We start from the raw sequence: 288,358 nt of genomic DNA on the forward strand, positions 1-288,358 counted from the left end.
GACTTTAAAAAGACCAGAACTATCGCCAAAACTGAACACTTTAACAACAGAATAATCAGAGAAGCCATCGAGATAGAAAAACGTCCACACAGCATGAATAAACGAGATGATACCTCCCGCCTACCAGCCATTTGGAAACCCGCCCTCATTGACAAACAAATCCCTGACACAAAGAATGAGACCAGACCCACACTCACGAAAACCACACAGGATGTCACCACCACACTTCCACGCAAAAAGCAAACCCACACCGATGAAGCACGGCCACAAACCAGAAGCCAGACCACAGCTGCATCATTAGCCACTTTAAATCCCTCCAATCCATACATGAAGCAAACTGACACCCACCATGAAGATGTGGCACGACCACAAACACAAAGCCAAACAGCAGCAATGCAGCTCACCAGCTCAAATCCCCCTATAACTCAGACTAACACGAGCACAACCAAGCCCCCACCTAAACAGAACACACTCCCATCCAATCAGAGCACAGCCAACCCCCCCATCCAATCAGAGCACAGCCAAACCCCCAACCAATCAGAACACACCTCCACCCAATCAGAACACAGCCAAGCTCCCACCCAATCAGTTCACACCCCCACTAGCAGTTAAAAGGAAGAAACAGCTGCGATCTCACATTGCTCCTAGAAGCACGAAGCCGAAAACACCAGCCTGAAGATGATAAATGAGACTTCGTCGAAACGTCACCAAGACACTTCCAATTTTAACCCAAATAACCAAAGATCTACATATATATATAATTCTGAAAATCCAGTTGTTTTTGAACCTTAATTTACTGTTACATAGTATTCTTTCAGCTATTTCTAGTTCAGATATCCAACTTTATTCTCATTGTTGGAATTCTACCAGTCCCAAAGCTTTTTGCAGCCATAAAGGAGTGCCTCATGCCATCTTATAGCAGTTGCAAATGAAGGAACAATTCCTCATTGTCTTTAGCAGAAAAGTTTATTATAACACTTGTTAGCTAAGTTTTCTTCTCACTTTACCAACCCTTGACTTTAGATTATAGTGAACAACTTAAAAGAAACGTTTCCTGTCTTCTTTAAATTTAAGCAGGCCTAGCTACCTATATCATAAATCAAAACGGGAATACAAATTTGTAAGTTGTTATAATGAATGTGCAATATGCTACCTGAAATGGAGATAAAACACTGTGATGGGTATGACATGGATACACAATTTTGGTTATAATTCATCACTAGTAATTTACATAATCCAGTTATTTCTGGATTTCAACAGTAACACTCTTTGATGGTTGAGAAGGTGCATTTTAGGTCCCTTCAGGGATGCTTCAGAACATGTATGAGTATGTACAAACCATGTCTTTTCATATTATTAAAGACGTCCTGTTTTTTCCAGACTTTGCACATACAAATTGGAGCAGATTCTGGAGCAGTTGCATAAACCTGCAAAAATACACATCTGCTTTAACAATTTGAAGGGTGTCATATATGTACTTCCATAAATATAATCCATTTATTACTCCAATAATTCAAATCAGACTTTTTTTCCCTTACAAACCTAAGCTATTGTATGAATGCATAAAAAACCCAAAATAATGTTTTTCTTTTATTGCTGATGTGACCATTTGACAGGATGAATTAGAGAAAACACAGCTGGAGAGAAATATTTGGTATCAAGGAGACCAAGGCTTTATTTCAAAAGTAATAACAGAATAATAAAAGAATAACAAAGTTGGAATAGTCATCTAGTCCAACCTCCCACCCAAGCAGGAGATCCTACACCATTTCTGACATATGGCAGTCCAGTCTCTTCTTGAAAGCTTCCAGTGATGAAACTCCAACAACTTCTGAAGGTAAGCTGTTCCACTGGTTGATTGTACTGTCAGAAAATATCTCCTTATTTTTAGGTCAAATGTCTCCTTGTTCAGTTTCCATCCATTATTCCTTGTCTGGCTTTCATATGCTTTGGAAAATAGGTTGGCCCCTCCTCTCTGTGACAGCCCTTCAAATATTGGAACACTGCTATCATGTCTCCCCTGGTCCTCCTCACTAGACTAGCCATGCCCAGTTCCTGTAACCATTCATGTTTTAATCTCCAGTCCCCTAATCATCTTTGTTGCTCTTCTCTGCACTCTTTCTAGAGTCTCAACATCTTTTTTGGTGATCAAAACTGGATGCAGTATTCTAGGTGTGGTTTTACTAAGCTTTCTAGAATGGTATTAGTACCTCACATGACCTTGATTGAATCCCTCTGCTAATGCAATTTAGGATTGCATTGGCTTTTTTGGCTACCACTACACACTGTTGGCTCATATTTAATTGGTTGTCCACCAAGATCCCACACATAGTTACTGCTATTAAGCCTGGTTTCTCCCAATCTACACCTGTACTTTTGGTTTTTCTTGCCTAAGTGTAAGAGTTTACTTTTCTCTACACTGAATTTCATTTTGTTAGTTAGGGCAGTGTTCAAATCTGTCAAAATCCATCTGGATCTTGAGCCTATCATCTAGGGTGTTGGCTATTCCTGCCAGCTTAGTATCATCTGCAAATTTGATAAGTTCCCCTTCTATTCCCTCATCTAAGTCGTTTATGAAGATATTGAAGAGTACTGGGCCTAAGATGGAACCTTGTGGTACCCCACTGCTTACTTCCCTCCATGTAGACGTAGTACCATTAAGGACTACTTGTTGAGTACAGTTTGTCAGCCAGTTACAAATCTATCTGATGCTATCTATCTCACTTTTTTCTAGCTTACCAAATGCCTTGCTGAAGTCTAAATATACTATATTTAGTATAATTAGATGTAGTATGTCTATGAAGTAGCTCTGAAATCAAAATTAGACAATGTGAATATTCAATCTCTCCCAAAAATATACATGTGAAACGCACTTGGAAACCTGGTATTAGATTTTGCATATTAGTTTTCCCCCAGATGGAACTAAACACAAATTAAAATAAAAATTCAATACTAAGTACACTCTTGTCCATACATAATTAATAACGGGGGTATGAATTGGTAATGCTTTGTATTTGTTGGTTTTAATTCAAAGAAATGGGATAGAATTAAACAAAACAGACATACCTTCCAAAAGTCTTCTTTAGGTTTTCATAAGGACTGACCTATAGGTAGCCCTTGACTTATGACCATAACAGAGCCCCAAATTTCTGCTGCTAAGCAAGTCAGTTGTTAAATGAGGTTTGCCCCATTTTATGACTATTCTTGCCACAGTTGTTAAGTGAATCACTGCAATTGTTAAGTTGGTAACATAGTTGAAAAGTGAATCTGATTTCCCTATTGACTTTGCTTGTCAGAAGGTTGCAAAAGATTATCACGCCAGTTACTAATTGTCTGAATTTTGATCACAACCATGAGGATGCTGCAACGGTTGTGTGAAAAACAATCATCTTTTTTTTCCAGTGCTGTTATAACTTCAAACAGTCACTAAATAAATGGCTGTGAGTTGAAGACTACTCGTGTTGAAGAGTGTGGGATCCTGACCATTTTTCCAGGTCTTGTTCTTAACAATTTCTGGGGAAAATATTTCTATGCTCTACACTTCTTTGCAATGTTTTTCTTACTTAAATGACTTAAGTTTAACTGCTAGATAATTCAGATTTTAGATCTCAACAGCAGCAATTAACTATGTTTATCTTAAAGCTCTGATTTGACCCAGATGTTCAGATGCTTAAAAATTGATAAATACAAAATACAAAAGGAGTTCAATTTAACTATGTAATAAAGTTGAAACTAATAAGCATTTTTAAAGTGAGTAATAGTAACTGGATTATAAAAAGGCTCTTAAATTTGTACTAATTACAATGATCACTATTTCAGTTATTTCAAGAAATATGAAATTAAGCAAAAAAACAAAACAAAACACCCTCAGAAGAACTAAGATTTCAGCATGAACACAGCTCTAAAATCATGCTTATATCACATAAAACAAAGTACATTTTTGTTTGCTGTAAAGAAAATTATTTTTAAAAAACTAGTAATGAAGCATGTTTGAAAATTAATCTCAAGAGTCCAGAATTATGTTTACTAGAAGTGAGGGGTTGAAAAATTAGGGCATAATGGCGTCATATTAAGGAGGTATATCAGCACTGCTAAGAGACAAATGTAGATACATTCTTCTTTTTTAATATATCAAATAACTGCAGAAACTGATTTCTTCTTGTTTTTTTCATTTCTACCTGATCTGGCAAAGTGGAATCCAAAACAACTCTTCCTAGAAATGCCTCTTCAGCTGTTTGCAAGAGCTTTTGCTGCAAATTTTGGAAAGAACAGGCTGCTGTCAATAATCCCCTATTCAAGTCTTTAAGTTGATACTCATCTCCAAAACAATTTTCTATATCAAGTTAAATCTCATATAGAAATTAAGGGAACAGTGTTTACATGCCAATTCCCTTTACTTTTGCGCAGGCAACCCATCGTCAGCTATCCATACTCAGAATCAGGCTTTGTAAAACATAAAGCCAATTACTTTTATATCTTTTATAATAACATTATTCATTATATATTACTTTAGGATAAAATAACTGTCATTGCATTTTTTTATTTCCCAGCTGAGCTTCATTATTTTTGGACTAATAGACTTACTGTAGTTTACCAAGTTCCTTATCAGTATTTTACTACGCATGTCTGCATTCTTTCACTTGCTTCACACTCCTTCCTTTGTTCTCATGCCACGGGGGTATCGACTGCCGGTTGCTGAAAGGCAGCTGGCCCGATTTACTTTCAAAATGTAGCAATTACTTTTCTTAGTTAGTGAGGTGTTTTATTTTCTTTATAACAAATAAATGAGTTTTATTAGAGAACTTTTCTTCGCGTTTCTTTTCAGAATATTGCAACATGGAATAAGCCACGATCCATCCTCTAAACCAGGGTGATTTTTCCCAGAGCCAAAGATGGGATTAATCTATGCCCTGACAATAACATCCTTCAGCAAGTGGTACTAGGCTTTTTATGAACCAGGATTACAGAGATATTTATCACCCGCCTGCTATGACACTGCACAGTAGCATGAACTAAGGGAATTATCAAGTTATCATTAATTATTAGAACTAATCTGTCATAAAATCAGCAATAACTGAGGAATTAATGTTAATATTAATTTATAACACTCACAAGCATAATATTTTGTCGGAATTTATTTGTTTCCCACAATTAGTTCAGTGTCTTGGAGATAGCCTCCCAGAGGATGGCTGAGGCAGCCTGAATTTTGACAACAAGACATCAAAATCCACAAAAGTGAATGGTTGATATTCATGGTGCTGCAGGTTCTTGTAGGTAGAAATGTCATATGTTTCTTGAGCCGTTTCAGGTGATGGCTTGGCCACTAAAAGAAGAAAAGAAATACTGTAAATCCAGAGAACAGAAACAAAGTTCCTAGCGAAATCAGGTTTTGATACAAATGCAGATGTATTACTAACACTGAAAGTTATTACTATCAACTATGATCCCTGTGCGGAGCTTGATAAGTTGTAAAAAAAAAAAATACTTTCAAGACTTAAACATATCATTCAGTTGTGAATGATGCTAAGTTTGGGTAAGCAGGGTAAATACATGATGACTGGAACTATCAATCACAGCAAAGTATTGCAAGGTACCTTCTCCCAATTTGGTGTGAAGGAGAGTCAGAACCCTTGCCTAGGAAAGCTTCTGTGTGTCATACAGATAGGGTTATGACTATATTAGTGCTGGGGAAGGTAAATATTGATAGACTACAGATATGCTGAAATATAAATCAACATTTTTATAGTCCATTTTCAGCTATTTAATAAAATAATTCTTTTTTAAATATAAAGAAGTAACTGTACACTCTTAACTGTTTGTCATATTCTTCTTAGCTATATTAACTCAGAAAGCTAAAGAAAAAAATATAAACAACAAAGGGGGTTGGTGATTGCTACAAGAGAAGTAGATCCTTAAAAAAAAAAACCTCCCAGAAATTAATTGGATTTTACTTTAATTTTGAAGAAAAAGATAGTAAAAAAAGGACACCCACAACAGAGATGGAACATGACATAAGATGGCAATGCTGGGAATTGAGCTGCTAGAATAAAAGTTAGTGATAAGGAAGGACAGCTTAAAAGAAAGACAGAGTAATACCAAATAGTTTTAGCAATAGAATGTATGTAACTGGAAAACACAGTGACATAGAACAGGTTCTGGACATAAAAGTTACCAAATAGGCTTATGATTATGAAATGTTGATCAATGAACAGTTTTTATAATTCAATAAGATTTCCCTCAGGGAAGTTTGAATGTAGGAAAGATGTAGCTTCTCTTCACAAAACAAGCTATATTTCAGTAAAAAGTACATGATTTACATGTGTGATAAACATATCCACATTTCACACATAGTCAAGAATATAATAACGTTAAAGAGAATTTGAATATCCAGTATTAAATTGTAACTGATTATCAATATGTTTGTTTTAAAACAAAAATCAGGAATAAACCAAAATACATGTCCCGGTGCCTGGAGGCCGTACGGATCTGGATGGGGAGAAACCGGCTCAGACTCAACCCATCCAAGACCGAGTGGCTGTGGTTTCCGACGTCCCGATATAGTCAGCTGGTGCCATCGCTGACTATTGGGGGCGAAGCATTGGCCCCCACGGAGAGGGCTCGCAACTTGGGTGTCCTCCTGGATTCACGGCTGTCTTTAGAAGAGCACTTGACGGCCGTGACCGGGAGGATTTTTCATCAGGTTCGCCTGATTCGCCAGTTGCGCCCCTTTCTGGATCGGGACTCGTTACGCACGGTCACTCATGCCCTCGTCACCTCCCGTCTGGACTATTGTAACGCTCTCTACATGGGGCTCCCCTTGAGGAGCACTCGGAGGCTCCAACTGGCGCAGAGTGCGGCCGCGCGGGTGGTGATGGGAGCGACGTGGCGCTCCCATGTAACGCCCCTCCTGCGCGAGCTGCACTGGCTCCCGGTGGTCTTCCGAGTGCGCTTCAAGGTTTTGGTTATCACCTTTAGAGCGCTCCATGGCCTAGGACCTGGTTATCTACGGGACCGCCTGCTACCACCAATAGCCTCCCACCGACCAGTACGCTCCCATAGAGAGGGGCTCCTCCGGGTGCCGTCGGCCAAACAATGTCGACTGGCGGCCCCCAGGGGGAGAGCCTTCTCTGTGGGGGCACCTACTATCTGGAACGAGCTCCCCCCCGAGATACGGAGGATTCCGGATCTGCGCACCTTCCGTCGCACGCTTAAGACGTTTCTATTCCAGCAAGCCGGCCTGACTTAAACTTCTCCGTTTTTAAATGGGAATTTTAAATTCGGTTTTAAATTATTGGGGTTTTAAATATGGTTCAGCCAAATTTATTTAATTTGTTTTATCTCTATTTTAAATTTTGTATTTATATGTTTTATTTTTATGGCTGTTCACCGCCCTGAGTCCTTCGGGAGTAGGGCGGTATACAAATTCAATAAAAACAAAAACAAAACAAAAAAAACATGGGATGAGCATTTCCTAACATGTAACTGAAACTTCAATGTTTATTTTACATTAGCTTCCACCACCAAATAGGCAAGCCAATGGTTTGTTTTTCTAGCAGTAGAATATAAACCAAAACATGCATATTCTCTTATAAATCCAGAACCATATCTTTCCAAAGGAGTTTTTACATCATACAGATAAATAGGGTTAAACACGCTAATTGTTCTTTTACTTCACAAAAGCTACAAATATGTTCTTCACCCTTCAAAGAAATTTTATTTTAATAAAACCCCTGGGTTTGACATGAAGCCATAATTTGTTTAGCTACTGTTTGCTGAATGAGCAATAAAAGCCTGGTTTATGTATCATTCTAAATGGAAATTATTATCTACATTATTAATTGTGTTTTATTTTGTTTTGTTGGCCACTTTGAATACTTGGTGGAATATAAAGGTAGGGCAAAACTTAAGCATAAGCCACTGCTTGAAAATTATAGTGATATATTCACATACTGTACAAAGCTAAAGCCAAACAAACCATGCATTTACTTTGCATGATATGAATCCAGTCACTGATTGGAATCTGGTTGTAACATGAAACTAATCATCTCCCGTTCTCAATAGTAGAACACCTTTGTCATTAATTTATATAGCTCAATTTTGCACTCAACATATTAGCCCTCTACCCTGCCTCATCATAAATTATCAAAGGAGTGATGCTTTAAATTAATAATTTTAAAGGATAACATATAATATACCATCATAAAGGCCTGGATAATAATCCAAAATTTGAGCTTCAAATGTTCTGGATAGACACAATTATTCTTAGTGATACTTTCCTTATAGATTAAGTACTCAGTCTGATTTTTAATATTGATTGGACAGAGGATTTTAATGTCTTGAAAGAATGTTATATTCTTTTATTAACTGTATACTTTTACAATACAATTGAATTATTTTCCAATAATTCTGTCCTTAACAGTGTTTAAAACATTTTATATAAATGTAAATATACAGGGAATATTGGATATGTACCCCCCTGTGTTCAATATACTGTATTTCTATAGCAATATTTAGTAATTGTTTAAGCCTCTTCCACTGAAATAATTGTAAATTACAGTACTACCCTGTTTCCCCCAAAATAAGACATTCCCTGATTAGCCCAATCGGGCTTTTGAGCGCATGGCAATAAGGCCAAGTGCTTATTTCAGGGTTCAAAAAAATATAAGACAGGGTCTTATTTTCGGGGAAACACGGTGTTTCCAGCTGGATGTCTATTAATATTTATTTATGGTTTTTAGTTATATTATCAATGCTACCTATATACAATTGCATTTTAATAGACTATTATTTATAGCCAGCTTTAGAAGTTTCAAATTTTACCTTCTCTGATCTCTTGTTCCAATTTTCTAGACTAGCCAAGCTAAACTGAAAGAGAGCCAGGACATGTCTTTTCTGCCATTATTTTTCCAGGAACTGCTGCCCCCTTCTGGAACTCAAAATAATTGAGGATTTTGGGGTGGGGAGTGTTAGGTATTAAACTGCAAAATCTTTGATAATATTTATCACTTTGACATGCATGTTGAATTTTAAGTTTCTTATCTGTTAATTCATACTACAACTGGTATCTATTATTTTCTCTTTGTTTATCAATGGATATAGATTATTGAAAATAACAGATCTTAAAAATCATATTGATATATACTACAGAATTTAAAATTTAGAAAAATGAACAGAGAAAGCTTCATGGGAAGGTTTTTAGAATATGAAGAAAATTATATTCACTTTAGGGTATTTTGTGATTAAAAGAATATTTTAAGAATATTAAAGGAGTGAAAGAGAATGAAAATTCAGATAGCAAGAGAGCCAAAAGAAAACTATCTGATGCAAACATGCATCATAATGATTCAATCACTAATCTTTGCTAACCTACAGGCACTAATTTTCTTCACATCCCAAGAAGGTCAAAGTAAATTTGCTTCCTTACAGAACTGATTTATGTATCTATCAAAAGGTTCAAGGGGTGAAAAAGAGTGAAAAGTACCACATAAACAGCAACTTTCAAACAAAAAGCAACATTAAGCTATGAGCAAATGCAGATAGAAGAAAAGTCTGAAAACAGGTCACTCAAAAGTTTGTGCTTTAGCAAGTAGGGTCAAAATTTTCCTTTCCTTTATGAAGACATTTTCACGTGGTCATCACAGTTTTGAATGTTCTAAATTCCCTTAACACTTCAAACAAGAAACAGTAGCAAAAATAGAATGTTGTTTCCTCCCCATCCCCAAATTTTCCATTAGCACCTTTAAAGCTTAATGGGAGAACCAGAGAACATAACTGTAAAAGAGTATAACAGTTCATCAGCAATGTGAAAAGGCCTTCTTTGGAAAGTACATTAGGAAAGCGGGAAGAAACATTTCAAGACATTACTTCAAATAATGGGAAAGTCAGAATATAGGACAGAATATATATAAATCCTTTCAACCAACAGAACTAATGCAGAAGAAGATAAAGTGATACCCTGTGGAGTGCTTTGTTCTTCAATTTGAACTTCTACTTCTGGGATGATCTCCTCCTTCAGGGTGGTTTTTATCACTGGTATTCTTTCCCTTGAAACTTCAGGCCCTGGTTTTTCAAAAATTCTCTCTTGCATCTCAGTTTTTTGCATTTTCTTTGTAATGTTTTCATCCTGTTCCAGATTTTGTGATATATTTTGTGGAGTTCTCCATGGATCAGTTTCAGAGAGAGATACTTCCTGGCTTCCAGACAAAGCTTCTATTGGCTTTTGACTCTCTGCATTCACTATTCCTAAATTCTTGCTCTTTAAATGTATTTTTTTAGACCTTTGTTGTGAAGCAGTTTTTATCATATCGGATTCTAACTGCTTGTTGTCAGTTGTCCGGCAGGGTTCTTTTTGTCTGTGCGGCTTCTCTTTGAAGTCATCATCTTCAGAATCAGAGCTAGAGTCTGATTCAGAACTGGATGAAGAAAATGGCTCTTCATCTGCTAACCTCTTCCCTAAGCCTTCTGTGGAAGAGAAAACTGGTGTTCTCTCAAAAGGAAACTGTGCCTTCTGAGGAAATGTTACCAAAGTTTTCATTGCCAAGAATTTTCTCAGATCTTCATCTGTTAATTTTACAGCTGCATCTGGTTTACAGTTAGTTATGACCTTCCCCTTATCTGTAAATTGTGGGAAAGAATTAGGAGACAGCTTTTAAAAGAAAACCAACCTCCACTTTGGGCAGGTTAATAGTTGGATTTGCTCTTTCAGTACTAATTCCAGCTGGCTAATTTCAATTTCTGAGTTGGCACAGAAGAGATTATAATTTCTAGATAAATATTTTCAAGGCTATCACTATGATATGTAATTCTGGTATAACTGATTTGTGGAATTAACTGATACAAATTTCAATTGCTTCAGAAAAATATCTATTAGATTTCATATCAATATAAAACATTTTAAAATATATCCTTCAGTTTAAAATATTTTAATTAAATTTATATGCTGCCCATCTCACTATCCAAAGCAACTCTGGGCAGCTTACAATACGATAAAAACATAAATATAAAACATTAACATTAACAAATGTTTCTTCTAGGAACCTTCGCATATTACTAGCTTGATACACTTAGGACTTGGCTGTTAATAAACTTTGTCAGACATACTCTGATCCAATCTCCAGAATTGAACACCTCCCTATTATCACGACTGCATATTGTATTTCATGTTGCAATATTCAACTATTTCATAGTTGAAGCAACAACATCATATGTTTCAAGTCTATATATATATATATAGACTTGAAACATTCATTTTATATATATAATGAAATATATATATATATATATATATATATGTATGTATGTCTTTGGTTATTCGGGTTTTCTTCCGCGTAAAATTGGAAGCATCTTGGCGATGTTTCGATGAAGTCTCATTCGTCATCTTCAGGCTGGTGTTTTCGGCTTCGTGCTTCTAGGAGCAATGTGTGATCGCAGCTGTTTCTTCCTTTTAACTGCCAGTGGGGGTGTGAACTGATTAGGTGGGAGCTTGGCTGTGTTCTGATTGGGTGGAGGTGTGTTCTGATTGGGTGGAGGCTTGGCTGTGCTCTGATTGGATGGGGGGTTGGCTGTGCTCTGATTGGATGGGAGTGTGTTCTATTTGGGTGGGGGCTTGGTTGTGCTCGGGTTAGTCTGAGTTGTAGGGGGATTTGAGCTGGTGAGCTGCATTGCTGTTGTTTGGCTTCGCGTTTGTGGTCATGCCACATCTTCATGGTGGGTGTCAGTCTGCTTCATGTATGGATTGGAGGGGTTTAAAGGGGCTAATGATGCAGCTGTGGTCTGGCTTCTGGTCCGCGGTCGTGCCTCATCCTCAGTGTGGGTTTGAGTCTGCTTTCTGCGTGGATGTGTGGTGGTTACATCCTGTGTGGCTCTCGTGAGTGTGGGTCTGGTGTCATTCTTTGTGTTAGGGACTTGTTTGTCAATAAGGGCGGGTTTCCAAATGGCTGGTAGGCGGGAGGTATCATCTCGTTTATTCATGCTGTGTGGACGTTTTTCTATCTCGATGGCTTCTCTGATTATTCTGTTGTTAAAGTGTTCAGTTTTGGCGATAGTACTGGTCTTTTTAAAGTCAATATCATGTCCTGTGGCTTTGAGGTGTTGGACCAGGGAAGAAGTTGGTTCCTCTTTTCTGACTGAGTTCTTGTGTTCTTCAATGCGTGCACTTATTCTTCTGTTGGTTTGTCCGATGTATGTGGTGGGGCAGGCGGTGCATGGGATTTCATATACTCCTTGATTTTCTAACTCAATTTTGTCTTTGGGGTTTCTTAGGATGGTGGATATTTTTCGGTTTGTGCAGAATGCTGTCTTGATGTTGTGTTTGTGGAGGATCTTGCTGATTCTATATGTGGTGCCTTTTATGTATGGGATAGCCCTCCTCCCATACATAAAAGGCACCACAGATAGAACCCCCACTGGCGGTTAAAAGGAAGAAACAGCTGCGATCACACACATTGCTCCTAGAAGCACGAAGCCGAAGACACCAGCCTGAAGATGACAAATGAGACTTCGTCGAAACGTTGCCAAGAAACCTCCAATTTTACGCGGGAGAAAACCCGAATAACCAAAGACCTACATATATATATATATATTGCTCAAAAAAATAAAGGGAACACAAGCAGAAGACATCCGAGATCTGAATGAATGAAATAGCCTTATTAAATACTTTGTTCTTTACATACAGTAGTTTATACACTGCTCAAACAACTAAAGGGAACACAAAACTACTGTATGTAACGAACAAAGTATTTAATAAGGCTATTTCATTCATTCAGATCTCGGATGTCTTCTGCTTGTGTTCCCTTTATTTTTTTGAGCAGTGTATGTATGTATGTATGTATATATGTGTATGTATGTGTGTGTGTGTGTGTGTGTGTGTATATATATATATATATATATATATATATATATATATATATATATATACATATACATATACATATATATAATGAATTCAGAATATATACTGTGTTTTCCCGAAAATAAGACCCTGTTTTATATTTTTTTTGAACCCTGAAATAAGTGCTTGACCTTATTGCCATGCGCTCAAAAGCCCAATTGGGTTTATTATCAGTTGGGGGAAACAGGGTAATAGACTTGAAACATACAGTATGATATATATAAATATATAACTTAATAAAATAAAAGCCTCTCTATGAGGAAGATGTGTGATTAATAAGTTTGATATTATGTATTATATGATATTGATATATGTTATATGTGTGTATGTATATAGATATAATACACTCACACATTTATCAAACTTATTGATAATCAAACTTATTTAATTATAAAACTATTATTTTGTTTTTCAACATATCAATGCATTTATGTATATAAATCAACAAAATCATAAGATTATGTCTGATTTACTTTGATCATTTCACATGTGCAAATTCATTGGAGAAGTCAAAATCTAGGAATGGTTAATGGATCAAGAACATGCACGCAAAGAACCTGCTGGCTTAATATCATCAAAACTGATATAAAAATGAACATCTAACAACTGAAAGAAGCTGTGCTTGACAGTGTACCATGGAGAGCACTTGCCTATAAAATCACCACGAGTCGGACACGACTGAACTGTTAAAACAATTAGTTATTAAGAAACAATGGTTACTTCTCAGTAGAGGGCACCACAATTTTATCTACTCAAATCTTTCCATAACACTCAAGTGCAATTAAAGTGGTTCTGATTAAACAATGTTTATCATCATGGATGGCAGGTATGCAGAGAAATTGTTTTCAAGGATATTTAACCATGCAAAGCATAACAATGAAATAAAGATATGAAGCTTTGTTTTTTTACGTAAACAGTAATTGATGACAAACTAATAAATCCTTTTTTAATGTATTGGGAAAGAGGTATCTATGCATATTAGTGATGCTTACAAGTTTTATTAGCACAAAACAATTTTGCCTCTTTATTTCTACATTATAGCACTGGAAAACCATGAGAAGATTAAGTTCTAATGCTTTTTAAGTCATTCACTGTCTTCATTTTTTTCAGGCTACTCAAATCAAACTGACAAACTTTTTGATAGAGACAATATGAGCTTTTAATAATTATTTTAAAACTATTAGATAAAATAGAGTTACAGAACTTAACATCAGGGACCTAATGCTGCATTAATCATCCAACTATAATAAACAGAGAATAAACATTTTAAAGCATGATACGCAAAAACCAATTACGCTGCATTTTTTGTAACCTGAATATTAAATCATGTTTAATATTTAATTTAATTTATATTTAAATTAATAATAATAATATATTTAATTCAAAGATCATAGCTATTTAAGTTTTCAAGTTCTGATTTATTGAAACCTAATGATATATTTTCTTCTTGAAATATACATATTAAAAGTTGTAAGAAACTGCTATATATAATGTTATAGTTCATGATGCAGAAAATAAGCAGCATTTTGGGCTGTTAAGGAAAAATGCTAGCATACATGCAGGCAATATTTTAAAAGTCATTGTGATTATAAATTTTTCAGAGACTGTTTCCCAGACAGCATACATTCATTGTATCATACAGTACAGTAAATTTCTTTCAGACTTTCTATGATTTAATATAGAATCAAATTAAATATTATATATTTCCTAATTAATTTAAGATGTGTATGGCCACATATTTTAAAACAATTTTCACAACAATAAAATTATAAAAATCATAGAAACATAAAAAACTAGAAACTCGCACTTCCATCAACCTTCCTGGGCATTCAAACAACTCTCTGCAGGCTCCACCTCTTTATTGTAATGCCTGCAATTTTATTTGCTTTCTGGAAGGCTAACTGGGTGGGGTCTGTCACATTGCCAGGAAAGTGTGTTCCATAAGTTAGGGACAGCTATGGAAAAGGCATACTTCCTAGGTCCCACTAGATGAAAGTATTTCAGAGAAGGGACCTAAAGCATTCCCATTCTATCCAATTGCTTGGGATGGCTGATACCTTCAAGGAGAGGCAGCTTCGCAAATGGCCTAGTTTCGTACCATGTAGAACTTTAAAGTTAATGACTATCAATTTGAATTGCACTTGGGAGGAAGTGGCACATTATGTGTGCCACTGTATTCTAGTCCAGTTGTAACTTCCAGGTGGTCTTCACTGGCATGCCTGAGAATAGCATGTATGGACATGCACTTAGCTCTTCCTATGAGATCCCTAAAGAAAGCATCACATGGGTAGTCACATGGATCCAAAAAAAGATGCAGCTTCTATAAGGTATTTCCAATAGATGCTAAGTGGGCATTCGTGTATATTCTGAGTCACATTACCCTTTAAACTGGATCTATATAGAGTTATATAATACCATTATATTATCAAGTTTATGTTCAGCAAGCCCATTTTTTAAAATTTTATCCAGTATTAGGCAGAAAATCAGAGAATGTATGAAATGAAGATATAAAGGCCTTTTTAAATAAAGTTAACTTGCTAAAGTTAGATGACACACAAAAATAAATTTTATTTGCTCCTCTCTTTGTAGGTACAGGTAGGTAGGATATAAAAGAAATAATTTTCAAAATGGAAAGTGGTAAAACACTAGGAATGGATGGATCCCTACTGAGTGATATAAGACATTTAAAGATTTTTTGCTGCCAAAATCCTGTGAATTGTCTGATGAGATATTTCATAAAGGAAAGCAGCAGCATTTAATCAGGCCTATATTACAGTTCTACCAAAAGCAGGAAAAGACTACACTCAAGTGTGCTAGTTAATATCCAATTTCATTGCTTAATATTGTACAAAGATATTAAATTTGTGTGTAGTTATATTTTAAAAAATTAAATACTTCCCCATATATTTTGGGTCTATAACTCCTAGCATTCAAAATTAGCATGGAATTACAATACCATCATATCTCAAGGTCATCAAATTGGAAAAGGATAATTTAAAGGCTTGTGAAAGTCTTCACATTTGGTTAGATGTCAGTCCTCTTGTGTATGATATCAGAGATTTATAGCTTGTGTTTTTATTATGTGATTTGAATGATATGGTAGTTACTGAACAGTCTTTTTATTTTGCTATGAGAACCCATATTATTAGTTTAATAACAAAATATTTACATATATCTGTCAAATAGGATTTTTAAAGCTTTCACTGATACCACCAAGACGTTTGCTTAAATATTAATTCCTGTAGAGTCAGATCTAAGAACAGGAGGTGGCAGGCAGAAAGGGAAAAAAGGATACTGTAGAATTGCATGGATGAGGAAATGAGACTTTGTGTGTGCGAGAGGGAGGGAGGGAGGGAGGGAGAGAGAGAGAGATGGAGAGAAGAATAAACGTGGGTGACTTTTCTCCTTTCCATTTAATGGATTTTCCCAAGGGAATTATGGTTTATGGAATGGCAGAGCAATAATATTTTATTTTAGTTTTAAATATAATTTTTTTGAGGAAGAACATTCATCCTATAACAAAACCCACAAAACTTTGAATCTTCACATCCTACAAAACATGAAAAATAGCAATTGCTTAATTAATGTTGCTTCAATAATAAATATTTTTTTTGGCAATAAATATTTTAAATTGTCTTACCTTTTGGGAAGCCTTTTTTAGAATCACCAGGTTTGGTGCAGAGATAAAGAGAAGGCATACTTCGTAAACCCCATGCTTGCTGTGATACAGCCTATAAGAATTAGGAAAGATACTTGATGAACAACTTTTTAATTAGTATGTATTTTTCAAAAATATGTACAGCATACAATAACATAGTCATAGATTTTTATTTATTTATTTATTTATTTATTTATTTATTTTCAATTTATATACCGCCCTTCTCCCTGAGGACTCAGGGCGGTGCACAGCCAGAATTAAAAACATGAAATACAAATATTAAAAACAATTAAAATCTATATAAATTTGGCCCAAAATTTAAAAAACCACAAACCAATTAAACATTTAAAAAATGAGTAACAAGCTCATGAAATAGTGCTAATAAAATAGCTTGCATAAGAATTCCTTGTGAAAAATTCTAAAATCTTATTTTCAGTTAAAAGAAAGGCTTGTTGCTATACAAAAGGTAGTCCTTGATTTACAACCACAATTGAGCCCAAATTTTATGTTGTTAAGTGAGACAGTTTTTAAGTGAGTTTTGCCCCATTTTTACAACATTTCTTGCCACAATTGTTAAGTGAACCACTGCAGTTGACAAGTTAGTAACCTGTTTGTTAAGTGAATCTGGCTTCCTCATTGACATTGCTTGTCAGAAGGTTGCAAAAAGTGATCACATGATCCCAGGATGCTGCAATGGTCATAAGTATAAACCAGTTGCCAAGCATCTGAATTTTGATCACATGATCATGGGGATGCTGCAAAGGTATAACTATGAAAAACGGTCATATCACTTTTTTCAGTGCCGTTGTAACTTTGAATGGTCACTAAATGAACTGTTGTAAGTCAAGGACTACCTGTAATATATTTGCAGTGCATTATTAATAAAGCAGATTATGCAAATATATTTAAAAATATTAAACCACATATTGTCTCTCCAATATTGTATCTAATTACGTCTGGTTTTTTGTTTTTTTTAAAGATTTCCGGGCAATCACATCTAAAGTTTAGCCTAGGCAACTAATGACCTATACCATTTCTAGCTGTTTTTACACAGAAATCATATGATTAACTACTGCAGTGATTCATTTAACAACTGTGACAAAAAAGGTAGTAAAATGGGACACAACTCACTTAGCAACTGTCTTGCTTAGCAATGGAAATTTTGGGCTCCATTGTGATTGGAAGTTGAGGACTACCTGTATAGTATTGCAATTATTGCAAGAATTTAAGAAGGGCTAGCACTTGGTTATAGAAAAGATTCTAAAAGTCATACTTTTCATACAGACTTCAAAATAAAGTCTATTTTTATTAACAGGTATTTCTAAGATGCCTGGAAATAACTGGAAAACTGCAACACAGGAGGTAAAAGAATATGTGGACAAGGAAAAAAACTTTGATATATGCCATCCATGCTATATACAGGTAGTCCTCGACTCATGGTTCAGTTTATAAAGTAAGAGCATATACAGTATTCATAGGCCTACAGTTAAACCTGGCAAACTACAGACTAGATTACCCAAGATATACAGGTAGTCCTCGACGTACAACAGTTCATTTAGTGACTGTTCAAAGTTACAATGGCAATGAAAAATGTGACTTATGACAGATTTTCAGAGTTACAACCTTTGCAGCATCCTCATAATCATGTGATCAAAATTCAGATACTTGACAACTTGTTCATATTTATGATCATTGCTGTGTCCTGGAGTCATGTGATCACCTTTTGCAACCTTCTGACCAGCAAAGTCAATGGGAAAGCCAGATTCACTTAACAACTGTGGCAAGAAAGGTTGTAAAAAGGGGGAAAATTCACTTAACAAATGTCTCGCTTAACAATATAAATTTTGGGCTCAATCGTGAACGTAATTCGAGGACTACCTGTATAGTTTTACATAAGAACAGGTTCTTTTTGTAGACTTCAGCTTGGCCTTCAATACTATCATTCCAGAAATTCTTCACTCAAAACTGATTCAGCTTGCTGTGCCTCTCCTTTCTTGTAGGTGGATTATTAGCTTTTTGACAGATAGGAAGCAACAGGTGAAATTACATTTAGTTCCCAGGTAATTAGCACAGACACCTCTCAAAGCTGTGTGTTCTGAGATTCGACCGGAAGCGTTGCGGCGAGACAGTCAGGGATTAGCAGGCTCTGATGAGACCTGTGAAATCCCGGGCTGACGAACCATTGCAGAGGGGTCTCTGGACCGGATCTGTCCTGTAGGGACAGGGAAGAAGGAGAGGCACCTTGGAAGACCAAGAGGAACAGGCAAGTTTCTCGGAGGTCAGAGGAAATTCTCTCAGACTCTGCAGCGGGGGGCGTTGACCATTACGATCACCATTAAACTGGGGCAACCGGACCAAGCATTGTGCAGGAGCGGAGAATTGAGTGGAATATTGATGCCGGATGAGTGACATCTAACTCATAGGCAGAAAGAAAAAAAAAAGAGGATTTTCAAAATAATTGTAAATGTCCTGGCGCTATAAAAGCAGCTAATAGGTATGGGAAAGGACGGAAGAAGAACATTAAGGCGGAAGTTATAAAGTGACAAAACCCGATCAGAAAATTGTTTTTTTGGATTTAAGTATTTGGAGAACTTTTTAAAAAAATTAGAATTAAGATCCTTCTTTAATTTAGGAACCTTAAAGGGAGGAAGATTAAAGAATGAAGAAACACTTGTAATAGAAAGCACCAGTTAATGACTCTAACTTGAAACTAAATTGGAATGTAACGTGGAATTTGGACTAGACAAATCTGGACTGAATTTTAAACTGATTTGGTGTATATAAAGGTGAAAAAGAAGAAGAAAAATTAAATAAGTAAAAACTGTTAAAGTGGACTTCAAACAAAATGGATGCTTTTCAAGCTTGTTGATTGTAATTGTGGATTGTAGAGAGCCATCTTCAGGAATAAAAAAATTATTACAACACTGAATCTCTGTTTTGGAAAAAAAAAACTTGGACTTTGAAATGGATAACAGCATGTGAGAATTTTTAAGGAGGCTTTGTTTGTTCACAAGTGTTTTGGCTTTGAGGGGAAAAAAAAGAGGATTACAACGTAACTTCAATTGGAATAATATCAACCTAGAAAGAACAAAATGGTACAGGAACTTAAGGGAATGATGAAAACAATATACTTATCATTGAAAGTGGAAATAAGGGAAATGACCACAATGTTGCATGGAAAATTGAAACCTGATGACCAAAAAATTGACTTAGGATACATTCAAGTTGACAAAGAAATAACTAATGAGAAGCAAGAAAAAGAGACTGACAATAAAGAAGAAGACAAAGACAAGGAGATTGATTATGGAAAATTAAATGATTATGTGGGTAGTAATAATAAAAAGGAGAACTTTAAAAATTACAAGAAATAGAAAAAGGGGAAAGAAACAAAGAAAGAAAAAAGGGTGGAATAGAAAGAATATAAAAAATTTAAATGGTTACACTGGGATTATCAGTGAGAAAATAAGAAAAAGGAATGGAAAACAATCAGAAAGACACAGCAAAACAGAAGAGTTTATGACCTTAAAAAACAAAATGATTATACTGGGATTAACAGTGAAAAGATAAGAAAAAGGGAAAAGAGAGTTCAGGATTTTAAAGTACAAAAGAAAAGAAGGGAAATAAAAATAAAAATAAAAAAATATAAAGATAGAAAGGGAGAAAGAAATGGAAGAGGCATATGGGGTACATAAAATGAATACTAGAGAAAAGATGAAATTGTATCTTTAATGAAGTGATTTTAAACTATATGGATGTATGATGAATGTAATAATTGGAATATTTTTAATTAATGAAGGGGACTGTAATAACTGGAATATTCTTAATTACATATTTGGAATTTAACTAAATAAGAAAAGAAAGCTGAAATGATATTGGATTATGAATTAATTAGATATATTTAACTGGCTTTTATAAAAATGTTGAAGTGTATTATTTGGAACAGTTGATAAAGAAAAAATTATTTGAGATTGGAACAAGAGAATTTAAGAAAATAATTCGGAATTGTATTATGTTGTATGAATTTAAATTTAGGGGTACTGGAGTAAGATTGATAATTAATTGATTTTTTATTGAATATGTTTAACTAGTGAAATTATGATAACTGGATTATTTTTAAAATAAGAGATAAGAATATAAATAATTGATGAAGTAATAGAATGGTAATAATGAATTATTTAAGTCAATATGAAGAAATGAGAAAATGTAGGGATGCTTAAGAATTGAAAATAAGACCCAGAAATAAGAAGTTTAATATATGAAATTGTAGTAGTCCGAACATTTGGGTTAAGGTATATATTTAATTGGTTTTTACTAATATGTTGAATTGTATTATTTGGAACAGTTGATAAAAGAATTATTGGTGATTAGAATAAGAGAATTTAAGGAAATAATTGAGGATTGTACTATGTTATGTGAATTTAAATTTAGGGGTTGAAATTTTAAGGAGGGAAAAGAAAAATTGAACTATATTAGGATGAGAAGTTAAGATGAAGGGTAATATTGTTTCTTAAAATTAGAGAGAATAAATGCTATGAGAAAAATTGAATATATAAAATTGTGTTAAAGATGAACAAAAATCTGTATAAATTTAAGACCGGGCCAATATTCTGTTCAGAAAAGATGTATTGTATGTTTGTTTGTGTATTTAAAAAATAAAAAACTTTACAAAAAAAAAGGCGGTGTGTTCTCTCCATTGCTCTTCTGTCTATACCAATGACTGCATCTTTAGGGTTCCCTGTTAAAGTATTGAAGTTTGCAAATGATACAACAGTCATTGGTCTCATTCAAGATGATGAGTCTGCATATGGATGAACAGGTTGAACAGTGGTGCAGATGGAACAACCTGGAACTACACATGCTTAAAACTGACAGTGGATTTTAGGAGGAGCCCTTCTATTCTACCACCTCTTACTATATTTGGCAGCACAGTATCGGCAGTCCTTTCTGGACCAGGACTCCCTACTCACGGTCACTCAAGCACTTGTCACCTCTCGTCTGAACTATTGTAATGCTCTCTACATGGGGCTCCCCTTGGGGTACACCCGGAGGCTCCAACTGGTGCAGAATGCGGCCGCGCGGGGGATTATGGGAGCGACGGGGCGCTCCCATGTGACTCCTCTCTTGCGCGAGCTGCATTGGCTTCCAGTGGACTTCCGGGTGCGCTTCAAGGTGTTGGTGATCACCTTTAAAGCGCTCCATGGCTTGGGGCCGGGGTACTTACGGGACCGCCTTCTGCCACCAATAGCCTCCCACCGGCCGGTTCGCTCCCACAGAGAGGGCCTCCTCAGGGTGCCGTCGGCCAGACAATGCCGGCTGGCGACCCCCAGGAGGAGGTGGTGGCACCTACCCTTTGGAACAATCTACCCCCAGAGATATGAGTGATCTCCGACCTCAGGACTTTTCATCGGGCCCTAAAAACTTACTTTTTTCAGTTAGCCGGTCTGTCTTGATTTTAGAGTTGGTTTTAAAATTTTGATACTGATTTTAAATTGACAAATTTTAAATTATGGGCCAAATTTATTAATTATTTTAAATCTGTTTTTAATTGTAATGTTATGTATAAATGTTTTTATTTTGGCTGTTCACCGCCCTGAGTCCGAAAGGAGAAGGGCAGTATAGAAGTTTGAATAATAAATAAATAAATAAATAAATAAGTAAAGTCCTTCAAATTTTGGGGTTCCATAATCTCCCATTAAAAAGGCACAACAAAGAATGTTCTTCCTGTGTCAAGTTAGGAAGTTCAACAGCTATTGAACTTCCTATTGAACTATTGATATTTATTCAACAGCTAAGTACTTATTAGCAGCTAATAATTGAGTCTGTCATTTGTACTTCTATAACTGTCTGGCTTGCTACAGCAACCAAACAGGATAGGTACAGACTCCAACAGATATTTAGGACTGCAGAAAGAACAACTGCAACCAACCAACCTGCCTGCCTGCCATAGAAGATGTGCATATTGCCAGGTCAGAAGCAGGGCTGAGAAAATATCTACAGACTCCTCACATTCTGGACATAAACTGTTCAACTCCTCCACTCAGGAATCCATTATAGTGCATTGCATGCCAAAACAACTAGACACATATAGTTTTTTTCCTTGTGCCATTACTCTGCTGAACACCTCTCACAGTACTATCAAATGTCTATGTATTTACCCATATTGTATGGCATGACCATTATCCTTATCTTCTTTAGTACCCTCTGTTATTGGTATCATTACTATGATTATTACTCTGTATGTTGAGAGCTTCTGCACTGGAATCAAATACTTTGTGTGTCTAATCACACTTGGCCAAATAAATATTCTATTCCTATTCTATTAAGAAACGAATTGATAAGTAAAATTCAAGTCAATTCAGCCAGAACTCTGCAAGAAGCAACATCAGACCCTAACATCATACCCGTCAGAAACTACAACTGGTCTACCTTGAATAAGTAAAATATTGTCAGAGAGAAAATTTGGATACCACAAATATTCCTGTCCTAATTATACTAAAACAATGAAAAGATTTCTTTTGTCAGTTTTATTTACTCTCCCAAGCAAAGAAATACTGTATATATTACCGGTACTGCTTGAAACCTCTCATTTCAGGCAACTTTCAAAATAAAATTCACTCTAGCCACAATTGATTTCAAGAGCTCAAGGTGCTTCATATGAAATCTTAATATTTTCTTTCTTTATAGCACTGCTTCTATCTTTCCTGCCACCACTGCCCTTTTTCACTTCCCTGCCCCAAGGGTATGTTCATTTCAGTTTTTCTCAAAGCTATTTAGGCATGTATTTGTAACCCTTCTTGATTATGTTTTTACTCGCTAACAGTTTATTCTTCACCTTGCTGACTGGAAAATAATCCTCATGTACAGTCTACGTCAAAATAGTAGTAGATATCCCGAGTAAAATTAGATGTCCTGAATCAAATTATACCAGCTGGAAACTTCAGGTCAAATCCAAACAGACAATAAATCTAATTATTGGCAGAGAAATAGGACGGATCAATTGCTCATACCGGCGGACGCCTAACAGGAAAACGGAATCTACAAACAACTCCTTTTAATGAATCTTATCCTCCATTACCTTAAACGCCGCAACACGACCGTAGCGAGTCACCAGGGAGGCCGCCATCTTGGCGTCTCCCAAAACCTGTTCGGCGTCCTCCTTTGGCCGAAAAGAAAAGGTTCCCACCCCATCTTCCTTCCGCAACCGCTATCCGGAGGCAAGTACTGTACGCCGCTCACGTGGGTAGGAAGTGTTTGTGTTGCTTAGTAGCGGCGGGAGATGGAACGGAGAGTTCCCTTTAGTTTGAGAGATTACGGAGGAGTGGAGGGGCTCTTCTAAACCCAGACGGACGGACATGAACAGAGCTTCAGCGAAAAATGTTGGAAGGACGTCCTTGGACCGTTGTCTTGAGTGCAATATGGGGGGTGGGGTCCTTGGTGCTTTCTGAGCTTCTTTTCTTGCAGACGTTTTATTAACCAAACTAGTTAACCTCATTAACCTCATCAGCACCAAGGACCCCTCATTTCAACCCTGCAAACATTCCCCTTTATGAGTGCATTTCCTTTCCTTTTATTTTCTTCCGTTTTCACTAAAAGGGATAAATAAAATAATATTAATCAATAAATCAATATTAATCAATAAAGAATAAAGAATTATGTTCTTTCCTCTCTATGATGGCGCCTCCCCCAGGGCATTCATTGTCACGAGACGAGATTATGGAAACCTATGGCAGCCTTCTGTTGGAATTACCGATTAGACTTTTCACCTTCTAATAGTTCTGTTCCCACAGAGGAACGAGGAGTAATGCTAACCACATTAGCGGTTCAGGTTCCAAACAACTATACGCTCATCTCTATGGCAAGCCGGGCTTTTCTGAGGTCATCATTAGTAGGCCGGGGGATGACATCATTAGCTGGTGACGAGTCTCGGGCGACCCAACGTGGGTCTGGCCGTGACGATGGAGGCGGTTGATATTGCTGGAATCGTGAGTGCTGCTCCGCAGCTCCTAATTTGCGAGGATCTGATGGTGGTTAGCGGCGGCACGAAGTTCTTCGCCGCTAATTATAAAGAGACCAAGTGAGTGAAAGGCTGTGTGTGTCTGAAAGGTGGGAGTTTAAATAAACTTTCACTTGCCTTTTGGTCCCTAGATCAATACTTCCGTTACTGTTAACAGATGGATACCGATTGGCATAATGGGAATGATAGTCCAATATATTTTGAAGAAATGTGGGGCTAGTTTACATATTGTACATGTACAGACCTGACAGTGGAAGTTTAGCAAAGTGGCAAAGGTAAAGTAATACGGAGAAAAAGAGAGTGGAGCTTCTATCAACCGTGCACACTTAAATTATGAGACTACTAACATGAAGAAAGAGCCGGTTTGGTGGAGTGGTTACTGCTGGCTTTGGTGCACAGACCTTGACCTTGGAACAGGCACTCTCCCTCAGCCTTAGGAAGGAGGCAGTGGCAAATAATGACCAAAAAACCTTGTGAGGAAAACTGCAGGGACTTGTCCAGGCAGTTGCCAGGAATCATCAGTAACTAAAAGACACCAAAACAGACTCAAAATCCACATTTGGAGGTTTCTAAAAAGAAGTATTGTTTCCAATAGTAGCAATAATTATCTTTTACAGTGATTCAATAACTCTCCAAAAGCCTTTTTTAAAAAAGTATGAATTGAGTGTCATGAAAGAATTCATTCCAAGTATCTATATGGGGATAAACTTTACCAAGCATGATATACCTAAGAAATTTCTGACCACCTCTTAAAGTCTTCTCTTTAACACTCATTCACAGGATAGAGGAAGGCGTAAAATATCTAACCAATATCTAATTAATGGAGAACACTTAAGAGACAAAATGGAAGTATTGAGAACTTGTGGACATTTTAATTTATTCTTAGATTTCTACATAGATTTTTTGGTGAAGATGCTTTCTTTATTATAAGATGTATTTTTCTTAATAGACAGTAGGGATCCTGTGGATATAATATATCTTAATTTCAGCATAGAATCTGACAAACGGTGTGATAGTAATTTGATTTGTAAGTCAACATAGGCTATTGGGTATTTGTTAATTAGCTGACAAATGTTAAGCGTTTGGCAGATTGAGAGATGGAGGAAATACTTTGCAAATTTTAGATGAAAGAAAACGATATGAGATAACATACTGTAGAAGACAGAAACAAAAAAAGTGGGATGAAAGAGTACTTAAAGCAGCATACAAGCTGAAAAATAAAGGTAAAATAACAATAAAGTAGAAACAGGAAAAAAGAAATCAAATGAACAGAAACAAGATAGAGGTATATTTGGCTTGACATTCATATTCTGAAGAAGTATTTTGACTTATAGCTGACCACGTTGAATATAAGGTTGCTGAAAAGGCAAATTCAGTTTTACTCTGTATCAGTAGGTATATTGCTCCACTGTATTTGCATTGATCATGTTCTACCTCAAGTATTATTTTCTGTTTTAGGTTTCATATTTTAACAAAGATTCAGAGAAATTGGAATAGGTGCTGAGAATACCAACAAAAGAGATTAGGTTTAGGTCTGGAAAAAAAATAGAGCTGTAGGTTGCTAACCTATTGGTATAGGGAACATTGCTCTGTTTTTGAAGAGTTCAACACGACATTGCTTCCATAGGAAATATTTATCTGAAGTATATTCATTTACTTGACAGCAATGATGATCTTTTCATTTATGACTGTAGTACTGCAAGCAAAAAACTTCAAGAAAAACAAGAAAGGTGAGAGTATTTAATTTCCCAGGTATATAAAACATTACTTCTACTGCAATCTCATATCAAAGAACAAACAACCATGCTAACGGGGGATAATTGAATCTATAATTAAGCATCTCTAGAGATACTTTGGGAATATATGGCATTTACCTCTCTTAGATAAGCATTGCCTATAAGAGGAGTGTCTTTTCTACCAAGATACCAGTTAAAACGCAAAGTAAAATTAAATAATTAAAATTAATACTAAGAAATAGCTTCCCTTGTTTCTTAATTTTTTTATCCGAAAGGTGCTTTTTCAAGAGGCAACTAGACTTTCTGTTTTTTTTTGTGGTTGTTGTTGTTTTTTTGAAGATGTTTCGCCTCAAAACGTCTTCAAAGAAAAACCAGAAAGCCCAGTTGCCTTTTGAAAAAGCATCTTTGGGATAACCATGACCTGGATAACTGAGAATCTCCATAGATATTTAATTTTTTTACATGATCAAAGAACAGATATTCTGTAAAATAATTGAAAATTTTATCTCAGAAAATATAATTTGAAGTGCTTGAAAAGGTTTATTTTTGAATCAAATGTTTCATGTTTTTTCTCTTTAGTGAGGATGGAAAGCCACTAGGCAAAACAAATAATATCCTTGCCTGTGCATTTTCTTCATCAGGGAAGTATTTTGTTCTGACTGATGACAACAAACAATTAATTCTTTTCTGCACAAAGCCTTCCTGGGAATGTCTGAGCATAAGGTATGGGAAGGAAAATGTTTTAAAATATTTTTATAAATCTAAGCATTAGTAACAGAAATTATGCATGTTTTCCATAGGGAGCCAGTTTGGTGTAGCAGTTAAGGTACTAGGCTAGAAGCCAGAGACCGTACATTTCTTAGCATGATCTTTCCTGAGTGACCTTGGGTCACTTACTCTCTCTCAGCCTTGAAAGCAGGCAAGGGCAAACCACTTCCAAGAAAACTGCAGGGACTAGTCCAGGTAATTGCCAAAAATCAAGACTGTCTCAATAGATATATACACACACATTCCTTACCTTGTTATATTAAATTTACTGTTCTGCTTGGATTTGTTTCTTAGCTTTATTGTTGTGTTTTATGTTTCCTTTGTCACTCCAGCTGAAGAACAGCCTATAAATATTCTTCTGTTGCTCTGCAAACTTTTGGATAAGCCAATGGCTTCATAATCACTTTCCATGACATTGCAAATCTCCCAAACCATATAGATTATAGATTTGTTATGCTTTCGTTGGTCACATGTAGACCATGTTAGGTTCTGAAGTTCCAAAATGTTGAATTATGTCTATTTTTTTTCAGACCTGTCATGAGAAGATGTACCTCCCTGATAATAACATCTACAGAAGACAAAATTTTGGTTGCTGACAAATCTGGCGATGTGTATTCTTATTCAATAATAGAACCAAAAAATGCAGGAACAATTGAGCTTGGACACTTGTCTCTTTTGTTGGATTTGGTACACATGAGTTTTTAATGGATATTTCCAATAATATTTAATAAAATATATTTTATTAAAGACTAATCAAATTTAAGTCTGTCTTCATCAGGCAGGAAAGGCATGTTACAAATCCTGTCAGATAAAGAATTCCAACTGGCAGGGTCCAAGAAGAGGGCCTTCTATGCCATTGTCCCTGCCCTGTGGAACATCTTCCTCCTGACCTTCCTGAAAGGCGTAAAAACTTTTTCTGAGATCTTGTTTGGGACTCACATAGCCTCATACAGGCATGAGGCTGGCTGGTGTCCTGAAAGCCCTCTCCCTGCCTTTCAATTAAGTTTGACACTGATTTTTAATTCATCCATGCTTTTTTTTAAAAAAAAAATTATATACTGTTTTTTATGGTTTGATATTTTATCTCTACACAGCCCAGAGTCACTCTGAGGGAGATGGGCAGTTTTAAAAACTGATAAATAATTTGATAAATTCCCCCTCTCAGAATCACCCCTATGAGGTAATTTGGGCTGAGAGATAGTGTGTACTGCATAGTTACTTAATGAGTTCAACTCTGTCAAATGAGACTAAAAAATTAGATGATTTTCTGTATATTAGCAATTATTAAGGCAAATGCATATATATGTAAACAGGTTTGTAAAATGTTGTAGACCGGTAACTTTTCAATATTCCTTCCGGTCTTTCTCAGATTATCAGTTTGAAGCCAAACAAATGATACAGTTGGTGCGTGGATGATTATGCCTGAACATGCCATTGATTATATTTCTATTGCTCTGTTATCATTAGACATTGAGTCCTGATGACCAGTATATTGTAACAGCTGATCGAGATGAGAAGATCCGAGTTAGTTTGACTAAAGCACCGCATGTTATAGTGTCCTTTTGCCTGGGTCATAGAGAGTGAGTAACCAAAAAACTTTTCATTGAGATTGAAAGGAAACTCCTCCTCTTTACTAACATAAGGAAACAAGAAGAAGGAAGAAGATATATTTAAGCCCAAGCTTAATAATAGCTAGTATTCTAATCAATCTCTTGGGATCAGAAATGCTTTAGACTACTTTAAAATAATAATAAATGTTCACTTCCTTGGATTATTTTTAAAGAATCCATTCTAGCTCTGATTTGGGAAGAAATAAATGAGTTGGATGCTGAGGGAATTCAGATTTTCAGAAAAATTTATGTTGTTATTGTCAAAATGTAGCTAATATGTCATCCATTAGAACATTCCCTATCCTAAAAAACATTTGTTAATAAAAAAATCTAAGAGTATTTAAAAGAATTATTCTTTTCTTTTACGTGTATGTACGTGTACTGTTTATGTGCATTCACATCCTTCTTTCTGCATACATGCTGATAGTCTTAGTCCCCAATGAAGGATAAGAATTGAGACTTCTCAATTCTGCTAACCTTGCAGTTTGAAAGCATGCAAATGCAAGTAGATAAATAGGTACCATTTCAGTGGAAAGGTAACAGCATTTTGTGCACCCTCAGCATATATGCTATAAGTGTATTGTAAGCCGCCCTGAGTCTTCGGAGAAGAGAGGCACATAAATTGAACTAATAAATAAATAATAAATAAATATAGTCATGCTTTGTTTCTAGTGGCAATAAATTAGTCTTAAACACTTCACTAGGAGATTGCTACTCATAGCTATCATTTTTTTTTTTTTAATTTGATTTATATGCCGCCCTTCTCCGAAGACTCAGGGCGGCTTACAATGTGCTCAGCAATATATACAAATCTACATTAGTATGATACTTGAAGTCCCAATACTTCAGCTTGATCATGAAATAAAATGGAGGTCTGCAATTCAGTTAAGAGTTATACATTATCTTCTTCTAGGTTTTTTTTCTGTTATTTGTCACTGTTATGTAAAAATTGGAGAAGAATGTATTTCAAGAATCTGAATAGATTGCTGGACTATTTTTAAAACTAATTTATTAAAAAGAAAAAATATTAGGGTAAACTTTTTATATGCAGATTTTTCTAGAAATACAAGGAAAGATATCAGTCTAGGTACAAAATTTCTTGCACAGCTGTATATACATATAATTTTACTGTTTATTGCTTTTGTTTCAATTTATTTTTTTCTTTCTAGATTTGTCAGCAGAATATTGGTACCACCAAACTTTTCTGATCTTCTTTTATCTGCTTCCGGGGTATGTAAATTATCTGGGATTCTTTACATTTAGAATGTTAATAAATGCTTATAAAAATGCTTTTTTTCTTTCCTCTAATGTAAAAGATTCAATTTCTCTTGCTGCCTCTCATGTTTTTGGCTGAAACATGAAGAATGATTAACATTATAGGGAATCATCATTCTCCCATGTGTTTTACATCACATTATTCATTATTAATATCTACTTAAACTCAATATGAAATATAGTAATATGTTATTAGAAATAATTAGAAATTATGAATATTTATTGCTCAATATACATGAGATATATATGCATGTATCTTAGAGGGCTTTTAAACCATTGGTTGAATTTATAGTTATGCTAAGTCACAATGTGGTTTCTTTGTTTTTTTGCTCATCAAATTGTATTATGCACATTGTGGTGATTTACACATCATGACCTATGCTTAAAGTTAGGTGTGGACCCAGCCATTATAGCTTGTTTAACCAACCATAGAAAAAGAAATTACAGCTTAGTATGATATCAACCTTGTTAATGTGTATATAGTATATGAGAGACCTCTCAGTGCAATTAATAAAGCCTTTCCTTTGGCAAAAATAATAATTAGCTCATCTCGTGAACTTCCTAGGATGGTACATTGAGGCTCTGGAAGTATAAAAGTGGGAAAGAACTACATTGCTTTCAATTGAATAATTTGAATATGAATGAAGCTGGTAAGAATAAGAAGGTAATTGTCTTTTGTGTGGATGTTCTCTATAATATGCATGTTTCCATTTTTCTTTGCTTTTTTACACTTGTGTTTTCTTTTTTGAATGAATTTATTGAACTGTCATTAAGTGGAGAGCAGGTTTATGCTACTGAAAATCAACTTTTGATTCTATAAAATATAGGTTTTTTGGTAAAGAATATTTTGAGAAGTAGAATTGTAGAATGCAATTACTTCACAACATGAGTACACTAATATTTAAAACTTTTTAGAAATGTTTCTTCGTGTTATTAGAGGCTTACTTTAATTTTTCACTAATTTTAAATAAATGCTATTGGGTTGATCTCAGAGAGGATAGTATGAGAGTATTCTGTCTGGGGAATGCTAAATTATTCCAGATAAACATGGATAAGCAGATACTCTTTCTCTCAATTGTACTAACCTCCATCGTGTGGACAGATGTACTGATAGTCTAAAAATTGTAACTAAACAATTGTGCAGTGGTTATACCAATCATGGAGGTTCAAGAACATTTTCTTTTGGCATACTAACTATTCATCCAACTTCTGCCCCCTTAGATGTTTTGTATTTTTCAACTTGCTGTCTTTGCTCAGAACAGAAAACAGGGTAGACTGAATAAGAGACAGCTTGTCTTTGTTATTAAAAAAAACTCTGATATATATGTTTTTGATCCAAGGTTTCTTTTACTACTGTTCTATTTCTTCCCACACATAAAAAAAATTAGCTCTTGCCAATTACGTTTACATTTCTTTTCCTCCTCAGAAATATGCAGTCTCAAGAATAGCTTATTGTTGTGAAGGAAATTACATTGCCGTTTTATATGATTGGTAAGAGGAAAAAATATAATTACTGTAGAGGCAACAGACAATTACATTATTTCATTACAAGCTTTGTCTGATTTCTGTAAAGTTTATACTAAACAGGTAATCGTCGACTTACTACCATTTGTTTAGTGAACATTCAAAGTTACAATGTTACTGAAAAAGTGACTTATGACCGGTTTTGATACTTATGATCATTGCAGCATCCCCACAGTCATGTGACAGTTGCTGTGTCCCTGGGTCATGTGATCACTTTTTGTGTCCTTCTGACAAGCAAAGTCTATGAGGAAATCAGAGTCACTTGACAACCATGTTACTAACTTAACTGCAATGATTCACTTAACAACTGTTTAATGGTCATAAAATAAGACAAAGCTCACTTAATAATTGTCTTGTTTAGCAATGGAAATTTTGGACTCAATTCTGGTCATAAGTCAAGGACTACCTGCATTATGGAATCAATTGATTAAATGACGTAAGATATAGTGATGATATTGTACAGGAACAATATGAAACTTTATTATTTATTTATTTGTTTATTTATTTATTTATTTATTTATTTATTTATTTATTTATTTATTTATTTATTTATTTATTTATTTATTTATTTATTTATTGGTTTGATTTATATGCCGCCCTTCTCCGGAGACTCAGGGCGGCTTACAATGCGTTAAGCAATAGCCTTCATACTTTTGTATATACCTGCTTAGTAGGGCTTTCGGGGGCCCCCAAGCGGTGTTCTTTTTATACAAAGTCAGCTTATTGCCCCCACAATCTGGGTCTTCATTTTACTTACCTTAGAAGGGTGGAAGGCTGAGTCAACCTTCAGCCTGGTGAGATTTGAACTCGCAGTAATTGCAGGCAGCTGGCAGCTAAGTGCTACTTAACAGCATTTTAGTCTGCTGTGCCACCAAGGCTCCTAAATTTATTTGAATTAAGGGATTATAATAAGAATTTATAGATATTTATAATGAATGTTGACATTGTGAAATTACTTCTGCTACTTCATTGCAGATATTGGAGATTGTTCCTTGAAATATTACCGTAGGAGTTCCTTAAGGTGGCCATATTGCATGTACCAGCCGACACTAGAGATTACTTATCTAATTTTGCAGAGCGTCTAAAGTTTCAGTTCTATATTTATTTACCTAAGAATAAGCTCTAATAAGTTCAACAAGAGTTACTTCTGATTAGATGAGAATTAATCTGTACCAGGAGTCTTCAAACCTGTCAACTTTTAAGAGTTGTGAACTTCAGTTCCCCATGCTGGCTGGGGAATTCTTAGAATTGGAGTCTACAACTCTTAAAGTTGACGAGTTTGGAGATCCCTTTACTACATTTGACATCATTTTCTTAACCATTTGATGTAATTGATGTAGGAAACCTGATGTATAAAAGTAACATAATGTTGGTTGCTTCTAAAAGTATTCCTGCAGTATCCATCTTCCAGCTTGATGCCGGTACTCAGAGCTTAATTTCTAAACAGCACATAACCTTAAACCACAAAGGTTGGGACGTTGCATTTGAGGAAACAGGTGGGGTCTGGGTACTGCAGGAGAATCAGCAAATACCTCTTCTATTCTACCAACCTGAGGATGGACAGTGGCAGGTGAGAGAATTTTTATGATCATAGACTGCTACATATATTTTTAATTCTGTGGTGTATGGCAAAAGATTCTGGCCAATTGCTGAATTACAATGGTTGGATTACCATGCATTTCTTTTTTTAAAGGTTTATTGGGTTTTTATTTTTAAACATATATCAACATCAATACACATCCTCTTGTTTTATTTGGTAATTTGTCTGTTCTATCTTTTCCTCCATTCTTTCCGCCGCTTCCTTTTTTTCCTGGACTCTTTGATCTTCATTCATTGCCAGTTGGATCATATTTTCTACTTTGTCACTTATACCTTGGATTAAGTCTTTTATCTCTCTTTGGTTCTTTATCATAGTATCCCTGATGCTTTGAAACATCCATGCCATTTCTCTTGAAATCTCACTCATTTCCCCCTGAAAAGGCATCTTGTTTTAGTTTAATAAGTCCACTTTTAGTCAGGGCCACAAACAATATATTCAGTTCCAGTTTTGCTCATCATCAAAAAGTCCGGACAGTTTCCACACAACAAAAGTAATTTTACCTTACTTAAAAGTCTTCCTTATCACAGTAGTAAAGTAATTAATTATAGGACAGTAAGTATCACCACAGTCCTTCAAAAAGATGTTGCTTATTTCTTCTGTCAAAATTTTCCTAGATTTGTATGGATGTAGTATATTCCATTCACCAGTAGATGGCAGCATCAACAGAGGTTTCAGCATTGTTTCAAACGTGATAAATTAAGATCCAAATTTAATTCAGTTTATAAAGACAAAATTAGATACTCGAATCAATGTTTAGGCTGCCTCTTCTCGTCGTGGCTGAGAGGGAAAGAAAAACCCCGGGTCAGGCAGGAGAGTTGTGACTCTCCGCGACCATGCAGGGCACCCCTCTTTGCTTCGCCTCCTCTACAGGGAAGTTTCGGCTTCTCTCAGAGCCCACCAACAGGGAGGATTCGGCACGGGAACGCGGAGACCTCTTCTCGTGTCTGATCTCACCGCCATGTCAACCCGAAGTCCTGATAACCATGCATTTCTGTAGTGTAATACTTCAGCTCTTCAATGATTTTTCTATGGCTGGTATTTGTTTTGCTAGTTCTAAACAAGAAAATATAGTTCAACATAGATCCCTCAGATTAAAATTTAGAGTATTGTTAGGCAATAGGTACCCTGTTTCCCCCCAAATAAAATATCCCTTGATAATAAGCCCAATCGAGCTTTTGAGCGCATGGCAATAAGGCCAAACACTTATTTCAGGGTTCAAAAAAATATAAGACAGGGTCTTATTTTCAGGGAAACACAGTAATTGAACATGCTGAGTGGGATATAGCGACTCAGTTCAAATCATAACTAAATTTTATATATGCAGTATATAAAAGAAAAGACCAAAAGTATGTAAATATTACTTTTTTTCACATCTGTCCTGCCATTTTGTTGGCAGCAGGGCTTTTGATTTGTTAGAATATTGTACCTTGGTTTGAAGATTTCTCAGTTAAACTTGGGAAAAAGAAAATGGGGTATAGCAGCTCAAACTGGGAACCCTATGTGTATGTGTGCATAGCTATAAACCTAGTGTAATTGTGGGTCAATATACAGCAGTCTAAATTAAAAAACTAGATCTGCTGTTAAGGAAAAAGAAGCACTGACCTAATTTACTTATTTTTCATCTGAAAGTAGAATATCTTTGTTGTTGTATACCTTCATGAAAACATGGAAATGGGTCAGGCAAAGCAAAAAATTACAGGAGCTGTTCTCAGTACAAGCCAGCCTGTATAAAAAGCCCCCTGCTTCCTATGAAATTTTCAATAACTACTGTTGTTCTGTTTGTTTTGTTTTGTTTTGTTTTGTTTTGTTTTGTTTTGTTTTGTTTTGTTTTGTTTTGTTTTGTTTTGTTTTGTTTTGTTTTGTTTTGTTTTGTTTTGTTTTGTTTTGTTTTCAGCCTATTATTGACAAGAAAGAATTAGTGAAAATGTCCAAGTACATATGTGACCATTGGAGAATATTTGAAGGTAGGAAATATGAGTTTAACAAACCAACAAATACTTTACATGGAGGGTCTGATTACAATTTGGAGAATCCATAGCTGAAACTTAAAGCTGACTTTAGTTTTAGCTTTGGTTTCTGCATGAGCATTGGTTCTTGGAGGTGGGAGAAGTTATCTGGAAGCCTCATTGCTCAGCTAACCTTGCTGACTTTGAAGATGGGTGGGTTTTAGCTGGCTGAGGAATTCTGGGAGTTGAAGTCCGCCCATCTTCAAGTTGCCAAGATTAAGAAACATTGCTTTAAACCAAGGGATCAAGTGTTAAAATGCCCAATTTACTGTTAACACAGAAGAATAGCTGAATACCATAAAAACACAACAGTCATTCCCTCAGATTTACCCCCTCCTGGTAAGAAGTAGAATGCTGTGCACAGATCTTAACTGTATCAGCAGATGAATAAAGGGGACTATTAAAATGACAGTGATTATTGTAGATAATTAACAGAGAACTCATTAATAAGTCCTGCTCTTAATACCTAATTAGTGTCGCTACCCCTACGAAAATGGTGGTTCCTATATATTTTTGTTGCCAGCATTTTACTACCTCTTTTCCGTCTTCCACTTCTAAAGGGGAACAAAGTATTTTTTCTGCTGTAACATTTTGAAAATTGGTAAGGTGGGTGGGAATGAATTTTTCAACCATTTTTTAGAACAGTTGCTGAAATAAAAAATCCACCACAGAGTTAATTTTGTGCAGTCAGATAGAAAGACTAATAGTTATGTAGAGCTGGTGATTATTTTCTTCGCTGAGGCAGATAAGTATTGCAATCCTAATGGTAGCTGTTTTTAGTTCTGCTCAGTAGTTCAGTAAGGTATCAGTTAAATCATCCTTAAATTCATCTTGTCAGTTAAATTTGAACTACATGATGCTTACCATAAACTTCTAATGGGTACTGATCTTTGCCAGAATAAGAAGTGCACTCCTATGACATTGTTTGGTGAGGAACCAAGCAAATTCTCAATTTGACAAAAAACATGGGAGAAAGGAGAAATTGTCATAGAATTACCATATATATTGATCAGTTTTTAATCCTTCATAGTTAAGCAATTAATCTCTCAAATAATGGTAAACAAGCTCTTTGAGGCCTATTGGCACCCTTAATTTAGGAGAGATTGAGGCAGCCATGTGATAGATCCACAACATTTATGAGTGAAACTTGGTTTGGAAGTAGTTTGGGAGATATCTTTGATTTTTAAACTGCTTACTTTTGGAGTTTATAGTTTTAGCATTACAGTTTTCTTTCAGTTTTTAGATTTTTGACAGTTTTAAGTAAAGTGGGAATATTTAGGCTGCATATGACCCAGAGGCTGCATTAGCCCTGCTCTAAAGGAATCAGAAATTTATTTTTTTAAAAAAAGTATACTGATAACAGCTGTGTTTACCATTTTTCTCATGGACATTTGGAGAGTAAATAACCCTATAAATGTCATTATGCAAATGACATACATTATATTATTTGTCACATATAAATTACATAATTTGCCCTTTGCACAACAATATCACAGTGCATGTGATGTCACAGTGACCTCTATTGGACACCTTTCCTCATTGTATATTAGAGTTTGTCTCTCTTCTTCCTAATATGTGCTTTAGTTACCTAATTGAATCTGTCCTCCTTTTTTTTTGATAAGTGACTGGGAGGATCAGCTATCTTAATTGTGCACTGCAGCAACTAAAAGGGCAAGAAATTTGGAGAGTTTCTAGTCCAAATGTGGTTATCTGTTCTTTTGCTAATAGTTTGGATATGCATATCATTAACCAGTATGAGCCAAAGTTTTACTTGTCATAAACCAATGGGACGGAAACAATTTAGCTAATCAGATAGAACGATTGCTGTTAGGTATCAAATGTGGGAAAAGCAAAACCTACAACTTTGCGTAGCTGAAATTGGAATAGTTTTTTTTTCCTCTACATGGTAGGAGGTAGGTTTATAAGGACTTAAATATCTGTTCTCATTTCAGGCATAAACAAAATCTCTGCTTATAAATATTTACTAATTTGCCAGACACTGTAAAGTAATTGTTACTTAAAATTCTGACTTACTCTACCTTCTGCAGATGCTATGGACAAAGAGAGCTGCTTCCAAAATCTCTACAAGGCTTCTTTTGATAATATGTCCATTTATCTAAAAAAGAAAGAAGAGAGACTTCAGCAGCAGAAAAATAAGAGGAAAGATCCACAGTGTGAATCAAGTGAACAGACCAAAAAAGTCAGAACTGAAGACTTGTCCTGATAATACTCAATGCTTATCACATTTCTGAGTTTGAAAGAAGCTGAACAGAAAACAAACTTTTCCTTAGGCATAACTGAAATGAAATCTTGTCTGATGGTTAGTGTCAGCATACCTCACCCCTGACAAATGGTGAAAGAACTAACCTGATTAACAAGTCACATCCCAGTGCCTTTAAGTAACTTGCTTCTAAATGTATGGCTTTAAAATGTTGCTTGAATGACAGTGTTGCAAATAATACCTAGAAAAGAATTGTAACAAAGAACTTTCTCCTCCAAATCCAGTTGCTCAGATTTTCATCCTGAGCCAAGAATATGCTTTCTCACAATGTCAGATAGACCCAAATCATTGCATAGTGGCAAACTTCTACCCACCCATCTTTTCCAGGAGTTGAGGCAATATATACCGTATACAGGTAGTCCTTGACTTATCACTACAATTGAGCCCAGAATTTATGTTGCTAAGTGAGAAATTTGTTAAGTAAATTTTGTCCCGTTTTACAACTTTTCTGGTCACATTTGTTAAATGAATCATTGCAGTTAAATTAGTAACTCAGTTGTGACTGCCTTCCCCATTGACTTTGTCAGAATGTCACAAAAGATGATCACATGATCCCAGGACACTGCAACCATCGTAAATATGAACCAGCTATCAAGCATCCAAATGTCAATCACATGGCCATGGGGATGCTACAACAGTCATAATGGTGCATTGGTGGTTGTCACTTTTTTCAGTGCTGTTGTAACTCCATGGTCAAGGATTACCTGTAGTTATATAAGAAAAGCTGTCTTACTGCCATAGTTCATGGTCAAGCCCAATTATCCTTGGAATTTTGTATGTGAAGATTTCATTGAGTTCACTAGTAGATATGATCTACTGAATCATAGAATCTTATCAGAAGGAAGCCCTTAAAAATGACTTAACTCCAGTTGTCTTTAGTGCATTTAAATAGGTAGAAACAAATGAAGTGTTAAGATAGTTTATGGTAGCTATACTATTACAACAAATGGTGCCGGCAACAAGCTTCAGTGATGCAAACATGCACTGTATTTATCACTTCATGTCACAAAATTGCCATTAAGTACTGATATAATAACATCTAACACAAGAACATAAGTGGCAGTATTTGTGTCATGATTGGCACTGTAGTTAAGTTGACCTCTGTAACAATAAAAAGGTAAAGTCCCTGTGGATTTTACTCTGCTAGTTGTTGCTACCTACAGGGAGCGGTGCTTATCTCCATTTCAAGGCCATTGAGCCAGTGCTGTCAAAGATGTTTCTGCAGTCATGTTGCCACAGAATTATTCATTTTAACAGTAAAGGAGTAATAAACATTTATGGAACATCTATTTTAGACTGTTCAACCAAAGTGAAGTTTTCAATTTTTGTAGTCCAAAGCTTGCAATTTGATGTTAATAACTGCAGTGTTTGAATAGTGTTTGATCATCATTAAAATACCAGATTTTGCTATATATGTGAGAGCAATTTGAATGCACTTGATCAGCATCTTGTTTTGTGTATTTAAATCCCAATTAGTTACATGCAAAATTAAGTGTAAAATTTGGATGATTGTGGATACTGCCCCCATTTCCTTTCCAGTTATTTTGCATAAAGAAAATAGCAATTTGAAATATTTGTATAGATTTTGACCATGCAGAAGACAAAGTCACATGTTTTGATGCTTGTCCAATAGACATAATTTCTATCCATATGAGACAGGTTCAAGGAAATCCATATATTTTTAAAAATGTGATGCTTAGGTAGGTAGTTTAGTATAGCTAGTTTTGTCTGGATTAGTTTTATAGATGCTATTTCAGGAATTTGTTTTTGGAATGCATGGGTGGTTAGTAGAAAGCGAGAAGAGCATTGTGGAAAGCATTACATGTAAATGGATTGATGCAGGAGTAGATGGAATTGGGAAGTTGTTCTGTTTCAGGTTGTGGTCACAAACAGACACAGTACTCAGAAGCTGATAACAGCAGACAATGTAATTCAAATGCCTACCAGAGAGTGCTTGCTTGTAAAATGCTAATTACAGTCAAAGAAGCAATAGTGTAATTCAAATATGTTCTAAGACTCACAAAAAGCCAAATCAGGTTGTCAGCTGGTCTAAGAGTCAAAGGGTGACACAAACAGCTATAAACTAGGATTTTAAATAGTTGTTTCCAACAAAGGCTGCAAGCAAAGCAGCTACCCGGTCACAATTCAAGGTGTTGGTTATTACCTTTAAAGCACTACATGGCTCAGGGCCAGGTTATCTTCGAGACCGCCTTCTACCACATAGCTCCCAGTGACTGGTAAGATCCCACAGAGTTGGTCTCCTCTGGGTCCCGTCAGCTAAACAATACCGGCTGGCGGGCCCGCAGGGGAGGGCCTTCTCTGTGGCTGCCCCAGCTCTCTGGAACCAGTTACCTCCTGAGGTCCAGACCATCCCCACCCTATTGGCCTTCCGAAAAGCGGTGAAGACCTGGCTTTTCCGGCAGGCCTGGGACTGTTGATCTCGCTTTGCGATCTGACAAGATCCGGCCATGAATGGTGTGAATGGGTTTTACTGTCTTTAAGGTTTTTAATTTTTAAATGTTTTTATAGTGATTTTTTGAGTGTATTGTGAGCCGCCCTGGGTCCTCGGAGAGGGGTGGCATATAAATTGAATAAATAAAATAAGTACCTAAATATGTCTGCAGACATCCGGATGCAATTACTCAGCCCCTGCCCCATAAGGGCCTTCAGTGAGGAGTACTGCTCTGCTTGCCTTGGTATTTGTCTAGACCTGAAAGTTGTTCCTTATCATCTGATTGGGTCCAGCTGAACAGTCTCATTTGAATTCTGATTCCCCAAGGCTGACAATCCTGAAGCACAGGCCCAGCTGGATCAAAATTGTTAGATTCAAGATCAAGAATCAGATTCTGAATCATGGCTCAGTACCTGAGGTGGTAAGATAGAGGAAGAGAGAGATTCATAGCAGAGTGGAGAGACTGCTTATGAGATGCAGACCTAGAATTGGAAAGTGAATAATAAAGCTTTGGATTGAGACAGAAGCATTAGTAGCAGCTGATGTATTACCTTTTACACTAACTTGTAAGAATATAGCTGTTAATAACAGTATGAGATGAATAAGCCACAATAGGGTGTATCCCATCTGTAAACATTTGGTTGCTTAATCTTCTCATACATTATGTGGTATCTCTAGACCTTTGGTGTACAAAGTTTTTTCTTTGCATTTGCTCATAGCATAACAGTTCATTGTATAGAAGTAATGAATATTTTTTTACTCTTCCTTTTGTATTAACCCTGTAATTAAACCAGGTGTGGCCATGTTATAGTGAAATGAACACCTGTGCATTTAATCAAGTAATATATGGGCAGAAGAAGTAAAAATGTACTTTTCCTTACTTTGTTGCACTTCTTGGCTTGAAAGCATTTTTCTCCAGCCTGATAAACATCCAGGAGGAAACAGCTTAAAGCAGTTTAAGTATAACAAATACTGTATACCATTCCTGTTCTTGGTGATACTGGGAGTGTGATTTGGCTTTAAAAAGCTTTCCAAGATCTCATACTGATATTGCCAGTTATTCATATGATGGAGCACCTCTGAGTTATGCTGAATCAAAAAGATAGCTGAACTACATTTAATAGTGATTACATTATAATAGCTTTTCCAAAAGCCTAAGAAGCATAGAATTAACTGATGTATTTATGCATAAAGCATGTATTAGTCTTATCTTCAAAACACTTGAGTCCTGTCCCATTTTGGCAGCTGCAATTTAATGTATACTTATAAGCAAAAATGCCTGCAATTAATTGCAGGTGCAGAATAGTGCTTGAGATAACTGAAGAATGCAGAGTTTTGATCATAATAGCTCCTTTTTAAAAGACCTAGTTTATTTTAGCTACTTTTGTTGGTTGCATCTCTTCAATCTGCTTTCTAGTCTAGGACACACTTTCCAGATGTAGAAAATGCATTAGTAATTCAAATTGAAAAGATATGGGGCTAATGTGCTCTTCAGTTTATTTTGTATTACTCCAGTCACAGACACAGTCCAATCCTATACTTACTAAATCAAATCCCTGTTTGGTTCCTATAATTAACAAAATAATCACATTGAAATAGTGAGAAGGAGTAGGATGGTAAAAGATTATAATGACATTATTTTAAACTGAATAGTTCTCTCAGTGTAAAAAAGAAAAAAATTCCAATGACTCATTATGCCCCATAGCATTGCTTAAAAGTTACTTTTCTGTTTCTGGAGTAGTTTATGAGAGGGGGGTGGGGAAGCAATTTATTCTCCAGGCACCAAACCATAGTTGAATATAGCAATAGCACTTAGACTTATATACCACTTCACAGTGCTTTACAGCCCTCTCTAAGAGGTTTACAGAGTCAGCATATTGCCCCCAAACAATTTGGGTCCTCATTTTACCCACCTTGGAAAGATGGAAGGCTGAGTCAACCTTGAGCAGGTGAGATTTGAACTACCAAATTGCAGACAGCCAGCAGGCAGCAGAAATAGCCTGCAATACTGCAGTCTAACCACTGTGCCACCGTGGCTCATATGTCCTGGCAACTACTTTGCTGCCACGCCATAACATTGCCTTCATCTCATATTCAAAACATACCTCTGATAGCTCCTGGTATGTTTGTAAGTTGTTCCAGTTTTGAAGTAGCATTTTCTTATGCAGGCCATAATAGACTAAGCAAAATGGTGTCTTTTTTTTTTCACCAAAACCTTCCTCCTTGCTATGTCTGGATCTAGGAATGTAAGGAACTAGGGCACTTTGGCCTGATTGAAAAAATAGTATGAACAGGGACTGAGGGAGATCAAAAATTCCTGAATGGCTCTTGAGAGTAATTTTAATATTGCCTCCTAAATCATACAGGATGGTATACATGAAAGATAACCTTTTTTGGTTCTAAATATTGCAAAGAGAGCAAGCCGTTACAAATGCTTAGCAATAAACTTTCAACAGTGAAGCTAATAAAAATCTAAGAAGCTGACAGGCTGTTTACTTGGTCCAAATGGTTGCGTGATTTAATTTAAATAACTTGTCTCAATCATTTGGATGTAAAGTATGCTCATACTGCTACATTTACTCCATCCTTAAGTCAAAAACCCCTCAACCTCATGTGGGCTGTAAAAGTTGAAATGTGTAAAAGAAGGAAATATTAATAATCTCTTTGAGATGCTCTGAAGGAATGGAATGCTTTCGTTTTTAACATGCTATGTAATACTCAATGCTCTGACCTAAGACTATTCAGTGGGGGAAACCCAATTCAACCATTTATTCAGCCTTCAGTTATCACTTCTCTTAGTAGATTTATATGTTACTTCCTTAAAATATCAAAACATTAAAACAATATTAAAAACTGGAACTACTAGTAACAAAATAGAATGTTATCCTATTGTTTTTCCATCCCCTTTAACTAAAAGCAAAACCTGAAGATGTTTGTCCTAGCAAACTGATAAAAGCTATAACTAGGTGGGCCTAGTTAGGAGACTGTCTGAGGAATACAAGATGGGGAGGAGGAAGAGAAGCTCTTTTGCTTAGTGCTGTGAAATCAGTAATAGCAGATTATTCTATGTTTTTTGTTGTTTTTACTGCTAAAAAGAACTATTAACACATACCAGCTTAAAACCAATTTACAATATCTGCAGTTTAAAAGGTAGGTTAGAAGTTATAAAATTGTTATCACGTACATAAATTAAGCCCAGCTAGGTGGCAGCACCTTGCTGTTCTTGGCTATATTAAACAACTAGGTAGAAGATGCATCTGAGAAGCATGTAGATGGGAGGTTACCAGAGTGTCCTAACGTTCTAGGCAATTTGGGAAAGAAAAAACAAACAAAAGAAACCCCCATCAAAAACTTCAATCTGAAGGAAGTACCTGTATTATTGAGAAGAAATTATCTGCATGTGTTTGTGAAATGATTGGAGCTAAGCTTGAAAGATTATCTACTATCTAATCTTTCAAACGTACATACACAGACACACAGACATACATACATGTCAAACCAAGCATGTCATCCATGCAGGATCCAATCTGAGTTGGTCACTGGGACCAGAGATTTAGTCTTACAAGCTTTTGGACTCGTGCTGGAGACCACCCTCAGGGAACTTCTGTGTGTATAGCATATATAGAGAAGTTCTCCAAGAATGGGCTCCAGCACGATGTTTTTATATTGTAATATAGTTTTAATTATTCTGCCCCTGTAAGCTGCCCAAGTAACTTTTGTGAGATGGGTAGGTACAGTAAACAAACAAACAAACAGATCAGCTTGGTAAAGTGTACCTGGAAAAATTTATAATTTTGATTGAAAGGGCACAAGAGGCAACAATGAGCTAAATTTGAGATATTTAATGTGACTTTATGCCAAAAAAGAAATATACAGATCACATTTCTGATCTTTAGCAAATAACTGAGAAATAAAATTTATTGCACATTTTGTGATTTTGAAAAAGAATATGATAAAGTGAATAGGCTTGATTTACAGAACACTTTGCACACCTATAAGTTGATTATTAAACATGGTAATAATACAATATAAAGCATGCATGAGAATAAATGGTTTGACATTGAGCAGGAATTAGACTAGGCTGTATGAGACCACCTTGGGTATTTGATATCTTTGTGTAAAAATGTATAAGAAATGCTTATGATGAACTTAGAGAAGTGTTGGGGACATGAATGTACATATAATTTTTATGTAGACAATACCATGTAGTTTAGTGTGAATTTGAAATATTTGTATCTTGTTAGCATGTATGATGCAACATTTAAAATTATACTGATTTGGTCTTCTGATGCTCCTAACCCTAGACAAAATTGATCTGGATTGTCAATTGTGGGATACTTTCTAAATGACCAGGATCAGGAAGCATCCAAAATCGTGGCCAAATTTAGGTCATAACAGTGAAAGTCGGTAATCTAGGTAATTTAGTCATAGGCACAAATACCCAGATCTATATTCTGTATTTTCCAACTTTTTTGTCTCTGGCCATTTTATTAAAACATATGGCCATATGTTTTTATTAAAATTATGACAGGAAAAAAACAGGTTTTTAAATACTCTGTTGTTAACCTATGAGAGCTGTTGGAGGTCATAAACAGCAATGAATTTTGCTCTCAAAGACTGGTAGACTTAGCCGCTAAGAGTGTAATAACAAGTTAATATGCTGATATATAATGGCAATGAATAGAAGATGCAGGTGCAAGCTCTTTACAGTTTTCCTCTAAAGGCCTATTAATTGCCTCAAACCAATTTTTTCTCATATAATCAGCTTTAATTTGGAGAGGGAAGCAGCCCAGAGACTTGTGATAAATATCAGAAATACAATAACAGAACATAATAGCAGTATATTTTGGTTTCATTTTAAGAAGAAGTTACAGCTGTTTAGAAGAATGCATTTAATTCATTTGATGCATAAGTGCCTCCAAACAACAACTCATAAATAAGAACATTTGCAACCTTCTTCCTCAGAAGTGGGCTAATTACTGATTGAAGGACTACATAATTGTGCAAAGTCTACATTGCGGGTGGATTAAACAATACTCTTGATCACCAGAGATGGATTAAAAAACAGCAAATCATTCGTCCAAGCACATGGAGAAGTACATTAAAATCCAAAGATGAATACAAGTTATGGTCCTCCAAAGCATCTTACCATAATGAACATGGGGAGATTATTATTCAGTTAAGTGAACCAGCTTTGTCTTCTGGCAAAGGAAGCCTGCATTTATTTCCTGTTTTGTGTGGAAGAAAAGTCTGAGCTCCCACCTACATATTTCCTTTTTTTGTGAAAAGAATTGGGATTTAGCAAGCAGCATTTCAACTAGCAGGCATATGGCTTGGATGTGTTCTTCAAGAAGAAACATTTACGTCCTTGGAATGCAGCACCTTCCTTATGTGTGGCTCTGCATTTATAAGTAGAACAACTTATGAAAGTTCAGAGTAGAAATTCCATGCATTCTCAATTTAGCACCACCTTGATGGTAGGTGAAGAAGGTAGGTAGTAGGTATTTATTTCTTTTGGATCATTGTGTTCAACTTCAATGTATTTTCTAAGCATTTGTTTTGAAGAACTGAAACAAACATCACAGAGGTATTTTTCTGTTTTGTCCGTATTTCTGGTGCTCTTCTGTATTTATTTAAGAACTTGTATCAGCTGCCCCAATCTGGCTGACTGTGGGCAGTATATGTGAGTAAATCAATATACAGTACTTCAATAATTAAAACAAAGGCAAAGCCTCTGGTCCTGGATTGGATCCTGCACAATTAAAACAGTCCATTGTCACTCTCAAATAAGGGCAGTCTATTATACAATTAAGCAAAACTTTTGGCTAAACTTAGCACATTTACAAGGAGTATGCCCAAAATTTCATTTGTCTATATGTTGCCCATCACATTTCTTCCCAAGATTTTTCATTTATTGGTTAATCTTGACTCGGCTGTCAAAACTCAGTGCACCATACAGAAGCCCTTCAAGGATCTTTTTGTATCTCATTTTATCCCAGTCAAATAACATATCTTTTCTCAACATTTTTTCACACATTATGTTAAGCCAAATTTCCTGGGCATAACAAAAGCCATTAGCTGTGGATAATAAATGATAATAAAGACCACATGGCACACCAAGTCAAAATTAAATCATATTGTACCTTAACATGATATTTGAACCAGACTTACATCTTTTTTTAAACCTCTTATTTTGCCTATTCTAGCTTTTGTATGTGATATGTGTGCACAAGGCCCTGTGTTAATATCCTTTGGCCCAATGCAGCACACATGGTTTGAAGAGATGCATTAACTGAGCAGAGGTTCTACTCCAAACTGGACCATAATCATTCTCACCTTTATAAAATAGTTTCCAATCTCTTGGCCAATGTAGGCAGACATCTGAAGACATTAACTTTCCTTTCTACCAAGGTTATCAGCCTCGGACACCTTATTTTGAATGAGATTTGTTGGTTTGTTTTTGAAGGTCCACTCTATCCCATCTTGTGATTTTCCCAACTGTGAAGGTTTTAACAAGTAAGCTGCAATATTCCTTATCACAGGATATCTACTACATGAGGTAATCTTCAAATAAAAAGATATTGCAGACATACCAAGTTTGGTTAAACCAAATCTTGCCAATGGTTTACTAGGTGAACATAAGCTTACTGAAGTGTTATGTCAGATTATTTCAGACAACTATATAAGACCAAATGAGTCTGTATACCAAAATAATTTAGAGTAGTGATAAAAACTAAAGCAAGGTAGAAGAAAAATACCTACTCCAAGTTCAGCTTTAGCTACTGATTACACTAACGCACCATTCGTCCTTGAAAGAACAGTGTAGTTGTGGTTCCCATCAATCTCTCTTCCTGTCCAGGCAGCTTATTGAGCTTTTGAATAACAGAGGTAGATAATTTTTAGACTCCTTCCATATCCAAGATTTGTGTCTGATCTGGGACTGATCCTCATGATACAGTGTTTTGGAGAACTTCACTAGCTAAGCCAGTTAGGTTTTGCCCAACTGCTGCTGTAGAGGAAATGCTGAGAAAACAGTTGAATTGTGTTTTGAAGGATTCTACACTTCATCTGACAATCCTTCTTTTACTGGTAATTTGTAATAGTTTACTTTAAAGTGGAGAAAACCAGAACTATTGCATGACAAGGTGATTCATCTGCTGGTTAGGCTTCTGGGTCTCTGCCCCAAAATCCTGGCTTCATGGGGTTGCTGAATCCGTCAATAATGCCACAGATATCAACAGCATCCTAATTGTTTCAGTATTTAAGGACAGGTCTTACAATGGTTTGCCAAGAATCACATTCCAAAAAGTGGTCAAGACTACAATAAAAACTAGATTAGATTTAAAATCCTGTTTAGGGTGACCCGCTCCCTGCTCCACCAGAAAGCGAGGGAGGACCCCTTGGAGGGAAGAGCCGAGGATTTTGTTCAGTATCTGTATGACAAAATCACTCAGATTCGGGAAGATCTGGACTCCGACTGGGTAGATCCAGCGGGGATGACGGAGGCAGGTCCTGAGAATCTGGGATGAGTTTGATTCTGTGACCCCTGAGGACGTGGACAGGATTCTGGGTAGACTGAATGTGACCACATGTTTGTTGGACCCATGCCCCTCCTGGTTAGTGCTGGCTTCCCGGGAGGTGACGCGAGGCTGGCTCCAGGGGATTATAAATGCTTCATTGGGCGAGGGTGTCTTTCCCGCTGCCTTGAAAGAGGCAGTGGTGAGACCTCTCCTCAAGAAGCCTTCCCTGGACCTGGCAATATTGGCTAACTATCGTCCAGTCTCCAACCTTCGCTTTGTGGCGAAGGTTGTTGAGAGTGTGGTTGCACGACATTTTCCCCAGTACCTGGATGAAACGACATATCTAGATCCGTTCCAGTCGGGTTTCAGGCCTGGGTACAGCACGGAAACGGCATTGGTCGCGTTGGTGGATGATCTCTGGAGGGCTCAGGACAGAGGTTGTTCCTCTGTCCTGGTCCTATTAGATCTCTCAGCGGCTTTTGATGCCATCGACCATGGTATCATGCTGCACCGGTTGGAAGAGTTGGGGGTGGGAGGCACCGTATTACGGTGGTTCTCCTCCTTTCTCTCCAACCGGACGCAGTCTGTGTTGACAGGGGGGCAGAGGTTGACCCCGAGGCCCCTTATATGTGGGATGCCACAAGGATCGGTCCTCTCGCCCTTTTTGTTCAACATTTATGTGAAGCTGCTGGGCGAGATCATCCGTGGTTTCGGGGTGGAGTACCATCAGTACGCTGACGACACCCAGCTGTACATCTCCACCCCAGACCACCCCAACGATGCCCTTGAAGTGATGTCCCAGTGCCTGGAGGCCGTACGGATCTGGATGGGGAGAAACAGGCTCAGGCTCAACCCATCCAAGACCGAGTGGCTGTGGTTTCCGACGTCCCGATATAGTCAGCTGGTGCCATCGCTGACTATTGGGGGCGAAGCATTGGCCCCCACGGAAGGGGCTCGCAACTTGGGTGTCCTCCTGGATTCACGGCTGTCTTTAGAAGAGCACTTGACGGCCGTGCCCGGGAGGATTTTTCATCAGGTTCGCCTGATCCGCCAGTTGCGTCCCTTTCTGGATCGGGACTCGTTACGCACGGTCACTCATGCCCTCGTCACCTCCCGTCTGGACTATTGTAACGCTCTCTACATGGGGCTCCCCTTGAGGAGCACTCGGAGGCTCCAACTGGCGCAGAGTGCGGCCGCGCGGGTGGTGATGGGAGCAATGTGGCGCTCCCATGTAACGCCTCTCCTGCGTGAGCTGCACTGGCTCCCGGTGGCCTTCCGGGTGCGCTTCAAGGTTTTGGTTATCACCTTCAGAGCGCTCCATGGCTTAGGACCTGGCTATTTGCGGGACCGCCTGCTACCACCAATAGCCTCCCACTGATCAGTACACTCCCATAGAGAGGGGCTCCTCTGGGTGCCGTCGGCCAAACAATGTCGACTGGCGGCCCCCAGGGGGAGAGCCTTCTCTGTGGGGGCACCTACGATCTGGAACGAGCTCCCCCCCGAGATACGGAGGATTCCGGATCTGCGTACCTTCCGTCGCGCGCTTAAGACGTTCCTATTCCATCAAGCTGGCCTGACCTAAACTTTTCCTCTTTTTAAATGGGAATTTTAAATTTGGTTTTAAATTATTGGGGTTTTAAAATGGTTCAGCCAAATTTATTTAATTTGTTTTATCTCCATTTTAAATTTTGTATTTATATGTTTTATTTTATGGCTGTTCACCGCCCTGAGTCCTTGGGGAGTAGGGCGGTATACAAATTTAATAAAATGAAAAAAAAATGAAATGAAAAAATGAAAATGTACTTGAAATTAACATGTCATGCAATTTAAAATAAATTATTAATAGAATTACAGCCACAGAATTAATAATTTTATATTTTGGGAGTCACATTAAAAATGATCATTTGGCAACAAGTTTTGGAATCTTTCTGGAGGCCACATGCCTTTCTGGGAAAATAGCAGACTGCACACTTAATTTCCTCGGACGTAATTTCTGTTTTTAGAGGGAACAGTTCAGTTATAAAAATGAATGTAATGAAGCAGCATTTGTGAAAATGGAATGAGGAACAAGCAATGAGGGGTAGCCTCAGGCTTCAATTTTCTCAAGCTGTTTGACTGCAAACAGCTGCTGACCAGTAAAGCAGAAAACTGTTTTTTTTAGCTAACCTGAAATTGATGTTTGGTCAAACATGTGAGAAAAGTGACAGAAGGCAAAAAGGGGGGCAGAATCTGGTTCCTATTCATATACTGTAACTATTTCTGAAATGGCTCTTCATATAAATTCATCACACACACACCCCAACATTCCCAGAAAATCCCCCAAAGCATTAAAAATAACCACATATAAAATATACAAAAGGGAATAATTACAACAACCATTTTTGTTTGTTTTGTTTTGGTATAAGAATATATTATTTAAAAGACCATTTTAAAAATTAAAAAAAAATATTATGCAACAATGGTGGCTCTTTAACATTTGTACCCATTAGGAAAAATACTAGTCTTTAGAAAAGGAATGTGAAAAGTGCTTGAGTAGTGTTAATTATTCAGCTTCATCCTTGGTCCATGCTGGATAATCCCACAATGCTTCGATGAACTTGCCAAGCCTCTAAGGGATCTTTTTTTAATCAACTGTAATGCTAAAATTAAAAATATAAACATCATTAGGCTCAAAGAATAAGGCCTAGTCGCTCTGCTGTTTTTAAAGGACATGTCCTCACAGTGCTGGCTTCTCATTCCCAGCCCATTTGACAATTTTAAGCTACTGTAGGTGCACTTCTCCCGCTCCCCTGGCCTTTGAGAATTATTTACTGGGGCAGTCTGCTGGCCCAGGACAAAGAAGGCTGGCAAGAGAAGTGATGGTGTTGGCATGCTGACTCTTTCCCAACAAAGCCTCTTGTACAGAACTACTCTGTGGGATCAGAAACCTGGCAAATAAAAAGCCCTCCCCCATTCTGATGTTTAGTGGAAGGGCAGACTAAACCTATGGGAATCCACCAATCTTTTTAATTTTTTTTGTTCCACATTGCAATTGCAAGGACAATGCCGCTTTGATTGAGGCAAAATAGGGCCTTACAACAAGGTCAGTGCAAAGTATATTATGCTCCTACCTCAGTCACTGAAGAAAAACACGGGTAGTTTTCAATTTATAATCATTTGTTTAGCAACTATTCAAAATTACAACAGCACTGAAAAAAGTGACTTATGACCACTTTTCACACTTGCGACAGTTGCAGCATCCCCATGGTCACGTGATCAACATTCAGATGCTTGGCAACTGGCATGTATTTATGATAGTTCTAGTGGCCTGGGGTCATGTGATCACCTTTTATGACCTTCTGATAAGCAAAGTCAATGGGGAAGCCAGATTCACTTAACAACTATGCTACTAACTTAAAACTGCAGGGATTCACTTAACAACTCTGGCAAGAAAGGTGGTAAATTGGGGCAAAACTCATTTAATAACTGTCTTGCTTAGCAACAGAGATTTTGGGCTCAATTTTGGTCATAAATGAAGGACTACCTGTAACATGGCTATGAGGACAAACTCTATAACATAACTAACCAAGGAAATAGTAGGATTAAAGTAGACCAAGCAACACACTCAATAAAACCTTGTCAAAATAGAGTAGTATTGGACTACAACACTCTTCTTCACTGCCAGCATGACTACCTTTCTAGAAGATAAAGACTGGCATATCTAGAGACAATCATATCTAGACTGTTTTAAGACCCTTTGATGTTAATATAGCTAAAGCAAACAATTAAAGGTATTTGGGTTCCACTAACATCGGTGGGACTTGAATGTATTTGTTTCATTGGATTGTGACTTTTAGGTTTCTTCCATTCTTAACTGCACTGTTACAATAATATTTGCTGCAACAGTTTCCTTTTAATAAGCCAACTATAGAAACTACTTGGCTTACTATTTTTGTTACTGATTCTCTATTATATTAATATTTGACCCAAACAAAAGTTATTCTGAAATTTTTTCAAGGCATTTCTGATTAGGAAAATTGAATATATTGCAACAAAAGGCAATGCATATGGACAAGATAGAAACACTGATTTGCAAGGATAGAAAGATATAAAGAGGTGTTTTAGCTGGTGTTGACTTATATTAGATTTAGCTAAATTTCTCTTTTTTTCTTATCATATGTCTTTAGTATATATTTTATTTTTTAACATTTATTTTAAAATGTATATTTAAAATATATTTATTAAAATGCTCTTTATGTTTATGCCTTTTCTGCACTTTGCATAAAACTATTTACCTCAAAAGGGAATATTGTAGCATGATAGGAAGATATGTATGTATGCATCAATGAAATTGTTTTAGCACAACTATTTCTTATTTTAAATATTTCAAAGATTTTACTATTAAATATTTGCTTTCAGAACCTTTCAAAGAATAAGTAGAAATTATTTTGATATGTAACCTTTCTTTGTGCTTTGCTTTTCACTTCTCTCTGGTTTCACACGTCAAACTTTCATTCTTCTTCTTCTGAAACTGAAATAAAGTAACTGGTTTATTGAAAGGCATGTCATTTCACAAATCAAGCATTCAAACACATTGTTATTAAATATCACACATAAAATTATTACTGTGTGGGGACCAAAACTTTGTATTTATTTCCAACTGTTTGGTGTTCCAGCTAAGAAAAGCAAATAAAGTATGTTTTGCATAGACATGTATTGTTTTTTGCTGAGAGTTTTATAATCAAGAGAGCTCAAAATCCAGGGTGAGGCCAGACATTCTTAGTGTATAGGTTGCATCCATTCGAATTAAGATTGCAATGCTCCTGCATGTTATCCTGGTCTGAAATTTTTTTGAATGAGTTTAAAGTAGACCGATAGATGCAACAATGAGAATAATGTTTGCATCAGAGATGCCCATAAAAACTGCAAGAGCCCCACTGGATCAGATCAATTATACAACTGCCCCAGCATTCTTTTTCTTTTATGCAGTGGGACCAAATTTTTATAAGATCTCACAGACAGAATGCAATTGGCATTCAGTGGTGTTATCATGGCAGCAATCCAATATTCTGCCATTTTGGAACTTACCTGCTCCCTTTTAAAATATACTAGGTAATGGCCATCACTACATCTAGTGGAAGTGAGTTGAATGGATTAATTGCACACTGCTTAAAAAAGTGGAAATCACTGGATTCACAATTTTGACATTGTTTCAAATAATCTGCAAAGATTATTTTGAGAAGGGAGGATAAAGGGAGCTTTCAACTCCATTTTTCAGCATTCTTATAACCTTTGCTTCCCAAAGTTTCCTACTTCTGTATAGAATCCTTTCCTAAACCCAAATTTCAAGGTGACTTCACAAAGTCTGCTCAAATGCAATTCAGAAAGTAGGGCAACACAAATCTGGAATGTTTACACATTTGTCTACCTGGCAAGTTATCGACAGGTAATGGTTTATTAATTGGAAGTTAAAGTGCCCCCCAAACACAAAGTACATTTTCATGTGGTGGATGTTTTTTTTTTTAATGAACTGCTTTGAGAATAGCACTGAGCTAAATCTACAGTAACTACTTAGGTAAATAAGAGGAAACCAGGCAAGAAGCCATGTAACTAAATAATTAGAACTACAAACCTTATTAAACTTTTGTCCTAAGTTTTGTGAACCTTGCCAGGAGGAATTTCCTTATGAAACAAAATGGAGAATTTTCTCCAAGAAAGATCCAGCCTTAAACATAACAAGTGAGGATTAAGAAAAAATTAGGAAAGTTGAAAGTCAAGAAAATGCAACAAAAATGAGAAAGAACAACAGCCTGATTTTTATTAGCAAGAGTTCCAAAGTCTTAGAACAACAAATTGGAAAGACCATGTATGTTGCCCTGTACAATGTTGTGGGAAAATGTTTAGCCTTTATTTTACTTGCCTGCTAAGAATTTTTAGCCACCTAAGAAAAATACTGCCTTTTAAGTATGCTGGTAGAAGTGGAATATAATTTCTGCAAGCCTACTTGATTATTAGGCTGGCTTCACTGGTCATCACAGAAATCTACTTCATGTTAATGTTCCCATTGTTTCATTACTCAGTTTGAAGGAACAGCCAGTTAAAATGAACTTTATCCTAATGGAAGGAAAACTATAGTCTGCTCCGCTTTCTGTTGCATAATATAAAATTCAGTTCACAGGGACTATAGCTGTCATTTAAAACAACCTCCAGAGTGGACATAGACCTTCTAGATATTAGCCACTGTCTCCCACACAGATCAGCACATAGAAACAAAAATAAATCATACGCGTTACATAGTTGATATCATTCATGTCCACCTTAGCAACTAGAGGGTAGAAAATAAGGCTTTTAAAAATAGAATTTTGCTTCAAAGCCAAGAAGAAATGTGAATTGTAGGGATGGAATAAATTTAAATATAAAGGCCAAGACTGCAAAGTGGACTGGGAAGTTAAAAAAAAAAAAAAAGGGAGGGCAATGCCAAGAGTACAGAATGGACATCCCCATTCAATCAGCTAAATATGTGCTTGACTTAAGGGAGATAATACTTGGTTATTACACATATTGCCTACTGAACTCTGGATTTATGTAATTATCATTAGGGAACCGAGCTACCAAATACATTGAAATTGTTAATTGGCAGACAGATAATAAGCAGCTTCATGTGATCTTGCATGAAGAACCAGATATCTAATAAAATAATGACCAAAGCTCATCAGAAACTGATGAAATAGGCACAGCAAGACCTAATAAGATTTCATAATTTTAACATTATTTGAATTGGGTGAGAAGAATGTCTGGGAGTATACTTTACAGCAGAGGTGTCAATTTCACTGAGGGCCGCATCAGGGTTGTGTTTGACCTCAGGGGGCTCGGGTGTGCATGGCTTGCTTGACATCACTTGTGCCAGGGCCACGTGCAGTGGCCCCAGAGCCCTATCAGCGAAAACAGGCTCCCAAGCTCCATTTTCAGCTGCAACAGCTTCCTGCAATCTTCTGCCAGCGAAAATGGAGCTTGGAAGGGCCACGTGCCCTCCCAAGCTCTGCTTTTGCTGCCAGAAGCACCACAGGCTGGTCCTTTGCTGTTTCCAGGGCAGCCCTGCGGGCCAGATCTAAACACCCTGCTGGCTGGATCCAAGCAAAGTAGTGGCTATCACACATATCCATTCACACACAAACATTGGTTGAATGATGTTTGGAAAAGTAAACTGACCTACTTTTTAAAAGAATAAGTCAGAGAAAGAAACACTTCAGATATTTTCCCAAGAAAATGTTTTAAGTGCAGGCAGACGAAAGAGAGTTGGTTAGAAGAGAAGTGGTTATAAATAAGATAAAGCAATACCTGAGAAGGTGCTGTCCTGACCTCTTTTATAGCATCATCTATTTGTTTCAGCTCCTCATAGCGATCTCTGGATTCCCAAAGTGGCTGGAGCATTACTTCTTCAACTTCTGGAAAAAGCTAACATAATGGAGAAACAAAAGTTAACAGTGTTGATTATCATTGATTTTAAAAATATGCTAACATTATACTGTATACGATAGAGAAGGACTAGGACCCTCGGAAATGGACACCTGTATTTTATAAAAGCCTAAGAAAAAAAATTAATAAAAAAGATAAGTTGTTCTATTAAACGAGGGCACCATTTTAGTTGGTCAAATGGGTTTTGATTATATATTCCAAGTCCCTTACCCTTGTTACAGTTTCAAACATTGGAATAAGAACAAATTTGAGGAAGCCAATCTGTGCTGTTGGTTTGGTCACTTTGTCTCGGTCCATAAAAGGTGCCACTGGAAGGCCTTCAGACTTTTCCCGGTCACTCTACAACAAGTATAACAATGTGTCATAGGAATGTTAATACACAAACCATATCATTTATACATTTTAGTTATATATTTAATACAATTTATATAACCTGCCTTTTAGCCCAAGCAGGATTTCCTAATTGCTGCTCAACCAGAGAAGAATTATAGTGTCAGAACAAGAGTCCCAACTGATAACTGTGTCATAAATATCTCCAAAATATCTATCCCTCATATCTGGACTGGAACAGTGTAATGTAGAGAAGAGTGACCTAACCAGTGATGGGTTTCCCCTGGTTCAGACTGGTTCGCAAGAACCAGTAATAAAACCAGAGGGAGGCTCTGCCCACTGACCCGTCATCAAAGTTGATCTGCGTGGGCATGAGGTGAACCGGTAGTAAAGGTAAGTAGAACCCACCCGTGGACCTAACCTTACTTATGGATGCATCATTTCCCCACTGGAATAATCTCTGACTGTTACTCATGTGTGTCTTGATTTTTTTTAAACAGGAGACTGATGTGTACCTACTTCCAAATGAGAGACAGATACTAAATTAGGTCCTGCTTCAGTTTTTTTTCTTCAAAATAAAAGGGGAAAATTAAGTCCACATCAAAAGTACTGTGAATAAATATACAGGTGAGGCAGATTAATTGAAAGAAGATCTAATCTCTCACGAGCTGCTATTCTTTTCTGGTTTTATACATTTATATTACAGTATGTATAAAAGTTTGTGTATTTGTAGACAGACAGGCAGACGTACAGATAAACACTGACATGAAATTGTTGGTTAAAGTTAGTTATTTTCCAATAAGGGAAAGATATTAAATAAAAAAAAAAACTCCAACTCTTCTTCCTCTTTTCTGTTCTCAGTCACTAACAAACTTTACTTGATATACATCACTGTGGCAGCCTAATATTTGGCAAACAAACCATTCCTTTATATTTACCTATTGCTACCTACAATTGCTTCCAAAAGAGAGGGACCCACTTAGGCTTCCTTAGCTATGCTTTCTATTGCCTCAAATCTGACCTGCTTGAGTTTGAAAAAAAATTGTATGCTGAGCTGACTGGCAGAAACAACTCTCAAGAGAGAAGCAACAGCTTTCCATTAATATTTACACTATTTGGCTATTATCATCTTTCTAGGTTGCAAACTGCAGCAATCTACAGTTAAGACACAAATCTTACTGAAAGTATTTTTTCAACATAGTGGATCCACAGGGTCAGTCCAACATATTTTCCTAGTAGAAACAAAAGACAAAATAGTGTCCCAAACCTCCCAGTCCATCATCCATGTGCAGAAGGCAATCAGCCTGGCTGCTGAATCTTAGTGTAACAATAACCAGAACACAACATCCACTGTCCACCCTAGAGGGAAACTAGCTAGGTTTTGGTATGATGGGAAAGACAAGTTGAGCTTGCACATCCTTATGTGAAAGGGGGCCTGTGTGGGGATTGCCTATGTGGCTATTCCACTTTTCTGATACCCACTACCACTTTCTCATTATGATTTATAACAGAACCAGTCCTGTGATTCTAGCATAGCAGCATTGTTATTGAATATACTTCAGGTGGAATTTAAAAATATAAATCATTATGGTGATAACCATGTATCTTTTTACCTGCATAAAATATTCTTCCAATAAGCAGTCCACCCATGGTTCTGCTATTTCCATTGGGCGAACTTCATTGGAGATATCGCAGCACTTGATCAATATCATCTTCAACTGAAAACAGCAAAGCAGTTTACAATGTGAGATCTTTATTTTATCTGCCAGTGTTTCTTCCAGAGGTGGTATTCAGCAGGTTCTGACCAGTTCTGGAGAATCAGTAATGAAAATTTTGAGTAGTTCGGAGAACCAGTAAATACCACCTCTGACTGGCCCTGCCCCATCTATTCTCTGCCTCATGAGTCCCAGCTGATCAGGAGGGAATGGAGATTTTACAGTATCCTTCCCCTGCCACGCCCACCAAGCCACGCCCACCAAGCCACGCCCACAGACCTGGTAGTAAAAAAATTTGAATCCCACCACTGGTTTCTTCCACTTTGTTGTGGAAAGTCAGCAGTGAAATTATTACCAGATTAGATTTGTTTGAAACAGCGGATTCTCTGTAATGATCCCTGTACTGTATAACAGGAGGGGGGGGGGCTTTTGTTCTGCTTGCCTGCCCCTCCTTTTAACTGAAAAGAGTAAAAACATATGTTTACATATCCACCAAGCCAAGGCAGCCAGTCCTCAATTTATCTGCTTTCTTGTTCACTGTAGATGTTAAAACAATAAAAACTGATATTCCACCAAATGGTGATTTGAAGTTCAGCATTTTGAACATGGACAATAAATGGAAACTCTATGGTCTACTGGAGGTTCTACTACTATAACTCCTAGCAGTTGAAACAAGCACAGCCAATGAGGGCTGTGGAAAGCTGTGATTGAGAATCATCGGCAGGGTCACAGATTCCCCATACATAGGTAAGATTGACCTCATTGAGAAGGAGATACGGTCAGCTTCATGGGAACTGTGGTTGGCAAACTATTCCATGGATGCTATAAATAATTAATGGAAAAGCTCAGTTTTAAGGCTTACTAAGCATTTCTCATGCATTTTTCCTTCTCTAAATGATAAGAAACCACAAGGCTGAAGTTTTTGGATGCATGGAAGTTCCAGGAATGCAAAAAGGCTGTCAGGTTGCCCAATCCTGAAAGCAAGGTTGTCTCTTTTTATTGATCTTTAAGGTGGGCTGGAGAACCCTTTCCATCTGAATAAAAGCTAAATGCTAATAAAGAAAGAAAAGCATCTTACCTGAGTTACATGTTCCTCATTTGAATAGGCAAACTCATCTAAGATTTCTTTGAAAGAATCCAGTATTTCAGCATGCCGTGCCATGTCTGTTGCTAGGATTAATGTAATTATCCCCTACATTGTTTAAGAAAAAAGAAGAAACAGTTTATGCTTCTTGAAGTGGACCTATTCTAGCTTTCTATGTATTCTTACCCTTTATTCAATTTTCCCCTTTTTGGATATGACATATTCTGAAGAAGGAAGCAATTTTGAGGAAAAACATAGGACAGAACTTTGCTGAAACTCTATGCTAGGAGTTTTTTTTAACGAGCTATGAGCTCATTATCTTTATCTAAATGATCTATTTATCTTTTTTTAATGAGCTATGGAAGGCAAATCTGGATCAGGTCTATAATCACGATGTTAAGTACCAGTATCTTGGAATTTCTATTAGGCACACACGGGGAAATATGTACATGTAATTTTTCCCCTTTTCTGCATGGCAGGAGGGTTGATCTGGCTTTAGTGCTTCTGCATGAACTGAGAACTGCTTTAACAAAACATCAAGAATCTGTGTAGCATAACATGTTTTTTTTACATTGTTCTGTGATTTAAAGCATAATGTGATTTTTTTTTGTACTAATGTGTGTTATGTTATGTTACACTATGCTATGTTATACCTCTTCTCTTTAGCATTTCCTTAGGACTTTTACCAAAAAACAAAACTTACAATAAAACCAGTTAAATATATTAACACATTATAATATAAAAAACTATAATATTTTTCCAAAGATATCTGCAATATCCTTCACCAAACTGGCACCATTTCTTAGTTGTGTTAAACTACAACTAAGAATTATTCCTACTGTGATAACTAAGGATGATGAGTATTGTATCTAATCTAATTGAAAGGCACCAGCTTGTCTATGAGGTACTTATTTCATTAGGTTTGACTGTTGATGATGCTTCTATTGAATTTCTCAAATGAGAGATGCTGACTATCAAGGATTCCTAGGAAAATATTATTTCATTTCATTTTATTTTATCCCACCTGCTCCTAATCACGGGCTGTGCACCATCCCTTATTATTTTTACCAGTAACTCAGGATGGTGAACATATTCATCACACTATCTTCCTTTGCAAGAGTGGCGAATATCTGTAGCTCGGGTGTAGGATGAGGGTGAAGGTTCGTTCTGTGAACCAGCCCACAAGCTTGGAGAATGAACCTTCACTATCCTCCTCCTATTTTTCCCATAACAGCAATCCTGGGGGGACTGGATGGTGGTGGTTTGAGCTGAGACTGGCCCAAAATCACCTAGCTGGCTTTCATGCTAAGACAGGCCTAGAACTCATGGTCTCCCACTTTCTAGATACCTTAACCATTAGACCAAACTGGCTTTCTTGCTATGTTTTACCTTCTAGCTCTAGACTTTGAAAACTTTTTAATTAATGTTACTCTTGGCATGCTCAAAGATCTAGTCCTCTTTCTGTTTCATATGTTTCAGAGAGCACTTGAGACATTTCAATAAAATAGGCTCAGATGTTAAACTCTCAAATTTTCAACCCATGGTGCTAACATTTTGGGAATCTCTGCAGGGGTGGGTTCTACTTACTTTTACTACCGGTTTGCAGTGGGGCCGTGTGTGCTCGCTCGCTTCGCTCGCATGCGCAGAAGCTTCTGCGGATGCACAGAAGCTTTTTGATGATGTCGGGGTTGGTGGGCGGATCCTCCCGCTGGTTTTACTACCGGTTATATAGAACCAGTGCGAACTGGGGGCAACCCACCACTGAATCTCTGGTCATCTATATACTGTATGTCTAGCATCATGCCTGGCTGTCCCAAAGGTGCTTTTTCAAGAGGTACCTGGACTTTTTTGTTTATCTTTCAAGATGTTTGGCTTCTCATCCAAGAAGCTTCAGAACTGAAGAAAATTCTTGGATGAGAAGCAAAACGTCTTCAAAGAAAAACAAGAAACTTCAGTTGCCTCTTGAAAAAGCACCTTTGGGACAACTGACCTGGATGATTGACAATCTTCATAGACATCAAGCCTGGCCAATAAGAGTTTAGAGCATTGTAGTTAAACATAGTTTTGAGAGGCACAGTCTTCTTAATCCTGAGACAGACCAGCTGATCTCAGTTGCAATTCTCTGTGAACCCATACCTGTCTGATCCGTTTGAACTGTTCCTTATCAAGATTGGATAAAATGTTGCATTCTGGCTGTGCAAGGATCTGGAAAGCCACTGCACAGTGATGATTCTCTAGTGGGGAAATATCATTATATCGCACAGCTAGCTCTGTTCGTGCATTGATCTGATACCTGAAATAAACCAAAGGCATAAACAGAAATGTGCTAAATTAGTTTATTTCTACAATGAAAATAGCTAATTTGGAAGCTACAATGTGATGTGTTCTGTTTCATTTTTGCAACGTTCCTTCATTATTTTTACAATCCAATCAACCATTTCAATGCTATTTATTTACAAAATTGCAATTATGTTAACATTTTTGTTATTAATCTTTATAATTCTGTAAAGATACGTGCCCAAAGATACAGTCATCATGCGTTGTCTGTTCTGATGCTTTACTAACACAAACCAATTATAAGATGTTACTTCCTTCCTCAAGGTAGTTTCTTAAAATACATTTCTTACCTGTACATATAGAGTGACACATACTTCTATAAATACATTACTACACAGCATTAAAAAAACATGTTTGAAGCAAAGAGCCAAAGTAGATCACATTTATTTTTCCCAGATCTAATAAAGATATACACATATTATGAAAAAAAAAATCCTGATTTGGCCATGTGGTCCCATTTGGGGTTTGATTAACTTCTTCTTTTAAAAGCTACTCAAATTTGCTTAATTCTTACACTCCAGCAGATTATTATATCCTACTAATGTAAATAGTCTGAAATTAATATTCTGTGTATATTTACTAGGCAGCTGAGTTTCTTAGATAACATGTACTACAGGAAGACAATGAAAGAGCACAATTTAGTGTATTATCACTATATTTTTTGCAAGGTGAAAGGTTTTTTAATTTTTATTTTTTTTCTTTCTTCTGGTGCCAAAATAATACCTACAGTCTTTAGTATTATACATTTCAATTTAGGCAGTGCACTTTCTGTTCCACTAATGTCTTGGGCCAGCATCCTCAGGAATTGGGGGTAAGATCTTATGGTGGAATTCCTGCAAAAAGGTGTTGCATAAGATTACACAGCCAACTCACTGCGGGGCAACTTGCTACGGCCAACTTACCATGGGACAACTTGCTTCAGGACAATTTAACAATTCAATTCAATTATTTAAAATAAATAATTATTTAAAATTTTGTCATTTCATTCTGTCCCTCCTTTTTCATCCTTTGTTTAATGATTCCATTCCACCATTTCTTTGATATTAGTGTAACTCTTGTCCTGCAGTGTATTGTCCTGCGGTGAGTTGGCCATGGTGAGTCATCCTATGGTTAGTTGGTCACGTCAGGTTGGCCTTGGCAAGTTGGCTATGGTGAGTCAGATGCGAAGAATTGTCATAGACCCATGTTTAACATGCTGAACTTTCAATTGTATTCCATTTCTCTAAGCAGATGCTATTCACCTTTAACTCTCTTCCAAAATAATACATACGTGTTGTTATAACCTGGGTGATCCAGATCATGACACACTGATGCTGTCATTAGCATTAAGATATCCATTTTGGAAATCTTTGTCTAAAAGAGAAAAGAGAGAAAATACAGTCTTATAATTTTATACAGCTTTTACAACATCAGAAGCACACTTAAATATCAGGAAATAACAAGATTAAGTCAACACTTAATTTACTGTAGCAAGTTTAAAGATCCTTTTTCTGCCACGACTGTCTAGCAAATCATCCAAGTCTGGCAGTGATGTATAATTAACAACAGGATGGAGAGGAAATGTTGGATCTGCTTAACCGTGGATAAATTTTATTTAAAGGCAAAGGTTGCTCAGCTTGCAATATGCTGTGCCAGGATTGATATTAGTTAAGAAAGATACCTACTTTAGTACTTCATATTTTATTTCAGTACCGAAGAGAAGTAGCAACGGGGGAATTTTTTAAAAATGTTCTGCTACTTGCTTGAGAAAATAATTTAGGATTACACAAGAAATTCTTCTTGTTTGCAAATAGACAATATTATTAAATTATCTTGCCTTGCATTATACTTGTCCTACCAGTCAAAAGCCTTGTTCAGCTTTTCTTCCTTTTCCTTTTAAAGGTTTTTTTTTTGGGGGGGGGGGGGTGGCGAGAAAAAAAGTAAAAGGAAAATATGGAAGTGTTGCAACTGGAAAAAAAGAACATATGAACCAATTATTAAATTCCATAAATAAAACACGGCAACTGTGTGACAAAAGTCTTATCTGATAACACTATTGTTCTTGTATTGGCCACTCAAGTTGCAAATCTATGCTAAACAAACAGGGATGGGATTCAGCCGGTTTGGACAGGTTCAGTTTGCCGAACTGGTTGTTCCAAGGACTGGCTGACCCCGCCCACCCCTCCCCTCCCCTCCCAGGAGTCTCCATGCAGCCTGTTTTGGATGCCAGGTAAGTACATGGTGCGTGCAGAAGCCTACCAGAAAAATGGGCCTACCAGAAGTCTGGAAACAGGCTTGTTTCTGGCCTCCGGAGGGCCTCCAGTGCCTGGGGAAGGTTGTTTTTGCCCTCCTGGAAGCTTGAGGAAAGACTCCGGAGCCTGGGGAGGGTGAAAAATGGGCCTACCGGAAGTACCAGAAGTTCAGAAATGGGTCCATTTCCAGCCTTGAGAGGGCTTCCGGAGCCCAGGGGAGGCCATTTTTGCCCTCGAGGCTCGAAGAAAGCCTCCGGAGCCTGGGGAGATGAAAAACGGGCCTACAGGAAGTACTGGAAGTCCAGAAATGGGCCTCTGGAACCCAGGGGAGGCCATTTCTGCCCTCCTGGAGGCTCGAGGAAAGCCTCTGGAGCCTGGGGAGGGTGAAAAACGGGACTACCGGAAGTACTGGAAGTCCAGAAATGGGCCCTTTTGGCCTCCGGAGAACCTCTGGTGCCTGGGGAGGCCGTTTTCATCCTCCTGGAGGCTCCAGGAAAGCCTCCAGAGCCTGGGGGGTGAAAATGCACCCCCCCATGGTGCAGGAGGCTGAGTAGGCCATGCCCCCATGGCCACACCCACCCAGCGACCGGGCAGTGAATCGGTTGTTGAAATTTTTCAATCCCACCCCTGCCTACAAATATAATGGACATGATTAACTTCTGTATGAAAATGTGAGTTCTACATATTTGGGGTAACATTCTTAATACAGATAATCCTCAACTTACAACAGTTCATTTAGTGACTGTTTGAAGTGACAAGAGCACTGAAAAACGTGGTAGGACCATTTTTCACATGATGTTGCAGCATCCCCATGGTCATGTGATCAAAATTTAGATGCTTGGCAAATAGCTGATATTTATGACTGTTGAAGTGTCCTGGGGTCATAAGATCACCTTTTCAACCTTCTGTCAAGCAAAGTCAATGAGGAAGCCAGATTTAATTAACAATCATGTTACTAATTTAATAACTGCAGTGATAGCAATAGCACTTAGACTTATATACTGCTTCCCAGTGCTTTACAGCCCTGTCTAAGCAGTTTACAGAGTTAGCGTATTGCCCTCAACAATCTGGCTCCTCATTTTACCGACCTCGGAAGGATGGAAGGCTGAGTCAACCTTGAGCCTGGTGAGATTCTAGCTACCAAATTGCAGTCAGCCGGCAGTCAGCAGAAGTAGCCTGCAGTACTATATTCTAACTACTGTGCCATTATAGTTTTTCACTTAAAGGTGGCAAAAAAGGTCATAAAATGTAACAAATTTCACTTAACAAATGTTTCCTTTATCAACAGAAATGTTGGACTCAATTGTAGTCATACATTGAGGACTACATGTACCATTTAGATTAGAAAGGGGCAACTCCTTAAGATAGTGTAGTGTGAGAGGAACTAGAAAATCCATCCCCAGTTAGAATGGCCAGGACTGAATCAGGCTGTATAAGGCAATGTAACACCCTTCTCTTCCCACCTGCTTCTTAAGGCAAAAGTAATTCTCTTTTGGCTCTGAGACTGACAGTTTTGAGACACAATCAGAGTATGTTGAGTAATTTGGTGTTAGTAAATTAGGAATTCTGGATGTTGTAGCCTAACACATCTGGAGAGCACTGTGTTGGAAATGGTGCAAGAGAATGGCACAAGTAGTTCAAGCAGTTTGGGCCACCCTGAATTTAGATGAAAGAGGAAGCCAAGACACTTTGGTTTTCTGTTCTTTCAGTCAAAGAAACATTAAAGCTATAGCATTTTAATTTTTAAGTGGGGGGGGAGGGGGGAGGTCATTAGGAAACTTGTATGGAGAGGCTTAACTTCTCTTAAGTTTGAATTTCAGGCTTGTTTTTTAAATGTAAAAAAAAAGGACAAAGGTTTCATCTAAGTTGGTTTATATTTCATAGGGGGCATCAGCAATGTGTGAGCCTGTGGTTCTTCTTGAACCATTACCGATTTATGCATTAAGAGTGGCTGTGGCTCAATAGTAAAGAACATGCTTTGCAGGCTGGAGATCTGAATTCCTGGCACCTCCAGTCTCCAGATAGGCCTCCTGTTTGAACGCCTGCTGCCAATCAGTGTTGACAATATTGGGCTAGAAGGACCAATGATCTGATGCGATGTAAGGCAGTTTTCTATGTCTCTTGGAGACTAAGAAACTGCCAGGGTTATTAACCATCTCCTTTTCACTAGAACTTTCAATTCTTCACTTAAATGTAAAAAAAGTTACACACTGAAGTGACCTTGGGATCAGTTATTCTCGGCAAAATCCTAGGGATGTGTAAAGAGATACTCTGCATTAGGCCTTTCAATATTAGGTTAACAAAATACTGTTGTAGGGAAGAAAGTATTTTAAAAAGCCATGGATTTAATGATGTTTTATGCAGTTTTTCTTCTGATAGGAGAACTGAAGAGAGAATAAAAGTGGCCAGAGAGAGACACACCTGGAGGTTGCAGAGTGAGATCATGCTGTACATCATCTGGGTAACACAGAAGCAATGTCGGAAATTATGGAATGGATTGTTTCTGTAATTGTCATGAATACACAGCTATAAAAATAAAAAGGAAAAACTGATAAAGAAAACAAGGATGTGGCACTAAATCTCAATTACCAACCTTTTGGTCCCATTATTCTCTCCTTTTAGATTCTAGAATATTACAATTTCATAACTATTCTATCTTTGTACTTTAAAAAAAAAGATAAAAGACAAAATAATATGTTTTGTTTGCATTATTATTAAATACAGGCTTGTTTCCACTCATTATTTGGGTCATGTCCCATTTCTACTGAATAACAGTTGGCTGATCTCTGGTATAAGTCAGAGAATTGCTTAACAAGGTCATAGAATTGGCCAGATAGAAATACTGGAAATACTGGAGAAAACTATAAATGTATATTTATAGTTTGTAAAGTAAATGCAGTGATGTAGAAAGGGAAAAATATAAACCTCCTGTTTCTGGGAGGAGCTGACATGCAGAATTATCCTGAAAAAGGTCAATCACCAAGTACTGATGATGTCATTATAAAAAACATTTTGAGTCACCAAAATTGTCCTGGATACACAGTGTGTATATAATCCCATTCTACTACCGTAGTCATTTTGGGTTAAGCAATATTATATAGTATAGAAAAGGAGTAAGAAATAGAATACTAGAATACCATTAAGAGCTGAAAATAAAACAAGACAAAAATTTACACCAATATCATTTACTATACCATACTTTCCTATATTACTTTTGTATTTAATCTATATTCATCCATTTTAGTCCTATCTCTTTTTTTACTACACATATTTCTTAACCCATGCCACCTGCATGTTAACTTCTATATTTCTCCTGCTATATCTAACTCTCACTGCTATAAAACAAAGCCAAAAGCACACTTTTATAGATAACCATTTTTGCTTTTTTCAACCAAACATTCATTCTGTACAGCACCACCATATACTATCCACATATACCTCCTTTCTTTCTACCTGAAGTAGTTGTACCTTGGGCAGTGGTGGGATTCAAGTAATTTAACAACCGGTTCTCTGCCCTAATGATTTCTTCCAACAACCAGTTTGCCAAATTGCTCAGAAAGTTAACAACCAGTTCTCCCAAAGTGGTGCGAACTGGCTGAATCCCACCACTGATCTTGGGGGAATAGATAGAGACATCTTAAACTGTGCAAATGCTGGAAACAAAATGCTGAAGAATTTAAGTTTTAAGTATGGCCTATTTCACACCTTCCAAACTATTGTATTATGCAAATTGGAACAGACTCTACGTGGGAATTTATCTATGCAGTTTTGAAATATAGTTCGTATCTCAAAACATGTATAAAAATGTGTTTAATTAGTATAGTATTATAATTAATAATGTAATGTAATGAATAATATCATATCACATATCATATCATATCATATCATATCATATCATATCATATCATATCATATCATATCTTGATCCAGCTCATTTAAATGGTATTATGAGTGTATGCCATGATTAAATAATGGAACTATTTAAAAATATAATTAATACAAAATTGATTCAGGACATGGAACAGGCAAGGCAAAGAACTAACAGGCTGCTACATATTGTGATCAGAGATAGGCTAGCTGGTGCCCTCCAGATATTATGGATTATGTTTTCAAAATCCCTTTTCCATTAGCCATCATAGCTAGGGTTAATAATGGCTGAAATTCAAAACAGTTGAAGGGCAGCATGGTATCACCCAACACTCTATTAGGAATATAATTTAAATTTGTTCATTTTAAAAAAGAGTCCCCAAAATACTCTGAGTTCAGTACTGGATGAACCATGGCATTCTAAGGGCATTTTAGCATTGCACCCTTAAACTGTTGCTATGTTGTGCCAATACCCACTGACTTCTCTAAGCTCTAAAAGTGTTTCACTTGAGTTTTAACCAGTGACCTTATGCATATCAAGCAAATGTGATCATCATTATGCTCTTTGAATACCATTGCTAATAATACTGCAACAGAATCTGAGAATTGCAGGGCAGTGATCACTGAGCCAGGTGAGGGAGCATTTCTACCTCTGTGCATAGTGCAGGGAGCTACTTAGAAGAAAGCAAAGCTAACCAGACACTCAAGCCAGCAATAGCTAGAAAAGATTAACATGGAGTAGAACAATACAGACGGAAGTCATATGTGGTGGACTGGGGACAAATAGAGAGTGAAGTTGTTTATTCCTGGTTTCTAAAATAGCTTGTGGCATGTACTTGTAATGGACAGCCTGGCAATGTTGTCAGGTTGCCAAGAATGAAGTATGCACTCTACTTCATTTAATTTTTCAGTAGTTATTTTGTATTCAGCTAACTTTTGTCCTAATTTCAAGTACTAGAGTCTACGTTGAGAATATATTTTTGCAGACTTACAAATCTGTAAAGTTACAAATATTTTAAATTCTTGATTAAAATCCATTGGCAACTTACCAGCCACCGTTTCAGTGTGATAGGGTTGATGTTAAAGTCTTTCACCAGTCCTAAATCATGATACATATGTTCTAAGCAACTCAGCATCTGGAGGAAAAATTTAAAAAGTATATATGTTTATATTTTCTTTGTGTATTAAAAATAAATTGCATATAGCTTATTAAATGCAGCTAAGAAATAACAAATTTAATTTTTTAAATTCCAAAACTCATTAAATTTACAAGTCATGGGAGCCCAAATGATAACTGATGATATATTATTACAATATAATACATTGTTCTATGTAATGCTTTTTTATTTTTAACAAATAAGGAAAAAATCCCCAGAATTACAGTGGATGTTTACTTGTGTTCAAATCAGCAACATTTAGAATTTAGAATAGAATAGAACTGGAAGGGACCTTGGAGATCTTCTAATCCAACAGGAGAACCTACTGTATATACCATCTCAGACAAGTGACTGTCCAGTCTCTTCTTTAAAACCTCCAGTGATGGAGCACCCACAATTTCTGGAGGCAAGCTGTTCCACTGGTTAATTGTCCTCACTGTTACAACAATTTAATTCTCCTTAATTCCAGGTTGTTTCTTTCCTTGATTAGGTTCCAACCATTATTTCTTGATTCAATATCATGATTCAGTATCCTTCTTCTATGGCAGGGGATCAATTCTCAGGACTCTAAATTTATTCTCTGCCCATGCTAAATAAAACAATCTATAATCAATAAATTTCTATTTTTCAGTGGCGAATGCTGACCATTCAGCATTCTAAACCTGAACATTTCTTCCCTCTAAGTATTAGTAATACAATTACTTTGGCATTTACAATATTCCATTATGTGAGCTAGGATTCAAATTCTTTCATAATATCTCCTCCCATGTCAACTTGGCTGTGCATTACGAACATACATGAGAAACTTTTCTTTGGGCAGCTTTTGGAAAAGAGGTGCATGATAAAGGCATGAAGGATACTTTATGGTGATGCCTTGACTTCATATGTGTTTATGTGTCATGCTAAAGCATCATCTGCTTTAACCATAGTTTAGTAAAGAAGCCAGAAACAAGTAGAATAAGCCTTACAGGTGACATTTTAACCAGTTCTTGATTTGTTTCCCCACAATTTTCTGTTGACTCGCTTTGCGGTCTCAATAAATTGATTAAAGGGTAGGTTGGAGTATAAACCGGATATAAACTAAGAAACCATAAATACATTACCTATCCATATTGTCATATCTGTTTAACCCTGTATTGCAACAATTAACCCGACAAAAATGTAGTTTCAAAGTAAGCTTCCTGCTCTAAAATAACATTTGGATTAAACTAAAAATACACCTTATTATGCTTTAGCGTGACATGCAAACCCTACTTTTGAAATGCTTTTTCTAGGGAACTTCAAAAGGTGTTTTTTAAAAGAGTCATATTAGCATATTCCTTTTGAGGGTACATTTTGAATTTAACATTAGCTAAATCAAAGAACAAAATAGAAATCTGCTACATATTTCTTTAAAATTAAATTTATATAATCACCTAAGTCAGTAGCAATTGCAGCAGAAATATGACACAATGCATTTTTCTATTACCATCCCTCCTCTGCCAAAAATGCAAACAAAACAGTTCACATTTTGGAATTATGTAATCCTTCAGCATGAATTTTTTTGTAATTTTTGGTACAAAATAATTTTTGCATAAATGTATATTTTGGGGTAAATTGCATAAAATAAAGCAGAACCTCCAACAATTAAATAGAAAATATAATCAAACAAATGATATGTCAATGGCTGGTGCAAATCAAATTTAAACTGATCCCTACATCTCTACTGTAGTTTATTTGGATAGTGAAGTTTTAATCTAGTTAATAAGCTTTAATGCTTTTCAATTTGTAATGCAGTGATTTATTAATTATATTGTCGTATAAAACACTTTAAGGTACTTTTCAATATAAAAGATGGATAAAGGTGGTCTACATATTTTATAATTCTTTTAAAATGATACTGTGAGAAGATGTTAAAGGAAAAAGCTCATGCCTAAATGGTAGCAAGATTGAATGAGAAAGCAGTGCCTTCTTTAAGATCTGAAGAATTTTCTCACCAAAGGAGACAAAGTCTTGTTCTCTGCTGTCCTGAAAGGAATGCCTAGAATGGATGTATAGGAAGACAGATTGCAGCTGAACATGATGAGAGGTTTCTTAATAGTAAGAGCAGCTTGCAAATGCAGCTGTTACCAAGATAAATTCTGCATCATTGAAAATCTTAAAGGGCAGATCCATAGCCATCTGTGTGAATGATCTAGTTCTACATTTCCTGTAGCAAGGACAGAGCTAAACTATGATTAGCTCTGTCCTTGATCTATTGCTGCCTTCTACTCTTGTGAAATCCTGTAATTATAACTGCTTTGCTGAAATTTCTTTTGTTTTTCCACTCTACCTCTATATATAGAATCAGTCTTTTTAGACACTGAACTCTGTTTGTATATTTTCAGAGCAGTTCCTGGATGACACTAAGTTCAAGGTCCGAGTCCTCAAGCAATCACGAACAAAGCCACAAAACAACCTTACAGGATGAGAGGTCAGGGATTTGTTTCCAAAGTGCTGCATTACCTCATTGGGTTCCCACAGCCAGACATCAAAAGTTGGTTTCCTAAGAGCTCCTATTGTCTCCTGAGAAAGCATGTACTGGAGAGAAAAACAAACTTTTATTATGAATATATGTTGTTTATCTTTCAATCAGTAAATTGGATGACTCAGCTTCAGTTTTTCTCTAAGCTAAATGCTTATTTTCAAAATCAGGTATCTTCCCAAAACATCCATCCATCCATCCATCCACCCAAACACAAAGAGTATGGGCCTTTTCCCACTTGCAACTAACTATAGCAGAAACATGTCCTGGCAGCCTATTTTTTCTGCTGTGTTATTGAGATGTTATCTTTATCTGATCCCCAGTCCTTAAGTGAGAGAGCATTAAATTGTCTTTAGCTACACATATGTCAAAGTAGTGTTTCCATCCAATTTTGATACAACCAAATCCTGCTTCAAACTGCATAAAGCCTGTTACGTTCATTATTAATTACTCTGAAGGAGAGTTAGATGACTGCAGTTGCTTGAAACAGTGGCAGGAAAAGATCAGCAATGGGACATGATTTTTTTCATGCTGGTAAAGATTTCTGCTGCACCAAGAATGGGTGGGCTCAGTACTGGTGAAAGGCCCTCAGACATACAGTGGAGACAAAGCAAGTGTGGTAGTGTAAGCACTTATCACAGCATCCATTCCATTCCTAGAACTAACAGTTAGTGGGAATATTTAAAGGACTGCTAAAATAATTCACAAATCGCATCCTGGGACCTTCTACAGCAGGGATGTCAAACTCGTGTCATCGTGGCGGCGTAATGATCTTGAATCTTCCTTCCTGCATATAATAACCTCTGGGCATTATTTGATGGAAAGCAAAAGATGCCAAGAATAATTTTAGTTATTGTGATGATCAGTTCTGTCTAAAGATACTCTGAATGTATCTACATGACATTATACCTTAGGATAAGAGGGGACATCCCTTCGGGGTATAAGCTTGTTGTTTTCATCCAGGAAACTGTATTTATAAGGGCAGTTGGTCCTGTGCAGAAAACAAAATCCAACACTCAGTATCTAAAAAAACCTTGTGAATAAGTGATACAAAAATAATTTCATTTAAACTCATTGAGCACAATCAAAATGTTGATTCTAAAGGATAACTCCTGCAAAATTAATATCCCCCTTTTCACAGCAGACAAACCAAATTGCTTTCCTCTGAATAACATAGTACCCTAAGAGATTTGTAAAGAAATGTAACATTTGAAGGTCTGTTTGCCAAACATGAAAGTGCATTTTAAGTCTTTAGGGGGAAAAAAAACCAAAGCTAAAATATGCTACAGATGCAGAAACCTTTATTTATTTATTTATTTATTTGAAGAAAACTTTTAAACATGCAGGTGACATTCAACAATCCTTATTCTCTACTTAGAAATACTTAGGATTATTATGCTAAAACATTTATTTCCTTATGTGGGGCCCCTTTTACATTATCCAGCATGTGTAAACATTAAACTATGAGTTGAAATCCAATTCATACTTTTCAAAATATGGAAATCTTTTCTCACACAATGTCTGTATCAGCAATATAACACTGAAGGAATTTTACAAAGTAATGGCTGTTGATTAGAACTGTGTACCAGTTTTTTGCTTCATGAAAAAAGAACAACTGCAGTCTTACAGGACCTTTCCTGCTATAGGTAAACTATTCATAAAAGAGTGAATCTACCAAAATAGAAACAGAAAGTGGGAATGAGGTCCTTGAAGATAAAGTTGTGTACTATGCCTTTCCCAATTTCTCTTAACCTACCCTTCTCAAATGTGGATGAGAACTTTGTCCCATTGTAAAACAAAAGTAATATTTAAATTGTTTTTTTTTAAAATGCAGGTACCATCTTGCTTTTTTTCCCAGTGGCAAAATACCTCAGTTTGATGTAACATATATGTCATGAACCACATTCAGCCATGGTGTAAAATAAAACTAGTTTCATTCTCCTACTTATTATTTCTAATTATTATAGCACAGTGGCATAATGATTAAGTTGTTAAACTAGGACCAAGAGACCTGAATTCAATCCACCCTTAGCTACAGAAGCTCACTAAGTGACTTTGGACCAATCTCAGCTGCTAATGTCTCTCACAGGATTATTGTGTAAAAACTGATGAGGGAATATTGTTTATACTGCATTGAGCTCCAGGATGAAAGGCTAGATAGAAATCAGATGAATGACAGACAGACAGATAGTCTGATTTTATTCAAAAGGTGAATAAAATCATTATCTAAATGTCTGAAATATAAAGATGGTAAATGATACAATAAAAACACTTGCAAAGCTAGTAAGAAAAGGGCATATTCAGTTTCTTCCTTGTGCTCTGCCTCTCATATTGCTATGAGGAAAAAAATACACCACAAACAGCAGCAGAAATTAAACAAAGCTGTGTACATCTTTGGATGGTTGTTAAATTTGCTTGATAAATAGGAACTTCTTTTATCTCTCTATTTAAATGTAAAGTAGCTGATATGGAGGATTCTACCACAGGACAATCTATTTCATTTGCAAACTAACCTCCTTTAATCCTGAGGTCAATTTGCATTCCTTGGTAGCTGATCACACAGCCATTTGCATCTCAATTGTGTCCCAAACTGCAGTGGAGTTTGCATTCTGACTCACTGTTTTCAGGGATTCCAAAGAGAGAGAGGGAGGGAGGGAGGGAGGGAGAGAGAGAGAGAGGGAGGAAGGGAGGGAGATGAGTGGATATGGTAGTGAGGCATGGTTGAAAGGGCCAGTTCTGTCCTTGCTTTTGCCCTTTCCATACTAAATATTGAGAAAACTGCCAATAAGTGCCTGCTCTTATCTACTTCCCACTGGCTTCCCATTTGCCATGGAGTTTCCTCTGCACTGTCAAGTAACAAACATCTCCTTCTCTTTTGTCAAAAGAAAAATAAAGAGGAGGGAGCCCATTTATTCCCTGTTTTTGGTATGGCTCAATCCTGATTGATTTCACAGTGCATTATCTCAGTAAATCCTATTGGTTTAATTGGCTTTTCTGGGTCAAAGGGAATTGGGAGACAAGGACATGAATTTGTTTAATTCACAAAGACATACTGCCCATAAATCCAGGAAGGAAGCACACTGGAAGTGAAATCTCCCTGGGGGTGGAGGGGGGAACTTCATTCAAAAGGCTGGCACAGCAGAGGGAGGTGGATTTGGGGGATTTTATAGTGAGTCACTTATGGAATACAACCAATGAAGTGGGACTGGATGTCTCCAGCTGTAGAAGTAGCATATTTCCTATAGTTGGAAGACCTGTAGGTCTGTTGTACACTTACTGATTATTTTGCTTTTCATTAGATCAGTGAGAAATGTATGAACATGGGAAAAGAAGTTTATTGTATATTTATTAATTCTGAAAAATTATACAATAGTGAACAGGGCTATGTTGTAGAATGTTTTGCATAAGCATTGGAGGTGGTTGATTGAATGAGAATGAAATGTCAATGGCTGTAACTATTCGTGCTCCTGGTTTTAATCTTTTATTTGCTTAGTTGTTGTTAATATTAATTAATATTAATATTAATTTTCATGCTTTTAATATTTTTAGTAGTATATGTTTTTATACTACTATAAGCCACCCAGAATCACTTGAGGTAGTGAAAAGGGCAGCATATATAAATTCAATAAACAAACATGGAGTTGAAAAGTGTGCATAAGAATAAATAGAAAGATTAGCAAATGGTCCAATATTATGTATGATGTAATGAGGATGGAGTTGCAAAACAAATATATATGCATGAAGACTGAAAGGATCAAGTGATAGGGGAAGAAGAAATTTTGGTTTGATTGAGTTGATTAAAACTTTAAAAAGTTGTAAAAAGCTAAAAGCACAAAATGCAAAGTATAATTGTGATGTAGTGATGTGGGAGAAGCAAGGATGGTTTGCAAAGACCAAATGGTATGGAGACATATAGGGAATGGTAATGGCATATGCTATTTTTAGGTACTTTAGGCTTACTTTCCTTTTTCCTTTTTTGTGCCTTCAAATTTTTTTGCTTACTATTTTTTTGCTCCTCTTTTGTACATTCCATAATATCAGTTACCCCAAATGGTAAATACCACTGCAGCAAAATACCAAGTCATGTTACCGTGGAAGCATGAAACTTTGTCATTTTATTCAATAAGTATCTCTTTTCAGGACAACGCTCATATGAATGTGCATATGCACACACAAATGATATTTTTATGAAATGAATATGAATGATTCATAGCAATGATCTAAGTTTGTCCTGAAGAACTAGATTCAGATGCTAATGCAAAAGCTACCTGTTTAAACTGAGATGGTTGTGCATGCTATATAACAGGGGTCCCCAAGCCCTGGTCTGTGGACCAGCACCAGGCCATGACATGCCAGCAACTGGGCCACGCAAACAAGTGAAGCCCCATCCACAGAATGCAAGCAGCATGCAAACCACACCCCCTCTGGTCCGTGGAAAAACCTTTCTCCACGAAACAGGTCCCTGGTGCCCAAAAGGTTGGGGGCCACTGCTATATAATACAACTTTTGAAATTGCACCAAGAGTGCAATCTTTGCAGGAATGAACTTGTGTGTGCAAGAGAGAGGGAAAATATAGCTGATGTATTGCAGTGGAAGGAAGAAACGACAATGAACATAATAGTGTTCAGAAAAGTTTTTTGCAAGCTGGAAGTTATGAGTGCTGTCAAACGAGTTTCATGGGCAATGTAAATCCAAAAAGGCACTCTATCCCGTATCCCAGCATGGAAAAAGGAGGAGAGAACAAAGACAGAGTATTGCAAGAATTAACAAACAGGGGCTCTGTGGGTTTGAATACTTGTTATTTTTCATATCCTAAGAAATATATTCTTACATGTGCTGAAAAATTAAATGCAAGTAAAAGAAAGAGCACAGAAAGAAACCTTGAAAGACTATTGTGAAGTAACCAGTAGATTTTAGAACTGTGACCTAGATGAGTGGTTTAACTTTTGTTAAAGATATTAAGGTTCAACTTCATTCTTAGAGTATATGCATTTTCCAACAAGACAAATGGCAGTGAAGTGATACAAGTAGAAAGAAAAGTTTTGAGGGTTACAAAGAGGAAACCCTTAAAATATTTTGTTCAGAACTCTACAAATATTGTCTTTAGTGAATTGTAAAATTCTGTGCAAAGAAACACAAATATTAACTGAAACACAGTTAAATGTAGTACACATTTAACAGTTAAATGTAGTATACAAGTCTCACATCTTGACATAATTTTCCACAATTGATAATAGTATAATTTAATATTTTCCTCCCCTCCCCCTCCCCCACACATCCCAGGTCATGATAGATAAGTCAGTCTGCATTTGAGATGCAGGTACACAACATTTTCTTGACTAAGATTCAGAACGATTCCCTATTCCTCTCCTTCCATAACAGTTTTAAATGTCTGTTTAGCTGCTCATGCGCTTGTGGTATGAGGAATGGTGGCTACAGAACAGCCTGATGTTTTTAAATTCACAAAGTCTGCCATACCAAGCAATGGTTGCTTCTGCTGTTGTTTTAATTACAATTCCAAACCTGGTAATTTATCAGATTAGTTGACTGGCTTCTTCCGTAAAAAGGAAACAACTCATTTGGGGGGTTAAAATATAACATACACATTCTCTCATAGTGCAAGAGGAGTTGCTGTGTATATATTGTGATGTTTTCTCAGATTACATTTTGTATCGGAGCAGGTCTACTTCTTGTAAGTGAGTCTGTTACCAAACTAATGTTTTTTTTGGCAGAATAATTTTTGTTCTCTGCATGAAACCAAGGGCACAAGTCTTTATTACCGGATGGCTTAATGGAGGGAAACCAAGATGTTAATCTTTCCAAGAGTTATTTTTCCAGTTACTCTTTAACTATTAAGTGGCCATATGTTCTTAAACAAAACTAATGAATCTTGTCTTTTTTTTCCATACTGATTTAAAAAACACCAAGAAGCTTCATAATTTGTGAATAATGACCATTGAAAATGAGACATTATTTGGTTTATTAGATGGCAATCCTATGCACATTGACCTGGAAGCAAGTCCCACTCTTGATTTTAATCTTACATGCTGCCCGGAGTCACTACTAAAGGATGGGTAGCTATATAATTTACTTAAATATTTTTTTTTTAAATGTTGGATTTTACCCACTTTTATTGATTTATTAAATTTACCGGTATATCCCACCATTTCCCCAGAGCTCTAGGGAACATTAATTTAATACTGATTTATTTACTGTATTTATATTCCACCTTTTCTCTGAGAGCACAAGTTAGTCGTCTTCTCTAATTTTGATCCAGCAATAACCCTGTGAAATGGATTGGGCAATAATAAGGATAAGGATAAGGATAATTTTATTTCTATACCGCCCCTCTCCGGAGGGACTCGGGGTGGTGTACAGCCAGGTAAAACACAATACAAATATCACAATTTAAATTTAAACAATTCTTAAAAGTATTACATTTAAGGCCAAAATTAGCTAAAAAACCCCAAAAAATTTAAGAACTCTGAATTTAAAACTCAATTATGAAGCTAGCCCTGCCTGTCGGAAGAGCAGGGTCTTAAGAGCACAGCGGAAAACTCGGAGGTCAGAGATCTTGCATATGTCCGGGGGCAGTTCATTCCAAAGGGCAGGGGCTCCCACAGAGAAGGCTCTCCCCCTGGGTTTCGCCAGCCAACATAATTTGGTCGATGGCACCTTGAGGAGTCCCTCTCTGTGGGAGCGAACTGGTCGGTGGGAGGCTATCAGTGGCAGAAGGCAGTCTCGTAAGTACCCAGGTCCTGAGCCATGGAGCACTTTAAAGTTGCACCCATAATTACCCGCGCGGCTGCATTCTGGACTGGTTGGAGTCTCCGAGTGCTCTTCAAGGGGAGCCCCATGTAGAGAGCATTACAGTAGTCCAGCCGGGAGGTAACAAGGACATGAGTGACTGTGCACAAGGTGTCCCAGTCCAGAAAGGGGCACAACTGGCGAATCAGGCGAACCTGATAGAAAGTCCCCCTGGCCACGGCCATCATATGCTCTTCTAAAGACAGCCGTGCATCCAGGAGGATGCCCAGATTGCGAGCCCTCTCTGTGGGGGGTAGAGATTCACCCCCAATAGACAGTGATGGCGTCAGCTGACTATACCGGGACGCTGGTAGCCGCAGCCACTCGGTCTTGGAAGGGTTAAGTCTGAGCCTATTTCTCCCCATCCAGACCCGTACAGCCTCCAGGCAGTGGGACATCACGTCAAGGGCATCACTGGGGTGGTCTGGGGTGGAGATGTACAGCTGAGTGTCATCAGCGTACTGATGTACCCTCACCCCAAAACCACGGATGATCTCACCCAGCGGCTTCACATAAATGTTGAACAGAAGGGGCGAGAGGTGGCCAAGCCACCTTGGGGTTTTCAAGGTGAAATGGAGACTTGACCCTGGCTCTCCATGTCCAAGACTAAACTGACCATCACACTCTATCCTGGGTATCTCTGGATTAGCTGCTAAATAAATCTTCAGAACTTTCCCAATGCAGAAGTGGCTATTCAGAAGTGCTTTTCTTCACAAGCAACAAAACACAAAGCTTACCTGGTACTTCTTGCAGCCATTTCGTCCCTCATCTTTTTAATGTCACTCTTACACTTTTCAATTTCCACTATTTTCAGTCCTTCCACTGTCAACAAAGTAAAACAACAGGAGGGTTACCATGGAGAAGCTCGAAGGATCTCATTGCAGTAATTGAATATAATTTCAAAAGCCACCAAACAGCAGGCCGGTGATTCAGCAGCCCCTCAACCTGAAACCTGTTCCTCTATGGGCAGGTACTGCAAATAGAATCAATCATTCAAATAATACAACACTAAGAGTAACATTAGAAGTAGCAGAAAAGTAGCTACATCACTATTGTAAGCCACAGCAGCAACATCCAGCCATTCTTCAGCTTCCCCGGACTATTTCTTAGAATAGGAATAAATGAAAGCAGCAAGCTGTGGCACTACTATAATATACTATATTAATACAAAACACTATATAGTGACAATGCTTCATTGGGTTTCCATTTAGCATCTTATTAAATGAAAAAATGGTTTCATGATAGCTCTTTATATAGAAGCACCAGCTGTTACACTAAGCTCTGGGCCAACTTTTTCTCAGCCTGGTGTCCTAACTGGCATATTAGGAGGATAGATAGAAAGAAACTGGTTCTTTTAAGCAGTGGAGAGGAGGTAGCATGTGCTGCTCATAATACCACGTACAGTACGAAAGAATGTGAATCAATATATTCTTGGTATATTCTTGGTACAGAATCACGTTATGAGGCAGTTTTCCTGTAATGTTCCTCCCATACAAACTTGCTGGAACTACTTTTACACTGGCATTATAATGTTTATGAACTGCTCAGCAATAAATTCTCAGCCTGACTGGGACATTCATCACACCAGCATTGCATGTTTCCTGCTGGGCAGCACTGACAACAAACCTCTGCAAGCAACTGGAACAATCTTTATTTTTAGTAGTTTTCAAATACTTCAGTCTCTGTAAAGAGGCATGGCCTCTTCTCACTTATCAATGGCCATTCATGTGTGTCATAGACATTTATAAACTAGAAACTTCAGATTCTCACTTGGGGATAAACAGGATGTGAACGTATATTGAACTAAGTCTCCCCAGCAGTAATTTGAACACATTTGTGTTTCCGTGTCACTACATGAAAATACTAGTGGCTCCAAATTTCATTTGTACAAAAACGTATACTGAAAACTCATAAAGAAAAACAGTTAATTGAAATCTTTGAAGCTATTTAAGACAGAAAGTTTCAGTCCTTTGGGCTCATTATACATTTGTCTGTTTCAATAATAATTTTAATGAAATGTTCATACATTCCTGAATTCCATTTCATATTGTTGTATTTTTCTGTCATACTATTTGCATATGAATTTGAGTGTTTAAAGGAAAAATCCTCCCATCAGAACCTTGTTTTTCACCAAATTCTGATAATTTTATTTTTACAAGGCAGTAATTTGCAGACATAAACCTTTATTATATGTAGATTGTGAAAGTGATAAAAAATTCCATTACGCAAAATTATCATTTTAAAGTATTATAATAATTGATTTTCTGATGGCTCATAATCAATCAAAAAGTATTGATTACATAAGGTCTTAACAAAAAAGGCTGTTAGATACATGTGAATTTGTTGTATCACTTCTTTCTTAGCTTTAAAAAATATATGTCAAGCTCAGAAAATCAGGAGTCCAGGCAGTTCAAATGAATTTATAGGTTTATTGTACGCTAAAGCTCTCTATAAGAATCTGAACTACTGTCAAAGCAAATTGGCGGTACATAAGAGTAAATGGAATTCAATGTGGGCTGGACTTAGATCTCTTGTGGGCGTAAAGGGACTCAAGATTGATGACATATTTGACCCTTCCCTGGGGTTCAGCCTAGTCATCTACAATATACTTTCCACCTCCCACCCAAAGAACTGCATTTTAAATATTCCTAATTTTTAGGATCCAATAAAAAGGTTTCTTAGAATTTTAGAATATTGCTGATTTTGTTCTCAGCAAATCTGCCACTGAACTTAGGCAGTACTCAGAACATCTTTGAACATGGCCTTCATCTTGCTTTTCAGAGAAAGAATCACAACTGAAGGATCCTATCTAGAAGTGCAATCCAGCTCAGAATCTTCTCAGGTTATTTAGGAGAATATAGATTTACTGCACAGGATTAAAGATTTTATACTACATTTCTGTGCAAAAGATGCAAGATGAGAAAGAAGAATTTTGGACTTGAAAGGTTGCTTTCCCCTCTTCTCTTTCTCCAATACTATATTTTACCCTGCCAAAAAGAAGGCATTAGGTACTGTATATTCATAAAAAGATTAAAATCTCACACTAGTACAAATTTATTCTAGGCTTCAGCTTGTTAGAGAAAACCTCACACTTGGTTTTGATGAACATTTGCATAACAAGCACCCTCATGTTTGGGATGCCCACCTTTCAAATGCCATCTCACAATATTGATTCTCTATCCAATTCCCAGTCTAATCACATCTGAAGGCCAAGAAATGTTTCAGAGAAACTGTCAATGGATGTGGCTGCCCAAGATGATATTGTATCACATTCCTTGAGATGGTTGGCTCAACCCAAATCAGCCTCCCAGATAGAAAAAATATTTAACAACTTATACACCTCAAAAACAAAGAGCTTTTTCTAGAGATCGTTTTGAACAACCTGATTTCATGATAGATTTTATCTATCTTTCATGGGAGATTTTATGGAGTTCCGTCTGGACAGAAATGGTGTATTTCTGGTGCACCCGCAGTTAAAGACATTGCACATATCATCATTGATTGCAAACTGTATTCTGCAGAAAGGACTGGTTATTTAGAGTATTTAAAAACAACAAAAAATATTGGGGCACCCAGGAGCAACTACTGTATGTTACTTACTGCAGGGAATGAACCTACATATCACTAATAAGACCACAGCCTTTATATCAAAGGCCATTTTGAAGAGGACAGATTATTTAGATCCAATTGGGGTTAATTATAATGTGACAATTTGTCAGGAATGTGCCTTACTATTTTTTTACTTTATATTTACTGGTATACTTGTATTGGTTTTATATTTTTAATATGGTCAGATGATTAAACCAATAAAGTTTCTAATCTGTTCTATGAGTAGAAAAAAAGAACTCACGTTCCACTCTCTTCTCCAGCATTGCCAGTTGATTAAATACTTCAGTTTTCAATTCATCAATTTTAAATACCCTGGAGAGGAAATAACAACAGCCCCAAACTTAAGTAGGAAGATATGCATGAAAAACATAATATTTGTTGATGGGAAAATAAATGCTGAAAGTTAATATCTAAATGCACTGAAAGATACTTCAAAAATAAACAACTAAAGATGTTCAATTACTATTTCCCAGCTAAGGATCAGCTTTTGATATGAGGATCTTACATACAACCGGCTACTGAGGGAGGCTCTGCCCACCTACCCAGACGTAATGTGCGACTACTATGCATGCGCAGAAGGCCATGCATATGCGCAGATGTGGCATGTGCAACAGGGGTGAGTTCTAAATTTTTTTACTATTGGTTCTGTGGGCGTGGTTTGGTGGGGGGTAATGTGACTGGGTGGGCGTGACCAACTTTTTTTTTTACTTTTAAAAGCATTTTTTCTACAACCTTAAGAGGTTGCAGAAAAAAATGCTTTTAGAAGCCTCTGATGATCCCAGCTGAGCTGCACAATCATCAGAGCCTTTTTTTTTTTACTTTTAAACGCAGGTTGTAGAAAAAATGCTTTTAAAAGTAAAAAAACCCCCAACCTCTGATGAGGTGGGTGGGGTAAGCGAGCGGTGACCGGGCAGGGAACCGGTTCAGGGATGTGGCCAGCCAATGTTATTACCAGTTCTCCGAACTACTACAAATTTTTACTACCGGTTCTTGCGAACCGGTGCGAACTGGGAGCAACCCACCACTGGTGTGCGAGTGAAGCCAGCGCGCACGAGTTCACATTTGCAAATCGGTAGGGAAGGTAAGTGAATCCCACCTCTGGATCCCCTCCTATCCATAAAGGTTCCCCATTTAATTCAGATTAGAAGGAAAGATAAGGCTCCTTCCATGAGTGACATGTAAAACAATTCTTCTCTGAAATACTGGAGAATGAAGGAATCAATATACATGTTAGGACTGCTTTATTTCTTAGATATAAATATAAATTTATAGAGATATACAGTTTTACACATCTAGAATAAGCAACTGCTCATCCATGTTTATTCAAATATAATAAAATGGCCATGATTTTGGCTAATTATAATTTTATGAAATTGATTCAAGTTAAATGTACACTTTTTTAAAAAAAACTTCGGCTATAATGAAGACAATTTTCAATATGAAGAAAGTGTAAACAGATAGTCCTCAATTTATGACCACAATTGAGGCCAAAATTTATGCTGTTAAGTGAGAAATTTGTTAAGTGAGTTTTGCCCCATTTTATGACTTCTTGCCACATTTGTTAAGTGAATCAGTGCAATTCTTAAATTAGTAACATGATTGTTAAGCGCATCCGGTTTCCCCATTGACTTTGCTTGCCAGAAGGTCGCAGAAAGGGGTCATATGACTCTGGGATACTGCAATGTCATAAATGTGAGTTGATTGTCAAGCATCCAAATGTAAATCATGCGACCATGGGATGCTGCAATGGTCATAAGTGTGAAAAATGGTTATGTCATTTTTTTCAGTGTTGTAACTTTGAACAGTCACTAAACTGTTGTGAGTCAAGGACTACCTGTACAATGCAACAGGTGAATGTTTCCTTAGCAGCAAATCCCTGTGCATATTTTTGTAGGGTGGCAAACAGGTGGCACGCATAGCCATATCAGTGGGCACACGAGCTCAGCTCCGGTGCACATGTGCGTGCCGGCCAGCTGATTTTCAGGCATTCTGGCCCACCAGAAGTAGGGAAACAAGCTGTTTCCTGCCTCCGGAGGGCCTCGGGGGTGGAGGTGGGGAAGGCCCATTTTTCTCTCTCACCTGGCACCAGGGCCTCTCTAGGAGTTTATGTTTATGTTTGTTTTATTTGATTTGTATACCGCCCTACTCCCGAAGGACTCAGGGCGGTGAACAGCCAAGCAATAAGATACATAAATACAAAAATTTAAAAAACCAGTTAAAATCGAATTAAATCATTTTTTGGCCCAGACAAATTAAAACACCCCAATAATTTAAGAACAGATTTAAAATTTATGTATTAAAAGAGGGAGGAGATTAGGCCAAGCCTGCTTGATGGAATAAAAGAGTCTTCACAGCGCGGCGGAAGGTGCGCAGATCCGGGATCCTCCGTATCTCTGGGGGGAGCTCATTCCAGACGGTAGGTGCCCCCACAGAGAAGGCTCTCCCCCTAGGGGTCGCCAGCCGACATTGTTTGGCTGACGGCACCCGGAGGAGTCCCTCTCTATGAGAGCGTACTGGCCGGTGGGAGGCTATTGGTGGTAGTAGGCGGTCCCGTAAATAACCAGGTCCTAAGCCATGGAGCGCTTTAAAGGTGGTAACCAAGGAGTCTGGGGAGGGCGAAAATGGCCTTCCCCAACCCCCCCGGGAGGTCCTCTAGAGGCTGAAAATGGCCCATTTGACAATTTCCGGTCCCACCAGAAGTTGGCAAAAGGGTCATTTCTGGCATTTGGTGGACCTCCAGGAGGGTGGGTGTTCTAGTTTAGAACCAGCGGCAATGACGGAGGCGAGGTTAACAATTAACAGCTCTTTATTAACAACAATTAACCGCAACTCTCTCTCAGTATGCTAAGGAGGGAGTGAGCCGATTTCTCTGAACTGACAGCTCTTTTATACTCGAGCTGTCAGCAGCTTATCCAATCAGGGGGCTCCAAGTTCCTGCCTGCAGAATGCCAGCAGGTGGACCAATGAACTGTGCGCTTGCTTCATGTGATCGTGGGCCGGATGCAACACTTTTGCCATTTTCGCCCTCCCCAGACTCCTAGAGAGGCCCTGGAGGTTGCGGACACAAAAAATAGGCCTTCTGGTCCCATCAGAAGTTGGCAAAAGGGTCATTTCTGGCATTTGGAGGACCTCCGGGGGGGAGGCCATTTTTGCCCTCCCCAGACTCCTAGAGAAGCCCTGGAGGCGGGGGACAGCAAAAAATAGGCCTTCTGGTCCCATCAGAAGTTGGCAAAAGAGTCATTTCTGGCATTTGGAGGACCTCCGGGGGGGGAGGCCATTTTTGCCCTCCCCAGACTCCTAGAAAAGCCCTGGAGGCGGGGGACAGCAAAAAATAGGCCTTCTGGTCCCATCAGAAGTTGGCAAAAGAGTCATTTCTGGCATTTGGAGGACCTCCGGGGGGGGAGGCCATTTTTGCCCTCCCCAGACTCCTAGAAAAGCCCTGGAGGCGGGGGACAGCAAAAAATAGGCCTTCTGGTCCCATCAGAAGTTGGCAAAAGAGTCATTTCTGGCATTTGGAGGACCTCCGGGGGGGAAGGCCATTTTTGCCCTCCCCAGACTCCTAGAAAAGCCCTGGAGGCGGGGGACAGCAAAAAATAGGCCTTCTGGTCCCATCAGAAGTTGGCAAAAGAGTCATTTCTGGCATTTGGAGGACCTCCGGGGGGGAGGCCATTTTCGCCCTCCCCAGACTCCTAGAGAGGCCCTGGAGCCAGATGAGAGAGAAAAACAGGCCCTATCGGGCCATTGTGTGCCAGGAGCAGAGGGAGCTAGAAATATGTTAGAAATATGACAGAAAACTAAGATAATGGCAGGGTGTAAATTCTAGCTAGAGGCTAGGGATTTTTCCACTAGCTACAGCCATGGTAGGGTAGATTCTCTAATTGTACAGATTGTAAATGGGGTCTCCCTGAAAGCAGATGTGGGATTGTCAGTGAAATGGGGCAAGTATCCAGGAATACCCTTTATACAAGCAGAGAAAATAAAACTTTCAGTTTTTGCAGGAATTTAGAAACTGACTAGAAGATCAGGTTTGCTGATTTGGTTGCCTATGAAATTGACTAGAGAAGCACCAAGTTCAAGTGAGGACAGGCAAGGTGAGGTTCCTGCAATTCTGGAAATGGCCCTGCATCCTAGTTCCATGGAGCTCTAAGGATGCAAATTGCAAATCAGCCTCAGGGCCAGGGCAGGAGCAGAACCAGAACTAAAGAATTCTATGGGAGTTCCGTAATTTTAAAATTATTGTATAGTAAAAGGGTTACCTTGAAAATTGCTCAACCACCTGCTCCAGCAAATTCTGAAACAATTGTTCTTTCTCTATTAAAAATAAAATATAAAATGGCAAATAATAAGAAAGTTGATATCATGAAAAAAAAACAAACAGTTATATCCCCCAATATATTATCTGACAAATAATGCTTTGGAAAAGATTATAAGCTTTGTCATCCTCATCTAATTGTTTGTAAAATTAAAGGGATTAAAAATATATTACTCCATTCCTTTTGTCCTGAGAACTATAATATAACAATGGATTTTGTACTGTCCTGTTCAAACTCACTACGCCACAAGAAGCCATTGAATAGACTGGCAACTGCTTTCTGACATGGGAGACACAATTTTAGATTCAGATTCCCTCTCTCCTCCATAGTGACAAAGGAATTTTGCATGGCTGTAACATGGGAACTACTATTCCATGGAATCTGAAGTCTCTTGATGCTTAATGTCTATGGAGATTCTCAGTCATTCAGGTCATGGTTGTCCCAAAGGTGTTTTTTCAAGAGGCAACTGGCCTTTCTGTTTGAAGATGTTGCTGAGCTGAAGAAACTTCTTGGATGAGAAGCAAAACATCTTCAAAGAAAAACCAGAAAGGCCAGTTGCCTTTTGAAAAAACATCTTTGGGATGGTCTTGATGCTTAAGTAAGATTCATTTTGTCTCAACTTTTCCAGAACCCACTACAACAAAAATGCCAAAAGAAACAGAAGGAAATACAAAGTCAAGAGTTAGCATTTTCCTCACTGCTCTCCTGATAGTAAAAATATTATCCCCATGTATGTTTACTCACAGAGTAAGACCTTCAAAATAGCTAGTAGCATGGAAAGGCCTCTCGTAGTATTGGCTCTCTGTGTAGGATGCCTGCATAAGGAGGCTCATTTGTTGCTTAGTTTTTGATACTATTTTACTATCAAATGCCTTCATTATTTTTCATCTTTTATTTTATGTACACTGAGAGCATATGCACCAAGACAAATTCCTTGTGTGTCCAATCACACTTGGCCAATAAAAAATTCTATTCTATTCTATTCTATTCTATTCCCACATCTGAGACACAGTAGTTATATAATAGGGCCATATTGATTTATTGTAATTTTCAGATAGCTTTTATTTATCTTCTCCTTCGATGCTGCCAGAAGCAGACCATGTCACCCTTACAGTATTATTTATTTATTTATTAATGAGTTTTATATGCCGCCCTATCTCCAGCCGGACTCAGGGCGGCTCACAACAGTAAAAAACATCTAATGAAAAAGTTAAAAAGAAATTACATCCAAATCTCATAATTTAACAGTTAAAAGTGCAATTAAGACTAACAAGACTAACAAGTTAAAAATTAAAACCCCATCAGTCCAGGCCAGCCAAACGAAACAGCCACGTTTTCAGGTTGCGATGGAAAGAGCGGAGGTCAGGGGCCACCCGGAGCTCCAGGGGCAGTTGATTCCAAAAGGTATTGCACTACTAGTTCTGTTAATTCTCAATTTTCTCAACAGAGTCACATTCATATATATTCCATAGTATGGAAATATTTTGCTATTACCTTCTGGAATGCATCTCCAACTCCTAGTTTAGCTGCAATTCTGAGATTTTCCTAGTGGCTTTCTCATCATGCCTGACCATGCTTACTTTTTCAAGATCAGCCAAGATCCCTTACAGGTAGTTCTTACTTGAGCCCAATATTGAGCCCAATATTTCTGTTGTTAAGTAAGACATTTGCTAAGTGAGTTTTGTCCTGTTTTACGACCTTTCTTGTCATAGTTGAGACATAGAAATTCTTAAGTTAGTAATACAGTTAAGTGAATCTGGCTTCCCCATTGGCTTTGCTTGTCAGAAGGTTGCAAAAAATGATCATATGACCCCTGGGACACTGCAATGATCATAAATATGAGTCAGTTGCCAAGCATCTGAATTTTGACCATGTGACCATGAGGATCCTCCAAAAGTCATAAGTGTGAAAAATAGTTATAAAAAGCACTTTATTCAGTGCTGTTGTAACTTGAAAGGTCATTAAATTAACTGTTGTAAGTTGAGGACTGCCTATATATACTCCCACCTGCTATGTAATCCTAAATAACTTCAAGACTATTGTTACAATGTCAATTCTACATTTTTACTCAAAGTACTGTATTCCAAAACTCTTCTGTTGCTTATTTCTTCTCCCTGCCACAGAAGCTCTCTCAAGACTATATTTTCACATCTGATTATTTTCAAAGCCAACAACTTTTCATAATGCCTCTTTTCCACTTGTTTTCTCTGCTGTAAGCCTGCATTTGTTCCCTTTAGCAAAATCATTGTATTCCACTTGGATTTTGACATCTTTAATAAATAATATTATTCATAGAGTAGAGGCTGCTATTACATGGCTGCTATTTATTAGTGAAATGAGAGAACTGATTTTGACTAGTCATTTAGCTGTTTTTTCATAGGAGAACTAAAACTGAACTTGGAACAAGTTGTTACATCCTTATATACTGCCTGAATTCAGTGGAGCAAAACACCCTCAAGCAATCATAACTACCTTGTAAATTATAGCTAATAATAATTCTCCTATGTATTCCTTCAGAAATTGTGAGCGCTCCATCACTGGAGGCTTTTAAGAAGAGAGTGGACAGCCACTTGTCTGGAATGGTATAGGTCTCCTGCCTGAGTAGAAGACTTCCAAGGTCCCTTCCAACTCTGTTATTCTGTTATTAATTATTTTGGATGATTATACAATGACCCTCTAATAATTCTGGAGAAAAATCTGTTACAATATGCCAGGATGCTGACATTCTCACGCTGGCAATTTATTGTATACATTCCCTCTACTTGATTTTAAGTTTGGAAAATATAATTGTATTAGAGGTTAGCAGTCATTCTGTCCTTTCCACCACTCCAAATTTGAAACTGATAATTCCCCCTACCCCCAACAGCAGGATTTAACCCATTATTTGTTGGGGGATCAACTCTTCTTCTTGTTACAAAGACAGTACATCAGCAATAAAATTATTCTCCTAGGCAGGATTTACTGCATGGTAAGTGAGACTGTTTTTTTCCTGTAGAAAAAGTTATTTCTATCATCAGTAGAAAAAGTTATTTCTTCTAAAGAGTATTGACTCTTCCTCCTACATCTCATTTTGTAGAATCTACTTAGAATATTGCTCTAGAACTGATATGGAAGGATGTTTCCATATCTGTTGTTGTGTGGGCCCTCTCATTCCTTAAACAATCTTGAAAATAATATTTTATCTATTTATGTTTATGTGATAGAATTTGCAAGGAACACAATCAAGCCCAATGCAACCATCACTGTTAAAAGTTTCCAAAACAGCTACTTTTGGGTATGGTAATTACCTTAAAAAGCTACCAGTATATAGCTAAAAAAGTCTGATACAGCATTTTAACTTATATAAATCCTTTAAAAGATGTATATATAGTGAGATAGAATGAGGGTATCTGGAGATAGTTATGGGACCTCCAATTGAGGTGCTGCTTTTTTAAAAATAGTTTTAAGATTTATGATTTTATACTTAATTTTATTGTTGTGAACTGCCCTGAGTTGTGTTTAAGATGGGTGGCTATACAAATATTTTAAATACCTAAATAAATACACAAAATAAATTTATTGAAATCTGCCAAAAAGTCAACTGGCCCTATTTATCTACCTAGTATTAGTTGGAACTACATAAAATCCAGGTGGAGAAAAACAGTATACTAGGTTTCTGATATACTACGGTATTCAAAAGTTCAGATTATTTCTGAACCCCTGCAATAATACAAACTGATCTTTATTTAATTGTTGCATGTTGAAGTGATATTTCAGAATCTTTTGTACATTCTCTCATTCATCAGGGTTTGAGAAGTCAAGAAAAGTCACAGACCAAAGGTGTTAATAAACTGTCTCTCAACAGTGGCTTGCCAAATGATCTGGGAAACTAACAGAAATAGCTGAAGTCAGTTATTTAGTAATAAAAATAAATCTGTGGTTTCTGCATATTGTTCACAGATGAATAAACACTCCCTCAAGTAAAACTCACTTCCTGGTGATTTAATAGACACATCCATGATTTACCACTGCCATTTTAAATAATCTTCTCTCCAGTTTCCTAATCTAGCCTACAGCTCTGAAATTCCAATTGTTTTTTTCTTTTTCTTTTTAACAAAAATGTGGCATATTCTATAAAACAATTCAATCTGTAATGTTAACAGTCAGAGTGCACGAATTTAATGTAAAGACAAAATTATGTGTCTGCATGTGTCTGCATGTGAGCATTGCTTTTAAATGCTAGGATTTGAATACAAGGTCCTTATATAAAAACAAAATGAATAGCTATCCATTGTGTATTTCATAAATATATGTGTTTCAGAATTTCTGCAAGTTGAAAGTCCTTAAAACATAACACCTTCAGATTAATCAAATTATGGATCAGTACCAATATACACAAATTATCTTTAGTAACATATTTTTTATAAAAAGTTACTATTTTAAATAACTGTAATATTTAGACTTACTATCATGAAGCAAGAAATATTATTATGCAGAAATTGTTGAAATTAATAAATACCTAAATGCTTCCATGAGGAGTTAAACTTTAATTCAAGGTTATGTGCTTTAAAGCATCCGTTTCATTCAAACTCATTTTCTGATATATACTGTATATATAAAATATAGTATATTATTATCTTTCTATTTTTGAAATGATTTGTCTGTGATGATGGATGTGAATAATCACAGAAAGTTTTAAGCTAAAACAAAGCTTCAAAATAGATTCATCCTGTTTAAGAGATTTGTTATTTACTGTATTTCAATAAAGTAAACAAGCAGCACAATTAGCCCAAGCAAATAGCAGTTCCCTGTTTTTGTTAGAAATCCAAGAACAAAATCCAAGTATATATCAGAAAATGAGTTTGAAAGCACAAGAAGTGCTTTCAATTAGAAGTAGCATAAAAGATTTCTTTCTGCTTACCGTCCACCAGTTGATATAAAAGGCCAAACCAAGAATAAATTGTGTATCCCACATTCACTGCCTCTCAGTATTTGGCACTGGCTGATGCTTACATGAGCATGACAAAGTCCTATAAAAACAATCCAGTTTAAAAAAAAAAAAGGGAGGGGGAATCCCTGCCCTAGATATTGTACTTTCTGTCCCTCTCATTTTCTAAATTTACGTGCAAAGCTTAAAGTTATTTACCCACAAGCTACATGCATTGAATTAAATGAGACTTACTCCTAGGTAAATATATGTAGCCTTAGTCCTAGGACATTCTAATCCAGGGAACAGTCAACTGCAGACTGATGTTTATAGATGTAATAAAACAGTGAGGACGTATGTTTTTATAACCCAACAGCATAGTAAAGATATACAGCTAGCAGTTCCTCTTGCCTTAAAGAGACAAAGGTCTCTTTTCCTGAATCCATATTAACTATTTATGCAATTCCAGGGTCCAAATCAGTAACTGTGAAACGGGAACAATTTCAACTACTGAAATTTTCAAGGTGTTCTACAAACTTGGCCACAACTGCTTGAAGACTTCTAGGTATTGCCAAGTTTTTCTCTTCTTTTTCCAATGTGGAGTTCCCATGTAACCTTCAGGAAGGGTTCAGTAGGTGAAGATTTCCTCATCACTGCCTACTACAATTTGACCATTGTATCTCTCCTATTAAATTTACAAGACCTCAGCCATAAAAAGTTGGCAACTTCAATAAAGAAAGGTATCATTTTCTCTCAACTCAAAGCTGGAAAATTTGCTGCAATTTATCAAAAGACCTCTAATAGGAGGCATATGACTGGAATCCAGAATGTCAAAATTGAGGTCAACATGCTTGTATTTTTCCTGTTGCACTTCTCTACCTTCATGTTATTTTTCATGCTGTAAAAGATGTCATAAGTAGTTGAGGGGAGGAAGAGGGGCCTCTACTTTTTGACCATGCTTCCAGCCAATAGCCAGACAATTGTAGGCTATACAGTTTGTTTTGTGCTTTGATTTAGTCTGCTTTTCCATCTGCAAGAATGCCAGAATTTTAATTGCTATGGTGATTCCATCCATCTGATATATGTTTAGATGCTCCTCTCTATTGGGGGTAGGTTAAAATTAAAAAAAAGGTGGGGAATCCATCTTTTCTTGCTCACTACTTTTTTGAGAAGCAGAGACAAGTCATCTAGTGGCTGATCAGATTTTTGCAACTCAAATATAAGTAGCCTTGGCATTAATATGTCTGCATATAAGCACACCAGTCCACGTACATAAAAACAAACAAACCCTTGGACATTGTTTGACTTGATTTTCTGTATATCAATGTTGTGGCAGTGGAGGGAGAGAAGAAAAAAAACTTGCTTCTCTGTTTTATCAAGCTCCTGTATCACAAATATTGTACAGTTGCCCTATCTTTTTCTCTGTGATATGTTACTAAATTGTAAAGACAAAATACAGGTAGTCCTTGAATTACAACAGCTCATTTAGTGACCATTCAAAGTTACAATGGCACTGAAAAATGTGATTTATGACAATTTTTCACATCATGGGGATCTTTGCATAAGTTAGTAACCAGGTTACTAACTTATCAACTGCAATGATTCACTTAATAACTGTCGGCAAGAAAGGTTGTAAAATGGGGCCAAACTCACTTAACAAATGTCTCACTTAACAACAGAAATTTTGGGCTCAATTTTGGTTGAGTTTTATATAGGACTACCTTTATAGAACTACCTGTATAGAAGCAATGTTGGGAAATTTTGAGATGGTTACAAATGGGAGACCCTAATGTCTGGGACTCATTAATAAGGAAGAGCATTGCAGTTCTCTCTAGAAGAGTTTATGTGACTGAACATTTAAAAAAGCATATATTGCAAGGATAGTGGATAGAGGATATCACTGTGTTGTGTTTCTAGATAATGCTTTTATCCTAGAGTCAGCTTGATGTAACATAATTAATCCATTAACCAATATATTTCCAGATAACAGCATGATCAGATAGTAGGTGAACATGTACCATATCCTGTATGAATAAAATTGTGGATGGTGAAATGCATTACAGTACTTCAAAATTTCTAAGCAGAGGCATTTCCTCATGTTATTTGAAGAAAAGTCATTGTGATCCTTAGGAATTTTGGAGAAGGGTTGAAAGAAACACTTTCAGACTCTCTCAGTTGATGACTTCTAGATGTGTTGGGAATTTCCAACAAATATGTGAATTCTCTTCTCTGGAAAAATTTGACTTCCGGCGGTGATGACATTGTGAGCGGGGTGAGGAAACGGTTGCTGCCATTTCTGGAACCCAAATATTCTCTAATAGAAGCTCTTTATGAGCTTTCCTGAACCTGTAGAGATCGGGAAACAAGGGGGGAAGCCTTGAAGCCCCTGGACACGGCGCTAGCGTTGGAGGGGACACAAGACAAATGCCTCAAATCTGTTGGAGAAGAAGCCTGCCTTTAAGGCAGACAGGAGCGATGGTGGCCGTCTAGAGTGAAGCCAAGAGAGGAGAGCAGTTTCGAGTGGCAGAGTTGAGCGGAGAATCTCCAGGACTGGTGAGACAAGGAGGAACATGGACTAAGAGGGCGCGATCTGATGGATTAACTTGTGGCGGCGATTTACGATAGAAGCGCAAAGCCTGCATAGAACAGTAGCGAGAGGAAGCACAGCCCCGCGGAGTGACTAAGCATTATTGAAACGAACAACCCTAGGACTTTGAAAAGTGGTGGAGAAATAGGAACCGGAGAAGAAGACACAGCGTATAATCCAATAATTTATAGGACTCAGAGGGCTAAGGAGAACTGAAAGGAAAATAAAACTGCCTATAGGACAAAACTGGTGTTAAAAACAATTGTAGTGATAAGACCAAGACGGAGGGTGAGAAACGTGGACTTGAACGGAAAATAGGAAATAGCCATACCTAAGCCACTGTGGAGACTGGACTAAAAATGCTAAGTACTATTAAGAAAAAGGGGGGTAACTGTTTTCTAGTTTCTAACTGTTAAGAGGTTGGACATATTATATATATTGTATATATTGTATAGACAGTAAATAAAGAGTGATACTAAAGGTAAAGAGGAAATATATACTGCGATTTATAATCTTTAAATACAGATTGTGTTGTGAACTTATAGAACTGGGAAAAAGAGGATGGGGAAGGAATGAATTATAACTGTGATTGTTTGATTGGAAATACAGTAAAATAAGAGGTGAAAATTGAAAGAATATTAATTAAGTACAGTTGACGGTCTAGTAAACAAAGATAATGAGAACAAAGTGTGGAAAGCTTATATAAACAGAAGTAAAACTAGGTGAATTACTGGAAGAAATAGAAGACAGAAAATTAACCTTTAAGAACTATATGTTAGCCTGGGAAAGTTTATCTTGAGCATTAAAGATGTCAACAATATCTACTATAACAAAAACAGGGAAAAAACCAGCTGTAAACACTACAGTAGTGATGGCATCACCATTAAACAAAAAACACTAGATAGTATGGTAGGAAAAGAAAAGAAGAAAGAAAAATCGGAAATGACTTTAAATACCATGCAAAGTATGTTTTCAATGATTCAGGAAACATTTTTAAAAATGCAGGAAAAGATGGCAGAGAATCAGCAAGAAATGAGAACACTCCATGCAGAAATTAAAAATGAAATAGGAGAAGTCAGGGGGGACATTAAAAATATGAACGATAGAATTGGAGATATACAACAATCAATAACCGAAAATGAACAAAGAATCATAAATGCAGAAGTAAATAGACTTAGTAGAGACAAAAATAGAAGCAATGGAACAGAAAAATTCTCAAATAAATAAAGAACTGTCTGATTCCTTAGCAATGCTCGAGATGGAAAAAGCTTCATATTTTCTGCGCTTTCAAAATATACCAGAAGAGAAAGACGAAGACCTAGGTGGAAAAATGGCAGAGATAATAGCAGAAATAATAGAAAAAGATAAATTGGAAATAAAGGGACAACTGGAGGAAACCTACCGTGTCCATACAAACTACATAAGAAGGCATCATTTGGCAAGAGAAATACACGTTAAATTTTCAAAAAGATCAATTAGGGATGAGGTATATATGAAGTCTAGAGAAGGGATGTTGACATATAAGGGTAAAGAAATTACAGTCTTAAAACAAATACCCCGAAGAATTAGGAACCAGCGTCAGCAATACCAGTTTCTAACAAAGCAGTTGAACAGATACAAAATAGCCTTTAAATGGCTAATACCGGAGGGGATTTTGGCCACCTGGGAAGATAAAAAATATAAAATAGATACGTTAGAGAAAGCAACAGAATTTTACAACGCACACTTCAATCAGAAAGAAGATCAAGAAAGTCAAAAAGAAACAGAAAGTAGAAGTCAAGAAGAAGAGCAAATAGAGGCAATACAAGAGAAGGAAGCAAGGACAAGTCAAGAAAAAGAAAGAGAGGAGAGAGAAGGCGCGAGGACGAAAACGCAAATGGAAACAACATACTAAAAAACAACTACATTAGACAATGAAAGAGTCCTTGAAACTTTTTTCAGTAAATATTAATGGCCTGAATGCACTGAGAAAAAGATCGCAAATTTTTACTAAACTACGAAAAATAGGAGCTGATGTGACCTGTCTTCAGGAAGTACACATTAAAAAAAGCTATCAAAAAATATTTGAAAACTCTAAACTAGGGAAATTATATACATCTTTGACTTCAAAAAAGAAAAGAGGAGTGGTGGTTTATGTTAAAGACTGGATCCTTTCGAAATTAATATATGCAGATGAAGATAGCAGAATGGCTATGATTGAGTTAGCACTGGAAAATAGGAAAACACTGTTAGTAGTAATATATGCCCCCAACCAAAATCAACAGAAATTTTTCAAGGGCCTACATAATAAAATAGGGGAACTGGGATATGAAGATATTTGCTTAATGGGGACTACAACGCGATAGCAGGCGTGAAAAAAGACTATAAAGTGAGTAAAAAAAACAAGAGAAAAAAGGAGATACTCCCAAAAGAATTTTTTGATATGGCCAGGGAAATAAATTTGAGAGATGTTTGGAGAGAAACTCATGAAGATCAGAACCAGTTCACTTTTTATTCTCACCCCCATCAATCCTGGTCTAGGATTGACATGGCTTGGATGACTATGAACATTAGAAATGGGGTGGATAAAATAGAGATAGAGGTAAATCAATGGGCAGATCACAACCCAATTTTGGTAAATTGGAAAGGGGCAAAAAGGTTTAGAAGGTGGACAATGAATCAAAGAATTTGTAAACAAAAAGAATTTAAGGAAATGCTAGAAAAAGAATTAGAACTGTTTTTTAAAATAAATAAGAAAGAAGATACCTCTATACAGAACACCTGGGACACGGCAAAAGCGTATATAAGGGGCCTGACCATAGCATACATAGGGAAAAAGAATAAAGAAAGAAAACAACAGCTAGATAAACTTCATGAAGAATTAAAAAATATAGAACATAAACTTCAACAATATCCCCAGAATAAAAAGATAAAAGAAGAATGGAAAGCAACAAAGCATAATTTAAACTTGATAAACCAAAAAGAATTAGCACAAAAAATAAAAATGGCCAAGCAGAATTATTTCGAATTTGCGAATAAAACAGGCAGATGGCTGGCCTACAAACTGAAAAAAGATAAGGATAAAAGAATGATATATCAACTTAGAGACTCGAATGGGGAAATTCACTACAGCAGAAAGGAGAAAAAAGAAATAGTTCAGACATTCTACGCCAACCTATATAAACAAGAAGAAGTCGAAGTAGAAAAGATAAAGCAATATATAGAAGGAGTGGATATGCCTCAAATTATAGATGAACAAAGAGAAATGCTGAACAGACCAATAACTAAGCTGGAATTGGATACAGCACTGAAAAAACAAAAAAAAACAATAAAACCAAACAGTGCAAGAAACAATAGGAGAGATTATGTTGGAGTTATATAATGAGGCCTTAGCAAAGACAAAAATCCCATGAACTTGGACGGAAGCAATAATAACTATCATACCCAAAGAGGATACCAATCTCCAATTAATTCAAAACTACAGACCGATATCTTTACTAAACACAGATTACAAAGTCTTTGCCATAATTATAGCGGAAAGACTAAAAAAAGTACTGAACAACTATATCCATCCGGACCAAAATGGATTCCTGCCAGGCTGCCAAATTAAAAATAATATGAGAGTGATAACAAATGCACTTGAATACTACGAAGCCCATTCGGACAGACAAGCTGCGCTGGTTTTCCTTGATGCCCAAAAAGCATTCGATAACTTAAATTGGGAATTCCTAAAAGAGCAACTAAAAAGTATGCAATTTGGATCAAATTTGGAAAATATTATAGGAGAAATTTATACAAAACAGTCAGCAAAGGTAATTCTAAATGACAATATGACAAATCAATTTGATATAACAAAAGGGGTCAGACAAGGTTGCCCACTTTCCCCACTATTGTATATTCTATCTCTGGAGATCTTGCTAAAAAAAATTAGGGAAGACCAAGAAATCAAAGGGTTAAAAGTAAGGCGTGGAGAATATAAGACTCAGGCTTTTGCCGATGATCTTGTACTCATAGCAGAGGAACTGTTAGAAGTAGTACCTAAATTGCTTAAGAAAATAGAAGACTATGGAGAGGTGGCTGGACTAAAGATAAACCGAAATAAATCAAAATTATTAGTTAAAAACTTGACGAAAGTACAAGAGACAGAATTGGAAAATAGCATACAAATCCAAGCAACAAATAAAATAAAGTATTTAGGGATCTGGCTGTCACCAAGAACCTCCTCCATAAAAGAACATAACTATGATAAATTAATAATACAGATAAAAAAAGATTTGGACAATTGGAAAAACCTACATATTTCATTTATGGGAAGAATCTCCACCATTAAAATGAATACCTTACCAAAATTGTTGTACCTGTTCCAAGTTGCTCCAATAAAATTAGAGAAATTTTTTTTTGAAAGTCTAAATAAAATGATTTCTAAATTTATATGGCAGGGAAACGATCACGAATAAAATTAAAACTACTGCAGGACTCAAAAGATAGAGGAGGAACAGCACTCCCAGATTGGGAACTTTATCACCAAGCGTGGGTCTTGTATGGGTCAAAGACTGGATGGAATTGAATAATAGCAGAATATTATCCATTGAAGGTCATGACCTACAAACGGGCTGGCACTCTTTTTTATGGGACAAAAGGTATAAATCACATACTTATTTTAAAAGACACACAATTAGGAATGCTTTATTACTAATTTGGCTAAAAACTAAAAAACAACAGTATACAAAAATCCCGATTTGGCTTTCACCCTCAGAAGCGCTAAAACACCCTAACCTTACAGAACCCAAATATATAGTTAGATATAAAGATTTAATAGATCAACAAAGAAAATTGAAAACCAAACAACATTTGGAAACAGATTTGAATAGAGAAATTGATTGGTGGACTTTCTCACAGATTCAATCAAAACATAAGGAATATATAAAAACGTATGAAATATGTAAAGAGAAGCAGGAACTAGATATAATTATATTAGACTCCGAAGAGAAACTAATCAGTAAAATCTACAAATTCTTACTGCAATATAAGATAGAGGAGGAAATAGTTAAAAACATGATGATTAAATGGATGCAAAATTTTAAATATTCAATAGAATTGGAGAAATGGGAAGAACTCTGGCAATTGAACACAAAAACAACATTGGCAGTGGCATACAAGGAGAACCAGCTAAAAATGTTCTATAGGAAAAATTTGAATAGTGAAATCATTTTTGAAGGAAGGAAGGAAGGAAGGAAGGAAGGAAGGAAGGAAGGAAGGAAGGAAGGAAGGAAGGAAGGATCTGTCCTTACTGAAAATATATCAGCACGAAAAGTAATTTTCTCTAAATAAAAAGATTCTAGGTGTAAGCATAAAAAAATTCTCCTTTCATAAAGGTGTAGGTGAACTGTGTAGGAAAATTTAGCTTAAAAAACACTGAAAGTCAGTGCATCTGCTGCAAAGGATGGGTTGCCTGACCCATATAAAAATGCCTGCTATATTCTGAATTTTCATTAGACTTTTCCAAAGACAACTCATAGAGTGCCTGGCTACAAATCTTCCTTAGAGTGGTTAAGGTATTCTTATCTATGTAGATGTGAAAATATCTGTGGTAATCCTGTTGCACTTACAAACTTTTGTAATAACAATGCACTGACAGCAAACAGTAATTTTCCATGTATAATTCCTTGTTATCAATATCATCCCATCTGTGGCCCAGTAAGAGGGAAAGTGGATGTTTTTATGACCTTTTGGTTCAGTGAGAATTTATGATTAACTACGATAGTGTTCAAAGCATTATTAGGGAGAACAAGTAACGATCTTGTTAGGCAGTCCCTTGTACAAAATTAACATGCTGTGCCAAAATAACTGTTTAGGCCATTCTTTGGACTATCCCACTCACTATGTCCTGAAGGAGGTGACAAACAACACATGGTTTCCATGCAAACCTTTTCTCTATTTCTGCTCACTCAAACATGCACCCATGATTTCCCCATGGGTGGGGGGCCACAGTTGTAGGTTTATTTTCCCCATAAAATGTCAAGATTTAAGTAATTCAAAAGTAATGTATTTTTGTTTGTGATACTGGCAAATATCTATAGCTCAGGCAAGGGATGAGGGTGGAGGTTCGTTCTCTGAGCTTGTGGGTTGGTTTCCGAACGTTTTGTTACCAGGCTAGGTAACATATTCAGCAGAATTTAGAGGATGTCAATGTTGGTGTTCTTCTGCTTAAAAGGTCTGTAGGTCTTGTGATGGGGAGGTCACTTCAGGTGAGAGTCACGTCGGGTGAGGGTCTTGTGATGGGTCTTGTGATTGGGAGGTCATGTTAGGTGAGGATCATTAAGAAGTGAAGTGCTTGTTGTGTGGGTGCGTGGATTGGTTGAGGGGTTGTTTTTTGTGTTGGAGTTGTTTTCAAACCTGGGGATTAGCCATGAAAACCGGATTCTTCCCCTCACCCTTCAGAATCCTTGAAAAAAATGCAGAAATTACTAATAGGTAACAGCTGCAGGGTAAAACCCAGGTTTTCCCTCTGGCTGCCTTGGATTTAGTCATTCTTGATCTATGTGCTATGCACTCCGCAAGGTCCCTAGCCTGACGTCAATGGGAGCCCTTCCCAGGATGAGTACATGATATTCCACAGGGGCTCATGCTGTGGATGCAACACCTGCAGTGTGGGAACAAAGTAGTTTATTTGACCTCTTTTGCTTAAGTCACATTATCTCAACCCTCAGATTTGGCCAGAAAACCAGTGGATGTGAATGCAACAAACGAAAATCTGTTGTGCTGTTCATGAATGCAGGCTATTACAACCAGAGCAGGAGCTATATAAAAACATGAGAATTTATTCCTGCCTCTTATAGCATGTTTTAATTCCCTGCATTTAATTTGTTTTAAAAGATTAAGGGAAATTATTTTTTTTTGGGGGGACACCTTAAGGCATCTAACAAATACCTTGTTAGATGGCTTGCTGTGGTTTCCTCCCTGTGCACCTAAATTTGTCATGCCAAAATGCCAGGAAAGATCACAATAAAGGAAATGTTTAAACAGCACAATGCAGGTATTTATGCATTGTATTCTTGAACTGTCTTACATGAGTCAATAGGACAGGATTGTGTATAAATATCAGAAAGAAAAATATATGCCCCTATTTCATTTTCCATATTTATGCACTGTAGTAGTAGTTTCCTGTGCTTAGAGTGATCGGCTAGAGAGGAAGATTAGGCGAGGTTTGTAGTTTTTGTTTTTCTTTTATAGTGTTTGGAAAGGGAATCTGGCCAACTGTTATCTTTTGCATAAATAAGAAAACTCTTGCTGAAATGCCCTTTTTTGAACAATTTCTCAATCAGAAATTTGCAGTCTTAGGGCCATTTAATTTCATAAGGGCCTTGGACTAATTTCTAGATCTCTGTGTCAGAGCTCAAATCAAACAAAGCAACTGTTTGAAAAGAAGGTGAAAAGGTAAAGATAAACAGATAAATAGGCATTTTCACTGACCTGTTGAAGTCTAGCCCACAGCTATTGTTTCATCTTTAACAGTGTGTTTAGCAGCAGACATGTGGTCAGTATTGTGTAGCAGCAGGACTAGAAGTCAGCATGCTTTATCTTCTTCCACTTCTCCTTCTCCCTTCCCAAGGAAGTGAGATAATTCAGATGTTTCCACCCACATGTAAAATGCTTGTCATTTTGAAAGACAGAGCCAGATTCAGAACAGTGATACTGAATGTGGAGCCACAGAAGGCTTAGGGCATTTAGAAGGTATTTAGATAGACAGCTTCAGCTATTGTCAGCATGAATGTTTATAAATATGACATAATTAGTATCCCATGATGTCCCTTCAAAGGAAACTGGACCATGGAAGTGCTGGAACATTTGAATCTTTCCCTCCAGTTAGAGAACTGCACATTAACAATATTTGCTTGAATCTGTCCTGAAGTGCTGGCTGAACTAATCTCAACTAATCTTGGAACTGGCTCAAGTACTTATTTTTCTTGAATTCTAGGGGAAAAAATCCTCATCTATTCTCTCAAGAGCTCTTTCTTAGCTATGAGTGTTGACAGTCATACAAGTAGTGTTCCATGGGTATATTGTTATAATGAATTGTCCCAGGAAAGCATAATATCTCAGCGCTAGATATCTAAAAATCCAAAAGCCCTCTTTTGTCCCCAAAACATCTGGGAACAAAAGAGTGATTTAAATCTGGAAGCAAGCAATGGCCACAAGGTCCATCAGCAAAAATCATGTGGAAGAATGACATAATTAGATGACTTAGCCACCCAGCAAAAGCAAGGTGATTTTCCCAGACAGTTCTCAGCAATCAATGAAAGTTTAATTAAGAATAAAGGATTCCTATCAGTGTCAATTTTACAGCAACAATCAGGAAAGAAGCAATGAAACAATTCTTGATCCCCCACCCCCAGCAGCACAGCTGTGATTACATTCAGGCCTTTCTAGGTCAAAGCATTAGGAAAAAGGATTTGCTACCAGAATAACACTTTTTTAAAAAATCCAAGAACTATGTCACTATATGATTAAACAACATAGTCTTGGTGGCACATTACAAATTTGGCATAAAAGTGATAGGACCTATCCTTAATATTCAGCAAACTCCTTGGGATTCTTCTGAAGTCGTATTTACCAACTGGATAAATTGGCTTGTATCTTATATGAGCTTCATCCTAGGGCAGTTGTATAAATCTGTGCTGATCCAACATTCTTAGTCATATCCCTGGAGATCACTTGTCTTTTGTTTTGTTCCTGACAGTAACTTGATAACTAAGTACCTTGTATCATTGGTCTTTAAAAAACACATTTGCTTAAGGAGAAAGAATCATCTCATACTTTTGAGCTGATCAGATATAGAAAAAGTAAATAATGATAAAGTAAGTCGGTTATCTACAAGTGTATTTTGCCATTGAATGGACACTTTTATTCCAGTTAGAATTCTTAATTCTTTTTTTAGTCAGTTCACTTTCAGTTTTATATAAAAATATTTTTTCCAACAAACCTTTTGAAAGAGAAGCAAATGTTGTGAGAAATTCATATTCTTATGTATTCCTTGTAATAATTTCTTATTATGTAATAAATTGTATTAATCTCTTCAGCAACCTACATCTTTCTGGTTTCCCATCCTTTAGTTAAATTCCAAGGAAAGGGATACTGAAGGAACCCCTCATCCCAAGAAATTATAGTAGTAGTAGTAGCAGTAGCAACAGTAGCAGTAGTAGTAATTGTAATTGTAATAGTAGTAGTAGCAGTAGTTTACTTTTTGTGAGCAATTGTTTGAGAATTTCTTCTTTCTCTGAATTTTCAAACAAGTATTTTATGCTTGGTTTCAAAATATAGAGTGACAACTAATTTCTGTTTATATGATGTCTCTTTTTTTCTGCTATTCCCATGGGAAGACCCACTATATCATATCAAATTCCAGTAATAGGCTGCAATAAATTTTGGAGAGACACAGAAGGCTACAGAAAATAAAGAAAATTTATTCTACTGGTAGATATGTCATAAGTAGCTGAACCTTGTAGGCGGTTGTAAGATGAACAAGAATATAAACAATAAGTTATTTATTATTGATTCTCTTTGCAAGTAATTTGCACTTTTTCAGGTTGTATCAGAATGATGGGCTTGCTTTAATATATGATCATACCAGATGTAAGTACATTATAGAATTTAAGTGTTGGCAAACTGATGAGTCAACTACATGAAAATAATACAGAAACTGTAAAATGATATCTCCTATGGGACAGTTATTCTACTTTAAGAGTGGGACTATCTTATAAAAATTAATGGGCTTAAAGTGCCCAGGAAATTTCCCAAAAAGGTGCTTTTTCAAGAGGCAACTGGACTTTCTGGTTTTTCTTTGAAGACGTTTTGCTTCTCATCCAAGAAGCAAAATGTCTTAAAAGAAAAACCAGAAAGTCCAGTTCCCATTAAAAAGCACCTTTGGGACAACCATGACCTGGATGACTAAGAATCTCCATAGATGCCCAGTAAATTTATTTTCAATTCTGACTTAAGTATTGTATCAGTGAAATTCAAATATTTCAATACAGGTTTACAACCTTGAGAAAAGTTCTAAAATTACTTTAGTTTAAAATATAATTTACCTGTTTGCTGTCCAGTGGCCACAGGTATTACTTTGTAAGGAGTCCTACAAGAAGGGGAGGAAAACACCTTGTAGCATATTTTTTTTTTTATTTCAAATGATTAACACTATTGGGAGGAAAAAGGAGTGCTATGCACATCCCTTGGTCTTCTGAAGAAAAGGCAGGATATGCATTTAGTAGCTAACTTAAATGATATGTTGCAAAACAAAAGATTGCTAGAGGAGCTTATTATTTAAGTAAAGAACACTTATCTGCTCACCTTCAATAAAGTCAGGAGATCTTGACTATGAACAGACCATGCTAATTACATATATAATTCTGCAAACTTTAATGGAATATACCAGTGATAGTTTATGTCTGCCTGAGGCTGGGACAATTACAGTGTGAAGGATAAGACTGACTTTAAGTGTAAATAGCTGTGATGGGAAATTATAGCAGAAATAGAGAAATTCTGGGAAAAGAAGAGAAACTTTGGGAATAGGAGAGCCTCAGGCTTCCTGACCACTAATTAATACACATGTCTCAAACTCCCTGCATTCAGAATGATGTTTTGTTTGTTTCTTCTAGTAAAGGACCATCAATGCCTATAATCTCAATGTAAGCCTCAGAGAAACTCAGATATTTTGTTTTTATATAAGCTAATTCTTTGTGGCATGGTTCCCCCCCCCAGATAAAACTCCATATATTTTAATAATAAAGTAGTAGTTTTAATATTTAAAACTAAAATAAGTTTTAGTTTTAAATGGGTCTTTAGAGTGGTAATAGCAATTTTTGCTGTCTCCCATCAATCAGGAATACAAAAGGACAATTAGTGAGTGAAAAACTCCATTCTGTGAAGCTAGCTTCAACCATAACAAGATATACCTGCCTTTCGGAGTTGGCTGGCATCATGGGATCAATGGATACTATGCAGTCATCAGCTGTGAAGAGTGAAATGGTTGTATTCCTGGAAGACAAAGTTTAAAGCTAGGTTTATTTAACCAGGTTAGAACCCAGGCTTTGCACTGTAATCTCATGTTTTTAATGGGAAGTTTGACAGGTAGTTTAAAAAGTTGATGCCTTCTTAAAGAGACAAAGGATTACAATTATTTAAGAGAAGAAACAAAACAAAAACAGCAGAATATGATTGTTGAATTCCAGGTTAGGAAAGGCTGGCATATTTAAACAAATACCTTATGTTGCAGTGGAAAGTGTGATCATAATTTTAGGGTACCCCCACTATTGTTTGTGTATTCTCTGAACATTCAGCAGAAAGTGAATATACAGATGCATGCATATAGATTTCAGCTGCACAAATAGAGAAATGGCCTAGGATTTTTGCAGGAGCATCTGTGGGAGAATAAAAAGAAAGTATAGCTGCAATCTTATTTTTTTGGACACACACGCTATTGCCATGTGGGTATGTATCCATCTAAAATGGACAAGCTCTTTCCTAATAAATGTAGACTGAATTGCATTTTCTGCACCTGACATGACTTCAGAAATATTCCTGGTATTGCATCACATATTCATTGCATGCATTATCTCACTGTTAATTGGTACCCTGCTAATCATACAAATGAAAATGATGATTCAGTTAAAATATTATACAACAATGCACTCACTTTTTCATCTCTTAGCCATGAGTAATAGTCAGATAATTCACTTCTTTATATTCAGATAGTTCAATTATAACATTATGAAACAGATCTGTATTCTTACTGCTCTCTCAAGAAGGAAATGAGTGCAATTCTGCTGAAGCAACTGATATGGTTGATATACCTCTGCATGAATCTGTTTACTTTCCTTTGAAAGCAGTCCAGATGGTAAAATATGAAAGGTTTTTATATTACTCTAAGATCTAAAGAAATGCATGATTTTGCATTACATTTTATGATGATATTTTAAAATTTGAAATGTTGTAAGATGGATACATGCCTTTATTAGACACTTATTTACAGGAATAAAAGCCCTGCTTTTTTAGTTGACATGTAATACCAGCAAAAGAAGCATAAAAATTAAGCATCTTTCCCAGTTAGAAGAAAAGCCTTTTTTTCTATATTTTCAGTTAGTTTTAAGTACCTATATTATATTGAGATAATGGCTTTTGTGTGTTTTTATTATAATTTCCCTACATTGTTTTAAATGAATTGATTATATTGTTATTATTTTAGTGTTTCTAGTAACGCAATGCTCAGAGATTGAATGGATTAGAAAAAAAACCATAACAAGTACTGTTCCCTATACTACTTTCATTTACCTGGTCCACCTGGAATCAAAATTGCTTTTTTTGCAAGAGCTCTACAGAGGAGCATCTTAAAGCATTTTTGGTAATTTCTCTGCAAATGTATGTATGCCAGAAATACTATTTTTCAGGGCAGGTTTAAAGCTTTATTTCTAACCTGAAAATTAAGCAAGTTAATTGGGGTGGTGGTGTTGAGAAAGGTGCATTTACCAGCCATGTATTAATTGTTTAGATTGTTAAATTAAACCTATGTGGCAATAAAACAGAAGGCTTCAGTAGTCCAGACTGTTGACATTCTTTGATCTACATTAAGGGAAAGTGAGAGAGTCATAGAGAGCACCAAGAACAAAACACTTTGGCTTAAGGGTACTGCAGAGGTTTATGAGGTACATGCATTAATAGGATAGCAATTACATGTAGATGAAATGAGTCAGGTGCCTGTTGCAAATGTGAATAGTATGGGTCTTAAGAGCACCATTAGAAGAACAATCTTTAGCTAGCTGACTTTTTCAATATTATACACCACTTATGAAAATTATGAAAGATTAAAGTAAACATCTGAAGTGAATCTTTAATCTAAATTATAATTCAGTTTTAGCTAGGTGACCAAACCTCAAAATCAACCATCAGGAAAACTCTGCAGAGGTGAATGCCCTGGCTGACAGCTGCTGGAACAACAACCATCAGGGACTGAAGCTACATAGGCAGTGTGCAAAGTGCAAGATGGTTACACAAGCCAATTTGGTTTTATGTTAATTTTCAATACAGTGAATATTTATGAGTTGTTTATGCCTTTCATATGTGAATAAAGCCTAAGGCAGAATTCAAATATCAAAACAGAAGTTTTACACCCTTTCTTTCAATTTTTAACATAATGATGAGAGCTAAAGAAAGATATATAAGTGATAAACTACCTTCACTTACAGTAGTTGTAATATCACTATAGGAGAAATATTATAATATACTCAGTTTTCATTCTACAAAATGAAATGGCAGTTTAGCTTTCTACCAGCTTTTAAAAAGAACCCATTCTGTCAGTACACTATATAGTGCACAACATTCATGTTACAAATGCTGGTTATATTTAAAGCACTAAACAGCCTGGAGCTAAGATAACTGCTTCTCTTTGAATCTGCCTGCTAATTCTGAGAGGAGGTTTGGCCTGAGGTTCCATGTTTATTAGAGCTAATGCACCACAGAAGCTAAAAAGACTCCATAAATACCCAGGTCTCTTTGCTTTCAAACTTAGTCCCATATGTAAAAAAAGGAAGATGAAAAATGTTGATTTACTTTACAGAGTTGTAAGGATTTTAGTTCAATAGCATAGAAACCTAGAATTCTGGATTTTTTAAAGCAACATTGGTGATGAAATCTGGTGGCCCCTCATTTTCTTTAAGTAATTTTCACACTCTGTATGGGTTATTGCTTATAGGTCAAATTTTTAAGAAAGAATGAAAAAGCATTATTTGCATTGTTTAAAATACATAAATATGCTTACATGATATTTTCCATATTTTATAATGATAGACAATGTTCTTTATAATCATGGATAGAAGAAATTTAATTTTAGTAGTTCACGTAAAGAGTCCTCAGAAAATATTTTTACCTTGGTAATCCTGTAGCAATGCAAAAGAGCTCCATAAGATCTGTAGAATTGCAATACTTGCTGAAAGTCACCTGCCAAAGAAAAGAGAATTAGTGAAGACATAACCAGAAGAAAGAGCTTGTAATGGCAATTTTAGCTTATTGTCTGATTTTTGTTTCAAACCAAGCATGATCTGGTTTCTTTTCCATTTATTTTTCTGAAGCCTTTATTGTGTTTTCTATTTAGAAACATGCTTCTAGTTAAAGTGTTTATAAAATTCTCATTGTGATGAATGGTCATCAAATACAATGTATTCCAGTGTAGAAGTATACAATAGATATCATTTCCAGAACTTTACTTGATGTAAAAGGCAGGTTAAAAAATATTGCCAGTACCACTAAACTTTTAAGCAAAATATTTTAGTTATTTATTTATTAACTTATTTAATTTATTTTATTATTAATTTTATTATTAATTTAATAATTTATTATTATTATTATTATTATTAATATTAATATTTATTAATTTATTATTTGCCATCCGTCTCACCACAATATTTCTTCAAGAATCAGTTGCAAAAAAGCTCAGAAATGAACAATTGCTTTTAAATAAAATATTGGTTTGCAATTATTTTTCTGTTTTATTCTTTTTAATGTTATAATCTTCTGAGGAAATGTGTATTATTTGGTAGATTAAAAGTATAATAATAAATAATAAATAATGGGAAATTTTTTATCATGATTCAAAGATACATCCTTGAGAGGGAAAAGCCAAGGGAAGATATTGAGTTTGATCATTTAAAGCTGCTGGATTCACAAGTTATACTAATTCTTAACTGTGGTGTATACAATTAAAAGAAATAATTATTTAATGCAACTTCTGAATTTAGCCAAACAATAAAGCTAATTCATTATTTATATGAAAGTTCTGAGTAACATAATTTGTGTGTGTTTATTCTGTGTGTGTGTGTGTGTGTGTGTGTATGTGTATGTGTATGTGTATGTGTATGTGTATGTGTATGTGTATGTGTATGTGTATATATACATCCAAACACACACACACTCTAACTGGATGTAACAAATTAGCAAGGATAAATATAGCTGGTTGATTAATCATAAGACAATTCTGGAACTCTGGAATTGGCATCTTGACATTCTATATGCACATATTTATAAATTGGATATAACAAATGAGCAAGGACCACGGAAGCAGTCAAAATGATAGGCTCTAAGAAAGGTTTAAAAATGTAATGTGTATAGGAAAAGAGGTAGGGGGAAGTGATTTAGAATCGTAGGATACTAACAACTTCCAAATTCTATTTCCAGCAAATTCACTCTTTTCAAATAACATTCACTGGGAAAATTGAATAAGAATAGAAAGTTACAGATACATTTCAATATAGTGCCCCCTAGGGCTAAAATCATGTAGCAGTGCTACAGATATCTTTATTTCACATTCTTTTCTAAAACATTTCCATGTAGCAACAACATTTTGGACAACATGGCTTTATTTTTTATCCATTTATTGTCACCTTTTGGGATAACTAAAGTTCTGAGGCTATATTCTTTCTATCATCTTTTTTTCCCTGTACAAACTAATTGAGATAAAATAGTTGATATTCTCGTAATTACAGCTACAGGTTCTGTAGCTCCTGTGGAGCTGCAGTTGTAAAAAAACAAAACAAAAGTGTTATTGTTGTTTGAATAAATCAGATCCAGATCTTACTGAAGTCCTTGGCAGGAAAAAAAAGTAAATTGGCAAGAAGCACTGTCAGGAAAAAAAAAAAGATTTAGTCTGGCAAAATACCATCTGCTAATGTTTGAGAATGCAATCAATGCGGTCTAATGAACTTAGAATGAACTTAGAATGCAATAGGCCGGGCCAACTGAGCCTTGAAATCAATTATCATGGAACAGAATGAATGCAAAGTAAGTGAGATACGGCAATATAATTGGAACAAATGGAAGTCAGATAGTTAGCATGGTTAATTAAGGACCAAAGTGGGAGAGATAATAAAATAGGTTCCTGTTTTTTAAGCAATAGGCAATGGAGACTAAACAAAACCAAGAAACCTATTAAAACATATTACTTTATCGGCATACATATCTTGATGTGCAATTCAATTTCATAAAGGTTTGTTGGTCTTCACTAACAAAACCAGGGTGTGCAGATCAGGGGTGGGTTCTACTTACCTTTACTACTGTTTTGGAACGGAGTCATGCGTGCGTGTGCGCGTTGCTCGTGCGTGCGTGCGCTCTTCTGCACAAGCGCAGAAGCTTCTGGGCAGGCACAAAAGCATTTTCATGACATCAGGGTCAGTGGGCAGGGTCTCCCGCTGGTTTTACTACCGGTTCTATAGAACCGGTGCGAACTGGGGGCAACCCACCACTGGTGCAGATGCTGTAGATAATTGTTGTTGTTAGTTGCGAAATCGTGTCCCACCCATCGCAACCCCATGGACAACTTTCCTCCAGGCCTTCCAGTCCTCTACCATCCCCTGGAGACCATTTAAGCTCACATCGACTGCTTCAGAGAATCCATCCGGCCACCTCATTCTCTGCTGTCCCTTTCTTCTTTTGCCCTCAGTCGTTCCCAGCATTAGGCTCTTCTCCAGTGAGTCCTTCCTTCTCATTAAGTGGCCAAAGTATTTCAGTTTCATCTTCAGGATCTGGCCTTCTAAAGAGCAGTCAGGGTTGATCTCCTCTAGGACTGACCGGTTTGATCGCCTTGCAGTCCAAGGGACTTGCAGGAGTCTTCTCCATCACCATAGGTCAAAGGCCTCGATGCTTTGATGCTCAGCCTTCCTTATGGTCCAACTTTCACAACCATACATTGCAACTGGGAAAACCATAGCCTTGACTATACGCACTTTTGTTGGCAGAGTGATGTCTCTGCTTTTTAGTCAGATGTGTAGATTTGCCATAGCTTTCCTCCCCAGGAGCAAGCGTCTTTTAATTTCTTGCCTGTAGTCCCCATGTGCGGTCATCTTGGAGCCCAGGAAAATAAAATCTGTCACTACCTCCATTTCTTCCCCATCTTTTTGCCAGGAACTGAGAGGGCTGGGAGCTATGATCTTAGTTTTTTAATGTTAAGTTTCAAGCCAACTTTTGCATTCTCCTCTTTCACCCACATCAGAAGGGGTTTTTTTTAGTTCCTCTTCACTTTCTGCCATTAAGAGTGGTATCATCTGCATATCTGAGGTTGTTGATATTTCTCCCAGCAATCTTAATTCCAACTTTTGATTCATCTAGCCCTCCTTTCTCATGATGTGCTCTGCATATAAGTTAAATAGGCAGGGCGACAGTATACAGCCTTGCCAAACTCCTTTCTCAATTTTGAACCAATCAGTGGTTCCATGTCCAGTTCTCACTGGACATGGAACATATAGGTTTTTCAGGCGACAAATAAGATGGTCTGGTACTCCCATCTCTTTAAGAACTTGCCACAATTTGTTGTGGCCCACACAATCAAAGACTTTAGCATAGTCAATGAAGCAGAAATAGATGTTTTTCTGGAACTCCCTAGCTTTCTCCATGATCCAGCGTATGTTGGCAATTTGACTTCTAGTTCCTCTGCCTCTTCGAAATCCTGCCTGTACTTCTGGTAGTTCTCAGTCTCCATACTGCTAGAACCTAGCTTGTAGGATTTTGAGCATAACTTTGCTAGCATGTGAAATGAGTGCAATGGTGCAACAGTTTGAGCATTCTTTGGCATTGCCATTCTTTGGAATTGGAATGTAAATTGATCTTTTCCAATCCTGTGGCCACTGTTGAGTTTTCCAAATTTGCTGGCATATTGAGTGTAGCACTTTTACTGCATCGTCTTTTAAGATTTTGAATAGCTCAGCTGGAATACTGTCACCTCCACTAGCTTTGTTGTTGCTCAGACTTCCTAAGGCCCAGGATATCTGGCTTGAGGTCAGTGGCCACCCCATTGTGGTTATCTGTTCTGACCTAGGCTTCCCGAGTCAGTAAAACACACGAGTAGTTCCAAAAACCTCTTTTATTGCAACAGTTGTGAATTCTGTTCATTCACAGATGAGTCCCAAATAGTTGTAAAGAGTCCTTTGGGATAAGGCTGATAATCGCCCACCTTTATCTCCCTTGACATGCTGCCAAAGACCTAATTGGCAAAGCCACATGAAATCCAGAATCAAACAGAGCTTTAGACTTTAAACTGAACAGAATTAACAACGTTGCTTCCTGCAAAGGCCCACATGCCTTTGCTCCTCTTTTAAATCTTATGGGAGGGGCCAATCATCTCCAAGTCCTACTCCTGAGTTATCCTTTTTGTTTTAACTGTTCTTGCCTTCTGGCAGCTCTGCGCATGCCTGCACTAGGAACAGGCTCCCCCTGTTCCTTTGCCTCATTGAGGTCTGACTGGAGGCTCCGGAGGCAGCAAGTACCTCCCAGATGGCCCTTTCTCTGCTTCCGATGCAGAGCCCTTGTCCCAGCCTTCCCCAGACTCCAGGACTGGCCCATGTTCCTCCCCAACCTCCTCACTGTCCGACTCTGCTGCCAGCTCCACAGGCTGCCTAAATTTTGCCACAAGAAGCTCATGATCTGAGCCACAGTAAGCTTCTGGTCTTGTTTTTACTGACTGTATAGAGCTTCTCCATCTTTGGCTGCAGAGCACATAGTCAATCTGATTTCTGTGTTGACTGTCTGGTGATGTCCGTGTGTAGAGTTGTCTCTTGGGTTGTTGAAAAAGAGTGTTTGCTATGACCATCATAATCTCTTGACAAAATTCTACTAGCCTGTGCCCTGCCTCATTTTGCACCCCAAGACCAAACTTGCCTGTTATTCTGGTTATCTTTTTACTTCCTACTTTAGCATTCCAATCCCCCAGTGGCGAAATCTAAAATTTGTTATTTCTTTATTATTTATTTTATTATTCACATTTCTATGCCGCCCACTCTCCGAGGACTCTGGGCGGCTTACACCAAAGACAGTATACTAAATAGCATATTGCCCCAAACAATCTGGGTCCTCATTTTACCCACCTCGGAAGGATGGAAGGCTGAGTCAACCTTGAGCCGGTGAGATTTGATCCACTGATCTGCTGAACTAGCAGTCAGTTGAAGTAGCTGCAGTACTGCACTCTAACCACTGCGCCACCTCGGCTCTTCTATTACCGGTTCTGTGGGCGTGGCTTGGTGGTGGGGGTGTAATGTGAATGGGTGGCCAACTTTTTTTTTTTAACTTTTAAAACCATTTTTTCTACAACCTCTTCAGGGAAGAGGTTGTAAAAAAATGCTTTTAAAAGCCTCTCACGATCCCAGCTGAGTTGCCTGATCGGCAGAGGCTTTTTTTCTTTTAAAAGCCTCTGCCGATCAGGCAACTCAGTTGGGATCGTCAGAACCTTTTAAAAGCATTTTTTTTTACAACCTCTTCGGCTGAAGTGGTTGTAGAAAAAATGCTTTTAAAAGTAAAAAAAAAAGCCTCTGATGATCGGGCAGTTTAGCTGGGAATGGGTGGTGGGGGGGGGCAGGGATTTTTGCTACTGGTTCTCCAAACCATCCTCCTCCATTGCTACCGGATCAGGTGATCCAGTCTGAACTGGGAGCATTTCAGCCCTGAAATCCCCCATAATGATAAGGACATCATTTTTTGGTATTAATTCTAGATGGTGTTGTAGGTCTTCATAGAACAAGTCAACTTCAGCCTCTTCAGCACCAGTGGTTAGGGTATAGATTTGGACTACTGTGATGTTGAATGGTTTGCCTTGGATTCAAACTGAAATCATTCTGTCATTTTGGGGATTGTATCTCAGTACTGCTTTTCCTATTCTTTTATTGACTCCATTTCTTCTAATAAAATCCTCGCTGCATTCGGATAAGCATATCAGGAAATGAAGTAAAGGATATTCTTTTAAGCCAATCATAATAAGCTCTATTTTTTTTTCTTTTCTGGAGGGAGAAACACAGCTGCTGCTGAAGTAGAATATTTATCCTTTTCAGTACTACAGACTTAACATTTTTTCCCTCTCAAGCAACTTTTCATCCTATGGTTCTATAATGAGAGCTGAGGATCACTAACAAGGAATTTTAGAAGTATTTCATTAAAATATTTACAGGATTATTTGAAATCTACAAATGCTTGTTAAAATTGGATAGTGTCATAAGGATAGGTTTGCTGATTCTCAATGAATCAATTGATTTCTTGATAGACTGAGGTCTATCTGTTCAGTGTTTAAACCAATTGACATTCATTTGGGTTTTATCTTAAAAGAGGTATCTCCAGGGATTGGTCCAAACAGGCTGATGTTTCCATGCTGTCAAAATGCTTTTAGATGCATCTAGTGATCCATGAACTTTAGGAAGTGCCACCTTATGCTTTGAAGGAGGTCCTTTGCTAACGTTAAATATCTCAAATTAGCATGGCATGACTAGACCCTTGCCACTGGATCTGTTGCACTACCACCAAGTTGGGTGATACTGAAAGAGAAGCTAGCTTTTACCTTACAGACTACCTGCCAGATGTGGTTTATGCTTAGGAGCTACACATAATCAGATCCCCAATGACACAGCCATTCTGATCATGTGAAGTCCTTCTCATATAGTGGACTTCACTTCAGAAGTTCAGGGTTCTGAACACATGCTGTTTTATACAACTTTCTCTTTTTACATAATAACAATGTACACCTTTCAGAACTGGTTGGTTGTGATGCACACATAAAAAACATATGAAAACATGGAACTGTTGTTGAAGCACAGTAGCAGTATAGCAGTATACTCCAGTTGCAGTATACCAATTACAACTGGAATATTTCTGGGATCTAAAAGTAGTGACTCTGCTGCTTGGAATGCAGCTCGGATATACAAGTACTGTTCTTGACATATGTGAAAGGGATAGCCTTACAAGAGTGTCATATGTACTTACGGGACCGCCTTCTGCAGGATAGCCTCCCACTGGCCAGTACGCTCCCTCAGAGAGGGATTCCTCAGGGTGCTGTCAGCCAGACAATGTCGGCTGGCGACCCCCAGGGGGAGGGCCTTCTCTGTGGCAGCCCCTGCCCTCTGGAACGATCTGCCCCGGAGATACGTAGGATCCCAGATCTCCGTGCCTTTCGCCATGCCCTTAAAACTTTTTTATTTCATCAAGCCGGGCTGGCTTAACTCCCACCCTTTAGATATTTTTAATTGTTAATTGATTTTAGTTGGGGTGTTTTAAATTTATTGGGCCAAAATTTGTTTAATTCTTTAAAAAAAAATTTTTTTATTAAATTTTGTATGTGATGTTTTTATTCTTGGCTGTTCACTGCCCTGAGTCCAGTGGGAGAAGGGCGATATAAAAATCTAATAAAATAAATAAATAAATAAATATTACATTAAAAAGAAATGGCCACTCTGATAGAATTTTGTTCCAGGATAGAAAAATGTGGTACATGAACCACCTCTGTTGATCCAACAAAGATACTTTTGCCTCCATTTTACATAAAACTCTGACTGATAAAATCTGAAAGTGAGGTAAATGTTTGTATTATTTAGAATCATACAGTCATTGGGATGGAAGACCTTGGAGGTCTTCTAGTCCAACCTCCTGCTCAAGGCAGGAGATTCTCTATCATCCCAGTATAGAATTGAATAATAGTTTTTTTTTTAAAAAAACCTTCTCTATTGGTTGTGCCCTACTTCAAGTACTGTGTTTAGGATTCAGTTTAAAAAGAATTCAGAGACACTGAAAAAGGTTTAGAGAATAGCAATGAGGAAGATCAAAGAAATACACAGTTAAGGCAAGACTGAATGAACGTATGTTGTACCTTGTTAAAGGAAGAACAAGGAGAAAGCATAATGTTATTCTTTAAATATCTGAAAGGATGCCCCTTAAATATCTGTTCTTTGTCACTCAGAGCACAAAAAATTAAATGAAGGGTTTAAGTTACAGGAAGGCAATTTTCAAGTGAATGTTAGAGACAATTTCTTAACAATGGGAATAGATTGATAATAGAACCAGTGTGGCAGTGGATTCCTCCCTTTTGCCAGACGTGTTCAAGTGGAAGTTGGACAATTAACCAGCAGGGACGCTGTAATTTGGTTTTCTGCTCTGAGTCTTTTTCAAGTCTATCAAATACTTAGCAAACAAACCAAGGCTGATCATTAATTATTATGTGAAATAGAACATTCCATGTAATGTTAGTGATAGCAAGGATATATTTTCATTTATTTCTTTATTACAGATATTTCTACTCTGTCCAGCTCAAGCTGACTCATGGCAGAAATAGTTAGGAAAATTCATTTTTCATTTCTAGAAAATGGGAGTTTATTATGTTCACATGCCACAGCTAAGGGAGGAAAACTCATACTCCTAGAAAGTTTTGCAATTTTCATCTACAAAAAATTATTATTAGACTTAAATTTCCATGGAAGTTTGAAGTGAATAACAGACAGATCAGATTGAAATAATTTTTCATTCTGCAATATTCTATTTCTGATTTGGACTCAATATGGGTATCAAATTTATTGTCTTTATTTAATCTTTGAAAAATTGTAAAATTTTAAAATCAGAATTAATCCATGCTAAAGGCAAAAAGCTATCATGGAAGGAAGATAATTCAATTTATATAATAAATATTTCTTATTCAATACCAATCAAGATACTCAAATTATATAGCTACTGTAGATTGTTTATTCAAGGCATAGAAGGAGCCTGGAAATTTCTTTTTGGAATCAGAACAGATTAATGTTCATCTACTGTAATCCAAATATATCATGCAGTTTCTCTTCCTCTCCCTACATATTCCTCTCCCCTGGTGTCAGGCACATAACATGAGGTCCACACATGAAGGTTGAAATAAACTGATTCATTGCTAAAGCCAGGAATCTTCTCCAGTAGCTGTGGACACCTGATTAGACTTAGATAAGGTAAGGGCCAATTAAGTCCAACTCAAAGGGAATTGGACTTAGTTTGCTTGTGGCTACATAATGATTCTATGCTGATTCGCCTTTTCACTCCATCTCCAGGTTCTGCCATTCCTTCTCCTACACCTGGGTAAGGGAGGATGGAAAAGGATTCTGCTTTTCTATTGTAATACAGATTGCTAGGCAGTAGACCACATGTGTCTGGCAAACCATCAAAAACGGTTCACCAGAGAGAAATGTGGTTGGCCAATATAGTTCATTCCATTCTCTTCTGTTAACATTTATATTTTCAACTTTCAGTTCTTTTGATAACTCTTAAAGTTTTCCAAACATTTTATTTTTTCTCCATGAAAGCTACATCAATGAGCAATCATTTAATTAGATTCACAGATTCATGTTGAATTTATAAAATCGATAATCCTGTTGATAGTCCTCAATTTAGGATCACAATTGAGACCAGATGTTCTGGTCTAAGACTGTGATAATAAATTGATTGATTGATTGATTGATAGTAACTAGGATCAGAATATTCCCTTGTTAAGCAAGGTGGTGTCAAGTGTGTCACATTCAGTTTTACAACATTTTTTTCATTGTTGTTAATTGAATCTTGCCATGGTTGTCAAGTGGATCGCTGCATTTATTAAGTGAATCATGTATTTGATAAGTGAATCCAGCGCCCCCCATTGACATTGCTTGTCAGAAATCAGCTTGAAAGGTCACGAATAATCACACAAACCTGGGCATTGCAACTGTTATAAATACATGCTGATTGCCAAAATTTTGATTACATGACCATTGGGATGCTGCAATAGATGTGAGAATTGGTTTTACTTAACCTTTTAATTGCTGTTGTAACTTTGAATGGTCACTAAACAAATGGTCATGAGAGCTCCCTTTACAATATTAGGTAGGAATAATCCTTATATTTGTTCAGTAAATGACCAAAGTTTAAAGTTTGTGTTTTGAAGTAAAATCTTTTAATATGTATGAGATAATTGTAAAAAAAGGATTTTAATTTATTAACAGATGATAATCAACAGAGAAGTCAGTTAACCTGCTCTCTCCAAAACCACAGCATTTGAAAGATGGAAATTAACATTATACGAATCATGTCTTTATGAACAGAGCATTGTCCAATTCAATAAGATACTATCTCCTCACTTTCATTTCCTTGATTTTTTTTAACCCAAGTCCCAGTTGATAAAGCTTCATTACCAACAAATGAAACAGATAAAAATCTGTCTGGCAAGTTTCTGTATTAAAATTTATAGTGCTTTTTCAGACATACATCCTTCCCACATTTTTTTTTCAACAATAAAAATGTCCTTTAGCTAGTAATTGTTGAATAAAAGTAGCAATTCAAAATAATAGGGGGTTGGGGAATCAGTTTACCGTAGATTGTGTTATCTAAAGAAATTCCAAATGGTATAATTTCCATGGAGAAAGCATGGAATCAAGATTTGGAAACAAATCTCTCTATTGGTAGAAGACAATATACTGTATGTAGTTCAAGGTCGAATGTAGAATCCTTGGTGCTTTCTGAGCTTGGTTGTTTGTTTGCAGACAATCAAGCAGGAAAGAATACCCTAGTTAAGGAACTGCTAAGGAGACAAACAATCACAGAGAAACAACCAAGCAGAAAACAATCCCCTAATCAAGAAACTGCAAAAAGGAAGACACACTCCAACAACTCTGGAAGAGCAAGCTAATGTATATAAATAGCAAGTAATCACTAGCACTAATAATGTTATCTATCTGGGTAATGAAACATCTGCAAGCAAGCAACCAACCTCAAAGAACACCAATGGTCTCTCTCACCCTCTTTTCCTCCCTCCCTCCCTCCCTCCCTCCCTCCCCCCCCTCTTAGTTTGTCTTAATAAAATTCTACTAGGAATATTACCATTTCTACTAGGGGCATGGAGGTAAAAAACAGAGGTTTTTTTATGAAAAATAAAATAAAAATGAGATAGTGACATTCCCCCTTTTGAAAACAATATCATGTTAACAAAATTACTACAAAGACAAGCAAATGATGCTTACATTGCATAATGTTCTAATTTTGCACTTCTGAGGATAGATATTGAAGTTTTGGGGATTGCTGTATCGTCTCGGAAAATTTTCAGACTTTTTTCAAAACAAGGCAAAGACAACTTAATTCTGATTTTTAACATTAGAAATCTTTGCTTAAGGCAGATATATTTTATAAATGTTCAGCATACAAGTGGTAGGGTATCCAAGAATGTAAATGACAGAAAGGACTCCCAATTTTAAGGAAGCATGGTGAAAAAGGTTTCTGCCTTCACATAGATTGGCAATTGTAGAGCTGGGCAGGTCATGATACACTGTTAACACCATGATTGTGACTATGGATTTTATAGTATATTTGAATATACAGAATAACTGTAGCATATATGGCAAAAAGAAACAAGGAAAAATGGAAACAGCAGGATATATTAGTAAAAGAATTAGAACAGCTAGGAAAAAAAATTCAAATAAGGCCAGGTGGTGTACAACTAATTGAAGAATTAACATTAGTAAAACATAAATTAAACCTAATAGAACAAGCAGAACATGTTAAAAACATTAAGTATGCGAAACAATACCAATTTGAGAATGCAAATAAGCCAGGGAGGTGGTTATCATACAAATTAAGAAAAGAAAAGGAAAGTAGAATAATACACCAACAGCAGGATGAGGTAGGGGATTTACAAAATAAGGAAGAAGAAATTAAAAGGATTGCATTAAAATATTTTGAGAACTTATATACACAGGAGGAAACTGACATAGAAAAAATAAATGACTATTTAAAAGAGAAAAAGATGCTCATCATAGAGGAAGATAAGAGAACACTGTTAAATAGGGAAATAACATTGACAGAGCTAAAAGAAGTAATTCAAAAACAAAAAAAATAATAAGACCCCGGGACCAGATGGCTTACCAGGAGAATTTTACAAAAACATGGGGGAGCTATTAGATCCCATTCTTTTAGAACTGTATAATGAGGTCTTGTTAGAAGCAAAAATCCCTGTTTCATGGAGAGAAGCATATATCACAGTGATTATGAAATAAGGTACCGACCCAAACCAAATTCAAAACTTCAGGCCAATTTAACTTTTGAATGCAGACTACAAGATTTTTATGGCTATCATAGCAGGAAGGATGAAAAAAATATTGAATGAAATTATTCACTCTGACCAAAATGGTTTTCTCCCTTCTAGACAAATTAGAGATAACACAAGAATAGTATTGAATATATTAGAGTATTACGAGGCACATCCAGAGAAACAAATTGCCCTTGTTTTTCTGGATGCGCAAAAAGCATTTGATAATTTAAATTGGAAATATATAATTAGTCAAATTAGAGAAATGAATTTTCTCTACAGCGACAAATTTGAACAAATGATTGAAGCAATTTATTTGTCTCAAAAAGCAAACCTAATAATAAACATAGAAATTACAAAAACATTTGAAATAAAGAAAGGAGTCCGCCAGGATGCCCACTGTCACCTCTGCTTTTTATTTTGACTTTAGAATCGCTATTGTTGAAAATTAGAGCAAACCCAGAGATTAAGGGAACAAAAATTAGAACAGAAGAATATAAATTAATGGCATTTGTGGATGAGTTGGTATTTTTTTTGGAAGACCCAAAGAAAACAGGACCAATATTATTACGGGAAATAGAAAAATATGGGGAAGTAGCGGGCTTTAAAATTAATAAAACAAAAACAAAAATAGATAGAATTAGAGGGGAAATTAGGATTACAGAATGTGAGAAAAGTTAAATACTTAGGAATTTGGCTGACAGCGAGCTGTTCTTCAATCAAAGAAGACAACTATGTAAAGTTTATGCAACAAATTAAAATTGATTTGGAAAGATGGGGGACATTAAACCTATCCTTACTGGGTCGGATTGCAATGATTAAAATGAATATTCTTCTGAAATTGTTATATTTTTTCCAAACTATTCCCATAAAATTAGATAAGAAATTGTTTATAGAACTGAATCAAATTACAACAAAATTTATATGGGCGAAGAAAAAAGCAAGAATAAAATTATCTGACCTTCAGGACAGTAGAAGCAGAGGTGGCTTATGGCTCCCAGACTGGCGACTTTATTATCAGGCAGAAACTCTAGTTTGGATTAAAGAATGGATTAACCTGAGAAATAAAAGATTACTCACACTGGAAGGACATGACTTAAAAAAAGGATGACATGCTTTCCTATAGGACAGACAGAACAAATCTCATTCCAATTTTTTTCAACATAAAATATGAGAAGTTGTAATGCAAACATGGCATGAAATTAAGAAAAAACATTACATGAAAATCCCAAATTGGATTTCAATGATGGAAGCAATAATCCATCCTAATACATTGAATTTAAGTAAAATGGTAAAATACAGTGAAATTTTAGACAACCAGGGGAATCTAAAAAGTAGGCAAGAATTGGAAGAACAGGGAATAAATATAGATTGGTGGCTTTATCTACAATTAAAATCAATATATATAAAAAATATAAATGAATATGGCATTGAAATTCTACCAAAACAATTAGATAAAATAATGATTGGCCCAGATGAAAAATTAATAACCAAAATTTATAATTATTTACTAGAATTTGACAGAGATGAAGGCATAGTAAAATAAGCTATGATAGCCTGGGCTAGGAATATTGGACATAATATCAAACTAGAGGATTGGGAAATAATTTGGAACAAAAATTATAAATTAACCAGATCGGCAAAATATAAAGAAAATCAATATAAAATGTTTTACCATTGGTACTTGGCACCCTCTAGATTGGCAAAAATATACTCAAATTTAAACCCCAACTGTTGGACAAAAGCAAGGTACCTTCTTTCATACATGGTGGTTATGCCCCAAAACAAAAAAAAATTGGATGAAAATACATAGTTGGATACAGGAAGTAACAGGCTTCCAGGTAGAATATACACCAGAATTGTTTCTTCTAGGAATAATAAAAAAGTAATATGAAAAAATGACAGCATATATTATTCTACATATGACAACGGCGGCAAGATTGCGCAATATTGGAGAAGCTCGAACACACCCTCCAAAGATCTAATAATTAGAAAGATATTAGATTGTGTCAAGATGGATAAAATGACATTGGAACTGAAAGGACAGATGGATTCGGACTTTTACATAATATGGGATAAATGGTATAATTGGATCGAAGACAGAAAAAAAAGGAAATAACAGATAATAGATTTTGTAAAATTATATAGAGTATAGGAGAATATTAGTGTGATGATATGTAAATGGTCACAGTCATGCACAAGAGCAGAATAAGAATTGTTTAATTGTTAAAACCCAATAAAACTCAAAAAAAGAAAAGAAATGTATTTAAGACAATACTAACTAGATCCAAATTACATAAACTTTTCCTATTTGGCTTCAAAATTGCTTGAGACAAATATATCAGAAAACACTGACCAGTGGACCAGCAGACTGCACAATTTGCGTCCCATGAGGTCTCACTTCACAGGGACGACCCCTTCTTGCCTAAGATGCTGAGAGTCCCACCAGTAGACCATGTAGAGTATCACATGAGTCTTTGTTCAGAATCAAAGCTTCTAGAAGGACCTCCTTACCTGAGATGGAGCTTGAGCTGTACCGTATATAGGTTTTCTATCTAATACATAAGGATTTGGTTCAATTCTACCAACTGCTGGAGCAAGCTGTGTGCCTTGGAACTATCCATGGTCCTGCAAATTATATCTTACCTGGCTGATAGTTGCTTATTTTGGCAGCCCTTCTGCACACTCCCTATTCCAGCCTTCTATAACCAAGACTCCTCTAGAGATTTTATCAGACTAGTCCCAGCTGGCTGGAAATTCTGGGACCTGTTATCCTAATGTATTTAGAAGTACCAGGCTGGAGATAAGTGTTTATAGTTCCCCAGATGCTTTTTTTTCTACTGCTTTCTATCTTCTACCCATATGTCTGCTCTCAGAAGGTTTTAATCTGCCTCTGCAAGACTTAAGCCACCAAGAGAATCTAGGAACATGCAACTGGGGATAACTCTCTACTATGATATGTGTGTGTGAATTATCGTGTGATCAAAAATTGGTAGACCTATCTTTTCAGCCAATTTTATTTTTCTTTGTCAAGGAGTATCAAGTTCAATTTGCTACCTTAATTTCCACCAGGCATTTGCTAAAGTAATATTGCAGAAGATATACAGATTTCTAAGACTGGTAAGGGTGATCTTGAGTTAATAGAAATGCAAATATTACAATAACTGTATGCATAATCACTTAAAACTTTGAATCTAAAGAGCTACTAAAGCAGCACTAATGTAATTTGAAAACAGCAGACATTTAAAAAATTACCTTATAAAATCTAATAATACCATAAAAATAAAAAATCAGAAACCAACGTCATAAAATGGAAGGTCAGGGTTAAGAGAGTGGGAAAAAGACATATGTCTTGACAATAGATCACAGATGCCATATAAATAAATGGCCAATTTGCCCTGAGGGAGACAATTCCATAATCTGGAACTGGACAAATGAAAAGGCTCCATTTTGCATCCATCTCTAGCAGTGGATGGGCAAATCCTACTGTTTAAAGGAGCTAAATATAGTGTTCTGAACTTCTTGTGCTTGGAAATGCACTTAAAACTAGTGACAATAAATGAAAAACATAAAAATATTTAAGCACTTAAAATGCCATTCCCATTATTTCACACTACATAACATTTTCAAATACTTTACAGAGAATGTTTCATCAGTGTTGTGCCCGTGCCAGATGCATGGCATATGTGACATCATAATAGCTCACTAGATATGTAAAGCTTGAGAATATTTAATGCATATTATATCAACTTGCTCAAATCTATGTCTTCCAAACTTGCTTCAATCTTGTAATCCCCAATTTGCAAAGGAAAACAAGAGATCTACATTTATACTAAAATTTACTTTTCCTCCAACTCTATCATTTTAAATGGCAATATATTTATTTTTACTTAATTATTTTTTTGTCATTTTCTGATTTTTAAGAAGTTTTGCTCCCAAATTCAAAGTCCATTCCAGACACTTTCTTTAGAATAAAGCTTCTCTAAACTACTACTTTTCTGTGGGAAGATATAATCGTATTTTGTAATAAAATCACATATAGAAAGTCTTTTGTTACACAATCCGAAGCACTGTTTTTTAGAAAAATGTTGTTTTCAATTTAGTGGGATTTTCAATTTAGTGGAATATCCCAGAATAGTAGGCAGAAGCCTGCAACCTTAAATCCGATACAATTACTGCTATTACTACTACTAATAATAATAGAAACAGAAACATTTTATTAAATTAGCTTTATGGTTAATAGCATATTCAGGATAAGAAATGGACAAACAGCTTGCTGTAATTTTTTTTTCTCTTTTCCTTCTCTCTTTTTCCATTCTCTACAGGACTAAAACACATTTAGAACCCACACATTTGGGAAAGCTGATGTAATAATAAATTAATAACACATGCCATGTTGATTTAGCACATACAGCACCTCAGTCATGAAACTAATTAGATTTTAAAAGTCCCATCTCCACTCCTGGTATTTATGATGAGAACAGATTAGGCAAAGGAGTCAGATATGTACAAAAAGTGTATTTTTGCCACACTTTCTCAATTATAGATATGCTCCCTCTTTAATTAATATCTTCATGTAACTCATAAATCATAGTATGAATTACAATAGAAGTTTAATGCACTTCAATATGTGTACATGTACATACACAAATGCACAAATACATATTTACTAGATACCTTAGAAAGAATAAGTGCAAAAAGTAGACATTATAAGGAAATAATTCAATTTAATTTTGATGTACCTGTACCCCCAAATACTCTACTTAAACCTTTCTATTTTTCTACTTTGTAACTACTACAATAGGTACCACTTCTATTTTCACTGAAATCCATTCACACAAAACCTTTGCATTTATATCCACAGAATGGCATACATACTAAATTTGTGCAGAAGAGACAAGTATCTGAAGATGTGGTTCCTAAATTCTTATTTCAAGACTGCTTTAAAGAGTCAGGAGTGCTTATAGCTGAATAGAGCTCAGGAAACAGAAGCTTTTAAAAAAAAGTGAGTTCATGAATCTACTTAGATGCAAAGGTAAATGGATAAAGATAGTAGCTGCAAACGAGAAAGGAATGAACAAATACCTTTTGAATTCTTCCATTAATATCCAGATAAATACACTTGGGTTGGTATGCTGATGAGCTGCATCCCATCTTCCTAAGATTTGCTACAGTGAGACTTTGGCTGTAATTCGTTGGATTAACTTTACAGCAGAAATAAGGTCCAGCCAACTGAAACTGAACCACTATTACTAGATGCATAAGTCTCTTCCCTCTTTCCCATTCTGCAGCCTCAAACTACAATCCTCCTTCTCAGATATGCATGCATTTCCCATCACTTTTCTACTCCTCCTTTCAATTTTTTCCCCCTCATTCTTGTGAAAGAACGGGAGGGAGCCAAGCTCCAGACCCTGTCGCCAAGCGCCCTCTTGATTCCCATAGCAACTCTCGATGGCTTCAGAGCAAGGAGTCTTTCTGCAATCAATGTGCAATGCCTGTACAGAAAAGTAGGGTTTGATTAGCTGCTTTGACACAAAGTAGCACTTAACACTCAGCAAATGATCAGCATTTATTTCACAGTTGGTGTTAAAGGATTTTTATTGTAAGGTTTCAGAATTCATTCTTTGAGCAGTCTGTCTAGACATAAGAGAGAAAGAACATGACATTCAGTCAGTGAGTTGATTTTAAGGGCACAGTATAGCAGCACTTGGAATTATTAAAGTTAAAATAGAGTCTTTTATGCACACTTCTACTTTAATAGCCCAGAAAGAAGGAAGTAAAGATCATACAGGGTTCATAGAAATCTGCATGATTTTTGGGGGCCTATTTTTATAACCCCTAGGTTCTAAAACTTTATGTTTAGTAGAAATAAATGACATGTTGAGGTGATATATAGATTGGCTTGATAAATCACATTCCATAAATTTAGAATGGAGAATTATATTAAACATATTTTCAGTGAATAGATTTTAAGTGCCATCTACTGAATTATAGTGGAATATGAACTGTTCAACTGTAGGGCAATCTATGGGATAATGTTTCTAATTTGTGATGGAGTGGAATATTCCCACAAGGTTGACATTAAAGAATTAAATATATCATGACCAAATGATTTCAAGATTCATTGGGACTACAAATCTTAGCCAGCATGTTATAATTCTAACCCATCTGGAAAGCTCCAAGTTTGATAAGGCTGAAATAAAGAATGCTCACCTAGTTTTCACTGAAAGTGGCCTGCTATCATCAAGTGATTTATTGCAACATAATTTGTTTGCACAGTAATTTTTTAGGGATGAATAAGTTGATAATAAGTGAATAAATGATACTCCTGGGCTGGAAACAATTCCAGTGTTACTATTTTTCTCATTTTTCATACTGCCTTGGATCACTCTATGTACTGTAACAGAAATGGTGGAATCCATAATTCACAATAATGGCACAATGTTCCTAGTAAAAAAAAATTTGCTTTACATTTTTCTGACTCCATCACTCATGACACTCAGATATTTAAGCAAAATATACTGATCACCACAACAACAGTTGTCATAAAGAAGCTCAGACGTTTCTATTAATGTAAGAAAATCTAAACAGATCCTTAATATGTTAACAAGAGTAGATAATTGTAATCACAGAAATTTAGCAACATCTGGAGTCCCCTCCCTGGCTTATCATGTAAAGTTTTAGTCTGCAAATCTGAAATTATGGTACCTACTGACAAGATTAGAAATGCACAATAAATCAGGATTTACTTATTCCTTTTCAATTCAAAACAGAACGATCCATTTCCCCACCAAACAAGACTAAAAATATTATTCCACTGGGTCATTAAATCTTTTTCCAGTAGCAGACTGACTGCTATTGAAATTTTTAAGCTTTATTTCATTTGGAAGAAACAGACAACATGATGATGATGATGATGATGATGATGATGATGATGATGATGATGATGATTCATTCTCTGAGGCAAGACCAAGTCCAATATTGTTGTCCCAAACCTATAATTAACAAGTATATATAGCAAGTATATACTGTAAATACAAGCATCATTACATGGCATCTGGAAGACAATAGCATTGGGAAGATTTGAATTATAAGACAACAAGTGTTACGTCAGTGCTCCTTCAATACCTCTCTGGTGTAAAGACAGGAATAAATGGAATACAGGAATACAGAAAATGAATCTGAAAAAAAATCAAATCTCTATGCCAGGGATGTCAAATTAGTGGCCCACGGGGCGGATGTGTCATGAGCAGGCCATGCCCACCCCAGCTCTGTGAAGGGAAAAATGTCATGAACTGTCATGTGATGGCAAGGTGACACTGCAAGTTTGACACCTGTGCTCTATGCGAACTTTGTAAGTTATTCTCATATCATTTACCCCAAACAGATTTGCAGCTGGGCCTTACTTTTTAGCACATAGCTCAATTGATTTCTGAGTTAATCCTGTTCTGATTGGAAACTCACTCATTTAATAAATAAAAGCTCAGAAAGAAGCTTGACATATTGCATTATTTTTCCCACCTAATACACAACTTTCTTTTCCCTGCAGACTGATCCCTATCTTTTTATTTTCTCCTTGACCTTCTGGTTCTCTTTTCAATCTTCAATTTATTTTCTTTCATTGAACAGTCATATTTCAACTAGAAAATTCATTAAGTATTGCATACAACTGGAGGATGATTATTGCATTCTTGCTTTTTAAAGTGCTATGCCTTTGAAGTGTTTGAAGGCAACTAGACCCTTTGGCAGAGCATATTAAGTGCTTAAGCTCACTGTGTTACTCAAGTTTGTACAAAGGCTACAAGCTTCAGAAACAAATAAACGGTAAACAGCAAAATAAACAGCAAAAGGAATGGATATGCAAACACGCTTTCCACTTTAGAGAGATGAAAGAAGGAACATGGATTATTTGAACAATGATTCCAGGAAACTCAAATGTGTCAAAGCATAGAATTACCTGCTGGCTCAAATATACAACAATCTCTTTCACATAAATGGTATGTTTGTCTCTAACTTAGATTTCTCTCAGTCGTTCTTTTCCAATTTCCATTTCTCTTTATGCGTCTTTCTTCAGTATTTCTTTAGCTAGCCTACTTTGCTTCAATGTTCAGCTCTTCTTCAATTTTGCCTGATTCAAAACTTTGGTTCTTTTTCCTGGGTCCTGCTGTTTCTATTCAACTGAAACACAATAGCCAGTTTTGAGAGAGAGAGAGAGAGAGAGAGAGAGAGAGCAAGCTGGGGAAGTTTTACACACTTAATCTTTCCATTAAATAAAAGCAGTTGAATTCTCTTGATTTAAGAACATATGAGGAGATGAAGATCACAGTCTTTTGGGTAGACATATTCCAACTTGGAATGAGTTAAATTCTTTCCTTCAGAAATTTTTTAAATGTAATCTCTGTCTGATCAGTACCACCATCTGGTGGCAACCATGATCACTGCAGGAGCAATTTTCTTCCATGTTTCTTACCGTGTTTCCCCGAAACTAAGCCATGTCTGGATAATAAGCCCAATTGGGCTTTTAAGCGCATGTGGTAAAATAAGCATCCCCACCGAAAATAAGCACCCCTCCCAATACTTTCGACACATGCGCAGCTGCCAAGCAAACAACATGACTTGAGGAGGCGAGGCCGGAGGGGGGGCGGAAAGGGAGGGGGAACATGCTCCACACGCCCCACATGCACCTGCCATCCATGCAGAACAGACTTTTCGGTGAGCCGGACACACCGCTGCCACTCGAGAGAAGAAGAAAGAAAGGAGGTGCTGTGAGAGAGCCCATTTCTGACGTTCTTCACCTCCTGGGTGGTGGCAGCGCGTTCAGCTCCCCAAATCTGGATTGCCAATCTTAGCAGGTTAGAGCATCTTCAGTAGGATTCTACTTTTTTTCTTTTTTTTCATATAAAGTGCACTGTGAACAGAACATGGTCAGACTGCTCTCCCCTGTCTTAACTTTGGCTGCCTCTGCCATGCGCAGAGGAACATGTCAAATTTGTCTTCTCACTGAAACATGTCTTCTCGCCGAAAGACCCAGACTTTTCTTTCTACAAGGGGAACTCTGCTCTTGCAAAGGTGCCATGACTTTAAATCTTGAAGCCCCTCATAGGAAGTGTTTTCTTGGATGCGTGAGCTCCTGCCTCTACAGTGGGCTTTCATCATAGCTCTTGGACCTGCAACTCTGATTGGGAGTGCCTGACCCATCTCTCTCTCACATCGCCTTTCCAGGAAATGGGCCTCCATCCCAGACTGTTGTGCCTGCCAAATGAGCCCTTCATTCCCACGCAGGCTGCAAGCCATGGGGGGCTGTGTGGAGATGCATGGGGGGGGGTCCTCATCTTTTCTCTTGGAGCTGCACTACGCAGACCAGCCGTTGGGATGGACATCCCACCTGGGGGTCTCTGCTCAGGAGCGTCCCAACTTTTCTCACCCATTGAAGCATTCCTCCCTTTCATTTCTGTTGGGCTGATGGGAACCAGTCGAGGTTCCAGATGATCCTGAAATAAAGATGCTGGGTCCTTGAAATCGGGCATAGCAGATTTCTGTTCACAGTGCACTTTATATGAAAAAAAAGAAAAAAAGTAGAATCCTACTGAAGACGCTCTAACCTGCTCGTACACCTCGTCAGACTGTAGGCGGAAAGAGGAGTGCCAAAACACACCATTCCATTTCCTTCCTTCCCCACCCTCCCCACCTGCCACTCTCCCTCACCTGCCTAGATCAGCAAGCCAGATTTGGGGAGCTGAACGCACTGCCACTGCCTGGGAGAAGAATGTCTGTGTGGATGGCAGGTGCTTGTGGGGCATCTTCCCCCCCTTCCCCCCTTGCCTCCTCACCTTTTTTTTTTTTAATTGATTTATATGCCGCCCTTCTCCGGAGACTCAGGGCGGCTTACAATGCGTTAAGCAATAGCCTTCATACTTTTGTATATTTATACAAAGTCAGTTTTGTATATTTATACAAAGTCAGCTTATTTGCCCCACAAACTGGGTCCTCAATTTATCTACCTTAGAAAGGATGGAAGGCTGAGTCAACCTTGAGCCTGGTGAGATTCGAACTTACAGTAATTGCAGACAGCTAGTGTTAATCACAATGCTATCAGTCTGCTGAGCCACCAGACACTTTGTGCTGTTTGCACGGGAAGCAACGAAAAAGCTGCCATGATTGCTGGAGGCAGCGGCCTGAGCGGCACTGGCGAAGCAGCTGGTCAGTGCTCCAGGGCTGAGGTTTAGGGATAAGAAACCCTGATAATAAGGCCAAGGCCATATGTCGGGGGTCAAAAGAAAATAAGACCCTGTCTTATTTTCAGGGAAACACGGTAGTACACGTAGTGCTCAATTTACAACAGTTCATTTAGTGACGGTTCAAAGTCAAAATGGCACTGAAAAAAGTGACTTGTAACTGTTTTTCACAGTTACAATCTTTGCAGAATCCCCACAAACATATGATCAAAATTCAGATTATTGCCAACTGGTTTATACTTATGCAGCATCCCGGGGTCATGTGATCCTCTTTTGCAATCTTCTGACAAGCAAAGTCAATGGGGAAACCAGATTCGCTTAACAGTCAGGTTGCTAACTTATCAACTGTAGTGATTCACTTAACAACTTGGGCAAGATGTCATAAAATGGGGAAAACAGACTTAACAAATGTCTCACTTAACAACATAAATTTTGGGCTCAATTGTGGTCGTAAATTGAGGACTATTTGTAGTGTTCCCATTTTTGAGGGAAAACAAATTCTTTTAATTATTTTGCCTCACAGTTTTTATCAAGGAACTTCCTATAAGTATTCTTCCTTTTGTTCAGCCTTGTCTTCCTGTTTATTGTTCAGATTTTCATGCAGAAATCCAAACAAATGTTTTATACTAATGTTGCTTATAAGAAGTTGGGAGTAGAGCAGTTTAGTTTCTCATAGGAACCATTCTTGGGAGAGAAGAGGACAGACCATAGATGCATTAATGATGGGAGTGCTAAATTAAGAGGAACTCTGAGAGCAGATTTCTGAAAAAAACCTTGGCACAACTTGATGGAGATATGTAATGGAAGTTACGATGCGCTTAGATTGCTCTGTCTTTTGAGTTATGGTTTTAGTCAAGAAGATTGTAGGTTGGCAAACCTGAGTTAAATTGGACACTGTTTGAAGGCTTGTTAGTTGGAGAGTTGCTCAAAGTTCATAAAGCACTAGAGGGCAAGTTCAGAGGAGAGAGGTTGCTGAAGACAAAGAGATGGAGGTGCTATGAGATTCATCTACCCAATACAAATGTTTCTAGTGGAGTAAAGATGACAGAAGATCAAAGGTTACTAGCCTGAGGAATGCCAGCTGTTAGCCTGACTCAGAGGAAAATTACAAACAGTATCTATAGACACTTCCTTAACCTCAAATGGGGAAATACGTAAGGCATAGAAATAAAGGAATGCCTACATATAAATTCCATATTCCATATTGTAGTAGTGTATAGATGTCCAGCCAAAAAAACATTTATGCTCCATGATATTCAGGAGTAAAAGAAAAATCATTTGTCTAGTCTCATAACTGTAAGCTGGGAAAAAGAGAGTGAAAATCACCTTAGCTGATAAGACTGTAAATTATGCTTGCAAAGCTTGGCTGTGAAATCAAAATAGATGAATGGATGCCAGCTGCTTAATAAAATTAAAAACAACAATCTGAAATTATTTTATACTGAGTTTTGATCAAATCCCGAGAATCCATAGGAACATCTTGTGACAAGTCAGATGGGAAATATCTCCTTTTCAGTATAAATGAATATATGGAGAGAAAAGAATCCTGACTTCCTGACCCCATCTTTATCCCCCATTGTAATAAAATGATTACGTAAGACATATGTAAATAAATTTGTATTTTCTTTGCGGGGAATCTACTTCAGATTTTGGTTTGGTAGCGGCAGCCACATTTACTCTGAAGGGAGGGCCACAGAAATTAGAAGAGGAAACATTGTATCATCTCAGGTCCATTTTTCCTAGTACTTTAACCATTCTAGCCTTTAGCTTCTCTATCAATTTGATCTTTTCATTGTATGACATTAAGTAGGTATTGTTTCTTAGCAACCACATAGTTTGACTTCCTGTAAAATGATCTGTTCCCAATCTGGCCTTTCATGTTCTCCAATGATGTACTCATCCCTGCTGTAATTGAGTTCATCCACCTTCTTGCTGTTTGTTCTCTTCTCCTGCATTGTAAAGAGCTCCATTGTGAAGAAACCCAATGGATTAAATATGTTGGACTGTGAGCTAGATCACCCGGCATTAAACAATTAAAGGACACAAGTAAGTAAATAAGTAATTTAATAGAAGTAATTTAATAGAGGTAAATACCATTCTGTCCTTTCCAAAATGCACTTAGAAACAAGAATCACATTATTCAAATGCATTCAGGGCAATTCTAAGGTTTCAGAGACAAATACATAAAGAGGATTCTTGCGAATGTACTGTCATGAAGGTATGAGTTTTACACCATTCAGTTGGATGCTGAGGCCAGTTCTGAATAAACACAATGAGAGGGAAAGTCCCAGCAAGCCCATCACAGATAAATCTTCCAAATGTATGAAATTTGGATGTCAACAATCCAAATTGGTTCAGTGTTTGTGAATTTACTTTATAATGTTTTCCCCAAATGATTTAAAAAATATCTATGGGAGAGAATAAATACATCAGCTGCAGTAACTATTGAATATTACTTTAAAATCAGTTTCCATTTTGATCAGTTTCAAAAATCTAGCAGGCTAACAGATATTATCATTCTGAAATGCCTTGAAAGTTTTGTTAATATAAGTTATTTGCTTCTAATTCACTAATCAGCTATATAAATATTCAAGTTCAATATTACTTGTACAATGAATAATACTAGTAACATTGGACGATAGAAAAAGCTGAATACTCTTAACAGGAAGGATTGCATATTCAACAGTCAATTTTTTTAACAAAAAGTAAGCATATAACAGGACAGATATCGGAGTCCATATTTTGCTCATTTTAGTACATTACAAAATAGTATCCAGAGTTAATTTATTCCCTTCATTTTTTCTCTTCAATCTATATATTCTCTTAAAACATGAAAGCAATCATGTAATATAATATTTTGACAAAGTGAGGATAAAGGCACACTTTTCTTTGGCTCAGTTCTGCTATGTAGAATAGCTAGGAGATCCTTTATTTCACACTCTCACATTCCCGATATTAATGTGCAAAGTTAAGAGGGGAGGTGCGAAGAATCAAAATTCTGAAGTCTAAAAATAACTGTGCAAGCTCTTCAGGAAATATTATTTCCAGGGATATCAGCAATCCAAAGAAAGATGTACAATGTGACTTTTATATAGCAGCTTTCTTCTCAGAGGGATCAAGTAGGATTTCCGGATTAACCTCTTTAAAAATAATTGTTTTAAATAAATTATCTTGTCTAAAAGTTAGTGTTCCTTAAACCTACAAAAGAATGGAAATATCAGAAAGTGAAAAACAAGAAATCTTATGAATTAAATTTATATATTTATATAAAGAAAGATGTATAGACATTTAGGTTTATCATATCAGGACTTTAAAGATCTGGATGACCACTAGATAGGAACAGATATACAGGTAGTTCTTGATTTACAACCATTCATTTAGTGACTGTCTGAAGTTACAACAGTACTGAAAAAAGTGACATAACCATTTTTTTACACTTAGGACCACTGCAGCATCTCCATGGTTGCGTGATCAAAATTCAGGTGTTTGGCAACTGGCATGTATTTATGACAGTTGTACTGTCCTGGGGACATATGATCACCATTTGTAACCTCCCAAAACTTGGAATGGGACAACTCGCTGCAATCATCTCACTGTGACCAACCCAGCATGGCCATCTCGCTGCAGGACAACTCGCCACGGGACGGTTCCACGCAGGATAATTCAATGCAATAAATGTTGTCTGCCACTGTTTCTTCAATATTATTTCCATTGACTAAAATGGAAATAATGTAGAAGAAGCAGTGGCGGAGAACATTTATTGAGATGAGTTATCCTGCATGGCTTGGCGAGTTGTCCTAGACCCTTCCCAGTTGACTTCCAACAAACAAAGTCAATGGAGGAAGCCAGATTCACTTAATGACCACATGATTTAGTTTATAACTGCAGTGATTTGCTTAACAGCTGTGGCAAAAAAAGGTCATAAAATGTGGCAAAACTCACTGAATAACTGCTTTGCTTAGCAATGAAAATATTGGGCTGAATTGTGATTGTAAATTGAGGACTAGTGTCTGGAGCTTTGTACCTTGTACTATATACAGTAGGGGTACAATTGCTTTTTCTTAAACAAAAGAGCACACAAAATAGAGAGCTGTTATTCTACTTATATATTTACTGTAAATCACAGCTCTAGAAATTTAAAACAAATATGGATACTTTAATAAAAATAGCATTACATACAGAAAAGTTAAAATGATTTTTTAAAAAAAAATGAATTTATTTACAGAAAAACTGTAGCAAGTACTTTAAAAAAAAGTACAGCATTTTTCCACCTCTTTTTGTGAAAGAGGTGAGAAATTTGTGGCTGAATACAATTCTCAGCAGTGCACCCAGGATGGCCTCTGTGGAAGATATATCGCAAGCTGTTTTGATTGAGAAACAGAATTACAAATTACAAAAAGAGAAAAAGTGGTAACAATGCTCTATGAAAAGATATATAATAAAAAATGAACGTTAAAATAGGCCAGAATTTTTTTTAACCATGCAGAAACTTACAAGGTCTGGTCAAGACTACACTGAAGTTCCTTTCGTATAAGGCGGAGTAAAAACTGTAAAAATGTTTAAAAATAATTGAATGTAAAATGTTAAGAGCAACAAGAAACAAAAAAAATGAATTAATGACATCAATTCTTTATCTAAATATTGATTTGCTGAATGTTTGAGAACACCAATTCTTCATTTCAATCTTTAAAGAAAGGCATTTGACCACCTGGTTGTGTGTGGGAAACTTAAAGGAAGTGACAGCACATTCAGATTCCTAGTAACTCGTTGATGTATGATATTTTAGGTTTATCTCCTGACCAAAGTGGAGAAATTTAGAACAAAGTTCAGAATTATTTCCATAAATCCACTAAGAATAAAACTAGGGCCTAACAATGTAGCAGCGTAAAATCACTACCATGTAATTGTGAATCTTTATAATATGTGGTTTTGCAGCAGTCATTAGCTTATGCAAATAGCTGTCTCTTGTGGAAATTTATTTCAGGCCATAAGGAAAAATTAGATTATCACAGTCTTGTTTTAGTTGTTGTGTGTGCCTTCAAGCTCGTTTTTGTTTCCTGGAAATTGCCTGGATTAGTCTCTGTAATTTTCTTGGCAAGTTTTTCAAAAGTTGTTTGCCCTTGCCTGCTTCCTAGGACTGAGAAAGAGTGACTAATCCAAGATCACTCAGCTGGTGTTGTGCCTAAGGAGGGCCTAAAATTTATGGTCTCCTCGTTTCTAGACTGTGCCTTAGTTACTACATCAAACTGGCTCTTATATTTTAGTATTGTAGGAATAATCTTTGTGATGCTATTTGAGGAACAAATTTTTAAATATCATTTTTTAATGATATGTTCATTAATGTTACTGTTAGCTAACATACAAACTATAATATCTACTGGTGAAACTTATTTAAATAAATGTATTCTATCTTTCCAGTAAAAATATTTTAACAAGCATACAGAAACTGAAATACAATTAGTCCAGCATATATCCAAATGTCCCTGTGGGTAAAGTGCCCACACTGTGGAAGTTCATGCTTTTACAGAAGCATTAACAATTGATTATACCACATTTCAACAAATAAGGGAGCAGCACTACGGTACAGTATGTCTTACCACTAAGGCACAGGCATCTGCTATCATCAGCATGTAAAAAACATTGTTCCAACCAGATGAAGAAAGAAGACCAGCTAACAATGGTCCCAATGCTGCACCTAAAATACCATGCACATACATTAAATACAGTGCGGGACCTGAGGCATATAATACTTCAGAATGAGCTTGAAAACTCACAACTGGATAGATTTGCAAACTATTCTGAATGACAACAAATCCAGCCCATTTTTCTTCCTATCCTCAGCCATTTCCATGTGCAAATCATAAACGGAATCACAGGGCTGATGGTAAGCTAGTCCTCTTGTGACATTCACTTCACTTGGTTGTAGTTGGTGTTATGGGAGTGCTAGAAGAGCATCATTTTCAAGATTCACAGCTTGGGGTCTTGTCAAACTTACCAACTTTTTATTGAAATGTCAATGTAACTAACGTATTTGCATAAGGATCCCACCACTGCACTGCACTACCCTGCACTGCATTGCACATGTGTGTGTGTACCTTCATCGTTGAAAAAGGATTATGATTTACAACTGATGCACATAGGCACAGGGCTCATCCCTACCATTACCTTCTTTTAAACTAATTCTCACACTGCTTGAGCATTCTCAAAATCTGGAGAGGACCAGACTGGGAAAGGTCAAGAGTTTCTTATCAAACTTTTCAGCCTTTTGTTCTTGAGGATGATATCATACCTACGGAGCCTGTTCCGTCAATGATGGCTGTAACAGTTGAGAGAGCTTTTGCGTTTCCATGAAGACTTTTATGCGTACCCTTTAAAAACAAAATATTCAGATAGAAATAATTAAACACAGAGAAGAAAGACAGTGATAATCTTCATCTTATGTATATTGTAAATCTTTCTCACATTATTTGATGTAACACTGAAAACATGTAAGTATAATATTGCTACTGAATATCACTAATACACAATATATTTTTCTCCTCCTTTAGAATTTATGTTCTGAATTTTTATATGTACTTATTAAAAATAATACAACAAAAATACTGTAGCAGATAATGTGCTGCATACAGAACAGAAAAGGACTTACCAGGTCAGCAGAGACAGCTGTTGTGATCAATGCATATGGACCATTTACAAGAGCTCCACAGATGAGCAGCATAACTTAAATTTAAAAATTAAAGTTAGTATGTATTTAATATCATCAATAGTCAGCAGATGCAGGACCTGTTATTTAATTTTATCAAACATTGGAAAGCTCATACTAATTTGCTATTGAAAGGAATAGACACAAGGAAAAACATATGAGTATACTCTGCTAAATTCAAGTTCTAATTTTATTTGGAACTTGGTAAACTAAGAACCTTTACAATAGTTGTGTCTCTTGAAGCACATAAAGGAAACACATGGTGCAATCTTTTAAAATATCCCTTTCTAAAGGAAGTATCACTAAGGTCGATGGTGTTCATGCTCTTTATTGTAATGAAAAGAAGATTTTTATTGTGGTCATTAACCAGCACAGCTATTTATAACACAGCACATAGTCACCTGTACTTCCCCTTGGTTTATTTATTAGGTTTTTATCTTCCCTTTATTGCTTTATAAATAACTCAAGGTAACAAATATATTCCTTCCTCCTCTTGTTTTCCCCACAACAGCAGCCCTGCGAAGCTATGAAAGAGTGACTCACTCAAAATCACCCAGCTGTCTTTCCTGCTTAAGGGAGGACTAAAATTCACTGCCTTGCTGTCTAACCCAGCACCTTAGCTGCTGGACCTAAGTATCTTAATAATCAGTGGTTAATAAACAATAGTTAACTGCTATAGGCAATTAAACAACTGATAAATATAAACATTGTAATGGTTTACTAATCCCTATCATCCACTAAAGCAATGACTATAGCTAGAAAGAATCAGTGTTGTTTTTTCTTATTACCAAGCTAGAGAAATGGGAAATATTTTATTGAAATATTTTCTTTTTACCATCTATGCAATCCAAGCTTCTAGTCTAGTGTTTTTAGACAATAAATTGAGCATTGGGGAAGGAAGAGGGGGAGAAGAAGAGAGCAAGAAATGACAGTGATCTGGTAGTATTTTCAGTTGGGTTGGGCTACAATACTTGATAAATGCTTGTGGCCTACGCTCTGTTGATCAGCAGACTTCCTTTATGAAAATAAGAGCTGTGTAAACTATTTATTTCTATCAGTTTGTCTGATCTGATTGTCTTTCCTTAGTTGTTGCAAATTATGATCTGACAAGAAAGAAAACAAGGAATGGCTCAGATCATAGGTGTTGCTATGACTATTACTGTTCTGAGAAACAAAGATTCATGAATTACCCTAATCTTATGAGTGAATAAGGAAAACAGAAATGAAGTGAAAAAATATATAATTATGAATTACAGTTTTAAAGCTGTATTCATTACATATAAAATGAATATCTCAATTTTCTCCACAAAACTGCCAATATTTTCATATACATAGCTTGATGACTTCATCCCTTGAGAAAGTCAGCATAAAAGAAAGAAGATGTAGAGAGGCCTGGATGACATAACTTGAAGTGGTATCACTTAGAACATCAAGATTTAGTCTCTCTAGTTTTAGAGCTTTAAATGAAATTATAGAATTTGTAGGAAAGTACATTATGATGGAACATTAGACAATCCTTTTTATCAGTACCAGCAATTCCACCAATTAATTAGTTTTGGTAGAGTCTTCATCACTGAATGGGTTAGCCATTTATCTGAGATGCTTTACCTGGTTTCTTGCACTGATTTGGCAGTTGAACCCAATGGCTAAATGGCCTTTCCCATCTATTATTAAGCATGTCACATTTCTTATTAATAATAATTCTTATTCTTAGTATTGATTATTAATATTCTTATTAATTATTATTTCTCATTCATAGAATTAATAATTAAAATGATTATTTATTAATTCTTATTATTCTTATTATTAAGCACATCATATCTTTTCTTCTTCTCTAGGGAAAATTGTCTGTCACCTAGAGCCATGATGACGAACCTATGGCAGAGGTGGCATGAAGAGCCTTCTCTGCTGGCACGCACGTTGTCGCCTCAGGTCAGATCTCTTTGGCGTTTCTTTCATGAGCTTCTGTTTCCCTGCAAACGACGAAACAGAAGCTCACAAAAGAAAAAGATCTTACCTCTTGCTGCGCTGTCGGTGTTGGGATGCCCACCTCCCGCTGGTCTTTGGGTCTCTGCTACGCATGCGCATGCGCACACCTTTCAGTTTGGACATGCGCGCACACGCAATTTGGGCACTCAGTGTCTAAAAAGTTCACCATCACTGACCTAGAGTATGACAACCTTCCCCAGTCTTATGCTTTCCAATTGTAATCCAGAAAACATCTAGAGGGCACTTTATTGAGGACATTTTCATCGATACACATCATTTGAAAATTATTTGTTTTATGAATCTTTCATTCAGAATAATTTATTTGGTTTTAAATTATCTCAGTGTGACCGAGACTGTTAGTTTTAACCATAAAAATTCCAGTGTTAAGTAAGAGTTGTAGTGGATTTATATTTAAACAACCCAAATGAAGGGGGTAGGGGGAAGAAAAAATAAAGCATAAAACTTACTTATTGTGGCTTCAAAACCCATTTTGCTGATTGCAGAAAATATGTACAGCTAGGACAAATACAAGTAGCAGAGTTAATTCAAATCATTCTGTAAATCAAGGGGTCTTGCTAGATGTTAATTACAAAATTAGCATTATTTTTCATTCTAGAATTCTATTTTCATTTATTATTCAAAATGGCAGAAATGGGTATAGTTTGTTCTAGAGAAAGAAAAATGCTTAAATGCGCACAACACTAGGGTACAAAAATGCAAATATATTTCATTAAGCCTGCTTTTGCTTATATATTATAACTCAAAAAGCTATCAACACTTTCATCATCGTCATCATCATCATCATCCACCATCTCATAACTTACAGTGGGTCCAGCTATCAACAGCATCATACCACAAGTTGTAGCCCTTTTTTTGAGCCGGTCTGATATTACACCTGCTAAAATTCCACCTATAAAAAAGAGAGAGGTGCAAAATGTAGCAATGTTCTTTGCACATTCAAAACTGAACAAAATAACACTATAAAAATAAAATTTCCTTAATTTTTAGGATTTTTACATCTTTATATGTACAGTATAATTTATATGATTTTTATATCTTTATATGTACAGTATATTTTTTTTGTCTTTTAATGATCCCGTAATCCCTTGCATCAGGGTGGAGTAGGGGCAACTGAATGGAGCTGAGTGTTTACTGGCCTTCCTGTCACCAATTCAGAGTTCACAACAGATATTTTCTCATTGTGCCCAGAGAGAGAAATATCTGCTGCTACCTAGGATCAAACTCACAGCCTCCTGATTGTGAGGTGAGAGCTCCACCACTAGGCCACTGAACCACTTTTCATTCACAAAGCTATGATTACCATTAATTCTGCCATGACAAATCTCCTCTATTTGCTCTTCAACTGACAACAATGAATATTTGTCTGTTTTTATCATCCTCTCCAATTCCACCCCAGTCACTCACTTCATATTTTCTACTGCCACATAGCATAACTGAGCAAAAATACCACTTCACACCAAGCTGCTATAGATGTGGAAAAAAAAATAAAAAAATCCTTCACTTCCGACCCTTACAAAATGGGAATAGCTCACTCGCATCTCCATCATATCCTTTGTTTATGTTGTATGCTTTATTTACAAATATGCACAAATAAATCTGAGCACTTCCTATGAGGATTAAATGAAAAACTCTTACATCATTTTTCCTTTGAAAATCTTGCTAGGACCAAGGAAGGATGAGGGGGCCTAAAAATGATGAACTAGAAAGAGCAGCAGCATTTCAAAAACTAATTTTATTATGGATTGAAATACAGCACTGCTGAGCCAGAAGTAAAGAAGCTCAGTTCTCACACACATTAATCATAAAGGAGCAGAGATGATTTTCAAAGTGATAGGAGTTTCTCTACAGAAATCACATTGCTGAATCCTATAAATGTTCAATTTCTACTCTGTTAGCAGTACTATTTGTTCCATTACTTCAGTTATCACTGTTTGCTCCCAAACATATTTTCCTTATCTACTTGATATAATATGGTATACCACTATATTTTTGCCAATCTTTTACTTACTAGGGAAAGGTATTGGTCCTGAATCCATTCAGAGACTTTTCAGAACTATTTTTCTACATGAGTTCTGAATGCTGCAATTTCTATCCAACTTCTAAGGTGGAAGGGATGGAGAATGCTTGGGGAAAAGTGAAAGCAATGGAAATAAGTTGTGCCTCTCTGAGAAAACGATTCAAGGTCACTCCGCTATCTGAAGAATGCAGCTGCAAGCCAGTCTACACTCAGAGTGACCATTTCAAAAACATCTTCTTTGAAATTGATTGGGCGATGGGGGGGGGCAGCAATGGGAAGTGCCTAAGAGGGGGAAAGTTACACTTGGGGATTTGGCATGCAAATTTCAGTTCTGGCTTTGCTCTACTGCATTTCACTTGACCTTTAGTAAACAATATCTTTCTCATCAAATGGAGTCAAAGATCGTTCTTACTTAAAAGTTCAAGTTGAGGCAGGTCTGACAGTTCCATTAAAGACAGTTCCATTATTGAGAAAGTAAGTAAGTAAGCTTTTATTGCGGTCAAAGACCAAATTAAAATACACATAGAAGGGGAGTATAATTTTACAAATATAGATAGATTATGTGACAGTACACCATCTACTGCCTTAGATACACTATGTACTAACAATACTAGTGATCCTCTGCTGTAGGGGTTACCCGTCTCTTCCCCCGTTTTTTTTCAGCCATGACTGCAGCAAAAATTTTTGCCACCTTGGAAGTTATATTGGGGTCTGTGTCCTGGAGTAGGAAATAAAGGCTGAACAGATCAGGTGAACCAGGGAATCTCTGGGAAATAGGAGAAATGAATCTTGATCTTATGTCTCGGTAGTGGGGACATACGAATATAATGTGGAACAGAGATTCCGGGGATCGGCCATCACATGTACAATAGATGGATTTTACTCCCCCCGAGAGCCTACTCATTATTGAGAAATAATTTTCTCAAGTCAGCAACCAAGCTTTAATTATCAGCATCTACTCCCTTTTTTAAAGCATTTCTTGTCTCTAATGCTTCAGAATTTGATTTAAAAATCCAAAGACTCATATATGTGTAGGTTTCAAAAATAATAAACAGGTCATAGTTGCACACTCACCAAAAATTCCTCCAACATCAAATAGAGTAGAAAGATCACCTGCCCTTTTGGCATCAAGATGCTCTACCAATGAAAAATAAAAATATATCAGTAACAGTTTAACCTGGTTATCTACGGCAGTGGTCCCCAACCTTTTTATCGCCGCGGACCAATCAGCCTTTGATAATTTTACCGTGGCCCGCTGAGCGCGCGCAGGGGTGGGGGCTTTGGGCCACACGTGCGTACCTGCGCGGGGCTCTCTTCCCTGGAGCCTTTGCGCACGGCCCAGGAGCTTTTGCGCACGGCCCAGGAGCCTTTGCGCTGCAGCGTTCATGTCCCCCGGCCGCTGCGCGGCCCGGTGCCAGGTACTCCACGGCCCGGCACCGGTCCGCGGACCGGGGGTTGGGGACCACTGATCTACGGGACCGCCTGCTACCACCAATAGCCTCCCACCGGCCAGTACGCTCCCATAGAGAGGGGCTCCTCCGGGTGCCGTCGGCCAACCAATGTCGACTGGCGGCCCCTAGGGGGAGAGCCTTCTCTGTGGGGGCACCTACGATCTGGAACGAGCTCCCCCCGGAGATACGGAGGATCCCGGATCTGCGCACCTTCCGCCGCACGCTTAAAACGTTTTTATTTCATCAAGCTGGCCTGGCCTAAATCTTCTCCCTTTTAAAATTTTTAAATTCAAATTTTAAACACTAATTTTAATTTGTTTAATTATGGGATATTTTTAAAATTTAGCCAAATTGTTTAATCTGTTTTAATCTATTTTAAATTTTGTATTTCTGTGTTTTAACTTTTGGCTGTTCACCGCCCTGAGTCCTTCGGGAGAAGGGCGGTATAGAAATCTAATATATATATATATATATATATATATATATATATATATATATATATATTCAAGTGCCATAAAATTTCCCAAGAAAGCAGGTACAGCATGTCTAAATGACTTTTTTTAACTATAATAAAGAGAAACAAATTATTGGATCATTTGGAATCATGCTGAACCTTTTTGCATCCCGTCTTGTGCCTAGTACTAGAGTAGAGGAATCTTATGTCTGATATTAAGCTATATGAAAGGAAAAAACCCTCTGAGATAGAATTTATTTTGTGATTTTTTAATATATTTCTTTTTCTCTTAATAAAGGACTGTTCTAATATATTTCAATATGTACAAGTAACAGATTGTATGTTTTATTCTTACAAATACTTTTAAAAAATGAAGTTTCTTTCTCCTAGAATTAGTTTCTCATAATTTTTACAAAATGCAAATGAATTACAATAAGGCACTAGAGAACTCATGCTCCATTCGGACATCATTTCAGAAATATTTCCTCACCTAAACGGACAAACAGAATGACCATTGGTTGGCAAAAAAAGGAAATGACTTCTTGCCAGCTTCCATATTGAGTTTCCTTGTGGGAAGCTGGCAGAGCGCATCAGAAAAGTTCCTTCCTTTCTTCCTTTCCTTCCCTCCCCCCCTTCCCTTCCCTTCCCTTCCCTTCCCTCCCTCTGTCAACTCACGAAGCATTCCTAACCTGCTCTCGAATTGCCATAGGCAGGGGGATGGGGCACTGAGCCTTGCAGCTGCATCAAGGAACTTGCATTTCAGTCAAAACAAAGCACATTCTATCTGGCAATGTCAAGGTCATCTCCATGGAGACACACAATGGCCAGAGGGAGTGACTTCTACAACCCACAAAATTGCTTCGTTGGGGAATGTGACTGATGACACACCTTGGGGGGAGGGGGAAACAGGGTCAGAGCCAAGGTGAGAACTAAATGAGGTCAGAGTTGGCTTCACTTGGTCCATGCTGACATGAAGCTCTTAATAAACAACTGGATTACTTTTGAAGCTTGGCTTGAGGCTCATGATTTAACTAGGGCATCAGTCAGAAGCCTGGCACCCGGTTTCCATTCTTTTCTAGCGGGCAGGTAAATGGCTGTTGGGTAAGGTAGGGAGCAAGAGATTGCAGGACTGGCTGGGAAACATATGTCCTAATTTTTTTCACACACACCTCAGCTTCTTGTATCTCTCTGTTCTTTCTTACTCCAATCAGCAATTGTTATGAGCAGATATTTAGCTGATGAAATTGTTATAGAACATACACATTTTTAGCAAATGGTACTTTATATAATTAGATATAATCAAGCTTTTTGTTTAACTTACAAAAATGACTTAATTCATCACATCTATTAAATCAAACTGAGAAATGTTTGCCTGTTATTATACTTTATTTACTATTTTTTAAAACCACAACTCCCAAAGGACTCAGTTGAGTAAACTTGTGACTCACTGAATTTTTAATAGCATACCTGGAAAAAGTTTAACCATATTGAACTCTCTCTCAAATACGATTTGTGACAATATTTTATATGGCCAGTCTTACATCATTCTTTAAACTAGGACACTTACCTACATTAGTGATGTATAGTGGTAGCCAGAAAAGAAAAGTGTAACTGACTAATTTGGCAAATAATAGGCAGAGAGAGAATTCTACCACTCCCTGTAAAGAATGAAAAATAAGATTAATTTGAAAAGAAAAAAGCAATAAGTATTTTACCTTGGGCTAATTTTTGTGCAAGGATTTCTGTACAACATATGTGTCCACTATTATAGAGATATAGTTGAATGATAATATAGGATCATGCATAAACAGCCTATATTCAAGGGGTAACCATTGATACAAAGCAAACAGCATGGTCTGCAGTCACATACCCTCTGTAAGGGTATATAGCCAATAAAATTTATTTCAATATATGGGATAATGGATCCATCAGAAGGTTCCATTGCAAATCAATGAATAAAATAACATCCAATAAAATTATTTTGCTATCATTTAAGAGTGACTGTGATCTTGGAATCTTTTGAACTTGGGGGAGGGAGGGAGGAATCTTCTTGCATAATCCATTCTAATTTCTCTCCTCTGTTAACAGCCCTTTTTGCTAATTGAATGTTACACTGTCTAGAGGGTTTCTTTCTCTGGAGTAATACCCACTAATGGTAATTCCAAAGCCATGCATTAACAACAAACCTGATTGATTCAGGTTTCAGTTTCATTAAATCTTCTCCTTTCAAATGAATTATTGTTAAATTGTCAAATTCACTTAGTGTGTTGAATAAAATCAGGTGCTTTCAGTTTGATTCGAAGATCCAGCAGCCTTTTGCACACGTGTACACATACTTTGATACAGTAGAATTGAATCTTGAAATCAGAGAGATTCAAATCTGATTGTAAATTCAAATTAGAAATTGGTTGATTTGCATACCTCTAATGGTTTTATTCTCATAGTCTCCACATTCAAATTAGAATTTGGCTGATGTGCGTATTTCCAATGATCCCCTACTACCATTATTAGAGAAGCTGGCATACTCACAGGTATTTGCAAAGCACCAGTGAAACTTATAGCAGCATTTCTATTTTCAAAGTGTTCATATCCTCCATTAAGATTCAGCGGCTTTGTGCAATTCTCATTGCTCCGTAACAGACAATGCATTTCTGGATCCTATAAAAGACCCCATCAAACTCGGTGTAGGCAGTATTTCTCTTCTCTTTATAAACTAAGCAACTGAAATATTGTAATGTACCAGTAGTGAGTTTCAAAACCCGGTGCTACCGATTCACTATCGGTAGTACACGGGCGCGCTCGCTCGCTTTGTGAGCATGTGGCGCTTCTGCGCATGCGCAAATAATTTTTGATGATGTCTGGGCGGGTGGGCAGAGCTCCCCACCACCACCACTACTGGTTCACCCAAACCAGGGTGAACTGGGAGCAACCCACCAGTGTAAGGTACAGTAAAAAAAATAATGATATATTAATATGCTATTTATATACTGAATACTAAGGAAGCATTTCATGTTCTATGTTCTATAGTGTAATGGCAGAAGAGGGAGGCCCATCCAGATCAGAGACCTCCCATTTCCACCCCTGTGGACCAAAGGCCAAGGTGGAAGACTTCAGACTTCTTCAGGTTTCTCTAATCCCTGTTCCTGCTTTTGAGGTTAATTTTTTTCTGTTCAGTGAGGTGGGTGCAAGGAATCATTATTGTTTGCCTTTTCTTTCTCAGGAAAAGAAGCAAACAAACAAAAAGCAGTTCCTGTCTTTACACAAAGATTGCTTGTCTTTTTCTGAAGGGCAAATGTGCTTGCAAATGCTGTAAAACAGTCAGAAAGAGGTTTTGTTTTATCAATGCGAACAAAGCATGCTAATTTATCCCTTTGCTCAGAGCACAGCTATGGAGTAGAAGGCAGTGCTTCAGAGTAACTATTATGATTTAATTAAGAGGGAGGAATAGGAGTTTCTCTAATTTTCTTTCCACATATTATGGACTTTCCATGTGAAATTTACAGTTTTCTGTAAGCATAGAACTAAATAGATATTGTTGCTGATAGAGTTACAGCATTGCTTAAGCCACAATTCCCTCACATTACAGAAAGATAAATTGTATCCTTAGATTTCACTTAAAAAGTCTTTCCCAATGAAAGTAAGAAAGTTTGGGTTTACACAGAACATCTCCATTCTCAGGATAAGCTTTGTTTCCCTGACATTATCTTAACTTTATTTTCTTGTTGCTCAGATTTCTTATCTGGTATGGGCTCTTTGTGAGGCCTATTGTACTTATTTTATATTTGATTTGATCTGTTTGCCACCCGTCTTGTTTTGATGCACCTATAGGTGGCTTACAAACATTTATCCAGTGCATTAGTAAAGGAATCAGTATTTAACAAGCACATTGGCAAAGTAACACAATGATGACCTTTTTTAAAACTTTGGAATGTTTAATAGGAAGACATTGGAGTCTGGCTCCAAGAATGGTTAGAGTCATAAATTGGAGTTCAGTATAGAATGGAATCAGGATTTGGGTCAATTAGAAAGACCACTTTTCCTATTCTATCATCTGAACTGGCTGTTTCATCTTTCCTAAGGGTAAAGCCAGCACTATCAGACCCTAACAAGGTATTTTTAAAGCAGTAAAAGTAATCACCCACCCAAATTAAACACACACTGATACACTGATCTACACAAGGACATATAAATGAAAATGAGATCTGATTATGAAGAATTGGAACAAATGTGATTAAGCAAAGACTATTTCATTAAGCTGCAAAAATTAAAAGTACTTTAAAACTATTTATGAAAATATTTTAGCTTTACCTGAGATGTATCTGCTATCTTACTGCTTAATGCTGGCTTCAAAATGCTGAATTTACTTGGGCCACTCAGGTGATGTTTCTGAAAGGTATTGTAATAGGTGCAATTAAGAAGGATGTGGCAATAGAGGATGGGCAGGGCAGGGCAAAGGAGCTAGGACTGGAGCAACAAGAGGAACAGCAGGTACTGGGTTTATTTACAATAGAGGGATGGTTTGTGCCATCTCTATAAAGAGGATATTAGTAGAAATAAATGGCCTTATTTGATGTTAATCAATGGGCATATTTTATTTTAATTCATTTTATTTTATTTAATCAATGTTCTATGACTACCCAATTCACCAAAACAACTCTGTGTGGCTAACATAAAATTAAAAACAGTATTAACAAATATAGAAACAAACAAACATATATACATCTCTGAGATGATCACAACCAACATCCCAACTAAAATGCCTAGTGGGAAAACTAGGTTTTTAATCTTTTTTGAAAGGTTAGTGGGGAGGGGATAAGACAATGGGGAGGGGGAGATCACTCTAAAGGATAAGCACTGTCATAAAGAAGGCAAATTTCCTGGGTCCAACAACATGAAGTTATTATCTCATGAAGGATCATGACCAGCTTGGAACAGTATGTGGGACAAGACAATATAACCAGAGATGGTCCCACAAACAAGCTAGTCTTGTGTTACGTGGCAGTTTATGGGAGATAACCAGCACCAAAGATTGTACCTGGAAGCCTACTGGAAGTCAGTGAAGCTTTTGAATAGAGGAATTACATGGGCATACTGTGATTCGCACATAGCTACTTGTGTGCTGTGTTCTGGACCAATTGCAGCTTCCCAATAGTCTTTGAGGGCAGGCCATATAGAAAACACATTAGAGTAATCCAGTGGGAGAACATTTGGGGCATCCTGAAACTATTGAATAAAATCATCTCATCAATTCTGGTTCAAATGCTAATAAAATAAACCAGTATGTGCACGTATAGTGCCCCAATCTTTGAGAATCACAGCAGTTTTGCTGGAACACCAAATTAAAGGAAGGAAGGTGAATAAGTTATTTTCCAAGATTGATTTTTTTCCCTAACTCCCCCTCCCCCCCAAAAAACATCAGCTGTCAGATATTGTTAAAAACACCACTTTACTTACAGTTGAGGATTTGACTGTACAGTTTACATCCTTAGGATCTGAAATTATGCAATAGGAAATAGAATTAATTAAAATGCATATGGCATGTTTTTCAAAATATTGTGAACTATTGCAATAAAAAACTATTATTGTGAAAGGGCACAATAATGGAAAATTGTCATAAGTATGAACCTACATCTAAACTTGTTAAACCTACATCTAAACTTGGAGATCGGCTAAGGTTACAGATTCTGTCCTATCCTGAATTCAGTTCTACCTTTCTAGGTTCTACCATATCTCACGACCTAAAATGGACACCCAACATCAAAAATGTCATAAAAAAAGCACAACAAAGAATGTTCTTTCTGCACTAACTCAGAAAGCTCAAACTGCCCAAGGAGCTGCTGATGGAGTTCTACAGAGGAATTACTGAGCCTGTCATCTGCACCTCTGTAACTGTCTGGTTTGGTTCTGCAACCCAACAAGACAAACACAGACTTCAGAGGATAATTAGAACTGCAGAAAAAACAAATGCTACCAACCTGCCTTCCATTGAGGAACTGTATACTGCACGAGTATACTGTGAGTATACTGTATATATACTGCACTGTATATATACTGCACTCCTACCCGCAAAATGATGCTGTAGAGCATTGCACACCAGAACAACTAGACACAAGAACAGTTTTTTCCTGAATGCCATCACTCTGCTAAACAAATAATTCCCTCAACACTGTCAAACTAATTACTAAGTCTGCATTACTATTAATCTTCTAATTGTTCCTATCACCCATCTCCTCCCACTTATGACTATATGACTATAACCTTGTTGCTGGTATCCTTAAGATTTACATTGACTGTTTCCCTATGACTATTATTAAGTGTTGTACCTTATGATTCTTGACGAATGTATCTTTTATGTACACCGAGAGCATATGCACCAAGACAAATTCCTTGTGTGTCCAATCACACTTGGCCAATAAAGAATTCTATTCTATTCTATTCTATTCTATTCTATTCTATTCTATTCTATTCTATTCTATTCTATTCTATTCTATTCTATTCTATTCTATTCTATTCTATTCTATTCTATTCTTCTACTCTACTCTACTCTACTCTACTCTATTCTATTTTGTTATTTGACAAAGAAAAGCGAGGAAATGTTATTTTATGGCTGTGAATAGCATTGATTGATTGATTCCAGATGAAAATGATGTATGTGTGTGTGTATTTGTGGATACACACATACATACATTTTTATACACATACATATACCTATATACATTTTTACATATATAAACATACATAAATCCATTTCACCATAGGTACTTACGTTCAATAAGAAACAGGTAGCATATAATCCCCATTAAGGATATTATAATGCCAGGTACCACAAAAGACAAACCCCAGCAGGTAGATACCCAGTAGCCAGCTATTAAGGATCCTAAAATATTTCCTACTGAAGTGTGGGAATTCCATAATCCCATTATCAATCCTCTCCTACAATGAATGAAAAAGAAAAAAAGGTTAATATTCTCATTGACATTAACTATGTGGAGTGGAATTATTTGCATATTTAAATTTTAAGACTCTAAAAGAGATTCTGCATGTACAGGCAGATTTAAACACAGGACTGGTCTGCATTGTTTTTGGTACCTTTCATAAATTTCACACTAAAATGGGAATTAATTTGTTTTGTGGTTCCAGATCACAGCAGTATATTAACACACTAATCCTAAATTATTAGCTTTATATTCCGGTTTTTATTCTTGAACTCAGAGCCATATGTAGTACTCTCTCTTCTTATTTTTTTTCCACAACGATCCTGTAATATATATTGAGTTGAGAACAAGTGAGGTTCTGATTTAGCAACAGGGAAATTAAAATGAATCAGATCTGTCCATGGCTTGGACTGACTGATTTTTTATAAGCTCCATTGCTTGGGGATCATTCTTAAAGACGCCGATTATGACCTAGAGAGCCAATCAGTAGCATGTACTGTATTGTTAAAGGAGGAGAACACAATTCCAAAGGATGAGAACAATGTCTAATGCCTGCTTCATCCATAAGCTTTCCTCTGTTCACATGGGTCAGGCACATGTACAGGCACATGGGTACATATTGCTGGCTACATTTTAGGGTTTCTTTCCAGGATACATGTGACACTAAGACAGTAGACTTGAAACATGCCTTTTATGAGTTAAAACAAGCAGGCAAAAAGAAAAATCTATGATTGTTTCACAATATCATTTTTTTATTACAAACAGCAAAACCAGTAATAAACTTCAACCTGCCATCTCTAATTGCAGACTTTGAGGAAACCTGGAAGTTCAGGGCCACCTGGATTCTGTTTATTCAGAGCCTGATTCACACAGGAACCACATGTTAGGCCTGCTTTTTGTCTCATGGCAGTGGCATGGTGACCTGGAGCCATAATATATAGTCATCAGTCCTTTGTCATGGACAGACCAGCCCATTAACCTTGGATTTTAATTCATTTTTCCCTACTGCAGGGAGGCCAGTTCTATTTGATTGGTTCACCCCAGGTACTTAAAAGATCTGATAGAGATTCAGAGGGAACTTGAGGTTGTCACTGAAACACTGATAAGGATTCATCCAGGACTTTTGTTGCCAGTAGAATAAGGGAGCAATAGACTTGCATCACATTGTGACTCTATGGACTTTGTGCACAGACCTTGCTGGGACCTCTGGTTTATAGATGACCTCCCAAAGACCAAAAGAGATGTTTACAGGACCACTAGAGGAAGACAAAGTATGACCCCTATATAGGTAGGAACCTTTCTTAAAGCACTCCCCCCGCCCCCGGCCTTCAACTCAATTGTGGTTGATTTTCAGAGAGTACATGGGTAACTCCATGCAATTTTCTTGGTAAGGGTTTTTCAGAAGTGATTTGCTATTGCCTCTTTCATAGGCCTGAGAGAAAGTCTAGCCCAAGGTCACCCAGCTGGCTTTGTGCTTAAGAGAGGAATAGAACTCACAGTTTATTACTTTCTACCCTTAACTACTACATCAAACTGGCTCTCACTTAAAGATTACCTTGTAGCTATAGCAAAACATGCTTATGCCCTTGCTTTTATTTTATTCCTTGAGTGCAATTCACTTACTGTTCAGGCTAACTTGCTCCCTTCTGATGAAGAGGAGAAAGAGTACAAACAGACTGCTATGATGACCATTCTTGGCACTCAGTGAACAAGTTCTGCAAATTCGTGCTGAGTTGTTGGTGAGATATGGCCTCTCACCTCACACAAGGTGGCAGTCATGGCCAAGAGAGCCTTTGTGAAACTGTGTACAGAAGTGGGTTTCTGTGGGAATGCCTCTTCCTGATGGTATCTCTCCATCCCACAATGCTTTAGTAGGATGGGCATGCTCTGGGACTGTTCTTAGAAACAACGTCATCTGATGGGACAGGACAAGTATTCTCTTTTCACTGTGGCATCTACCCTCTGGAACAATGTCTCACCTACCCCACTTCCTTATCTAGTTGAACCCAATCTCTTTAGTTTTCAGGACAACCCTAAAAAATTGGGGCCAAGTTGGTTGATGTAAAGTAAGCTTGAGTTTCTGGTTGGCTATTAATTTCAGTTAAAGCTTTTAAGGATACTGGTTTATTATCTGTTAATTCTGTTGTTTGCTTATTATCCATTGCCCAGGGTTGCAGTTGAGCCAACATGTTGAACATTTCATTCATATATAAAGGAAAATTAATTTCACAATTCTATGGTTAAAACACAACATTTATAATACTGTATATGAGCTTATCTGTGTGATGAAGCATTCTTTTATTAGAATTAGTTACTTGGCCTTTACCAAAAGATTTCTCCTCTCTACCCAGAGCGAGAAAAATAGAGAATTTACCTTCCTTTTCCAAACCAGTTGCCAATGCAGGTGACCACACTGGGCCAGCCAGTAGTTTGTACCAATCCATTAGCTACCTGAAAAGTTGTTAATGGCAAAAGTTGTTAATGCAGCAAAATATTTCATAGCTATAATATATAGTACAATAAGCTAATATTAAATATAATATTTAAATTTATGGTACACATTCCAGAAAAATTATATTATTATTCATTATCACAATAAATTAGCCACACCTCAGGTCTCTTAGTTGTACTACTCTTTTCTGTCAGTACTATATCAAATTAGACATTATAATTTGACCTCTCTGGGTCGCTTTGAAGCATATGATCACATTTTGGCATGGTATACACTGGGTTGGTCAATGTATTTCAGGAAAGCATGGACCTATTCTGCATGGAGGGAGGCTATTATTCTTGAAATGGATTTGTCAATGTTCAACTAGGAGGGATAATATGTGTTTTGGTCCTTTTTTTAATCTCACAATATTTTCAATGTTTTTATTTAGCTCTGTTTTGTTTTTGTTAATTTTTTTTTCTTTTTTCTTTTGGATTTTTTATTTTTTGAATAAAATAAAATTGTTAAAAAAGAGAATTAGATGAGCCATGTAAGACCATGTAATCAATAGTTTCTAGTTATTTTTTTCTTTTTTTAATTTGATTTATATGCCGCCCTTCTCCGGAGACTCAGGGTGGCTTACAATGTGCTCAGCAATAGTCTTCATCCTTTTGTATATTTATACAAAGTCAGCTTATTGCCCCCACAACTGGGTCCTCAATTTACCTACCTTAGAAAGGATGGAAGGCTGAGTCAACCTTGAGCCTTGGCGAGATTCGAACCTGCAGTAATTGCAGGCAGCTGGTCTTAATAACCAGCTTAATAACAGGGTGCCTTAGACCACTGTACTACCAAGGCTCTTAGTTATGTAATAATAACACTAAAATGCCTCCAAACTATGGTTGGGGAACATCAACAAGAAAATTCAGCAGCATAGATGCATTTATATTCTTAGGCTGTATTTGTGAGGCTTGGAAAAATAATCTAGTCATGCTTACCTGAGCAATGATGTAGAACCACAAACTATGTATGTTACAGAAATAGCCAGTTCCAAATAATGCAGTGAAGAATCCACTGGCAAGCATTCCACCACTGAGATAGTATCGAATAGGCAAACGCTCTCCTATTATACCACTTTAAATTAAGGTTAAAAAGAAGATTAATTTTGAATGCATATTGAACTAAAACTAATCATAATCATAGCTCTCTGAAAACCAACACTTTACAAATTATTAAAATCCTCAAAATATAAAATTTAAATTTAATTTCTAGAATATTTTTCCAAGATTATTAAAAATATCTCCAGTATAATCAAGTCCAACATTTCTAGGATACCAAAGGATAGCTTGTTAAATCACTACTATTACTCAACATGAAGAGGTAGGAAAGGGGCACAGAAGCTTTGAGAACCTCAGTGAAAAGCATATAACAGGATGACAATTATTTTAAATCATTAAAACATAGGTTTTTGAGTGGCCGAAACAAATACTTTTTGGTGGACTCTATTTTACACATGTAGATATAAAACTGGCTTAAAATGAATTACTTTATTCAGCCCAAAATAGTTTTCTTACATTTCAAAATGGAACTCTATAGCTTACCAGTAGGAGCAAGAATCACATGCATCTGAAACATTTTAAGGTTTTGCAGAGAATTGAATCAATGTCAGTTCTCGCCCAAAACACATTTGAATCTGTAAGATTATGAAGTCACATTTCTTTCAACTTTAATTACAATAGGAAATATTTCATGTTTTGATTTGGTTCTTCCAACATTTCTCATTTAGTAATACTCTCTTTGCTTCCTAGAAACCGCTAAGCAAAATGCTGACCAAGATCAACGATAGTATAATATTCTGTATTGATGCACTGAACTCATGAAGCAAGATAAAGAGTAAGAACATGTACCTCAGATACATTCCAACAGCATAAGCACAGAGAAATGAGTAATCCAGGGCTCCCAATAACTGCTTGTAGTTGCTTTTATCTAGGAATACACACACACACATATATATAGCAGTTCAAGAGACTGAATTGCTTAAATACAAATAATCTTTATAAATAGTGATTATCTATTCATATTTGTTTTTTGTATAAAAATGGCTTCAAATAATTTAAAGAGAAAATAATTTTCTCAAGGTCAAATTATAGTAAAAGAAAATATACTTTTATGATTAAAAGTACATAACTTAATAATTATACCATTAAACAAATGAAAATTGGGCAGAATTTAAAATGGCCTTTCATATCTAACTTTTAAAATGTGTCTAAATAACACTACCCCTGCATAACATGTTCATATTCAATAAATGCATTGGGAAAAGAAGGGCATGTGCTGGCTTTGTATATTCAGCTAAACCTGTGCCAAGAACAAAGTGCTTAAATTGTATTTGTACTATCTGCCCAAAGGGATGCATAATACCATCTACAAAATCCTGGAGATGTGATGAAGAGTTGCAGTCATTATGTTTCCCTTCGCACTTGCCCTTGAATATGTCATGTGAACAACATTGCTAGTATTTGTGTTGCCTATCAATACATTTAATACTGAATTGGGAAGGAAAAAGGAATGTAATTAATTTTAAACTTCTATATCACCAATCTTTACAAGATTCAGGTCAAATAATGTAGCTTGTTTTTTTCACATTAGAGACAGAAATAAAAAATGCTTACCTAAACTTCTTTATGTTCCTGACTTCATTCAAAAAGGTACTTTCTTCTTATAAGATTAAAAAGTTCAGGTAAGGATATGTTTAGAATAAAATTGATGGAGAAATCTTTTTTGCTAATCTTTTCTAATTATTATGGTTGCTTGCCAGTCAGATAGGTGATTAGACTGGATTTGACCTTTTTATGCAGCTACTGAGTCCTCTCCAAGGACCTGGCATTAGGTAAAAGTTTTTGTTTGAAGGTGTTAAAAGTATTGTTTGCAGGATATAAGATGTTCCAAATAAAGTTGCCAATTGCAACTGATAGGTAGTGATTTTTGCCAATTCCAATGGTATTCTATTATTATTATGGTTTGTTACAATCAACCAGATGTTCGGAGATGTTTGGCATTTTTGTCTGCTTATCAGGTCCTTTCTCAAGGACCTTGGCTAGGCAGATATGAATGCTTGAAGGTGTTACAAGATATCATCGTAGGATATAAGCTGTTCCAAATAAAGCTACTGTACCTTTTACAATTGACTGATGGTGAATTTATCAATTTTGATGGTGTTCAAGCAGTGCTCCAATTATTTTGGGATTGCACTCAAGACACATTATGGTTGGTCGCACACTCTTCATTATTATTATCAGAGGTAGGGAGACCTACTACTCACCAAAAGGTTCCCAGCCACAGCGAGAATCATTATATAATGTTTTAACAGATGGAATGTGGATGGCATGTTCTTCATAGGTATCCCGCTCAATAATTTGAATAGTAGTGCAGTGTTTATGCAGTTCTCCCTAAATTAAAGTGGGAGAGAAGGGAAATGCTGTTGAATATTTTATTTTGTTGAGTCTTTACCTTACTGGAACAAGCTATCAGACACTGGTAAATATATTTAAAATGAAGTGAAATAAGTTATTTTATACTATATTATTTCAAAACTTGATAAGTCTGATTCAAACTTTCAAATTTTAAATAACATGCATTATTCAGTTTGAAATTTATCTGGTGTAGTACTTATTATAAAATTAAATATATTAATATTTTTCCTGATTATATTAACTTCTATGGATTATAATTTTTCTTGGCTGCATATATTTACTTTTTTTTATTTTTTTATTTTTTATGATTGTTCACTGCCCAGAATCACTTGTTTGAGATGGGTGGCCATATAAATTGAATAAATGAATGAATAAGTTATCTTACTCTATATTATTTTAAAACTTGATAAGGCTAATTAGCCACGTGAAAAGTTAAATGAAAAGCATAAAAAGAACTGGATAGCTTTTAAGAGAATATCCAACATACCCAGATAAATTCATCACAACATATCTCTATCCTTACAAACATCCTAAATGCACATTTATATTATTTCAAACATAGTGAAATTCAATTGAAATAGAGCCCTTTTAAGATATATACACAAGATTTACATATCTTTGAATATAGCATCTTTGTAGAATGTTAACCAAATAATAGTTTGTTATGAATATTTTTATGTAGTTTTATTACTGTACATCTATCTAATTCTAACTGTCATCCAGCATTTTTATTGATCTACTGCATTGTCATAAAGCAGTTATACTTTTAGGGAAGATAATCATATACTTCCTTGTTTGACATCATCAGGATATAGAAAAAACTTACTTCCTTTTTGCTTACCTTAACTATGCTGATTGGCTTCCTTGATAAATGAAAACTAACATACAGCATGAAAGTCAAGACAAATATGAAAGCCCTATACCTGTAACAAAACAAACATTTCATGCTTTGCAGATATTTTATTTGACAGAAATATGTTAGCAATTACTTTAGGTTGTTCTATTATATCCAGAAAGGCAAGTAAAATCAGTTAAGTAATTTTCCATTTGACTTACATTTTCCATTTCGAAATGTAACAAGGAAAAAGTAGTTTGTCATTAAAAAGAAACAGAAGGATATTTGCCATTGATTAGATAGTTACATAAAAACGTATTTCATTAGTACATTTTCCCAAAGATTAGTAATTTAAGCTTTGGCAGATCTTAGGTACAGTCACTCAGAAGTTGTGAACCACAAACACTGCTGGATAAGTAGGAAAATATTAGAACAGCTTCCAGGTGTTCTGAAAATTGATTCATGGCCAAGGAGTGTGATATCTATATCACAAGTAAAATGGGCAATATTTCAATCAATTTCTATGGCTGTGATTTTTCAAGATATTGTCTAGTTATAAACGTTATCTAATCTCTAGGATATGAAAAACTTCATTTGTGTTTTGCATATCAAGACAGTAAAGATTATACGACTTTCTACCTAGTTAACTGATAATCTCATGCATACTTGAACTCAATGGTTCTGATCTAAAAAAACCCACCAAGTTTAGGAATCATGCCCAACAATTATATTACAGTACTTGTTATAAATACAATATATCTGCAGTATATTATTACAGCCATAAAAAGTATCAATGCAGAGAAAACAAAGACACATTTTAACAATAGATATTCTGAACAATTCTTCTGAACAATTCTATTTTAATGTAGATTTGTTAAAAAGGAAATCAAAGCTTTTCAAGTAAAAATAAACTACAATTTACCATTGGTCTTTTGTAAATGAAGTGATGAAACGAATCCCAGGTGGAAGTTCAGCCATTTACTTGAGTACCAGGTTTAACTTTTTGTTATTCAGATGCTTCAGATTTTTGTTCCAAGTTTGCAGCAAACCAAAATGTAATGCTGACTACATTTGTTCCTTGATGTTACCAATCACTGAGGGGTTAATTCTTTTCCCATATACCTAACTTTATACAAATAGAATATTTTCATGCCATCAGTTTATGCATCCCTTTTTGAATATAAGCCCACTGAGTTCTCTTGAACCAATTTTTAAGTAAGAATTCATAGGATTGTAGTTAAAATCTTAAATTAAGGATAATATAAATTCAAACAAATGCATTATCTTTGTATTTCATTATGTGGAAGAAAAATGTATTGAACAAAAAGAATCTTGAAAAGATTTAAGTTATATGTTATCCCAGGATTAGCTCTTTTTTCAAATTAAAAGCCATAACCAAAATACCATATTAAAATGAATTATGAAGAGATTGAATTCTGTAGTCTGAAATTATTTGATTCTATAGATGCCAAGATATTCAGATTTGTTTTCTGGAATTTGAGTACTCCAACTTGCTATTCATCCAAATATGTGAACATCAGTCACATACCTTGCAACTGTGAAAGAAATAGGTGGTATTAAGGCCATATATATTTTTACTGAAAATCTTTATCATTTGGTGCTGTTTATTTATTTTAGGTCAGTTTTCAATCTACAGTCTACAAATATGCATAATTGCAAACATTATACCTTCAGTTCTGTGTATTTGATATGAAACTTTAAAAAAAATTGTTTTATACTTATCAGTTTTTTAGGGTTATTGGAGATGGGGGTAGGGTGCTCTCCTTCCATGAGTGGTTTGTCTATTCTCTAGTCAATTTCACAAACCTACAAGTTACCAAATTTTATAGTTCTGTTTTATTTTCATAATGCTTGATTTTCTATGTTCATGTAAGTAAAATATTTTTTCTACTATGAGGTCATGTAAAATACAAGATGCACACAAAAATGTTTTTAAAAAAGAGGACAGATGAGAGCACTTATATTTTTCAAGAGAGGGAGACAGCGTATTATTGGCTTGTAACAATCATATAGCACTGTCTTTAGTTGTCTTGGAAATGAAATATGAAGAGGATGAAGTGAAAATGTCAAAGCAAAACTTAAACAACAGTTCTTCCTTAATTGTAGTGCTTGGCCCAATAATTTTTCTGTCACAGCTCTGGATATCTACAAATTACAAGACTGATTCCCCATTGTATAACAAAAGAGCCCCAAATATATTCTCTTTCCAAAGTGATGCTACTAAAATAAAAGCAAGAGTGGTGGACCTAAGAAATTCTTGGTTCTAATGATATGAATAATATTTCAATAGGTTCCCTTTGGACCACTATTGAGATTAAGTAATGATTTGTTGTAGAAAAGAACTTCATATTTTAAAACTTAAATAACAGAACCAGCTAACTATTTGCCATCCACAATAATGGTGAAAAAGAAAAGAAGGAAGAGTGAGAGAAAAGGAGGAGGACGACAAGGAGGAAAAGGCTATTGTGAACAGCATCAGTTATCACACAACAGTGTTAGGTCAGGAATGGATGCTGCATCTTTTCACTGCTTGCTTCATCACCTGTCACTTTTCAAACGAACTTTAAGACTGCCGAACTCTAGCTGTTCCACAATGTTCTTTATCTTAGCCTCTGTAGTAAATCTGTTTTGTAAATCTTAGAATTCTAGTAAAAATAAAACAGGTATTACAAGTTTGAAGTCTATATTCAGTTGACAATGAGCTGGTAGGCTATAAGACATGTGTGACCTGAAAGCTTCTGCTTTTTTTATATAATGACAATTTATAAGGTGTCAATCAAGAACTTGGCTTTTGAACCATCAAGATTAAAAATAGTTTCCTGAAGATAAAATTAACTAAAAATTGGGATTAAATCAGAAATTGTAAAAGACATTAATATTCTTGATGCTAGTGTACTGGGAAAAAAATGCTAATGTTGAATGAATCTATGTAGGCTATGTAAAAAAGTTTCTTTTAGAAGACATTTGAAGATTGCAGATTTTTATTGGGGGGAGAGGTGCCAAAAAAAGCAACTTTTTAATAATTCTGCTGTTTTCAGTTGGGTTCTCTGCTCTATCTGAGGTATTTGGGATTGTTAGAGAACATTTCAACCTAAATGATAAACTTCCATGCATTCACAATTTTTACTTGAAATTGACAGCCTGCTGTAATGAAATAGTTTGTCCCAACCTAGAACTGACTTCTATACAAACTGACTTCTATATTAAATCCACAACAGAAAGATATTGCTCAAGTCTATTGACCTTATTAAAGTGCCTCAATCATTTGTAATGATTGCACCTGTCAGCCATAACTATGATGAAATCTAGTAGGTAAAAACCATAAAACCAAACTTTTAAATCCTGAGAAAATAAGCACTATTTTTTCTCTTCCCCAAACAACCACCACGGCACTGCCATGCCATCCATCTGGAAAGGAAACTCATTAAGAATGAAGTTAGGTTCCTTCAAGAATCCCGGTTTACTGGATGAGATATATCATCTAGACTAGAGGGACTTGGCTTTTGAAAATCTGATTGACAAAACTAGTTAAGAAACTGCTGCACAATTGAACAATCAGCCCCATTCAGTTAAACGGAAGCGAACAGCCGTCGCACAGGCTTTGGGGTTGATTGGGGCTATCTCAATACTCATAACCGTCACTTTATGAATGTATCTCGGAAAAGCATACAACCAATCAAGAGCAACGTATAGTAACACAGCCTAAATAAACACTATTTAAGGGTGAGCCATTATTTCATCTTTGGATATGTGTTCGAAACGATGCATCGATATCTGGAAAAGAGACGGGGGCCAACATAAGCGCCCCAACGTGCTATCTCCCCGCCCCCGCACACCTCCCGCTCATCCGCCGAACCCCCCTTCAGTTTGCCGTTCGCTTGGTTTGCCCGGCAGCCTCCGCCGCCTCTGCCTCAGGTGCGATACGCAGCTCTTCCCCCTTCAGAGGAAGCTAAGAAGCTGCCGCCTCCCCTAGAGCCCTTTTCCCAAAGCTCCCGCCTGATCCCTCCCCACAGGCTGATCTCGGAGCGCGGCAATTTACCTGAAGTGAGGAGACGGCGGCGGTCTGCCGGCTGCCGAGTCCCCTTGGAAAGAAACGCTCCCGGCGCTTCCGACAGCTGCCCTGGGCAGCGACTTCCTGGTTTAGGCGCGGCTCAGGGCAAGCATAGTCGAGCGGGGAACCTGTCTGGCTCGTTCAAGCCTCTCCTCTTTCTTCGGGGGCAAGAAAAGGGCGTAGCTGGAAAAGAGGTGGCAAATGTCAGACCTAGAGGGAGGGTCGAACCCGTCTTTCTTTCTTAATGAACAAATTATTCTACCTTAGCCTGAAGCAGTGTTTTGTAAACAGAGCAGGTAGCCCTCAACTTACGACCACAATTAAGCCCAAAATTTCTGTTGCTGAAACATTTGTTAAGTGGATTTTGCCCCATTCTACAACCTTTTTTTGGCCACAGTTGTTAAGTGAGTCACTGCAGTTAAGTTAGTAGCACCGTTCTTAAGTGAATCTGGCTTCACCATTGTCTTTGCTTGTCAGGTGGCAAAAAAGACTGTTTATAGCAGATCAAAATCCAAGAAGGACAATTTGCCTCTAAAGGAAAAACTGTGATGGAGCAAAGGAGAGGCTTAACTGTCTCACTGCAGAGTTTTTACCAGCCGAAATAGCAATTTTATCTAGAATGTCTTCTCTGATAATTTTATCTTGCTAATAATAAAAAATAGTGCTTCCAAAACAAAAACTGTTATAGTATCCATTTATTTATTAGTTAGACTTATATACCGCTTCATAGTGCTTTACAGCCCACTCTAAGCGGTTTACAGAGAGTTAGCATATTGCAAATTGCCCCCAACAATCTGAGTCCTCATTTTACCCACCTCGGAAGGATGGAAGGCTGAGTCAACCTTGAGCCGGTGAGATTTGATCTGAAGTAGCCTGCAGTACTGCACTCTAACCACTGTGCCACCTCGGCTCAATTTGCCCACTAATTACTTGCCTGAGTCTGTATTGGCACTTATAATTGATTGGGCTTCATTTTCCATACAAAATATATGGGATACAAAAGCTTGTAATGAAGCCCAGATGGATCTAATAAAATATCATAAGATGTAAATATTTCTGTAGTGCATAAATGTATAAGCAGAAAATAAAGCATTATACCAGAAGAGTAAATTATATGTTTATCCAGAAATTACTCTTTTCGGATTAAATATGGGACTCCTTAATACAAATAAAAGTTAGTTTAAAATCCTGGAGGCATATCTGTGGGTTGTCAATTGATTACAGTGAGGTTTTGTAACAATTTGAGTTAAATGGGAGATGATGAATTCCACTTTAGCACAAACCAGCTGGATGATCTTGGGCCAGTCACACACTCAATCCTGAGAAGGCAGTAATGACAAACAATTTCTGAATCTTGACAAGGAAAACTGGTGGCACTAGTCCAGGCAGCAGCCAGGAGTAAATGCTGACTTGAAGGCACAAGCGTGTGCATGCACACATACATGTGTGCACACCCCTCCTCCCCAGAATAAACAAACAATTCACTGGCAGAACTTTTTAGTTTTTAAAGGTTACCATTCCCATGCATATTTGTTGGAAGTTAAGTATCTCTACAGTAGAAGGATTCAATACTAAACTATTTATACAGATTGTTTGCACAATCTTATGCATGTCTTGGAGTGGGCATGAAAACATTTCAGCCATTAAAAAGAAAGAACTGGCTCAGTTTAGAACCAGAAGTGGTAAAATTGCATTTTTATCCAGGACTGCAGTAAATCATGCTCTTTTCCAGGTTATATGCTATTAATGCTCTTCCCTCTTCTCTTTCTTCCCTACCTCCAGTCAGTTAATTTTCCATGCTGATTTGATTTGGAGATAGGTCTCCCCAAATGGCTTTTTAAAAGCATTGCTATTTATATTTCTACTAAATTTGGGGAACTCCAAGCCTACTGCTAATTTGCTATTGTGCATGGATGTGGTATTTCATTTATATCAGTGTTTACACAGAAATCACTATACAAATGAACTCTGATGGTTAGTTTATCTATCTAAAATATCTCCTTTGCTCCAGGGAGCAAATTTTCTTCTGGAATCAATCTAGTTGCCTAGAGCTGGAGGAAAGTAAAGAGAGGAAAAGAAAATAGTACCCCCTCCTTTGCAGTTTGTCTATTCTTGTTTTATTTTGCAAAACAGGAAAACCATAACCATAAGAAATAAATGTTCATTTTGATAAGTGGATAACAACAAACATTACAAAATATATGCTTATTGCGCTTCCTCTACAAGAACATCTTTAAGTTCTTTTACTGGGTTTTTAAACTGTATCTTAAAAAATAAATTCAGTAACTTCAAGACATGAAGGGGAAAAAACAGATCAAAAATATTATTTTAACGCACATACCGGATACCTGATGAACAGAAAGGTTTTCAAAAATGTATTTTAATTAGTCTACTACTTACTCCTACAAATGTGTTACTATTTCAATATTTTGAGATTATTCTCTTAATTTGATAGTTTATCCTGAAAATAAAAATAAATATAACTAAATATATATTTGGAAGAATGCATTTTGCAGATTTCTATGAAGTTCTATAGTCTGCTGTCCCCATTCCCCTGTCCCCCCCCACCCCCAAGAAATGCTGTTTTATAAGTTAGATTCTTAGAAAAGATACCTCTGGCCTCAATTCCCATTGATAGCATGACTCTGAGTGGATCTCTGTTCAAAGAATATGGTGAGAAAAATACCAGAGCTAAACTACATAGATTAGGTTAATAAATGAAGGAAGGCCATTGTTATTAACACTAGTGCTATCTAGATTTTCTGATTTTGTGTATGTATGACCTCACAATTGATAGTTTTGTTGTATCTGTTATTTAACTTACTCTAGCACTTCATCTGATGAAGCTCAATGTCATACCGAAAACATGCCAAAATAAATTAATCTAGACAAACTTTTATTAGGAGGACACATATCAGTACTGACATCCACCCAAAGAAAAGCATGTGTCCACTTGTTTCCCCCAAATTAGAAATAATTATGCACTGGTACTTTATATGTCATTGGCTACAACAGCTTACAACAAAACTGTAAAATTGCATTGTCTTTTCTTGGGAGAAAATATGAATAGATATATTTGTGATAAATTACGTGGTTTTGCTGATGCTACAGACTTTGGTGGAAATATGGCAATCAATGGACATCATGGGATGATGCAAAATTTCCTAGGCAAATAGCATGATTTGCCAAAGGCAGTATTTTTCAGTGCAAACCAAAAATTACCACATGCAAAATTATCTTCTGGAAAAACAAAATCTATCAACTCGCTTCCCAATGTGAAGCTAACATATGAGCACACCCTCCACACAAAGAAGATAATGTGATAATTTAGGAAATTGAGGGGCAGAGAGTAGACACAGTGAAGTATTAATAATGAGATAGAAAGTAAGCCTGTGATAAATAATGGGTTAGGGAAAAACAATTTATGTTATATGCTGAAGTATTAATTGAATTGTTTATCTATGACATGATTTGAGCTGAATCAATCAGTTTACAGAGTTATTTTATCTGTAGAGTCAACTTTTCCTTGATCTTTGACTACCCATTTTGGCAAAAAAGGAAGGGGGAAAGGGAAAAGACAGCTTTGGTTTAATATATTGAAAGAAATACTAATCTGTATGTTCACATTTAAAGGCCCCTGTGTTAAAAGTGCAGTTAAAATTTGTAGGCAATGTTTCCCATTTGCTCCTTAATATTCTATAGAGATGATACCAACCCACAGGGTTTTTTTATTTAGTATATTTCAGATTCTACAGCTATTGTTTGTATTCTGCAAATCAGCTTTGGGTTAATAATTCCTAGTCAGCCCAACCCACATCATAGAGTCGTAGTGTGGAAAATAGGAGTTGGGAGCATTTGGTGTGTCCATTGTGTTGAGTTGACAAAAAATAAAGGCAGGGTAAGTCAAATAAATAAAATAATCTCTCCCTTAAGAAAAACAAACCACTTATTTTTAGTTAGCCAAGAAAAACAAAGCCATGTCTCAAACCATGCTTTTTTTTCTATTTGGATGTCACAACAAACCATTAAATTAAGCAAGTTTTAATATGTATAACTATACTGTGTGTGCATGTGAATTATATTGGTGAAATTTTGTTTTTAATAAAGGCATTTTGTATGGGTTACATTTTTTTAAACAAAGTAATATGTATATTACCGAATCTGACTGAACACTGATGAGGTCTCACATTAAGATCTACCTAGTGGCGATAAGAGCGGCAAAATCTAATTATTTTCCCACTCTTGTTGCGTCTGCAGAGAATCGCCCAGCCGCCCTGTTTAGGGTGACCCACTCCCTACTTCATTTGGGAGCACGGGAAGACCCCTTGCAGGGTAGGGCTGAGTATTTTGTGCAATACCTGCATGACAAAATCGCGCAGATTCAGGAAGGCTTGGACTCTGATTGGGTAGGCTCAGATGGTGGGTCTTGAGAGTGTTATCTGGGAGGAGTTTGACCATGTGACTCCTGAGGACGTGGATAGGATTCTGGGTAGACTTAGCGCTGCCACATGTTTATTGGACCCGTGTCCCTCCTGTTTGGTGCTGGCCTCTCGGGCGGTCACACGGGGCTGGCTCCAGGTGATTATTAACACTTCTTTGAGTGACGGTTTCTTCCCTTCTGCCCTGAAAGAGGCGGTGGTGAGGCCCCTCCTCAAGAAGCCTTCCCTGGACCCGGCTGTATTAGCGAACTATCGTCCAGTCTCCAACCTTCGCTTTGTGGCAAAGTTTGTTGAGAGTGTGGTGGCGCGACAACTTCCCCAGTACCTGGATGAAGCTGTCTATCTAGATCCGTACCAGTCAGGCTTCAGGTCGGGGTACAGCATGGAAACGGCATTGGTCACATTGGTTGATGATCTCTGGAGGGCTCGGGACAGGGGTTGTTCCTCTATCCTGGTCCTATTAGACCTGGTCCTCTCAGCGGCTTTTGATACCATTGACCATGGTATCATGCTGCACCGGTTAGAGGGGTTAGGAATGGGGGGCACCGTGTTGTGGTGGTTCTCCTCCTTCCTCTCTGACCGCACGCAGTCTGTGTTGGCAGGGGGACAGAGGTCGACTTCGAGGCACCTTGTTTGTGGGGTGCCACAAGGGTCGGTTCTCTCACTTCTCCTGTTCAACATTTATGTGAGGCCGCTGGGTGAGATCATTCGTGGTTTTGGGGTGAAGTTCCATCAGTATTCTGATGATACTCAGCTGTACATCTCCACCCCGGACCACCCAATGATGCCCTTGACATGATGTCCCGGTGCCTGGAGGCCGTGCGGATCTGGATGGGGAGAAACAAGCTCAGACTCAACCCCTCCAAGACCGAGTGGCTGTGGTTTCCGGCGTCCCGGTATGGCCAGCTGGTTCCATCGCTGACTATTGGGGGTGAGATCTTGGCCCCCTCAGAGAGGGCTCGCAACTTGGGTGTCCTCCTGGATGCACGGCTGTCTTTAGAAGATCATGTGATGGCTGTGACCAGGGGGGCTTTTTATCAGGTTCGCCTGATTCACCAGTTGCGTCCCTTTCTGGACCGGGACACCTTGCGCACGGTCACTCATGCCCTTGTCACTTCCCGCCTGGACTACTGTAATGCTCTCTACATGGAGCTCCCCTTAAAGAGCACTCGGAGGCTCCAACTGGTCCAGAATGCGGCAGCGCGGGTGATTATGGGAGCGACACGGCGCACTCATGTAAAACCTCTCCTGCACGAGCTGCACTGGCTCCCGGTGGTCTTCCGGGTGTGATTCAAGGTGCTGGTTACCATCTTTAAAGCGCTCCATGGCTTGGGACCTGGGTACTTACAAGATCGCCTTCTGCCACCGATGGCCTCCCACCGGCCAATACGCTCCCACAGAGAGGGACTTCTCAGGGTGCCGTCGGTCAAACAATGTCGACTGGCGACCCCCCAGGGGGAGAGCCTTCTCTGTGGGGGCACCCGCCCTCTGGAATGAATTGCCCCTGGAGATATGTATGATCCCCGACTTACGTACCTTTCACCGTGCCCTTAAGACTTTACTGTTTCAACAGGCTGGGCTGGCTTAAATAACGAATTTTAATGGGTGTTTTAGTTTTTTAAAAAAATATAAGGGCCAAATTATTTAATATGTTTTAAACTGTTTTTAAATTTTAGGGATATATATGCCCCCGCCCCCCATGACCAGCTGAGCTGTGCGATCATCAGACACTTTTTTTCTTTTAAATGCCTCTGACGATGCAAGCTCTGACAATCCCAGCTGAGTTGCCTGATCAGCAGAGGGTTTTTTAAAAACCTTCTGACGATCAGGCAACTCAGCTGGGATCGTCAGAGCCTTTTGAAAGCATTTTTTTACATAGTTTTAAATGTAAAAAATGGTTTTAAAAGTAAAAAAAAAAATTGGCCATGCCCATCCAGTCACATTACACCCCCCCACACACACCAAGCCACACCCACAGAATCAGTAGTAACACATTTTAGATTTCACCGCTAATTTACTTGCATATGAAGAAATAACCAGAACAACAGAAAAATATCCAAATATGAAAAAGGCTAAACTCTAGTAAGAACTGTGGTTGCATTGATAATCCAGATTTATAATATATATCACATAGTGAATATATATGTGTATGTGTGTAGAAAGGTTTGTACAAAAGAGGAATGTATTATAAAGTGTTTAAAATTTTCTGAAGGATTGTAGGAAGTTAGCACCCACCCCTTTCCTAGAAGAATGAAATATTTTAGGAAATATTAAAAAGGCAGAATATTATGTTTCCCTGGATGAGAAATGGAGAAACATGTTTTAAAGACAAAGCAGCTCCATCTAGGACAGAAACTCACCACATGGCACCTGGGAAGATTACATCAGCCAGCAAGGCTATCTAAGACCCTCATCCCCTAGGAGTCTGACAACCAATCAGGATACTCTTTCTGGGCCCCAGGAAGTTCAAAGCCAGAGAAAGCATAAAACCCGGGGACTCGCTGTATCTCAGCCCTTTTCTGTTCAGGAACTCAAGCCATGTGATCCTATCCACCATTAAACCATCTTTCCAAGCAGTCTCCATGTTTCCAGTGTCTTTTTCCCCACTTGGAGCTGAACCCAGAAGGATATTTCTTCCTACAATACCAAAAGAATGCCCTTGGCTAAGAAAAAAATGTTTTTCTGAAGTTAAAAATAGACCTAGACTACCATATTAAAATGCTAACAATGAAGCTTAAAATTTCAGATAATACAGAACAAGGGTGGGGGGAAGAATTCAGTGTAAAAATATTTACATTAAGGTAATTACAACATCGTGAAAGTAATGCACATTCACTTTGAATATATCTTTTTAACTTAAACCATAAGACTTCATCATATGTGAAACAGAACTGGGAATCGGGATAGATTTTAGCCTCTAGTCTATACTATTTGGTGCCTTAGGTAAACCACTCTTAGTGGTTTACCTTAGGTAAACCGATCTTAGGTATTGTACTAAGCTATAATTTGGTTAAGCATACTTAGCTGATTCAGTTACTATTCCATAAATTAGAAGTCATAATTGTCGGTTTACACAATACATTAAGACAAGCACATGCCATTATGGCTTAATATAATAAATGATAGAGAAATTTGCCACTATGATGATTCTTACTTTAATTGCTATTAGAAGGACTACTATTAGAAAATATGCATGAAATGCTTTTATTGGAATTTTTAAAGTATTAATTCAGGCGAAAGAGTCAATACGGGACAATGATAAGCTTGTGAGCCTGTGAGTCTGCACTCAAGTGTTTAAACGATTCCGAGGCAGAAATCTTAAATACAGCAAGAAAAGGAAATAAGACCTGTTTACACAGAGACCAATTAGGACTGAGTAAAAACTTTAGGGGTTACACTGAAATCTCAGCTCTACGTAGCTATTGCCCTTAGTGGCGTGGTATCGAAGACTCCTCCCTTCCTGACAGAATTACAGAGGGACTGCAACGGGGTGCTCCCAGCTATGCGCAGGAACAAACCGCGCTAAACGATTTAGCTGTAATTTGCGCTGACAAACGTCTTCCTGCTGTCTATCAGAAAAACAGCGTAACTGACACAAAAAAGGAAGGGAGGGAGGGAGAGAGGGAGGGGGAAAACGTCACCGCCCAGGACCCGGTTGTCGCCGCGACTCTACTCCAGGGTTTCCGCCTCCTTAGACGCCGGGAAGGGGGCGTGTCCACCCGGAACGCCGTTTCCATGGTGATACAGCTGGCTGCAGCATGTCGGATCTTGGCTCAGAAGAGATCGAAGAGGAGGCAGAGAATGATTTAGGGGTCAGTGGAGAAGTGGGATGGGATGGGATGGGATGGGTGGGGAGAGACAGATGAAGAGAAGGGGCTGGCTATAAATGACAACGGGGTACAGGAGTAGTGACAGAGTCAGAAGTTGTAAACGCGAAGAGGGAACTTCTTCTCTGAGTAAAGCCCACATGGCTGGCTGGACATCTTTTCAGTTGATATTATTCAAGAGGAATGTTTTGCGACTAGATTCGTGCTTATTTTTATGATAGGAACGTTTGGAAAAGGCAAATACAAGTCATCATAAATCATGAATTAAGCTTATTATAAACCAATGCAGATACAATTAAAACTCAAAAATTGGGGGTGGCAACAAGTTGCCAAAATATTATATTAAACCAAAGAAAATTCTATGAAACAAATTCTTTAAAAGGTGCTATTAAAATAAAAGGAACAAGTTGATTATTTTTTCTTATTTTTTAAAGATTCAAATAAGGAAGCCGATATGTATACTTCACATTGCTTTTAAATGGGAAGGAGAAATGTATTCTACTTGCAGAACACATTAACTGCATGTTTGAAAATCTTGGGTTAGAACAGAACAGAGAAACGAAATAACGAAATGAAACGAAACGAAACTAGACTACTAGACTAGACTAGAGAGTTGGAAGGAACTTTGGAGGTCTTCTAGTCCAACCCCCTGCTCAGGCAGGAAATCCTATACCATTATAGACAAGTAGTTGTACAATCTCTTCTTAAAAACTTCTGTGTGGGAGCATTCACATTTTTGGAGGCAAATTGTTCCACTGATTAATTGTTCTAATTGTTCAGTTCCTAACAATAGGAACAATCTCTATTTGAAACCCTGAAAATTTCCAGAGGAAGAATAGTGTTTTTGGCAACAAAAGCAAGTGTGATCTTGCAAGATCTTAAAAATACCAACATTGTTTCAGTGTAATAATAATGTAGTAGTGAACATTATAATCTAATAACAATGTAGTATTGAACCAGTGGTCTGACTCATGATAAAGCAACTTTGTGTATTCCTATGAAACATTTTAATTCTCTTAAGCATATTAATGTTTAGTATATGTATCAAGCGTAGCTAAGTAATGATTTTGGTGATCCTATAGTAGCTGGAATATTGGACTGTGATCAAGGAGATGCAAATTCAAATCCCCATTTGGTAATGAAGCTCATTGGGTGACTTTGCTCAAAATCAGTATCTCTCTGCTTCTTCTGTCTGCAAGGTAGTTCTTATCTGATTACATGAAGCAAGGCCTTCATGGCTGAGCATCTGAACAGCCACATAGAAATATCATACAGTATGGTCATTATTGTTATTTAACTAGGAATATGAAGGTGGACGCAATGAGGCTGGTGAACGGCATGGACATGGGAAAGCCAGATTACCCAATGGAGATACCTATGAGGGAGAATATGCAAATGGTAAAAGAAATGGAAAGGTAAGATTTAGTTAGAAATAATTTGTTCATTATATACACTAATGAAAAAAATTAACTGCATTTTCTTAGCAAACATAGAACAGGAGATAAGCATCAATAGCTTCAGGGAAACTCACAGTTTGCTTGTTTATTATTTATTTACTTATTTATTTATTTACTTATTTACTAAATTCAATGTTTATACCCCCTGACTCCCAATGATTATGTTTGCAGACAGACAAAATAATTTTAGAAGGGGAGTCCCTTAATTGCAGAGCTAGGGGGAGCCAAAAAGCCTTGATGGTAGTCAAGGGTAGTCACATGACTGAAGCTCTGCCCTTTTGTGATGCATGTATAAAGCTTTGATCACACTGTCATGTCTATCATCTTGGGTTGTTTTGTTTACTTCCCCTGTAGATAACAGAATTGGAAGTAACCTTGCAGGTCTTCTAGTCCAACCCACTACTCAAGCAGGAAACTCTGTAGCATTTCAGACAAATGGTTGTCCAAGATCCTATAGACAGAAGAATCCCAAAATCAAGTAAGATCTGAGCATGCTCAATCAGCTTAGAATACAACTGAAAACCCCCCAAAGAGATGGAATTCAATGGCATGACTGGGGCAGTCTATTGTATAATATTTTACTGTATGTCTCACTTGTTTTATATTAGGCCATTTTCCAAGCATAAGCATTGCAATAAAGCATTTCTGTAATGTATATGTTTCAGGGCCTATACAGATTTAAAAATGGTGCAAGGTACATTGGAGAATACCTTGAAAATAAAAAACAAGGCAATGGGACATTTATTTATCCAGATGGATCTAAATATGAAGGTACTTATGTTTTCTTCATTCAAATAGTGCCACATCATAGACAGAAAATTATTGAAGATATTAGTAGCTAATGATGTTAATCAAAGGAAATATACCTAAGTATAATTAATATGCATGTGAAAATAGATTTCTTTATGATTTGGTTTGCACTAGGGGTGGGTTTCACTTACCTTTGCTCCTGGTTCGCTCGCGTGTGCGCCACTTCTGTGCATGCGCAGAAGCTTCTGTGCATGCGCAGAAACTTCTGTGCATGCATAGAGGTGTATTTGATGTTGTCAGGTGAGCGGAGCCCGAACTGGGGCAAACCGGTAGCAACCGACCACTGGTTTGCACATAAAGCCACAATATACAGTTTGCCAACAATATGATAAAGGGGTGGGAAAAGGGGACAGGAATGTTTCAGAAAGATACACAATTTTCTTCTCTAAATTATGACAATTTTAATAATTACAATAAATAACTGCAACTTAAATAATTTGTGCTCATTTCTAATACATAAACATTTCTGTACAGACATTTGTTTACAAAGGTTTTTTTTTTTTTTTTTTTTTACAATTTTTTAATTCTACTCCCTGGCTCATACAGGTGTTTCTTATGTCAATTTTGATATTCCCATTCTGTTAGACAGCTTCAGTAGTTTCTCTTTTTGACTTACTTTTAGACTAGAAAGTTGAGAAAGTAACTTTTTCCTCATTTTAGAATTAGGATTAAAACTCAATAAAATTTGCCCAGTATTGGGCCACATCAACAACATTTTCTCTCACCAGCATGAGGTTTTCCTCTATACACGTTGAAGGACATCGTATGCACTGTAACATATGTAAGATGGGTTGTTCTTCTCTACATTCACACAGAGTATCTTCTATAGGGAAGACCCATTTTCTTAGACTGTTTATCAATCTCCTTATGTAATTCTCTGAGAGACAGCCACGGTACTAAAGTAAGAATCTAGGAAGCATTTAAAAATATTTTTAATAAAAAAGAGCCAAATTACAGATGACAATCATCACGTGTTCTTCTCTTAAATGCAAGATATTTTAGAAACAATTACTCTTGATGTCCCAATCCATAATGCTGATGTCAACAATGGGGTGAAGTTGCAGAGACAGGCCTTAGTGGTTTATGAATAGTATTTTTTGCTTTAGTAGTAAATATATATTAGGCCTCAGCAGATTAGGTTCACTCATCTCTTACCTTCCGCATATCAACATGATTTATTAATAACAAATTGCTTAGAAACTGATCATATTTTTTTTGTGTTTTAAAAGATTTAACTAGCAGTTTGAGTATCGGGTGTCTCAGAAATTGAAAATGCTGCTGGTCAAAACAATGTTATTAAAAGATGTTGCAACTGTAAATATTGTCACTGAGTTACATTTGATAGATGAAATTTGTCTGTTAGTACAGTGTATATTAAGAAGGCATCCATGCCATCTATCAATTGATCCAAAGTCAATATCCCCACTTTCATCCAATTTTTCCATATTACCATCTTTTCCCCAATTTTGAATGTTAGTCAATTTAACATAGAAAAAGGATCACATCTCTTTTTAAAGATATTACATTCCATAGCTTTCTAACTAATATCATTGTAGCCAGAGGAATTAGAGTTCTATTGTATTTAGAGCCCAGAATGTAACCTTCCACTAAGATAGAGTTTCCTCATCTGGTTGTGCTTCCTATCCTATTCCTACAAGAGTGACATCAATCTTGCAAGTCTGAAAGTACATTTTTTCCCTGTCCCTTTTACAGCTCAAGAAACTAAGGAGGGTCCATTTCTGAACCACTGACCCCACCCTAATCCTAACCCTAACCCTAACCCTTAGCTACATCTCTTTTTTCCTGTATCCCACATAGCATTACAACTTCTGAGGTTGATAAGAGCCACTTTATGGGGGAGATGGTCATAAGAAGTTTGATAAACAAATAAATAATACTCTGATTATCTTTACTTTCTTATATCATTCTATAGGATTCTTTTTGTTCAATGTGACCTTGCTCTCTCAATCATGATTTTAAAATTTGGATTGTTTTTATTACTGCATAAATTCTGTGCACATTTCTTTAAAGTAATATAGATATTCAAATTAAAGACAAAACACTATGGTTTATAAAGCTTATTCATTTCAGGAGACTGGGTGGAGGACCAAAGACATGGAAATGGAGTTTACTCTTATATAAATGGAGACACATACACTGGAGAGTGGTTCAATAATTATAGGTTTGCTTCTTCTAGTTTCACATTTCTGTTTTACTTCTTATAAATAATAAGTGTAATTCTGTGTTCTCCTCCAGAAATGTTAAGCTACAGTTTCTATCATCTTTTGAGATTATGGCTGTATAATTATTTTGTTTATTGTGAGACTAATAGACTGTAGTAGATGAAAATGTTTTCAGTGATTTTCCAACTAGTATGGGTTGTGTCTTTTCTACAGCCCTAATAATGTAATTTAATAGAGGGACCATTGACATATTCATTATTTTTTCCTGAGCAACTGATGATATAGAAATCTCATTTAACAAGAACAAAAAGTCTTAATTCTAATAGAAACATTTATTATTAGTTATCTTCTTTTCTTTTACTATCTCCTAGTGTTGAAAATGATTAGATTAGATTATGATTATAGTTTGTACTATTTTACACCATTAGCCATCCAGAGAACAATGTTATTGGACAGCCATATAAATATAGTAAAGAAAGCCATATAAATATAGTAAAGAAAGAAGGGCTGAAAATCAATATACATTACCTGTTGCAGCAACCCAGTGATTTGCATTCTTATTGAAGATATATCAATGCAGGTAATTTAATTTAAATCAGTGATTTAAATCAGATTTTTTCTAACACTTAATTACAGGTAGTCCCCAACTTACGACCAAAATTTATGTTGATAAGTGAGAAATGGCACATTTCTTGGCACATTTATTAACTGAATCACTGCAGTTGTTAAATTAGTAACATGGTTGTTAAGGGGATCTGGCTTCCCCATTGACTTTGCTTGTCAGAAGGCTGCAAAAAGTGATCACATGACCTGGGGCACTGCAACTGTCATAAATGTGAGTTTGTTGCCAAGTGTCCGAATTTTGATCATGTGACTATGGGATTGCTGCAACGGTCAAAAGTGTGAAAAATGGTCATAAGTCACTTTTTTCAGTGCCGTTATAACTTCAAATGGTCACTAAGTGAACTGTTGTAAATCGAGGACTACCTGTATTTAATTTGCCTTGATTTAAATTAATCAATTCCTTGACAACCTGAGGAAGATTGCATGCAGGATTGAGGATAAGAATTTCTTCTGTCTTAATATGAAGCAACTCTTTTCCCCCCTCTCCAATAGACATGGGCAAGGTACTTATTTCTATGCATTAACTGGTTCTAAATACGTCGGCACTTGGGCAAATGGGCAACAAGAAGGAGCTGCTGAACTTGTTCATCTAAACCACAGGTTCCAGGGAAAGTTTGTGAATAAAAATGTATGTATATAAGAAATTATATTGATTTCTGAAAAAATGTACATTAGGCATAGAAAATAAAAGACTTTCAGCTTCTTTTGTATCTCGCCCCCATTTCAGCAATGATAGTTCTAGTATCCAGAAGCTCATTTTGTACAAAAAACTCCAGTATTTGCACAGTCACTTAGATCAACAAGTATTTTTCAATTACTATTTTGAGGGAGTTTTAGAGAGATTTTGATTAGCAAGAACATATTTGTTTTATTTGCATACAAATTTCATAATGGCTGTAGCAAAAGCAACTAAGAATCTGGACCATATTAAAAAGCACGTTTATTGTTGCATAAGGTTTGGGGGCTTCAATTTAGTAGAGGCATGGTATATAAATGAATACATAGAAAAATATATAAATTAAGTTAAATGAAAATAAAAGTAGGTTTCATGAACAATATAGTAGTAACAATCTTCAAGCCAGGAGCAATAGACCTTGCAAGGTTGAACTGTTTTCTTGCTGATTTCTGAATATAGTCCTTTCTGATTTTTTTTTCTTTAGAAATTAAACCATTTATTCTTATACAACCCTGAAGATGATAGCTGCCATATATGGTCAGCATAATTGTGGAAATATTTTGTGTTTTTAGAATATGAAACTGTCAAAATGCTACTATTATAAGTTCCTTTGTTTATATAGCCACTAGGTCCTGGGAAGTATATATTTGATATTGGATGTGAGCAGCATGGTGAATATTGTCAGGAGGTAAGTGCTATTGGATTATGTTAATCATATTAACAACCAGGAAGCTCAGAATTATATTTTTATTTTTATTTTATTCAATTCTGTCATAGTTAAATAATAAAGTAATTACTATTACAACAAACTATATATTTTAATTTACATGTACTTTTTAAAACAACAAGGCAAGGTTTTTGAGAGCTAACAATGCTAAGATCACTTCAACCATCTGGCTTGTTTTTTTCTAGAAGAGAAAATGATTTTGGTTTTCCTTCCCCTCCCTGCCTTTCTTTTGTAGCAAGACTTGACTTGAATCCACACTGACCTAGGCCAAATAGGGTAGAAGAGAGTTCTGTACAATATTCACTTTTCCTTAACTTTGCAAGGTCAGTGGAATCACCTAGTGCAGGAGTGTCAAACTCACTATGACACATTGTCACTTGTTGTATCGCAACTTTCCCCCCCTTCACTAAACCAGGAGTTGGTGTAGCCAGCACGTGATGCATCTGGCCCATGGGCCGTGAGTTTGACACCCCTGACCTAGTAGTTGCATTAATTATAATTAAATTATAATTAATTAAAGCAAGATTTTAAGAACTTTCCTGTTGTCACCATGATGCATCGAGAGTTTGCCCAAATCAAAAGTAACAGTTTTACAATTATGTGCAGTTGTTGAAAATAGATTGCCATGTGTGCAAAAAGGCAATCCTATCTTTATTGAATATAAAGCTCCTATATGCATAAAGGAATTAACATCAGAGTTTTCATTCTTCCTCCTTCTCTTCCTCCTCCTCCCTTTCTTTGGCATCTTGATTCCATACAGAGTTTATTTATCTATGATTTCTCAATTCTCTTACCTTCAGTGCAAACATGAACAGGTTATAGCATTCAATATTTGCTATAAAAATTCACGCAAAAAGTTATTTTGTGTAATAGATGGCAAAGAACTGCCTTACGTTCAAAACAATGAGATGCTACTAGCTACTGACATGACATATCACAAAATATGTGAGACCAGATGTCTTGCTTTGAACATACTCAAATTTGACTTTTTAATGTTTTAATTGATTTAATTGATTTAATTGTTTTTTTTATTTTATTGTTATTAAGATTTTAATTATAATATATGCTTTTGAATTGTGCTGCCTAGAGTTGTTTGCTGAGATGGGCAGCTATAGAAATCAATCAATCAATCATTCACTCAATCAGTCAAATAAAGCAAGCATACTTAGTTTTCAGACACACGATTGTTATACATCTTATCCTTTTGAACTTTTAAACATTTGCATAATAAAAATAACATTTCATTTCATTCTTCTTGTAATTTGCTTAGCTCATACAGTACCGTGCAAACCAAGGAAAGAGAAGGAGTGACAAAGAAATGTCTTCTACTCAGAATTATGACAAACAATTAGCCATTGAAACCTCTGCCTTTTCAAAAGAGGTGCCATTTGGCTTTGAAATAGAATGATTCTGCATGATTTGCTTGCATGTGACTTAAGTTAGAAAGAAATGTGGGATAAAGATTCTTTTGGTGTATTAATTGGCATTTTAACCCCAACACATCCTAAACAGTTATTTTAACAAGTTTTTGCTTGTTTGCTTGTCTTTGTTTTAATATGATGGTTCACTTTTATTTATAGCAGACACTATTTTTGCAATTTATGTTGGTAGAGAAAATACTTTATTTCCCAGGGTTTCCAGATGGTTGAGTGAAACACAGTGAATTTTAGGGACTGTGCAACAGAAATGGGACTTTGTTGTACAGAAAGACAGATCAATGGCAGATGGGATGGCCAATAGGTTTCTTAACAGAAATTTCATGAAATACTGCATGGCAAATATGTCCAGTGGTGGGTTGCTCCCAGTTCGGTCCGGTTCTATAGAACCAGTAGTAAAACCAGTGGGAGGCTCCGCCCATCCGCCACGACATCATCATGGGTGATCTGCGCATGCACTCCTGCTGCGAACCCGTAGTAAAGATAAGTAGAACCCACCCCTGATCTAGCAACACTTATACATTTAAGGGATGGAGTTTGTGTCACAACATATGCTTTGTCATGTGATCTGATTAATTAGACTTAACATCATGTAGCAAAGTAAAACAAATATTTCAAACCAATTAGTCAAAGCAAGAATTGCCACTAAATAGAAGTGACAAGGTCATAAATATAGGTTTAGACAAAACTCTCCCACAAATAGTTCCAATGTTTAAATATAAAAATGTTTAAACACCAAACATGGTTTGGTGATATAAAGAAAATAGTCTGTTTGAAGACCCCTAACAATGAAGCAGCAAAGAGGATGGTGCTTCTGGTAGGTCCAAAACTGTTTGTGACATTTTGTTTTGTTCTGCATTTTGTGTTATGATCAAAAATTTACCAGCAGATAGCGTACCCTTTGTAATAGGCTTCTTATCTTTGATCCTAACCAATAATTAAGCTGTAACATTCTGAAAACCTATCAAAGGTTTTTAGGCAATTTTAAACAGCACCCATGAGGAACATGTTTTATTCATCTAGATTTGGAGAAATATCTGGCTCTGTGCATTGTTGAGAGTTGCTAAGATGCATGAAGTCTGTTATGCATGGGTCTTCATAAACTCTTAAGAAAAGCTTTTATCACAAATAGACTGGACCTTTCCTTTTTCATTTCTATTATTGTCCTGAATATTCATCTCTTCTTAGGAGAAAACAGAAGAAGAGGAGGAGGAAGAAGTTTTGATACCAGTGACTCCAAAATGGAAAGCAACAAAAATTACCACCCTAACACTATGGGTACCTGAAGAACCACCACCTCCAGAAGCAACTCCAGCAGCTGCAGAAGGTCCATTAGCTGAAGAACCTGGAGTTCCTGCAGGTTTGTATTTTGACTTATGAGCAATCTTTTGTGCATCCATGAATCTTCATTTATTTCAGGGGATGCCAACTTGATAGATCAAAGTTTTGCACACACTCAGAAAGATATATTGTTAGGGAGAATCCAGAGTCATCACTGTCATTGTTTGTATTGCCAGAAATCTGTATTATCTTTAAGGAGTAGTTATTACCAGTTTTTGCCAGCTTACCAATTATTATACTGTTTAGCTACAGTTGTTCAGAGACTTATGTATAGTGTAGATTACTGTAATGTGATCTATGAGGAGTTAACCTTACATTTGATCTGGAAACTGCCATTGGTGTAGAATGTGAAAGCAAAGTTGTTCATAGGGGACACTTGGCTATGCGTATTTTATCTCTGTTGAAGCAGATGTACTGGTAGTCAACCACCAAAGCAAGTAGTTAACCACCAAACTATATTCAAGTTTTTAACTAAGACATATAAGACATTAGTTGAAGATCAAGATGTCAAACTGACTCTTTATAGAACTATTTGAGTGTTAAGAGAATCACAAGAGGTCCTGCTGTATATTGCCGGGTTGATATATGTCATTTTATACTCATATATGTAACTTATGATAATACCTGAATTTTAGAACGTTTTATCCTTGAAATTACATCTTTTGAAAATCTTCCCCTTCAGCGAGATCTTTTTATGAATTTTGATGGCAGTGGGAGAAGAAAAAACCAAGACTACCTTTTTTCCTTTAATGCTTTTACATTGTTTTAATCAATTGTTTTTCTTCCTCGGTGTTAGGAATTTCTATTGCCGTATTTGTCTTACAAGGAAAAAGACTTCTGTCATCTGTTTAGAAGGAGAATTTCATGTCATACATTATTAATTAAAAGAAATAGCATGGAATTAAGTAAGGCAGATAATACTTGCTCTTCTAATTTTTCTTTCCCTTCTCCATACCTTTATTTCAGCTGGTGAGGAAAGTGCTGCTGAAGGACCCTCAGAAAGTGCCGAGGCTGCTGCAGAAGCAGCAGAGGCCACTGAAGCAGCCTCTTCACCAAAAGATATGGAGGAAGAAGAGGAGGCAGCTAAAGATGACCAAGCAGATCAGGGTGAGGGGAAAGGGAGAGGGAACACACAGTAAATAAGTAAGCTGGTTACTGAAAAGGGACTTCTGCTGCTTAAGTATTTATACAATTTATCTCCTGCTTTTTGATTAAATGATCTACAGTACAATGTCTAATCTAAGATAGGAACACAATAGGCTTCCCTTTCACTTGCCTGTCCAGGACCCCAAAACACACTGACAGCCAATGCAGCTCGCAAAATAGTGGTATTTATCCAATACCCACTAATATCCATGCAGCTGCATTCTGCATCAGTTTTTATGTGCCAGCAGGCAGCTTTAACTTCATTGCCTCTTCAGTTGATAGACTGTAATTGCTCCTCTTTTTCCTATTACTTCTCCTCCACCAGTCATTAATTATGGAAGGCCAAAAATACAACATGTTCCCATCTTTCTTCGTGATGAAAAACTGTACACAAGACAATGCTAATGGCTTAGAAAGTCTGGCAACTATTTAGAGAAAGTGCTGTGATTTTTCAAAATGGTTCTAGTCCAATGTACTTGAATTAAGAAGCACTATCTTAGGAAGCTTTTTGCTGTTTACAAAAAAAAAAAAAAGGAAGAAGAAGGTGAAGAAACTGCAGTTTGGGCAAGGGCAAGACCAGGCGTGAAATGCTCCTGGTTCAGACCGGATCGCCTGATCCGGTAGTGATGGAGGCGGGTGGTTCGGAGAACCGGTAGCAAAAATCTCTGCCCCCTCCCCATGCCCAGCTGAGCCGCACAATCATCAGAGGCTTTTTTTTTTTTTTTACTTTTAAAAGCATCTTCGGCCGAAAAAATGCTTTTAAAAGTAAAAAAAAAGCCTCTGATGATCGCGCGGCTCAGCTGGGATCATCAAAGGCTTTTAAAAGCATTTTTTCTACAACCTCTTCAAAGGTTGTAGAAAAAATGCTTTCAAAAGGCTCTGACGATCCCAGCTGAGTTGCCTGATTGGCAGAGCCTTTTTTTCTTTTAAATGCCTCTGACGATCAGGCAACTCAGCTTGGATCGTCAGAGCCTTTTGAAAGCATTTTTAAACAACCTTTTCACTGAATAGGTTGTAGAAAAAATGGTTTTAAAAGTAAAAAAAAAAAAAATTGGCAACGCCCACCCAGTCACATTACCTCCCCCCACCAAGCCACGCCCACAGAACCGGTAGTAACAAATTTTAGATTTCACCACTGGGCAAGACCACATGGTTGTGCCTGCCATGTTGGATTTTTGCTTCTCCTTCCTACCTCCCCACCCCTCCGATGACTGTTTATGTAATTCAAAACTGTATTGTTTTTGAATGGGGATGTAAGAATTAGCCTTTCTGTACCTGAATCATAGTGTTGGAATATAACAAACTGCAAAACCAAATATTTACTAATAATGGATGATACAAAACCTTTAAAAAAAACCCTTACAATTCTATGATTGTACACCATTCTCTTTCCTTATAACCTGTATTTAATCTTCATATTCCTGCTTTCTCCAATAGTTTCTTATCATTTTTAAACCTATTTTCCTCCATTCTTTCTTTCCCATTTTGTAACATTGTCTGTGTTTGGTGTTAATTTAAAACATCCAAGGAACTGTTTTCAGATTCTTTGGTTTGAACAACTACTTATAAAACTGAGAGTTCACAAATAACAGTGTTGTATTTTTAATGTTAGTTTGTTCTTTTTTCCTCCAAAACCATAGCTGAAGAAAAGGAAGAAGATACAAAAGAATCTGAACTCCAAGAATAATGGACATATGTAAATTACAAAAATATGGAAAGAAATTAGTTTTAATTCAGTCACATTAAAGCTCATTAATTGAGAATTTGAACACGTATTGAACTCTCTCACTGAAATCATTGGTTAATTTTGCTGAGTATGTGACTTTTATTTCTTTACTTTATTAGTTGGTTTGCTTGCTTAATGTTTGAAGCAACAGACTTATTTCTTTTTTATCTGAGGTAAGATTTCCACTTCTATCTTTACTCATTCCTGCCCCTTTTCTTCCCTCCCCGTCAGCTCCACCCAAAAAATTAAACACTATCTTTTCTGAATAATTTTCAACACTTTTATAAAGTTTGTTATGCATAGTTTAAAGAATCAATAAAATTTACATTGACTAAATTATATTGTCTTGTTTTTCCTCCTAAATAATATTACATTATTTCACTTTCTGTCCTTTTCCTTCCGGTCCAATAAAATTGCAAAGAAATTCTGTTCAATTTTCTGCATATCTCTCCAAGAAATTTTGTACAATTCCAAGCCAAACTTTCTGCTAATTATGATTCTAAGGAATTAAAATTAAACATAGCCAACTTCAACCAATGGTTTAAAATGGTTGGCAGATGATACACAGACTGGTGGAAAATAAGCATGGGAACAAAAACCAAGATATATTATTATTATTATTATTGTTGTTGTTGTTGTTGTTGTTGTTATTATTATTATTATTATTATTATTATTATTATTATTATTATTATTATTATTATTAAAATTTAAATTTATATGCCGCCCTACTCCCGAAGGACTCAGGGTGGTGAACAGGCACAAAATAAAATACATAAATACAAAAGTTAGAAACATAATTAAAACCAGATTAAATAATTTAGCCCGAGACAATTAAAAATCCCAATAATTTAAAACAGCTTAAAATTTTGATTTAAAAAAATTTTAAAACAGGGGAAAAAATTAGGCCAGGCCGGCTTGCTGGAATAGGAGAGTCTTAAGAGCACGGCAGAAAGTGCGCAGATCCGGGATCCTCCGTATCCCTGGAGGGAGCTCGTTCCAGATAGTGGGTGCCCCCACAGAGAAGACCCTCCCCCTGGGGGCCACCAGTCGACATTGTTTGGCTGACGGCACCCGGAGGAGCCCCTCTCTATGAGAGCGTACCGGCTGGTGGGAGCTGCTTGTGGTAGTAGGCGGTCCCGTAAATAACCAGGTCCTAAGCCATGGAGCGCTCTAAAGGTGGTGACCAAAACCTTGAAGTGCACCCAGAAGACCACTGGGAGCCAGTGCAGCTCGCGCAGGAGAGGTGTCACACGGGAGCGCCATGTTGCTCCCATAACCACCTGCGCGGCCACACTCTGCGCCAGCTGGAGCCTCTGGGTGCTCCTCAAGGGGAGCCCCATGTAGAGAGTGTTACAATAGTCCAGACGGGAGGTGACGAGGGCATGAGTGACTGTGTGTAGGGAGTCCCGATCCAGAAAGGGATGCAACTGGCGAATCAGGTGGACCTGATGAGAAATCCTCCCGGTCACGGCAGTCAAGTGCTCTTCTAAAGACAGCCGTGAATCCAAGAGGACACCCAAGTTGCGAGCCCTCTCCGTGGGGGCCAGCGATTCGCCCCCAATAATCAATGATGGCACCAACTGACTATATCGGGACGTAGGAAACCACAGCCACTTGGTCTTGGATGGGTTGAGCCTGAGTCTGTTTCTCCCCATCCAGATCTGCACAGCGTTCAGACACCGGGACATTACTTCAAGGGCATCATTGGGGTGGTCCGGGGTGGAGATGTACTTGGGCCCAAAAAACAAATTTAAAACACCCCAATTTATAAGACAAATTTAAAATTTAAAAGCAATTTAAAAGAGAAGTTAGGCCAGGCCAGCCTGCTGGAAAAGGAATGTTTTGAGGGCACGGCGGAAAGCACGCAGATCCGGGATCCTCTGTATCTCCGGGGGGAGCTCGTTCCAGATGGCAGGTGCCCCCACAGAGAAGGCTCTCCCCCTGGGGCAGCCAGTCGACACTTTTTGACCGACGGCACCCTGAGAAGCCCCTCTCTATGGGAGCGTACTGGTTGGTGAGAGGCTACTGGTGGCAGAAGGTGGTCTCGTAGATACCCCAGTCCTAAGCCATGGAGCGCTCTAAAGGTAGTGACCAAAACCTTGAAGCGCACCCAGAAGACCACCGGGAGCCAGTGCAGCTCATGCAGGAGGGGGGTCACATGGGAGCGCCACGTTGCTCCCATAACCACCCGCGCGGCCGCATTCTGGACCAGCTGGAGCCTCCAGGTGCTCCTCAAGGGGAGCCCCATGTAGAGAGCATTGCAGTAGTCCAGGCGGGAAGTGACGAGGGCATGAGTGACCGTACTTAACGAGTCCCGATCCAGAAAGGGACGCAACTGGCGAATCAGGCAAACCTGATAAAAAGTCCTCCCGGCCACAGTCGTCAAGTGCTCTTCTAAAGACAGGTGTGAGTCCAGGAGGACACCCAAGTTGCGAGCCCTCTCCGTGGGGGCCAACGACTCACCCCCAATAGTCAATGATGGCACCAACTGACTATATCGGGACGTAGGAAACCACAGCCACTTGGTCTTGGATGGGTTGAGCCTGAGTCTGTTTCTCCCCATCCAGATCCGTACAGCCTCCAGGCATCGGGACATCACTTCAAAGGCATCATTGGGGTGATCCGGGGTGGAGATGTACAGCTGAGTGTCATCAGCGTACTGATGGTATTTCACCCCAAAACCACGGATGATCTCACCCAGCGGCTTCACATAAATGTTGAACAGAAGGGGCGAGAGGACCAACCCCTGTGGCACCCCACATACAAAGGGCCTCTGGGTCGACTTCTGCCCCCCCACCAACACAGACTGTGACCTGTCAGAGAGAAAGGAGGAGAACCACCACAACACGGTGCCCCCCACCCCTAACTCTTCCAACTGGTGCAGCATGATACCATGGTCGATGATATCAAAAGCCACTGAGACGTCTATTAGGACTAGGACAGAGGAACAACCCCTGTCCCAAGCCCTCCAGAGATCATCAACCAATGTGACCAATGCCATTTCCGTGCTGTACCTAGGCCTGAAGCCTGACTGGAACGCATCCAGATAAGCCGATTCATCCAGGTACTGAGGGAGCTGTCGTGCTACCACACTCTCAACAACCTTCGCAACAAAGCGAAGGTTGGAGACTGGACAATAATTAGCCAAAACTGCTGGGTCCAGGGAAGGCTTCTTGAGGAGAGGTCTCACCACCGCCTCTGTCAAGGCGGCGGGGAAGACACCCTCACTCAAGGAAGCATTTATAATCCCCTGGAGCCAGCCTCATGTAACCTCCCAAGAGGCCAGCAGCAACCAGGAGGGACACGGGTCCAATAAACATGTGGCCGCGCTCAGTCTGCCCAGTATCCTGTCCACGTCTTCGGGAGTCACAGAATCAAACTCTTCCCAGATAATATTCTCAAGACCTGCCTCCATCATCCCCCCTGAATCTACCCAGTCAGAGTCCAGGTGTTCTCGAATCTGAGCGATTTTGTCATATAGATACTGTACAAAGTCCTCGGCTCTACCCTCCAAGGGGTCCTCCCGTGCTTCCTGGTGGAGCAGGGAGCAGGTCACCCTAAACAGGGCGGCCGGGTGATTATCTGATGACACAATAAGAGTGGAAAAATAATTACATCTTAATATGAGACCTTACCAGTGTTCCCAGGCGGCCACCAGGTCTTTGGTCAAGCCGTGAGCCAGAGCCTCAGGAAATGGCCCAAGCTCCATCTGGAACCGATCTGGGTCCATCACGCACCTGGGGCAGAACCACTTCATCAGTTCCGCCTTCCTGCGGTGGGGTGTAGCAGTTCGAAGGTCAAAGCGAAGGAGAAAATGATCCGACCATGACAAGGGTTCAGTCACTATATCCCCTATATCGTGATCATTCAGCCACTGACCAGAGACAAAAACCAAGTCCAGAGTGTTCCCCCCCCCGTGTGAGTAGGGCCATGCACTAACTGGGTCAGATCCATAGCCGTCATGGAAGCCATGAACTCCTGCGCTGCCTCAGATGCTTCACTGATGGATGGCAGGTTAAAATCCCCCATGACCATAAGCCTAGGGGTATCAACTGCCACCCCGGCTATAACGTTGAGCAGTTTGGGCAGGGCCGCTACCATGTGGCAGGGAGCCAGGTATGTGATCAGCAAGCCCATTTGTACCCCAAGACCCCACTTCACCAGGAGGGAGTCACATCCAGCAATCTGAGCAACAGTGGCCTCCCTCGGACCAAGACCTTCTTTTATAACAACTGCCACCCCCCCCGCCCCTACCCTGTGACCTCGGCTGATGAAATGCACGGAAACCAGGTGGGCACATTTCAATGAGGGGGATGCCCCCTCTTGGCCCAACCAGGTCTCTGTATTACCTGCCAGATCTGCTCCCCCCTCCTGAACAAGATCACAAAGGAGGGGGGCTTTATTTACTACAGATCTGGCATTGCATAACATCAGCCGAAGGTCCGGGCCCTGAGAATCTGAACTACCTGGGGAATGAGAAGAGTCCTGGGGGCCGGAGCACGTCACCGCTTGGAGACAGTGGGCGCGCACTCCCGCAACCAGGTTTGGCCCCCTGCTCCCGCCATATCTGCCCCTCCCACTCACAGTACTGATGTACTGGCCCTCATCGTTACAAACTCTGACCCCCTCCTTGACCCGGAGCCCTGCGCCTCCTGTGCCGTGACCCCCAGCCGGGCCAGGTCCCACCCTCAGTGGGTTATCCCCCAAACCCACAACCCTAGTTCCAATCCAACCCTCCCCCCTGAAACCCCTTAAAAATTGAATTAAAAATTTGGATAAAAAACTCCTCAACCTCCTTTTCACTGCATCTTCTTGGCTATATCAATATTCTGCCTTATTCCAGTCACATAAATGTTCCCAACATATTCCACAGGCAACCCTTAATTCAAAACAGGTAACGTGCCCATTGCAACAAGTGACTTTGGATAGCGTACATCCTAAAAACACAAAACAATTGTAACAATACAAACAATACAAAGCATATATGGCTGGTGAGTAAACACAATTCCCGTAATGTTTAAATTCATGATTCTGATTTTCATAATCAGAACATTTGAAGTAGCACTTTTGTAGCTGGGGATTAAAATATTTTGCTTACCCTATTTATTGGGATCAGTTATATGTTAAATATGAAATTAACTTCATATATATATATATATATATATATATATATATATATATATATATATATATATATATATATATATATATATATATGTTTTCTGAGGTTTTCGCGGGTATTTGTATGTAGGTCTTTGGTTATTCGGGTTTTCTCCCGTGTAAAATTGGAAGTGTCTTGGCGACGTTTCAACGAAGTCTCATTCGTCATCTTCAGGCTGGTGTTTTCGGCTTTGTGCTTCTAGGAGCAATGTGTGATCGCAGCTGTTTCTTCCTTTTAACTGCCAATGGGGGTGTGAACTGATTGAGTGGGAGCTTGGCTGTGTTCTGATTGGGTGGAGGTGTGTTCTGATTGGTTGGGGGTTTGGCTGTGCTCTGATTGGATGGGGGGGCCTCCAATCCATACATGAAGCAAACTGACACCCACCATGAAGATGTGGCATGACCACGAACGCGAAGCCAAACAAAAGCAACGCAGCTAACCAGCTCAAATCCCCCTGCAACTAACCTGAGCACAACCAAGCCCCCACCTAAACAGAACACATCCCCATCCAATCAGAGCACAGCCAACCCCCCATCCAATCAGAGCACAGCCAAATCCCCAACCAATCAGAACACACCTCCACCCAATCAGAACACAGCCAAGCTCCCACCCAATCAGTTCACACCCCCATTGGCAGTTAAAAGGAAGAAACAGCTGCGATCACACATTGCTCCTAGAAGCACGAAGCCGAAAATACCAGCCTGAAGATGACGAATGAGACTTCGTCGAAACGTCGCCAAGACACTTCCAATTTTACACGGGAGAAAACCCGAATAACCAAAGACCTACATACAAACACCCACGAAAACCTCAGAAAACACACACACACACACACACACACACACACTTTTAGTTAAATGCTTATGTGATTTATAATAGCCAATTTTGTAGCCAATTATAAAGATCCAAAAAGTTAATTATATTTTAGTTATAGCCAGCTTCAGTAATATTTAAGAGTAACAAATATGACTGGACTTATTAGACTTTTGAATGTCTTTCCTACCAATTATGCTACCCAATATAGCTACTGTTTGATTTCTGTAAAAATTATTGAATTTCATATTTAGAGCAATATTGATGTCTTGGGAGAAGAAGGCTAAATACTGATTTTCAGAAAGAAATACCATGCTGCCTCCTTAAAAGAAAGAGATCCACACCTGGAAGAGAAAAACGGGAAGAGAAAGGGAAGCAAAGAAAGGTTACAATCACATTTGTTTGTCAAGATATTGACCATGAAAGTGTTTAAGTAACTTAGGGGCTTTGACATGACATTTATCAACCCACTCATTTTGGGAACTAGGGAAATCCTTCCATGCTACTTAGTATTGAACATTTCCCCTGTATATGCATGAGTCAAGGATCTCCTTAATTTCAAAATGTTGTTCCGCCTCTATCATAAAAGGTTCAGGAACAGGAGTGGGTCATGGCCTTAAAGGAGACATGTTTTCAGGTTTTAATAAGCTGCAGTGAAAAACAGGGTGGACTCTTCTTAGCAACTTTGGTAATTCCAGTTCTACTGTAACTGGATTTATGATGCGTTTGATGGGGAAGGGGCCTATAAATGTAGGAACTAATTTTTTAGAGGGTTGTAAGGACTGAAGGAATCATGTGGACAAACATACACGATTCCCAATTTTAAACTGCTTAGGTTCAACCCTTTTTTAAAAAATCAGCCTGGACTTTGTAAGCATTCCTAGCTTCAGAGAGGGTCTTTCGTACAATGGGCCAGGTGCTTTGTAGTTGAGTAATCCACTCTTTCAATGACGGAATTATAGGATCTTTTACTGGCAATTCAGGCATTAGTTTAAATTAGCTACTTGGAATGGAGTGAAATCAGTGCTACTGTGCACTTTGTTGTAGGCAACCTCAGCAAACGGCAGGTCGGTCCAGTTGTCTTGTTGATAGTTGATAAAGCATCTCAGGTACTGTTCCAGAACTGAGTTGGATCATTTGGTTCCACTGTTAGTTTGAGGATGGTGGCTGGAACGTAGTCCTTGTTCGGTACCAAGTAAGTCCAAAAAGGCCCTCCAAAATTTGGAAGTGAGTTGGACTCCACCGTCAGAAATTATTTGCTGTGGCGCACCATGTAATTGATAGGTGTAGTGTAGGGACATCTTTGTCAGTCATTTAGCCGTGGAAATATTTTGGCAAGGGATAAAGTGGAGCTGTTTAGAGAAAAAGTCCATTAAGACCCAAATTACTGTGTTCCCTGAGCTTTCAGTTCTGCGATAAAGTGCATAGAAATATCTGTCCAGGGTGCTGAAGTCTCAGCTACAGTTTGGAGGAGGCCTGGTATCTTTCCTTGCCTTCGCTTGACTGAAGCACAAATTGACAGCTGGAGACATAGCTTCCAATGTCCTTTTTTGAGGGAAGGCCACCAAAATTGTCTCTTTATGAGGTGTAAAGTTCTTACAAACCCAAAGTGTCCCGCCTCTTTGGCGTCATGGCACATTTGCATAATTTTAAGTCTTTGACTGGCAGGCAAATAAAGCTTGGCCCCTGCCCAAGCCAGTTCATCCTGAATTTTTATGGGTATTAAACCAGATGCCATCCTTTAGAGCAGTGGTTCTCAACCTTCCTAATGCCGCGACCCTTTAATACAGTTCCTCATGTTGTGGTGACCCCCAACCAGGGGTGGGTTCTAAATTTCTTTTACTACTGGTTCTGTGGGCGTGGCTTATTTTGTGGGCGTGGCTTGGAGGTCATGTGACCGAGTGGGCGTGGTTAGCTGGTCATGTGACCGGGTGGCCATGGCTATGTGTATAGGGACTACTCAGAGGGCTGAAAAAAAGTCATTTCTGACAGGTCCTCGCACTTTTGACTGGTCCTCACACTTATGACCATCCTCACATTTATGCCTGTGCAGCATTCTTAACAACCATGTCACTCATTTCACAACTGCTTCTCTTCAACATGGTATAAGATAGGGCAAAAAACGTAAAATGTGAGGACAGTCGTAAGTTCGAGGACTGGTCAAAAGTGCGAGGACCAGTCAAAAATAACTTTTTCAGCCCTCTGAGTAGTCCCTGTGCACAAAAGGACTACCCAGAGGGCTGAAAAATGTGATTTCTGACAGGTCCTCGCACTTTTGACCGGTCTTCGCAGTTATGACTGGTCATCATTTATGCCCATTGTAGCATTCTTAACAACCATGTCACTCATTTCACAACTGCTTCTCTTCACCATGGTGACAAGATAGGGCAAAAACGTAAAATGTGAGGACAGTCGTAAGTTCGAGGACTGGTCAAAAGTGCGAGGACCAGTCAAAAATAACTTTTTCAGCCCTCTGAGTAGTCCATATGCATAAAAGGATACAGCAATAGAGAGGGATGAAGGAAGGGAAGGGAAATTAGAATAGGAGTGAAGGTAAGAGAGGGAGGAAGAGAGGAGGAGAAGGAGAAAGAGGAAGTAGGGAGAAGAAGAAGAGGGGGGGAAGAGAAAGTAAGTAAGAAAGAAAAGACAAAGGTGGTAGGTTTGAGGAGAAAGATTGCTGTACAATAAAAAAGATGAAAGGGAAGAAAGCCAACCCCAAACAAATATAAAGATATTAAGATAAAGAATGAATTGTTAAACTTTAAAGAATAAAAGAGAACAAATAGGAATAAATAGCAATAATTAGAAACACACATACAAACATACAACATATTTTCTTTGAACAGAGTATTTGGCCGGTCCACAAATTTAAACAGTTGTAGGAGGTTAGCAGCCACCCCTTTCCTAGAAGAATGAAATATTTTGGGAAATATTAAAAAGGCAGAATATTATATTTCCCTGGATGAGAAATGGAGAAGCATATTTTACAGACAAAGCAGCTCCCACCTTCCTGCCCCCCACCCTTTGTTAATGGGCCAGAGGCAGAAAGTCAATCCTTTGTCAAAGGACATTTGCAACACAATAGCAACAGAAACTAACACAATGGGCCCCATCAAGCCATGTGATCCTGTCCACTATTAAAACATCTTTCCAAACAGTCTCCATGTTTCCAGTGTCTTTTTCCCCACTTGGAGCAGAACCCAGAAGGATATTTCTTCCAACACAATATTTAGTCATTTCAATTAAATTTACAATTTCTATATTTCCTTTTTACCATATTTATTCCTCAACTATTTTTTTAAAAAAACAATATTACCCTTCATCCTCATCTCTAATCTTAATCAAATTCAATTTTTCCCTTCTATTCTATATTATACCCCTTTGCATTGTCATCTATTTTTATATCCATCCTCACATTGGTTAATTATGTAATACAGTTGTTTAATACAAATTCCACATTTTAATATAAATCAATTAGTTATATAACTATCTTTTTTTGTATATTTATCAATATGAACATGAATGTTCCAATTATTTCCATGCAATCCAATTTCTTACAAATCAATTAATTATATTTACCAATAATAATAAACCAAATAATTTCCCCCATATATTCCTCCAAACCACAACTTAACCATTTCTGCTTTCAACACAATATACAATTAATAGTATCTCAATTATTATAATTCCCTAGTTAAATAGAGCTTTTTTTCTTTTGTGTTTTAAAATCTTGAACCTCCTCTTGCCCTAAATTTCCCATTGTTTGCAGTTTTGCACCTACCTTTTTTGGTGAGGAAAAAGAAAAAGAAACCTCTCTGCCTCATTTTGTCACGTTGCAGCTAAGACCCTGCTTTCGCTTTCTCTTTTCAGTATAGCTAGGGGGAAAAAAACTTGCTCCAGGAATTTACCTCTTTGCAGCTAGCTCTTTGAAGCCCCGCGGCAAGAATTTAAAGTTTGTTTCCCTCTAGCCATCAGCTGGGACTCCGGAGCAGCAATAGATTGGGAGTGGGCGGGGTAAGCGAACGGCGACCGGGCGATCCAGCAGAGGCAGAGGGTGAGTGAAGGTGGGGGGGGGGTGAGAGAGGGCTTTGGCGACCCCTGGGAAATGGCCGTTCGACCCCCAAAGGGGTCGCGACCCCCAGGTTGAGAACCGCTGCTTTAGAGCAACCTTAAAAGCAGCTGATGTGGCCCTATCCACAGGAGTTTTTCTTTTCCCTGTGGTCTTGTGGTCACTTGGGCTGCCAGCTGGTGTGATGGAAGCATAGGTTTGACTACTTTTACTTTAGAGCTGTTGTACTGAGGGATTCTTAACAAAGCATCAGCCAGGAATTTTTTTTCCTCCTGGTAAGTAGTATAAGGTAAAGTTGAAGTGCCGAAAGTATTGGGCCCATTGCACCTGTTTAGGAGAGAGTTTTCAAGGGGTTTTCAGGGCTTACAGGTTTTTGTGATCAGTCCATACCTGGAAAGGGATTTTACTTCCCTCCAAGAAATGCCTCCAGGAAAGGAGTGCCTGTCTTAACAGCATAGGCTTCCTTTTCTCACACAGCCTATCGCTGTTCAGTTTTGGTTAGTTTTTTAGACAAGGCTGTCTTACAGCATATACAAGGCTGTAACTGTCTGTGCTCATTTTCTTGCATCAGTACGGCTCCCACTGCTACATCACTGGCATCTGCTTGTTGACAAATGGTTTGTCTGGATCCAGGTGTTTTAGCACTGGCTCAGCAGAGAAGAGCTGTTTGAGGTTTTCAAATGCTGCTTGGCACTCCATGGTCCATTTCGGTGGTTGGCTCAGAATGGCAGCATTCTGACAGGGACCTGACACATGCATCCCATTCAATATATAGCAATAAATAGGACAATTATCTGTGCATTTGTAGGAAATATCAGTTTCCTGGTCGATTATACACTTGGTAAACTAGCATAAAAAACCTCTAAACTGACTAGGTGGCTCAGTGGCTAAGACACTGAGCTTATTGATCAGAAAGATCGGCAGTTCGGTGGTTCAAATCCCTAGTACAAGTCTCCTGCGTGAGCAGGAGATTGGACTAGATGACCTCCAAGGTCCCTTCCAACTCTGATACAGTTAAACTGTTAAACACCTGTACTATGAAAAGCACTTCTTGAGTTTTGTGTGATTGCAATTGAATTTTCTTCTTTAAATCAGTAGGTGATGTTTTTAATTAAACCCACTAGATGTCACCCAAGACTGTTTTACTGCTATTACATTAAAACATTGGGAAAATAAAAATGGAAGCTAATTTCAAACTTACCTGCATTTCCTAGACAAGGCTTTTATTCAACAATTACCGTGTTTTCCCCAAAATAAGACACTGTCTTATATTTTTTGAACCCTGAAATAAGCACTTTGCCTTATTGCCATGCACTCAAAAGCCCAATTGGGCTTATTATCAGGGGATACGTTATTTTGGGGGAAACAGGGTATATTTATTAAAAAACAACCTTGGGAGTGTATACATGTGATATTCCCTTATTTCATTTGTAACTCTCTAGTTCTCCATCTCTCCCTTCCTCCTCTTCTTCTTTTAAAAAAAACAACTACTGTTAAGGCAGGGGTGGGGAACATGGCCATGCTGGCTCAGGAATTATGGGAGTTGAAGTTCATAAGTCATAAAGGGACCATCATTCCCCACTTCTTAAGGAGAAGGGACCATCATTCCCCACTATGTTAAGGAGACAAATGCATAAAACCTTTTATTAGTAGTCCTAGAAAGCTTCAGACTGGAAGGACTTGTTTCCTAAAACATTTTTTCCTTCTTTTATACAGATTCCTCCAATCATCCAAGGAGGAGAAATGTATATAAATTGCATTGTTATGATGGCCATGCTCTATTTACCTTATTATTAAGGCGGACAACTGCTACTGCTCTTACAAATTTAACGTAGGATAAGTTAAGGAAAATAATATGTGCGTTCCCCTGGTTTTGTCCTTTCTACAAAGGGCTCAATGGCTCAAGAGTAACAGTGTCACTCCCTTCTCCCCCGTAAGAACTGTTTTTTTTTGTTCCATGCATTGATTACTAATTGAAGCTATTGATTTTGACCTATAAAGTCCTTCATGGCTTGGCACCCAACCACCTGCAGATAGTTTTGCTCTAAGCAATTAGATCTAGGATGGAGAAACTGCTGTGAATCCCACACTTTCAAGAGATTTGGGGGAGGGGGGCTGAGGCCAGGATAGTGCTATCATTGTTAGTTTTTTCCAAACCTTATGTTAGCCACTAAGAATAATTTTTTATTGCTGCAGCATATATTTATTGTTTATTTATTAAATTTTTATGCCACCCATCTCCTCTATAAGATGACCCTGGGTGACAAACAAACAAATAAATAGAAAAAAAAATCAATGAAACTTTGGTTTGCAAAAGCACACAAAAAGGTAACCCTGATTTGTGGAATGACCAGCAACCCAAGAAAGCAGAATTGAATCACCCTGTGATAATTCACCTAGGATTAGTGGTCTCTTTAGGGATTTCTCACACCAGCTTGAAGCCAATAGTTGCTGGGCAGTTCTCAGTTTCTGAACTTTTAGATTTGTTTTTATGGTCAGATAATTGTATATTATTTTCATAGTAATATATTATGAGCATTTCAGGGTCAGGTGATGACTAAATTGAATTAAAGAAATAAACCACAACATCAAGGAAACATTATGGATTATTCGAAGAGAAAAAACTATTTTGTTAGAAGAGAGAAAAAATAATTTAAAACTGGAACAGTTAGACAACTTTAAACTGCTTCAGCTGTGGATAAGACCAAGGTTCACAAAGACACATCCTTTTAAAAACAATTGGGTAACTTTGTGCTATAGTAAGAAGGATGTGAAGATGACCTCTAGATCAATGGTGTAACTAGAAGCTTTTATTGCAAATTTGACTATTGGCCAGTCTGAGTGCTTATTTTTTCTTCCACAATGCAACTGTTGTGGCCAAAATCCATCCAGCTACAATTTGCTTTTTACAAATTATTTCAGAAAATTAATTGATAAATCCATACAACAGTAGTAGATGTACAAAAGAAGAACAATTATTCTAGTACAAAAGAAGAAAAATAGTTTACTATGTATGTCATTGGTATCTTAAGAAAATGAATGAGTAACATTTTAGATAGAAATTTGAGAATACGGTTATGCATACTTTTTTTTTTTTTTTAATTTGATTTATATGCCGCCCTTCTCCGGAGACTCAGGGCGGCTTACAATGTGTTAAGCAATAGCCTTCATTATCATCTAGAAAATGACCATCTAGAAAATGGTTTCAAATGTGTCCAGATCCTAAAAAAAACCTTGCCTGGATAGTGAGAGTTGTGTACATTCATCAAAAGCACGTACATCTATTTTAAGTGCATTTCCACTCATTTCTCCGCCAGTTTTCACTTACAGCAATCATTCCACCAGAGGGCGCTATCCTGCTTCTTTTAAGTTTTGCAGAAAGTCCAACTCCATTTGACTCTCCCTTCAGGTTTTCAATCCAGATGGACTGTATAATATATATGACTTAACTTTCACAACTACTGTACTGCCTGAATTTTCAGTTACCGTACCCCTAAAAGTTTTTAAGAAGAGTTTGGACAACCATTTGTCTGAAATGGTATAGGGTTTCCTACCTAAGCAGGGGGTTGGACTAGAAGACCTCCAACTCTTCCAACTCTGATTCTACCCTACCCTACCCTACCCTACCCTACCCTATTGTACCCTACCCTACCCTATCCTTTCCTGCTTTTGACTATAAGACTGTGTGCAGGGATTTTCTTGTTTTTAGTTATGGTATGTAAATTAAATTATTTTAGGTGTCATATGAATTCCTATTATATCAGGAAATCTCCAGCAAATATTATATGTCAGCTTAATTTTTATCAACATCATGAATTTTAGAAGAACAAAACAGTAAACAGTCATTGTTCAATTGTATTGCAAAATACAAAACAATCTAGCATCTTATCATTACTAAAATTATCTAGTGGAAACTAATGCATAGCCAATTAAAAATGATATAAGCATCATTCTTCATTAATTCCAGACATCTTTATTTTAGATTAATTATAGTTAAAATGTACATTCTAAACTTTAATTTAAAGTTCAAATATAGTTAAAAAGTAGGTTTTGTCCTTGTCAAGGAATTATTTAAAAAAGAAGGGAAAAATCTTTTCTTTCTATGAAAGTCAGTTCCTGAGTTCAGAACAGATTTGGCTGTTAGCCCAAGAAAACAGACTGCAGTGCAGTCTTTTTGGCTATGAGTCCCCAGATATAAATTCAATTATTGTTTATGTCAGATGTAAATGCCTTATTCTCTAATGTGTAAATAATGTATATATGGAACATCAGGGGTTAACTTATTCTTTGGACTTTAATGTATTCATAATTTACCACTCCCATTCCTGGCTCCACCCCTTGTATATATAAGGAGCCATCCTCCCCATTTTCCTTGCTTCTATCTTGAATATTCAGCGAATATAGAATGCCTATTATGATTAAAGAGAAATATATTTAAATCTCTAACTTCTATTATCTTTATTGAGTCTGATCCTGAAAATATTGCTACAAGCTGGTAGCAGAGGATGGTTAATTGACTCAATAAGTAATTAAAAATGTCCAAGAAAGATAGGCCCAACACCAGGGCCTACAGCAAAGAAATAGAAACTGATCAAGAGATGATCAACGAATCCACTAATGCGATTTCGAGAGAATCCGAAGAATACACCACTGAAGAAGAAGAACTGATGAGTGAAAATAACGACCAGGAAGAAATTGAGATAGAAAATAACGAACTCAGGTCAGAGATATTAAAGATACTAAAAAGCCAAAAGAACGATGAAAGCCTCATCGCGGACCTCCAGGAGATGCTGAGGAACAGCGGAGCAGCGAGAGAGAAAAACGTCATTAAAGAAAAACCCAAAGATCAAAAAACTGTGAGTGAAATGACTACTGAGAAAATAGTTGTAAAAAAGAAAAGATGTGACCTCGCGCGAAATTTTGAATGGCAGCCATCTTGGTTTCAACGAACTTCAAAAGAGAGTGAAGCAGAGCCAATCAAAACGCTCAGTTCAAAATTTCTGGCGCGAAAAACGCTATCAGACGAAGAAAGTGAAAAAGAAGTCTCAAACTCTTCAGATGAACCAAAATCAGAAAGTGAAGACGATTTAACAAAGTCTCAAGTAAAGTCAGCAATGAAAACGCTTTTTGCTGCTTTTGGGCCAAGATTGAAAATTTCCAAGACATCAACGAAGAAGCAAGAAATCAAACCGACAACTCAAGACCTGCACGCTCCCATCCTGACTTCGAAAACGACGACACCCGAGCCCAGAGAGCCATGCCGATTCCGTCCTACACCGCAGACAGAATCGAGTGCCAGCGCACACAAGAGAAAGAGAAGAACCGTCGCCATCACCAAAGCCCCAAAAACCGAGCCAGAGACCGACTCATCTGAAGAGGAGCGGATCGAGAGAGCTGAAATGGAGAGAACCTTCCACAACGGCGCCAAAGAAGAAATGAGCAACGCGCATGTGCAAAACTACGTAGACGGCCCCGAAAGACTTGAACTGGCCAGAGAACCGCGCAGACTCGTTACAAGCATCCCAATGCCGTTCTGTAATTTCCTGCACTTGAGAGACCACGGACTGCCTCAGGTTGTAAGTAATGGACAAAATAATGTGGGGAACTTACCCAGTGACTTCCCAAAACTTAGAGTTGATGGCATTAATTTACAAGAGTGGTACCAACAGCTTCAGGTTATTTACATGAAAGAAAATTTACTATTCTTTATAACTAGTCCTCCAAAAAGACCTTGGACTTTAAAAATAGATTGTTTACATCATAGAGCATTTTTCATAATAATTTCTAGCGTGTCTCCTGCAATGTATCATAGCATCAAACCAAACCTAACTGTATCAGAAATAATTCAATGCATGTTTAATCTATTTCACAGCGATAGCGTAGCCACAACCACAAGAATGTCTAAGGATTTCTTTTCTTCTAGAGTGAAACCAGGGGTTTCTATAAGTGAGCATTTGATAAATCTAAACAAAATAAGAGCTGAGCTGCAATTGAGGGGGGAAGTGATTTCAGATCAAACAATGAAAAGTGTTATTATCAATTCACTTGATCCATCATGGGATAGCTTTATGTCACACTTAGATACCATTAATTTGGGATATTTATCAATAGAAAGTCTATCTAACAAATTGATAGCAGAAGACAATTCAAGAAAAAATCGTTCCAGTAACCAAACAGAACACAAATCTTTTAGGAAAGTAGTCTTTCAAGATAAATATAATGAGGCCTTTAGATGCCACAATTGTGGATCCAGGGAACACAGTAGAAGAGACTGTCCCAAAGTCCCAAGGGAGAGACATAGGCCAGAATATAGGAGCAAATACAATTACAGACAATCTTCCACAGATAGACACAAATATAGAAGTCCACCAAATTACAGAGAAAGTAGAGGGGGTAGAGAAAATTCAAAAGAGAGAAAATCTGGGTCACTAAATGGGCTAAATAAACAAGACAGCACCAGAACACAACAAGATGAGAACAATAATTGGCTTATTGATTCTGGTGCAACAAATCACACCACTAACAACAAAAGTATATTATCTTCATTTACAGAAGATAAGTTTGTGATAAAGGTAGCTAATCAAGAAAAGGTTCAAGTATTAGGCAGAGGAAATGTGACCTTGCCTGGTTTAGGGAAAATAGAGGGGGTATTATTAATCCCAGAAATACCTCACAACATACTGAGTGCTATAAAACTAAGCAGAGAATCTGACATCAATATAGTTTTCTCAAAGGGGAAAGCAACTATAGAAAAGAACAAGACAAATGTAGGTACTGTGATCATAAAAGGGGGTCTACCCTATCTGATAACCAAAGAAAGATGGTTACATAACATTGATTCAAATATGGAAGATTGTATTGAAGCAGATGATGAAAATGTCAGTAACAGTGACAATGATGAATGTAAAATAACTCATGATAACAAAAATACACACAATGAGAAGAAACCAAAAATAGGTAAACCAATTCATGATGAGTGTGCTCACATCTTACATAGGAAGTTAGGACATGCAAGCTTTCCCGTAGTACAAAAAATGACTGAACACGCAGAAGGTGTCAAAATAAAAAATTGTGAAAATTATTTGGAATGCTCAGTATGTAAATCCACCAAACTAAAAACCAGTCCCAGACCAAAAAAATCTAACAGATCAACTAACAATATTTTTGATTTGGTACATATGGACTTAGTTGGTCCATTAACTCCATCAATTACCTATAGAAAACGTTACTTCCTAACAATAGTGGATGATTACAGTCGCTATGGTTTTGTTTACACATTAAAGCACAAGGATGAAACCTTTCAGAAATTTAAGGAATTCTACAAACGCATAGAAACACAGCATAATATCAGAATAAAACAAATTATGACAGATAGGGGATGTGAATTCATGTCTAAAGAATTCTCCCAATGGTTAAAGGATAGAGGGATGCTACATTTCACGTCCAATCCATTTTCTGCATTTCAAAATGGGATTGCAGAGAGAAAGAATTCCACACTACAAACCATGATTAGATGCACATTAGAGGATGCTGGTTTAGGCAAACAATTTTGGTCAGAAGCCTTACATTATTCAAATTACACTCAAAATAGAACATGGTCCAGTATTGTGAATAAGACACCATATGAGGTGATGTACAATAGAAAACCCAAATTAGCACACATGCACATATTTGGAGTTACTGCAGACGTACACATACCTAAACAATTGAGGAGAAAGGGAGAAAACGTATCCAGGAGATTAAGATTCATGGGATACGAAACTGGAACCAAAGGGTACAGATTCATTGATAATAATAACAAATTTATAGTATCCAGAACAGCTGTGTTCCATGAGCAGGCCAATTGGTCTAAATTGCACCTTAATGAAATATTTCCTAATAAAAGCAAAGATAATATATCTTGCGAGGAAGGAACAACAGAAAATCAAAATATTAACAAAAGTAAGAACAAAACCAAAACTTGGACAAATAGTCAGCATAAAATAAAGACAGACACATTAACAAAAAAGGAAGCCAGATATTTGCATGACAACCATAGCAAACCTGAAAGAAATATTAGAAACAATAGAAACCAAATACCAAATAAATACAAAGATTACATAATGCATATGGATGGAGAACAAATAACGCCTAATACATATGAGGAAGTATTGAAACTTCCCCGTGAAGAAAGAGAAAAATGGGAACTAGCTATGGAAAAAGAGATGGAAAGTTTACAAGGATTAAATGTATTCACACCTGCGATCGCACCTAAGGATAAAACAATTATAGGTACCAGGTGGATTTATAAAATTAAGAATTTAGAAGGAGGTAATACCTTATACAAGGCCAGACTAGTTGCACAAGGTTATGCACAAAAATATCCAGAAGACTATACTGACACTTATTCACCAACAGTGAGAACAGAGAGTGTCAAAACAGCTCTTGTAGTAGCATCTGCACTCAATCTGGACGTGTTTCAATATGACATACAGACTGCATACTTACACGCAAAATTAGATAAGGAAATATATGTAAGAGCACCACACAGTCAATACACTAATAAGAACGAAATTTGGTTATTAAATAAGAGTCTGTACGGATTGAAGCAATCTGGCAAAAGATGGTACGATTGTTTGGTAAAAGTACTTAAGACCATGGATTTCAACGCCACCACTGCTGATAACTGTTTCTTTGTAAAAAAGAGTAATGATCATATTGAATTTGTATTAATTTATGTGGATGATATTTTATATATTGGAAAGCATAAAGAGAGCAGGGAAATCTTTGTAAATAAGTTAAACGAACATTTCTCATTGAAATCATTAGGTAGAGTGAATAAATACCTTGGTGTACAAATTAACAAAACTAAAAGGGGATTCAAACTTACTCAGAAAGATAAAATCATTGAACTCCTAAACAAATGTAACTTAAATAATGCCAAAACATGTGACACACCTATGCAAACTGATTTTCTTAGAAACGCTGATGAATCTTCCCCTGAGTTTAAAGACAACACATTTTACAGATCAGTTATAGGTTCACTCCTTTATATATCTAATTGGACTAGGCCAGATATTGCATTACCTCTCAATTTATTGTCAAGATATGTTAGCAAACCAACCTTGTATCATTGGGAAGCTGTCAAAAGAATTTTAAGATATCTGAAAAGTACATTAGATTTTTGTTTAATATTGGAACCAAATAATGACAAAGAACCAAAAATTACTTGTTATGCTGATGCAGATTGGGCTGGTGATACATCATGCAGAAAGAGTACCTCTGGTTATGTTTTTCTATTGAACGATTGTCCAGTTTACTGGTATACTGGTAAACAAGAACTGGTAGCCACTTCTACCACAGAAGCGGAATATGTTTGCTTGTCTAAAGCTGCAAATAACCTTGTATGGTTCAATGATTTGATCACAGATGTTTGGAAGAAACCTACTTTACCATTTATTATGCATGAAGACAATAAAGCGGCCATTGAAATATCTAGATCCGATGCAATTGGACAAAGGTCCAGGCATATTGATATAAAATTTAAGCACGTGAGACAACTATCTCAAGACGGATTCATCAAAGCAATACATTGTGATACTTCTGAACAATTAGCTGATATATTAACAAAACCCTTACCTTCTAAACAACACAAATATTTAACTTCTAAATTATATGTATTATATTGTCCTGAATCTGAATGTAACTGGTGTTGTATAACGAACCGGCATTTAGAGGGGGATTTGTCAGATGTAAATGCCTTATTCTCTAATGTGTAAATAATGTATATATGGAACATCAGGGGTTAACTTATTCTTTGGACTTTAATGTATTCATAATTTACCACTCCCATTCCTGGCTCCACCCCTTGTATATATAAGGAGCCATCCTCCCCATTTTCCTTGCTTCTATCTTGAATATTCAGCGAATATAGAATGCCTATTATGATTAAAGAGAAATATATTTAAATCTCTAACTTCTATTATCTTTATTGAGTCTGATCCTGAAAATATTGCTACAGTTTAATTGTCCAAAATGATGTGTTTCCAGTTAAATGCAATATTGGCTCCATGAGTTAACATTTCAACTGGTGGATTAACCATCTGCCACCTTTTCTCCTCTTTCATCTCTCTGCAGAAACACATGGCCAGAGATGGTACCTAATAAAATAGAAAATTCAAGAGGTGCATGAGACGGAATACAATAATTTGAAGAGAAACACAAAGAAGCTCTATATATGGCAATATCATAATACGATCAAGTAGTTTTCATTATCTTTCCATTTGAGTTAAGGATTAGGCACTTGAGACTTTTTAAGGATCCCTGGCAGGGAGAGAGAAACTATAATCTTGTTTCTTGCCCAATAGTTAGGAAGAAGATTGAAAACAAGAAATTCAGAGTCCTCTGAGGTCTACCTATGGATCATCAATGTGAAGAAGCAGCATCTGAGTGATTTGAGCCAATCACTCTCTCTCAGCACAATTCACCTTACAGGATTGTTGTTGTGGGGAAAATAGGAGGAGGAAGGAATATTAGGTATGTTTTGCTACCTTGAGTTATTTGTAAGAAAAACAAAGGGAGGATAAAAACTAGTAAATAAATTTGAAAAACATGAATTAGGAACCTATGTCAGCAATCTAAGGCAGGTCTGATCTTATACACTGGTCTCCTTGGTTTATTTTCATATGTAGTACTGTATTAAAGATGCTGCTAGCCAGTTTATTTTGTTTCTATCCCTTTAATAAAAAGGGACTTTGCTTTTCTTCAGAAATTGCCAAGTGTAATGCCTGATATTTCCTAAAAGGTAAGATAAGACATCACAAGAAAAGCTCTACCTGAAATTCTTGAAATTTCTTGCAGGATGGGTAGGTACCTCCATCTAGTGCAAAGCAGTTGTTCATATTTTGAAAAATAAACAGATACACTGAAGTTCTCTTAGCCCAGGCTAGAAAGCAAGAAATCATTAATTCAAGTCCTGCCTTAGCCATAAAAGCCAGCTGGGTGACCTTGGGCTAGTCATTCTCTCTCAGCCCAGCCCATCTGACAGGGCTGTTGTGGAGGAGTAAATAGGAGAAGGAAGGAACTAGGAATGATGCAAACTCTAATAGTTCAAAACCTTTGAATGGTGCCTAGTTAGTGAAGTCTGAATAATAGATATAAAAAGGATTGATTGACAATGTTAAATTATGAAGAACCAAGAAAAGGCAAAACTAAAGAAGGCAGTTACAATATAATGGCAATGTACAATGTCTTACCCTTTGAACAAACTTAACAAATTCACTGCTTTTCCTGGCAGGCAGACCCAGTAATGGCCGAGGGAGGGAATCCAGAGATGAGCAATGCCCAATAATCAGAATGGTGCCTGTAGACAGAAATGGGATTTCTTGAAGTGTCGTATTAAGGTACTGGATGTGAACTCTTCTAGATCTGTTTTCTCCAAACTGTGGTGTAGAAAGATATTGGCTGTCTTGGCTATTATTTCCCTTATTCTAAGACATTTACACCTTTTTGGCAGCCGTGAGTCATATTTATTTTTCAATGGCTGGAGGCTTAAATAGTGCAGTATCGGCCCTATTCAGCAGACTGGACTAGAGAATCAACTCAAGGAAGGCTAAACTACTTTTATTCAGATTGACTATAAAAGCAGAATCTTACAAGTCTGGTTGTATTGCACCTCATCCCTTTCTTATACTTTAGTGCAGGGTTGTCAAATTTGCAGCCCACAGGCTAGATGCATCACGTGCTGGCCACGCCCATGCCCAGCTTAGTGAAGGGGAAAAAAGTGATACATCACGTGATGCCGCCATGACAACGTGAGTTTGACACCCCCGCTCTAGTGAATCAAGGTGAATGAAGTCTGCCTGGGCTACCTTTGAATATTATCTTATTCTAGACTCTAAAAATGCTCCAGCCGCCCTGTCTACAGGCAATGGCTTAATGGGGCTTGTGAAAACTTGGAGGATTTTAACTCCTTTCTTTCTTGTTCTCATTTTCTTTCTTCATAGTTATAAATATGTCAAGCTTATCATTCCAACATTTCTTTCATTTTCTTCTGTTTCTTGACAAAAACTAAAAGGAAAACACACTGCTATCATTGATGTACACCAAATTTCAGTGGTGGCCAGAATTGAACCACAGAAAGTCAGAATTTAGTTGTCTACCCCAGTGGTCGGCAAACCACAGCTCGCGAGCCACATGCAGCTCTTTGGCCCCTTGAGTGTGGCTCTTCCACAAAATACCGAAAAGTCCACAAAGTGCCAAAAAGTTCTTTAGCCGGTGAGAAGAAAGCTGCGCATGTGTGAAGATGGCGGCAGTGACCAGAGGTCTTTTCAGCGCTGTGCGCCAGTGGTTGGGTAGAAAGATCAAATGGTGCGGAGCAGCCTTTAATTAGGTAAAAGAAAACAAACCACTGAGGGAAGGAGCCCACTGAAGTTGCCAGCGTTGCAGCCCCCCCCGCAGCTTGGAGCTCCAAGTGGAAGAAGTCCTCGGCTGTGGCAAAGAAGCGGCAGCTCTGGGTGAGCCATGCCCGCTTCGTTTTCTTTAGAGCTGCTTTGCAAACAAGGTGCAAAGCAGTTCTCAAAGAGAACGAAGCGGGTGTGGCGCACCCAGAGCTGCCACTTCTTTGCAACAGCCGAGGACAGAAGAGTTCGCTCAGGAGCGACGCCAACAAGGAAGGCGGCTGGGTCGGAGGGAGGCATAGCCCAAGCTCTCTGGGACGGGTAAACAAGTGTGGGGAGGTGAACGGGAGCAGACTTGGCCCTCCGCGTGTTGCATCCCCCTCCCCCTACTTTTAATTGTACTTAAAAAGAACTAATTAAGTTAACAACAATGTATCTACCTATATAGTTTAAGTTTAAAAAATTTGGCTCTCAAAAGAAATTTCAATCGTTGTACTGTTGATATTTGGCTCTGTTGACTAATGAGTTTGCTGACCACTGGTCTACCCCAACAGAGAAGAATTTTCTACAGCAAAAGTTTGCATTTTAATCACTGACTGAAGAATAATGAAGGTTTACCTTCTGATGAACACGTATCAGTAATCTGTTTTATACTTGAAGAGCATCTGTTAATATAGTCCTCATAGCTTTCAGACGGCATCAAAGAAGAAGAAGGAAAATGACACCTGTTAACAAAACAATCCACTTGGTTAAAATTTGACATTGCAGGAATGGATAATTGGAGTCCTTGGCCAGTAAACAGTTTTTTAAGAGCTGCTGGGAGAGAGAGAGAGAGAGAGAGACTGATTGTGCTATTGAAATCCTGTAGAATTTGCTTCTGAAAATTAGCACAGATGTTTGTCTCACTATACACTTAGAATATTTTTTATAAATTCTAATCTCCCTCTGAATCCCCTGCTATTCTCTTATACAATGTGGCTTTGAAATATTTTGGGTCATCACTCATCCATTTTAGATTAGGGAAGAAAGACTTAAATCTTTGCACCCCACTCATAAAACAATGCATGTTTTTTGCTTGCAGCAACTATTACATTTGGATCATTTGAATACTGTTACTGAGCTCTCATTATGGCTTGTAAAGTCATCCTAGATTAAGAACCAGTGGCCAAACTTAACTTTTACTTTAGACCTTGCTTCAACCAAAAGAACAAAGAAGTGTCAGGAATCAGGGAGGAAAAAATCTAGATTTGGTATAATTTAATTTATATTGCATTTAATTAACATTCAGCTACATTTATTTTAAATACAGTTAATATTCTCTTATCTTTTTTATTATAGCATGTTAAAAATTGCCAATTTGATGGCAACTTCTGGAAGGACTCTGGTGCTGTAAGTGTCTTTTAAGGGCTGTGTGACACTGATCTTCAGGTTTACATTTTGTGTCTTTCTTGATGTACAAATGGAAATCTCATGCAAGTGGATTTCAATGGAGGAAGCAACAAATGCATTCCCATATGTCTGTAAATGAAGGATTCTCATCCACTGGATGATCAGATTTCTGCACTAACACAAGCTCCAGCTTTTGAAATTGGATTGGCTCTCCTGAAATCTAAGATGCATAGAAAATTATGATCTAATTTCTTTTTTCTGTAATATATTGAACTTCATAATTATGTGGTCATTTCCTCCCCAAGTTCTCACTGCTATAACCTCTTCAAGTAGCTCTTCCCCATTGGTTAGGAGTAGATCAGAGAGAGCTGCTGTTGCTTATTCTCCTTTAGCCTTTTGGAAAATAAGGTAAGAAGAGCACTGAAGAATTGCTGGGATCTTGCAGTTTTGGCCAACCTGACTTTCTTGGAGATGCTTGTAAAGTTAATAATTTAAGTGTAGTTGAAGTCTCTCATTATTAGTCTGTTTTTTCTTACTTGAAAGTTCTATAATCTGGTTCAGAAGGATATTCTCCAGGTCTTTTGCCTGGATTGTTTATACCCTACAAATTTATCTTTATTTCTTCCTTCCTTATATTCTTACTCAAATGCTCCAACTAGACCTTTTGTGCTCATAACCCTGAATCTCAAAAAATATGTGCACTTCCTTCATATATAAGACTACTCTTTCTCCTCTTTTATCCTGTCTATTCTTTTGATTAGTTATACACTTCATTCCTTACTTTTCATTCATGGGTTTGATCCTATAAAATTTCAACAATATCTACTAAACCATATGTGCTATCCTGCATTAAGATTCCCAGTTATTCCTGATATAACTTGACCTGTTCCTTATTATTCTTTACATGCTCATTATTGAGTGCCTCCACACTTTGTATATGCCTTCCAGTTCCATTCCAAGTATTTGATGTCACACTATTTTCAGAACTTTCTTTTCCCATCCCCAAGAGTTCAGTTTAAAATCCTTTCGATTGCTTTGCAAATCACCTTACAAACACGTTTTTTCTCTTGTGTAGTCCATCTCTTTTGTACCTCACCTCTTGCAGCAACTGCCATGTCAGAAAGTGTTCTAGGATCAAAGGACCTAAACCATTCTAATTGGTATCTTCTGACAATCCATTTGTTCAGTTCTAATATTTTCTCTCCTGCTTGATCATGTCCTTGGACAGAAAGGAGTTAAAAAAAGCAACTGTATCACCTGTCACTCTTCTGCCCAGAGCTTCATAGTCCCTTGCAATATCTTCAAGTGCCTTATTTGTTTCCAAATGGATCAGTAGAAAGGAATATTTGATGAGCTTTGGGAGTCTTTTTGAGACACTCCAAATTGTCTGTTCCAAGAAGGCAGCAAACTCCTTTTGATGGATTATCTAGCCAACAGATTGTGGCTTCAACCCTTCTGAGCAGGGAGTCTCTGATTATTGCCATCCATTACTCCCTATTTTGGGTTTAGGGCAGGAATCCTTCCCTTTTCAAGCTTATATTTGTCAGTCCCTGAAGTCCATGGCAGCTGCTCTTCATCCATGCATCCATAAACGTCATTAACAAGGAAGGCCTTAAAATTATTCTGAACCTCCAAAATGCAAGAGCACTTCCTGACAGCTTTAAACCTTTCTGTCATATTCCTCCATTTCTTTCACTTCCTCTATCTTCCTGGAGGTGTCTTGGTGTTCTTGTCTGTATAGAAGTGCTTCCTGTCTAATCCAAGAATTCTCCATCTTCCTTGTTAAGCTAGAAGGTGAACACTGTTGCCTTTAGCCTCTTCACCCAGAGCAAGAATCAGCCAAACCTTACAACATGTATAGTTCTTGTCTTCAGGAAGGTCACAAAAGCATTATCCTCCATCTCTATGTTCCTCTGATGAACAACAAGAAAACAGATTCCTCCCCCTTGATCTCCCTTGCCAAATAGTTATTGAGCAAAAGCACAACCAGCATGTAAACAATTAACACACAGTTTTGCTCTACCAAACATTATTGTAATACTTAAAAATTGTATATTTATAGATATATTTGGGGGGGGGGGTTGAATATGTGACTGCTATGTGATTTAATATGTAGATGTTTTAAAGAAACTATGTGAAACCTTCCATTATTGGTTGCAATCATGAGAAATATTTATTCACTGAAATCTGCATATGCTTTGGAAAGAAATATCCAATTGGTACATTAAAAAAAAACTACAAAGGAAATACAGGTATAATTTTAATGTCATATGTAAATTTAGCACTGAATTTTCAATGCTAATGACAAATTTCAAGAGAAGGTAACAGCATTTTCAACTATATCCTGTCTATTTCACAGCCCTTATATAGTTTCAGAAGATCTAAAGATTATTGCAGAAAACATTTCAGGTGGTATCATTGTTAAAATACAATGTTGACCAAAATAAACGCAAAATGATGCTGCTAACAATCTTGCTGAGGAACATAATTCATTGCAGAAGTTGTCTTTCCCTTTGCAATACATGCTTAAACCAACAAAACCTCACGTCACTTCTGTCACCTAAGCAATTTTCACAATTTCAGCATCAGTTTAAGAGATATTTCAAAATCTGAAATAAAGTGCTGACACTTTGCTGGAATCAGTCAACAGCTAATGTTACTTCCTGTTCTGTTTGTGGGTTTGCAAATGTTAAAAAACTGTTCTGAACCACAGAACTAAGTTGCTGTGGAAAATAAGGAAACTATGGCTAGTTGTAGAAAGCAAATAATTTCTGGCTGGACTAAGTCTGCATCAACATATATGATACTGAGTTATTATTTATTTGAAAGTGCCTTAAAAATAGAATCTTAAATTGTGTGGTTTTTAACTTAAAAAACCTTGTTGCATTGTTCAGTGTGGCTCTTGGTTTTACTCCCAAAATTGCATCTTAATTGTTTTTTTTTTAAATCCTCAGAAAGACTACCCAAAATCCCATAATAGCTTTGTATGCCCCAATGAGAATTATTGGCACATGCCATTTTCAAATTGAACTTTGATTTATGAATAATGCCATTCATTCCCTTGCACAAAGCAACTGCTTGCTTATACAAATAATTGGTGTTGCTGCTTTACCGGGAAGGTATTGCATTCAGTGGTGAGATTCAGCCAGTTCGCACCACTTCGTGAGAACCGGTTGTTAACTTTCTGAACAGTTTGGCAAACTGGTTGTTGGAAGAAATCATTAGGACAGAGAACCAGTTGTTAAATTACTTGAATCCCACCACTGATTGCATTGGCTATTAGAATAAAAACTGTATGCATAGGAGTAGTGTATATAAGCTCCAGAATCTAAGATTTTGAGAGTTCAGATCAAATGCGTTTTTCACATGGCATCATCTGTTTCTAGCTATAACCAGTGCAATGCTTTCAAGAAACATGTAAGTAAGCTATAAGGCCAACCGCTTTCTTGTTTAACAGTTTACCCCTAATCCTCAGCTGCATAGAAACTAGGGATAATTCTGTCATTCTGTGTGTACTAAAACACGCAATCAGCAAAACTAGACTGAATTCAGCTTCTAATCAATGTTGTAACTATGACTGGTCAGGGAATAAAACCAGGAAAATCTACGAAGGCGTCTCCCAGTTAGTGACCATGAGTGGCAGCTGATCAGAAGATTAGCAGGGCATCATTGTGCTAGAGGGTGGTGAGGATAAGCCAAGAGATTGCATTTAAAGTTAAATGTAAGATTTAGCTATTTGGATTTGTAACACACCACAAGTAAAGTGACCCCACCCTGATTAGTTTCATTTGACAAGACTTCCATAACTTTGGGTGGGTAATTTCCCTTTAGTTACTCCCTATTACATTGACATAGTCAGCATATGAGAAACATATTCTGAAATATATTCTCATATTCATATGAGAAACATATGAGAAACACCTACTTGTAAGTGGTATCTATGCTGTAACCAAGCTTATTCAGTTCTTCCTCTGACGTAAAAGAGGGAGCAGTTGTGCTTGCCTCCCACTTAGTCCATTCAAACAGTCCAGGTTCTATCCGAATTTTAGCTTTCTGTTCTATCCGAAGCCCTGTAATTGGAAAACATTAAAAATAATAATAATGAAGACCACTCTTCAGATCTTATTCCTTCATTCAATAAATATCTAGAGTTTTTTAGCTTATAAATTAAAAAAAAAAACACACCAAAGTAAACAGATAAAATCTAAGAAGGAAAGAAAATCATAGGTGAGTATGATACTTAAAAGGTGTAGACTTGATGTAAAATGGAAGATAAAGCAAGATGGTTTTGAAAGTTCCCTTTTACTCAATTACAATGATTAGGAGAAATGTTTAAACGATGTATCGAGAATGCTCTTTTATAAACTGCTTTTATTGGCAGCCATATTATTGAAAGAGTAATGTGAATTCTTGTCCAAACCAGAGGAATAATTTCCTTGAATTCCAAACCTTTGAATCCCAACATCACTGTACCTTTGGAGATGGCTGGGATGGTGGTACTTAAATTATGATAGGTAGGAAAAAAGGAAGTTATCTTGTAGTAACAGGAACAGAAAATTGGTAGAGCAGTAAACCTGGGCTACTCAATAAAGCAACTGCTCATATTGGAAAGCCTTACCTTCTAATAGATGATAAGCAGTTTGAATACAGTGTAATGCTGGAGAAGAGTATACACAGCCAACAATCACCTCTTTTTCTAGCAAGGCTTCTCCTAAAAAGAGAATGGGTGCAAATGAATACATTTTCATGAATCTCAGTTGAAATTGTTTTAAACAATCAAACTGGGAACATTTAATTGAGTTCTGTACAGTTTTAATGTGGTCTCTTAGTGGATTCCATCCTCTCCTTATATACAAACTCCCTGATTCCCACCAACACATACCCACCAGTGGTGGGATTCAATCTTTTTTACTACTGGTTCTGTGGGCGTGGCTTGGTGGGCGTGGCACGGCTTGGTGGGCGTGGCAGGGGAAGGATACTGTAAAATCTCCATTCCCTCCCCACTCCAGGGGAAGGATACTGCAAAATCCCCATTTCCTCCCGATCAGTTGGGACTCAGGAGGCAGAGAATAGATGGGGGTGGGGCTAGTCACAGGTGGTATTTACCGGTTCTCCGAACTACTCAAAATTTCCACTACCGGTTCTCCTGAACTGGTCAGAATCTGCTGAATACCACCTCTGATACCCATAACCCCTTTCAAGATGAAAAGAAGCTATTAGAGTCTTCATGATAATTTGCCTTTAATAAGTAGATCATTAAAATGTCTTACAATGTAAAAAAGGAGTATTAATTCATACTTATATCTGTGCAATATGAGCTTGATATAAAATTAGGATTCCTTTACATTGTTTCTAACGATGCTCCTAATGCTGTTCAGGCATTATTCTCCCATAGCTAACTAAATATAGTATTAAAATACATTTCCCCAAAATATTAACTTTTATGACCAAGACTTTTCTCTAAGACTTAATGTCAGGTGCATCCTGTTTAAAGAGGCTTACAATTATGATGTACGTGTTTAAAAAATAAATTTGTATGTAAATTTGTATGGGTGTTATATCAAGAAAAGCCAAATAATAATTTCTGAGATTTTAAAACTCCTCATTTTTCTTCCTCAGCTGCTGATTAATATAATAAAAAGCTTACCAGTCAGTCTAGATTGAAATGTGCCACAGCACGATAAAGGAGGATCATATTTATAGCGTTTAATATAATCATCTTGATTTGGTAAACTGGAAGGGAAATTGAGGTCTCGTCGATAATATTTTCCTGAAACAAGATAACATTAGCCTTATTTAATTTAATTTTGTTAATTACCCAGATGATCTTAACATGCTGCTCTGGCTCGTAAGATTATTGCTTAGTTTTTCCTCAGAATTATAATCCCAATCTTTTCTCCAAATGTAAACTATTGTGAAAGCCTCCTGATGAGTGGATGTTTTATTAATTTACATGAAAATGATTTTAAATCCCCAGTACATTTGGGAACTGATGGGAAGTTCATGTCTCTTCTTTCAATGTAATACAAAATAGATGAGTCATTGTTCTTTTGTTCATTTCTGTTCACATAATCCACTGCTTTAGATCACACCTGCAATATCGGATTTCTAAACCTTTACTTACCATCTGGTCCAAAACATTGCTGTACCCAAGATTTCCCAAACACCTGGTCTACTCTTTCTCCATGGCAAATTACCAACATGTCTCTCTGGGTTGTGGTTTGTGCTGACAACTGAAAGAAATTATGTTACAACTCTGCTTATTGAAATAATTGAAAGATTAATAGTTCAGATGAACAAAAGCAAATTCATATAGCAACTAAATTGATGAGTTCTGATCAGCCTTTTTCAACCTTCGCAACTTTGCTGGTTGGGGAATTTGGGGGGTTGAAATTCACACATCTTAAAGTTACCAAGGTTGAAGAATACTGCATTCAATTGTACTATCAGTTTTATATTTATGCAGCGAGCTTATGATACTCAGAACAGTGTGGATAATGTAGCATGTTTCATGAAGCAAAAACATTTGCTTGAATAAAGTCTGTCAATAATAGCTTTCTGTATGAAGAAAAAAATGTTGTTATGAGAAACTCATGAGTAGGATGTGATGTTTGGTTGTAGCCTCTATGCAGGAGCATCTACAGCAGGCTACAAAGGAGAGCAAGTGAAGAAGTAAGCAACATGGCATTGCAATATTTGGTTGCAAAGGGCAACTATCCTTTGCTACAGACCTTCTGTGGATACACTGAAGATTTAGATAATATGTTACATAGTTATTGAATATTTAAACATTCATTCAATATAATTAAGCTGTTAAGAATACAGTCTAGACTATCTTTTCCAAAATGCTGTCTCCTCAAAATATTAGATTACAGTATCCATCATTTTCAAACAAAGTACTGTGCTATGTGGAAATGATGAGAATTAAAGGCAAATGTCTCTGAGAAAGCACCAGGTTTAACTTAGTCAATTAAAATACCGTATTTTCCGGCGTATAAGACGACTTTTTAACACATGAAAATCTTCTCAAAAGTCGGGGGTCGTCTTATACGCTGGGTGTCATTCTCCTGTAACCAGGCAGACCAGCCCAAAAGGCTCTGACGAGCCTTAAATGGCTCTGGTGATCCAAGCTCTGGCGATCTGCTAATCAGGCAACTCAGCTGGGATCGCCAGAGCCATGGAGAAGGGAAAAACTTTTCCCCCTCCAGCTTGCTTACCTTAGCTCAGTGGTTGGGGGTCAAACAACCCTTTCACAGGGGTCGCCTAAGACAGTGGTCACCAACCGGTGGTCCTTTGGTGGTCCGCAGAGAAATTTTTGTATTTTTGCATTTTTGCAGATGGTGCAATACAGAAAAACGAGCGCAGCCCTCACCATCCGGAATGAATGGTGCTGTTGTGGCAGTGGGGGAGGGGGCGGCAGAAGCGGGAAGAAGCGGCGTTTGCGATGGCTGGAAGCTGTGGGAGTGAAGCACTACTTTCATTTGTACGGCAACAGCATTCCGCCTTGGTATATTTGTGCCAGCCAGTGGCGCAAGGCAGCCCTCCTCTCCTGTTGCCTGGGACTCAGAGTGGTAAATGGCGTCTGATCCGGAGAGCAGCTGGATTTTGATCTCTAATCTGGATGCCAGATCGGCCCCCTGCAAACTCTCGTCTTTCGAGGAGCGCTCCCTGAAGCGAGGCTGGAAACTTTGGTTGGGCTCCTTGAGAGAGGAGAGCTTGCAGGGGGGCGATCTGGTGTCTGCAATGGAGAGCAAAATCCGGCTTCTTCTCTCCGCTGTAAGAGCGGCATCAGGATTCCGCCGTGGTATATTTGTGGCACAAGGCAGCCCTCATTTCCTGATGCTTGGGACTCGGAGCGGTAAATAGTGACTGGTCCGGGGAGCAGTCGGGTTTTGCTCTCCATTGCGGATGCCAGATTGGCCCCCTGCAAGCTCTCATCTCTCGAGGAGCCCGACCAAAGTTTCCAGTGCCACTTCAGGGAGCGCTCCTTGAAAGATGAGATCTTGCAGGGGGCTGATCTGGCGTCCGCAATGGAGAGCAAAATCCAGCTGCTCCCTGGACCAGTCACCATTTACCGCTCTGAGTCCCAAGCAGCAGGAAACGAAGGCTGCTTTGCGCCGCAAATATACCAAGGCAGAATCCTGATGCTGCACTTTCAGCAGAGAGATGAGGGCTGCCTTGGCCATCAGCTAGTGCAAATATACCAAGGCGAATGCTCATGCCACACAAGTTCAAGTAGTGCTTCGCTCCCACACTTCTTCCGGCCCTCAGTCTCTCAGGGAGATGCTTGACTTCCTCTCAGCCCCAAGACACTGGCTGGCCCATGAGATGAGAGAGAGAGAGAATGAGAGAGAAAGAGAGAGAATCAGAATGAGACAGAAAGAGACAAAGAATGAAAGAGAGAGAAAGACAGAATGAAAGAGAATGAGAGAAAGAGACAGAGAGAATCAGAGAGAGAGAGAGAGAGAGAGAGAGAGAGAATGAGAGACAGAGAAAGAGACAGAGAATGAAAGAGAATCAAAGAACCAGAGAGAGAATGAGAGAGAGAGAGAGAGAGACAAAATGAAAGAGAATCAGACTGAGAGAATCAGAATGAGAGAGAGAGAGTGGGGAGAGAGAGAAAGAGGGGGAGAGAGAAAGATAAAGAGGGGGAGAGAGAAAGAGAGAAAGAGTGGGGGGAGAGAAAGGGGGACAGAGAGAAAGAGAGAATGAGAGAGAGTGGGGGGGAGAGAAAGGGGGACAGAGAGAAAGAGAGAATGAGAGAGAGTGGGGGAGAGAGAAAGGGGGAGAGAGAAAGAGAGAAAGAGAGTGGGAGAAAGAGAGAGAGGGGGGGAGAAAGAGAATGAGAGAGAAAGAGTGGGAGAGAGAGAGAAAGAGAGAATAGGAAAGAGGGGGGCGAAAGAGAATGAGAGAGAGGGGGAGAGAGGGGGAGAGAAAGAGAAAGAGTGGGGGAAAGAAAGAATGAGAAAGAGAGGGGGAGAGAGAAAGAGAATGAGAGAGTGGGGGAGAGAGGGGGGAGAGAGAAAGAGAGAATGAGAAAGAGTGGGAGAGAAAGAAAGAGAGGGAGAGAGATAGAGAAAGCGAAAATGAGAGAGAAAGAGTGGGAGACACAGAGAGAGAGAGAGAGACAGAGAGGAGGGAGAGTGCCTGAAGGACCCCATCCCGTACTGGGAGTCCAGGTGCTTCAGCAAGCGGCGCACTGGATTCGTATTAGTGGTCCACGAAATTTACAATTATGAAGTTGGTGGTCCCTGAGGTCCAAAAGACTGGGGACCCCTGGCCTAAGACCATCGGAAAACACATATTTTTGATGGTTTTAGGAATAACTTTATCGTTGGGGGTCACCACAACACGAGGAACTGTATTAAAGGGTCGCGACATTAGGAAGGTTGAGAACCACTGCCTAAGCTGCTTGCCTTGCTTCGCTTGCCTGAATCCATTCCATCAGCAAGCAACTCCCTGCCTGCAATCAAGCAGGCAGGGAGTTGTGGACTTCAACTCCCAGAATTCCTCAGCCAGCAAAACAAAGCTGGCTGAGGAATTCTGGGAGTTGAAGTCTACAAGTCTTAAAGTTGCCAAGGTTGGAGACCCCTGTTCTATTGGGTAAGTTTTTTTCCCCTTTGGGATCTTTAAAAAAAAATAGTTAATTGGGGTTTTTTTAGTTGTTCTTTTTTAGACCTAGCCATTTAAAGTTTAGGAAGTTTTAAATTTAGCTTTCATATAAAAATAAAAATAAAATAAAATAATATTTGTGCAGCTTTCTGAGATTTAGTGTGTTTCTGTAGTGTTTCACTCTAACTACACAAACACACAAAATCTCACAAAGCTGTATGTGGAATTTTGTGTGTGTAAAGTGTGAAAGTTGGGTTTTTGGGCTTTTTGTGGCTGTGTGAGGTTCCTGCTTGTTTCAGGGGCCATTTTGGGTCTAGCACAGCTGCTTTTACATTGTGGGTGAGCCAGTTGATGTTTTTTTAATTTTTATTTGGTGTGCGTTGGAAGAGGGGTAGTTTTATATGGCGAGTATAGCCCAAACCCTATATTTTAACAGGAAAATTCGGGGGTCGTCTTATACGCCCAGTCGTCTTATACGCCGGAAAATACAGTACTTTCTCAAAAATGATAAAGGAACATATAAATCTAAAACCAGAAATATTTCTGTTGGGTAGTATATCAGAAAAATATAATAAAGGGACTATGTATCTAATACTACATGTATTAACAGCGGCTAGTAATTGCACAACATTGGAAAAGTGTGGAGATCCCTACAGAAGAGAAGATAATAAAAAAGATACTAGAATGTGCAGAAATTGATAGATTAACACTTGAAATTAAAGAGAAGGAAGACACGGAATATTTTGAAATATGGGATTCGTTTTATCAATGGTTAACTAACAGAAACAGAAGTTAGAACTTTTAAAATTATAAGAGAAGGACTAATTTTACTATGAGGGCTTATTACAATATGTTTATTATTAATATGAATTAGTATTAATAATTAATAAGTATTAATATTATGATGAGAAAACACTGTTATTATATGACCACTACTAAAGAACATTATTACTATCATGATGTTGTTTATTGCTCAAACTAATTTTAACCAGACCACACACTGTCTAGATAAATGTTGAAATTGTTGCTCTTTCTTTATATAGCCAAAAAAAAAAAAAAAAAACTTTCTCAAAAGAATTGAAGGAAGAATTTACTTATGTGCATGCTCTAGATTTACATAGAATGAAATCTTTAGAATAACTTTTTAAAAAGTTGGTTGACTTCTGAAAATAGATGTCCTTGCCCTTTGGCAATTTTGATAATGTTACTCTTTCATCTAATCCTGAACTAAAATTTGAAAACTGGATAAATGTTTCCTGTATCTAAATGTTTAATACCTAAACTTGTCTTCATCTTCATTCTCACACATATTCCATAGATCAAGATCCATGAATTTCAGTTACCTGATGAGCAAGCATTTTGGCTACATTCCTTAGCACTGGATTTTGAATCTTTGTTTTAAAGCAAGTTTTGATTTGGTTCTTAGAAAGTTGGCCTGCATCTGCAGAGAAAATATATTCTCTGAAACATAAATAGCAAAGAACAAAACAGAAAACAGTGAGAACATTTGGAATCACATATATCTTTGAACTGAATGTAAGACAACACACGAATAATTTCCCTCATAAATGGAACACAGTGTTCTTACCAAGAAACCTGAGCCTACACAAGACTCTCTTCTGTGACTAAAGTGGGAAGTAGGAATTCTAGTACTCTCCAGATAATTACAATGTTCATAAACTCACTCAGTATATAGTGAATGGCCTGTGATGATGGGAGTTGCATCTGAAAATATCTTGGTGTTGGCAATAAGGAAATAAGAAGAAGGAGAATTATGGGCTCAATGTGCTAATCAGCGAAACTGAACCCTTTAGTGACAAATGACAGAAAGTTCAGAAGCAGTACCCCATTTTCTTTGTATTCCTTACTGGTATAATTAAATCTGCATTTTATGCAGAGTAAATGATATATTTCCCCTTCAGAGCACATCTATTTCTGATGCTTTCTAGCATCTACAACCAAAAATGCCTCCATAGCTATTTTAAGCAAAACCATTAAAAAAAAAAATCCTTAGCTGTCAAAGACACAGAAACAGTTATAAGATTATCTCTCAATTTAATGGCCACGACAATATATTCATTTTCATTTTGATTTCATGAGTCTGCCTTGCAATGCTAAAATAACAGATAGAAAGCTGAGACCCAATTCCATTCATTGGCTGGGTTACTCATATTCCTTGAAGTGGAATGGGCTATATCTTTTAGCTGTATTTAATCTAATCTGCCTTTAGATAAGGATAGCATTGGTAAAGGTCCTCTCCCCCCCCCTCTCTCTCTCTCTCTCACACACACACACACACAAACACACAAGCATGCACACAATTGCACACAAAGCTCTTAATTTAGGATGGGGAAGCCTTCAGCCTATGAGCTAATCACCAGGCTGATCTAGCTTGTGTTGCTGCAAGTGAGGTTCTGTCTCTAAAATGACAAGTTAAGAAATTTTCAACCAACTAATACTAACCTGTGTTTAACCCAGGTATCTGACTCATTGGCTTTTTCTGTGTAATTTTCAGGAAGAAATCCCCGGCATCCAGTTTGATGAGATATACCAATTATCCATCCATCACATATTTCATGTTGCTGTGACCGATCAACATATATAAGATCCCCTGAATTCAACATTAATTCATCAATATTTTGAGGCTTGTACTGGAATAAGGCCCTCAAAACCTTAACAGAAGCCAGTAAAAAGTCAGTATTAAATTGAAAAATATTTTATCAAATCCAAGAAAAGTTACATTTGCATATGTTTTTTTGAGCCATTAACCTGATTCATAATGTTGACATGCAATTGTAACCATAACCTTACATCATTAAGCATGTCCTTCACTTGATTAAGAATATTTCTAAAATTCACTTCAGAATTAAATCCCATTGATTTCAATAGAATTTAACAAAAAGGAGATGGGATTTGACTGCTGGAAAATCAGCTACATTATATCAATAATAGGAGAAAACATAGAGTGGACTAGGTGATGCTCTTGGACTTTCAAGAATGTGATAATCTGATTGTGTGAAATATTATCATGGAAGGAACACTTGTCTTTTGCAACACAATTATCAATGACAGTCAAAATAGTTGCTCAGTAATGCATAGTTATTATGGTTAAATCAAACCCTTTTCAGATCTCTACAATTTTGCACTATACTTATTTTTATGTATAAGATTCAAATTTTAATTCAATAAGAAATTCTTCAATAAATAAATTGACAAGTATAATGTTTTTGATTCATTTGTTTAATTGGATTCTTTTTATCTACTTTTCACATTTGTGTGGTGAATGGTGATCATGTTTTAGTTCATATTTATGCAGAAATATTGAAAATTTAAAAGGTTTCACAAACTTTTTTTTATTGAAAATGTTTTTCAAATACAATTCCCCCCCTTTCCCCCCTCCCTAACCCCCCTCCCCCCTCCCCTCCCCCCATGGCTTCTCCAAGATTAAATCCAAATTAATATCACATTATATAATACTTTTAAGGTTTCACAAACTTTTAAGCACTGATCAAACATTCACAGATTTTAATTTTAAGAGATTTAACAAACAGAGCATGCAAGTATGATGGAAAATTACTTTGGTTTACATTTTAGTGAAAACTTATCAAGTTTATATTTTGTGAAGTAAAACTCCTATTATAAGTTCAACATATTCAAAATTGTATGATGCAGTATTCCCATCAAAACTATGCATGAATTATAACGATTTGGGCAAAAAGTGTACAAGATTCATATATTAATGAAACAATAGAAAATGGCATTCAAGAATATTGCTTTGAATAATTCTTTAACAGGTTCAGAGTAGTTATTCATACATATATGAATATACTGTATGTATGAAAATTAATATATCTTTTTGAGTGCCATTCTAAAAATCCATAAAAAGATGAGTGAACTTAGAAACAGAGCAAGCCTGAAGTGGACAGATTCCAAGTAATACACCTACCTGATAATGGACAAAGCGCATATCCCTAGAATAGAGAACTGCCACCCACTGACAACTTTGTTTAGGGTTGATTGATTTGGCCAGTTGTTCCAATGTCTTTTGATGAGGAGGATAAAATTTGTGAGCTAAAGTGAGGTGGAGTTGCTTTGTTGAAGGCTTCACACAGCAATCTACAGACAAAACATAACCAAACAGTATCTACAAGGCTGTATCAGGTATTACTCTATTATTCTCAGATTTGCATTCGAAAAAGTGTTGCAGCATTGAACTGATGCACAGAGAAATCATATGACCAACTCTTCAGAAAATAGCTCCCTTGCTTTCAGTGGTATACGTAGACCCCTGTATTATTAGAAGTTAAATACATACAGGCAACTATTAGAACATATTCCAATACCCACAAAGCTACACAGAAGGGGCTGTTATATAGAAGAGGAATGTAAAAGATAGCTTCCCCTCTCACAAACCTGCTTCTCTACTTATACATTATGATTTCTGGGTTATTGTTACCTGCTAAGACTGTGGCCTCTGCAGCAAAAGCAGCAGCAAATGATTGGATGACATTTGCAGGGCCATCACTAAGAAAGAAGCCAATGTAGGTGCTGGAAGAATGTAGTGATAGGGAAATCATCACAGGAAAACTGCTGGAAAATTGGCTACCGGCTTTTTCTAGAGCTTCATATAAGCCATCAACTTTTTGGTCTTCACACTGGGGGGAAAAAAGCTCTTAAATTAGAGTTACAGACAAAGAGCTGTGTTAACCATTGAATGTAGTATAATATATAAAACTAAAACCTTTAAAGTAAAGATGACAAGGATATGATCAATAACAACTGAAATAAGTACAGGTCATTTCATCTAGTACTGGCTTCACTTCTGAAATCCAAGACATATTTCATGCTGCCACAAGTCTCCTGACTATTTTCTTGCTGGCAATTGCTCAGTTCTTCTCATGAACAAATTGGAATTCTTCCAGCAGGACACCAAGGTTGTACAAAAACCAGCATCCTGTCAGCATTCCACTCTATTCTACTCTATCCCACTTTCTCTGTTTCTCTTGCAGCATTTCTTCTTGCAGCAAGAGAAAAAAGCCACTCAGTTGAAAAAGCACAGGGAAATAATGGCAATGGTGTCTTGCAGGGGCTATGTGGAGTCACTCAGCAGAAAATATTAAGAAGGCAAAATGCTTGCCTATTAAATCACCTTCCCAACATCTCCAGGGCCAACACTGAAAAATAAACTTCATAATATTTCTTCCTGTATCACAGATGAGAATGAAGCTAATGAGCTCAGCTATGGAAAAGCGTCACTGTTGTAAGAATAGTAAGTGTGACATAAATCCCAGATTAGCACACATGCAGAATGAAATTACCTCTGAGTTTAATCTTTAGCTTAACCCAAATAGTGCATTAAACTTTACACAGCAAGGGAAGATTGCAACAATAAGAGATACCAGAATGTTATTTAAGCCTTTTGTCATCTCACACACAAAAGTAACTTACTGTGAAGAAGTCAGAAAGTGTAATGTGTGGGAAATTTTCATGGGCTTTGTTTTTTCCACACTGGCATTTGCTTTCTCTCCAAAACTCCAGCAGAATGTCATTCAAGGGACCCATTGGACACAAATAGAGGGCATATTCTTGAGGGATGGGATCTTCTAAAGAAGGATCATTGGCGTGAGAATGCAACCTGCAATTAAAAAGGAGAATGGATCAGTTATTGTTTTTTGCATTTTTCAGCTAAGGCACCACATGAATAGAAAGAATGCAAAGAAGAGTGATCTAGCACTCAGTAAGGTCTACTGGCTTCCCTTCTGAGAAGGGATAAGGTGAAAAATTAGGCAACTCTTTCTTGCATTTTAGAATACTTTTAAAGGAGAAAACAGCTGTTTTAAGCCTTGTAGATCCTTAAAGCACCCACTTAAAAACTGACTAATTATCTCAGAATGTATGCTACTGCCACCTATTTTAAGGTATGGCCCTTCACATGTTGCATTAAAGCCTAGTTAATCTCTCAACTTGTCCGAAATTGCCCATAGAAATGTAGAATGGGAAAAGTGGTAATATAATACTTTTTTTTTATTTAGGGCAAGTTGTGCTAAAGCTTTTCAGACAGATGATTATCTGATGACCTCCACTGAAGGGAAACAAACCACTTTGTAAGACAAATTCACTAGTTGATAATTTATTGTCATGTTTATGGATATTCTCTATCATCCAGGTCATGGTTGTCCCAAAGGTACTTTTTCAAAGATGTTTTTTTATTGTCATGAAAATCCTCCTAATACCTAACTCCTCTGCATGGCAACCATTTAGACTTTTGCTGTCATATCATAGTCTTCTTCTCAGTAAAACACATGCCCATCTCCTCCATTGTTCCTCATAGGAATTGGTTTCCAGGTCTCTTACTAACTAAGTAGCCCTTGTCTTTTACTTGTGCCAATTGGTCAATGTTCCTTCAAACTATGATATCAAAACTAAACACATCTCGTTAGAAAGAGATTCAGAAACGGAATTAGTTAAAGATTGTATGATTAAGTGGGCACAGAATTTTGAAGAACCAGTGATGCTGGAAACTTGGGAAAAAATTTGGGTTCAGAATGTTAAATTTACACAGTCGCAAAACCTGAGAGAAAATTTTTATAAAATGTTTTATAGATGGCATTTAGATCCTAAAAAGTTGTCATGTATGTACCCTAATGTTCAGCCAAAATGTTGGAGATGCGAATGTTTGGATGCTACGTATTATCATGTATGGTGGACCTGTAGGAAAGTTAAGGCTTTTTGGATAAAAATTTGGTGGGTCATGCAGAATGTTTTGAAGAAAAAAATTCAATTTTCTCCACAATTGTTTTTATTGGGTATAGTTAAGGGTTTTACACGGGGTGAAATAAAACTAATATTGTATATGATAACAGCAGCAAGATTGTTGATAGGTAAATACTGGAAGAATGAAGCTTTGCCTACTATCGAGGAATGGACTTTGAAGATGGCCAGTTTTGCAGAGATGGCGAAGATTTCAGCGTATTTAAAAGATTGTTCACAAGAGACTTATGAATGGGAATGGAAAAGGTGGATAGAATATGTTCAGAACAAATACCAAACTAGAAAGTATCAAATAGCTTTTATTTGAAAATAATGTATTAGAAATATTTTAATGTAAAGAGACAAAGAGGAAAAATTATATAGGGGGAGGGATGGGTTCAGGTTTATTTATTAGTGTTATTAGTTATGAGTATGTAATAGGGAAGTCTGGGGGGGGAGGGTTGGGGAGGGTTAGGGAGGATGGGAAGTTTGGGGAGGGTGGGAGGGTGGTGGGGGGGTGAAAAAAGGGGTGAAAATGTAATTGTAAAACTTTTGCAATAAAAAAAAAAAAAAAAAAAAAAACTAAACACATCTCCAGAATGGAATTGTTAAAACAATTCTTGTTACAAAAAGTCCACTGAGCTTATTCTAGTTTAAAAGTACCCTAGGTTCATCCTTCTCAAGATTAAATAACAGCTAAGCCAACAATAAGATATTTAGGATAATTTTTCTTAAATGAGACCCAATTTCGGTAGCATATTTTGGTTATGTGCTGCTCACAATCATTTGTCTCTGAGATTATGAAATAAATAATAAATAAATATTTGTTCCCAGAACTGTAAATGTTATAACTTTTACACATTTAATAATCACATTTTTAAAGAATCTGATCATGTCAGTTTCTGGTAGTTCTGATGACAAAGCAGTCTTTCTCCACTGCCATGTTAAATAATTGTCCATGAATCAGTAGAAAATAGTGCTAGCATAATGTTTGATTTTTCCTTTGCAGATTCCTACCCCACCTCTTTTGTTTCTATTCTGAATGGCCGCGTCCATTTTTTGAGTGTGTGTTGCCCTCTGTTATTTCTGAGGAATTCCAAGCTAGTGGGAAACAGTCACCAATTCCAATAATAATACCGCAGTGGGACAGAAGGGGCAGTGGTGGGATTCAGCCAGTTTGCACCACTTCGGGAGAACCGGTTGTTAACTTTCTGAGCAGTTTGGCAAACTGGTTGTTGGAAGAAATCATTAGGGCAGAGAACTGGTTGTTAAATTACTTGAATCCCATCACTGAGGAGGGGGTTTGGGGAGATGACCCTCCTTTCCTGCTTTACCCTGCACAGCAACGCAAGAGGAGATGAGATTACATCTTAATTTAGGAAGCCCACCTAACAGCTACTAGAAGGCTTGCTGAAAGATTTTGAAAGAATGTCCATTCAAAACCATAGAAGTTGACTTGCCAAAAACTGCAGTTTTGAAATATCACATTAGATATGTCATACTGGCTGCTTTTGAAAGAGGTATATACTTTTCCTCTTTTTTTCAAGTAGGTACTGTTCTTTCAAATCCATATATTTCTTCACCTTTTTTTAAATGGGGAGGAGAAAAATGACAACAGAGAAGATTGCCAAGGAAGTGGAAAGAAAAGTTATGTCCACACCACCTTGAAGTTAGCCAATAGAAACTGAATTGATCCACCCCTTTTGGATAACTCGACTGAGCCATGTCAACAGCATGGGCAGTGAAACATGCCATTTTGAAATTGTTAGTGGTTGCTGTCAATTTTGGAGAGGAAACAATGCAGGAACAACTAAGAATGACTGAAGAATGCTTCAAGCTTGGGCCAAGGATGAGAAGACAATTCTCAAGGACCAAAAGAGCAAACAGATTATCAGGGGACTTCATACCTTGATTAGATATTAGTGGGAAAGGCTCCAAGGTAGGTAGGCCGGGTGTTGAAAAAACACTGTACTCCTTGCATATAGTCATGACAACAACACACTCTGAGAACCTCTTTACCAGCCATAGCTCCCTGAGGCAACTTTAATAAATATCCAGATCCAAGGAGCTCTTCTTTCATATCATTTTTGGAGTGTATGCAGCTCTATTCTCTAGATCAGTGTTTCTCAACCTTGGTTACTTTAAGATATATGGACTTCAATGCCCAGAATTCCCTAGCCAGCATAACATAGCTGACTGGAGAATTCTGGGAGTTGAAGTTGGCAGTTCTTAGGTTCAAGGTTGAAAACATTGATTTAGATAACATAAATGAAAATCAGGGCTCTTCACAATAGAGTTATTGAACCAGAAAAAAACATTCAAAATAAATTTCTTTGCAGCAACATGCCATACTACTTTATTTAAAACATTTAAATAGTTATCCAATTTATATCAAATTCTGAGCAGCTCCCAATCAGTAATTAAAACCACATCAAAATTTACCATTGTATTGCTGCTTCTGCTGTCTTTTGTCCAGTAGCTGCCAATGCCTTTAATCTATGGAAAGAACAATATATTCATTTTGTGCAAAAAATGTGATAGATAATGTTTAAGTCAGTGGTTCTCAACCTTCCTAATGCCGCGACCCATTAATACATGTTGTGGTGACCCGCAACCAGGGGTGGGTTCTAAATTTTTTTACTATCGGTTCTGAGGGCGTGGCTTATTTTGTGGGCATGGCTTGGAAGTCATGTGACTGGGTGGGCGTGGCTAGCTGGTCACGTGACTGGGTGGCCATGGCTATTTGTATAGGGACTACTCAGAGGACTGAAAAAAGTCATTTCTGACAGATCCTCGCACTTTTGACTGGTCCTCACACTTATGACCATACTCACATTTATGCCAGTGCAGCATTCTTAACAACCATGTCACTCAATTCACAACTACTTCTCTTCACCATGGTGATAAGATAGGGCAAAAAATGTAAAATGTGAGGACAGTCGTAAATTCGAGGACTGGTCAAAAGTGTGAGGACCAGTCAAAAATAACTTTTTCAGCCCTCTGAGTAGTCCATGTGCACAAAAGGACTACCCAGAGGGCTGAAAAAAGTGATTTCTGACAGGTCCTCACACTTTTGACCAGTCTTCGCACTTATGACTGGTCATCATGCCCATTGTAGCATTCTTAACAACCGTGTCACTCATTTCACAATTGCTTCTCTTTACCATGGTGACAAGATAGGGCAAAATTGTAAAATGTGAGGACAGTCGTAAGTTCGAGGACTGGTCAAAAGTGCGAGGACCAGTCAAAAACAACTTTTTCAGCCCTCTGAGTAGTCCATATGCATAAAAGGATACAGCAATAGAGAGGGATGAAGGAAGGGAAGGGAAATTAGAGTAGGAGTGAGGGTAAGAGAGGGAGGAAGAGAGAAGGAGAAGGAGAAAGGAAGAGGAAGTAGGGAGGAGAAGAAGAGGGGGAGGGGAAAGAGAAAGTAAGAAGGAAAGAAAAGAGAGAGGTGGTAGGTTTGAGGAGAAAGATTGCTGTACAATAAAAAAGATGAAAGGGAAGAAAACCAACCCCAAACAAATATAGAGATATTAAGATAAAGAATGAATTGTTAAACTTTAAAGAATAAAAGAGAACAAACATGAATAAATAGCAATAATTAGAAACACACATACAAATATACAATGTATTTTCTTTGAACAGAGTATTTGGCCGGTTCACAAATTTAAATAGCGTTTAGTCATTTCAATTAAATTTACAATTTCTATATTTTCTTTTTGCCATATTTATTCCTCATCTATTTTTTAAAAAAACCAATATTACCCTTCATCCTCATCTCTAATCTTAATCAAATTCAATTTTTCCCTTCTATTCTATATTATACCCCTTCCCATTGTCATCTATTTTTATATCCATCCTCACATTGGCTAATTATGTAATTATATAATACAGTTGTTTAATACAAATTCAACATTTTAATATAAATCAATTAGTTATATAACTATCTTTTTTGTATATCAATCAATATGAACATGAATATTCCAATTATTTCCATGCAATCCAATTTGTTACAAATCAATTAATTATATTTACCAATAATAATAAACCAAATAATTTCCCCCATATATTCCTCCAAACCACAACTTAACCATTTCTGCTTTCAACACAATATACAATTAATATTATCTCAATTATTACAATTCCCTAGTTAAATAGAGCTTTTTTTCTTTTGTATTTTAAAATCTTGAACCTCCTCTCTTGCCCTAAATTTCCCATTGTTTGCAGTTTTGCACCTACCTTTTTTGGTGAGGAAAAAGAAAAAGAAATTTCTCTCTGCCTCATTTTGTCACGTTGCAGCAAAGACCCTGCTTTACTTTCAGTTTCGTTTTTTCAGCATAGCTAGGGAAAAAAAAATCTGTTCCTCTCTTTGCAGCTAGCAACAGAGCCCTCCGCAAAACAGCTGAGAGCAAATCAGCTGAGAGTCCGGAGGCTGATCAAATCAACTTATGGTAATTAACCTATGCTGAAGTTGAAACAGGCTGTTTTTTTCTATTTTTGCAGGCACCGGTCTTCTCATTTGTTTTCTTTTAACACTGATCAGCTGTAGGGCGGCTCTTTGAAGCCCCGCAGCAAGAATTTAAATGGTTTGTTTCCCTCTAGCCATCAGCTGGGACTCAGGAGGCAGCAATAGATTGGGAGTGGGCGGGGTAAGCGACCGGCGACCGGCGATCCAACAGAGGCAGAGGGTGAGGGTGAGTGAAGGCATGGGAGGGTGGCGAGAGAGGGCTTTGGCGACCCCTGTGAAATGGCCTTTCGACCCCCAAAGGGGTCGCAACCCCCAGGTTGAGAACCGCTGGTTTAAGCAGTGTGACTAAAGATTTGGCTTTGCCATATATATAGCTATTGTTCTAGTTGTTAAGGCACCAGGCTTGTAATCAGGAGATCAAGAGTTCTAATCCCTTTCCAGTTAAGTATGAAACCTGACTGGGGGATATTGGGCTAAAACCCTATACAGATAGTCTTCAACTTATAACAATTCACTTAAAGACCATTCAAAGTTACAGCAGCATGAAAAAAAGTGACTTGTGACCACTTTTCATCCTTATGACCATTGCAGCATCCCTATGGTCACATGATTTACCATATATTCGGATGCTTGACAATTCATTCACATTTATGATGGTTGGAGTGTCGTGAGGGTCACATGATCCCTTCTGTGACCTTCTGACAAGCAAAGTCAATGGGGAAGCCAGACTCTGTTACTAATTAACAACTGCAATGATTCAGTTTACAAATGTGATAAGAAAAGTCGTAAAATGGGGCAAAACTCACTTAACAAATTTCTCGCTTAGCAACATAAATTTTGGGCTCCGTTGTGGTCGGAAGTTGAGGACTACCTGTACTCTCAGCCCAATTCACCTTATAGGGTTATTGTTGTGGGGAAAATAGGAGGAGGGAGATTAGGAAGATTGTTTACTGCCTTGGATTATTTATAAAAATAATAAAAGCAGGATTAAAAAAATAGAAAAATCACTAAGTTCAAACCTTGGTGCTAAAAATATTCTTGTACACGCAAGCATTTCAATAAGGCATTACCTTTTTCTGTCTTTTCAGCTGATCTGGTATAAGGATGGAAACTGTCTTGTTAGTTATAACAAAGTTAATGTGCATATAATTGTCAGTGAATCAGCAGCAATTCTCCAGTTCCTGTCCTCTAAGTTTAAAGATGGTTTTTACACATGATAGTAACCACCACTTGGACATTTCCTCTTGTAATCATCGGCATGCAAAAATTACAGAATACTTGAATTTTAGAAAATTGTGCTCTGATTAATTGGAGAATTAGATTACTTCTTCTTAAGAAATATTGAATAAAGCAATCCTATCTGTGATTTTACAAACGTTTGACATTTAAAAGGTAAAGGTAAAGATTGATGAAACTTAGGTAGTTCTTGAGTTACAATAGTTCATTTAATGACTCTTCAAAGTTACAGTGGCCCTGAAAAAAGTGACTTATGACCATTTTTCACATTTATGACTGTTGCAGCATCTCCATGGGCACATGATCAAAATTCAGATGCTTGGCAACTGAGTCACATTTATGATGGTTGCAGTGCCCTGGGGTCAAATGATAATCTTTTGTGACCTTCTGACAAGCAAAGTCAACGGGGAAGCCAGATTCACTTAACAATGCTGTTACTAACTTAATAACTGTGGTGAATCATTTAACAACTATGGTAAGAAAGATTGTAAAATAGGGCAAAATTCACTTAACAACTATCTCACTTAGCAATAGAAATTTTGAGCTTAATTGTGATCATACATCGTGGACCACGACCACCCATACCTGCTGCCAAAATTCTACAATAGCATAAAATTAGGCATTTAAAAAAAAATATTTCCTCCTTCCTGGTAAGATTTTTTATTTTTTATTTTAAAAAGCTCTATTAATTAGGAAAAACAGGATAGTGCAGTGGCTCAGTGGTTAAGAAGCTGGGCTTGTTGACTGGAAAGGTTTAAGGCCTGAGTGCCATCAGATGAGGTGAGCTCGCATCCTCACCCCAGCTGCTGCCAAACTACCAGTTCGAAAGCATGCAAATGTGAGTAGATAAATAGGTATCACTAATGGTCGGCAGGTAACAGTGCTCCATGACATCATGCTGGTAACATGACCATTGAAATGTCTTTGGACAGTGCTGGCTCAAAGGCCTTGAATGGAGATGAGCACTGTCGCTATGGTCAGCAACAATTAACAGAGTAAAATCCTCAGGGAATTATTTACCTTTTACTTTTGAGCAAAATTAAGCTATTATTAGTTTAGACCAGTGATGGCGAGCCTTTTAGGCACAGAGTGCCCAAATCAAAAGGTGTGCGCATGTGCGCGTGCACACCAGAGCACCAGAAACTCGACGACCAGCTAGCCTGTGTGCATGTGCGCCTTGGAAACCTGACGACTAGCTAGCTGAGCTGGGGCGATGGTGCATACGCCCACAGAAAGGGCTCTGTGTGCCACCTCTGGCACAGGTGCCATAGGTTCGTCATTATGGATTTAGACTCACTCCTTAGCTGATATAGATTAGCAGCTCATTTGTAGGTGTGACTGGGAGAGAGAAGGATGCAATGGATCCATCAGTATTAGTGTGTCCATTGATATGCCTCTTTAGCCCTTGTTTGATGTTGGGTCCAATGTCAGAATGAACCTGCTTTAGAGGCTTTCATGCAGCTGAGTTTGTCCCTCTGAAGTTGGAGCTCTTTCCCCACCTTCAGAAGAGAAAAACCAAAGAAGCTTTTATTCCTCAGATACCTTTCCAGGAATATTAAGGTTGTGGCCTACATCGGTTGTCATCCAAATACTGCAGCCTTCTTGAATTGTATTTATTTAGAATCACGGTGTATCCTGCCATTCTACTCCAAAAAGCTGAAGGTGACTAGTAGCAACTGCATTAATAAGCAAGCTGTTAGACCCTATACAAAAATAATCATAGAAACCCAACAATTAAACATATATTGATTTTTAAAGAAACAATAGACATAGACAATGGACAAATAAATGCTACAAGCTAATTTAAGTTGTAGTTAACTATAAGCTAACTAAACTAATTTACATGCTAACTAAAAAAATCTCTCCCTGCCAGGGGAATTAATCAGGAAATATTTCTGTGTCCCTACTCAGAACAGATTTGAGTCCATGAGGTCCTTAGTATATTTAAGTGAATGAGAAATGTAAATGTTTTTTTCCCAAGCCTGCTACTAAACCCTTGAACTTAAATTATTCCTAAAATGTTATTTGCATTGTAAGAAGTAATTCATCAGAGCAAACTCATTTGAAAGCAGCCGGTAAAAATTATTCATATGCCAAATAGCAATATAAAAGCTAGCACTTTTGGATTCAAATTATAGAAATTGGCTATCCAAGAACAAAAGGAAATCATTCAAAGCACCCCTAGAATTCTAAAATCAGAACGCTGGAAGGGACATTATACAGTAGCTCATTTAACTTAGTTAGTTGCCTGCTTGCTTTGGGAAATTCAAAGCACCCAAAACAAGTGGTTGCCTAGTCTTTACCTTGCCTCCTTAGTGTCCTCACAAAATGACACATTCAATAATTCATTTGCTTACTATTGTAGAGTTTTAAGAACTTTCAGAATTTTGTCTCCTTTAAGAATTTAACTTCAATAAATCCCAAGCAATATCCAGTTTTAATATTTTATTTGTTTTGCTTTGGTCCAGGTTTACTTTAGATGATTATATTGTAATTGAATTTTACAACACTGCCAAATAATATTATCCAGTAGATTAACCTGAAAAATGTAGGCATATCCTTTGTCATATCCAAGAACTGAATTTGCTTTGTTCCCAAAGGAGATGCTATGCTACAAATGAATAATTGATGACTCCATGTGGCCTTTGTTTATTTATTTATTTATTTATTAAATTTATATACTGCATTTGAACTTTGGTGCTGCATATACAATGGACAGCCAGGACAACCAACAGAGAGGTACTGAACTGTATAAAACCAGACAAATCACTAGAAGCCAAAATCACAAGACTACATCTGATTTACTTTGGCAATGACATGTGTGCAAATTCCTTGCAGAAATCAGTGATGCTAGGAATGGTTAATAGACCAAGAAGAAGGGGCAAGCAAAGAACTTGCTGTCCTGATATCATTAAAGCTGATACAAAGATGAACATCCAACAACTGAAAGAAGCTGTGCTGGGTAGCATGGAGAGCACTTGCATATAAAATTGCCAAGAGTCGGACACGACAGAATGGTTAAAACAACAATATACCGACCATTTCACGATTGAGTAATTCTGGGTGGCTTACAACACAATAAAAACAAAAATATATAAACATTAAAACATTGAGAAACAATAACATGTTAAAATTAACAGAAATTGGGTAAACTGGGAACCAACACATAAACAGGGTGGGGGTGAGATGTTCTTCTTATAAGCTCTTTTCATGAGCTCTTCTAAACATAAAAGGGTGGATTTCTGTGACTGTGACAATAACTGTACTTACGCTGTATGTACAGAGAAACCAGTGGCCAAGAGAGGCTCCAGTAAGGAATTGGTACTTCTGTTTTTTCTCTTGTTTAAGACCTTTGAATAGAGCTGAGTCTCAGCTGCCGCCATCTCTTCCTTTCCTTCTGTAAATGTGTGTATAGAGAAAGAGAGGCAGAGTCTGCTAAGATAAAATCAAACCCTCAAAACCTCCTTCAGTCTTTTTGACACAAGCTGATATCCTGTTTTTACAGAATGCTGTGGTTCTTACAATTATTACAGTAGGCAGACTACAAAGAGGGGGAAAAGGAAAGTAGAATTTTTATATACACGGCTATATATATATATATATATATATGGCAGCAGATTCGGTATGACTTATATTGCCTTTGAGTTAGTCTTGGGTCCTGGAGATAGCCTGGATTAATATCTGCATGTTCCTTGGCAACATTTTGGAATGGTTTGCCATTGCCTCCTTCCTAGGGCTTAGAGAGAGTGACTGGCCCAAAGTCACTCTCTTGCACCTAAGACAAAATTAGAGGATGTGGTTGGTGGTATCTTTGGTGTCTGCACCCAACTAGCTCTCTTTCAGCAGGAATTACCAATGAATTAGCTACATTCCATATTACTACATGTCAGTGTTTCCTGATTTGTAATTCTTTTTATTGAACTCTATGGCAGTCCAGTTTTGTTAGATCAGGCGCAGGAAATGAAGACGTGACCAGCTCGATACATTTAGTAACTTTATTTGTTACAAAAGTATAAGACAAGACTGCTGGCGCGCTGCCGGAGCTCTCCTTATATTTGCTCCGGCAGACGTACCGCCCCTTGACAGGGATTCAAATTTCCCGCCCGATGGCTAGCAGCCAATCAGGGCGGATGTCCTTATAAGGACATAACACTCCTCCCCCCTTAGTCCGGGAACTGTTAAACTTCGTCAACAAAAGTCACGTAATCGCGCAGGTACGTAGGACGCCTCGGCACCCTAGCTGACCTGCGCAGTCTCACTTCTTCTCTGTCTCCGGCCTGGGTGGACGGGGCTCTTGCGTCTCCTGGTTCCCTCCCCGGAACCGGGCTTGGTTCGGCCGTCGAGTGTGCGGGGTCACCCTCAGCGCCTCCGGCCGGACCGCAGCCCTTGGCTGGCTGGTTCTGGTGGTCTTCCTCCTGGCCTGTGGATCTATCGCCTCGTCTCGGTTGCTCGGTTCCGACCCGGGAAGAGCGTCTGAGTCTCGGTAAGTCCCAGGATGTCGCTTGCTCCTCCCTGGTCTCCCGGGCGCTGCGGTTCAGTTGCGGTCCGGCTTGTTGCCGTCTGGGTGGTGGTTCCGCTCGGTGCCCTCGGGTCCGGTTCGCCGGCTGCGGGTGGTTCTGGCTTGCGGCGTGCTGTTTGACCTCGCAGGGGTGGCGTTGGTCCCCTCGGTTGGGCTGGTGTTGATCTACCCCGTCTGGTTGGCGGTGGCCGACCTGGTCGGGATGTTGTTGAGGGGCTACCTCTGCGGAGCGGCGGAGGTCTCCCCTGCCAGGGTGGTGCAGGTCTCCCTGGCCGGGTTGTTGTCAGCTTTCCCTTCCCCCTAGTCCCTGGTCTACCGCTGGTTGGTGCCTGGGGTCATCTGGGTCGGGTTGTTGTTTCCTGGCTGTCTTCTGAGATGGGCGGGGGTCCCCCTCGCTGGGGAGTCGTGTGCCACCCTCGCCCATGGGTAGTGGGGTGCCCGTCTTGGCTGGGTCCCGGTCTACTCGCCTGGAACTGCGGTCTCCCTGGCCGGGCTGGCATAGGCTGCCGTCACTGGTGGGGTGCGATGCTTCTCCTCTGGGCAGGTCCCGGTCTACTTGCGGGCTGGGTTGGTGGTCCCTGGCCCTGTTGTGCCAGGTGCCCACCTTGCTGGGTTGGTATTGCCATCCCCCGGGCGGCTGGCCCCGGTCTACCTTGCTGGACTGCCGACGTGACAGTGTCTGGTAGTGTGCTGGGCTGGCCTCGTCGGGATGGCGGTGGTCTGCCTCGCTGGGGTGTGGTAGGCCTACCTCGTCGGGGTGGTGTAGACCTACCTCGCCGGGGTGTTGTAGGCCTACCACACCCAGGCGATTGGAGTGCCTGTGGGTGCGTAGTGCTCCTGTAGGACTTCCTGCAGGTCGTTCCAGGACATCTCCTCAATGTCCCTGGGTGCCACGAGGTCAATCGCCATCTCCAGGACGTCCGATCCACAGTGAGCCAGGAAGAGGGCTCTTTTCCTCTCATCGTCGAGGTTCTGGTAGCCATTGCCTTGCAGGAACTGCCGGAATCGGACCATGTACGACCTCCACTTCTCTCGGGATGGGTTGAATGGGTTCAGTGCGGCAATCGGAGCTTGCGGAGTTGCCATTCTGAGAGTCGCTGTGGTTTAGTGGCTTCAGCTCGGTGGGCGATCGTGCCACGAGTCTTGCTCAGGTTCTCTTCTCTAGTCCTTCGTCGCCAGTGTTAGATCAGGCGCAGAAAATGAAGACGTGACCAGCTCGATACATTTAGTAACTTTATTTGTTACAAAAGTATAAGACAAGACTGCTGGCGCGCTGCCGGAGCTCTCCTTATATTTGCTCCGGCAGACGCACTGCCCCTTGACAGGGATTCAAATTTCCCGCCCGATGGCTAGCAGCCAATCAGGGCGGATGTCCTTATAAGGACATAACAAGTTTCAATTCCCCCAAAGATGTTCAGAAACACAAATAGAATGCATTGTCTGTCTGCAAGGATTTAAAATACCTGCCCCTTTTCCTGGAGCCATGTGGCATTTGCAGAGCACAGCCAGATTATCCTTGGAAAAGGCGTGATTGTTTCAAAGAGCTGCAGGAAGGTACTACATTCTCATCCCTGTATGTTCTGCATCATATTTTTCAAATCAAATCCAAATTACTGTGGAGTCCTATTCATTTATTCAAAAGCAGTTTAAAACAGCAGGAATTATATATTGTTTGTTCCTATTAAACAATATAACGAGAGATGGATTTATTTTGATTTTTTATTATTATACTCTCTTCTTTAAAAAATATAGACAAAATACATAACTTATATTAAAGTGAAATAAAATATTGGCAATTTAAATGCGACAAAAACCCAACCAATAAGGGAACCCTGCAAAAAAATCACCTTACAGAAAACAAAGCATGTGTGACTGCAGTCCTACAGATAGGCAGCTCATAACGAGTCTTACTAAAATCAGTGGAGCTTTTTTCTGAATACGTTGAAGGATAATGCTGTAAGTTCCTTATGGGCTAGGTCCCACTTAGTCTTCCTCCTATTTGTGATCCTAAAGTGTCAGAGTTTCTTGCAAAATCAAATCCAGAAAGCACACACAGGCAGACTGATGCAGTAGGATTCATTAACTTCTTTATATATATAATAGTACATGAAGATAAATGTACAATATCAATAAAGATTCTTCTTACAAGCAAAACACAAGGCAGGAGAGAACAGTTAGTTGAATTTCAGCAGAGCAGGCTAGTTTCAGTTTCTCTGCACAGACTCAGAAGCTACAGACTAAGACAGCCCTGACTCCAGTCTGTCTCAGCTCCCAAACAGTCCTCATTGGCTGATTTAGTTGCTATGCCTATAGGACATGGTAACATGGCTGACCTTGTTACTATGTCCTATTCCAGTTGATGAATATGCTCTGACATAAAGCTTTTCTCCAAGAGCTCCTAAATGACTTAAGGTAGAATAGAATACTTGGAAGATATGTACTGCTATCTTCCAAGTATTCTTGCTGAATTTTTAGTAATGACACTATAATTAAGAACCACTGTTGTTCTGAGATTATTTAAGACATAAAACACCCTTCTGACAATTCTTGGAAAATATACAATAGGTGTACTCATCAAAGCTAATGACAAGGCTTCCTACTAAAATTAGAATTAAGTCAATGATCTTTCAGGAAAAATATAACTTCATCCGAAACATTATGTCCCCTTTCCAAAGTAGATAAATGCTGTGTTCCTTGAGTCATAATCTTATTTGGTTTGTTTGTTTGTTTTTTGTTCTCTTCCCACTCTTTCACACTGTATATTCTATGTTCAATCATCATTTGTAATTAAACTCAGGAAGTTGATTTATGGTAGATGGGAATCTGCACATAGAATCTCCAGATGTTCTGGAGTACAGTAGATTCCCCATAATCTCTGACCACTAATTTTGCTGACAGCCACTAATGGAAGTTGTTGGCCAAGACATATGGATAAACCCAGGTTGGAAAAGTTTAATATTCCCTGATATGACAAACTGCTGTCCAGGGTTTTAAAAAAGAGACAGGACCTCCTGCTTGCATTCTATTGCTGAGCAAAAGTTCTTCTGAAAATGCTGGGTCAAAATCCTACTTATGAATTTCAGAAAAAATACTAATTCATCCCTGCTGATGTGCATAACTTTTAATTAGTATATGAGTATTCAATTGCACTGTTTTCTGGACCATGAGACCTTGGCCACAGTCACTCATTCCTTGTGTCAAACCCCTGCCCGTTGGTTACCCCGAGAGGAAAGAACTACTCAATTCGGGTCTTGGATGCACGAAGTCTTTTAATCCAGTCAGGTCACAACAAGAGCGGCAGGTGACATTAATGCGAATTGCAAAAAGTCGGCGTTGGGAGCGGCTGCCTCCCAGCGCCTTTTAAACTATCGTGCTAGTAAAGGAAACACCCTTCTGGGTCGGGCGGCCACAGCGCAGGCGCCATGGCCAGCAGGAGCGGAGACCGTACAGAAGCATCCCTATCCCGGCCGCAGGGTGACCGGCCGCCTGAGTACCTGGATCCAACACCCCCCTCCACCACAGTGAATATGCATTGCCGCCAATCCCACCCCAGTCTTTGCCGCGAGGAGCGAATGAGCCCAGGCTGTGCGTCCAGAGGGTGGCGGTTGGGATCGCTGCTACCTGGTGAGGTGTCGAGGGATCTCGACACCTTGGTCACTTCCTGTTTGGATTACTGCAATGTGCTCTACAAGGGCTGTCCTTGAAGACCACCCAGACACTTCAACTGCAGCACGCACAGTAATGGGGGTCCCTACATTTGCCCATGTAACACTTCTGTTGTATGAGGTGCACTGGCTTCCAGGGTTTTTTTTTCTTTTTTCATTTGGTGCAATTAAAAGTGCTGGTCATCACCTTTAAATCCCTATATGGTAAAGGCCAGGCTAACTGCGGGATTGGCTTTTTCTAAGGATACTTACCCATTTTATCAGGTCAGTTAGGGTGGCCATGCTCCTGGTCCTTTCCCCTAAATATTGCCATCTGACTGGAGCTTGGAAGTGTGCCTTTTCCATGGCAGCCCTTGCCCTCTGGAACACTCTGCCTCCTGAAATTTGGCAGGGAACTTCCTAGCTTTTGGTAAAGCTTTAAAGTCCTGGCTTTCCCCCAAAGTGCTGGGATAAGATTGGATGACAGCACATTAGAAGTCTGACTTGGTGCAATATTTTTATTGTTTTTAATGTTTTAATGTGTTTAGCTTTATAGTTTTACTTTGATTTTATTTGTCTTTTGGTCTTTTATTGGGAGCCACCCAGAGTGGCTGAAAGATGGGTGACTATATAAATGTTTTAGATAGATAGATAGATAGATAGATAGATAGATAGATAGATAGATAGATAGATAACAAACTACATCTTTGGTTGCCAGAATCTCTTTATTTATGTCTCTCATACTTGTGAGGTAATGTAATAATTATCCTATAAAATAGAACACTTGTCCAACTTGCCAATTTGCAACTTTTGTTGATGTAGTACAAACAGAAAACTTATCACTCTTTATTGCCCAGTTTAATCATTGAACATTTCTGCTGGCACCCACTGAGGTAAACAATAAATGTCCTTCTCTGCAAGACCTATTGTCTTAAAGGTTTTTTTTACATAAGACAAAAAACAAAAACAAAAACATACAGTCACTGGCAGTACTCCAATTGTCCATTTATCTAAATATTTTAATTGGTGTGAAGCTTTTCATACACACTTCATAATTCTTTAATTTCCTGCCCAGACGCAGGATTTACATGCATTGCAAAAGATCCTGGATCTGGTTATAGGTTTATGACAGGCAGGGTTTTTTTATTGACTGTTCAGTATCTCTGAAACTACCTTTCCTCTCTGTTGTATGAGAGGCTAGAGACAAATAATGTATTAGGTGTTATTAGCTATCATCTCAGTGGAATTTCTACTAAAGACTATCTGACCAACCAAATAATTCATTTAAACTGTTTTGCCTGAAAAGTAAAGGCTGTAGTTTCCAAAATTTTTGAACATATTTGCATCTACCTCAAATGTTCCCTTCCCTTGGTTACAATTAATTAATAGGACTGGCACCTTTTTACCTTCCTGGCCTTTGGAATAAAGCCATTCTAGGCCACCTGATATCTTTGGTCTGATTGAATTACATTAACACCAGTCATAGGATCATCTGTGCAAAGAGTCCATTATCAATTCCTGAAGGGTCGGTGAACCTATTTGCAAAGAATACTGTGGGAGTTTTGGCTAAATAACCTTTATAATGAAAAGAGGGAACATTCAAGCTTTTCAGGATGAGTTCAGTGGAACAGGTAAGTGAAACCCAGGAAATAAGAAAGAGGGTTAAAATGTCTTTTTTTTTTCTATTTTCCATTGCGTGCCACAATTTGGAAACTTGTTTCTTTGACTATTGCTGGTTCTCTCCACAAAGTCCCCGTAGAGAGAAGTAGACAGGAGCCAGATGAGGGCAACTCTTTTTGAACTCATATGATGGTGTAGAAAGCTTCAGTCTAGCATACAATAGATTGTGTACCCGGTTATTTCTGATTGTAGACAAGTCTTTGAAATCCAAATGCGCTAAATGAGAGGGGTATAAGAGCACATTCATTCATTTCCATAGTACCAGACTGTTGCAGGAAAATTATCACCTGTTAACCCAGCTTCATATTCAGCTCTCCACTGGATTTCTTCAACCAATAGTTGAATAGGTTCTACCACTGGGCAATGCCATTTTCAAATCAGTGAGGATTGTAGGTAGAGTATGAATTTATTTAGGAACAGGTATCAACTCTATGTGCACAATGGAAGAATTTTCCCCAAGAAAATTTCATGTACACACCAAAAGAACTAGTTCAGAGTAATGGAAATAATGTTAGTGCTAAGGACTTGTTTTATTTAACTTTTTTTTTTTGCATAATCATAATCATGCTATGAGCAGGACAAGGTGTGAAGGATGTAACCTTCTTCAGGAGGAAGAGAAGTTACAGGGGAAATGAATAAAAAATCCTTTGTCTTCCCATTTCAGATATATCTTTGCATCAGCTATTTCCATGATTTCTATTATAGTTTTTACAGACAATATTAAACTGAAACATTATTTGTTCAAGAAACACTTTGAAAAGAAATGGTATGCATTTAAGTAGGTCATATTTAAAATATTTGCACATAATTAATCGACACTAGGGGTGAGATTTGATTTATCATGTACATATACTTAATGCTTATGCTCGGTTTTCATATGCATTACTTAGCCAGAATCCTTCCAACAATCCTGAAACATAAGATAGACTTACTATGCCACAGTTGATTATGGGACTCACAAGACATATGTACCTATCCTGATCTAGGCCCCAAGAACAGATTCCAGTCTTGATGCCACTGAAATTGCTTCTGCTGCAGAAGATGAACTGCCAGATTCTAATATTTGTTTCTGCTACAAAAGGATACTCTGTATACAGCAAGCAAAAGTAGATCACAGTGAAAATGAAAATGGTAAGAAGCATAGAATTCTTTGATGTAATACAGTATAGGTTGTTGCCTCTCCAAATCTTCTTTAAGCCCTGTACTCTTCCTTTTTATACTAATATTTGTTTTTTTTCTTTCTTCGAGCAAACATGTCTGAAATATTTTAGCTCGACTGGTTTTAGAAGGATAGATACCAGGAAAACTGAAAAGTCATGGTAGAATTAAAAAGAGAATGGTATCAGTGAACACATTCATTACTATTCAGGATCCTTCTTCCTGAATTTGAATGAAAGAATGGAAATAATAGTAATAGTAATACAATTCTGAAAATTATTGACAGCTCTGCCTTGAATATCTGTGCCTTGAGTTCTGTTTATGAATTGTATATAGATAGTTTTCAAACCTTTCAGAATAAAAACAGATAGTAGCATCTTTGTTGGAATAAGTCTTCTACAAAACAAGCATAACATTTGTTTTGGGGACACAACCATGATGTAGATTTGGGGTTCTCTCTCCACCCTTGTTTTGTACTTAAGCTCTTGGTTGTTTTAAGATTATTTAAGTGATTTTTTTCTTTTCTCTTACTTTCTTTTAATAAATGAATATTTTGAAATTCATGATAGCCATTTATGAATATTCAAAAGTCCCATCATATGCAAATTCATTTTTTTGTTCTTGTTTCTGATAATGTTCTCAATTGTACAATTCACTGTAGTCTGTTTTCTGTTGCAACTTTTCAAAATTAAATCATACATACTTTGTTTAGAAATAAAGTATTGATGGGAGGTGAGAATGAAATACTGTTAAAAATACTATAGAAAGAAACCCATGTCAGTGTATAGTATCCAAAAGTCAGAGGGTGCCTGTGAAGATATAATCCTGCTACATTAAACCTTGCAACAAAACCAAGCATCTACTTTCCCTACACATTTATACCAACATCATGAACTCCAACGACTTTACACACTAGCTTCACATGCTCTTTCTCTAATGGGATATATGCCACTATCTACTAGCAATGCCTTTCTGATTCTACAATAGACAGATCTTGTGTCAAAGAACTAATGGACACAAATTTGATATCAGGATTCAAATAAGGACAAAGGTAATCCAGGACACTCTAGGTTAAAGAGCTCAGGGTAACTGTTTTGGAAGATAGAAGCCATACCACAGAGTGAGAGGCTGTGGAGCTCACACACATCAAAAAAGGCTACGTTAAAAGGCCTTAAGAAAAGCTTTTTCAACATATTACAAATGCTATTTGAAGAGGTACTTGTAATCTGAATAATTCTTATCCCAACTTTAAATCCTATACTAATTTAACAACTCCATGCATGCCTTTTAATAAAATTTACTGTTAAAAGATGCCATCAGGCTCCTTCTCATCATCAACAAAAAGTGTTCCTGTTAGAAATATGTTTCAAGCCTTTGTATGTAAATTCATATGAAGGAATCTGGGGTCTTTTAAAATGTTATTTTGGTATACAGTAAAATCTTATAATTGCATGCCTTTTTAGACATTTTTATTTCTCACTTTTCTGTTTGATTCCCAGAAGAGATTGCAGCGCCTCGGTGCCATTTTTTAATCCCACTAAGGCTGCTTCCTTTTATCCTTGCCTTATTTCTCACTTTAATCATAGCAACAGCCATTGCCTTGAGTGGTGAGTACAAATTATTTATTAGGTTCTCAGTTAACCATCAAACAGTTTGCATTTTTCATGAATCTCCCGCCAAGAATATTAATTGGATACTAAAAGTTGCATCTTGAATTATTGCTGTTGAAATATTGCTAATAAAAAAACTCTCATGAGCTTTGTAAAGTAAGATAGTCATTAACAAGTCTAGTCTGGTCTTCCCCCAACTTGATGCGCTCCAGAGATGTTGGACTTCAGTCCTCAATGATTCCCAGGAAACCTGGCCAAAGTACAAATTGCCTGGGAGATCATGGAAACTGAAGTTCAGCTACTCTGAAGGCAACCTCAGCCCTGGGAAACAGGTTATTGCAGAGAGTCAAATCCTTCTTGAGACCCATTATATGATTTCAATTTTGTTGTACTCCCACTTTTTCCTAAATATTTCAGGTATCTGCTAGCTTTCTTTCACAAGGTCAAGCACCTGAAAGTTTGCCAAACTTTCAACATTTCTATTGCTATGCAAATGTCAACATACATAGATTATCTTTCTTGGGGCATGCAGTCACATTGACCACACATAATACCACCTTAGTTTATTCATCTAAGTATCAGCAATCTTGAAGTGGCACTGGATTTTCCCCAGTCTCTATTTTATTATGGAATGGTGTCTTATTTTAAGAGCCATCATAAACTAAGAAAAACCAGGGGAAAATAATTAACCAAACTTTATAGTTCACACAAAGCTGTCAGTATAGAAGGATTGGGTTATAAAATAGACGGGGAATAGACAGACTCACAAATATCTATGTAAACATTTTTTATTGACAGTGAATGAGTGTTAGCCATTTCACATTGTACAGCTGATTTTTGTTGCCATATGAGAGTGTGGAAGAAAAGCAAATGGGAAGGAAGGAGAATCTGGATGGAGAAAGTTAGAGAAAGGAATGGATTTTTATTTTAGCTTCCATCACAAAACAATTATAACATTTCCTTCTTTCCAATGTTCAGACAGAGGAAGGTTGCACACATAATTCCTGTTCCAATTTGTGAGGGTCAATCAAATATCAAAATGTTGCTGTTTCATTGTAGATGGTATTTTGAATGAACAGCATAATAACATTTGTAACCACAGATGATTCTTCAATGTACCCTTTTTCATTTCTTCCTTATGCATCTCTTTTCTTCACGTGTACATTTTTTAATAAATCTGGACCTTGTGGTGATTTAATACAATATGCTTTTTTCAGTTTATTTCAATTGCAGTGGGAGGTTTCAGTGCAGATCTTCCTTTAAATGTATTGATCAAACAGCAAGGTGTGATGGCGTCTTCAATTGCAAAGATGGAGAAGATGAGTACAGATGTGGTAACATTCAGTTTTATTATGGATGTTATGTGCTATTTCCCCTCAAGGCTTGTTTTGAAGTGAAAAAGAAAGACTAATCTGTGGCAATTTCCACATTAAGTTTCGCACTGTAGATAATATTCCACATTACTAAAAGGAGAAAAATATTTGCTCCAGGAGATCCTTTTGAGGAGGAAATAATAAAATACATATAATTTTTCCTTCTCAGTGGAGCATTTTTTTAATTTTGAGAATTTAAAATTCCTGCCAAAATGAATACAATTTCTTTATTGTGCACTCATCAGGAATTACAATTTTAACTGAACATGTGCAGAAAAGCTACCATTTTATACAATAGTGAAAAGAGCTGTAGAGATGACCTTGCAGAAATTATGTGAAGGCAAAGTGATTTAGGAAGAAAACATTATAAAGAACTCAGTCCAGCTCTGTCTTTACTCTCTTGAGTATAAAAGGAAGGGAAGAATAAAGTAGCTATATTTTCAAGTTTCTGTTATTTATTAGTAAAGTAATGCTCTGATATTAGTTGTGGAGCCTGTTTCCTTGAGCTTGCCATAAAGGGGTGGCAAAGGTTAAGAGGGCTCATTTATTCCAGAAGCAGCATTGATTGCAAAAACTTATTTTAAAAAATCACATAACAAAGTTATGCACAATATTATATTTTACTTCCTGAACTAGTCTACTAGAGGTCTTACCCAAATAGCGTAAAGAGAGAAAAGCAAGAAGGACTTAGCTGCTGCAGTTGTCCTGTCTTTACAATAATGATTATTAAACACCTGCTGACTTTTTTTGTGTCTCCCTAGTCAGACTGAGCGGCAAAAGGGCTGTGCTGCAGGTGTTCAGTTTTGGAACCTGGCGGACTGTGTGTTCCGATGGCTGGAAAGACAACTATGGGAATGTTACATGTAAATACTTAGGATTTTCAAGGTATTACTTAGCAATTTTGTCAAGTTACAATGGAAACAAAATGAGTCAAAATGTAATTGTGAAAATTTTTGATATACAGTGAACATCTTTGTTGAATTAGCTTTTGCGTTTGGTGTTTCTTTTTTAATTACTGATTTTGATAAGCAACAACACAGTTTCTGAAGATATTCAAAATGTTAGAAAAACTTTGCCAAAATGCAACAGGCTTGGTGTTGCTGACAATTATGTTAAACCTGCCAGGAATTTTTGACACAGTGCAGCACTGTAGACGTAGGCCTTCTCTTTGCAATGTTTACAACTGGGCAGAACAGGGCACACTATAAAATAGTCTTTCTGCTGCAAAAGGAAAAATGAGATGCTGGTGCTGTAATATATGGAGAAGATGCTGGGGATGCTGATGAGAATGAAACTCCAGCATTCTGAGAAGGTTGTAGATTTGCTATCTTGCATTAGATTTGTTTTACTACTATAGTCTATCCCAGATTTCAAAAGCCAGGTAATATAAAAAATCTTAAATATAAGAGTTAAAGATGAACATTTTACTTTAACATATTGGTTAATTCTTACCTTCTACAGTTTTGTAAGCTCATCTGGCTTCCCAGTGGCTGCCATTGAGAATGAGTTCCAGAAATATTTTGTAACTGCAAATCGTTGGTTATCAGCTGATCAACTAACATCACCACAGAATGCTACTGATTTACGGTATGTTTCAGATGCTTAGCTTCAGAAAGACATGCAAATGGGGTCCATGGGCTTCCATGGAACTGCAGAATCTAAACCTATATTATCTGCATGCATGAACTATCACATAATGCTGTTAGATAAGATGCCCTGTGTTACTGGGTTTTACCATTTCTCAATTGGCAAATTCGTAATATGCATTGATTCCGTTCTAAAGGAAATATTCATTGATTTAAAATGTTTTCCCATCTTCAATTGAATAGAACAATTAAAATAAAAGTCATTATTCATTTCAATTCTCATTCCTAAGTCTTTGCAGGGAACAAGTAGCAATGAATTAATTAAAGTGGCCAGTCTCTTCCTGGAGTTAATTTTAACACGTGTCCATGTAAAGGCTTTGTGTAAGTAATGTGACCTCGCTCATATCCAAAATCATGTATATCATTATTCATGATCTGGATATTCTTGGGATCAGAACACCAAAGAATTTACATCTGGGAGATTCCATTTTACCCTGTTTGGTCTTTAATATGGAAAGGAAGTGCTCATATATTCAATTAAGTAACTCTTTCCATATATCTATGTGGAAATATGTATTAAATATGGAAATTCAGACTTCCAGTGATGAACTCATATTGGTGTTGGTAAAGACTATGCTGACAAAATATTTACAATATTGAGCCAATAATCTTTAATAGACTTTACTTTTTTTTGTTTCAGAGAAGAATGTATTTCAGGCAATGTAATTGTCTTAAAATGTTTAGGTAAGTGATTTGGGAAATGGTATAGAATATTAACCCAATTTCCTCACATGAACTAGGGAAGAATGCAGATGTCCAAGTATAAAGACTGGAAAAAATCATTGTGTACAAGTTTAGTTTTAATGAAAGGCAGCTATACAAAACAAGATTGTCAGTTTCAATTAATTTCTGCGAATCTTATGGAGGGGAACTTTCTGGTGGTGATGCCTCAGTTATTAGCATGTTTGGTATAACTGCAGTCCCCTAAAATGATAAGGACAAAATAAGGATAACAGCAACAACAATCATTTGGATGAATAATATCCCAATTCAGGATTATTCAGAACTAGAAAGATTAAATCTTTTCTATTAGATAAATTAAGAATGGGCATTTTATAGTGACCGGTATATGCCAGTGATTTTATTTTTTCATTCTGCCAGCATGTGGTACCAGGATCTGGTACTCCCCACGTATTGTCGGTGGAAATGTGTCCCTGCTCCAGCAATGGCCATGGCAAGCCAGCCTGCAGTTTCAAGGATATCATTTGTGTGGGGGGTCAGTCATCACCCCATGGTGGATTGTTACAGCAGCCCACTGTGTTTATGAGTAAGCATCCCATCTAGAATACTATTTTCTACACATTTTGTGATGTTATCTCCAGTTTCCTGTTCCAATTTCATTGCTCTAAAATGCATCCATATGAATTCTCACACTGGATATTATCTGAGTTTTATCGACCTCCGCACCTTCCGCGCCGACCTAAAGACATGGCTTTTTCACCAACTTCCCTGATCTGTTGTGGATTTTAACTTGGGGACTGGGGATTTTAAATTGGTTTTAATATTATTTAACTCTTATTTATTGTCGGGTTGTTTTAATTGTTGTGAGTCACCCCGAGTCTTGCGGGAGAAGGGTGGCATATAAATCTGACAATAAATAAATAAATAAATAAATAAATAAATAAATAAATAAATCTATCTTTCTGGTCTTCATGGGTTCAGCCTCCATACACGTTTGCCATCTTCTGAAAAGGTGGTCTCTCTGTTGTTTTTTTAACCTTACCACGCTGCTTCACATTTTGCTTCACAACAGCAGAAAAGCACTAAGATTTGTCATCTGTATATTTTAGTTATAAGTACTTTTCATTACAGCAATGACATGGGAATCAACTTTCCTTGATTGTTTTTCAAAATACTGGTGTGATATAGAGAGGCAACTAATTATTGCCATCTTATCCTGGTTGAGCCTGAATGGCTGGATGTAGGCTATAAGCAACTTTTAAAAAGTGAATAGATGTGATACAAAGTCATTTTCACTTACCAAAATGATGCAGTTATAATTTCATATTACACAGGAGACATCAATTTGGTTTCGTGCTTGTGCTGTAAACTTCTGCAACAGTGTCAATAGAAACCTTATATTTTCTTTCTACTTTTCTTACAGAATCACTCTGAGTTATATTTCAATGGCTATCTTCAAGCACAATGTCTGTGGAGATTCTCAGTCATCCAGGTTATGGTTTTCCCCAAAGGTGCTTTTTCAAGAGGCAATGTGCTTTATTTTTCCTTGAACACATTTCAAAGACATCAGAACTGAAGAAGCTTCTTGGATCAGAAATGAAACATCTTCAAGGAAAAACAAAGAAAATCCAGTTGCCTCTTGAAAAAGCACATTTGGGATGATTTTCAAGCCTGGTTTTGATGTTTTAATTTGAATTCTGGAATTAATCAGGAGGATGGAAGTATTTGCCAAAATGTCCCTGAATGTTGCTGTGAAAAGGTGGTGATGGTGGGAAATACAGTATAAGACTTCTGCTGACACTACTTGCAGATGTTTATACAAGTAGTCCTTGACTTACAACTGTAATGGAATTTGGAATTATGGTCATAAGTCATTGCAGTTGTAAAATGAGGCATCAAATGACCAGACCCTATTTTTCATCGGGGTTTTTTTTTTTTTTTTTTGTGGTATTGCTTAAGCAAATGCCATGGTGATTAAGAGAATGCTGCAGTGATATGATATGATATAAAATATATGATTCATGTGATTCTATATTTTTGGAAATGAAATCTTATTCATCAAAACTTATTGAACATAAAGTTCAAAACTTTACACACAGCCAATTTTAAATGTTGAAAGATATTAATTTCTTTTTATTTGTAACTTTTTCACTAAAACAGTTTGTACCTACCAGGAGCTTGGACTGTTCATGTGGGTTTAGTAATCCTGGAAGAAAGTCCTGTTAACCCATACTTAGTGGACAAAATTATATACCATAAAAATTATAAGCCTAAAACAATGAAGAATGATATAGCATTGATTAAGCTGGCTACTCCACTTGCACTAAATGGTAATTTTGACTCCCTTGATTTTCTTTTTGTCTTGTTTTGTATTTAAAATTCATATTGAGAAGGGTAACCTAGATTTCTCACATGTATTATTTGCTACAGTGCTAACATTCACTTTTGGAAAGTATTCACTTATGGAAAGAATATTATATGACCATGAGAAAGTGAGACCTGTAGGAAGTTGGAATATTCTTTTTATGCTTTTCATTTCTCTTAAATACTGTGTATTTGCCATGGAAACCATTTCCAGAAGGCTTCTGTGCAGGTTTCTGATGATGTGTGATCTGATGCTCATTTTGCAGAAGCAGTTATGATGGAGAGGAAGGAAGGAAAGGTGTGGGTTATGATTCTTATCTCAGTACAACTGTCCTCTGGGAGAGACAACCAAAACCCAATTTGCAGAGAGAGACTGTTTCGTAATCTGTACAATGTTAAGAGTAGTTGAAGACAAGCCAAGAAGACCAAGAAACATGCCTTTTGTTCTTCCTTTTCTGATAACTTTTCAGTGAATGAGAGTTATATTTTCAAAATAAAATCTAGTTTTTAGAAGTTATACAAAGTATGCAGACTCATTTCCCTCCCACTAATAGTATCATTTTATATTTTACTCTTTTCATCATTTTCAGTGAAATGGTTTTATTTTATTAAGTTATGCTGTTTAGAATGGATTTGGCATTTTTATTCTACCTTCAAGTGTTTCCCAAGAGCTAGGCAGATGTTGTTTAATGGTTAAAGATATCATTCTTATTATTTTACGGGTTCGTGGATTTGAATAGATTCCAATTGCGTAGAATTGGATTTTTAATTCAAATAATTTAAAAACTAGATGTTCAATTCAATAATAGGAAGTCTCTTGTCACTTTCCCTACCCTCTATAATCTCCCAATGCTGTAGTTCTACAAAAGAAGTATTCAAAAAAACTGTATTTATATGTTTAAAAGTTCTGAATCTTTAGAAAAAAGATGAGGGATGTGATCTCACAGTGAGTGTTGTTTGCTTAAACAGGTCTTGTAGAGCCAATTTGCCTTCCTAATTTTGGAGAACATTTTTCAGAAGGGAAAATGTGTTGGATATCAGGATGGGGAGCAACAGAAGAAGGAGGTATTCATTTAAGTCTTTGAAATTTTCTCAACCAAACTGTCACATGTAAAAAAATTAATTCAAGACACTCCCATAAATAAACCCTAACCCTTTATTTCTAAAACAGAAAATAAATTCATAAACACAAAATGGAAGTAAAATTACTATGAGGTGTTAATTATTGCTTTATGTACAAGTAGTCCTCAATTTACAACCATAATTGATCCCAAAATTTATGTTGCTAAGAGAGAAATCTGTTAAGTGAGTTTTGCCCCCTTGTATGACTTTTCTTCCTACTTTTGTTAAGTGAATCATTGCATTCTTAAATTAGTAACACGGTTGTTAAGTGAATCTGGTTTCCCTATTGATTTTGCTTGTCAGAAGGTCGCAAAAGGGGATTGTAAGACTCTGGAACACTACAACTGTCATAAATATGAGTCAGTTGTCAGGCATCCAAATGTAAATCACATGACCATGGGGATGCTGCAATGGTCATAATGTGAAAAATTGTCATAAGTCATTTTTTCAGTGCTGTTGTAACTTTGAATGGTCACTAAGTGAACTGCTGTAAGTTGAGGACTACCAACTTACTAACCATTTTGTACCAATAAAATAAATAAATGATTAGAAATATGAAGATCGTCTCCTATCTCCTACTTTATCTAAGGTAAAAGACTGCAGGAGATGTTCCAAGCATCTGACAATATCAAATTGTCTACTTCCTAAAATATAAATACCACACATTACTTTTGCAATGTGTGGAAATTTGATTAGTCTATTCTATAGGTTGATCTGAATACAATTAATTTTTGATTTTGCACTCCTCTGAATTTTACATTACAATTCCTGCTTAAAAATTACACACATTTTTTAAAAAAATATTTAATTTTTTTTAAAAAATATTTTCATCCTGTCATTTTATGTTGCCAAGGTAGCAAATATAAATACTCCGTCCTCCTCCTCTTTTCCGCACAACAGCCCTGTGGAGTGAATTGGGTTAAGGGAGAGTGAATGGCTCATGCCTAAGGCAGGACCAGAACTCACAATATCTTGGTTTCTAAGGCCACACTTTAACAACTAAACCAAACTAGCTCAAAATTGCATTATATTAGGACAAGTCACAAAATGTGCATAGTAGAAAATGCTGTGTACAAAAAATGCATATCATGAAAAACATACACAACATGAAAATAAATCCAATTTTTTTTGTTTTTAATTGCAAAAATTATACAGTAATGACAGGGGTGTGTTCTACTTACCTTTACTACTGGTTCACAACAGGATTGCGCTTCTGGCATGCGCAGATCATCTATGACGGCATCTGGATGGGTGGGCAGAGCTCCCCCCCCCGGTTTTACTACCGGTTTGCAAGAACCAGACCGAACCGGGGGCAACTCACCACTGAGTAATGACTATAATTGACCTTATACAAAATAAATCAGATTGGGAAGACTGCTCCATTTCTGATTCTAATTTACATCCACTGGAATGTAGTGGGGATTAATTTCACCCCTAGTTGAGATTCATAATTTAATGTTTTCTTCATTGAATGTCTGGTTGAATGTCAAAATTCCTTCTAAACAAACAAACAAACAAAAATAGTTGATACAAATGACCCATCTTTTGTATCATCTACAAAAGATCCACCCATCTTTTGTATCATCTACAAAAGATCCACCCATCTTTTGTATCATCTACAAAAGATCCACCCATCTTTTGTATCATCTATCTTATAAAGCAGCAATACATATACATAGTTAATGAATAAATAAATATATTTACATTTATTTATGAATATAAGACTAATAAAATATATTAAATTGTAGGAAATCTTCTTAGGATATAGTTATATTTTATTATTGCTTCTAGCTTTTTTTTTTTTTTTTTTTTACAAAGCCATCTTATCACAGAAATGGAAAAACTAATTATTGTCTTGGGATATCAGGTGATACTTCAGAAACCATGAAATATGCCGGTGTTCCTCTAATTTCTAACAAAGTGTGCAATCATGGAGAGGTCTATGGAGGAATTATAGCATCATCAATGCTCTGTGCAGGTTATTTAAAAGGAGGCATAGACACGTGTCAGGTAAGAACATTTCTTATTGCTACATGTCTAAATTTTATTGTTGATTAAATGTTCATTAAAAAAAAGCTCCTCTGCTGACGTCCAACTGATGTCACGGTGAGATCGGACATGAGGAGTGGGTCTCCGTGCTCCCATGCAGAGTTGTCCCTATTGGAGGGCTCCAGAAGGAGATAAAGCCATCCTGTAGGGGTGGTGAAGTAAAGAGGGGCACCCTGCAGGTCGCAGAAAGCTTCAATTCTCCTGTTTGACCCAGGGCTTCTTCCCTCTCATCCATGACAAGGAGAAAAGGCAGCCATCATGGCTCCCATGAAGCTGGGACAGACGAGGCAACAAAGAAATGTGCAGGAGTGGTGTAGATGAACAATGACTGGAGCTGGGTAAGAAGATTCCTTTTTTATTTAGACCCTAACTTTAAAAGAAAAAAGAAGAATATCCAGGAAAAGAGACTCTTAAAACTATTTCTTAAAGCGGCGAATAACCATAGAGAGAAAAATTCTAGATCTGAAAGAAAGGAACTAAGGTGAGAAAATCTAAAGATCTTTTAAAACATAGAAAATTGGACTTTTAACTGGGTAGGTGTTCTGGAAAGGCATTATAAAATGTTGGAACTATCTACTTGAATAGCTGACTTTGCTCCCATAAATTGAATTAAATTTAGATTAATCAATTTGTTAGACTCAAAACAACGCTGAAACCTAAACTAAGGTTGCCATCTACTGGTGAACAGAAAATATTCCATACCTCTACAAGCCTGCAAAATTTTAGATAAGAGAAATAAACAACATCCATCTAGAGGACTGTGGTGATACTCACTGTACTATAACTATCTACTTTATGATTACTGGACGTTATTGTGAGAATAAGGAAGACCTTTAAGTAAAGTAAAGTGACTCTTGATTTTTGGAAAGCTGCCTGGACTACTTAATTAATAATCCTGAGGTGTAAAGAACTATGGTTATTGAACTTTCTGTGGAGCAACATTGGAACTGAATATATTGTTTTTGGACTATTGAGTAAGAGCGGGACTTACCAAAATAAGACAAGATGCTCCTTCAGGGGAAAATGAGTGAGATTTCAAAAGAAATGGTGTTGATGTTTCAAAGCATTAGGGATACTATGACAAAGAATCACAGAGAGATGAAGAACCTAGTACAAGGCATAAATGGAAAAATAGAAAATATCTTACAACTGATAATGAATGAAGATCAAAGAGTCCAGGAAAGAGATGAGACAACAGAAAGAATGGAGGAAAAGATAGAACAGACAAATCAGCAAATAAAGCAAGGAGATGAGAAGAAGACAACAAAGTTAATAATGACTGATGAAATAAACCAAGGGGAAAGTACTTTAAGAGATTTAAAAATGGAATAGGATAAGCTGGAAGATACTTTTGAAAGGGAGATACGGGCTTGGGTGAACACTCTGGAGACCTGGCAGCTTAAGGGGATAGAGATGGGAGAAATATTCAAACTGAATGGTGAGGAAGCAGATGTTTATAAAGACAAAGATCTAAGAGAGGAGTATGGGAGGCAAGCTAAAAAACTAATAAGAATTGAAGTATTAAAATGGGCAAGAGATGATGGATAGAAAGGATTTTTTTTCTAATATAATGATGGCCCGGTTAAAAACTAGAATAGAGATAGAAATAAGAATGTACACTTTTATATAAAGCAATAGTTAGATGGAAAGATTGGAGGTTGAAAGATGGTATTATTATGTATGTTTAAATAATATGATGATCGGTACTAGAATGGTGTATTGAAACATTGAACAACCAAATAATGAAGGACTATGTCTTAATATAAACATGTGTATTAACACTAGGATTAGTAATGATGGCCTGACTAGAAGCCAGAATAGAGGTAGAAATAAGAAACAGGGGGAATATTAGCATATATAATGTTTATATAATAAGCAATAACTAGATAGAAATACTAGAGGCTGGAAGATGGCATGCTCAAATAATATCATTGGCATTAAAATGGAACATTGAAATATTGAATGACTATTTTAAAACAAACATGTATATTACTACTAGGATTACATAAATTTGATTAATATAACAAATATTATTAATATTATTATCGCTACTTGTATCAAAATGAATTATACCCAGAGGCCACACTGTTCATGTAAGGATATTGATGTATGCTTAAAAATAAAAATCCAATAAAACTTTTTTAAAAAGTCCTCTGCTGTCAGTCTTATGTAAACATATTACCTTTTAAAGAAAACCTCTAAATGGCATTTGATGACAAATTTTCTTCACCTCAGCCATAGGAAAAAGTCCATGGGTCACATCAGCCTGTGATCAAATTATAAATGCATGCAAATAGAAATGATATAGGACAGTGATGGCAAACTTTTTAGAAATCAAAGGCCCAAACTGCAACCCAAAACCCGCTTATTTATCGCAAGGTGCCATCACGGCAATTTAACCTGAATAATGAGGTTTTACTAAAATAATGATAAACAAGACAGAGTTCAGTTAATTGTTCTAAGAAAAACATGATAAATGCACTTTTATGCCCCTTAATTTTTTTTCTGCTTTTGAAATATTATGTTTAGCAACAATAAAAAAGAAAAACTTTTGTAATATCATTTCTCTTTCCCTCCCTCTCTCTCCCCCTCTCTTTCTCTCTCTTTCCCTCCCCCTCTCTCTTTCTCTCCCTCCCTCTTTCCCTCCCTCTCTTTCTCTCTTTCCCTCCCTCTCTCTCCCCCTCTCTTTCCCTCTCTCTCTTTCTCTCTTTCCCTCCCTCCCTCTCTTTCTCTCTCTTTCTCTCATCTATCTATCTATCTATCTATCTATCTATCTATCTATCTATCTATCTATCATCTATGCATCGGTGCTCTCCTGCCCAATTTCACGTGTCATGTGAATCCAACCACTTGGGCTGTGGAGGGGGAGTGGAGGATGACAGGCAAAGCCAAGCATTAGTGATACATGCAAAATCTATCCAAAATAAGGCAACTCCAACCTGGATCCTGTCGGGGAGACACCCCCACTTGCCTCTCCCTCTCTCCCCGGTGGGGGCGTGGGAGGCCTGAGCACTGCTCCCTCCTTGGAGGCAACCAGCAAGCAAACAAACATGGTGCTCCGGCTGGGAGGTGGCGATTTGGAGTCCCACCTCTGGCCGATGAGAGCGGAGCAGGCAGGGCACACACCTTGCCCGCTGCCACTGTGGCATTTAGAGCCACATTTGGTGGAGTTTGCAGGCGGGCTCAGTGGGGCCGCTTAACAGTGAGGGAGACCCCAGTCCATTTGGTTTGCTTCAGCATGGGGTGGGAACACAGAAGTTGGAAGAAATCCATGCCTCTCAGCATTCAGCCCTCAAAGACTCCTTTTGGGTGACTGGGAGGGGAGGGTGAGGGATGGGGCCAGCCAGTGGTGGGATCACATGACAGGGAGCCACAGTGGAGTGATGAAAGAGCCCGCGGCTTGCCAACACTTACCCTATGGCATACTGTGCTGGGACGAAGGCACATGTGCTCACAGATAGGGCTGTGCGTGCCACCTCTGGCATGCGTGCCATAGGTTCACCACCAGGGATATAGGAGATGTAAGGAAACATCACTGGAAATATTGTAAATTAAGAAATTCACCCACCATGTTTTGTTTAGGAGAACGTAAGAAAAGGAAGGATGGCAAGAATCCAAAGCTTAGCCGTTAAATATAAAAGAACTCAGTTTCAGTTTTTGGCAAAGATCTGCTCCTGCTTCTTACAGAAATATCCCTCTTTATATGTGTTGCCTCTGGAGATGGTGGTTTGGGATTCTGGGCATCACTTCCTACTCTTCTATGGAGAAGCCCAAGTTGAGGGAGACAGTAGAGAATAACCATGATAAGCTGATAGGTTATAATAAGCTGTATCAATGTTTCTCAACCTTGTCCGCATGAAGATGTATGGATTTCAACTCCCAAAATTTCACTCATCTTCAAGTGGCCAAGGTTGAGAAATACTGAGCCACATGACAATGACAAAAAGACGTTTCTTTTTTCATAAAACATTTGTCAGATTCTCAGAAAAGTCATGCTGTGAACTCATCACAGAGACAGTCTTCCTCTTCATTTGCAGTTGCTAAGCAGCTTGAATAAAAGCTGACACTTGCTTGCTTAATTAATTGCTCTACTGATTTCTAAGATGGTAGTGCAAGTATGGTGTAGGATAGCAAATGTTCTCAAGACTATGAGTGCTCAGATAATTATCAACAATATTTTTCAGACATGGGCACATTATGTTTTTCTCTTTCTCTCTTTCAGGGAGACAGCGGGGGGCCATTGGCATGCAAAGATATGAATACTTGGAAGTTGGTGGGAACAACCAGCTTTGGGGTGGGCTGCGCAGAAGAAAACAAACCTGGAGTCTACAGTCGCATCACCTCATTTCTGGATTGGATACATGAACAAATGGAGGTTTACTCTCTGATAGTTTCTTTTCTGGGCTTAAGCGTATTTTATCCAGTGGGAGCAGGCAGGCAATTATGTTTCCTCCCTCCCCCCCCCCGGGGCATCAGTAGTGGGGGATAAAATAGTCAATATGGCAGCCACTACTGTGTACTCAGATCCCAACCCTTTTTGGTATCCACCAATGTAAAAGGAAATGGACTTCAATTATGTGGTTGTGTTCGCCATCTTAATTCCTTCCTCCCTGCAGATGTTCATGTTTTTCTCTGTTACAAGTATGTGAATGGCACAACAGAAAAGGATTTTGCTTCATCTGTAGCTGATTTGATACCATATTAAGTTTGCAATTGTAAGAGCAATTGTTGAAATCCAGTGTTTATTATGTGGGTGGGAAGAAACCAAGCCCAATGCTTCATTTCCATGAGCAGGAGGAGAGACTGATAAAGTGCAAAGATTTATGCCACAAGGCTGAGTGCCAATTGAACTTTGATAGTATGATAATCCTGCCGCACCCTAGTAGGCTTCTATTTATCCAGGGATAAAACATGAGAAAGATTAGATTTGCAGAGTTATTCTTAATCATTTCCTGCTTGGTTTTGCATTGCTAATTAGAGGCAATTATTTCAGAAATATGAGTAAATATTCCTAACAGAGTAGCAGGCTTCATGCAGGGCACCTCCCAATGTAATAGTTCACTTATCTGCAGAATGACAAACAACTTGAGTGATCAAGTCATCAGATTGATGTTATCACTCTTTTATCACTCTTTCTCAGCAGACCTTGCTCAATCCTTAGACCAGTGATGCCAAACCTTTCAGAGACCGAGTGCCCAAACTGCAACCCAAAACCCACTTATTTATCGCAAAGTGTCAACATGGCAATTTAACCTTAATAATGAGGTTTTACTACCTAAAATAATGATAAACAAGGCAGAGTTCAGTTAATTGTTCAAAGAAAAACGTGATAAAAAGAATTTTTATGCCCCTTAATTATTTTCTGCATTTGAAATATTATGTTTAACAACAATAAAAAAACTTTTGTAATATCATTTCTCTTTCCCCCCTCTCTTTTCCCCCTCTCTCTTTCTCTCTCTCTCTTTCCCTCCCTCTCTCTCTTTCCCTCTCTCTCTCTCTTTCCCTCCCCCTCTCTTTCTCACTCTCTCTGTCTCTCTCTTTCCCCCTCTCTCTTTCTTTCTCTTTCCCTCCCCCCTCTGTTTCTCTGTCGCTCTTTTTTCTCTCTGTCTTATCTATCTATCTATCTATCTATCTATCTATCTATCTATCTATCTATCTATCTATCTATCCATCTATCCATCCATCCATCCACCCATCCATCCATCCATCCATCCGTGCTCTCCTGCCCAGCTTCAGGTGTCCTGTGAATCCAACCACTTGGGCTATGGAGGGCGAGTGGAGGATGGCAGGCAAAGCCAAGTGTTAGAGATCCAACCTGGATCCTGTCGGGGAGACACCCCCCCGCTTGCCTCTCCCTCTCTCCCCCCCACTGGGGTGGTGGTGGTGGCCTGAGTGCAGCTCCCTCCTCAGAGGTGACCAGCAAGCAAACAAACATGGTGCTCTGGCTGGGAGGCAGCAATATGGAGCCCCACCTCCGGCTGGCAAGAGTGGATCAGGCAGGGCATGCACCTTGCCCACCGCCACCATGGTGTTTGGAGGCGTGCTTGGCGGAGTTTGCAAGTGGGCTCGTTGGGAGACCCCAGCCTATTTGGTTTGCTTCAGCGCTGTGTGGGAACACAGAAGGTGGAGGAAATCCATGCTTCTTGGCGTTCAGCCCTCAAAGACTCCTTTGGGGTGACTGGGAGGGGACGGTGAGGGGCGGGGCCAGCCAGTGGTGGGATCACATGACAGGGAGCCACAGTGGAGGGACAAAAGATCCCGCGGCTTGCCAAAACCCGCCCTATGGCATACTGTGCTGGGGCGATGGCACACATGCCCACAGAGAAGGCTTTGTGTGCCACCTCTGGCACACGTGCCATATGTTCACCACCACAGCCTTAAACTATACAATGGGTGAAGTAAAGGAATAAACAAGCTCTATTGTAAATGAAACAGAATCAAAAATTATATGGAGGTGTAATAAAACAATGTAAAGACCAAATGTGGGTATCATGATTAATGTGCCCATGGAAACTGTGATCCCTACATAACAGCTGTTACATAACAGCTGTTAGGCTCTTATCAGTGAATTATAGATGAATAAACAGTTACAATTTTAATAAGTTCATTGAAAGAAGTTTAGAATGTAATGACAATTTAGGAAGAACATTTGATATACATGAAAGCTTAGCCTAGAATCTTTCCCATGGTTTGTCTATGTATGGATCTTCTGGTTCTGAGTCATTACCTTTCCATAAACTTTGGAGATGCTGATTTTGCAGATCTATGTGGATATGTTCACTAGTAGTATCTCCACATGCGTTTTACAGTAAACTGCATTAACAATAACAGCACCCTTCTGTAATGAAGAACATAGTTATCAACTAAGAGGAATTATACCTTTAAGCTTTTTCAACAACAGACAAAGAAAGGCACAAGTGGTCAATTTATTCCCATGAATTACACTTAGAGTAAATGAAATATTTTAAGTACTTGGATAAAGTTTTTCACGCCTCTAGGAAATTAACCACCCAAGTAAATTCTGGCACTTCTACTGCCCAAAAGAGCATACTATAAACTAAATTTTATAGGAAACGGGGCAAATTACATTCCAGCATCAGTCAAGCTGTTTATGGCCAAAATAGTTCCACAGATTTCATGTGGGATGCAACATGGTCCATATACAAACTAAGGGCTTATGAAAGCACTTAATTTCCTTTTGACTTTGTTTAGTATTCCAAAATGCACTCCTAATGCAATCTTGATTTTTATCCATAGAGAGAAGAGTGGAAGGGAGACGATTAGCATCATCATCGTCATTCATTCATCGAAATGCTCTACAATTCATTTTCAGCTTCGATAATTTTTGTACTTTTTAAGAAAGGTGCTGCAACTTTTCCTGTTTCCTATAACTACACAATATACTTTTACAATGGAGAATTTTTACCTTCTTTGGATGACTTTGTCCAGTCTGGAAATGAAAGCTTATTTGTAAACCATTGGTCCTTTTTTAAAAAATCCCATCCATAATCTGATTGCTTTAAAATGAAACCAGAATGTAAGATCTGGCCAAACAAGCAGAACAAATTAAAGACATGTTTAAAGAATGAGCTAAGGTCCTACACCAAGAATGGAAGGAATACATATAAAAGGGGAGAGGAGACTACCGAATGTTTTATATATGGAATTCTGATAGAAATACAGTTAGATACCAGCTGAATGTTGAATTTATTTAAATGTATAAATTCACTTATTTACTGATTTGAACACAGCTTGACTTTGGTCATGCAGTTACTCAGATACTCAGCTCATCATTATTATCCACCTATAGAGTCCTTCCCAAGGACCTCATTTAACACCATCAACATATGCCCATCCCAGGTCCTTTAGAAGCAGGGGTATGATTCAGCCGATTTGGATCAGTTTGGGAAAACCGGATGTTAATTTTAATCTGGTTAGCCGAACCGGTTGTTCCAAGGACTGGCTGCCCCTGCCCACGCTGCCCCACCCCTCCCAGGAGTCTCCATGTGGCCCACTTTGGATACCAGGTAAGTGCAGGGTGTGTGCGGAGACTCTGGGAGGGTGAAAAACGGGCCTACTGGAAGTCCGGAAACAGGCCTGTTTCTGGCCTCTGGAGGGCCTCCAGTGCCCGGGGGAGGCTGTTTTTGCTCTCCTGGAAACTCAAGGAAAGCCTCTGGAGCCTGGGGAGGGCAAAAACATGTGTCCCATCCCCATCTGCCGTGATGCAGGAAGCCAAGTAGGGCATGCCATGGCCACACCCACCCAGCAACCATGCAGCGAACTGGTTGCTGAAATTTTTCAACCCCACCCTTATTTAGAAGGACTTGCTAAGTGGATAAAAATGCCAAACCAGTCAAAACATCCAGGTACTGTGCGACCAATCTTAATTAGAGAACACAGATTATGTAGTCCCTGATAACAAACACCGAAGTCAAACTGTGTTCAGATCAGTTGCTTGTTGCACAGTCAGATAGATGTCCAGACTGGATTTGGCATTTTTATCTACCTATTGAGTCCTTCCCAAGGATCTGGGATAGACAGGTGTGGATTTTTGATGGTGTTTAAAGATATCATCACAGGATGTAAGCTGCCTTTTGCAACTGACTGATGGTGAATTTGTTAATGTCAATGGTATTCAAGAGGTGCTCCAATTGTTTTGGGATTGCACCTAAGGTATCCATGACCATGGGTATTATCTTTGCTTTCTTTTGCCACAGTCATTCTATTTCTATTTGCAGGTCATCATATGTTGTTATCTTCTCCAGTTCTTTCTCTTCTAGTCTACTTCTCCAGGTACTGCCATATCCACTATCCAGACTTTTTTATCTTTTTATCAATAATTGTTAAGTCTGGGGTGTTATGTGTCAGATGCTTATCTATTTGAATTCTAAAGTCCCAAAGCACTTTAACTTCTTCATTTTTTATTACTTTCTGTATTTTATAATCCCACCAGTTCTTGCTTGCAGGCAAATGGCATTTCTTGCAGATCTTCCAATGCACCATTATTGCTACTTTGTTGTGCCTTTGTTTGTCATCAGTTTGTGTGATCTTTCTGCAGCAGCTAATCAGATGATCAACTGTTTCTCAAGCTTCTTTACAGAGGTGGCACTTGTTGCTGTCTTCTCAATTCTGATTTTGTATGCATTTGTTCTTAAGGCTTGGTGTTGTAAAGCCAGAATTAACCCCATCTCTTCAATTTTCCTGCTTTTCACCATTGCCAGGTGTTCGTATTATCTGCTTTGCCTGCTATTCTTTTAAATGCACTGGCCCTGTAATAATTTGTCTTCCAATGTCTTTTTTCTGTTCTTTATTTGTTCTTTCTTGTAGGTCAGTTTGGCCTCCTCGGTAGTCAGTAAGCCTTCCTGATACACTAGTTTCAGTACATTTTATTCTCTATGTTTCAGATATTCCTCCAGTGGCCTTCTTCAACTGTCTGATTTACTTGCAATATTCCATGCTCACCAATTTCCTTGATAAATATAGTCTGCCAACACAGCTGTAAGGATGAAGATCATGATTCATTGTCATTATTTCTTCTGGTCTTCTTATCCAGGGCCTTTAGTTCCTTTTGAGTCCAGTCCACTCTTCTAGCAGTGTATCTAATGATTGAAATTGCCCATATTTAAATTGCCTTGATGGTGTTTCCTCCACTGAGTTTGGACTTTAAGATTTTCTTCACTGTCTTGATGTATTCACTTCTAACCTTTTTCTTGACTTCAGTATGTTTAATGTTGTCAGCTTGAAAGATTCTCAGGTATTTGCAGTGATCATCTCCATCCAGACTCTTGGAATCTTGATTCTTTCAGTTTTCACTATTTTCCCCTGTTTGATGCTGAGTGTGGCACATTTATCCAGTCCCAACTCCATTGTTATATCTGGACCACATATACAGACATATACAGTTGAGCAATGATTCTGTTTCAGATGGTGTTTTTTCCAGACAGCTTCAGATCATCCATAAAAAAGAGATGGGAGAGCCTGGTAGAAGTTTTTGATGTTTAATAGCCAGGATCAGAGTTATTCAGTATTGTTGACAGAGGAATCAGTGCAATGACAAAGAGTAGTGATGAAAGCGAGTCTCCTTGAAAGATTCCTCTCTTGATATTAACTTCTCCCAGTCTATCACCATTGACCAGCAACTGTGTCTTCCATTGTACAATTGATCTTTGCACAAAACGTCTGATATTTCTTCTGAGGGGGAAATTGTCCCCCTCAGAACGGGCTTGCAATTTGGGTGTCCTCCTAGACTCACAGCTAAGAGTAGAGCAACATCTGACAGCTGTGGCTAGGGGGACCTTTGCACAGGTTCACCTGGTGCACCAATTGCGACCCTACTTGGATCAGGAGACTCTCCTCACGGTCATTCATGCCCCTGTCACTTCAGGGCTAGATTATTGCAATACGCTCTACATGGGGCTACCCTTGAAAAGTGTTTGGAGACTATAGTTGGTCCAGAACACAGCCATGCGAGCTGTCGTGGGTGCACCTAGATATATCCACAGTACACCAATTCTCTGCGAGCTGCGCTGGCTCCCTATTGGTCTGCGGTCACAATTCAAGGTGTTGGTTATTACTTTTAAAGCCCTACATGGCTCAGGGCCAGGTTATCTTCGAGACCGCCTTCTGCTGCATAGCTCTCAGCGACCAGTAAGATCCCACAGAGTTGGTCTCCTCCAGGTCCCATCAGCTAAACAATGCTGCCTGGCGGGCCCGCGGGGCAGGGCCTTCTCTGTGGCTGCCCCAGCTCTCTGGAACCAGTTACCTCCTGAGGTCCGGACCATCCCCACCCTATTGGCCTTCCAAAAAGCGGTGAAGACCTGGCTTTTCTGGCAGGCCTGGGGCCATTGATCTCACTCTTGTGATCTGGCGAGATCCAGCCATGAATGGCATGAATGAGTTTTTAATGTTTTTAATGTTTTTAATTTTTAAATGTTTTTTTATAATGATTTTTAAAAATGTATTGTGAGCCGCCCTGAGTCTTCGGAGAGGGGCGGCATATAAATTGAATTAATTAAATTAAATTAAATTAAATTACTGTTATTTATAGTCACTTGATTATCCAATCATATGGAAGAGAGTCAAATGCCTTCTTGTAATCACTCCATGCTACATACAACTTGGTCTTGCTTCTCTGGCTGTTTTTCAGAATCAACTTGTCAATTAGTTGTTGATCTTTTGTTTTTCTGCTGTTTGGGTGGTTTCCCTTCTGCTCAGGTGGAAAGAGCTTGTTTTCACTAGATGTTGTTAGACTGCATCAACTACCACACCAGTTAGCAATTTAAAAGTTGTTTCTGAGCAAGTAATTGGCCTGTAGGTACCTGATGCAGCCCCTTTTGTTGGATCTTTCATTATCAGGTACATTTTGCCAGATGTTAGCCATTCTTCAATTTCACCTCTTTGCAGTATGTTTTTAAACTGCTTGGCAATGAATAAGTGAAGAGCAATCAGATGTTTCAACTAAAAACCATGCAGTTCATCTTCACCCAGTGCTAATCAATTCTTGATTTTCCTTGCCCTTTTCTCCAACATTTCTGCTGTTATTACAAATTCTTTTATTTCCATTTCTTTTTTTTATCTTATCCACCTCCTTTAGCCAAGCTCCATTCTTCTTGCATTTCTTTGGGTTATTCCATATCTGTGTCCAGAATGTCCCTGTTTCTTCCTTGTCAGGTATTGTTATTCACTGCAGTTTCTTCATTAATGGATTGGTAGAAACATTTCTGATTAGATTGAAATTGGAGATTCTGCCTATAAATTCAAGCTTTGTATCTGCTGATCTTGGCTATAGCTGTTATTTGCAGTTTTATTATTTCCAGTGCTTTCTTAATCTTCCTCTTTTCTAAGTAGTATTTCTTGATTATGGTTTTTTTTTTTTTTTTGGTCTTGTGCTAGCTGTTTCTTTGGAATAAGCTTCAATGCAGGCAATCTTATTCTGTTATTTTTGTACTGTTCTAGAAGTTCAGTTATACTTTCTTTCAATTTTTCTACTTCTTTGGTGATAGAGCTGGTTTCTGAATGAAAACAATTCTATATTCAAGGAGAGAAGCAACTTAGAACTAATGAGAAATTTCCTGACAGAACAATTAATCAGTGGAACAACTTGCCTCCAGAAGTTGTGAATGCTCCAACACTGGAAATTTTTAAGAAGATGTTGGATAACCATTTGTCTAAAGTGGTGTAGGGTTTCCTGTCTAAGCAGGGGGTTAGACTAGAAGACCTCCAAGGTCCCTTCCAACTCTGTTATTCTATTCTATTCTGTCCTGTCCTGTCCTGTCTGTCCTGTCCTGTCCTGTCCTGTCCTGTCCTGTCCTACCCTATCCATGGCATAGGGCCTAGCTATCTTCGAGACCGCCTGCTGCCACCGACGACCTCCCATCGACCCGTGCGCTCCCACAGAGAGGGCCTCCTCGGGCCACAGAGAGGGCCTCCATCAGCCAAACAGTGCAGGCTGGTGACCCCCAGGGGGAGGGCCTTCTCTGTTGGGGCACCTACCCTCTGGAATCAGTTGCCCCCAGAGATAAGGAGAATCCATGACCTCAGTGCCTTCCGCCGTGCCCTTAAAACCTTCTTTTTCCAGCAAGCCGGGCTGGCCTAATTTTTTTTTAAATGTTTTTAATTGTTTTGTTTATTGTTTTTAATTAATGGGGCCAAATTTATATATATATTTTAACTGTATTTTAATATTGTATTTGATGTTTTTACTTGGCTGTTCACCGCCTTGAGTCCTCAGGGAGAAGGGCGGTATACAAATTCAAAATAAAATAAAAATAAAAATAAATAAAATAAAATAAAATAAAATAAAATAAAATAAAATAATAAAATAAAATAAAATAATAAAATAAAATAAAATAAAATAATAAAATAAAATAAAATAAAATAAAATAAAATAAAATAAAATAAAATAAAATAAAATAAAATAAAATCCTATCCTATCCTATCCTATCCTATCCTATCCTATCCTATCCTATCCTATCCTATCCTATCCTATCCATCTATGCTGGCTTCTGCTACTGCCAAGTCCCTCTGGTTTGCCTCTACAGTCTGAGGGACTTATGGCAAGGCTTTGATTTCTTTGCCTTGTGTAGATTTTTGTAGCTCTTCCAATGCTGCTTCTGTCAATACTTTATTTTGTATTATAAATCATTGATCTGTTAGTCTTTGTTCTGTTATTTCTGATTCTGGATGTTGTTTTTCCAGACTTGATGCATTAATTTCAAATTTCTCTTCTTGTTGGACTTGATCAGTAATAATTTGAAATAACAGATTATTATTTCGTTTCCCCCAGTAGTTCTGCAGCTGCTGGCCCTGGTTGCTCAGCCAACAGTCCTGAGTCCTGTAGCCCATTTTTCACCAAATGTCCAGGAACTCCAACGCCTAACATGGTTCTTGTTCACCTGGGCGATGACCAAGTCAGTATGGGTTTCAATAATTTATGTCTCACCATAAATTTTATGGGAGAGACTCGCTTTGTCTGACTCCTCTCATGAGATCTGATTGAACCTCTCACCTTACTCAGAGCACACAAGGTCCATAACCATGTCAAAACAGTGCCTCAGTGAGTGTTAAGGTAGACCATAATTGGTCAGAGAACACAGATTGTGTTCTCCCTGCTAGGAAGCATGAGAGTCAAGCTGTGTTCAAATCAATATTATTATATGATTGCCACATAGTCAGAGAGATGTTCAGACTGGATTTGGCATTTTTGTTTGCCAATCAAGTCATTTCCAAGGACCTGGGATAAACAGATGTGGATGTTTGATGGTATAAACCACCCAATGGGCTACTATGGCTGCTGATAGACTTGAAGCTATTATTCCCAATGTTGATCCAGAGGCTTAACTATTACATCACAGTGGAATGCATTTAATTAATTAAGATCTGCATTCAAGGGAAAGTAGAGAAAGCTGCAAAATGAAATGTTGCTGGAGGAAAAAAAGCAAACAATCCTTTTAAAAGCAGCTTATAAAGAGAAAGTCTATTCTGTCCTACAATAGGGAACAGAAGTAATCCTCTTCTGGAGAAGGGAATATCAATCTCTGGGATGATCTCATCTTCTGGTCCTCAATATTGATTAGATCCTCAGTAGTCCTGGTCTCTGGTTGTTGTTGTTAAATGTTAGTTTGGTGTATAGTAAGGCCTCCCTCATCCGTGATTTGATAGTGTATGAGGCAGCTAATCAGCTAATAAAAAATTCTGTTCTGTTCTGTTCTGTTCTGTTCTGTTCTGTTCTGTTCTATCCTATCCTATCCTATCCTATCCTATCCTATCCTATCCTATCCTATCCTATCCTATCCTATCCTATCCTATCCTATCCTATCAGGGATGTATAATAGGTTGGGTCCAGTGGGGGATGTTTCCATCTCTGAAATATACCTACCTGGGGTTTGAGTCTGACACCAATTGCAGTCTTGGGCCAGGGAGGGTAATGCCATCTTCTGAGAAAGCCTAATGACTTTTAGAGACACTTTGCCATATATTAGCCAAATATGAAGTATCTTGATTGAAGTTGGGCCCTAGGAAGCAGTTAGATTTATTGCTGCTATACCAGCCTTCTTACTTGAATTGTCATACTTTGTTGTGGAGTTGATAGTGGAATCTCCTAGACCAGTAGTTCTCAACCTTTTCTTTTGTGGCTATGGACCATGACCATGGATCCCCAAGATTTAACTCACGATTTAAATCATAACAGTTCTTCAAGCCTTTGTGGACCCCCTGTGACAACATCCCAGCCTCCCAGGGGTCCATGGATCTCAGGTTGAGAACCACTGTCCTAGACTGTTGGGTCTGTGAGACTTCAGTCTGGTGTCCTGCAGCACTGAACTGGAAGTGGCTTGAGAGTTCATAGCCAACATGGCAACTGCAGACCCAAACATAACTTACACAGATGTCACACACAAGGTTTTCTTCTTTTCTTGGAACAGTCTTAATGAGATTTGAAAACAGAGGATGTTACAATTAGTCCTTTGTCATGGTATGGTCACACTGAAGTCTGCATGCATTCCCTGTTGAGAAATGGATAACAAGCAATTTAAGAACGGCCAATGGAGTAAAACACCTGTATTGCCACAGATTGCATTATAACCACAAGACATACAGTATTTAGAAATAGGAAACTTGCTTTCATCTAGTATTTAAGAGAACTAGATTTCACAAGTAGTAACGTGTTCCTTTTAAAGGATCCTAATACAAAGAAAAGGACAATAACAATTTTATACCATGGTTGCACATTGAGAACATGAAGTAATCCTTGCTTAAGACTAAACCCTACTCAATATATTTAATGATATTTAGGAATGTCCAATACTGCTTCTAATAATAATTTCTTGGCCTGTCTAGAAAAAGGAGAATACTGTATGTGGTAAATTTCATCACTGGTGAAGTTCCATAAGAAAAGTGCTTTAAATAACAATGAACATAATATTTTGTGGCTTCTAGAAAAAGTATCTCAAGCTTAGCAAACCTTGGTGCTTTAAGAAGAACAGTTCATGAAAGCAGAAGTTCCATTTTACGCATAAACTGGATGACATTCTCTCTCACCCCTAGGAAGAAGAAAATGATGGCAAGGCACTTCCGAAAAACCTTGCCAAGAAAACTGCAGAGACTTGTCCAGGCAGTCACCAGCAGTCAAAATGGACTTGAAGAGACAAAAAAAAGGAGTATATCTTAAAAAACAGGATATAAGACAGTGGAAAATGTTTGTTCTTAAGAACATAAGATCATAAGTGTCAGGAAGTGAACTGTCACTGCCTGGCAATAGAGAAACAACTTATCTCTGGTAACTACTCTACTGTCCTGAAGGGTCATCAGAAGGACACTCCATTGAAAGTATATGCATGGTTAGGTACAAAATGGATCTAGCTGATCATTCAAACATCTGGTCCTGAATTGTGAAGTTTTTTAAAACTCAAAATGAATACTTTGAATTAAACAATACACTAAATGGGGATCAGTCAACTTCTCAAAACTATTCTGCACCATAAGTATAGATAATATTATTAATGTACATAGATTGAGCATAATGAATACTTCATGACTTAAATCAGAAACCTATATTTGTGAAATAACTCATGAATGATAAGCTCTGCTCCCACATTAGAAGGAAATTTCATTATAATTTCTAAATAATCTTCAGAGGCAACCCCACATTATATATATATATATATATATATCACAAATTTGATGTATAAATTATATACATATATGCAGTGTTTCCTCATGATAATTTCATTACTTTAAAATATGCTTCTGGATGAAATATTTATAATTGGTTCTGTATTGTTTAACCCTGCCTGCCTTAACTTTTGAAAAGTATTGCAAGAATTGTATAATAACGGCTTATACTGTAAAACAAAATAAACAAAAGCAAAAATAGAAGACAAGAAATTCTATGGAGAGCTAAGAGGGATTCTGCAATAAAGTATGGACAAGTCTCCAGAGTCAGCCCAATTAGATCTCTGAATTTCAAATGAGCTTGCAGATGTCATTAATAAAGTCCTTTTTTCTATTCCTTGTGGAATCACAAAGAATAGCCATAGTGCTAGAAAATTGGAGAAGGTCAAATGCTTTTATCTTCAAAGAGAATTCCAAGGTAATTAAGACCCATCAGCTTAGCTGACTATGGGAATGTGGTGGATGTAGCATATCCTGTAGAATACCTTGTAGAAAGCAAATAGTCTTGAAGGACAGGAAGAAGATCTCCTACTAGAGCAATGATCCTACTAAAGCATAACTTGAGTACTTTCCAAGAAACTAATTTGAGAAAACATTCTCAGACAGATCCCTCTGTCATTCATATGAAAATACAATGAGGGACAATCAGAAGATTCTGTTATTATATATCAGGCCCAAGCAACAGACTAACATGTGAAAAGTTCAGATTGACTACTGAAATTCTGCCTAGAATACGGGGTGTGGGGGGTGGGTGGTGGTGGTGGCAGGGGCAGCATCAGTCCTCGATCTCTTGACAATTCAAAGTTAACTCCCCACTTGATTCTTCCTCTCTGATGGCTGGGCATTTCCCAACAGTACAGCTGTGCCAATAAAAGTAGGTTTAGCCCTATAATGGCATTGGTTTCTTAGTCTGTCTACCCTATAGGGAATACATACTTTGATTTCAGCAAATTCAATAAAGCATTCAAAGTAGATGCAAAGCTTTGGGCTGGAGTTGCATTAGATGCATACAGAACTAGTTGAATTATCTGTTTATCTGTTTATTTGTTTTATTGACTGCCCATCTTTCCACCGGATAACCCTAGGCAGCCTACAGTCATAAAAAATATGTCTATACATGTACAATTAAAACATAAATAATTAAAATCAACATTAAAACCTGGGGAAGATTGGGGCAGAGTGGGAGAATATGGGATCTGTTATTACTCAATCAACCACCTCCATTGTGCTATCCCACACTGGGGCCCCAAGCCTACTGGCAGAGCCACATCCTTATGTTATGCTGGTTCTGAGGTGTGGCTTGGTAAAATATAGACAAAAAAACCAGAACAAAAATGGGCCCCTTTAAAAGAAAGGAAGAAATGCTTGCATTATAGTACGAATGTAATCCACCCAGCAAAACTGACACACAAGATACTGAAGTCACCCAGCAAGGCTAGCACATGATAGATAATAGAAAGAAGAAAAGAAATAGTCATCTGCTGCCCTTGGAGGTGTTCCAAGGACATTGGGTGTCACCCTAGAGATATTGGGTGTTTCCCAAGGAGTTTTTCATGGCCTTGAAGGTGTGCCAAGATAATGGAGCAATCTGCATGTACATGCCTTCTATGCTTTCTCCAGATTCCTGGTCACCATTTAGCCCTTATGAAAAGATAGGAAGGTTGGGGAGTCAACCTCACATAGAGGGAGCGAGATGTTCCAGAGGGCAAGAGCAACCACAGAGAAACCTTCCTCCTGGATCCTGCCAGCCAGAATAATCAGGCTGATGGGCTCGCAGCATGCCTCCTCTGCCGGCACAAGTGGTACGGGTCAATGCCAGTGGGGTGACATAGTCCCTCAAGTAACCTGGGTCCATATCATGAAGGGTTTTAAAGGAAATCACCAACACATTGAATTGCACCCAGAAGCAAAAATCCCTGCTCCCCCGTCCATACCCACCCAATCCCCAGGTCACTCGCTTGCCGCTTCTTTTAAAAAATGCTTTTAAAAGGTAAAAAAAGGCTCTGACGATCGCAGCTGAGCTGCCCGATCGTCAGAACCTTTCTTTACTTTTAAAAGCATTTTTTTACAACCTATTTGGCTGAATAGGTTGTAAAAAAAAAATTACACATGCACATGCATACACACACACACACGTGTGTGTGTGTGTGTGTGTGTGTGTGTATTTCTCTTTAGCCAGGTTCTTCCTATGTAAACCAAGATTTTTATGCAGCCCTAGTTCAGTGAAATCACAATCCACTAGTTTCTACGCTTTTTTTCTGGCAGCCAGCAAACACTCTGCTGCCCATTGGGAGACTAAGGAGACTAAGATAGATCTATTTTGGACTTAGTCTATTTTAGCCTCCTTAGTCTCCCAATGGGCAGCAGAGTGTTTGCTGGCTGCCAGAAAACAAAAAAACCTTGGCTACGTAGGGAAAACCTGGCTAGAAGAAAAACACACATAGACCCTACGAAGAAGTAAGAAAATTGATACTATGCCTTTACAGGGAGGAGATGGGTGTGGCCTACTGATGAAAGCTAACGAGCTAGAAATGGATCTATTTAGGTCTCCCACCTAGCAGTGAGAGCTTGCTAGGTGTTAGAAAAGAAAAAAGCCCAGAACCGAGTAGATGAGATTCTACTGAGCTGGAGCTACAAAAAAACCTTGGCTACGTAGGGAAAACCTGGCTAGAAGAAAAACACACATAGACCCTACGAAGAAGTAAGAAAATTGATATATATATATATATATATATATATATATAATCAAAGAGGCTATCTGTATTAAAATTGATCAGACCTTTCCCAACAGAAAGAGAGGGATTCAACATTACTTATTTCCTGTTTACAATGCAATCCTTTCAGCAGTCCCAAGACAGTTCAACAACAGTTTGCACTCTTTCAGGTGATTTTGAGGATACAGATTAGCTCCCAGGTGGTTTAAATAACTCTCAAAATGTTAATGACTGGCTGATGCAAAGAGTATAAATCCTTTCCATTCCCCACCACTTAGTTAGTACTGAAGCAGTTTCGTGGATGAGAAGTGAAAGAAGTTCAAGAAAAATCAAGAAAGTCTAGTTACCATTTGGAAAAACCAGCTTTGGGTCATTGTCCTGACCAGCTTTCTCCAACAGAATCACCATCTTCTTTCTGGGAGAGAGCACGCATAGAAACTGCAACAGAAACTAAAATGTTCTGGGTTTTGACTATTTGCCTAACCATAGGTTTCAGCAATGTCCATTCTTGTAAGTGTACACATTTTCATTATTTCTCTATGGTGTGTGTAATGCGAAAGATCAAACAGTGAGAGATTAAAATATATGAATAATAAAAGCATAGGCAAAATTGCTCAATAGTAAGCCCAAAAAGAGGTAATGAGAATTTGGAAAATGAAAATAGAACAAGAGAAGAAATATTAGAATATGTAAGGAATAGTTCACTAGACAGTAATTCTTTTAGGGTTTTCTTTTTATATTGCAGCTAAGATTATAATTAATAGAGTTAATGCCACAATGTTAAATAATTATGTATTTGTTATTTGTAGAGACAATGACATATGATAAATAAAGCAGCCTGTTAAAACAGCCTGTTAATATTGTGCTCTGTTTCAAACAGCTATGGAGCAATGTAATGTTCCAGCAACAGCAAGAATAAATTGTGGCCATGGCGGCATCACTGAAGCTGAGTGCAAAGCCAAACATTGTTGTTTTGATTCAAATGTACATAATGTCCCCTGGTGTTTCAAGCCTGCTTCATTAGAAGGTTTGTATCTTTCCCTCTAAGTCACTGCTGGGCTACAAGTTTCTTTCAGTTTCATCGAGGTGACTTTATCTGTATGACGTGTGTGTGAAAATGAATAATTTCAGGGTCTTGCTAAATTGGAGCCTAAATCATTTATATATTCTGTGAGCCTGCTTGAGGTGCCATGAACTCTTCATGTTATGCTATGATCTTTTGACATGGAGAGTGCCAAACTGTAAAAACATGAAACTCAGCACTCATATTGCTGCAGAAATCACTGTGTTCCATCCATCCAATGCTGTCCATGCATAGAGAAAGTCATCCTTCACTTGCAAGCGTGAGCATGATTTTTTTTTTTTAAATTCTCATTCAACTTGAAAGCATTGCTACAGTCTGGAATCTCTTAATATTTGCACATCCCCTTCACTGGGAAATGCCTGATGAAGGCTTACAGCTCTGCCTGAACCAAACTGATATCCAAATCAAAACCTGGTAACTTCAAAGTTTAATAATCAGGGGCTGAAAACTGTTCTTTTGCAAGCAATAAGATGCAACTTTATAAGTTTAGAGACAGAAACCCCACTCATATAAGAGAGCAACACTGTCCCATGTTTTTGGCTGCTGGAACATAAGATTCACACTTTCCATTCTATGTACTGAAGACAGTTGAAATTTCATTTAGTGCTGCTGATAAGGTAGTAGCCATCTCTCCTTTCCATTCATTCTAGTAATGGCCATGTGTAAATCCAATTTATGTTGCAACAGGAATGTCACAGCACCTGCTATCTGAACAGTTAACTTACTCTCCCTAATGGCAGGTCTAGCAATAGCTAGGATTGGCAAAGAAGAGGATGAAAGGAAGGGAGGGATTTCACTTTTTTATACTTTACATAGGGCTGGAAGGGACTTGGGGGGCAGGTCTTCAAGTCCAACCCCTTGCAGACAGGAATCCTTATACCATCCAAGACAAATGTATGTCCAATCCTTTCTTGAAAACTTCCAGCGATGGAGCACCCACAACTCTGGGAAGCAAGCTGCTCCCTTTTTGTTTTTTGCCAAATTTCACATCCTTTATTATCTATTATATTATATGTTTCCCCATTAGCACTGGTGCTTTTAGGTAACTCACAATAACAGAAGTAGTAAAAAATAGGTTGTGCTTTCATATTATCTCTTCCCACTGTTAAAAATAGGCCTTTGTTTCTAGTACTGAATGGATAGAAACTCCGCAGCCTGGTGCTCTTTCATATACAATGAATTTTTCTCAATCTTGTTTTTCAGAATATGTTTCAACTGCTGTTCTTTAAAAATATAGAATCTTGTTGTAAGTTCCCAGAAGTTTCTCCGAGCCACAGAGATGCCAAAAAGAGTAAGACACGAGATGAGGCTTGCAAAAAATAACAACTTTTTTATTTATAGCCAAAGTAAAAAAGCTGGGTGACAAAACTATATCCAAAACATACAGACAAAATGCATGTAAGGAATAGCCACAACTCTGTGAGAGTGGCTCAGAGTATTATATACATTTTATACCGTTAGAAACAAAGTTTACCCAATCAAAGCAAAGATCCATTACCAATGTGGTCTTTAAAGGGTTCTTGTTCAGGCCCCTGTCTCTGTCCATTTTATCTATGGAGCATTCCTATAGCCTTGTGTAGGGGCGGTTTCCTTCCCTGGCCAAGTTGTTTATTCAGCAGAATGCTTTCAGGATTCAGAATCTATGAGGCAGGAAAACTCCCTACTCTGGTTCCTTTATCTATGGGGCCTGATATTTCTGGGTAACAGTTTCTTCTATATTTTCAAGGATGTGCCTAGCTTTGAAGCCAAGAACAGAAGCGAGACACAGAAGCAAGATAAAAAAACTTTGCACTAATGCCAACCAGTATTAAGGTCGCAATTTACTAAGCTAGAATTAGTTCCTAACAATTAATTTTTGACAGTATACAATAATATAAGCAGAAGCCAATAACAAAATTTAATTCCTAATAAATGATTTCTAGCAGTATATCATATCAGAAGCAAACAGCAAATATTGGTTTGATCACTATGCTCTTTCAGAACCAAGTGGGTAAGGTAATATTGTTATAATGACAATTTCACAAAGGAAGACATTTCAATAACATCACAAGACAGATTGGGAATTGCTGGAGACAGACCCTTACAAGACAAGTATCATGTACTGCAAATTGCATCAGTCTATTTAAAGTCTGCTTCTTTTTTCATAGTTTGTGGTGAGAAGTGCTATGATGAATCTACTAAATTGTAGTTTTATTGTTGTTTTTCATTCTATTCAGCATTATCCATTTTTGTTTTTATTCTAGTGTGTGCCTTATAAGATGTTTTCCACCAAACCGACACTTTTAACAGGAAATAATTCAGTGATAGGAGGTACTTCTCTGCATAAAGAGCTGTTCACCCAATTTCTTTCATAACTGTGCATTTCATTATGACTCTATACTTTATGAAATCCTGCAGAAAAATCCTGCTGAATAAACTAATTAAATTCATTTCCCCTGATCTAAGGGGAAGTACTAACAAACTATGACTGTTGAATGTTACTTTTCCGAATCCTGGTGCCCAACAATATTTGCACACTCTGAAAAATAAAGCAAAGCAAACCATGTAATGTGTTTAACTTAATTTTAAATCTATCTCTCCCTTTTTCTCCCTGGAAATCAACAAATTCTGCCACTGCCACCTTATGGAGAACAACTCCAGCCCCAGGCAATGCAAAGTATTTATTTGGGAACATCCCACCTTTCTATTCAAGTGTGTGGTTGTGTATGTGTGTGGTGGGGAGGGGGGGTCTCCCTTTATTTAATCCTGCATGAATCTTTGTGTTTGCTCTGTTTCTTCAGCAATTCAAAGAGATTTTAGTTCAATAATCTGGCTCTACTTCAGTCTCATATTCAAGAGACCTATTGGCAGGACCCAGATTATTAGTTATACCTTTAAAATGGTCCTACTTAACCCCAGGCTTTTCCCAATTGTATGAAGTTTAAACTCTCAAAATTCTCAACAATGGCCTTGCAGGCTGGGGAATTCTGGACAATCTCCAGAATTCCCTAGTCTTTAAGGCCATTGTTGAAAATTTTAGGAGTTTGAATTCCACAGAATTGGAAAAAGCCCAGGTCCATGCATCTGGAAGATTAACCAGCTGGGGATTCTGCAGGTACAATTAAGTCCTCCTAGATCAACATGCTTCCTCCAATTGAGAAAAGCTACAGAATTCAAACTACTGCCAAAGGTATTTAATATATTAAATATTTAAAGATACTAAAATTCTTTCCAATAGTTACTATTTAACTATTTAACATGACGGCTGTGGCCAGGGGGGCTTTTTATCAGGTTCGCCTGATACGCCAGTTGTGCCCCTTTCTGGACCGGGACTCCCTATGCACGGTCACTCAAGCACTCGTCACCTCTCGTCTGGACTATTGTAATGCTCTCTACATGGGGCTCCCCTTGGGGTACACCCGGAGGCTCCAACTGGTGCAGAATGCGACCGTGCGGGGGATTATGGGAGCGACGGGGCGCTCCCATGTGACTCCTCTCCTGCGCGAGCTGCATTGGCTTCCAGTGGACTTCCGGGTACGCTTCAAGGTGTTGGTGATCACCTTTAAAGCGCTCCATGGCTTAGGGCCGGGGTACTTACGGGACCACCTTCTGCCACCAATAGCCTTCCACCGGCCGGTTCGCTCCCACAGAGAGGGCCTCCTTAGGGTGCCGTCGGCCAGACAATGCCGGCTGGCGACCCCCAGGAGGAGAGCCTTCTCTGTGGTGGCACCTACCCTTTGGAATAATCTACCCCCAGAGATACGAGTGATCTCCGACCTCTGGACTTTTCGTTGGGCCCTAAAAACTTACTTTTTTCAGTTAGCCAGTCTATCTTGATTTTAGGGTTGGTTTTTAAAATTTTGATACTGATTTTAAATTGACAAGTTTTAAATTATGGGCCAAATTTATTAATTATTTTAAATTATTTTTAATTGCAATGTTATGTATAAATGTTTTTATTTTGGCTGTTCACCGCCCTGAGTCCGAAAGGAGAAGGGCGGTATAGAAGTTTGAATAATAAATAAATAAATAAATAAATAAATAATAAAAGTATCAGAATTTCTGCCTAAGCAATATTTAACCATGTAGCGCATCATTTGCAATTCCATATGTAAACCTTTAGAATATAGGTAGGTATAATTCTTTCCTTTCAACATTCAACAAATGCTTGAAGGGGTTCACGAGGCCACCTAAAGAGCAGTGCCCATCATTAATAGAAAGTACTGGTCCCTGGTGAGCATCTATTAACTGGACATAATTTTCTATATGTCCAGGTATATGCATATAGTGCTTCTGTCTTCCCAAAATGTATCTAGATTCCATTTCACATATGTACATGATCTAATAGACATTTGTAAGAGGAACTGAAAGTGGTAAAAGTTCAGATAGAGACAAAATTAGCTGGCCTCTCTCTGCTTTCCAGAAACATAAAGAGGGAAAGAAATTCATACATTTTTCTAAGGGCAACTGATTCAGCCAAATTTTTCACCATAATTCCCTATATATTGCAGCAACAGCTCAGGGAGTGCTAAAACAGTGAACTAGCTGAAGATCTTACAAATAATTTGGGAAGTGTAGCCTGCTGCACAAAGCCTTATTCTGTTTTCTTTTTTGTAAGTGCCGTGTAGCACTTTAAAATGATCTTTAAAATAATTAAGCTTTTAAATATGTTTTTCAATTATGGGATAGGGCAGGGTCTGGTGAATTTGTTTTGGAAAGGGTGGGGGCAGGTGCAGTGAGTTTATATGTGGATATGGAAATATTAAGATTTTCCCACAGGTATTAATTCTCAAGACGGAAATCTGTAGCTATACAATTTCATAAACCACTTGCTACAGAAAAAATAGTTTCACTTTATGCTGTACTAGTCAGCTCACTAGATAAAATAGATTAGGATGGAGAAAAGTGGAAACATTTCCAATCAGAAGGCCCCAATTCAAGAAAAATATAGACAAAATTGAATGGTTCCACAGGACAATAGATACTAAGACATTTGGCAAAGGATGCCTGGGTAAAGGTTAAAACAGCTGACTAGATTCAGGAATGGTATGAATTATATACAAGCAAACTAATGTCCAGTTTGTTGAATTTCATGTTGCGAATCATACAAAAGCTATTTGTGTTCAAGACAGCAGCTCTCTTCAGACTTCGGTGCACAAAGCCAGTGACTGAAAGTATTGGTATACACCACAGGCAGAACAAGGAACTGTGGCAATTCCTCTATCTTACACAGCTTGATCTGCCTTCTTCAAAAACAAAGCCCAAAAGGACTATTTTGTCACAACAAATAGAACTTATGAGATACATTGTAGATACATTGCACAAATACTTTTAAAAGATAATTGTTTAGTATCTCCATGTTAAGGAGAAGGAAGGTAAAAATCAGAAGTAGTGCACTATTATTTAATTTCCTTTTAAGGGTCAGGCTTAAAGTCAGGCTGTAGCCTATAAAATACAAGATCTTGTCCTGAAAGCAGCCAAAAATGCAACTTCAATGTGAACAAAATATAATCCTAACTTCTCTAAAGCTCACCCAAAAGATTGAAACTGTCAGAAGAGCCCAGGGTCTTCAATGGGAGTAAAATCACTACTACATTCTCCAGGGTAGGGAAAGGGCAAAAAATATTGATAGGAGAAATGAAACTCTTGGTTGCAAAATGTTTTCCTGTTATTGTTATGAATCTAGTGGGCGTTATTTTGCCATGTGATTAAAAAAGCTTATATTATTTAAAGGACTGAAGTGTTTTATGGTTTGTACAGTTGGATAGTTATAGAATCACAACCACAAGTGAGTATTTAAAATTAATCTTAACTGTGCTGCAACATTTTTGAAAGAGAAAGACTGGTTTAATATTTATATTATAGTAACTTACAATTATAAATTATGATCATGTGTATTTGTATATTTAAGGAACACTGAAGAGCACAAATACAGGATTAAGGAATGGAGTATAAGACCTGTTTAGTACTTGCTATTGCCTTGTGTTTTGGATTTGTTTGCCCTCAAAAGGATAGTTACCCACCATGTAAGTATATAATATTTATTAATAACTTACGCAAGGCGAATGGATGATAAAGTCATGGGTTAACTATTAATGGGTTAATAAGCAAGCAAAAATGATTAAGAGACTTGTTTTTATTTGCTATATTATAATATATTCATATGTATAGATATGTACTGTATATTCATATGAATACATTATAATTATATGAATATATAAGAGTGTAGAGTGATGGCTCAGCAGTTAAAGAAACTGAGCTTGCAACTGGAAAGCTGAGAGCCCAGGTTTGAAACCCGAGTACCATGCAAGGGGGTGAACTCCCGTTATTCATCCCAACTCCTGCCAACCTAGCAGTTCTAAATCAGGCAAATGAGAGTAGATAAATAGGTACCACTTTGGTGGGAAGGTAACAGCATTCTATGTGCCTTGGCGTATAGTCATGCTGGCTATGTGACCAAGGAAATGTCTGGATAATGTTGGTTCCCTTGGCTAACCCATGAGATGAGCACATCCCCCTAGAGTTAAAGATAGAAACCTATGGGGATCTGACAGCTGGAAAGGGCAAAGCTTTATCTTTATCTATATGACTCTATGACTAGGTGACATAGTTCATAACCTAAATATATGTTTGCCCCAATTAAAGAATGTGGGAATTCTAAAGTCAATAGGCCTCATTAGCACATATTTTGAGGAGACATACATATGATTGTTCTCCGGTATTTTTGCTTTTGGGTCTGGCTCTCTTATTATATATTTTCAGGCATTATAGAACCATCCAAAAGCATTGGAGTACTGGGTGCATTATCAGATATCTGAATAGATAATGGGAAATTGGGAAAAGATCAAAGCATTTTTTTCCAAGAATTTTTTTTACCACCTCTTTGGCCAAGAGGTTGCAGGAAAAAATGCTTTGAAAAGCCTCTGATGATCCCAGCTGAGCCGTGCAATCATCAGAGGCTTTTTTTTTACTTTTAAAAGCATTTTTTCGTCAGAAAAGGTTGTAGAAAAAATGCTTTTAAAAGTAAAAAAAAAAGCCTGTGATGATCGTGCGGCTCAGCTGGGCATGGTGGGGTGGGGTGGGGGGGGGCGCAGGGATTTTTGCTACCGGTTCTCTGAACCACCCGCCGCCATCGCTACCGGCTTGGGCGATCCGGTCCGAACCGGGAGCATTTCACCCCTGATCCAAAGTACTTGAACCAGAAAACTTGATTTCTGAGCTGAAGTAGCCAGGCAAATAGGTCAAGGATTTGTCCCAGTGGTACTCAGGGGAAATTACAAGCAGGGATGTTGGCACCCCTCCCCTCCCCTCCCCTCCCCTCCCAGACACCACCAGAGTGTTGTGATTATGAATTTTTGTTAGGATATCTAATGCAACTATGTAAATCACAGCATTTGTGTAAACATTTCATTGAGTGTACATTATTTTTTGTGTTGTCTTTTTCTCAACAAGAGGCTATTGCAGATTGGAATGCTGAGATTTAGTATGTGCTATCCCAGAACACAGGCCATCAGAATTCTAGGCCATAAAAAAATATAATCCTTGTGTATTTCCTAGAACCAGAAAATCATTTTGGAGAATCTTGAATCTAGATTTAATACATTCTGTTAAAAGTCTAAGGGAATCAATGCGGGATTCAGGTGTTCAAACATTGTATATCTATGTAGGGAACCTGCCAATTTATATTAAAATTATGGCTATATGATAGAATTTTTTTTATTTCTTAGTATATTAAACAATCTATGTGTGCAATAGACTGGATTTATTTATTTATAGTCTCACTGAAAGCATCAGAAGTTAATATAAAAGAGAATATTTAAATCTATCTTCTACATATGTTAAGAAAGTGTAAAACCATACAGAGAAGGAGCTGTTATTAATAATCACCGGATGGTTTGAATACAACTCATAATTAAGATTCTACGATCCACCCTATCTGCAGAGAAGTAACAACTGTGATTGTTCCAAATGTATTATTAATAAATATTAGTACATAATGATTCTTACCTCTAAATAATTGGTTATTACCTTCAGTATTGTGAGTCTTGTATTTTCCATTTTTTTTAAAAAATGAAATGAGTAAGAGAAGGGCATATCAGAAAAAGAGCCCTGCTAAATAATATTTAGTCAGAAATACTGACTACTGAATTAGAGAAAAATGTATTCACAAAGAAGAAAAGATTGCAGGCAACTGCCCAATTCCTTTCTTCCAAACAGATGCCTGCCAATGTCTAATGGAAACCAGTGAAAGAGAGGAATGTGAATTTTCTTCAGAAAACATTACTGCAGAGCAGTGCACAGAAAATGGGTGCTGCTTTGATGCATCGGTGCCTGATGTCCCCTGGTGCTTCAAACCATCAGGTGAAAGAGGTAATGACAGGTGGGCAGCAGAAAGGGAGATTATCTATGGAGATTCTCAGTCATCCAGGTCATGGTTGTCCCAAAGGTGCTTTTCAAAAAGCAACTGGACTATCTTGGTTTTTTTGTTTTGTTTTTTTATTTGATTTATATGCCGCCCTTCTCCGAAGACTCAGGGCGGCTTACAATGTGCTCAGCAATAAGTTTTTTCCTTGAAGACGTTTTGCTTTTCATCTAAGAAGCTTCCTTGGTTCTCCTTTACCTTTCCAAAACTGAAGAAGCTTCTTGGATGAGGAGCAAAATGTCTTCAAGGAAAAAAAAATTCCAGTGGTCTTTTGAAAAGCACTTTGGGGAGAAAGAGAGATTGTAACGCTTGGATTTTTTTTTTTTTAGATTAGATTAGATTAACAAAGTTGGAAGGGACCTTGTAAGTCATCTAGTCCAACCCCCCGCCCAAAGCAGGACCCTACACCAGTGATGGCTAACCTTTTTGCCATCGCAGGCCAGGAGAGGGGGGACGGGGGAGGTTCGCGCGTGCACGTGCCCACACCCATAATTCTATATGCCCTGCCCTGCACATATGCATGCAATCCCCCTTCCCCCTCCCATTCCTGGCACATCATGGCCTGGTAGGCCCATTTTTCTTTCTTACCTGGCTCCAGATCCTCTCTAGGAGTCTCTGGAGGCTGGGGACAGCAAAAAACGTCACTTCCTGTCCCACCGGGAGTTGGGAAATCGGCCGTTTCAGGCCTCCGGAGGGCCTCCAAGGGAGTGGGAAAGGCTGTTTTCATAACCCATTTGTTTACCATTTGTTTAGAATTAATCTATTCTCATTTTTACTCTAAGAGAGAAATAAAAGGCACTCAAAGTTCTTTTGGATCAGATTGGATCAGCCTATAAGGAGTAAAAAAATGAATGAATAATTAAATAAAATCTGTCTGATCAGCTTTTCTGCCATTAAACTGTTATGATAGTGGAGCCACATTGTCAGACTTACTAATGAAACAAACCTAAAACCTTAGACCAGACACTAGTCAAATTCAAGCCATTAATAATAAACATTAATTCAGGCAGCATGCAACTTTATTTTTTAAGCCGTAGCTGTATTATCTGGAAAATACAGTGACCTGAATATTGTTTACAATAACAGCTTCAGTAACTTATGCAAGGAAAATGATTCCATCTCAAGAAAGAAAGGAGTGTGGCTATCAAGGGATCACACGCAAAAGGTGCAAACGAATTGGATGCTGCTTTGATCTAAAGGCATCTGGTGCACCAACTTGTTTTCATCCTCCAGTAAATGATGGTAGGTAATTTTTTTGAATTCTTTAAGAGCTAAACAAAGAAAGAAAAACAATAAAATGTATATCCACTTTCCCCCATTTTCTTTAAAATCCATTCTTTCCCCCTCTTATTTTATCCAATATTCTAAAGCAGATATATCTAATCTTGGCAATTTTAAGACTTGCATATTTCAACTTCTAGAATTCCCCAGCCAGCATGACTGGCTGAGGAATTTTGGAAATTGAAGTCCATGGGTCTTAAAATTGCCAAGGTTGAAACATCCCCTTCTTTAAAGTGTCTAAATAAATAACATTAATACTGTTAGCATATTATATAAATATCATTGCACTGAAATAAAATAAGGTGCCCCTAAGATTCTACTGTTTCAACAGGCTGGGCTGGCTTAAAAACGGATTTTAATGGGTGTTTTAGTATAGGCTAAATCATTTAATCTTTTTAAAATTGTTTTTTAAATTTTATAGATATACATGTTTTAGTATGGCTGTACACCGCCCTGAGTCCCTCGGGAGAAGGGCGGTATAAAAATGTAAATAATAAACAAACAAACAAACAAACAAACAAACAAATAAAGGATTTATATTAACATAATAAAATACAGAAAAAAAAAGAAGCAAAACCACCTCACAAGTCTATTACTTCAATTTCTGGTAAAAGTATGCTGACACCCCCAAAGAAGTTGCATGTATATAAGAGCTTCATCATGAAAGCCAAAGCAGCCATCTCTTTAGTTTGTTATGTTGGCTGGAGAAAAACCAGAATTTACAGCCCATCCAGAAGAGGACTTCTGTTACTTGAATTCTTGGGTTTTGTTTTGTTTATTTAAGCTTAAGTTTTCTTATGTTTCCTCACTAAGCATTTATTCATATAATGTTTTCAAAGATTGTCCACTCTACACTTATCCTTGATTTATTTTATTTTATTTTATTTTTAAATGAAAAATATAAAGAAGAATGATTTTATTATGTAATGTGATTCATTTTTCTGAATAGCTTCTCAACACTGTGTAATGGAAGGGAGTGCAAGGCTAGAATGTGGTTACCCAGGCATCACCGCTGAGGAATGCCAAGCAAAGGGATGTTGCTTCAATTCATATGACATTAATACCCGGTGGTGCTTTCATCCTCTGTCGGACACAGGCAAGTATCCAAACATGGGAGCCACATTTACCTCAAACTGAAAGAGAGAAAATCAATCTGAGGTGAGAATACATTTAGGAGTGGCTAGAAGGTGTGAGAGATGGAGTCGAGACGGTGGGGAACGAACCGCTTGGGACCAGAGAGGACCAATTTTGTAAACAAAAACCAGATGCCATCAACAAGTGGGTGTGATAAATGGACTGCAAGAGTTTGCTGCAACCAAGGAATGGCAGAAACTCAGCAATTATACTTTGGGGTAGATGTAGATGTGGGGGGGGGGGAGGGGAGAAGAGAAGTTTCTTTTCTTTTTTCTTTTTTTTAGTTTTTTAGGCTGTTCAGAAGTGGATTTCTGTTGTCTTAGCATCAGTCATATTTGCAATAAAACATCTTATCTAATCAAACTGAGTCTTGACTTTCCTGGAAGCATGCTGAGTTCCATGAGGAAGAAGTATTGTTGTAGTAGCTTGCTAAGCAGCCCTGATAAGTTTAATAATTTTAATTGTTATCTTATCAGCATTGTTTGCCTATTATTATAGTATTATAGTATGACTCTGTAATAGAATGGTTTTATCCCTGAAAGCTGCCATAGCAGACTTCTGTCTTAAAGGGAGCAAAGAAATATTATAAATAAATATATAAATTAATTCATAATAGAATAATAGAATACTGAATTAGTCCAAGCATGATTAGACACACAAGGAATTTCTTTCCTGTGCAGAAGCTCTCGGTGTACATGCAAAGCAACAGTGTAATGATAATCATAATAATAATACCAATAATACCAATAAGTCTTTGTTTGAAGTGTGGGATCTTTCCACTAAGATGAATTGTATTGTTTTTCTACATTCATTGTTCTTATACTGCTTTATCACCAAGAGAAAATATTCCAAGACATCAAGATCATACTTCTTTACTGTAATTTTGTTTTAAGTACCTGCAAGGCTATGTGGAATGGCACCCAAGAAACGAGTGTCGTGTGGAGCTCCTGGCATCTCTGCTGATGAATGCATGGCGAAAGGATGCTGCTATGAACATTACCAGTATGCCAAAACGGTCCCCTGGTGTTTCCATCCACATGAAAAACAAGGAAACTATTCTTTCTGAAGAACAACATTGAAAGAAATGTGGCTTGTTTAAAGAAATGCTTGCAGAATGAAGGCCAATTGACATAACATTAGTATGTAGATGTGCTCATACTCTTTGTATTATTATAGTAAATGTTCACTGTTTGATATTTTGAGAATATTCTGCTTCTCATCTCACTTTTTCAGAAGGAAAAACTGTAGCATCTTTACTAGAATTATCAAGGAATAAATCAACAGCAATTTCATATTTTTGCACAATTCCGAATTATAAATAATAGACAATTCACTAAATGTAGTACATCTTTGGACTAAATATTCAAAATAAATAATTTGAAAGTACATTAAGGTTTGTATTCAATGCACAGATTTAAAGACATTATTTCAGCTTTGGTTGTTGGATTAAATAGGGCCATTTCTATAACACACTGATGATAGACTCTTGCCACTTCTTGGATAGATAGCTGTAAAGCCATGTACACAAAGGTATCCTTGGATATCTTAGCCATATAGGTGGCCCAAAATATGGGAACGAGGTTTTTAAATAAGAACAGAGAAAATACAACCATGCTTACCCCATTCGAACATCTTTCCAATTCTAGGTGCAATTCTCTATACTTTAAAGCTATATGGGTAGCCCTCATTTAGCCTCATACAGTAACTGTTTCCAGTTATGACAGTGAGGAAAAAGTAACTCTGTGACTAATCTTCACATTTATGACACTTCTAAATTCTAAATTTCTAAACCAAAGGAAAGCTGAATTAAAACCATAGTCATGTTTTCACTTAGCAATCATTTTGTTTAATAGCTGAGTTGCTGGTCGCAATTGTGGTCACTAAATGAGGACTACCTGTAATTAGCTTGAATTCTATGTATTTTAAAGGTCACCCATCCCTGAATGCTTAGCTTTTAAGAAAATCAAAGCTGGTTTTCTTCCAGATTAGTATCAACATAAAAGCAAGTCTTCATGGGAACTTCATACCATCTGAAACTTGTCATGTCCCGATTCTTTCAGTATCCAGACTTAAAGAAACCAGACTCTTCCTATGACTTTTGTTGCTTTATTTAGTTCAATTTTAATTGGTTCTGATATTGGGATTAGTGTTTAAGGATATATATTTTTCCTCTTAGATTTAAATTAACTTTTAAAGAAAGGTTTCCTAATTTTTGTGAATGCATTTGAGGAGAAAAATGTATTGTGAATAAACAAATGAAAAATGGGATGTTACTCAATCTACATTCATACCTGAGAGGCAATTTCCATATTGGGGAGAAGTTTGTATTAGCCAGCAGAAAGTACCAGAAAGTACAGAATAGAAAATTTTGTTAAGCAGCATCTGGATTGAAACATAAATGGAGTAAAAGCTCTTTTTAGCAAATATGTATTGGTGATGAAGCAGAGGGATTTATTTTTTTTTTAAAAAAGGCATGCCTTCTTAATTTTCTAAAATTTATTTGTTCTGAAACTGTTTAATATTTGACAGTTGGCTAATGGCCCAATCTTGGCTAATATAAACATCTGTCTGACATCATTTATTATTTTCCCTTTGCAAATATTATCCAGATACCTCCACCACATATCTAGTAAAAATCTGAATTACATTTTCTAATTACTTGAGGTGGAGCTTTACAGGAAATTTGTTATCTGAATGAAGTACACAAACATAATGATATAAAATAAGCTCCATAAGCTCCACATAATACTCTCTTTGATCCAAATGCAAAGGTTGTATGCTATGAAGAATCAGAAAAGGGCCTGGTTATGTCTTGTTATTTTAATTCTAGGTTGCAGCGTACTGCTTGAAGGGGTAACAGCTCCATGTAAGTACTTTACTTTAGAACAGAGGTCTTCAAACTTGGCAGCTTTAAGACTTGTGGACTTCAACTCCCAGAATTCTCCAACCAGCATAGCTTAAAGCTAGTCTTAAAGCTGCCAAGTTTGAAGACCTCTGCTTTAGAACTTTCATTTTGCTGCAATGTTTCAGTACATGGAAGACACTAAATATGATATTTAACTCACCTAATATTTAGACGGTTTTAACTCATTGCTGATATTTTAATCTTCTAGATAATTTTATTTCTGCTATTGCTAAGCCTTATATATTAGACAGTCATTAATCAGTTAGGAAGGGGTCCCAACCCCTGGGTTGCAGACTGCTACCAGTCCGCGGTCTGTGGGGAACCAGGCTGAGCAAGTGACAGGCGGGTGAGCAAAGCTTCATTTGTGCAGGCAAAGGAGCTTGGTTGCACATGTGAAACCATGCCCTCCCCACTCCTGCCACTGCCTCTGCTGCTGCAGACCGTTGAGCCAGAAAGGTTGGGGAAGGCTGAGTTAAGGATTAAATTATGTGTGCATGCTTTACAGTATAAAAAATTTAAACATAAGTTACCAAGGGCTGTCCAGCCATTCTTATTAAAGCATCCCCAACTGATGAGTCTCTAGCCCAGAGGTCTCCAAACTTGGCAGCAGAGATTCCAGCACTTGATCCTTTGAGTTGTTGCTTCCTCCACAGAGAACATTCTTATGATCCAACATCTCTTCTAATTTGGACTCATAGGTTTGGTCTCATAGGTTGGTCTCAAAGACCATGCTGTTTGGACAGCATGAAGGCTCAATACATGGAGATGACAGTAGGTTAGGAAGGCTGCATTAAAACTTAACAGCCATGTGGTTTGGTATAATATTGCTTTTGGTTTAAGAGCTTTCCAGCACGACTGAATCCAAAAAGATGAAGCTGAAGAGGCAACACCGATGTTCTTAAAACGTACATCTTTGGATAAGTATGTCAATGGCAAAACATTCAAAATAGCACCCAATTATTAAACTATTTCAGCAACAAGGTATTAGCTCAGTAACTTGGTTTGGATTGATTCTGCTAACAGACTGGAGCAATGTGCCATTCACAAGGTGTCTTTTAAAAGAAACTAACCATGAAGTAGCCAATTATTATATTAATCTTTCACAGCAGTGTTTAAAAATGGGAATTGTGAGCAGCATACTTGCTCACTTGTCAAAGGTTTAAGTGAGGAGACACTTTTTCTGTATTTATAAAGTTCTGCATCTTTATAAAAATAGGGCTCCAATGTTCTTTTTGTGATAGACATGATGCTGGCTTCCATAGTGGTAGCTAAAAAAATCATTTGCCATACATTGTTAATATGGGATAACCAGGAGTTTTGTCTTTTGACAGCGAAATGCCGATGTGACGTTGATCCCCACAAACGATCCAACTGTGGACCTCCTGGGATCACTCCCCAGAAATGCGAAAATTCAGGATGTTGCTTCAATTCAACAGTCCCAGGAGTCCCTTGGTGCTTCAAACCAACTCCTCCAAAATGTAATCTATCTCTGTGATAAAAAAAAAGACTTTTCCAGTTCTTAAATGATATCCAAATTAATGGAATAGATAAGGCCTCTCATCAGGAAGAACTAGGTAACAGATATCTTGCTGGCGGTAATAGTGAGACAATATCACAGGTTCTTTTTTTTAATTGTACCCAATTAGAGTAACCCAGACTCAAGAGAAACAGAGAAGTACTGGACTCTGGAGAGATGGTTTCTTTATATCTTATAACCATTTTATAACTATAAGAGTTGGAGACATGTTTCATTTTTATCAAAACAAACATAGAAAGTTTCTCTCAATGTGGCCCAAACCCCCAAATTCATGTTTTATATCTATAGAAAGGTATTATCTCAAAATAATATCTATTTTCAATGATAGTAGAGGCAAATTTGAAAGTTAGTTGGAGTACTGAAAGGTTATCCAAATTATACAGTATATAAATCAATATTCCAATCTACTCTTAATTGGTAGTTTATCAAGAAGTAAGGTCACAAATAGAGACAGCTGAAGTTCAGAAAGGTAAATAGATCTAAATAGATCTATATAAAGTATCTAAGCAAATTTGTGATAATTAAAGATGGCTGCTTGAGCAAAAACTCTTAAGCAAAAAATGTGATCTGTGTAGTACTTTTGATTTAACTCCAGGAGTTTCAGTGGAAGACTACAAATGTAACACCTGGTTATAACTTTTTAATGTAGCCATATCTTTTCTTGGATGGTACAGTTGTGGCTGCCACATATCTGCTTTAAAGAGTTACAGACAGGTGTTACATTCCCACACTTTCATTTTCAAAGCTCTCATTTGGAATAAATCTCAACCACTGTTCAGGACAATAAAATTTAGTTAAAATTGAATTGTTACAATCAAGATCCATCAAGAGAACTCTTAAAAGCTATACATTACATTTTGAATGCTACTGAAACATGCACAGCTGGTTTTACCTTTTGAAAGAGAAATGAAGCAGGAGGCCATGGGCAGTTCTACTACTTAAATCTGAGTCAGCATCTTAAAAGTGTTGTAATGCATTTTGAACTATTGGCATTCTTTATTATGTCAGGCCACTGTAATTTTCATTACAATTTTCATTATTAGAACACATTGATTACTAGGTTTTGTCTGAATATAGTATTTGTTCTTACCCTATTATTTCTTTTTTTATTTTGTATTTGTATTTGTATTTTATTGAATTTATATACTGCCCTACTCCTGAAGGACTCAGAGCGGTGAACAGCCATAAAATAAAACATATAAATACAAAATTTAAAATAAAATAAAACGAATTAAATAATTTGGCTGAACAAATTTAAAACCCCAATAATTTAAAAACAAATTTAAAATTTCCATTTAAAAAGGGGAAAGACTTAGGTCAGGCCAGCTTGATGAAATAAGAAAGTCTTGGGCGCGCGACGGAAGGTACGCAGATCCGGGATCCTCCGTATCTCCGGGGGAACTCGTTCCAGATAGTAGGTGCCCCCACAGAGAAGGCTCTCCCCCTGGGGGCCTCCAGTCAACATTGTTTGAGCCTCCGACGGCAGCCGGAGGAGGCCCTCTCTATGGGAGCGTACTGGTCGGTGGGAGGCTATTGGTGGTAGCAGGCGGTCCCGTAGATAACCAGGTCCTAAGCCATGGAGCGCTCTAAAGGTGATAATCAAAATCTTGAAGTGCACTTGGAAGACCACCGGGAGCCAGTGCAGCTCGCGCAGGAGAGGTGTTACATGGGAGCACTATGTCGCTCCTATCACCACCCGCGCGGCCGCACTCTGCGCCAGTTGGAGCCTCCGAGTGCTCCTCAAGGGGAGCCCCATGTAGAGAGTGTTACAATAGTCCAGACGGGAGGTGACGAGGGCATGAGTGACCGTGCGTAAGGAGTCCCGATCTAGAAAGGGATGCAACTGGCAAATCAGGCGAACCTGATGAAAAATCCTCCCGGTCACGGCCGTCAAGTGCTCTTCTAAAGACAGCCGTGAATCCAGGAGGACACCCAAGTTGCAAGCCCTTTCCATGGGGGCCAATGATTCACCCTCAATAGTCAGCAATGGCACCAGCTGATTATATCAGGACGTCGGAAACCACAGCCACTCGGTCTTGGATGGGTTGAGCCTGAGCCTGTTTCTCCCCATCCAGATCCGTACGGCCTCCAGGCACCAGGACATCACTTCAAGGGCATCGTTGGGGTGGTCTGGGGTGGAGATGTACAGCTGGGTGTCATCAGCGTACTGGTGGTACTTCACTCCGAAACCATGGATGATCTCGCCCAGTGGCTTTACATAAACGTTGAACAAAAGGGGGAAGAGGACCGATCCTTGTGGCACCCCACATATAAGGGGCCTCGGGGTCGACCTCTGCCCTCCTGTCAACACAGACTGCGACCGGTCGGAGAGAAAGGAGGAGAACCACCGTAATACGGTGCCTCCCACCCCCAACTCTTCCAACCGGTGCAGCATGATACCATGGTCGATGGTATCAAAAGCCACTGAGAGATCTAACAGGACCAGGACAGAGGAGCACCCCCTGTCCCGAGCCCTCCAGAGATCATCCACCAACGCGACCAATGCCGATTCCATGCTGTACCCAGGCCTGAAGCCCGACTGGAATGGATCTAGATACCTCATTTCATCCAGGTACTGGGGGAGCTGTCGCGCAACCACACTCTCAACAACCTTCGCCACAAAGCAAAGGTTGGAGACTGGACGATAATTAGCCAATAATTAGCCAAATTAACCAAAATTAGCCAAAAGTTTTTAAAAGTTTTTTATTAGTAGTTCAAAATTAAAAACATTAGACATAGATAAGGTTAGTTAAAAGGAGGATAGCCGAGACAAATGTGTAGTGTTAGACTAGAATTATATACATTATTGTAGATAAATATGTATGTGAATTGTATAGATAGGTATATGTAGGTATAGATATGTATAATTGTATAGGAATAAGGTATAAATTACTATTATTATATTATTAATAATACTATGTTTAAATAACATATAAGGTGTAAGGAATATATTATTATATTATCATTAGTATATTATGTATTAGTTTAAAGTGTTGGAAGATGCTTGGGACCAGTGATGTTACCCTATTATTTCATGTACGTTAGAGGTTATAGTCTGCTAACTAAATAATTGGCTGTTAGTAATTTCTGGATAAGAGGTATTCTTTTGGAACATTGCTTAAAGGTAACATAGCTATAAGATAAAGTTTTTTTGGGGAAGTAACAGAACCCAAACTGCTTTTGACAATCATTACAATACAAGCCCAGTTAAATGAGTTATTAATCAGTAGTTCCTTAAAGTGGGACATTTAAATACTTCAACACATTTCTGAAATGATCTACTAAACAACACAGCATAGTTTGCAACACATGTTATGAAGAATATAAAGTTTTGTTTTGAATTTCTCAGTGATTTGTTACATATTTCATTAAACTTATTACTTCTAACTGCCACAATATTTTTAGTTCTTATTCCTTCTGCTCAGATGAGTTGAGAATTACTGTGATGGAACATAATAAAATATAAGTTTAATGATGCTCTCTTTAATGGATTTTGAATGCAGCAGACAAAAATTCCATCCAGGCAACTCTCTGAAATAATGGATAGTCCATTATATCTGAATAATCTAAACAAGGTACTCACATTTATAAACATTTTGTTAAATTTTTACATCCTTTCTGTCAATCTACATCATTTTAGTTATGTCATATTAGGTAAATAATATACATTGACACAAAAGATATAATTTTCATTTGCAAAATGACTCTAATACACAAATAATGTAAATTATTTATTTTTCAGATTTAATGGACATTCAGAACAAATGAAGAATTATCCTTCTGAATGGTACATTAAATTGAGTTTTTAAATCAGTCTCTGTTATAGTCAGAGAAATCCATGGTAAATATGTTCATGGAATCTGAATTTTAATAAAATAGGGGGCAACATTTATCTGTCTATGGAAAACACAGCACCTCCAGATGGTTTCACCCAACACCCTGATAGCTTCATCCCAATTGTTGTTATCAAGATAGACAGTATGTACAGCTATAGCATGTAGTATCTACTATATATAGCATATTCAGAACCAATTTACAGCTAGCCTTGTCCTACTAATCCTGACTTAATTTACTTTCAAAACAGATAGAAAGATGTGTCCTGCAGATGTGGAATTCCGGAAGGATTGTGGCTACCCAGGAATCTCTGCCAATGAATGTGCAAAGAGAAAGTGCTGTTTTAAGAGCAAACCACCTGGTGTCCCATGGTGCTTTTTTCGTATCAGTGTGGAAGAGGGTAAGAACAAGTATTGGTTTTGTCCTTTTGATGAATGCAACAACCTTTTATAGGAGACACATGCTAAGATACTTTCTGGCATAGAGTAGCTTTCCATTGTGAGTAGAATTCCTCATTTAATTGCATTTGTTTACAGTAGCTTAGAATTAAAATGATGCATGTACATTTATTTTTTAGATCAATGTTTTTCCCTGTTTCCTAGTTTATGATTTGTTAGGAATTTTTTTTTGGGGGGGTGTTTTGTCTTACTATTGGGGAAAGGGAAATTATTTTTATTATTTATTATCATTTTTATACTATCTTAAGTCTGTTTTAGAGCTTATGCTACAGTTTGGATAGAGATTCCCATCTCAAAACGACAGGACACAATGTCACCAATTTTAATCATTGTAGCCTGGGAATTGCACATAACAAAACAACAAAACAAAATAAAAACAGAGTCTGCATGGGATTCCCAGGCATTTTGTCTTCTTAAAACACAGGTTTCAGATTATTCTAGAAGGGAAAAAAAGAGGAAAAACATTTTGTTTTGTTTTCATTTTATTCAGAAACTGCTATGTAGTCCGCAATATATGATCCATTTCCTTAAAACATGGTAGACCAGGAATCTCCAAACTTGACAACTTCGAGATTTGTAGACTTCAACTCCCAGAATTCCTCAGCCAGCTGGCTGGGGAATTCTAGGAACTGAAGTCTAGAAGTCTTAAAGTTGCCAAGTTTGGAGACCCCTGACATACCACTGGTTGCTTTCATTAAAAAGCAATGGTTGATGATTCTGAATGCAGCTAGATTCACTTAAGAGCATCAATTTTATGCCTACATTTTGAGAGCAGCCCCAGAATTGCAGGCAGTGATATATGTCTTACTACAGTGGAATTATGGGTGGGATTGAATGGGGAAACTGATCCTGGGCTAAGAATCGTAGTGGTAAAATATCAATGAGACCACTATCTCTGATTATGCTTTTGGTGTTCCAAATGCTGCGGGTCATTACAAATGAGTGGCATGTGTGTCTGGGACAAATTTTGATGACAAAATGTAATGCAAGGTGTACTGCAATGGGAGGTTCTGAACCCCAAACATTTGTATTTGCATCTTAACTTTATAGGCTACTATGTACAGGTTGTCCTCAATTTACAACCACAATTAAGTCCAAAATTTCCATTCAAGTTCCAAGGCACGTTAAGTGATTTCCCCATTTTATGACTTTTTTGCCACAGTTGTTAAGTGAATCATGTGATCCTTAAGTGAATGTGGCTTCCCCCATTGACTTTGTTTGTCGGAAGCAAATGGTGATCACAGGATCCTGAGAAAGTGCAACTCTCTGGGGTCATGTAATCACCATTTTCTAAATACATGTGATCACCATGTGCTAAATAGATGCTGCAATGATTGCAAGTGTGAAAACCCATCATAAGTCACTTTTTTCACTGTCGTTGCCATTTTGAACAGTCACTACACAAATGGTTGTATGTTGAGGACTATCAGTAAATCATGGGGTTTGTATTATGATGTCAGCATTCATATTTGACTTTTGAACATATATACATGACTTCCAGTGGTGGGTTTCAAATTTTTTTACTATCAGTTCTGTGGGCGTGGTTGGTGGGCGTGGCATGGCTTGGTGGGCGTAGCAGGGGAAGGATATTGTAAAATCTCCATTCCCTCCCCACTCCAGGGGAAGGTTACTGCAAAATCCCCATTTCCTCCCAATCAGCTGGGACTTGAGAGGCAGAGAACAGATGGGGGAGGGACCAGTCAGATTTTTTACTACTGGTTCTCTGAACTACTGAAAATTTCCACTACCTGCTGAAAACCCACCTCTGATGACTTTCCATGTAAGTGTCTGACACAACACTGGAAAACACTGAGTAATGTAAAGCCAATTGGAAGGCACCATCATTAAGTTGTGATGTTAATAAATTTGATATAAGCCAATTCTGAATATTGCAGACAAAAGAGGATCTAATTTATCAGGGCTGAAACCAGCATCAGAGTAAGAAGGAAATTAGTGTGATAAATAATTCAGACAAAAACTTGCAATTATGGTCCTAGTAGAATATTTGTTACTTTGGGGGGAGTTGATAGAAATAG

At 37.6% G+C, this 288,358-nt stretch overlaps 9 protein-coding genes across 11 annotated transcripts in view; 5 read left to right on the forward strand and 4 right to left on the reverse strand.

Moving 5' to 3' along the window:
- Positions 1-5,120: 5,120 nt before the first annotated feature.
- On the reverse strand, positions 5,121-23,940 carry NDUFV3 (NADH:ubiquinone oxidoreductase subunit V3). Its single transcript, XM_070943487.1, has 3 exons — positions 23,623-23,940; positions 16,530-16,620; positions 5,121-5,323 (listed from the first exon to the last, which is right to left on the reverse strand). The coding sequence occupies exons 1-3, from the start codon at positions 23,668-23,670 to the stop codon at positions 5,157-5,159; spliced, it is 306 nt and encodes a 101-aa protein (XP_070799588.1). The 5' UTR covers positions 23,671-23,940; the 3' UTR covers positions 5,121-5,156.
- A 553-nt stretch (positions 23,941-24,493) lies between these two features.
- Positions 24,494-40,693, forward strand: WDR4 (WDR4 tRNA N7-guanosine methyltransferase non-catalytic subunit). 2 transcript variants are annotated; one of them, XM_070944264.1, is made up of 11 exons: positions 24,494-24,621; positions 26,226-26,291; positions 26,877-27,020; positions 27,596-27,752; positions 28,533-28,645; positions 29,845-29,905; positions 30,516-30,614; positions 31,377-31,441; positions 32,861-33,044; positions 34,969-35,038; positions 37,129-40,693. In XM_070944264.1, exons 1-11 carry the CDS (start codon positions 24,503-24,505, stop codon positions 37,302-37,304), a joined length of 1,254 nt encoding a protein of 417 aa, XP_070800365.1. In that variant the 5' UTR covers positions 24,494-24,502; the 3' UTR covers positions 37,305-40,693. The 2 variants fall into 2 exon arrangements, with proteins under 2 accessions (XP_070800365.1, XP_070800366.1); XM_070944265.1 differs by having other exon boundaries at positions 24,534-24,621; positions 26,939-27,020.
- Positions 40,694-49,814: 9,121 nt separating this feature from the next.
- On the reverse strand, positions 49,815-123,333 carry PDE9A (phosphodiesterase 9A). The gene is made up of 19 exons (XM_070943489.1): positions 123,157-123,333; positions 106,132-106,202; positions 103,170-103,247; positions 102,302-102,345; positions 84,685-84,739; positions 80,670-80,740; positions 77,557-77,641; positions 70,922-71,003; positions 69,994-70,068; positions 67,402-67,488; positions 64,907-65,011; positions 61,525-61,607; positions 60,054-60,210; positions 57,912-58,025; positions 56,732-56,836; positions 54,999-55,127; positions 54,651-54,767; positions 51,773-51,843; positions 49,815-49,972 (listed from the first exon to the last, which is right to left on the reverse strand). Exons 1-18 carry the CDS (start codon positions 123,331-123,333, stop codon positions 51,793-51,795), a joined length of 1,686 nt encoding a protein of 561 aa, XP_070799590.1. The 3' UTR covers positions 49,815-49,972; positions 51,773-51,792.
- Positions 123,334-131,476: 8,143 nt separating this feature from the next.
- Positions 131,477-155,593, reverse strand: SLC37A1 (solute carrier family 37 member 1). The gene is made up of 19 exons (XM_070943490.1): positions 155,538-155,593; positions 154,622-154,703; positions 153,630-153,756; positions 152,215-152,293; positions 151,306-151,441; positions 150,251-150,327; positions 147,708-147,874; positions 146,396-146,433; positions 145,250-145,327; positions 143,471-143,599; positions 142,509-142,599; positions 140,111-140,173; positions 137,823-137,908; positions 137,466-137,514; positions 134,953-135,026; positions 134,596-134,674; positions 133,904-134,001; positions 132,801-132,853; positions 131,477-131,504 (listed from the first exon to the last, which is right to left on the reverse strand). The coding sequence occupies exons 1-19, from the start codon at positions 155,591-155,593 to the stop codon at positions 131,489-131,491; spliced, it is 1,578 nt and encodes a 525-aa protein (XP_070799591.1). The 3' UTR covers positions 131,477-131,488.
- Positions 155,594-166,878: 11,285 nt separating this feature from the next.
- On the forward strand, positions 166,879-179,040 carry RSPH1 (radial spoke head component 1). The gene is made up of 9 exons (XM_070943601.1): positions 166,879-166,938; positions 168,255-168,368; positions 169,076-169,181; positions 171,312-171,402; positions 172,520-172,655; positions 173,326-173,391; positions 176,055-176,226; positions 177,174-177,314; positions 178,994-179,040. Exons 1-9 carry the CDS (start codon positions 166,885-166,887, stop codon positions 179,038-179,040), a joined length of 927 nt encoding a protein of 308 aa, XP_070799702.1. The 5' UTR covers positions 166,879-166,884.
- Positions 179,041-199,124: 20,084 nt separating this feature from the next.
- On the reverse strand, positions 199,125-228,341 carry UBASH3A (ubiquitin associated and SH3 domain containing A). Its single transcript, XM_070943603.1, has 14 exons — positions 228,229-228,341; positions 221,694-221,747; positions 217,950-218,136; positions 216,958-217,156; positions 216,448-216,617; positions 214,965-215,173; positions 213,845-213,962; positions 209,014-209,122; positions 208,537-208,659; positions 207,508-207,600; positions 206,815-206,959; positions 202,121-202,225; positions 200,358-200,469; positions 199,125-199,262 (listed from the first exon to the last, which is right to left on the reverse strand). Exons 1-14 carry the CDS (start codon positions 228,339-228,341, stop codon positions 199,125-199,127), a joined length of 1,875 nt encoding a protein of 624 aa, XP_070799704.1.
- Positions 228,342-234,734: 6,393 nt separating this feature from the next.
- TMPRSS3 (transmembrane serine protease 3) lies at positions 234,735-254,088 on the forward strand. Its single transcript, XM_070944270.1, has 13 exons — positions 234,735-234,752; positions 235,788-235,932; positions 237,459-237,566; positions 238,787-238,903; positions 239,704-239,827; positions 240,404-240,529; positions 241,229-241,272; positions 241,690-241,855; positions 243,430-243,599; positions 244,603-244,698; positions 246,623-246,765; positions 251,027-251,179; positions 254,062-254,088. The coding sequence occupies exons 1-13, from the start codon at positions 234,735-234,737 to the stop codon at positions 254,086-254,088; spliced, it is 1,437 nt and encodes a 478-aa protein (XP_070800371.1).
- An 18,425-nt stretch (positions 254,089-272,513) lies between these two features.
- LOC139317250 (putative gastrointestinal growth factor xP4) lies at positions 272,514-281,908 on the forward strand. Of its 2 annotated transcripts, XR_011600421.1 has the most exons (7): positions 272,514-272,539; positions 272,663-272,777; positions 274,969-275,121; positions 276,260-276,415; positions 277,404-277,550; positions 278,482-278,727; positions 281,825-281,908. XR_011600421.1 is itself a non-coding variant. In XM_070944271.1 (6 exons), exons 2-6 carry the CDS (start codon positions 272,696-272,698, stop codon positions 278,652-278,654), a joined length of 711 nt encoding a protein of 236 aa, XP_070800372.1. In that variant the 5' UTR covers positions 272,514-272,539; positions 272,663-272,695; the 3' UTR covers positions 278,655-278,935. The 2 variants fall into 2 exon arrangements, 1 of the variants encoding a protein (XP_070800372.1); XM_070944271.1 differs by lacking the exon at positions 281,825-281,908 and having other exon boundaries at positions 278,482-278,935.
- Positions 281,737-288,358, forward strand: part of LOC139317251 (trefoil factor 2-like) — a 7,059-nt gene continuing 437 nt past the window's right edge. Inside the window, exons 1-2 of the mRNA XM_070944272.1 lie at positions 281,737-281,971; positions 286,115-286,264. Coding sequence (XP_070800373.1) covers positions 281,737-281,971; positions 286,115-286,264 — 385 coding nt within the window. The remainder of the gene's footprint in view (positions 281,972-286,114; positions 286,265-288,358) is intronic.

Source organism: Pituophis catenifer, unplaced genomic scaffold (assembly GCF_029215685.1).
Source record: "Pituophis catenifer annectens isolate HBS135680 unplaced genomic scaffold, rPitCat1.0.hap2 SCAF_4, whole genome shotgun sequence".
Classification (NCBI taxonomy): Eukaryota; Metazoa; Chordata; class Lepidosauria; order Squamata; family Colubridae; genus Pituophis; species Pituophis catenifer.

Excerpts from the sequence above, each read along its gene's own strand:
- SLC37A1 (XM_070943490.1), bottom strand. The coding sequence starts at position 155,593 with ATGGCTGAACTTCCACCTGGGATTCGTTTCATCACTTCATTTACAAAA. Across the intron at positions 147,875-150,250 it reads AACTGGTTTGGAAAAGGAAG|GAGAGGATTGATAATGGGAT; the intron begins GTAAATTCTCTA and ends CATTCATTGTAG. Across the intron at positions 143,600-145,249 it reads AGATAGCAGATACATCTCAG|GATCCAGAAATGCATTGTCT; the intron begins GTAAAGCTAAAA and ends GGTCTTTTATAG.
- UBASH3A (XM_070943603.1), bottom strand. The coding sequence starts at position 228,341 with ATGGCGGCAGCTGAGACTCAGCTCTATTCAAAGGTCTTAAACAAGAGA. Across the intron at positions 218,137-221,693 it reads GCAGAAGCAGCAATACAATG|GTTGCATTCTCACGCCAATG; the intron begins GTAAATTTTGAT and ends TTTTAATTGCAG. Across the intron at positions 215,174-216,447 it reads TGCGCTTTGTCCATTATCAG|GTTTTGAGGGCCTTATTCCA; the intron begins GTAGGTGTATTA and ends GCTTCTGTTAAG.
- WDR4 (XM_070944264.1), top strand. The coding sequence starts at position 24,503 with ATGGAGGCGGTTGATATTGCTGGAATCGTGAGTGCTGCTCCGCAGCTC. Across the intron at positions 29,906-30,515 it reads TTCTTTTATCTGCTTCCGGG|GATGGTACATTGAGGCTCTG; the intron begins GTATGTAAATTA and ends TGAACTTCCTAG. Across the intron at positions 33,045-34,968 it reads CTGAGGATGGACAGTGGCAG|CCTATTATTGACAAGAAAGA; the intron begins GTGAGAGAATTT and ends TTTTGTTTTCAG.
- RSPH1 (XM_070943601.1), top strand. The coding sequence starts at position 166,885 with ATGTCGGATCTTGGCTCAGAAGAGATCGAAGAGGAGGCAGAGAATGAT. Across the intron at positions 169,182-171,311 it reads AGATGGATCTAAATATGAAG|GAGACTGGGTGGAGGACCAA; the intron begins GTACTTATGTTT and ends TATTCATTTCAG. Across the intron at positions 173,392-176,054 it reads ATGGTGAATATTGTCAGGAG|GAGAAAACAGAAGAAGAGGA; the intron begins GTAAGTGCTATT and ends ATCTCTTCTTAG.
- TMPRSS3 (XM_070944270.1), top strand. Across the intron at positions 238,904-239,703 it reads AGAAGATGAGTACAGATGTG|TCAGACTGAGCGGCAAAAGG; the intron begins GTAACATTCAGT and ends GTGTCTCCCTAG. Across the intron at positions 246,766-251,026 it reads GAGGCATAGACACGTGTCAG|GGAGACAGCGGGGGGCCATT; the intron begins GTAAGAACATTT and ends TCTCTCTTTCAG.
- NDUFV3 (XM_070943487.1), bottom strand. The coding sequence starts at position 23,670 with ATGGCGGCCTCCCTGGTGACTCGCTACGGTCGTGTTGCGGCGTTTAAG. Across the intron at positions 16,621-23,622 it reads GTCGTGTTGCGGCGTTTAAG|GCTGTATCACAGCAAGCATG; the intron begins GTAATGGAGGAT and ends TAATTCTTATAG. Across the intron at positions 5,324-16,529 it reads TAAAAAAGGCTTCCCAAAAG|TGGCCAAGCCATCACCTGAA; the intron begins GTAAGACAATTT and ends TTCTTCTTTTAG.
- PDE9A (XM_070943489.1), bottom strand. The coding sequence starts at position 123,333 with ATGCATCTAGTAATAGTGGTTCAGTTTCAGTTGGCTGGACCTTATTTC. Across the intron at positions 67,489-69,993 it reads GGCTGTGGGAACCCAATGAG|ATGCTGAGTTGCTTAGAACA; the intron begins GTAATGCAGCAC and ends TTTTTCCTCCAG. Across the intron at positions 60,211-61,524 it reads CACCCAGGTTATAACAACAC|GTATCAGATCAATGCACGAA; the intron begins GTATGTATTATT and ends GGTTTATTTCAG.
- LOC139317250 (XM_070944271.1), top strand. The coding sequence starts at position 272,696 with ATGGAGTATAAGACCTGTTTAGTACTTGCTATTGCCTTGTGTTTTGGA. Across the intron at positions 272,778-274,968 it reads AAAGGATAGTTACCCACCAT|ATGCCTGCCAATGTCTAATG; the intron begins GTAAGTATATAA and ends TCTTCCAAACAG. Across the intron at positions 275,122-276,259 it reads CAAACCATCAGGTGAAAGAG|CTTCAGTAACTTATGCAAGG; the intron begins GTAATGACAGGT and ends TTACAATAACAG.